Source organism: Asterias amurensis, chromosome 11 (assembly GCF_032118995.1).
Source record: "Asterias amurensis chromosome 11, ASM3211899v1".
Taxonomy (NCBI): Eukaryota; Metazoa; Echinodermata; class Asteroidea; order Forcipulatida; family Asteriidae; genus Asterias; species Asterias amurensis.
The window spans coordinates 12,940,001-13,156,531 of record NC_092658.1 but is presented as its reverse complement, the minus strand read 5'-3'; the positions used below and the strand labels follow the sequence as shown (position 1 = coordinate 13,156,531).

The 216,531-nt window shown below is 38.2% G+C and overlaps 13 protein-coding genes, 2 long non-coding RNA genes and 1 pseudogene across 23 annotated transcripts in view; 5 read left to right on the top strand and 11 right to left on the bottom strand.

Moving 5' to 3' along the window:
* Positions 1-1,829: 1,829 nt before the first annotated feature.
* On the bottom strand, positions 1,830-6,542 carry LOC139944082 (uncharacterized). 3 transcript variants are annotated; one of them, XM_071941037.1, is made up of 3 exons: positions 6,219-6,542; positions 3,941-4,620; positions 1,830-3,338 (listed from the first exon to the last, which is right to left on the bottom strand). In XM_071941037.1, the coding sequence occupies exons 2-3, from the start codon at positions 4,486-4,488 to the stop codon at positions 3,077-3,079; spliced, it is 810 nt and encodes a 269-aa protein (XP_071797138.1). In that variant the 5' UTR covers positions 4,489-4,620; positions 6,219-6,542; the 3' UTR covers positions 1,830-3,076. The 3 variants fall into 3 exon arrangements, with proteins under 3 accessions (XP_071797138.1, XP_071797139.1, XP_071797140.1); XM_071941038.1 differs by having other exon boundaries at positions 3,941-4,521; XM_071941039.1 differs by having other exon boundaries at positions 3,941-4,515.
* A 1,158-nt stretch (positions 6,543-7,700) lies between these two features.
* Positions 7,701-30,056, top strand: LOC139943896 (polycomb protein suz12-A-like). Of its 3 annotated transcripts, none has more exons than XM_071940777.1 (15): positions 7,701-7,922; positions 8,315-8,361; positions 9,380-9,444; positions 9,721-9,792; positions 10,404-10,456; positions 11,094-11,161; positions 11,695-11,944; positions 12,652-12,857; positions 13,552-13,771; positions 14,344-14,609; positions 15,131-15,288; positions 15,908-16,003; positions 17,253-17,358; positions 17,973-18,052; positions 25,331-28,807. In XM_071940777.1, exons 1-15 carry the CDS (start codon positions 7,823-7,825, stop codon positions 25,674-25,676), a joined length of 2,133 nt encoding a protein of 710 aa, XP_071796878.1. In that variant the 5' UTR covers positions 7,701-7,822; the 3' UTR covers positions 25,677-28,807. The 3 variants fall into 3 exon arrangements, with proteins under 3 accessions (XP_071796878.1, XP_071796880.1, XP_071796879.1); XM_071940779.1 differs by lacking the exon at positions 25,331-28,807 and adding an exon at positions 29,862-30,056 and having other exon boundaries at positions 7,702-7,922; XM_071940778.1 differs by having other exon boundaries at positions 7,703-7,922; positions 25,355-28,804.
* Positions 19,062-23,515, bottom strand: LOC139944085 (uncharacterized). The gene is made up of 3 exons (XM_071941041.1): positions 23,413-23,515; positions 22,107-22,268; positions 19,062-19,342 (listed from the first exon to the last, which is right to left on the bottom strand). Exons 1-3 carry the CDS (start codon positions 23,513-23,515, stop codon positions 19,062-19,064), a joined length of 546 nt encoding a protein of 181 aa, XP_071797142.1.
* On the bottom strand, positions 29,966-35,406 carry LOC139943899 (methyltransferase-like protein 22). The gene is made up of 9 exons (XM_071940783.1): positions 35,231-35,406; positions 34,287-34,505; positions 33,975-34,015; positions 33,541-33,685; positions 32,872-33,015; positions 32,276-32,353; positions 31,493-31,592; positions 30,671-30,839; positions 29,966-30,105 (listed from the first exon to the last, which is right to left on the bottom strand). The coding sequence occupies exons 1-9, from the start codon at positions 35,310-35,312 to the stop codon at positions 30,058-30,060; spliced, it is 1,026 nt and encodes a 341-aa protein (XP_071796884.1). The 5' UTR covers positions 35,313-35,406; the 3' UTR covers positions 29,966-30,057.
* A 1,453-nt stretch (positions 35,407-36,859) lies between these two features.
* Positions 36,860-49,103, bottom strand: LOC139943897 (intraflagellar transport protein 56-like). Of its 2 annotated transcripts, XM_071940780.1 has the most exons (17): positions 48,902-49,103; positions 47,480-47,617; positions 46,666-46,873; positions 45,442-45,477; positions 44,185-44,234; positions 43,790-43,935; positions 43,342-43,513; positions 42,736-42,810; positions 42,358-42,460; positions 41,751-41,860; positions 41,418-41,481; positions 40,912-41,000; positions 40,019-40,102; positions 39,334-39,403; positions 38,806-38,912; positions 38,479-38,612; positions 36,860-38,002 (listed from the first exon to the last, which is right to left on the bottom strand). In XM_071940780.1, the coding sequence occupies exons 1-17, from the start codon at positions 48,902-48,904 to the stop codon at positions 37,888-37,890; spliced, it is 1,704 nt and encodes a 567-aa protein (XP_071796881.1). In that variant the 5' UTR covers positions 48,905-49,103; the 3' UTR covers positions 36,860-37,887. The 2 variants fall into 2 exon arrangements, with proteins under 2 accessions (XP_071796881.1, XP_071796882.1); XM_071940781.1 differs by lacking the exon at positions 45,442-45,477.
* Positions 49,104-49,185: 82 nt separating this feature from the next.
* Positions 49,186-78,570, top strand: LOC139943895 (uncharacterized). Of its 2 annotated transcripts, none has more exons than XM_071940776.1 (16): positions 49,186-49,401; positions 50,565-50,857; positions 51,345-51,522; positions 52,330-52,473; positions 53,266-53,662; positions 65,830-66,032; positions 66,486-66,614; positions 67,203-68,760; positions 69,431-69,700; positions 70,195-70,508; positions 70,890-71,009; positions 73,713-73,814; positions 74,325-74,441; positions 75,038-75,216; positions 75,872-75,934; positions 76,337-78,570. In XM_071940776.1, exons 2-16 carry the CDS (start codon positions 50,595-50,597, stop codon positions 76,593-76,595), a joined length of 4,296 nt encoding a protein of 1,431 aa, XP_071796877.1. In that variant the 5' UTR covers positions 49,186-49,401; positions 50,565-50,594; the 3' UTR covers positions 76,596-78,570. The 2 variants fall into 2 exon arrangements, with proteins under 2 accessions (XP_071796877.1, XP_071796875.1); XM_071940774.1 differs by having other exon boundaries at positions 49,186-49,411.
* Positions 54,749-64,277, bottom strand: LOC139943898 (folliculin-like). The gene is made up of 9 exons (XM_071940782.1): positions 64,161-64,277; positions 62,806-63,476; positions 62,280-62,426; positions 61,482-61,971; positions 60,871-61,022; positions 60,194-60,307; positions 59,303-59,561; positions 58,932-59,034; positions 54,749-58,398 (listed from the first exon to the last, which is right to left on the bottom strand). The coding sequence occupies exons 2-9, from the start codon at positions 63,046-63,048 to the stop codon at positions 58,203-58,205; spliced, it is 1,704 nt and encodes a 567-aa protein (XP_071796883.1). The 5' UTR covers positions 63,049-63,476; positions 64,161-64,277; the 3' UTR covers positions 54,749-58,202.
* A 1,517-nt stretch (positions 78,571-80,087) lies between the features above and the next one.
* On the top strand, positions 80,088-100,956 carry LOC139943913 (alpha-N-acetyl-neuraminyl-2,3-beta-galactosyl-1,3-N-acetyl-galactosaminide alpha-2,6-sialyltransferase-like). 2 transcript variants are annotated; one of them, XM_071940802.1, is made up of 6 exons: positions 80,088-80,344; positions 85,037-85,456; positions 87,810-87,945; positions 88,359-88,580; positions 89,249-89,356; positions 93,334-100,956. In XM_071940802.1, the coding sequence occupies exons 2-6, from the start codon at positions 85,045-85,047 to the stop codon at positions 93,515-93,517; spliced, it is 1,062 nt and encodes a 353-aa protein (XP_071796903.1). In that variant the 5' UTR covers positions 80,088-80,344; positions 85,037-85,044; the 3' UTR covers positions 93,518-100,956. The 2 variants fall into 2 exon arrangements, with proteins under 2 accessions (XP_071796903.1, XP_071796904.1); XM_071940803.1 differs by lacking the exon at positions 80,088-80,344 and adding an exon at positions 84,621-84,742.
* Positions 100,957-102,373: 1,417 nt separating this feature from the next.
* LOC139943996 (uncharacterized) lies at positions 102,374-106,998 on the bottom strand. Its single transcript, XM_071940923.1, has 5 exons — positions 106,787-106,998; positions 106,444-106,584; positions 105,575-105,742; positions 104,921-105,034; positions 102,374-104,604 (listed from the first exon to the last, which is right to left on the bottom strand). The coding sequence occupies exons 1-5, from the start codon at positions 106,872-106,874 to the stop codon at positions 104,495-104,497; spliced, it is 621 nt and encodes a 206-aa protein (XP_071797024.1). The 5' UTR covers positions 106,875-106,998; the 3' UTR covers positions 102,374-104,494.
* Positions 106,999-107,822: 824 nt separating this feature from the next.
* On the top strand, positions 107,823-112,611 carry LOC139944458 (uncharacterized). The gene is made up of 4 exons (XR_011786965.1): positions 107,823-107,925; positions 110,992-111,129; positions 111,571-111,686; positions 112,501-112,611. It is a non-coding gene; the product is annotated as an uncharacterized lncRNA (long non-coding RNA).
* A 14,189-nt stretch (positions 112,612-126,800) lies between these two features.
* On the bottom strand, positions 126,801-135,058 carry LOC139944597 (uncharacterized). Its single transcript, XR_011786983.1, has 7 exons — positions 134,995-135,058; positions 131,893-131,958; positions 130,094-130,192; positions 129,563-129,632; positions 128,658-128,743; positions 128,138-128,228; positions 126,801-126,908 (listed from the first exon to the last, which is right to left on the bottom strand). It is a non-coding gene; the product is annotated as an uncharacterized lncRNA (long non-coding RNA).
* A 2,439-nt stretch (positions 135,059-137,497) lies between these two features.
* Positions 137,498-144,819, bottom strand: LOC139943990 (uncharacterized; annotated as a pseudogene).
* An 8,170-nt stretch (positions 144,820-152,989) lies between these two features.
* Positions 152,990-158,303, bottom strand: LOC139943991 (uncharacterized). Its single transcript, XM_071940916.1, has 6 exons — positions 158,230-158,303; positions 157,965-158,060; positions 155,986-156,111; positions 155,369-155,512; positions 154,526-154,627; positions 152,990-153,497 (listed from the first exon to the last, which is right to left on the bottom strand). Exons 1-6 carry the CDS (start codon positions 158,246-158,248, stop codon positions 153,334-153,336), a joined length of 651 nt encoding a protein of 216 aa, XP_071797017.1. The 5' UTR covers positions 158,249-158,303; the 3' UTR covers positions 152,990-153,333.
* Positions 158,304-162,219: 3,916 nt separating this feature from the next.
* LOC139943989 (uncharacterized) lies at positions 162,220-171,599 on the bottom strand. Its single transcript, XM_071940915.1, has 6 exons — positions 171,317-171,599; positions 171,052-171,147; positions 170,351-170,476; positions 169,462-169,632; positions 168,797-168,877; positions 162,220-168,213 (listed from the first exon to the last, which is right to left on the bottom strand). Exons 1-6 carry the CDS (start codon positions 171,333-171,335, stop codon positions 167,999-168,001), a joined length of 708 nt encoding a protein of 235 aa, XP_071797016.1. The 5' UTR covers positions 171,336-171,599; the 3' UTR covers positions 162,220-167,998.
* Positions 171,600-176,596: 4,997 nt separating this feature from the next.
* On the bottom strand, positions 176,597-215,463 carry LOC139944229 (uncharacterized). 2 transcript variants are annotated; one of them, XR_011786931.1, is made up of 13 exons: positions 215,322-215,463; positions 202,939-202,997; positions 202,350-202,407; positions 199,265-199,324; positions 197,990-198,102; positions 194,455-194,601; positions 193,681-193,806; positions 192,789-192,959; positions 192,129-192,215; positions 191,503-191,588; positions 187,076-187,136; positions 186,557-186,625; positions 184,555-184,611 (listed from the first exon to the last, which is right to left on the bottom strand). XR_011786931.1 is itself a non-coding variant. In XM_071941202.1 (8 exons), the coding sequence occupies exons 3-8, from the start codon at positions 186,558-186,560 to the stop codon at positions 179,363-179,365; spliced, it is 795 nt and encodes a 264-aa protein (XP_071797303.1). In that variant the 5' UTR covers positions 186,561-186,625; positions 187,076-191,588; positions 192,789-192,845; the 3' UTR covers positions 176,597-179,362. The 2 variants fall into 2 exon arrangements, 1 of the variants encoding a protein (XP_071797303.1); XM_071941202.1 differs by lacking the exons at positions 192,129-192,215; positions 193,681-193,806; positions 194,455-194,601; ... (3 more) ...; positions 202,939-202,997; positions 215,322-215,463 and adding exons at positions 176,597-179,574; positions 180,538-180,624; positions 181,906-182,046; positions 183,560-183,685 and having other exon boundaries at positions 184,387-184,611; positions 187,076-191,588; positions 192,789-192,845.
* Positions 202,085-216,531, top strand: part of LOC139944225 (polycystin-1-like) — a 35,092-nt gene continuing 20,645 nt past the window's right edge. Inside the window, exons 1-6 of the mRNA XM_071941199.1 lie at positions 202,085-202,250; positions 206,445-207,068; positions 207,917-213,209; positions 214,067-214,239; positions 214,780-214,950; positions 215,340-215,635. Coding sequence (XP_071797300.1) covers positions 202,085-202,250; positions 206,445-207,068; positions 207,917-213,209; positions 214,067-214,239; positions 214,780-214,950; positions 215,340-215,635 — 6,723 coding nt within the window. The remainder of the gene's footprint in view (positions 202,251-206,444; positions 207,069-207,916; positions 213,210-214,066; positions 214,240-214,779; positions 214,951-215,339; positions 215,636-216,531) is intronic.

The following is a 216,531-nucleotide window of genomic DNA, read 5'->3' as shown; positions in this document are numbered from 1 at the left end:
GTTTCGCTTGCATGCTTATTACGTGAAAAACTCCCCTCTAAAAATTAAAATGTTTAGATACTCCACTGTTTGTGACCTGTAACGAATCTGTCCTCCTTAGTAATAAAAGTTATAACCTAAAATCGTCATCTAATGATCATCTAAGTGAGTGATTTAAACTTACACCACAACCTTCTCCCTCCCCTTCCAATAATTACACCAGTACGCAGCCGGCAATGACGAGTTGATAATCGACCCCATATTATTTTCACAAGACTTGGTTTCACGGGTGACGATACCGTCTAGCTACGTCAAGGGGCGTGAATTCATACCGTCGCCGCGCTTCGATTTCCCCGCAGGGTGGTGAGGAATAGACAGGTTGCGAGATATAACGTGTCTTGAATACAGTAATGAGGCAAGGAAGCTACATGTAGAGCACAGTAATGTAGGAAGTGGACACTTGTTGCAAAGATTTTATTACGAGTTGGCCTACTCTACTTAAAGGTGGCCTCTCCTTGCACTTTGCCATTCATCATAAACTGATGTTCGTCCATTGGTGGATCATGGAGGTAGAATTCTACCTCCTTGGATGGATGGAGCCCTCTTCATGCAATTTCCATCTACTCTTTTTTTCGATTCTGGTCCAAGTTGTCGCGTTTGTGTTTGTCTGATTTTCATCTCTCCATCTTCTTTCCTGACCATGACCCACTTTAATAAAAACAAGTAAGCAGAAAACTTGCTAAGCAAAGGAAAATTGCTTATAAACAACAAGAAGCTGATCTAGAGTACAGTAATGTAGGAAGTGGACACTTGTTGCAAAGATTTTATTACGAGTAGGGCTACTCTACTTAAAGGTGGTCTCTCATTGCACTTTGCCATTCATAATTAGGTTGATGTTCGTCCATTGGTGGTTCATAAAGGTAGAATTCTACCTCCTTGGTTGGATGGAGCCCTCCTCATGCAATTTTATCTGGTCCAAGTTGTCGTGGATGTGTGTCTGGATTTCCTCTCTCCATCTTTTCTTCTGATTGCCTTTTCTTTTTACATTTCTGTATTGACATTGCTAGGTTTTTTTTCCTTTTATCTTACTCACAACCATCTAATGAACAGGTACTTGCCAGTCATCACCCCCATCAAGATAACATACAGGACAGGACTTGTTTGATCCGCATAAATCTTGCCTCGCCGAAGCCGAAAAGCCATAAAATGTGACATTTAATGTGCCCATGATTTACTTCCACTGGTTCCCTTAAACAATCAATATTGAATGCGCCGGCCTTATGAAACATTGAGTTCAGAACTGGATTAGTAATTCAAGCCTCTCATAGCGGGTCAAAGGTCGGAACCCAATGCTTTCATTCAATCACTTTTTCGTATGGTAACGATTTCAGATCGATTCGTGTAAGCAACTGATACTGATAATGATTTGTAGGTGTGTGTTAATACGTTGGCGACTCTCGAAATCGGGTCATATGAAGTTGCATGTATTTAGTTTGGACAATCCACAGAGGGCGTGTGACATCCTCACACTCCACAGCTTTGTCCCTTTCCATGCAAGATTGCATCTGGATCGCTGTGGCAGGAGAGATCCCCCCACACCATGGCGAATATGTACAAACTACTTCCGACAGCGCCCTCTTTTAATTCCTCCTCCTCATCACAAGCCCATGTTAATTTTCCTTTTGATTTATTCTAATTACTCAACAGAATAAATCTGATATTTATGGGGGACTGAATCTCCGGACCTCGTATCTCCTTAAAAAATTTATGAAGCAAAAGATGCAAAGGTTCTATAACTTTTAATACAAAAGTAGTAGTCAAACAAGAGGTTTTACGGAAACAGATATCTGTTTAATTTATCCGTTATTTCTTTTAATTGTTTATAATTTCGGTTCAATCACTTGACAATCAAGTAATTTAATGTAAATAAACCGGAAATAAAATATAAAAGGTATCGTGTAAAAAATTATGAAAACAGCAAAATGCTGCTGGTTCAGTTAGTAATAATAAACATGTACAGTTCAAATTTATCTTTGGCCAGTCTTACATCGTCGCTACACCATCAACTCCGAAATTTAAATAGAGTACATTTTGACCTAGACAAACGGGGACTTTGAGACGCTAGGTTGCAGCAGACTTACCCATCTTTCTCAGTATTGGAAACTTACCTAGTAAGTCTTCTGCCACCTAATGTTCCAAAGTCCCACATTATAGAATAAAATGTAAAACCGGTCCGACAACCAATGATTGGTTGATCGACGGATCGAAACCACGCCTCTTAATTCACCTGACCAATCAACGGCGCAACTGCGCTTCCAAAGGTTTGCAATTGCCCTAGTCTGGTCCCCCTGACCAAAGATTCCTTGACGTCACAGAGCCTAGTCGGAGATTTTGGGGTCTGGGAACCAGACTAACATTGCCCCTCTGTAAATGGTCGAGGGGTGGAGACGCACGTGGTTTGCAAGTGGTGTTGTTACTATTGTTAGATAGGTAATGTTGTGGTTTGATCTTGATGAACCATTATCTATCACTACAAAACAACAATCTTCTATAGTAATATAAAATTGTATAAATACATTGCGTTTGACATATTATGCACAATTAAATTAACAAAATATACATACTGTTTATATTAAACTATTATACGTCTTCATAATGTTTAATAAACATTCTGAATGTTAAAACAGTTTAAACATTGATATGCATAATTAGCAAAAGCTATGAAAGGTTTTAAGCACTCGGTTTCCATTATAAAAAACAATAATATACAAAAGGTATAAGGTATACAATCATATTTAGACCTATTCAATATTTTAGTTAGGGTTTGATCAATCAACAGACGCCGTATAAAATCTTTGATCAATTAATACACATGTTAAGTAGCAGCTGCTATGCATATATGGTTTATGGGTGCGACCTCAAAATATTCTACATTAGACAGGGGATTTTAGAGCTCCCCCCTCACGAAAAAAAAGTTTCACTGTAAAAATAATCCAAGTGTCAAAAAACAAATCCTTTACTGTAAAAATCTGTGTATTTCTGAATATTTAGCACTTTGCACTGTATGCCATGGGAGTTTATTAAGTGGGGTGCACCCTCATTGTGGTGTGTATGTATTCGCTCCGCTTATAACGTCATCGTAAGATGGCGGTGGTGGTAGTTCCTCTTCATTGAGGGGCGCCATCATCGGCGGTGGATAGACAGGGTCTTGTAGTGTTCCTCCAATAGTAGCTGTGTACGCAGGAGGTGTTTGTGATGGAACCCCTGTCATCCAAGGAGCAGAAGGGGATACCGGGTCTGCCATAGCTTCATTGAATGATGGAGGTGGGTCGTAGTTAAAGACCGGTACACCACCAGGACTGCAGCAAAATAAGGAGACAAAAACTCATCAATAGTAAAACGAATGCGAAAAAACACTCTCATTCCAATCAACTTGAAGAAAATGTATTGTGCCTAATCGTTGCATTCTCAATCGCTCCAATTGTTTTCAATAAATTCACAGCATTTTCAACTTTGCAGTTGTAATAATAGTGGCTTCTTATCCGTCACTCAGTGACGCTCAAGGCGCGTGAACATTCAGTATTTCCCTGCAATGTGGGGCTATTGTTTGATGTATGATACCTACTCCTTTTATAATGTGGATCAAGAGTTTGAGGCGCAATGTGCAACCGATCAAACCAGTAACATCGGGGTGAACCCTTCTCTTTTCGATAGTGCACTAAATTCTTTTACGTTAATTACACAACACAACATACGGGACCAACAGTTTTACGGCCCATCCGAAGGACGAAGCATGCACTCATGGTTAGGTGTCTTGCTTAAGGACACAAGTGTCACGACGGGAACTCAAACCACACTCTGCTGAGTGCTGAGCATCGACTCGTTGAAATGCCCCAAGGTTATTATTAAGTTATAACTTTTTCACCAAATGATGGACTCAAACATGGCAGAAGTGACTTACCCATTTGCTGGACTTGCTTCGTCAACTGATGACAGTTCAGTTATGACCACTCCACCTGTGACTGCAGATGGTGCTTGCGCTTGAAGATCAAGGTCGCTGGCCATACCAGCTCTCCTAGCTGCCTGGCGACTCCGTAAGTTCGTCACAAAAGGAAGAACAATTATCATGAAAAACAAAAACATGGTTGTAATCCCGACTGGTACAGGGACTGCCGGAACTGCAAACCCTACGATAGAAATTGACAGTAAGACGACGGTTACCACTGCGCACCCACACCACGCTGGTAGCCGGGGGGTAGTTCTTTCTGTTGATGACGATGAAGTGGTTGTGCTGATGGTTACCACTGTAGATTGATTTCCATGATTTGCATGATTAACATGATTTGCATGATGTCGCTGACCACCGAACAGCCCAGCCAGCCCCACGGTAGTCGTGACGTGGTGAGTACGGTGGTGATGATTGCGACGTCGACGGTGCACTTGGTGATTGCGACGCCGTTGTTGAACTCGCCGCCTCCGGGCAGCGCGGCGTCTGGTACCTACCCCCATGCTCCTACTTCTCGCTCGAATCACAAACTAAAGCTTACAAAAAAGTTCAGTCGTCAATATGACTACCATCACTAACAAATAGTACGAAGCGAATACAAAAGTCAGATAGCTTTAGCAAGCTGCACTTTGTTCCTGCAGAAAGGAAGGAAAACAATTATATTATTGTATTGTATTTGAGGATAACTCGATATTAATTACGCAACGAATACACAATATGAACCGATCCTCCATAGAAATATTTCTGAATCTGTCTTGGTCGGAAAACAAATGTTTGAACTCCGAAACAAATCCCAAATGGTTTTATACTTGCCTCAATTGAAATTTGCTTGTGTAAATACAAATTCGCGCCGAAATTTAAATCCCTATACAACACAACATGTCCCTGTGTTGTTTGCTCTACATCAACCTACTGACGAGGACCAACAGTACATGTACTTTGATGAAACTAGTTGACATTTTTGTTTGTTGGGCTCTGCATGAGATACAGAAGGCAATTTTTTTTTATTAAGTCTTTATCCGGGTGCAAATTTTACATATTATATTAGATCGTTGCGGTACCCGCTGCTAAAAACATAGGATTCGAACTGCCTCTAGACTACCTATACTATCGGCAATCTCGGTGGTCTAGTTGGTAAGACATTGGTCTATAGGATTGCATACCATGGGATCCCAGAGTAATGACGGGACGCGGGATACTTACACACATCGGTGTATATGGGTAAATACAAAACTAATAGTCTTATCCCCGATGCAAATTTAATATCTATTATAAACTTTTATGTAGGCAAACATGGATCTGGTATTTGTAAACAAACATGGACACACCCGTAGCGGATATAAACACAAGTTATTGCATAACTATAGCCAATAACAACATGCATACAAAAAATAGCTCCTTTTGACGGTGGAAAATGTGTTTTTGAATCTTCTTAAAACAACTGTTCTGCACAGTCAGCAACATTAAAGCCACTGTCAATGCCAATTTCATACATAAGCGACTTTATAAGCAGAGATCGATGCTAAAGAAGTAAACATTATATATGCCGAAAACCAGCCAAGGGCAGGGGTTACAATACCTTATTCCGTTTCTTATTATGATAACACCTTTGTTGCTACTTTTTGTGCTTAGGGGTCTGACTGGGCCAAGGTTATGTCACATTTATACAATAATTAATTGATTGACTGTCTCATCAGCAGGGCCAAATTTCATAGAGCTGCTTATCTTATAAGCTGAATTGCTTAAACAGTAAGTTGTCTGCTTAGCAGAACTTTTGAGTTGGATACCACTCACAAATTGTACACGTGACTCAGCTGGTAACTACTCTGGTAAGCCTTATGCTTAGCTACCTTTTGTGTTTAAGCAGTTCTATGATATTGGGCCCAGGTGCTTGCAGATGACAGCAACGGACTCAGAGCGTGTATACTGTAGTCATCAGTTTTCCTTTGAAAACCATTCAGGCTGAAATGAACCATGGGAGCAGGATGGATTTGAACTCATGCCTAATGCTCAGTGATCAGAAAAGTATGCTATACATACACGTAACAACAACAACAACAACAACAACAACAACAACAACAACAACAACATGGCATTATAAACACTCTCAATTCGGCCTATGTTGGATTGGGTACACAATATTGGGCTATCAGCTGTTTGCTCTGTCCTTATCCATGGGCACCGTTATGATTGTGGTAAACCGTTAACAATATCAGATATTCAATTAACTTACCCCCTTTTACGATAGTTCTTCATCCATGCAGTAACTGCTGATCGGCTTTATTCTATATGATTACAGCACTGCCTGAATACGAAACGAAAAGTAACGGACTGAATTGATGACGTGACTTTGTAACGTCCACTTTTCATCCTCGGATGACGGAAGTTTTTCTTCAACATTTGCCAACATGGAGAAAGTTGGTCAAACAATGCATTGCCCTTTCTTGTACAGCAGTGTTTTTCTGTATAGGCTGTGGGTGCATATTCCTGTTATACCCATCCTATTATATAACAACACACAAAGCTCCATCCTTGAGCAAACACAACCATTAATCTATTCTATCTGGTAAAGATAGCGTCACACTGCTGTGTCAGGTGTAGCCTTCAGTCAAGGCGCACGCCGCGGCCGCGGCGGATCCCTAGTGTTACGCACGAAGAAAGACGCAGCTCGCGCTTGTCTTTTTTCGTGCGTAACATTTTGTGCGTGTCGTCTGGGGGTGCCGCGTGCGTCTTGACTGAAGGCTAGGTCAGGTGCGATGATCTCTCACTACTCTTGGGTGACAAACATGGACGACTTTTGATGAAAATATAAACCAACACAATCCAAAATAGGCCGACCTTATCTTTTTATTAAAATGCTATCAAATTATCCATTTATCACTGTGCTAGTATTTGTTTTCCAACCAATTGTAAATATTTTGTCAAACCAGGTACATTTTTTCATGATCGAGGCCGCCCATATGATAACATTAAAAAGTTGCTGTCCTTCTTTTCAACAGCTCGTTGTTGTTTCTGTTGTTGTTTTTGTCATCGTCGTCGCCGCCGCCGCCGCTGCCGCCGTCGACTGCAGCCACATCAACGCAAACGTAACTGTAATTTGTGTTGTTTACCTGTTTCTACCATGGAGGAAATAAATTAGAATTTATTCCTTCATGTTTCTACTAAGCGATATGCATTAATTGTGTTCAATTTTTCACAGGTTTGTTATTTTATGCATAGGCTATGTTGAGATAGTGAGAGCTTTGACATTACCAATAGTGTCCTGCCGGCCGTCGATTTCACCAAACCTAACTTAGGATTAATCTTTGGGACTTAGGACGAGTTCAGTTCCGTATCCAAAGACGTTAGGAAGCATTGAACCCATCCTAAGTTAAGAGATACTCGTGTCGTCTTAACTCGAGATAGGATTAATCCTTGCTTTTTGTGAAATCAGCTGCAGTGTCTTTAAGTTTTGCTTAGCACACAAACATTTGTCATCCACGATCGAATAGTGTGGCCAACTGAGTCTTGAACATAACACTGATCAGATATTTTTTCCGAAAACTGTAAATCTTGGAAAGTCTCTCACGGCAAAACACCAATTAAGTTTTGGAATCATGAATATTCAATAGCTGCTGATTCAGTGAGACGCGCAGTAATTCGATACAATGTAGACCATCTATTCCATTCCGGTTACGGGTAGTCGATACTAGACTGTTAGCTGCGCTCCGTACATACCCACAATGCCTTTTGTGTGTTCCCGCGGTAAATGATGAGAGTGTGTGAAGGGAATGGTTAATGATTTTAATTTCAAATTCTTTGAATTTAAAATCAATAGAGCGAAGTGGATGAAGAAAGATGGCACCCCACAGGCACCCGAACAGCAGGTCCGTCCAGCGGAACCCCAAATTTGAGCAATTGCAGGCCGACCATGAGCTTTTTCTTCAAGCTTTTGAAAGTGAGTATTTTTATCTCGAGTGAAATTAAAAGAATACACACATGGTGAATGGGATGGAGTTTTACGTGCACATGTTCAATGTTGTGACCCGCTGAAATTTTCAGTTACAATTGAAATAGAGATGCAAGGCTTAGTTCGTGTCTTCTTTGTGTGTGCATACGACTGTCTATTTGTGAATACTATACTATAGCCAGAGCAGAGACCCCCAAAAAATAATTTAAAGAATCTTAATTTTTGTATTCTAAATCTAATTTCTATTCATAATTTTGTTTGACATTTCATTTGATTTTGATTGAGTTGACTGTTTTTTTGTATTAAAATTGACATTGAATTGTATTTTATTTTGTAAACAAACCGTTGTTTTAAATCATTTGTAATTGTATTCCTATCAGAACCAACACAGATTTACAGATTCCTTCGAACCAGGAACCAAATTGCAGTAAGTTTATTTGGGGTGTGTTCTTGATGATGATGGAAATATTTACACAAACAATGAATTTATTAGGCTATTAATAATATAGATTTAAAGGAAAAGTTTCCGTATGGCGCCACCACTTTTTCATTCGATTTGAAATAATATAGTATCTAATTTACTTCAATGAGATATCCCTTTTTGTAAAAATGAGTGAAAATGTGGTGGCGCCACACAGAAAGTTATCTGATTTAAACATTTTTGAAATAAAAAAGTATGACCTTGAATTTGAAATGGGATAACTTTCCGCACCTCGCCACCACTTTTTCACTAATTTTTACTAAAGGGGATATCTCGTTGAGGAAAATTAGATACTATATTATTTCATATCGAATGAAAAAGTGGTGGCGCCATACGGAAACTTTTCCCTGAAATGTTGTCTAACATTAGCTCTTCATTCAACTTAGTAAAAAAATGTAAATGTGACCGATGATCTATTGTTGGTAGTATTAGTATTACTATTACCATAGACGCTGACCCACATTCTAACTTGCATTTACAAAGATTATATTTTCCGATAGTATAAATTTGATGTTTGTAAAATTTGATGATTGGTAAAAATAAAAAATAAATCTAGGCCTAGAGGCTATATAAGTATAACATAAAAACTTTATGAGGCCCTGCTGAATTAAAATGAGGCGTGCTAGTACCGGTAGTAGTAGGCGTATTGCAAACTTTTTTTTAAAACTTTTTTTTTAATTTTTTTAAATTTTTTTATATTTTTGTTATACTTCTATTTAAGAAAATAAACGAAGCTTGTCTTGATGTTCATAACAGCAACATTCATCCAAGTGGTTCATCGCAACAACCTGCAAATTGATTGTTTGTACAATTTACTAACCCTAAGGGGATTATTTGTTATCACTGAACCGTAACATGTTTCTTAGTTTGTATACAGATTTTACAAACTATAGTTAACAACTTTGTAGTATTTGAAAGTTGTATGGCCAGATTAACTTTTATAAGTTATTTTCTTTGTTTACAGCCTATTTTCCTACATAGAACATTGAGTTATATGCCACAGCGGTGCCAAAGGACTAATAATAACAGGTCAGTCAACTTTCAGAAATTTATGACCCAAAGGAAAGGTATAAGTAGGCTTGGTAATCTCTCTTAAAATTAATAGCAATCGCAACTTAATTGGTGGCTTTCGGAAGTAGAAAGCATTTTGAAAATCATCTCACTTTGAAGTAATATAGAGATTGTATGTACAGGAAAATCAATTTGAGTCTGAGAACCGTTACTAGCAGTAACATCTCTCAAGTTGGGTATTCCAATTACGGATTTTTTGTGAATAATTATGGAATTTGTTTTCTCTCATTGAAGGAAATCTTTTGAGACAATTGGTTTGCTGGAAAAAGTTGAGACGAAACTCAAACGAGATGCAATGACGGAAAGGTGAGTAAAGATTTACTTGTTGAAAACTCAATGGGTGTCTATTGCTATCCATACTCGCTTTAACAATTTTCTGCTAAGCAAAGAAAGCAGGATGCCAGTCACATATTGTACACGTCACATGGTATTTTGGCTGGTAACCTTGTTCTGGTTAGCATAGTTGTGCTGAATGAAATTGGGTCTTTGAAATTGGGTTTTGGATACAGAGTGCAGTTGAACTAAGATCTTTGTGATGGGATGCAAAAGCAGGCTATACCGTCTAAGAGTAGGTCCCAAATTTTCACAACTGATAATAAAATAGCTTCTGACTGGCACCCCAAACGAAAATATTCACAAAATAGGGAGACTGCCAACATAAGGGCTAGATACTGAATTGTTGTAATTCAGCCTTTGTGTTGCGAGGGCAGTTTTTGAGTAAACCATTTTATCTATCTATCATACACGTAGCTCAGTCTGTAGAGCACTTGCACGTTAATCCTGAGGTTGCATTTTCAACTCCCACTTAAAGTCAACCCAAGAAAAAATTGTAATTCAGTAACATGGAAGTGATTTAGTAAAAAGTTTAAAGTAACTTTTTTCCAGTCGTTATGACCTCTTGAAATATATTTCTTTAGGACGCAAGGAGAGTACATGAATTTATTTTTCAAGGAATTTCATCAAACCAGAGGTGAGTGGGAATTTTGTATTTAACCATTTTGTAATAACCTTATTGAAATCTTTACAAACAAATTTTTTATAAGTGCATTTGAAAAAAGAGCTAGCTGTATTGTGAATAAAAAAACTGTAGCAGGAAACTTGTGGGTACAACTGTGTATTAAACTCTTTTGGGAGATATCTCCCAAAAGAGTTATGGGTTGGTTCTGAGAAGAACTGTGTGGTCTTGATGTTAAAAAAAACACAGAATACTCTGTATGTCTTTAAGGGGATAAAAACTGTTAAAAAAATCTTCTGAAGGAGAGCAGAGTATACTGTTTAAAACAGCGAGTCCACAAGATTCAACAGAACCATCACTCTTCCTGAAAAAGTTTAGTACAAAGGTGTGCCCGCAAGGTTCTTTCTAAAATAGCTTTGGAAAATTGTATTCAACTCAAGTACCAAACACATTGAGATGTTGTGTCACCTGTCAAAGTCCCTTTTTTTTGTTTTTAAGATTTGCTGCATTTTAGCAACAGAAAGCATTAGTGGCATCCTATACACAGCCTGATGTTGTGCAAAGATAAATTCATGTGCAAATGACTTTTTAGAAAGTGTACTAAAGCTTCTGTTTCTCAGTCGTTGATTAATCTTTTGTTCTTTTTTTCTAGAGTTGACCAGTGAGAGCACAGTTACTGTCGAGGCTGTGCTTTTAAAAGTTTGTCACAAGAGGAGAAAGGTATGTATAAATTTCTTTGTCTATTAATAAATTTTGGGTAAAGAAGATTGTTAGACTGAGGTTTTGATATGGACTTAACTTTAATTGATTGGTGTGTTATAAGGTAGAATTGTGTACTGCTGGTTTGTGTATTTCCAGGATTGTTCCTTTTTTGTTAAGGATTTTGTAATGAGTCTTCCTTTGTGAGCCTCTGTTAGGAAACTGTAAATCCAATACCGTAACACCAAAGTACGGGGGCTTTATATCTAGACCAACTACTCATTTTTCAGTTTTTTTTATATTTGTTTTACAATCACTTCTTTTGTATTGGAACAACTTATTATGATAAACTTTTAGTCAATGTCATTGTTGTTTGCTTTTGTAGGTAATATGTGATGTTTAAATATCTAAACAAATTATCGTGTTAGGATGTGGATTGTAACATTTTCATTTTTGACCACAGATGCCTCGTAGTTTGACTCAATAGGTGTATGAAATTCTTCTGATAGCTAATTAATTTTTTTTAATTTTTTTTTTCTGTCACTTTTTTAAAGGATATATCATCACCAATTAAACAAATGTTTCTCGGTAAACAAAAAGTGCCAGTGAACAGTGACTCCATGGCAACCAGTGACGATCAACTACGTCACATCTCAGTACCCAGCAGTACTTTCAGCCAATCCAACGGCCAGACGGCCAAATCCTTCATATTGCTACTCAAGGTTCATGGGGAAAGGTCTCAGTCCAAAGACTGGTCGCCTGGAAGTGATAATCTATGCAACGGAGATGTTAGTGAAGATCAGGGTTAGTGCTTGAACTGTGATTCTCTTGGAAACCTTAAATGTGAAGTTTTCTAAAACTACATTTATTCAACTGAACCTTTGGACTCTTCCTTTGATGCTATGTAATGGGATGAAATTGCAATTAGGGTTTTGATAAAGATTGGCTGGCACAATCAAACGCAGATGTCTGATGGATAAACTGAAGAAACTTGGAGGATTAAGTCTTACAATTTTCCTCAGTCGGTGTCCAGTGGCCAGGTGCCAAAACACTTTTTTGGGTGAGGTCATTGACCTCTGGACAACCCTTCCTCAATACGCTGTGATTGGTTGCAAAGCCTACTACCAACCACCCACTCATCACACACCACCAGGCAACCACCCACTCCTAGACTCGCCCTAGTCCAAGCTGGACATAGGTAAACTAGAAGTTGAAAAATGTTGTGTACTATGTGATCGTGCGTTGTGTATTGTTTGATTACAATGAGGTCAGCGTTTCGCAGCACCTTCGTGAATTTGATTACCTTTATCCGAACCTTAAAAATGTAAACGTGTAACCGGTTGCTCTGTCGATTGACCGTTAAATCTTCAAAGGCTTAAGCTTACTGCAATTCATATTGCAGGATTGTTCACTCTCTTATAAAGATTCCCCTGCTACTTTAAAAGAAGGTAACTTTTAGAGTAATAATAAATGCTAATTTACAAAAGTTCTCTTCTTGTAACTTGATTCAGAGGAGCAGCCATCCAAGCGTCGCAGACTCAGTAGAAACTCTTCACCTAGTCAAAATGATTCCTTCACCTACTCATCAGAACTTGTGGTACTGGACAAGGACAATTGTCAACTCACCAACGGCGATTACGAAGTTGCTTTGCAAGAGGTCAGGCCAAAGGTCATGAACGGCAAGCATGCATCGTGGGAAATGCTGATGGATGGCAAGGTAGGAGTGAATTGTCTACTGGGTGTTGCTTTAAAAATCTCAAGAGTTTCATCTGAATTCAGCCTTGTAACGACAAATTATGGTGTGTTTTTTTTTTTTTTTTTCACAAACAAAAACCAAGTCATACTCTTCCATCTTTTTCTCTACCACTGAGGATACTTTTCCCAGAAGCTTCTTGGAGTCTATCAATTCTCCAGGGGTTATCAAAAGGTGGAATGTTATCATTTCCACATACCTACTAAGATCTGGAGGGATGGTTACTGCTTCGGTAAACAAACAAAAACTTGCAAACATGTAAGTTTTTTAGTAGGAAAGACCACACAATGCCCCTGGTGGGATTCGATCCTGTTGGGATTCGAACCAGGTTCTTAGCGTTAGAAGCCGAGGAAAGATACCATAAAGCTGTCAACCCTAGTGCTCCTAAGATTTTCTAGAAATCCAAATCCAGTATCGGGCCTGGAATTACACAGAAGCCACAGACCCCATGGCCTCTGTTGCCCCTAGTCTTGGTATTGGTGCCCCTTCAAAAGTTTTCAACCGAGTTTATAATTTTCCAATGGAGGTGCTCTTTGCAAAATGAAAGTGGCCTTGCCCTTTGAAATTCCAGGCCTGAAATATCCATAAATATTTGGGATCTGGATTTCAAGAGATATGTTTTTGATCAGAGATATGTTTATTATCTTGCTGTCTTCAGCCTGTGGCACCGTTCGAGTCCTTCAAAGACCAACCAACTTTAAAGTTCCATCTCAAGTGGAGCGAGACAGCTCTACGGTCTTCCAATCATCTCCAACCAACGATGTCATCAAATAGCAATCACAGGACGTTGTTCACAAGCTCAGGGACCCTCCTTAATAATTCCAACGGCCAGTCACCTGAGCAGAGCGGTAGCAGCAATGGTATATCAATATCAGAAGGTGAGGGAAAATTGTTTCATGATTTTCCTGTCAGTGAGATAGACGGATCTGTTAAGACCCACCCACTATAGCAACTCTATGGCAAGGTTTTCACATATGGGCTTTTACATCTCTACCTCGCAATAATCAAGTTGCACAATGCACAATGCTGCTATTCTATAATTTTAGCAACTTGTTTAATTTTGTTTTTCAATGGGATATATTAATGTGCTTTTAGAATATACAGTTGCTGCAATAGGATTTTTAAAATGGACTCTGTTTCGCGCTTATAGACGGACTCCAAATTTTCACGACTTCGGCAAAATGTTATCAATAATCAACAATCCTTTTAAATCTTTGTCCAAAACAAATGGGGTGAGGTACATTAAACGACCTGCACCCAAAGTTTCAATTATTGAAGTGTTGAAGATAAGTCCCCGCTGCAAAGGTGAACTGCTATGTAGCAGTGACGCAACAATTTGCCAAAGTCACTTTTCTCACTCCCTCTGTAAAAGAATAAACCTATGCCTTTTACTCGCCTCAACTCCACAAGATATTCATTACTTTAAAACCTTGCTTCTTTCTCTTTTCAGACACCAACGGCGTTCCAAGCTCTGAAGAAAACATTCCACACAAGTCGTCCGTTCGTATCAACGCCTCCAAGAGGGATCCCACTCCTGCCACCGCTATCCCCCCACCGCATGTCTTCTACCAGTTCCTGTATAACAACAACACCAGGCAGCAGACGGAGGCCAGGGACAACATGCTCTGCCCGTGGTGCTCCGTCAACTGCCTGGAGCTGTACAGCCTTCTCAAGCATCTCACCACGTGCCACAGTAGATTTAACTTCACCTATGTGGTAAGCTGAAATGTTCTATACAATCAATTCATTTATCCTTGGCTCGATTTCATAGTGCTGCTTAAGCAGAGAATAGTGCTTAACAATTTTTATGCTAAGCAGAAAGAAGCAGGGAACTAGTCGCAAATTGTACATGTGATATGATATTTTGGCTGGTAACCTTGTTCTGGTAAGCACAGTTTTGCTTAAGCAGCTCTATGAATTGGGCCCAGATGTTCTGTACACTTATTTAATTTGTCCCAGTTTCATACAGCTTTTAAGTATAAAAAGTAGCTAAGCCCAACAAAATTTTAACTACCAGAATCAGGTTACCAGCCAAACTGCCATGTCACGTGTGCAATTTGTGTCTGGTATCCTGCAAATTTCTGCTTAGCAGAATATTGTTAATCAATATTTTGTTTAAGCAGCGGTATGAAAGTGGGCCCAGAGATCTTTAGTGACCGTGCACTTCCCAAAACGTAGTTGGTACCCTTTGGCAAAGTTTTGTGCTACCCATTCTTCATGATTGTTTATTTCTCCAGCCTTGTCCAAATGGAGCCAGAATAGATGTGACAATAAACGAACACTACGATGGTTCCTACGCTGGCAATCCTCAGAACCTTACATCACACACTGGCTATGCATTCCACAGGAACGGGCCGTGTAGACGCAGCCCAGTCACACAGATACTGGTCATTAAGTAAGTCTACTTTCCAATCAATCAAAACCACTCCTACCCCGTTGATGTCTGTTGCCAACCCCTTCCCTGTTGCAAATGCACTAGAAAGGGCTCAACTTATGGATAAATGTTGTACACTGTAATTAACAAATAAAACAGAGTCTAAGATCTCCTCTCAAAAAAAAAAAATTCAAAAGTTTTATGTGATGCAATGCTGCCATTTATGCTTCATTTTTGAAAGGGTAAGGGCACCAAGTTTGTGCACAGAGTTGTGCACTAAGAAGACATACATCCGGTTAATTGTCATGCCATAGATTATGCCAGATGGGTGTGTGGGTGTTATTTGGACACCCTGTTTTAAACTTAGACACCCTGTTTCATCTGTCATTTACATATAATATTGCATTGAATTGAATGTGTGAACAATTTGGACGCACAGTTGTTTTTTAGTTTGCAGCAAATTTTTGACACCTTATACAAAATCCTGGCTCAACCATGTAAAAGTGTGTGAAGTTCCCTCATTTTGAAGGAGTAAATCGGTGTCTGGCAATACTGTGAATTGCAATTGACATATGTGATTGTAAGAGTGTATTTTGGATGATCGTTTAGTAAAGCATGTCTATGATGCGTTTGATTTCAGACATACCAAACGACCTCTCGGCACCTTGACTGAATTCCAGGAGGGGGAGAATAAAGACTACCTCAGTGTCAGACCTCAAATCTCAGGACATAACAGGTAAAAGGACCAGTAATACTTACTATTAGCTGGGCTCAATTTCATATAGCTAAGCACAACAAAAATTATGCTCACTAGAATAAATTAACAAGCCAATATGCAATTGGGAGTGTACAATCTCGGACTGTTAAAAGTAGCATTGAGGGTCAATATAACTACGAATAATAAAATATCTATATCAACATGTTGCGCTTTAATGCTATTATTACTTACATTACAGAGTTTACCTGAGCCGAAAGTCAGTCAAGTTATTAAAAGAAACTGTATTATTGTAAAAGATCAAATCATTCATCCAATCTATCAATCAATCAGCTGTTTTATATTTTAATTTTTATGACCCGAAGAAGGTCAAATTGCAGAGTCATTACAATAGTTAAAAATAGATATTACCGTATTTATATACAATTTTCGAAAATAAATAAAATAAAAGAAACAAATAATGGTCAATCAACCAATTAGCTTATCAAACGCACACTACAAAACAGGGTACAATTTAAAATATTTAGACTGAAGTTACACACTAAATGCCAATACTGGGCAGCAAATTGTTTTTTTTTGTGTTGCAACTGATACACTTTGTGCAACATTTTTATCAGGTTAACCAGGACAAATTGTGCGCTAATGTTATTGATTACTAAAAGATGCTAGGACGAACCACAGTATTCTCACAGAAATGATAATCTCAATACATAACGTCCCTATTTCATAGAGCTGCTTAAAGCCGTTGTACATTTTCGGTAAACAGTATTGCCCAAGTCCCACACTTCGTGTATCACAACTTATATATAAAACAACAAACCTGTGAAAATTTAGGCTCAATCGGTCATCGGAGTCGGGAGAAAATAACGGGAAAACCAACTCTTGTTTCCGCGCGTTTAGCCGTGTCATGACATGTGTTTACTCAAAAAGTAAAGCATTTCATGGACTAATATTTCAAGAGAAGTCTTTCACCATTACCTTCTGTAAACCCTGTAAATTATTTGTAAATCTGTGAACTTTTATTTTTTTTTCTGTACCGAAAGGGTCCAATTGCTTTAAGCACAAAAGCTAATAAGCTAAACGAAATTATGCCAAGTAAAATACCATGTCACAAGTACAATTTGTGACTGGTACCCTGCTCATTATTGTTCAGCGGGGTTTTTAAGCAGTTTAATCAAAGAGCCGCTTACAAGCGGCTCTTTAAAATTGGGCCATGATCTTAAGCGTATTCACCTTTTAGCTTAATGACAATGTATTGTGTGCTTTATAGAATGTACTACCACACCCATTCACTGCAACCAATCAGACCTCAAGAAATGGAAGTGGACAGTGAAGATGAGATCGACCCTTTGTGGCTTCAACAGAGAACGAGAATGGTCAGTTTTAATCACAATTCTTGTTACTTCGTCTTCTTCTTGTAGCCCCTTACCAAGAGTGGCTTTTAGCCTTGTTTCAGTGAACTCGCTGAACCCCCAAAAAAGATAAAAATGAAAAAATCACAGTATCAGGAAGTGGGTAAAACCAGAGTCCAAGTGGCCGGCAGCTGCAAATTGCAGGAACTCTCCTTGCTCAATAGTGGGTGGGACTTGTACACTTTAGATGACCACAAGTGGAAGAAAACCAGACCTGATACTTCACAGAGGCAATTGCCTTGGTGCCCCTTGAAATAAACGCTTGGTGAATGGAAACTTGTTTCTGGTCGAGGGACCAAAAACACATGAGGTGTCTATAATGTCCCGACATGGCTGCAGTGTTATCTGAAGACTAAAAAAGTCATTAATTCACTAAAAAAACTGAATAGTTCATGCGCTGGTGTAATACTCAATTCACAATTATCTTTCTCCAGAAGACGATCAGAGCATACTGATCGAATTCAGAACCACCCCAACTCATTAGAGATAGTCATTACATGGTGACACCGCAAACCTTTCCATATCACAATTATCTGTTGCCGTTATTTATTCTGTTGCATTGTCTGTTTTGGTTGCAGATGATTGATGAGTTTACTGATGTCAATGAAGGGGAGAAGGAACTCATGAAGCTTTGGAATCTACATTGTATGCAACATAAGTAAGTAACCAACCTTTGTCCATTCATGAATTAACATTGTATCCATCATCAGTAGGTTATGACCTACATCGTAAACTCTTGACCTTTAACCTTCAACCTTAGGGGAAGAAGCACTGCTCGGCTTCTTGACAGTAAAGCTAGTTGCTTATTACAAGGGCCCAATGTCATCATAGAGCTGCTTAAGCACAAAAACTAGCTTAGCACAGAAATATATTGCTTAGCAAAAATAGTTAACCAGCCAAAATACCATACAGTTTACAATGCTGCAACTGGTACTTCACTTAATTCTTGCTTAGCACAGATATTTATAAAGATATCCCACAATATGAGAAGCGTAACTGACATGTGCAGTAACATCTGTCGGATTGTGTATTGCTATTGCGAATTATTCTTCCAGCGTGGACATAACCGCTCCAGATTTTCAGCGATATCTTGAAAATGAAATGAAATTTTCACTGCTAGATGTATTGTATACATCTACATGCATGAAGGATTAAAACAGTCAAATCGAAGGTATACTTTGCTTTTAATGACTGAGTAAATGTGCCAGACATTATTCAAATATACCAAATGGCATTTTGGTGATGCACAAAGTACAGTTATGAAACTCTTTTGTTTTCTTCCTCTGCATTTCAGTCCTCAAAATAACAGTGTTATCACAAACAAAAATTCTGTGTGTTGACAAAGCATTGTAGCTTTTGCAATAAATTTTCCACATCATTAAGAATTGTCACTCAATGAGTAACAAGTGTTTCAAAAAATGATACACTTTACAGTTATAGTAAAAATAATACAATCGCAAACACAGTACAACAAACTAATTCAAACATTTCAAGCAGAGTAAAATGAAGAGTAATGTATGTTAAACTTTTAAATAACTAGAGCCTACTATATGAGCCATTAGATGCAACTTGCTCCAAAGCAGCTATCAACACAACTTTATACTACGTTTATAGTGTGTTCGACTTGTTAATCACACTATTTCGCGGTCAAACTTGTTTGATCGAATTTAACAGAATTTCCACGATCCCTCAGAGCTTGCAGTAGATACACCTACATAGACTTGAGTGGGTACCCTACCATGGTAGGCTTCGGCGTTCCATTCCAAGATAGCGTCGGTAACTCCGCCCTTGCCAATCCTCACTGTACCCATCTCATACTCGATCCAGAAGGAGCGATATTCAGAGGGATCGAGGATTCCGGCCTCGTCGTAGATCTCTAAACGGGTGTAGCAGGTATAAGGATGGCACGCTCTTATGATTGTTTCATCGCCCCACCCACAACCAATACCTAGGATGAAAAGTGAACATAGCTCTTACAACTTACAATTAAACACCATACCAATATCAAATTAGGCCTGATACTTTACGGGGGCAACAAAGGCGATTGCCTCCATGCCCCCTTGTCATTGCCTTAGTGCCCTTGAAATGTAGAAATTTACCATTTCTTCGTAGGGTGCCCTTTACCAAGGAGAAAATGCCTTTTTGCCCTTTCCCTTTCAAATACAGGCCTGTAAAGTAAATTTGAAATTTTAGATTGACTTTTTTGGTTTGAGTAAATAGCTTTGATGAAATCCACTCATTTCTATATTTGAGTCCAGCATTCTGCTAATTGGAGCATATTGATCGATACATTGACCACTGGTTCTTATCAGAACCAACACTACTCAAAGAGAGATGACATACATGTAGTGCTACCGCAAACCTCTCTCAGTTAAAGGAACATTACAGAATTGGTACGAAAAACAAAACAACATGGTCTAATAATGATTATATTTGTAGAAAACATCACTTGAAATATTTCTGTCTGAAACGTCAGATGAGAAATAAATAAAACTAACTTCCTGTTGGGAGTTTATCGTTCAGTGAGAGTTTTGTCAATATTATTTATTTTAATTGATGTAATGAAAAATATGTAATCGACTTTGCACTATTTTCCTGTGACCCATATGGCTGATCGCTCTTAAACTTCTACCGGTTTGTCTTTTGGTGGATTACCTAAAGTGCTTACACTGCCAGCAGCTGTTTTGTTAGCAAAACCAACTATATGATGTTCCTTAAATTTGTCGACCTTGTATCTAATGCCTTTGTGAGTTTTTAATTGCAAGTTTTATCATTTATTTACAATTTTATGCATGTAAGATGTACAATGGGAGTCTGGATTAATTTATTTATACTGAATTTGGTGTATGCATCGTGGTGGATGTAAATAAATAAATGTATCCACTTTGATCACTTTATCTGTTGGCGACATCTGAGAGCATTCAGCTACACTCAACACAAGTCCTTTTATTTTCAGTCCCATAGCCCAACTTTTGCGTGGCCGACATCGCCCAACCTGTGCCGCGCATCGGGATAGGGACTTGACGATCCCGCAGTTTCATGATATTTATTCATTTATGCATATTGTAAACATTACATTTCCCAGACTCGGGAAAGTACCGAGTATACACATCTTTGTAAGGCAAAACTAATTAAGTGTAACTTGGGGCGGGAGTTGAGGTCAAAAAGTACTAAGATTCATTTAAAAGGCAAAGTATACCTTATCCGTTACAAGTTCTTAATCCTATACAAATGTAGTTGTATACAATAGAATTAACCTGTGAAAACTCAAAAGGTGGTTGCGTTTTGAGATATCGCCAAAACTTTGGAGCGAATATTTCTACACCGGTCTACACAGACTGAAGAATAATACTAATAGGAATACACAATCTGAGAAGCTTTACCTCAGTAATTTCTTAGATTCAAATTTAAAGGGGTTACAGTGATATTCCATTAAATCATACATTGAAGTGAAATAATTCTCAAAATGCATTTTACTAACTAAAGCTGCTTAATGTAATATGGGCTTAATTGGTCATCAAAGTTGCTAAAGAACAATGAAAGAAAAAACATCCTTGTTGCACAATTGCGTGTCCTTTCAGATGCCTAATAAAAGGCTTCAGGCCTGAAATATTTTAGTGAGAAAATACCCCTTTTTCAAAACTACATTACTCCAGAGGGGGGAGTTTCTCACAATGTTTTATACTTTCAGTCAGCAGCTCTCCTTTGCTTTTAAGTTGTACCAATTCAGTGTTTATATTTTGAGTAACAAATGTGTCCAGGGTCTTTAAATCAGTCTTGGCTCTTTTTTTTAAAGCGATCCTGGCCGAACTTCCCTAAAACAAGGGCACCAGGTCAGCCTATTGCATCCTTCGATTAACATCTTAAGACAAGGGACTAGTGTATAATCTTCGTATAATGCTGTACCTTCCAACTGCTACATAATTAACCAATTATTTATCCTCTCTGATTAACTCTCCCTTTGCTTGAACCATGACAGAGTACTTTAGTTTGAGATATTTCACTCAAAGAATCGTTGACCTTATCGGTAGTGGCCTTGTTTGAACTGAATAATTTATTGCCCATATTTCACAGAAATATTACTCGGGTCGAACTTGAACCCAATCTAGAGCAGAGTCTTACCAACTAAACCACTGAGGTTGCTAGGTAGCAACTCAGTAGAGACTGTGAACCTATATTTTAGCAGCAGGTACCACCACAAAATGTTTACAGTTTTCAATCGAACGGTTCCAAGAAACCAAAGGAACATACATTGCCTTTAAGATGAATCTTAGTGCTTTGTGAAATCAGCCAGGGTTCATGCTGGCTGCAAATGATTTCACGAAACGCTTGAGTTAGGATGAGTAACTCGTCTTAACTTAGGATAGATTCAATGCGTCCTAACATCTATGTACAGAACTCATCTTAAGTTCTAAGATTAATCCGAAGTTAGGAAGAGATTGGTGAAATCAACGTCTGGAATCCCACCCAATGCCCATTTTGATCAGTGTTGCAGCTCGACCAATTTAAGTGGTGGTCTCTAACAACAAAATTTGTCATGTGAAGATATGGGGCCATGGTTGCTGAAGTGCTATCTGGGAGAAATCTGTGCTGGGCAGCACAGTGTATTTTGCTCTGAGTCCTGGGCGAAATTTGTTAGTTCTGGGCATGCCTGCCTTCACTGCCCACTGTGGCTACAACACTGATTTTGATGATTAAAAGTTAGCACTTACAAATTGCTGTGAAGATTGAGGCATCAGTCCCGTTTCCAGAAAGTGCAAGTTTAGCAATTTGACTCGCCTTCACACTGAAATTCACTCTGAATGGCATTCTGAAGGCATCCTTGAGGACTGTGTAGCGAATCGGGTCTGAAGGTGCTGTATCAAAACTGCAGACTGACAAAAAAGAAAGATAGTGTCAGACTTTTTCTGCGGTCAGTGTCGTTAAAAACAGGGTCTTTTAAATATAATTTGTACTCTTGATGGCTGATGTAAACATGCAGCTGGGGCTGAAGGCTTTCCCCTTTGAATGAATGTTTTACTGTTAACATCACACCGGAAGAATCCTACTTATGAAGTAAAAAAGTAATAAAACCCTTTTGGATTTGAGCATTGCATGGTGAGGTGTCAATGTCTCTGTAGTAGAATATAAAGCAAGAAAGTTCTCAAAAGAACATCTAATATACCCAAGCAAGTAGAAACACACGGTGTTGCAGCAAACCAAATATATATTAATAAAAGCCTACCAATAACAAATATCAGCAATTTGGTTTTAAGAGTAACACACAAAAGCGCTGAGCAATGTAAACTAAACACATGAATAGAGCAGCGTAAAAGAGAATCTCTGATGAGGGATGCAAACCAGGCCCAATTTCATAGACCTGCAAAGCCCAAAAGTAGCTAAGCATAACAAAATTATGCTTACCAGAGAAAGGGTTCCCAGCCAAACTATGTTGCAATCACGATTTGTGACTGGTATCTTGCTCATTTCTGCTTAGCAGACAATTGTTGGATAATATTTCCTGCTTAATAAACTCTATGAAATTGGGGTCAGGGGTCCCTAGACGTGAAATGCGGGGTTACCATCATGGCAATTAAATTAGATTTTCAAGTTTTAAGAGTTATAATATAAATACATATAATTTCACTGTATATATATGTGTGACAATAAACAGTTGAATTTAATTCTAGTAGCAGTCAAATCCTGGTTAGATCAAGATGCTTTGCAACAATTTTAATCAAGGCACCAACTTTCTCAAAGAGCATATAACGTCAATCAATTTAATGCTAAAGAGGTAAACCAACATAATACCGTATCAGCCCTGTTAGGTTCCCATTTAAACACCCGGGTGAAGAAAAGCAATTTATGGTTTAGTGTGATGCATAAGACACAAGTTATGACTTGGATTCAAACCTAAACCATGACTTGAGACGAGCTGCTTGAGCATCTTAACTAAGGTCACGAGTCCCGCTTATTAGACTCGTCTAAAATAAATATGGTTACTTATATAAATGTTGAAATTTAAACTGACAAACTTACTTTTTATTGTTGGTCTGCAATTTGTTTTGAAGGCTGTAATGAGTTTGTCTCTAAGCACAGTTGGTTGACCAGGTCCATCACTTGCAGTGAATGCACTACACATGCTCCCAACAACTGGCACACACAACAACCCCATTACTAAACTAACAGGTGCACCAAGCGCTAAAATGAGTCCCTGCGGAGTATACATGATCACAGTTTTACCGAATATGCCAAAAGGCATCGCAACAAAGCTATATATATATGATCAGAGTACTAAATTATGCATTCTGAGTATGTTTGCCCTATTCACAATAGCAATTAACAATGCTTGCAATAGCCAAAGGTAACCTCATTGGTTTATTAATGGCGCTTGTGTTAAGAGAAAGGCTCCTTTAAAGACACTTTACAGAATTTGTTTTTACTTAAAACATAATAGTTGCTGGCAGTGTAAGCACCTTATGTAATCCACCTTACATAAACTGACAAACCTGTAGAAGTTTGAGATCGATTAGCCATCTGGGTCACAAGAAAATACTGAAAAACCGATAACACATTTTGCATAAATGAATAAAAAAGCGTCACTGAGCGATAAAATCCAAACAGGAAATAGGTTTTATATATTTCTCAACAAATATGACATTTCAGACAGAAATATTTCAAGGGATGTTTTCTACTATTCATCATCATCAGACCGTGTATTAGTTTCATGTAAATCTGTGAACTTAGAAATTTTTTATTCTTACCAATTCTGTAATGTTCCTTTAAGAGAATTGCTCCTTTAACTATTCCGGTAATAGCGAAGGGTACACCTCATTGGTTTGTTAATGGAAGGTACACCTCATTGGTTTGTTAATGGAAGCTTTATACTATCATTATCTTCAAACATGTTAGTCTGATGTGGACATTGTGTTTTGTGTTAGAAAAAAGTAGATACACCCTTTAATGGCCCTTGTGTTCAGAGAGTGCTCATGTAACTATGCTTGAAATAGGGAAGGTTACACCACATTGGTTATTAATGGTACTTGTGTTAGGATAATGGCTCGTTTAAATGTCAAGAACACAAAGCTGTTTTTGTAAGCTTGTTCATTGCCGAGGCAACCAAAATAAGGGTGTATCCATGCCGGAAGAATGACCTGCAATTGGAATACACAATCTAAGAGACCTATATTGGACAGAAACGTTTCTTTTTCCATAACTGCAAATCAAGCACTTTCAATCTTGGCTGTGCTCCGTGGTCATAAGGGGTTGATGTGGCTGGCAGCCAAAGGCGCCCTTGCATGCCTGCTACTCGAACACATTGTAGCTACGTCCTTCGCAATTCAGCTCTTAGCTGCGAGTAAGGATGATTATTATTATTATTACATACTTCAAAGTGTAATGATTCTCAAAATGATTTTGGGGGTTGAGCAAAGAATTGACTAGAGTGGGATTTGAACCAACGACCTCCGGATTAACGTGCCGGCGCTCTTAAAAATAATTACCAAATATATACCTTGTCTTTAAAGGCAAAGTATACCCTTGGCTTTTAGGACCGTTCGGTTGTTTTGATCCTATTTAAATGTAGGATATGTACCCAACGAAAAATGTCCATGCAAGACAAATAGTTCCATAGGAATACACAATCTGAGCGTAGTAGTAACCCTTCTCAGATTCAAATTTTGGTGGAAAAATCAGCGATTAAAAGAGTGTAATCAACTACTGACTGGCCTTGAACTTTACTCTTGTAGGTGCACAGCAATCTTCCTCAGGTAAAGGGCACTTCTAGGGAGAAAATGCAACTTGGTATTGGAACCTTGCAGAGGGCACATGCACCACGGCAATTGCTGTTGCTTGGTGCTGTGGGTTATGTCATGGTCTGTACTGGTATACAAGTTATAAATCTGGTTTGTTTGGAGAGCAACTCGTTGAATGAGAGAAATTTTAATGATTACAAAAGGTTTGTTATCTCCTCTTCTTGTAGCTTTATAGCGGACAGTCACATCCCACTAGCCTGCCAACTCTTCATCGAGGAGCGCGGCCGACAGCTGTTAGAGCTCAACCTCTACCGCAACTTCATGCTTCACGTGATCAACATGTACGACTTCAGTCTCATCTCTCCGTCTGTCGTTGTTCGAACACTGCTGCAGCTGGATCGCCTTAAGGACTCCATGGCCCGGGAAGGAGCCAAGGAGGTGATGAAGGAAGAGAAAGTTGAAATGATTGGAGGAGAAGGAACATCGGAGGAGGATGCAGAGGTTGCTGGATTGGTCCAATACACCACAGAAGGGGTAGGAGAGAGCTGAAGTTGGCGATCAAAGGTTTAGAGACAGCAATTTGCTTATATTGTAAGATTAAGGCATCCCTACTTATTAGGACTTATGCAATGTTCTATGATGTTGGAGGAAACTGAAGCTCGTATTGAGATCGTAGATGCCATGACTAAAGAGACGGCTGTTGTAAGATAAAGTACCAATTGAACCATCTCTACTTGGGACTTGAGCTATGCTCTTGAGGACAGCTTGAATGCGGTATGCAGAGTATTATTACATGTTTATGTACTATTTCTCAACAACATCAGAGGGACGCATCGGAAACTGTAATGTATATTTTCCAGAGACATCCTGAGCAGTGCTCCTGAACAATTTTATGAGAGCATTGATTTATGTTTTTCATGCCAATGTGTCATCAGCAACGTAAAGAAAATTAACTTTTCGTTCGATTAATGTTAGTTTGAACCCAGATTGTTTGTTTTATACCTATTCAATGATGAGTTGATGGCCGTTTCTGATCAGGCAGACATATGAGGTGTTATCAATACTGTGATTGGGCAGCATTCAGTGCTAATTGGTTGGTCGACTTATCAGCAGCTGGTTGTGACAGCCGTTAACCAATCAGAAGCGTCATTTCAGCACTGTCCATCTCAGAAGATTCAACATCTTTTTTAAAACATACAACTCAGACAGATTTCGGGTCATATGGAGGCCTATTGACCCCTTGCACGCACGTCACACTCGGCGACTGACACCACGCTCTCCATGTTGGTGGTCAATAGGTTTACGTGTTATCGCCGCGTCACCTAAAATGTGCATTTTTCTGAATAACACACATTGACATAGACCACTAAAATGGCGCATCCAAGATTATTCTGATGATGACGTCAGGTGAACTGGGTCAATATAAGCTGTTTAAGTGAATGACGGACATGCATTTATTGAACACGTAATGGTGCAGGATTTGTGCTTATATGTGTAAATCTCTCTTTGACTGACGCCGGACTGCTTTATTCTTATGTTAATGCTACTTTAGAGCTAACAGTCACTCGCCATGCATGGCAAATGGTTGTTTAACCAGTTACTAACATGCAAAATGAAGTTTCAGACCGGAGGAAAGACTAGTCCAGGAGACTAGGCTGTTACGGCAGACATTTGATGTGACTTGAAAACGAGACTTCTTGGCATCTCGCAGGCATTCAGAGTAGACGCATATTTCTTCATGTACTTCTAAGCAGACAGGTTGTTGTTGTTTTTTGTTTGTTTTGGGGTGGGGGAGATTGTATGGATACTGGGTGCTTTATTCATTGTTGTAGTGTTGACTTTAAACATGCTTTTTACAGTAGGGTTAGCCCATTAGAGCTTACACTTCATGCTGTGCCTACTGCTTTTGCCTGCTGTCGGAAATCAGAAAATAATTGTAGTTTACTTTTGTATGCAAGCAAGGTTTTAAAATCATGTTTTGATGGAGAATTTTGTGTTTTCATTTCTGGTCTAGGGGCTGGCAAATATGTGTTGGAAAGAATACATTGTATCTTGCTGCTTAGCTGACTGGACCAGTTGCCTGGACCGGTCGGTATTCATCAACAGGAAAAAAAACAAAACAAGTGCCTTAAAGTTTTCTTCACTAGATGTTAAAGTGTGTTGTGATGACAATATTGGGTTAATGTGTTTATTTGTGTTGGTTTATTCATTGCGCAGTGTTGCCCCCCGTCTTGTATAGTGTTACTTCTTCCTCAGTATGCTGCCAGAATTGTCTTGAGACATTGCACAAGAAAAAAAGAAGAAAACAAAAATGAGGCTGGAAAGAACAGAATAGTTATGTCCCTCTTTTTAAATATTGTGAATTATTGTTTATATGTGTATAGGGAACAAGACAGGGAGAAGTAGTAAAATGTTAACAGTAACTTTGGCAATACTAGTGTTTCCAAATACCCCATTGCTTCTGAATCCTCCACAATCCATTGTTTGAACTTACTTGAAGACGGTGGACTCGGTACTGGTCTTTGACAATAACAAAAGGTGTCAAGTGTCTTTACTAGCTTGATGAAATTGGGCCCAGAGTGCCAAGGAAGTTGATGTGTTCGAAAGGAACATGGCGACATTATCAGTAACCGCAAAATTGTACTTGAAACTTTGTGTAAAACCTTGGAGTATTAACTGATGAAAGGAACTGTTTAAGAATTGTGCTCGAAGTAAAATGTATAAAATTATTCCCTTACTGTTCAATGGGGTAGAACTCTCTTTTGAAAGCCATGAGAAATTGTAAATATGTTTACCATTCTAATTAACTCACCGTTTATAATTCAGGAATTTGACCCTATTTAAATTCAAACACTTTGTTTCCAGGGATTCAATGCACACAAGTTAGCGTTGTTCTTAAAAAGAATTAAAGAACCTTGTTTTCTCAAAGTTGAAGCCCTCGTGCAAAGTTTACATCCCTCCTTTACCCAAACCCCTCCCCAGTTTCACAGAACTGCTTAAGAACAAAAAGTAGCTAAGCACAACAAAATTATGCGTACCAGATTTAGGTTACCAGCCAAACACTGTTTTTTTATACACTGCATTTTCTCATCGTTTTGCTTGCAAATGACTAACAATTTTCTATCTATATCAAGCACCATACCAGTGATAGCAATTCCATGGGAAATGGTTCTTGATCTAGGACAAAAAAACAGCTAATTAAAAGGCTGCAAAACGGTATCAGTTTTTCTCCGATGTGTATGAGCTCCTGTATCTGTGGCTAACGCGTGTGCAAAATATGCTCATTGCGGATACGTGTCACGTAAACACAAAAAAGTTCTATGTATCAGTATCTGTATGTGTATTTGTAGACATGCAAAACCTCTCTAATAATATCTCACATGTAACTTTTTGACTGGTATCCTGCCTTTTTTTGCTTAGCAGAAATTATTTAAGCAATATTTTGTGCTTAAGCAGCTCTATGAAATTGGGTCCTGGTATGCAGTCTTATGCAATGCCACTCGTATTTGTATATTTATATCATTGCTGTACTTCTACTTGTAATATTTTGTACTTCTCCAATGGCATTGCTTGTATGAATTAAATGTCAAACAATTTTTTTTTCATTTTCTGATTTTGTGAACCATGTTGTTAAACAGGACTGAAAATTTGTATTTTCTTGTATCTAGGTAGAGACAAAATGATGAACAATAATAAATTCTGTTTGCAATAAAATTGTATTTATTTGTGTCTCGTGTTTACAACCATAACAATCAAATACAAATGTAAGTTTGCAGTTCATCATAGTAGCTTTAAAGGCAGTGGACACTATTGGTAATTACTCAAAATAATTATTAGCATAAAACCTTACTTGGTAACAAATAATGGGGAGCGGTTGATAGTATAAAACATTGTGAGAAACGGCTCCCTCTGAAGTGAAGTAGTTTTCGAGAAAGAAGTAATTTTCAACGAATTTGATTTTGAGACCTCAGATTAACAATTAGAGGTCTCAAAATCAAGCAATCAAGGGTGTTTTGTCTTTGATTATTATCTCGCAACTTCGAAGCCCAATTGTGCTCAAATTTTCACAGGTTTTTTATTTTGTGCATATGTTGACCCATGGTTGAGATACACCAAGTGAGAAGACTGGTGGTCTTTGACAATTACCAATAGTGTCCAGTGTCTTTAAATACTTGATGATTTTTCATTAATAAAACTATCTGACTCAAATAATATGCCTGAGATTTTTTCCACAGAACTCGGGGGAAAGTCCTGAAAATACAGTGCTTACACACACCCGTGTAAGGGTTCAACCAGATAGTATAACTGTTTTTGTTGTAAAACTAAAATCATATGGCTTTCCATGCTACGGAGCAATGTATTTGATAACTATATATGTGAACTCAAACATATCGACCTTAAACATTGGAAGTCAAGTACAGATCTTTTTATTTCACATTTTATAAATAATTTACCACCAATTTGCAGCATTGAGTCTCATAAAATCTGAACAGGGGTGAGACTTGTTGCTGACAAAAAGGTTTGAAACTATGATGGCATTTGCACCTTTTGGTAACCCTGAGAGCTTCTTTGACCAGTATCCTCAGAACTAGAGTATAGACAAGGAGATCAGGTCTATGGCTATCAAAAGAAACCAGAGAAAATTTTGTTTCACCAGGTAGACAAAATGTCCGCAATGGTCGTAGATTCAAATCCCATTCAGGTAACTAATATCTGTGATTTCTTTTATCACAGGACTTGTGGAGTATTCCGTGCTTACTTAACACATATCATTGTGAAATAATATTGGAAACTTCAGAGGCGTGTCTCAACTTTGTTGATGAGCCTCACAGTGTGACGTATCCTTTCCCTCGATGCCGGCCTGCATCCATTCCATATCCTGAGCTTCTGATGTGAAGTATGCAGTTTCTGAGACTCTCACACATAAAGTTCAGTCTGGATGCAATCCACTCCTCACTGCTCTAATCTCCCACAGTTCCTAACGGAGGACAGAAGTTTTTTACATTCAAAATTATTCTTTTCTGTTGGTGCAAGGGGTCAACAAGCACAGTTCATTCAAGCTGACAATGTGCATTTGCTTACATGTATAATAAAGTAGTATTGGTTTAGGTGTATTCTTGCACGCCTGGAATTACACTAAGGCAACGACCTCATGTTGCCCTGGTTTTGGCCTCACTGCCCCTTTTAAAGTTCCCCCATAGACTTGAATATTTACCAATAGACATACCCTTTGCAAAATGAAAATGGCCTTGCCTTCTCAAAGAGGGAATTCCAGGTGTAAGATATCAGTTGAATTTCAATACAACTTTTTAAACTTGGTATATTTGATACAGTTGACAATCAAATGCTTTTGTTGTGAGTGTTTCAAGGGAATTATTTCTCAAGAAGGGTATGCAGGCATTATATTATATCTATCTTAGTCCAATTTCTCCAAAGGACTTAATACCACGCCTGATAAAATCAGATTTATTCAAAAACAACTTTTTTTAAATGTTGTAAATGTTGCTATGGAATTATTTGTCAAGGGTGTGCTATCCTCTCACCATCTGTTTAGTCCTTGTGTATTGAGAACACTCCATGAAGTCTGTAGGTAGTTGTTCAGCTAAATATTTCACTTTGACTGCTGGAGAGGAGACTAGCCTAGTGATGTGCTTGAGGAAGTGGTCATAGGCTTTACAGGTCACCTTCAGGTCATCTACAGTGAAGTTCAATCTATACAAATTTCAAAGGTCAATGTGGGTGAACTTTGACGGCTCTTTTACTCAAAATAATTGTTGGCATAAAAGCTTATACTTGGTAACATCCAATGGAGAGCTGATGATAGTATACAAACATTGTGAGAAACGGCTCCCCTTGAAGTAACATAGTTTTTAAAAAAGAGGTAATTTCTCACTCAAACAATAAAAGACTTCATCTTAAGCTTTTTATTATGCATCTGAAGAAAAAAAAACAGAGAGTTGTGGAACATGTGTGTTTTTCTTTCATTATTCTCTTGCAACTTGGATGACCAGTTGAGCCCAAATTTCCGCAGGTTTGTTATTGTATGCGTATGTTGGGACACACCAAGTGAGAATACTGGTCTTTGACAATTATGTCCAGGACCAAACATGTCCAATGCCTTTAAGGTGTGGAGACTATTGGGCAATGTCCTCTATTAAAGGACCTCTCTGGAATAGACCTTATACACATGACGTCATTTCAGTAGGGCGCCCTCACCTAGAGGTCAAAATTACGTTGTTCATTGGCCAATCCTGTGCGCCACATGTACACATTTGTGAGCTTCGATTGTTTCGTCCCTCTAAGATGGCGGCTGGATGACGTCAATGCATAAGGTCTTTAACAGATTGGTTGGTTCACATCATTACCTTTTCTCAATTGCAATGAATGCTATCTTCTCCTTTCCAGTAGTCATGAGGTGATGAAGTGTATTGAAGAATCCATCGGTCAATTTATCATCGTATATAACTGTCGCATAGAAAAAACATTTCTTGGTTTTATAGAAATATCAGTTTTCTTTATCAAGGTTGTGTGGCAGTTAAACAGAAGCAATGATGTACAGCAGACTGGTTCTTATTATGCTCTGATGGTCTTTAGATATAGTCTTTACACCATGTTTTAGACTTTGAGGTCCCAGAACTCTGTCTATTTCAACAAAGCCCCCTGGACTTGTGTGTGTGTGTGTGTAGTGACCTTTGACACAACGAGCGCTACATCACTGGTCGCTGAAGAAGCTGGGTGAGCATGTGGTGATATACAGGTAAATTTCTTTGTTAGTTGAGTCAACATTAAATTCTTCATAGTATGTTTGGTTTTGCTCTTACACCAATGTGTTTTAAGCACTGTGTACTCAGTACTTTCCCTGCGTTCTGTGAACAAAATTCCATTGGCATATCACTCGGTGGGATTCAAACCCCCAACCTCTGCAATGCTGGAGCAGATGTCTTGCCACCAGCCTACTGAGCTAGCTAGCGCTGTGGCTAGAGTGGGTGTGGAATATTCCAACATTTGTTTGGTCCTAGACTTAAAAAGGCCCCAGACTTAAAAAGGCCCCACAAACGAAATAGAAAGTAATGGAATGCGACTTTACTGCTTGAGAAATGAATCCCGTACTAGAAGTAACACAGAAATGTTTAGGGTTTAAAACCTACCGTCAGCAGCAATTATGACCGTAACTTCTTGGAGAAGAACCTTGTCTTCCTCGCCCCACTGAAATACACTGGAACAATCTGTCAAATTAAAACAGTTAAAAGAAGTAAACTTTAACAACTTTATACTTGTCCTACATCACATAAAGGGAGGAACATTGACTTGATACCTGATGTATTTTTATTGAGAATGATAATGTTTTTCAGGTAATGTTGCCATATTTCAGCGTTGTGCCAGATGATAAACAATTTATGCTGGTGTTTAAAACATGTACCCGATACTGAGGTAAAATGGCAGCATGAGGTTTTGTCAGAATTCTCACTTTGGGTTATCCACAACCCACTATATGGGCTTAGGTTTAGACACGCATATTAAATGTACATTACAAAATGGAACAATGCAACCCTAAAAGGTTTGTAATTCCTCTAGTGGTAACTCACAGATGATTTCTACATAAAAGAGAATAACAAAAATAAAAAATAGAAATACCTCATACCGATAACTGATAGGTTAGGGTGCTTGTGCTGAAATGGGGTCCATAGTATTTTGATGCCATTACTCTGATGCCTAGCCAGATGAACTTGTGATTGTCACTTACTTGTCATGGTAGTGTTGGAGAACTGAAACCAGTCTAATTCTCTCACTTTAACATCCTGATCCTCTTGTGGGTCCTTGTCCAAAGAAAACTCGCAATTGTTTGTTACATTCCTCTGGCATAACTTCAAGACGTCCAGACCAATATCTGAAAAAAGGGAACAATGTATCTAGGCCTCTGATTCTACTAGGTTTTCTCAGTATATTTACCATGTATCTCACACTTGTATTTAAAAAGCAAAAAGCTGTTTGTTGTTAACTATGTCTCCACTTATCAAAAAAAGTTTTGTCATTTATTGAGTAATCATTCTTTGACTACAAGTTAGAGCCAAATGGTGATTCATTCTTTTTGGAAGAGCTGTTTGTCATGATACCCAAGACTATGCTACAATATTATTTTGAACAATTTTGAACTAAACCCAGGCATGTGAGACTTTTTTTTAAAAGCTGATTTCCTCCTTTTTGGTTTTGATTTTCCTCTTTTTTTGCTTCACTTTCTGGTACAAAAGTATAGGAATATTATCTTTTCCTCTTTTTTTCATGCCGGTTTTCTTTTTCTCTTCTTTCATGGATAGTTACTCACAAACCCGTAACGTTTTACTGACATTTTCCAGGTCTTTTCTAAGAATATCTTTAAAATCCAAGGGTTTCTATAAAATGACTTTCAGTATACCTGTGCAGAAAACAGTTGATGCCATTGTTGCCACGACGATGCTTCCGAGACCGACCCCCGCACCAAGCTCTAGGGCAACCTGACCTCGGAATATCTCTTGATTACTCAACATGAAATCACAGAGAAGTAAGCACCCTTGCCACACCTGTAGAAATATCGTCTTCAATTTTTTTAAACATATCTCCAAACAGCCTGTGAAATTTATGTGAATGTCTAATTACAGAACAATTTAGGATTGAAGTGACTGATGAATTGAAGTGACAGAAGAATATCTAGTCAAATTTTCTTGGGCAATATGTGTGCAGTGTGCATATATCTTTGGCCTTGGATTTGACTCTTTTCTAAAAAACTCATATAAACATTAAAGTAAAGTCTCAAATATGACAGCTAGTATGTGGGCAATTACAAGTTTACACATTTTCTGCTTTACTTGCCTGTAATCCAACTTCATTTATTGTGGTTGCCATGGCATGTTCTGTAAACAAACATTTAAAACAAAATTACTTACAATCTTATAATAATAAGTAAATTATTATGGGGACCAACAATATTCCTTCTACTACCGTAGGATAGTGGATCAAACATTATTCTTGGAGTAATGAAGCGAGTGAAGACCATACCTTCGTTATTTCAACAACAAAATTTAACAAAAATTGTTATGCTGTCATATTTTGAAGAACATTTGTCGTGAGAACAATTTCTACTTGAATTTAGTTTAATTTAAGTCTTGAATGACTGTATTTTACCAATGACGACTACTTCCCGTCTTCTGTCCTTCCTCAGAACCACCAGATCTCCATCTTCGTCTAAAGTTGCTTCGGTAATCGATGTAAGATCTTTAACTGATGATGGTTGCTCAAACTTCAGGTTGTGATCTCCAGTCATCAAAGCACTTGCAGAAAGAGAAGATCGATCGACTCTATCTGAACACTTTACAGGAACTCTGAAGTGAAACCGTGTAGTGGCTGTGAAAAGAAGACGAAAACACGCTGAACACGTTTGGTATAAAAATTATAATTAGCATACAATCTTAATTGTGGTTTTACGAGCAATGGAGAGCTGTTAGTAGAGTTAAAACATTGTGAGAAACGACACCCTCTGAAGTAGAATAGTTTTTAAGAAAGAGGTAATTTCTCACTAAACTAAAACAATATTTAAATCCAGGTCTGAACTGAGCTCTAAAGCCTTTTTTTAAATCGTGCATCTGACTCCTGAAGCAAGCGCACACATTATTTTTGTGCAACCCAACAGGGTGTTTTTTCTAATCATTATTTTTTTTGCAATTTTTGTCTTTGATGAACAGTAGAGCCACCAAGTGAAAATACCGGTCTTTGACAATTATCAAACGTTCCCATAATAATCAGTTTCTGACAGTTTTGCTGAACATTCTCGTCTCTAGCCCAACCAACATGGCACACTATCGCGAGCTAGCCAGAGACCCTTGAGACCCTTTCCCGAAAATTTGACATTATCAATCGACCAATAGTTTCAAAACGAAAAAAGGAATACCGCCCCAGTTACGGGGTCTACTACTAGTACTATTACTAAGTACTACTAAAAAAGTACTAGTTTACTACACTAGAGACCCCATGTTTTGACGTCGTCTGCTACTACTACAGTACTGTACTAGTGCTGAATTGCTAGAATTAAGCTTAGAATCAATGAAAAACCTTGCAACTTGCATGCTTACCTTTCCCCTCGTTTGAGAGCTTAGACGAGATTGGTACATCTACATGAACATCTGATAGAACCTGCTCACCAGGTTCACACATAATCGCAGGAACAAGCAAGATTATTTCTGATAGAACGTGAATTCATTTCGTCTGATCATTGTTTTCTTTTCGCGTGCGTACTCGTCCCCGGGGTGTTGCATCAGGCATCCTGGCATTGCGCTTTACCTCACCAGCGATGTAACAATGTGAGCACGAGGTTCCCAAATAATGTTCCACTCAATTGAAACAGCGCCCTCTATTTGCGTTTGCTTATTCATTTAATTATTGGTCAAGCAAAACAACCACTTGTCGCGTCGTGTCACAGAAGTTTTTACCCACCTTTTCTATGAACAAAAAGCCTTTGTTTTGCATGGTGTATGCTGTATTTGTGTGCAGCACTGTCAGTTGTTGTAACTTTGTGTGTGTCTTTGCTCGATAGACGTGTCAATTTGTACAACTTAATTCGGCAGGAAGTGGACGGAAAACAGGTGGAAATCTGACAAACAATTACGCACTACTTTGTGAAATCGGCTGCTGGCGGTGTAAGTAAATTAAACGTAAAACTCACATTTATCAAAATGCCATGTTGTTTATGATTGATAGATTAACCAAAGTCAAACTTTTAAGAACTGTGCTAAAAATGATGTGGGATACGTTAGCCTAAAATACATGACATTGACATTAATATTCTTTCATGTGCGCAGACGACAATCAGTGGGTTTCATGTTCGCAAGCGGCATTGTACTTCCGACCAATCATAATACAGATATGAAAGCTTACGTCACGCATGCCATCCAATGAAATCATTGGATTTATCAGACGGTGCCCGTCTACATTCTTCTGATGGACACAGACAGGGGACCAGTCAAACTTAAGTGAAACTTACGTATAAACAAGTTTTTGTTTGATTAAAAAACTGACTAATATTTACAGCAACAAAAACTATTGTAATACTATTATTCGAGTAGGACATCTTTGGTGCTCTAAAAAAACTTTTGTTTTCAAATGGTCTATTTCCATGTCAGAATTTGAGTAAAATTTGCCAAAATCTTTGCAAAATTTCACCAGATAAAACAAAATAAACAATAGTCAAATACTGAACATAATATATCATCTAAATACTTTTATTTTAAGAACTTAGTAGGCCTACACAGCATTCCCTTTTTACATGAAAACATTATTTTAAGTACACTTTTCATAATAACAAATTCACATAATGTACATTTTATCGGCAAAGAAGTTGAAGCATAAATAATTGCTCATAAAGACACATGACATGTTGACTGACAACTCTTTTTTTGCCAAGCAAGAGTATGAAGTGTGCTTAGCTAAGAATGTGTTTAACAACTTGATTCAATTTGAGATAATTATTAATTGGTGAACGAAATGTTGCTTACATCTGTCTTGGATGTTGGGGCTATAGAATGGTTGGACGGCCAAGCAAACAATATACAGGGTTTTCTCAAATTTTAACAGATGTATAGTAATACTTTTTGTATTTTTACTCTTTGTATATATGCATCCGCAATTCGGCTTTTTGGCCGCCATGTTTGCATTTTTTAATAAACCAATACAAATAATTACATCAACCCCACTAAAATAATCTCTGTTTTTCAAAGTGTTGTGCTCCTGCAAGTAAACTCTTTTATTAGTCAGAACCACCACAACTCATACAGATATTCTTTCTAAGTACCGCAAACTTCACTGAAAAGTTCAAAATCCAAAGAAAAAGTTATTTTAGCTTTTGAGCTGCATTTGCTTTTAAATTCTAAATAGCAAATTTGTGATGTGCTAAGAAAAAGCCTGCATGAAACAGACCACAATCTTGAGTTCTGGGGTTTCACTTATTTTGACTGTTGAATTTATTTCCAGTACAAATCTTATAAAATAAGGAACTTCATAGAAAGTTGCCCTGCCATAACTTAAATTAAAAAAAAACATACAATAAATTATGAACAAATAGCTTTGTTCAATATTTTTTTCAGTCCTGAAATATTAAAAATCAGATTTTGTTTTCATAGACAGTATGGCTCAAAGTTGACAATACTTGTTTCCCATAAAATGAAAGGTACACCTTACAAAATACACAAGTTGATATTTACAATGCTTTATGTATTCAAAGATATTTCCCAATTATCAACAATACACACTTCAGTTTAAAAAAAAAGAACAAACAAACAAATGTTTTGCTCCTATGACTTTGGACAAATAGTTTGTTTATGGATGCTCCCTACGCAGATATGTGTGTGAACATTTTTAGAATGGTTTTTATTTACCTTGCACCATAAAGTTTTGTATCGGAGAGGTTGTCAGAATGATAAATTTATCGATTACCAAGATCCAACTTTTCTCTTTTTCGGATAGTTACAAGGTCTGAATTTAATCCATTCAAGGTATGCAAAACCATCAGTATTCAAAATAATATTGCCTTTTTGTTGAAGTAAACCCTTACTAGTCAGTTAATACTCAGCATAAATTGGTTGCATAAGTACCCACAAGCAAAACAATTACAACTTTTTTTCAAGCAGGCCAACCCCTTACTCAAAAATGTATTCACTTGCATATGAACCTCCCCACCATAGGTGTGGAATGTTTTGTGATGACAGAATTGTGTTTTGGGTCATTCCTGATGACCTCATGAGACTGGTACCCTGTTGTCCTTGGCCCACTTCTTCATGATGCGAATAATGTACTCCACCTGAGGGTTACCAGTGTTGCGAAGGATCTGGAGAATGTCTCTCAATGTTTCCCTGTGATACAAGAAAACAAAACAAGTTTCTTGTTACAAAAACATAATCCACATAATCCAAGCGACAGCTCCAAATCATATAAAAACTTACCTAGTCAGTTTCCCTTGTGGTTTAAGACTAGATATTTGAATTAAAAAAAAAACATCCCTTGAGGGAATCTCCTGGCTTCTGTCTCAGGTTGTATCCTGGCTTGATTCCTGGCTTACATGGCAATTAATGGTTGTATGGCTTTAAACTGGCGCCCCCAACAAAGATATTGACAAAATAGGGGCGAGATAGCTCAGTTGGTAGAGCGCTAGCACGTTAATCTTGTTCTAGTAACTTGTCTTTGTTTAAACCCAAATCAAGATAATTACAAGTAACAATTGTATGGCTTCTGACTGGCACCTCAACCAAAACAGGGAGACTGCCATTATTTTGGAAACTCTCTGCCCCGATTTGGCACGGTATAATGTATTAATATCTGATCTATGTACCTTGGTTCATGTCCGGCAATAATCTGTTGAAAGACTCCAACACATCCTCCTCTCTTTCCCTCCCAGTATTCAGGGTTTGGATCCAACCTTTCTAAGACGTCAAACGCCTTGGCAGCATAGTAGAACTGACCCATCTGAAATAAAAAATGATATAAAATGATATATAACCTAGAATTTACAACCTTAATGTCTATAACAGGGCATTTTGCATACTTTGGCAAAGAGTGATCAACAAATATTTTACTTGTTATTGTTTAACTGATAATTCAAATTCACACATCTAATAATTTAAATTGAAACTCACTGAATCAGATATAATTGATTTACCTTGTAGCAGTCGTTAGCAATGAGCTGTAGTAAACTGAATGATTCACCAGATGTTTCCATCTTCAAGTACAGCTCCCATGCAAGTCTTGCCTTACGATTCATGATATCTATTCATAAAAACATCCCAACCAAAACATAATAGACAATAATATTAGAGATCTGAGAATTTGTATGGTAGAAAGTGAACAGTGACATCAGTTAGCAGTAAATAAACACCATTTGGATACACCATTTCAGTTTAAAAATAACATCTGGGTAAAATTAGTTGCATCAATGCGTTATAAAATGAAACAGAAATTTCCAGTAAGTTTCACATGGAATATAAACTGGCTTTAGCTCTTGCCAGTTGGTCTTATGATGACCTCAGCTTTGGTATTTGGTTGATCCCGTTAACATTGCCACTGTTTTGATGATCTGTCATTTCTTTGGTTAGTTTGCATTTTCAAGTTAAATACAGTACATTGATATTTTCATATTTCTTTCAAACTCTAGCACAAAGGATTGAAGACAAACAGGTTCACTACTTACAGCATCTTGCCAACCAGCTGAGGTACGTGTAATCATTCTTAATTTTCTCACTCTGGATTAATAAGAAAATCTGTAACAAAACAGGAAATCAATCACAGCTTTACCAAAGTACAATTGCTTGGATCGTCAAATTTTTGTCCAAACAGAAAGACTTGTGTCTTTGAATACCTGGGGAGTTGGAGGTTTATAAAAGGGGGACGACAGGAGCTGTATTTTTAATTTCCCCATAAAAATATTGAGATACCTGACAAGAAGTTGATAGAGAGTTCCACCAGGGTTTAGAATTGAAAAGAAATGGTCACCTGCCTTCAAGATTGTGACCTGAAGCAAGACTACAATCCCGGCCTAAATGCTTAACGTATTTAAAACCATTCCCTGTCTACTTGCCATTGACAATAAACAATTTCTTCGCCGCTCAATGTTGACTGTAATAACACAGAAGAAGACTGCCAATTGGAACCAACATTGAAAGGGGGCAGGGGGGCCCAACGAGATATGGTCGGGATTGTAGGTTCAAAGGTCAAGTTAACGTATTGTGTACATGTTTTGGAGATGGGAAAACCAACACAATGAATGGTAATCTCTACAAAATTACTTGTATCCCAATCCTAACAAATGGCTATCGGCCAACAAAAATTTGTTTGATGTACATTCTATCAGAGAAGATTGTTGTAAAAAGCCTTACCTCCTCAGCTTCTTTGAAGTTTCCTGCAGTTGCTTTGGCCTGAGCGTAGTTATAGTTGAATCTGTCATCATTGTAGAAATAACTCTGTCAAATAAAAGGTTTTAAACAGTGTTAAATACATTGTAAAAACAATATGGTCTGCACACACACATAAAAACTATGCGTTGTGTCGTATATGTGGGTGTGTGTGTCGGTGAAAGAACTTTGAACATTTAGAAGTAGAGAATGTTACTTTCTCTCATGGGGACCCTATGATATTTTTTAAAGCATGGTAGTCTTGATATCGGGCTCTATCTCTGGCTGTCTGGTGCATTCCAATCACATGAGCAAAACTCAAGATACGTAGGGCGATTGGGGACTAAAGGAAGCAACCAAATTAAGAATGTGCTCTGACCTTGCGTAAACCTTTTTCCACTCATACGCTTATTTAAATTATTTGTAAATTGCATTGGAAACCTTTACCATTCAAGAATTAATTGGTTCTTGCCCATCTCCGGAAAGTTATTAAGTGCCATCTACATTCAAGCTTTTAAATGTGCTTTTGGGTTGTTCTTGCAATTAATTTTAAAATAATTACATATTTATATATATATATAACATATATTTATATATTTTTTAAACAACTATTTTTCCTTGTAAATGTACTTTTTCGGCCTGCTTGGCCGCCAGTGCAATTAATAAATAAACCATAATAATAATAAATAATGTAAATCTATATAAAGAATTCCTGGTGACTCGAGTGGGAGTCGAACCCATCCCATACAGCATTCTAGAGCATTTATCCTTGATTCTCTTTTCACTGAGTCAAATGGAGTCAATCTGAACATACACAAATACAGAGTTTATCAACAATGATAGTCCACTTTCCATAGAATTCAAACAGCAGTACTAACCTTGACCGAGTTGAGATAAATCAACACATCTTCAAACTGCTTGAGTAGAAAGAAGCACGCTGCCATACACTGCCTACCAGGTATGGTATCTAAAAAGAAAAACAATTGTGTAATTTTCAGGTTTTCTATAAATTACTTTTGTAACTCCCCCACTGCCTAACAAAAACATAAGAAGTAGTGGAAAAATTATTGGTTTCGGAAGTGTGAACTTATTACCGTCAAACTCCTGCCCAAACTGGTTTGCAAAAAACCAGCATAGCAAAAAAATTAATGCAAGAACATGAATAACTGAGGGACTGTTTTGCTAATTTGCAAGAAGTGCATTAAAACAGTTTCTGCTAATCTCCGTTTAAGTAAAATAAACACATTAAAGCTCAATTACACAAACAATTCAATTTATTTAAAATTGTCTTTCAAGGAAAGAAATGCTTCAAACTTTGACAGCATATCATGCCCCCTAAATCTCATCTCCTGTAAACAAAATGTAATAAGAACAAAATTCTTACCACATTCACTTGCCGAGCCTCCGACCAACTGGAAATATTGTTGAGCAATTTTCAGATGCTCTCTCTGCAATTTAAAGGAAAAACAAAACAAATAAAAAAAAACACAATCTTACGATGCCCAGAACTTCTGCGCTAGCTATGTTAGCGTGGAATGCCTTGTAACGTGAAGTGCGCATGTGCACACGCCAACATTCCCCACTAACTCATAAAATACGCTTGGCGTTATCACAGAATTCCCTGCTTCCGCAAGGAACGATTCTTTGCTTACGGTAAGCACAGCCATGAAATTGGCCCCGGCTAATATCTTTAAACACATAGAATTATTATACTGACCGAACCCTGCTCCTGTCCGAGCGCCGAGTTGACCACACCCTTCAGTATGTACTCCTGGGGTGTGGTTGGCTCAAGGTCTTTGATCAAGCTGTATGCCTCATTCACATCGTCTGAGAGAATAACAGTATGGTCAAAATATTCATCAATACAGCCATCCGAGTACAAAGTTGTAAAAATAGTTGCTGGTTATATGGAGCTCTATTGTCACCTAGTGATGCTCATCAGCTCATGGTACCCTTATTACCTATGGTTACTGGGTAATTTATTTCATTCCTTAAACCATCTCAGCTTTCTTGGGAGTATACAGCCTGTGATGCCAAATATGAAGCGCACTAAGCTATAAATCAATCTCAAAAACATCTGCCCTTAAAGGTACTCATTTACAACTGGGTGATGAGAAGCAATTATAGTTTGTTGCTAAAAGACACAGGTGTCATGACTGGGATTTGAACCCGCTTCCTGATAACCTAACCACCAGAACTTGAGTCTGCTTAGCTATGACACGTCACATATCCAAGAGACTTAAAAGTAATATTGAATCTGAAATTAAATAGTCTTAGAGACTATGAAATTTTAGTGTGTAAAATAAACAGATGGGAAACCTCACCTTGTTTGAGGTAGTAGATGACTAGATTGAGCCTTGCCTCGGGGATGACATCTATTAATGGGTTTAAGACCTGAAGGGCACCCTCACCACCTCTGAAGACGACCTTTTATTATTAAACAAGAAATCAAACAGTTATGATAAAAAAAATGACTTGTTTGTAAAGGAATCATTGGCGAAGACTTTGTGGCTTTGCACACAAAAGAGAAATACAGACAATGTACAAATGTATGAAAATATTTGCAGTCCTGTAATGCCAAGGTGATCTGTCAAATAACATGCAATGAAATGGTAGCTGAGACAGGCTTTTTGATAAATCTCGGTTGCCACAACTTTTAGTTCCTCGCTTCTTCCTTCAATGACAATTCTATTTTTTCTTACCAGGTTATGTTTGATCAGATCTTGGGCAAATGTGAAGGACGGTGAGGCAAGGTCTTGAAGATTCTTCAGCTCAGCCTGAATGGTAAGAAATTAAATTGTATAGCTTAAAACCTTGAATGAACCTTCCTACGCTCAAATCATTTAATATCATCCGCTGATGCGGTTTTGAATGAAAGATGAGATTTAAAAGCCTGCTGTTATGATGCTTTGTGGTGACTACATGTACAAACTATACAGTCAACCCTCTTACTGTTGGACCATTTAATAACATCCCTTATGGGTTGAAATGATTGATAAGCTATATTATATAGCCTGCAGTATGCATGCCTTTTGTTCTTAAAAGGGCAAGAGCACTAAGGCGTTTTCTCCTTTGGAAGGCACTTAGAAAGTTGAACCAATGTCCTTATATCTTCTGTGGAAAGTGTGCGCCTTTGCAGTATAAACCAGGTGAGAGTTCAACGTTCCATGTACAGTCACAGGCCTGCTTTGGTCATGACGACACAGCCCATCGAAGTAAAAAACTATCATTTGGGTACTATTGCCAAGATAAGTTCAGTAAAATTCACCCCCAGCCTCTATAGAATACCAAGCCAGGTCTTAGCCTACCTCCGCCGCCTTGCCGTTGTATAATCTGAAGTGGTTACACGCCTTGAGATTCAGTGCGATAGCGCTGTCACTATAATGTTGTAGATACACAGCTAAAACCTCCTGTGATACGTCGTAATAGTCTAGTTTGTAGTAACACAGTGCAACATAGACGTTCAGTGCCAGGTAATCCCTACAGAGGAAGATGATTGATAAAAGATTGTAAAGAACTTTCATAAAATAAAGCAACAAATCGGGTCAGTGCAAAAATTTTGTATCTGGGTTTTGCAAAAAAATATCTTGAAGAATCCATGCATAAAAAGCGTTGCATCTCAATGTGTACTTGTTGTGTGTACATCATGGTTATTTTAAGCTAGATACATTTCAACAATTTTAAATTCTCTTGTAATGTACATGTACGTGCTATTTTAAGTGTGGGTAGTTTACATCCCTGTCTAGCCTGGCATACCTGTTATCAAGCAGGATTCTCTTGTAGATGTCTATGGCTTCTTGATAGTGGCTGCGCAGATAGTGTATGGATGCCAGGCTTAGCTGATCCTGAATAATGTCCTGTAAGTTCTGATGATGTGACATCAGCTTCTTCTCATCATTGAACTAAATGAAGACAAACAATAATAGTAACCAATAAAAACTCAAAGTATAACAAATCTTAAAATCATATAATATTTTCCTTTGTCACCCATCCAATCAATCCCCGGGGACAAAAGGTTGGTCACACACTTTTAGGAATTTTTTTTATAGTAGGCAACACAAAAGTTCTGATTTTAAGATAATTTGTAATGAAATATTCTATTCGTGGATTAAAAAAAAGCAACTAAGAATAAGTGTTTGTTGGATTCTTACCTTTTGGGAAAGATGGAACAGTAACCTGTTCTGAAGTGTACTCTTTGGAGCTGAAACAAAAGAAAGTTGTAAATGTATTTAGATATGGTATTTGTTGTTCTTCATGTAAAGATAAACTATGCACACTGCCTTGCCCTTACAATCAGGCCTGGGCTCGATTTCACAAAACACTGAGATTTATCTTGCTTAGCAAAACAAAATTGATTTTCAATTAAGATCAATCTTAGCTCTTTTTGTGAAATCAGCCCCTGAAAATCTGACAATAAAAACAATAAAAAGGAAGCTCTATATGGAACACTGATCGACAACCAAGGTACAAACTGAACAGATTAATAAAAACTAAAATGTTAAAAACAAGCGGTAAAATGTGCTTCTTGAACGACATTAACACAATTAATTATTATTTGTAGCAAAATTGAAACAGAAAAATAATTACAACACAAGGTACAGCTATTTTCAAGTGTCCCACAACAAACATTGACTACAAATGTTAAGTGTTTTAAAGGCGATGTGCATTGAAACGAAAATCAAATTATTAAGTTTCAGCCGCGAGGTGTGTACAACGATGATTTGTGTGTTTCTGGTTATGAGCCACGAGCTTCATGTAAACGCAATGAGCTCTTTAAACACAGGTTAACCTTAACTTAAATACACTGGACACCTTTGATAGTTGTCAAAGACCAGTCTTCTCTCTTGGTGTATCTCAACATATATATATATACATGTATGCATTAACAAACCTGTGAAAATTTGAACTCAATTGGTCGTCGAAAAGCGAGAGGATAATGGAAGAAAAACCACCCTTGTCACACAAGTTGTGTGCTTTCAGATGTTTTGAGAGGGGTTTCTTGCAATGTTTTATACTGTCAACAGCTCTCCATTGCCTGTAAGCAAGTCAGTTTTTATACTAACAATTATTTTGAATAATAACCAATAGTGTCCAGTGCCTTTAAGCGGACATGCAGTTTGTAATTCTCTCGCTAGGAGCAGTTTTGCACATAACTACGATTGCTACGCACTGCATAAAAGAAAAAATACTCACAATCAGTAGAAATGAAGATTAGTCAGAAAACAGTGTTAATGAACTCATAACACAACAGGCCAGGACAAAATACAAATTTGGACTACAGCCAGATTAAAGCAGTGAAGAAAATGAAAATTTGAACTACATAGTAGGTCCATTTGACACTGAGCTCTAATAACATGATTCCTTTGTACAAGGATAAATAATTTTAGCCACAACTAGAGTCAACTTACAATCTGCATCAGGCTGGTGACCAGTTTTGTCCAGGCCTGTATTAAGGTATTGAGGATAAAACACAAAATTGAAATGCAAGCTAACATGAAGTGTTAAAGAATGGCTCCAAGGTCAAATTCAGACATGATCCACATATTTTCCAAAAGAAAGAATCCATATAAAGGTATAAACAAGCTTTCAGGTCTCTAACCTTGGTTGAAAACGGTGAAAACTACCACTGTGTTTGATACCCTTCAAGTGATTTTTTTTGCAAAATCCAAAAACATTCGATGACGTCACACATGCATGGTTCTGTATGTTTTTGCGATTAATCCAAAAGACATCGAATTTCTCTTTGGAATGTACAATCATAGACCCATTTGTTTTTGATTTTTCCAATGATGCCATGCTTCAAATTTAGCTATGAAAGAGTATAAAATAAAATGGCAATTCACACGATGTAAATATTTAAGGCAAGACATTTTAAGAGACTTGTAACTTTTTTTCACCCAATTTTGTGAGGACTCTAGCTATTGGAAAAAGAGTGCATCATAAAACTGATTTTACCCTAAGAGCCCTCTTTAAGGGGTTGTTAGTTCTCATGGAGTTTAATGGAATGCTGTTATAGTCTCAAGATCTCTTCGTGAAAGCCTTGGTTGGGAGACCCTTTGATCTTAGCCTTGTCTTGATTTAAAGCCAATGAGATCTTTTAATATTAGCCAAAAGCCTAAAAATACTAAATGTTATCAAAGAATTCCAGAAATGATCTCGATGGTTTGTATAGTTAGGCATAACAAAAAAAGTGTGATGTTGGCGTAACGGGCCCATAAAAATAGGGTAGGTAGGTAAGGATTTTTGTTTTTCTCCCAGCAAAGAAAAATGACATGTTCTCTAATTGTTTAAGCCGGTAATATAAACAATAACAAAAGAAAACAAGGCTACACACTTGATGACATTTATTTTATTCTCATGTCTTTAATTAATTTTACTCATTAAATTTCTTCCCTTGAAAAAATAAAAATACCCAGGGTCGGCCGTATTTTTATGGTAGGTCTGGTTACGCCGACATAACATTTTTTTTGTATGCCTTAGTCTCATGTCCTGAATGCTTCAAGTCTAGTCCCATACAAGAATTTATTTATTCTTTGTGCTTACAAGCTAATATTACAGGCTAAACTGTTGTTCTACAATGGCCAATAGTGCATTACAAAATGGTAAATTAGTAACTCATATTTTCCACCTACCTTTCCGTGCTGCAGCCTCAGCTTCAGGGTACATCCCTAAGAAGAAGTAACAGCAGCCAAGGTTGGCCCAGACATCTGGATTAACCACATCCCTCTTGGACATCTTCTCATATTCATCCATGGACGTCTTGTAGTCGCCAAGATGGAAGGTACAGTAGGCTAACCACATGTCAGTCTCATCACTACCCTTTCCACTGTTCCTCGTGAACTACAAGAGCAGAATTGAATTTCTCGTAAGTTAAATTGACTCTTTATTTAATTACAAACACAGTACAAGAAACACTGTACCCAACCTAGAAATAACCCACGGCACACCATAAAGCGATTGCCTTATGGTGCCCTGTGCTATTGCCAAGGTACCCTTTGCAAAGTTCCAATTCAAATTTACATTTTCCTTATAATCCTTATAAATGTGCCTCTTTCCAAGAGGAAAATTGATCCTTCATCAAATGCTTCTATTTTCAATATACTTCAAATGGTGTTATCAGGCCTAATGTTGCAAGGAGGGCATGAACGACAGAGCCTCATGTTGTGCCCAGTTTTTGCGTTGGTGCCCCTTAAAAAATTTCCCCTTGAGTTTATGAATTCCTACAGACTTTAAGATGAAATAAGGAACCTGTTCTTCTCAGAACCATCATATATCAAAGGAGATTGAGGCACTTGGTGTCACTGCAAACTTCACTTATCCTACTTAGCAGAAAATTGTTTAACAATATTTTCTGCTTTAAAAGCAGCTCTATGACATTGGGCAATGGTAATGTTACTTCTCTATGGCAGTCGAGCACTGAATGGATTTATTTGTTTCCTGACCAACCTCTAAGAGTGTGATAGCTCCAGTGTAATCTCTTGCATCTAGATACTCCTCTAACTTAGGAAGCTGCTTCTTCTTCTTGCTCTCCTGAGCAGGAGTGCTTGAGCCTGGCCCTGTGGCCGGCTTCTGCCTTGAAAGCATCTGCAATCAAAAAACAAATCATCAAGTCTCAATTACTGAATTATATTAACCATGCTGTGGTTAGGCTGCAGGACTTGCAATCAAAAGGTTGTGATTTCAAATCCTTGCAATCTCACAGCTGATTTCACAATGACTAGATGTAGTGTCATTTAGTTACTGAATCTCAATTTCTTGATTTGTGCAATTCATTTATTAGACATTAAAGCAATGTTTGAGACTTGCTATTGCCGGAGATTGTGGAGTTCCCTTGACAGGAAGATCATGTAAAAACATATAAAAAAATGTCCAAAGGTTCAAAAACTATGCACAAAATTATCCTAGAACCTGTAGTATGATGTATAACAACTGATATAGCCCACTGAGCAAGAACTTAGAAGGCGGGACCATCTTAGAGTTTTTAATAGGCCCTATGTGTATTTTTGAAGATTTGCTAATTAATGGGCTTTTGTTTTTCAAATTCATTCATCTTCCTAAATGCAAATATTTGTTCACAAGAGAAAGATATTTTTGCGAGTTCCTTTCTGGTCAAGTGAAAACTATATTATAAATAAGATGGGAGACCTGTGCTATGATCGTGTGGACATTTGTCCTTAATTTACAAGACCACTTGACCACTCTTCTTACATTCAATCTTAATATTAATAATAGTCTTTAACCAAAGTAGACAAAAGTAAACAAAATCTAAGCTTTCATCAAGGTCCGCAAATAAAGTACTGTAACAATTGCAATAAATTAATTTAAAATCATGCCAACATGCAATAATATTTAGATGTAATATAGTGTCATCAGTTCCGAAAATTAAAAAAAAGTATTAAAAAAAAAAAAATTATGTACGATTTGTATCATTAATAATCGATGGTTGTGAATCAAGCGTGAAATTCCATATTGTTTAATACTTAAGTCATTAGGCCAGTATTGGACAATTCACATCAATAAACAAAAACAATAAACATACAAAATTAAAATAAACAGTTAATTTTTTACATTTGTTTAAATTTAGTTAATTTAAACTAGTAAATTTAATAATTGTGTTTACTTTATTAATTTATTAATTTAATTGATGAGTAAAAAGACAAGTTAGATTTTTCGAGAAAGAGTAATTCATAAATCCTAGTGGTTTACTGTACAAACATTCTGGTAACCAGACTTCTTTTAAATTGAAAAGTAAAGTTTGTAGGCCTAGTATTAGTAATCGTAGCCGACCGGCGGCCCCATTGCCTTGCATTGCATACAGTTTTCGGTATACGAAACTCAGCGTCTGTTGCTAAGTAGCAAAAAACCTACCATTTTGAGACCGATGAAGCTAGAAATCTACTCCAAATATCAGTTAGCACGAGCCCCAAAAATGCTTCGGTGTCATTGAAGCATTTGGACTCAACGATCGGGCTCGTTCGTTGCTGGATTTCGCAGAAATTTTGATCACAATTCCAGCTTGCTCGAGACACAAATCTTGCAACCAGAAAATATGCGAGTCTAATTGGCAACGTTGAGGGCGCTCGTTATAGTCGGGCGCCATCTACTTGTTGTTCAGACATATCGACTGCTCCGCTCAATGCAGTCCAAAAATAGGAAGTCTGGGTACTGATCAATACTATTATGTAGTTTTGCACTATAAAAAAATGTCAAAATGCGAGAAAGATTCCCCGATTCCGCGCCACAACCATGCACATTTTCCAAACCACTGATGAATCTTACCTTCTTAAAAGTTTAACAAACAAGACGATTGAAGCTATTTCCTTGATCGGAAATTTTGGAAAGCTCAAGCAGGCCTAGGTCATCACCAGGTGAGCTGAGGTAGGTTTTTAATTATTAATTAAATTAATCTGCTTAATTAAATATTATTGTTTTATTTAAATTAAAATTGAGTTTTATAAAAAATTAGATGGATAACTTTCCGTATGGCGCCACCACTTTTTCACTCAGTTTTACAAAAAGGGAAATATCAATCAGGTAAATTAGATACGATATTTTTTTATTTCGAATGAAAAAGTGGTGGCGCCATACGGAAACTTTTCCACATTCTGTATTGCGCCACCACTTTTTCACTCATTTTTACAAAAAGGATAGGCCTATCTCATTAAGGTAAATGAGATACGCCTATCTTACTATCTATTTATTTAGTATTATGGCTCTATTTAATTTATTATAATATCAAATAAAAAAGTGGTAGCGCCATCCCATAAGCCCATACGGAAACTTTTCCAATCATCTTTGATCATCATGATGATCATGTCGATCATATTCACATTCAGAGTAGGCCTACAAACTAGTCTAGAGTAAAAATATTTTTATGTCGTAGACGTACATGTAGCCTAGCCCGGCCTAGGTTGACATTTTTACTTCATTTCAGGTTTTCACAATCACAAAACACAAATGGTAATTTGTGTATTTTTATTTGATTTCTTTGGCCTGATATTTTTGTGAGATTTTTTCCAAGTTGTTTACTGGTAAATCACTGACTCAGTCTTTCCATCCATAGACAAACTGCTGAAGTTTGCCTGGTGTGTATTTAAACGTTGATTGGTCGTCCCTACCTGAGCAAAACGAACCTCTTATCATAGTTCTACCTAGGTAGGTAGGAGCAGGTCCTCCCGAGCCTACTGATAGAACTGTGAGTGTGACTGTGAGGTTCGTTCTGCGATTACCTCCATATAGCGGAACTGACTTCAACATAGTTCTAGGCAGTGGAAGGTCCTCCCATACAGCCATAGGCCTAGTCGTACTATAAATTGTTATAACCAACCCTCGGGTCTAGTTGCGATAACGGGGTTACGTTACGTTATTGCAAAACTACCCTCCAGTCCAGCATCCAAAGACTGCTGTACTTATCCAATCATAAGTTTATTGGCCCATAACCCTAAAAGTAGTGGCCTTGGGCCTGCGTACTAGATTGTAAAGTTTAAGCCCTGAACTTACTTCACTTGGTTTTAACTTTGTTTTCTCCAAGTATCTGAATGGTGAGAGATAGCCAAGCATCATGTCCAAGTTCTCTCCTCCGTCTTGTTACACCATGCTCATGGTCAGCGCACTCATGCTGATCATCTACAATGAGTATCTGGAATTCTTCATCTTAAAGCAGAATCAATGGAACCAGGCCAGGGAAGCCATTCAGTATCCCACAGAGAGTGCAACGAGCAATAAGGGGATTCCCCAGCATGATCCTGTAAGAATACTGTTTGTTGCTGATCCGCAGATTCAGGGGTACAGAGATGAACCTCCAATCTTGGGATACATCACAAGGTTTGTATAAGAGTTGATCAACTGGGCCTAATTTCATGAAGCTGCTTAAGCACAAAAGTAGCTACGCATTACAATTTACGCTTACTCCAAGTAATCAGTAAGGTTACCAGCCAACCTACCATAGCCAAATTTCATAATTCCTTTAAGCATAAAAACGCGCTAAGCACCAAAAAGTATTGCTTTAAAACGGAAACAGGTTACCAATCAAAACACAATCAAGCAGCATTTTCTGCTAAACAGCCTTATGAAATTGGGCAAATGTCACAAGTACAATTTGTGACCGGTATCTGCTGTTTTTTCTGCTGAGCAGATTATTGTTAAGCAGCTCTATGAAATTGGGCCCTGTTTATTGTTCATGGAAAAAAATAGATTAGCCCTTAAAATAAAAGCAAAGTATACCTTTGGTTTTCTGGAACCGCTTGATTGTTTCAATCCTACATGTATAGTATTCAATCAAAACTAACATTTGATTTCTTGGCTCACATAGGTGGGATGCAGACCTATATCTGAAGAAGTATTTCCACGAAGCATTGCGTTACATCAAACCCGACGTTGTCATCACAATGGGTGACCTGCTAGATGAGGGCAGTATATCCACTGAGACCGAGTTTGAAATATACGCAGAGAGGTTTAAGAGACTCTTTGAGATCCCCAATGATATCAAGGTAATGATTAGTCAAACTTAAAGGCAGTGGACACTAATGGTAATTACTCAAAATAATTATTAGTATAAAACCTTACTTGGTAACGAGTAATGGGGAGAGGTTGATAGTATTAAACATTGTGAGAAACGGCTCCCTCTGAAGTAACATAGTTTTTGAGAAAGAAGTAATTTTCCACGAATTTGATTTCGAGACCTCAGATTTAGAATTTGAGGTCTTGAAATCAAGCATCTGAAAGCACACAACTGACAAGGGTGTTTTTTATTCATACTATCTCGCAACTTTGACGACCGATTTAGCTTAAATTTTCACAGGTTTGTTATTTTATGCACCAAGTGAGAAGACTGATCTTTGACAATTACCAATAGTGTCCACTGTCTTTAATGACAGATGTATATTGACTGGAGCTGAACCACAGACAGGTTTCCAACCAACCGTCTGGAACCTCCATATCTTTGTGCCATAACCTTCATTGGCACAGATCAACTTGCAGAAATGATCAAATATCAAAGGCACATAAGATCATAAATCCTGTTCATTCAGCTTCTTAAATTGTCTATACTCCATTAAGTTATGAGCTTGCTGTGAGGATGCGTTATAGATAAAAACATCAACTTTAAGTGAATAAATAAGTTATAAGTTATACAATTTGCACAATAAACATCATTGTCAGTTAAAACATCAGGATTATTTTATACAAATACAACTGAACAGTCTCCCATTATAATGCATTGTATACTAGTTTTATGCATCATAAACCCAATTATTTGAAAACTTTATGATTCAAATAAAACAATTGTTATTGTGTAGGCTGTTGTTGTTCACCTGTCAGGAGACAATGACATCGGTGGTGAGGGTTCGGATCCATTAACAGATGCCAAGATACAACGCTTCGAGAAACATTTTGGGCCAGTAACGGAGGCAATTCATTACAAGCATGTTGCGTTCTTCAAGGTGAGACTGCTCAAAACTCTTCAAAAATACTCAGAAATTAGGAGATATGTATATGGCTTTCTTATGGGTGCGTTCGATTAGCTTCCCCGGTCTGCCTTGGTACGTTCGAATAGCCTCGATGTCATTCCAGGGGCTCACCTGGGTCGGCCTCCAGTGCCCTGCTTGTTTTAGTGGGTCACTTGGGGGGCTGGCCTTTGGCACTTGGGGTGCATGACGTCACCACGGGAGGGCGAGTGTGCTTGTTCGGTTAGCTCTTATCAGGGGCTCATCCAGATGAGCACCGCAGGGTCGACCCGGGGAAGCTAATGGAATGCACCCTATATTATCGAGTCAGAACACTAATCTGAGGTTGTGGCAAATCTCTTCAGTTTTTGTATGGCATTTTAAAGTTTGTCTTCATTGAACTAATTATTTTTCCTGAAAATTTTATAATCAATAGCAAGGTGATATCATAAAGGTAGGGTCACACAGGTGGATTAGCAGTTTTATGGGCAATAGAAAGGTGTAATTAAGTTAACATGTGAAGTTTCAAATGAATTCAACAATAAACTGCTGTCAGAAGATATTCACAATACCTTACTTAAATTCAAGCCACCTGAAGCAAAGTAACAGCGGCTAGCAATCGAATCTCTGGCCACAGCATTTGCAGATGAATGCCAACCCTCAGAAATCTGATGTTTGAACCATGCATGAATCAATTTTGAGTACTACTATGATTAATTTAGTATTGGTTTTGGTAGTACAGTATTCTTTGATTTAAGTAAAAGTTCCTTAATTTTTTCTATCCTGCAGATCAATTTTTTGCCTTTTTTACACATGGGTCAAAATGACAAGGACCGTGTATTTGAGCAACAGTTGCTCACAATGGCAGACACATCTAAGGAATCGACAGTCCGTATTGTCTTGTCTCACAACGCCATGGCCGAAGCTATGCTAAACAGACACATCAACTTACTCCGAACCCTAAAACCTCAGTATGCCTTCAGTGCCCACACTCACCACTCGGGTTTCCTACAGCACAGTCTCTCTAAACTCACAGCGATGTACAGAGGTATCTATAAGAATGATAATAAAGGGATGGCGGATTTGACGGCTGACGAGGAACAGTTTGTCACAGAGGAGTACAGGATACCAACGTGTAGTTACAGGATGGGTGTTCAACATATGGCATATGCCGCAGCAGTAATTGGTAAGTTATAATCACTTTTGAGGAATAACAATGTCTGACCAGGGCCCAATTTCATAAGGTCTCTAAGCGCAAAAAATTGCTTAGCACAAAAAACATTTGCTCAGCAAAAAAATAGTTTACGAGACAGAACACCATCCACTTACCATTGCTGTGACTGGTACCGTGGTCAATTCTTGCTAAGCCAAGAAATTTGCTAAGCAGAATGTTTTGCTTAACAGCTTTGTGAAATTGGGCCCTGCAGAGACCTGATAGCACAAAAACTTGGTAAGCACAACAAAATTATGCTTACCAGAATGCACATGTACCACTTGTGACTATTATCCTGCTATAAACTGCTATGCAGGAATTTGTGAAGCAATATTTTTTGCTTAAACAGCTCTATGAAATTTGGCCGTAGTCTTTACTGGCCCCCAGTAGGGCAGCAGCTTTTTTTATCAAAATATGGGCCTTTCTATCATTTGGTGCTTAATATGAGGGCATGGTGGTACCCTCTGTTGTGTCTTCACTGTGTGCTTTGAATCTCAGGAATGCTTTAGAGAATTTTACCTTTACACTGATGTGTACTAACAAGTAAACCAAACTCCTAATACTAATCCTTACCCTAACAACTAATTCACTCACACTTACTAACAACTAACAAACACTGGGTTTCTGCTTTACACAGATCCAGTGGGGAAGCTTCATTTTGCTTTACTACCACTCCCACCCCGCTACGAGCAACTCTATAGATATGCCATGTTTGGAGTGTTTGCTGGCATTGTCACAATATGGATGTTCATTGCTTTTCCCCGTCGCAAACGATATTAAAAATCTGGGCACCCAGGACAAAGCACGAACTAAAGACTGCAATTTTGAGAACCTTTCTCAAGTACAGAAAAGTGGATCTGGTGTCGGATCGAGGTTCATTTGCTCATTTCAACTGATTTCTTCACTTTTTTCGCCCAGATCCCGATGGAAAGATACACTTCACTCTCCTGGTTCTACCTTCCCGTTTCAAACAGCTCTATCGCTACGCCATGTATGGTGTCTTGATGAGTGTTGTTTTGGTATGGAAGATACTTACATCAACACGCTGGAGAAGGTAACATGGTGCCATGTCTGAGAACCTGATGATGGATTCTTGTTACCCTCCAACTGTGGAGTCGCTGTCCGTGCTCTAGTGCCATCAATGCGATGCCGTTGGCCTATTCGGTCTTGTGCAATGGTTGTTATGACATTGATTAACACAGGCCCGTCAGCCAACAGTATGCTCCATGCTGTTTGTACAACTGCATTTCGTAGCAGGGCACTAGGTCTGAGAACCTGTCCGATGATAGAGTCTTGTTAAGCTCCAACTGAAGAGGGCGCTGTACATGCTAGTGTTGATCCAGGTGATACCATTCACCTTTTTTGGTCTAGCGCCTTAGGACCATGTCATTCCGACATGGATTTTACACAGACGCGTCAGCTAACATGAGGCTCGATGCCATGTGTGTACACTTGCATTTTGTTCTCACGCACTGAAACACTTGTACTGAGATCTGATTTTCTGAAGTACCCTGTGTTGGAGATTGGCTGCCTTTTCACTGCTGATCAACATTGAGCAAATACTACAGCTGTCATTATGGACTTTGAGTTTCAGCAGTATATTGACTGTCAGTCTGGAAATCGTGAACTTGTTTCCAGGGTCCGAGTGTGCAGTACTGAAAAATGTCACACATGACCTACTGCTTCATGGGCCTTCCAAAAGGCAAAGGCATTGATGAAGTTGCAAGATTCTACTATGTATAACACAACGTTGATGTGGTAACCTAGACAAAGAACAACATATATTCTGTGTCCACATCATTGAATCCTGCTTGGGATGTAGGAGAGCTTGTATTTGGTTTCCAGCCAACATGCTTTGACTCATTACGAGCAAAATATGAATGTTTCCTGCAGGCTGTCACTTGTTGCAGGAATTGTTAGCTGTTAAACTCGTGAGACCATGCAGCTATTTGGGCTCTTTGTTCACCAAAATTTATAAAAACTGCATATAGTTGAGGACCATTTGGTGTTGGAGAAATTGTAAAGCAGTGTTGATTTTGGAGACAAGAAGCAAAGTGTCTTGTACCCTTGATCCCCCAATGTAGGTTCTCAAACTGAACTTGTGAAAAGACTTCCTGTGGTACAGTTTGTCCCACTAGTCAGGAGATTTGATGTAACGATTTGAGACTCTTAATAAAACACCAGGTACTGGCACCTAAGTTTGGAATCTTTCACATTTGACCCCCAGTGGTACATTTCAGTGTGTAGCAGTACATGAAATGGCTATATGTATGCGTACAGTACCAACTTGACCAATGAAATCCATTGAATAGTACAGCCAGAGCACAGTTAATGTCAGGATTGACTTTGAAAGGAAGAGTTGTAATCATCGTTTCATTGTGTTTCAAAACTACACTAAGATGGGGTATTTTGTTACTGAATGTGTACATTTTTACAAGATCTTTCAAATAGAAAGGTGGAAATGTCCAGTGCATTTATATTTGCTATTTTGTCAGTTAGTGGTAGTATTTCTTGAAGAAGTAAAGCTGCTCCTTGCCTTGATTCAAAAGGGGGAACAATTTTTGTGTACTTACCATTAGAAATAAAGATCAATGTTTTTCTGCGCTGCACTTATTTCATTGTTAATCATTTGGTTTCTTGAAGCTATAACCTTGATATACTTTCGGAAAAGCATGCATTTAAATCTAGTTTTCAATAACCACAAAAAAAGCTAAACTACATATAAACAAATCAAGGAAAAAAAACATGGTTTAAAATCCATTTTTAAGAAAGGCGAAGCAGTTTATGTTTTGTCATAGAGTATGTGCAAGCCAGTCAGAGGCAATTGGCAATTGTATCACTGAAATATTTTTTTTATAAAATACTTACTACAACTTCTGTTTTGGGGAAAAAAACACATTTTTATTATGTGGGAATGGGTAAATATTTGGTGAACATTGTTTGTGTGTTTGACGGGAAATCCTATAGTTATGTAGATATGGGTTGTGTACATGTAACACTACAACACTCATAAGATGTGTGTGCACTAACTGCTTCTACAGCCCTCGTTAGGTACTTGTCCTTAATAATGTAAACAGTACTTACTCATTTTCTTTCTTACTTGTGTTTGTCCCACATGTAGAGGAACGACAACTTATATGGTATTTAAAGGGAAGTTGTATGTTTGGTAATCTCTGTTAAATCAAATGGCCAAAATATCTTTGGTAAATAAGATGCCTACAGCAGCTTCCGATAGTATAAAGCACTTTGAGAAATATTTCACTTCGAAGTAATGTGGTTATGTAAAAAGATTAGTTTTTATGCCCCAAATTTCCCTATACATGTACATCCATGCCATGAGTGTGCGTGCGATAACAAATTCTTCTTTGAGCAAACTTGATGAGCAGCTTAATGCAATAGGCAGTGTTGGAAGGTACCTTGTTATAACAGCTGTACATTTTGTGTATAGTTTTAAATAGCTCAGAACGATTAAACAGCCCAATATGTGATACCTGCCATGCAATAAGTTTATTTCACATCTCTTATTGCTATGGTTTGTCCAATCAGAATCAATGATTCAAGTTTGCTTGAAGATGAGTAACCAAAACCCTACAAAAGAAATAGTTCCCAAATAAGTTCACAACAAAGCTTTAAAAAGACAAGAAAACAGTCGAAAATGTATAAATGCAATATTTTATTGATTTTTAAAATTTATGTCCAACATAAACGACGTTTAAATAATTTTAAGTAATCTGGATAAGTAAATTTTGATTCTGCTTAAAAATAAATATTACACTGAAAAAGGTATATAACTTTTTATTTATTTTTTTGAGTTTCCATGAGCAGGCATTTCTTTTATGGACAACTCCTCAAACTCAAAGACAGTTGCTATGTCGCATGGCTATAGGAGCAAGGTTTTTGCAATACGTAAGACACAGATCCCGATTCTGAAAGAATGTGTATCAGGCATGTCAGGCACACTGGTACCAAGCTTTGCCTATTAAGATATTGCTATACAAAAGTTGATCCCAAAACATTACATACCTTCACAGTTTTACATGTTTACAGTTGGGGGATTCCATTTTTTTTTTACACCAATTAAGTCATTGTACCAGACATTCAAAACCTATCTTGCAAAATGCTTGTCCAACAGATTAAGCTGCCGAATTCATCAATAGAAAAGTGGCAAATCCGATTTCTTTGTTTCCATTACTGAAGACTGGAAGATTATTTTAATTCAAAGAAGTGGTCATGGCAGCCCTTGAACTTCGGTCTTGAAAAGGCACAGCACATTTCCTCTGCTACCCTACCCTAAGGGGCACCCCAAGATGAAAATGTCAATGTGTATAATATGAAATTTGCAAAAGGGCACCGCAGCAGAACCACAGGGCACCAAGGCAATAGCTGTGGATGTCATGGGTTATCTCAAGGCCAGCATGAAATAAACCCACAACTCCATATTACATGTACAATTTTCTTTATGAAATGTAGTCTTATGGTAGTGTAGTGAAAGTATATTAAATTAGTCTAATTGTTAAGGTAGCGTAGTTAAAGCACCCATACTTGACGTCGTCAGTAAGTGGGATCTATACTGGGAGCTCAGGCCGGTAATCCAGAACTTCAACAAACTCTTGTCCTCTGGTTTGGCTTTAAGGATCAGCAGAAGTCTTTCTGTTTCCTCCTCTGTGTGGGAACCAGCACGGGTGAACTTGAACAGTAGCTTGACTTTACTGTGTGTGGAAATAAAGGACTTATGTTAATGTTAGTATAGGCATGCTTGATAATTGGCCCTCGGGAAAACAAAGAAGGAACGTTTTAATGAGTACAAGAGCTGACCTACATGTAGACTGGTCCTCTGTCTTTAACCGCAGTTATTGGTTTTACAGAACCAGTGATTTTGTTGGTTACAATGATTTCAATGGATAAACGTGCAGTGACTTAAACTTTCCATAACAGTGTTTTGTTTGGTTCAAGGTGATGTTTGGCAGCTGCACTTTCAGTCATCTGCATGCAGCAACATTTTTCAATATGTTTACAAATACATGTAGGTAGGATTTTACTGCGAATCCCTATGTGAAATGAGTGCAAGGTCAAAGGTGATTATGGATAGGGATTGACGTAGGCTTAAGGCAGACCTCTTGCGTAATTCACGAGCCTCGAAGTGTGACATCAGATGTTCATGCTAACCTAACTGTACATGTGGTAAAGACTCTCATTACCCATATTGGTAAGCCCGTCCTTCCCAAAATCTAAACTAACTTACTTCATCCACTCCTCTTTTAGAGCCACAAGGAAGGCGTTGATAACCTCCTGAGTGAAGTTCTCGTTGTCCAGGACGTTTTGAATCTTGGTCAGGATCGTGGGTCCTGCAGTAGACAGCATAGAAGGATTAATTTAGCATGGTCTCATTTAATTCTGTGGCAGTAGAAAGAATTGACTACCTGATATGTGCTATAAGAATATGCATTATTATTACTACGAGTACCTTGTTAAGTTCTACATCCAAGCTAATTATCTTCCAGCTAGTGTTGAATCCTTGCTTCTGTTTGGACTTCACAAATCCAAGGGCGAATCAGGTTTTTGAGCATCACCCAAGTAACCCATGTATTTTATTTCTTAGTCTTCAACTCTTACCTATGTCTGGTAGCGATCCAGTGCTACTCATCAAAATCCCATAGCCATGGAACGGATCAGACTCTTCCACAATCACCTTCTCTCTATCTTTGGGCGACTGGCTGGGAATGATGATGTCAAGGAGGGTGTAGTACTCGGATAACTTGACGTGACCCGGGAGGGACGTGTTTGGGGAGAGACCCAGGAAGTTACACTTGAAGGATTCTTCATAGTGGTCGCTGTGTGTGATGATGTGACAACAGCCGACTGGTAGGAGAGTCTAGGTATATAGCACCAGGAAGAGACAATAAAGTAAGAAACAACTGAAGAGTTTTCTGATTGTATATTCATTATGTTTAATTTGTAGTAAAACCATATGTTTATATTTTTCTGTTGTGTATATTTGTTCTACTGCCGTGGAGTAGATTTTTTAATTTTGGAGACTACACATGTACTTATGAACTGCTTATGAACTACTACATGGGCAGAAGGTAGGAAATAGCCAATAATACTTCAGCTTCAAGGTTGATGAATGATGAACCACTTGTATTCAACCCAGATTTCCCTTTTAAATCTTTACCCTGTAATTTTCTTAAAATACATCCTCAAAAACACTTGTGAACATTTTCTCACAACACAATAATGCTCAGGTTCACAAGAAAATGATTTTTTACAAGCGTTTCAACTGTAACTGCTTCTTTTTACCAAGGAGTAAATGGGTATACAACTATTGTTCTTGATTTAGCTAAGTGCACTACATGTTTGGCATCACAGGCCATATACTCCCAAGTTGGCGACAAATATTATGCCCTTCCCTCCCCCTTTCTCTCTCTCTCTCTTGTTTCCTGTTAAATTTATCTTTCTGTTGGGAATGCTGATCACTCTTTATCCCAACTTCCCTTTCTTGATTACCTTGAGGACTTCAAAGAATGAGCGTAGTGTGCTCTTGAAGTGACATCGGACAATAATCTGGTTGCCTATAAGAGCATGGTGTGCCAAATCATGGAAGTTCAGACTGCCGAGTACCTGATATAGGAAGAAATGTACATGTCACAGTGGCTCTCTCTTAACACTACTATGAACAGGGCCTTATTTTATTAGGAGGGTACTAGTGGCAGCAATATGGTTTTCTGGCTGGTAAACTATTTTTGCTAAGCAAGATTTTGTTGTGCTTAGCAAGTTGTTGTGCTTACAGGCTTTATGAAATGTGTTCCTGATTTGTTTGTCAAGTACATGTATGTTAAATACAGCGGCTACCAAGAGTTGACTGGACAGTTTATATTTGTAGTAATGAGCCTTATTTCAATATGAGCCTAAATTTTTTATTTATTTAGTTTTCCACTAGCACAATTGGAGCCAATCAAAAGGATGGCTAGGAATTTCAAGAAGAAATATTCAGTTTGAGATGTAGGAGTAAAACCCCAACAGGAAAAACCCATGCAATCAGATAGGGACTGAAAACCCAATGCACATGCAAGGCTCCAGTCTGAGGCGTGAATTGGACCGGGGTCCACAGATGTGAAAGGCAGGGAAAGAAACCACTGAGCCCACCTGATCCTCATATTATACTGTAGAATATGTAAGCTCACATTTCGCAGATGGTGAAGTGAAGTAAAAACGGGACCGCCATCTTGCCACTCCTCTCGGCTGTCCTGCTCGGCTGTTGGACCATCCATTACCCCTCCTGCTGGATCAGGATCCATTGTCATTGTCGATACCTTGATGAAGCCTTCCTCAGTCTCTGTTGTAGAATAGAATAGATTGAATGTGTCAAAACTAGTGATACTGAGGATAAATGTACAAGGAGTGTGTGCCCCCATAGCTAATCAGCACCTTATGGAAACCTGAGAAAAAACCCTGAGTTTCTCTGTGTGGAAGTTCTAAAGAAAGATGCCCAAATGGGATTTTGTGTACAGAGCCTAACAAGGAATTTGAAAGTGGTCAACTTACAATACAAGTGTGGTTATTTAGTAGTTCTATTTATTGGACACCTCGTGCATAATTATTTGTTTTTACACTTACACTAAGCACTGTATATTCAGTACTCAGATGTCTTATCACTTGACCACCAAGCTAGCCCAGTGGCTAGAGGCAGTTTGGGTACTATGTGTAAGCACCGGGTACCTCATGTATAAACAATTTGAAGCTCTTGATACCGAGTTTAAAACCGAATTTTAAGCTTTTTCAAAATACCACCAACCTTCTTCATTATCCAGATCTATGAGAGCCTCTTCCTTTGGAGGTCCTTCTAGAACTTTCTCTGTCAACCTCCTCCCGCCAGCTTTAAGAATCCATGCAAGCACCATGTGCAGATACCTAAAAAGGTTCTTATCTCTTGTTAATTCCAGCAGAGACCTAAAAGTCTTGCTTCCCCCACATCGCCGCCGGATATCCCCCGGGGCGAGAAAGACTTGATTGTTGATTCGCTCGGCACGTTGGGGTCTGTCCGACTGCTCCTGCTCGTAAACGACAACCGCTTTCGCTTGAAGCTCGTCGATCAGGGAGCGTAGGTTGGAGACGAGAAAGGGCCAGGAGTTGAGGAGAAAGATGCGGTCCATCATGACGACGATGATGCTGTACCATCGCTGGAAGCCTCGGGCGTGGCTGTCTTTAATGAAGAAGGTGTAGCTCAGAACATAACCATGGTGTTCATCACCAAAGAAAATAGGTCCCTCGCGACCCTGGCAGACCTAAATGAGAAAAAAAAAAAAAAATCAATAACCTTTATCTGTAAACAGTCAATGACAATATGTCTTATCAACAATGTTCTCATGAAACGCGAAACAGTCAAAATTTCACTTTGTGATTCTTGTACTCAATGCATACACTACTTATATAACAAAATAATGATTAATGTTTTTGATGACTCAATGGCAAGCTTGGCAGCTTCATATCCATCAAATGTAGGCAGAACCAAGCGATGGACTACACAGGGTTTGTGCTCTAATGGGACTATAGAAAGGGGCACAGAGTCAGACGGGCACAGTGTTTGCCTCACCTCACAGCTAAGACTCCTAATGCAGGCTTGTCTAACCATAGCGAAGATCTGTGGGTTATGGGGATGCTGGGTGCTGATGTAACTGATGTCCACTTCATGGTCGTGGCTGATGAAGTTTGGCTGCCCGGGCTGGAAGGACCTGCATGCCTAAAACAGTAGTAATTGCAAAACAAGAATTGTGACTAAATAGTGAAACTAGTAACGAGGTTTACACTTAATGTAAAATACATGTACCTGCATTTATTAAAACCTGAACAGAAACTATTATAAATATGAGACTCTACACATATTTATAACAACAGATGATTAAAATGTCTGAAAGGGAAGGTATAGATTTGGTAATTATATGTAAAATATGGCAATAAAAAACCTTTGGTGAGAAACTTACAGCGGAGTTTGGAAATATAAAACATTTTGAGTAACATTTCACTGGAAAGTAAAGTGGATGTAAAAAACAAAACTAGTTTTTATGCCCCAAAAGTTTAAGTGCTCATGCTGGAAAGAGAGATTTAGTTTTTGTATTCACCTCACACAGTTCTGTTTTGGATGAGTGCGAGGCACTGCCTGCCTTTTGATCACCGCCTGCAGCTGATGAACCTGACTCAGATGACCGTGACCGACGGAACAATGGATGACCAGAGGCCCCTTGCTCTGTCTTCCCATCTAACGTCTGCTGATGATGGTCCCCAGTATGAAATGATTGGGTGCAGAAGAGAATGCTTGGTCCGTGAAGCTCACAGAAATGACACAAAGATATTACTGCGTTCATGGTTGAATGATTTTAAAGAATAAACAAATTCTCTGGACAACTTCTTGTCGTGACTTTCAACAAAATTGTTAAATTGTTACCAATCCCTGGCAGCGAGTTCTAGTGATGCAAAAACTTTCACAAAGAACTCTTTGAAACTGTAACTCCCTTGGGTGACTCACTCACTCTGGAGTGGGATCCTTCCTCACTCAAATCCACCACATACAGTAACTCAACACTCAAACTGTTGCACTTTGAATATGATTGTATGCATGATCCAGTGTCATCACTTTAGGCAGTCTTTAGTCCAACAGAATCAAACAGTTGGGTTTTGAAGAGAAGGGGTGGTTATAGCTCTTCTCCACAAACTGTGATTCTTGAATTTCGTATCAGCATTCATCCACACCACCAAGGAACAGGAATTCTGTTTTTCTCATATCACATTTGACCTGTTTGTTGTGTAAAAAAAAGAGAATGTATATCATAATTCTTCATCAGATTATTATAAGGAATCTTCACAACAAAACAGTTAACAATAAAAACAGATTTACAATCTGTTTAAAAAAACAGTGACCTAAACAACGCATTCATTCAACAGATCAAATGAGTTCATGTAGAAATACAAGGCAAAGACAAAAGCTTGACCCTTTTTTAAAAATTAAGAAGTACAAACAATTCTCAAAAACTCTTTTTGAGTATTGTTGAACTTGAATTTGATGTTGAAGACCACACTAAGTAAATCGCACGGGATAACTTTCCGTATGGCGCCACCACTTTTTCACTCATTTTTACAAAAAGGGATATATCAATCAGGTAAATTAGATACTATATTATTTTATTTCGAATGAAAAAGTGGTGGCGCCATACGGAAACTTTTCTATCGCACGAATTCACCTTTCATTACATTATACAAAAGCTGATTGAAGTGTAGTTTATCTATCAAAAGGGGTTGACGGGATATCATTGACAAGTAAACACACCACACCAGTCACAAAACAACAACACTCCACTGATTGATGATTACTGAATACTGAACTGATGACACAGTCAAATAGTTTGTTTTTTCGCCATGAACGATTGTTAAAATACGATCACACACTAAATTGTTCTGAGGGAAAAATAAAAATACTTACCCTTCCATTGCATGAATTGTGTTGGTAAATATTACAACGATCGTTTTATCGTGCATTCCATGCCAAGGTTTAATTCGCAGATCTCTAGCTGTGTGCAGAAAATTCTGTTTGTGATGATTATGTGTCATGTGACTTTGAGCACGTGAGAGTGACATCCGGAAGTAAATAAATCCAAGCATGAGCGACTTTTGGCAAGTTTAGGAAAATGTCTGTGGCGTTATATCAAACGCTTTTTGATTGGTCGATACATGAAATAATTTAACACATAGATCAATCAGATTTGTCCTACCAAGATAATATTTGTTGCCGAATTCCAAAACAGCGCGACCGACGAAAATATTACAAACTTCTAAAAAAGGTAAAGTAGGTTAATTCATTCTGTCATAAAAAGATCGGTAAAATCGTATTTGTTTCTTTCTGCTGATTATAAGTGAACAAGGATTTGGCTGTGCTTTGTTAGTTTGTGCATGGTTTGTGTCCTAACAAGATGACAAGCAAGTTAACAAAGGTTAAATTTTTATTTTAAATTAAAAAATAAAAACAAAATATTGTATTTTTTTGTAATACACTCTTTATGATTTTGTCAGTTTCTGAAATGAATTGTGAACGTGGTTGAATACACAATCAGATTGTGCAGGATTGTTTTCAATTTCTGGACAACTCAACTGAAAATTAATCTAATAATATGTTTATTTACTCATAAATCCATTAGTCACATTGTAGGATTCCATGATATTGTACAGCAGTAGACCCAGTAACTGGGGCGCTGTACTCCTTTTAAAACAATTTTTGACTTCATCTGTACTCTACTACTAGTACGACAGATGAAGTCAAAAATTGTTTTAAAAGGAGTACAGCGCCCCAGTTACTGGGTCTAGTACAGCAGCATGATCATGACGACATTATTATTTAAAAAAATAAGCACGGTCTTTTATTTATTGGTTTATTGATTATGATAAATTAATTTGATTGATCAGCAACCAATCAATATTTAATAATTAATTTTATCTCGTTTTAATTTTACAATATATAGGGCTAGGCCTACTATTTCAGTATTTGTGTTCAAATTAAATTGCATCTGTCTATGTATCACAAAAAAACCATAATGTGTAGTAGACCCAGTGACTGGGGCGCTAGATTCCTTTTTTCGAAATTTTGACATTATCGGTCATCTAGTACTATATTGTAGATGACCGATAATGTCCAAATTTCGAAAAAGGGAATCTAGCACCCACAACCAATTATGTCAAAATTTCGAAAAAAGGAATCTAGCTCCCCAGTTACTGGGTCTAAACGTGTAGTATTTGAAAAAAAATACAAGTACTTAGTTTAGTAGTACGCCCCTATTAATTTTTACTTTGGATGGAGTTGTTTGTTTTTGTTGCCATGATTTAATCATAAACCTCTTACGACGAGCACAGACTGTCATTGGGAGGATGGAGAAATGTTGTTTTGTACATTACATGTATCTACTTCACTGATTTACAAGTTGTGTATTTCAATCTTTGCGGTAAAGACTTTGTCCTGATAGTTGCAATAACATAACCCTCTTGCCGACGGTGTGTTCGCAACTTTTGTCCTGAAATAAGCCTCCTCCCTCGGCTGTCGGAGGGAGGGGTACATTATCGCAACTATTTCAATATTTGCTTGATAATATTTGTGTTTACAGGAATTACATATAGCAAAGAGTTCAAGATGGACGAGCTTTTAGCTGCAATTGAGCGTCAGATTTCTGCTTATAAGCTCCTGGATGATGACAAACAGGAACAACCAGAAGAAGACCCCTCCTCAGCTTCTGCCTCCTCAGCTTCTGCCTCTTCTTCTTTTGTGTCTTTGATTAGATTGAATGGAAAGCCTATCCCTCCCCCAGTTGTAAGTTATTTCTTTAAAGAGTGTGGGTTCAGGTCCCGGTCTTGACATTTTTGTCCTTAAAGCATGGAGACACCTAACCATTAAATAGCTTCGCCCACCAGGTTGGATATGAAGCTATTGATCCCATGTGTTGTGTAATGCATGTAAAAGAACCCATATCTATCTCTATGAGAATTGTTCTACCATATTGCATGGTTTTGGCGTCAGTTTTCTGCACAGGCCTTTAATTTCATCTTTGAGAGGGAAATGCTATTTTGTAAAGGGCGCTTCCATTGCAGAATCTTAAATTCTCTGGTAAACATTTGAAGAGACATCAAGGCCAAAACCTGGGCAATGAAAATCATGCACTCCATGGTCCCTGCTTAATTCCAGGCCTGGTGAGCCTCCACTAGCTAATTTGTTGCACAGTAATCCCTGTAGTATTGTTAATGTGTGACTGTCTCTGTTTACTAGATGACAGAGCAGCGGCGACATGAGATGAGGCAGCTCAGGATTGCAGCTATTAGAAAAGAGCAGGAGCTAGCAAGTAAAAAACGCCTGAGACTGCTTGATAAAGTGCAGGCAATCGTCAATAATATGGAGGTAAAAGAGACAGCATTGTATCATAGCTTTGGTCAACTAGGAGGCAAGGAAGACCGACAGTGCCATTTCAAAGTGATACAATAATAAGCATATATGGAAAGGGTTGTGGTAACACCATGTAATTACTACCTCTAATGAGTTGGGCTGGTTCACTCATTAATACAATAATAAGCATATGGAAAGGTTTGCGGTAACACCATGTAATGACTATCTCTAATGAGTTGGGGTGGTTCACTCATTAGAGATAGTCATTACATGGTGTTTTCGCAAACCTTTCCAGATATAGTATTTCCACCAAGCAGAGTTTCAAATCCTACTAATAATAAGCATGTTCGGGAGTTACAAATTTAATTAATGATTGGAACAATGCCATGTTTGGTCACAAGGTAATGCTAAATTTAAATATATCAGAAAACATCCAGTGCTTTTTACATGTCTAACAAGAAATGTAGAGATACTAGCAGTGTTTGTCTTAGATTTCCAAAATAATCCACTGAGCTAAAAAAAACTTGTGAGTTTATGTCTCCTAAAGACTATGAAACACAATGACTCTTGAAACTTTCCCTTTATTTGTGGTTTATATTTCAGGAGAGACGATCGTCAAGTCAAAGCAGTAATGTAGACTACACCAACTCGTCAGAAGTTATTGATACTTCATCGAGAAGTCAAGCACATCGTTTAGAACAATCAAAGGATCTCATAAGACTTCCAAACACATCCACAGAAGCAAATGAGAATCCAACAGGAGTAGAATCACGCATTCCTAGTGTTGACCTAGGATTGCCAGAATCACCCACATCTAAACCCGATGCTAATGTAGTTCCTCCGCGCACAAACCCCATTGGTGAGGTGCTGAGTGCCCAAGGATCAACAAGCAGCAGCAGTGATGCAAGCCTTCTTAATCAGACAGTAATAGCAGTGTCCGACTTCAGTAAAAGTCCCACCAGCTTAGATGATTCTAACAGTGCAGTTAAAGCTACATTTGACACAGTGTCCAAAGCAAAAACCTCTGTCTCTGGGCACAGTTCAGAATCCTCTAGCAAAGGAGAGGCTAAAGCCCTTGACGTGACTGCTTCAGGAAGTCCTTCACTTCATAGAATTGAATCATCTGAATCAAATGCCTGGACTTTATCGCCTGCAACATCTTCTACATCAACAGTTCTGCACAAGAGTGACCAAGATTTAACATCTGGATCTGTAAATGCTTCTGGATCAAGTTCAATGCTGTCAGGCTCTTCAACTGGTGTCAAGTTAGCTTGCTCTTGGAACAGAGACTCTGACAAATCTAAAGCATCTGATTCAGTAGAGATTCCAGTTCCACCAGTGGCAGGTGTGCACTTAATGCCTCCACTTAAGGATTTCCACAATGATGATGAAGATGATATAGAATCATTCGGTGAAAAAGACTCTTACCTGAGTCTCTTAGGTGAGTACTCCTTGCTACCAACGCCTTCAGGATCCCACTTCTTCTCAGACGTGTCAGGAGTTCCTTCATCAACACCTCTTGAGAACCCCAGCCCTACTGTTAATGAAAACACGTTGGGTGATAACGAGAAAAGTCCTGATGAGAGAAGCCCAAATAGCAATTTATCCCAAACAGATCGAGACATGTCCATGTTCATCTCAACAGGGTCAACATTGTACACAAACACCTTGGGTCAGTCGTGTACATTACCTTCCACCCTAAGGACCGTTAGTGCTGCATCCACTCTGCAAGATATTGAAGACCCTTGGAATACACTTATTGAGACTCCACAACCAAATGAGGAAACTCTCAATGGTACAGTTAGAGGGACCCCTGTAGGTCAAGAAGATAGTGAGCGTAATCCCACTTCTGCCACTAAATCAAGCCAGCTCTCCAAGTTGTCCCCAAAACAGGAATCTGCTAAGAGTAGCATTGAGAATGACTTCTCATCGCCTGAGAAGCGCGTCCGGAGAAACTCTTACACCCTGGAGCACCCATCACCGGCCTTGCTTGATGCCCAGGCGAGGAATGAGGCACCTCAGGCAAGTCTTGGACAAAGTGAAGGACAACCCCCTGCTAGAAGGAGTCTTGAACTTGGTACAGATCCTGACACTTCATCCATAGAACCAAAAGAAAATGTGACGACTGAATCAGAAGCAGAAAATGTACATCAAAATAAAGGTACATCTCTTTCTAATTTTGTGCAAAATCTTTAAACTGCATCACATACTTTTTTGTTAATGTAAATTTTGTATTTACATTAAAACCCTGCAATGCACTACTGTTTTCAAAGTGGCTCTCATATTGCATCGAGTTGTGTGTGGCAGGGCTAATGGCTATGTTACCAGTCTGCATGCTTGTCCACCTAAAAAAACTCATTGGAATTTGTGAAATTATGCAGTTTTTTCTAGGCATACAATGTATCACGCCGGGAAAAGCTTGAAACGAACCACAACAATTTATGTCGAACGCTAAAAATGTTCTTTGTGTACATGTATATTGATTGCCAAATCTTGTAATATAACCCTTTTGTCTAAAAATGATTTACCACAATGGAATTTTAAAACATACTGGGTGCACATAATTTGATAAACCAACTTTGGGTAATCGGATAAAAAATGACCACAACAGGATTTGAACCTGCGACCTCCAGTTTTGAGTGGCAGTGCTCTACAAAATGAGCTATTTCAGCCCTACGTTGGTGGCCTCTGTATTTGTTCAGTACCTTTTTTTTTTCATTTCGTTTCAAAGTCTTACATGTACAAAAATATGGCATCCACTACTTCAGTCAAAGGATTAGAAAGACTCACATTGAAAACACTATTCTTTTTTTTTACGTCCTTACGTCCAGAGCTTACAGAAGAGAACCTCTTGCATCTGCAGCTGGGCTATTTTGAGGAGATGAGGAAGCACATGGAAGAGCAGCAACAACAGCAATTGCAGCAGTTGCTGATCGAGCAGCAGCAAGCCCAGATGACGCTGCAGCTGGAGATGGCAGAGCTGGAGAAACAGTTTCGTCAGAAACGGGGACTGATGACAGGGAGTAAAGATGATGGGAAAGGGTTGACCAAGGAGGTCTTGCGAGAAACGGTTGATCAAGGAGAGAAAGATGTTGGAGAATGTGAGTATTGAACATATTTTGTTTAGTATTTGTCAGTGGGCATTTCAAAGCAACCCTTTTTGGCCTCTGTGAATGCCCCCATTTTGGTTTGCTCCGTATCTATTAGATTATAAAAATTACTTTCATTGCATTATTCAATTTTTGTAGTTTTGTTTATACTAATTGCTTTTCTAAAGCAAGATGTTTAACAGTCTTAAACAAAAATGGGATGGACAGGAAAGCCGCAGAGCAAAAGATTATTTTAACACAGGACTGTGTTAGTAGTGGACTGCATAAAGATCATGGCTTTTTGTCACACTACAGCTGCACAGCACTGACTCATAACCATCCTTTGTTTAGACTGTGCGGGAATGTTTATAAACGTTGGTTGATGTTGTTTTTCTTCATTGCATTCGATGAAATTATTGTTGTTATGAAATCTCATTTGTTATTACCTGTTAGTGCTAAATTTTATTTTTACTCTGTCTTATAAGTTACAACACTCTTGTCAACAGCTCAATTTGCAAAACAGTCATCCCCATCAAGTGTAAAACCAGCAAGGCCTTCCCCTGAACAGATAACTTCACATCCTACCCCATCATCAACTATTCCATCAAAGTACACGAGCCCCTCTGTCATCACAAAGACTTCCCCTAATGTAACGTTGAACAGTACAGTGGGTAGTGGAGGAGTGGTTGAACCATTCTACCTAGGAGGGGATCACAGTAGACTCGTTATCGGAGGGGCTAATAGTCCTGTTACAGCTAGGTCACCTGCTGCTGAAGAAATCGTCAGTTCACCAGTGATGATCAAAAGTCCATACAGCAAGGTAAAGGGACATAATGACCTCAAATAAATCAAAGTCTTTCGTTGGGTGTTGTGGCCGAGTGGTTAAGAACACTGGACTCTCGTGTTTCTGATCAGCAGATTGTGGGTTAGAGTCCCTGTCTTGGCACTTGTGTCATTAAGCAAGACACTTTACTTTGTTTGCTTTGACTTTTTAGGTATTTGTCTTATTTTTTTTAAGCAACTGGTCTTCTGACAAAGTTCTACTTACAAACCATTGTGTTATTAGTAATGTTCAACACAGCAATAATAAATGTAGTTTTTAAAAACAAGTTTTCAAACAACTTTGAAATTTGAATGTATGGTTTGCCTATTCTGAATGGTTGATAAAATTGTTTTGCTCTTCCTGTTTTTTTTTTTTTAGATTGTAAACTCACCCACAATGAAGGCAAAGTTTGACCGGGTCTCAGCTGTTTCAAAGGGTTATCTTACCAGGAGAATCTTCCAGACCAACAAAGTTCAAGCCACCATCAAAACCATCAAAGTAAGGCATTTAAGATATACTGTATCCTTGATAAAACTTTGCTCTTATTTAATAAAAGTATTGTTTGTTTTGTTTGCACAACTTTTGCTGGTTCTGTCTGCATTCTGGTTGGCTGAAACATGGTCCTATGGGGGTTAACTGATAGGCTAATGCAGGAAATGTGCACCTGAATATTTTCAATGATTTGGGGTTGAACAAAAACAAATTTAAGAGAGGGGGAATTGAACCAACTACCGTATTTTCCTGCGGATAAGACGCTCGGCGGACAAGGCGCAGGACGCTAAAATGACAAAAAAAAATTAAAACGTCAGCAGACAAGGCGCACCACCGCACAAGGCGCACGTTTAACCGCAAACAAAAGAACACCTGGCGCCACCCGTTGTCGGTACATTGACACAAAGACGTAATTTGTTGCCTTTGAGAACCTACGTATACCGACCTTTATCCTATCAGCCAACGTTGTATATTGTAAACAACATAAAGTTCGGCCCAATCAGCGGGCAGAAACCATGGTCCACGCACTGTCTGAAGTTAATTTTATTAACAACATGAACACAATGCCTCCCTGGACACATCCATCCGACGTCCCCACAAACTACGAGGGTCCTTGCTGATAAACATACATTGCAACGACAGACGGACGTAGCGTGTGGGTGTAGTAATGTATCCTCCGGCTGGGATGTCGCTGCATGCACATTAATATGCACATGTACACAGTGGATTGCGCTGCTCAATCTCGAAATTGCACAACAGATGTTGGAGACCACGTGGGCACCGTATTGAACGATGTTCGCCGACGGGTTGCGCTAAGCCGTCGCATTTGCGCTGCCTGGAAATGCGCCTAAATTCCCACGTGACTGTGCGGATCCCAAGCATGCCCAGACATAGCCAACATAATGCAGTCAAATTCCATTGCGGACTTGAGAGCAGTGACTATTGGGCATCTATATCGCTGCACGTTCATTGTATCCAAAGGGAATCACTGGATCTAGCGGCAGGGACCTTCCGGATAAAGACAGGGGCGCAGTCTAGCCCAGACACGTCGAGTCTTGTCTCAATGCGTTTATTGCTGGTTCACGTATTTTTTACCAATAGAGGGCGTTTAACCCCACGCTATAGACCTTATCGCAAATACCAATGCGCAAGCGCAGACTGTTGAATGAGGTGCATTGTGGGATAGATATGAATCAAATTTTGCTACCAGCTAGACCACAATGCACCTAATTCCAAGCTTTACGCGCGCGCCCCGATATTTGCGAAAAGGTCTATTACAATGTTTCAAAACGCCCTCTAGCGTTCAATGTTTCTTGTATTTATTGTCACACTCGCAGTAACAACGACTATAGGCGTGATATCTGCTTTTGTGTTGCGTGATTAAATTTACAGACCTCGGAACGGTTGCGTTTTGGGGCTAATTTTCTGTGTCGTTTTGAGAGATTTTCGAGTCTGAACTTGGACATCGTTGATTTTACAGGCAAGTTTCATGCAAGGGCAACCATGATTTTAACAACCGTTCCTACCCGAAGTTTTGAAGCAATAAAATAAAATAAACCCTCAAAGTTTACCACACAATAGCGGTTGGGTGAATGACGTTTGTATGAAGTTATTGACTGTCAATCGTTTTCGGAACGAATACCCGGCCACACAGAAAAACGTTTGTACACTGCCGACGTCCGTTGGACCGAAAGCTAGACGCATTGCGGCATTAATGGAATGAAAGCACGGTCATGGGGAATAAACACGTTGCAGCATTGTTGGAATAATTGGACCGTCTGGGGGATTGCGGCATTGTTCGAACGAAAATACGGTCACAGTGTCTGAATAGCCTTGTTCGACCGCATTATTGAGTAAAGATTCTTCACACAAAGATCGTTGATTTGAACTGGACATGAAGGTATTTTTTGTTTCACGCAGTGATCATTAAAAAAAATCAATCGTCGGCAGACAAGGCGCACCGAAAGATAAGACGCATCGATGTTTTTGGGGTCTAATAAGTCAGATAAGACGCGTCTTATCCGCAGGAAAATACGGTACCTCTGGTTTAAGGTGCCTGCGCTCTACCAACTGAGCTTTCCAGCCCTTTGTTGGTGGTCTCCCTATTTTGAGAATATCTTGTTCGAGGGTTAAAGCCATTGGACACTTTCGGTAAACAGTAGTGTCCATGGACCACACTTCGTGTATCACAACTTATATATAAAACAACAAACCTGTGAAAATTTATGCTCAATGGTCATCGGAGTCGGGAGAAAATATCGGGAAAACCCACCCTTGTATCCGCGCGTTTCGCCGTGTCATGACATGTGTTTAAAATAAATCCGTAATTCTCGCAATCGTGAATTGATATTTTTTTACTGTTTTCTCAAAAAGTAAAGCATTTCATTGAATAATATTTCAAGAGAAGTCTTTCACCACTACCTTCTGTTAACCCTGTAAGTTATTTGTAAATCTGTTAACTTTTTTTTGTTTTTCTGTACCGAAAGGGTCCAATGGCTTTAAATATGTTCAACACATACATGTTCATCACTGAGAATATCAGTCATACTGAGGCAATGCCCCCTTTTTCCCATCACCTAAAAGTACACATCCCTTAGTAAGTCAAAACAATAATGTGAGCATTTCTGAACTGAGAACGTTTCTATGATGCCCATGAAGTTATATGCCTGTTTTATATTGACCTTTCCGCCTTTGTTTAAATTGTTTTAGGACAGCGTTGCTTTTGCAGACAAGTTTATCTCCGAGACTCCTATCAAGCAGGGCGTGATGTCCATGCAGGATATGGTACTAGCTGAGAGAGTGCTTGCCCAGGTAATTATCCAACATCTGTTTTTGACATAATAAATGTTTTAACCATTTTAATAATTTTCGCTTAAATAAAGAAATATTGACTACAGCAGGACTTGACAGACATTCAGGATGGCTTTGATCAGTTACATCAAAATGTATAAAGAGCCAACTCATAAATCATAACACAGAAAATATCTGCTTACACTCTTCATGAAATTGCTGCTTAAGCAGAAATTATTGCTTGATATACTTCTGCTAAGCAGAAATGAGCAGGATACCAGCAATGAATTGTTCATGCGACATGGTAGTTTGGCTGGTAACTTTATTCTTTTGAGCATAGTTTTGCTGTGTTTGCTGCTTTTTGTGCTTAAGGAGCTCTATGAAATTGGGCCCAGGTCTTGCACCTTTGAGTCGAGTTCTCGTACTTGGTCTTGAATTTTTAGGTGTTGCATTGTCATGCATTGTTTTTAGTCAACCTTTTTGGTTTTGTTCAAGCTAGTTCATAAATTTATTTGCAAATCTTGCATGTAGGTACGTGCAGCTCAATATGATCTGTATGACATCTTCTTCACCATGACTGCATCCCAGAGAATGGACATCATCACACAGTCTAGAAAACTGGATAAAAAAGAAGGAAGGAAGAGCAGGGTAAACTTATTTTCATCAAAACATTAAGATTTACACATAGTTCCCCCCCCCCTTAGTTTACTACTTAGAGATGCTTCATTCGTTTGAAAAATCCCAAACTAATTTTCCAAAATGTGATTTAGAGTAGAAGATATACAGACAGTTTTCTTTACAAAAATTATAACCAGGCCTGTATGCTTCGTTTTTGAAAGGGCACGAGCACCTTTGTATTTTCTCCTTGATAAGGGTACCCTTTGAGGAAATGGTAAATTTCTACTGGAGCATTTCAAAGGCACCAAGGCAATGACCAGGGGGCATGCAGGTAATGGACCCTTCCCATGAAATATGCTAATTACCTTCACGCATGCGTACAGGCCCTGTTGGTTGGCACACGCCATAGAGTTGTGCACTAAGCAGACGCGCAATCGCGCCTGCGTCACGCAGCCATTAGCCGTGTACAAAACAGCGCGATATCCCTCAGTTTTGCCAACCAAAATGTTAGTGCGCATGCGCTATGTGCTATTTACATATTTCATGGGAAGGGTCTATTGTCTTTGTTGCCTCCACGAACTATTATTCAGGCCTATGTGTAACACTCGCTTCACAATCTATTTTAGGTACTGCATCAGCAGGATGTTGCCCCCATGCGACCGCTGTCAGCCGCTACAGTCAAAGCCCTAGAGAGGAAGAAGAAAGCCAAAGTAGCTGAAGCCAGGGTGTTTGGAGACAAGAAAGTTACAGCTGGAGGACTCTCTAGCATGTCTAGGGGTAGGCCTAGAAGCGTTGCCGAAGGAAGGTGAGTGTAAATTTGTGAATTTGTCTGATGTTGCTTTGACTGAAATTTACTTGTGAAATAAAACTACAAACCTGTACATTATACAATTGTTGCACGCTTGGCACCCTCACCTCGGGTGCCATTTTCCCCCGAGGGTGTACAAAACCCATGGACCCCAATCACAGCGTGCAACAATTGTTTTGTTATACCTTGGTAACATTAATATTCCTCTTCTCAAAGTTCTGTTGTTATCTTCAAACATTATCACGATGAGCAAGAAACAATTCCTGACTGTTCCCTCGAACCCATGGTTGTTTCGTACACAGCGCTGAAAATCGACCAACCTTGGGAACGATCAAGGTGATGTACACCGGTGTACATCACTTTTCATGTTACCCGACCCAGAGCCATGTAACATGCGTTTTTGTTGCACGTCACGTGATTGGTTCTCGACCAATCAAATTTCACAGTTTGTTAGCAAGGTATAACAATTAGTTTTGAACATCATGTAATATTAAGACAGTTACTGCTGGATGCATGTGCGAAATAGGTGTAGAAACAGGGTTTCAGTCATGTCAACATTGTTTTTGTTATATTGTTCCCCTCATTATTATGATGTGGTCCACAGCATGCCTTGATGTTCATATCAGCACCCCCTCTTTTTGTTTTCTCATAGAATTTTAAAACCACTCCTGAGCCAAGTGTCACCTGCAAGACCAGCAAGTGCCAACACCTACAGGTAAGTAGTTCACATTAGTCAGATTGGCTTTTAAAAGTTTTATAGTTCGAAGTTGGGGTTGAATGAAGAAAAATTTACTAGAGCAGGACTCAAACCTGCCACCTCTGGATTAACGTGCAGGGGCTTTACCACATGAGGTATCTTGCCCTATTGTTAATCACATGTATCCTGTTACTCCTGGGTGAAGAGAAACAGATGTAGTTTCTTGCCCAAGTGTCCTGACTTGGATTTGAACCCATACCCGATGACTTATCCACCAGAATTTGAGTCTTTTGTACTGGACCGCTTGGCCACAATGCACTTTCTTCTATTTCAAATCACTCATGGTGTATTTGAGAAACAATACTTGTTTTCCAGGATCGGTATAATATCATCTTAAAACCTACATTTTTTTGTTCATAGACCATCCAAATATGGAATTGTCATCAGCAACGAACAACATCAGCCCAAACCGAAAGATCCCAAGAAATTAACCCATGAACCCACCAGGTCAAAGGTCACATCCCAGAGGGTACCAGGCAGCACTACACAGAGTTATAGATCAACAAAACCGCGATCACCAGTGACGGTCAAGACAAAAGGAGTGAGGAGATCACTGTACCCCATTGCCAACCCATCCACAAAGAAAACCCAGCGAAAGACTCCTGATGTCAGAAAGTAGCCTGAAATTAAAAAATTTGTTCCCCTTTTGGCACTCCTTACGCAACACAAATATAGTCCACTACACTGGAGTTTAGGAAGCTCTAAATATGACACTGCAAGCACTTTGGTTTTAAATTTATTCTCCCTGACACGTTGTTATGTAGTTTACCAACAATATTGGTATCATAACGAACCACCAGCAAAACTGACTGGGTAGATTTTAGATGATTTTGGGTTTAACGGCGAAAAATTTACTAGAGCAGGACTTGAACCTGCGACCTTTGTATTAACATGCCAGCGCTGCACCAACTGTAGATTTTAGATGATTTTGGGTTTAACGGCGAAAAATTTACTAGAGCAGGACTTGAACCTGCGACCTTTGTATTAACATGCCAGCGCTGCACCAACTGAGCTATCTATCTCTAATGTTGGCAGTTTTCCCATTTTTTCAAAACCTTTGTTTAGGGGGTGCCATTTAGAAGACATACAAGCTGTAACTGCCGATCACATCAAAGTTTACGATACATTCTTGAAATTTGAAGCTGCAGCAGAGAGATCACTTTAGTCAGATTTGACTTTTTGCTAACATCTCAAGTTATAAACCACAGGGGAAACTGACTGGATAAATGTTGAAATGATTTGGGGTTTAACAAAGAAAAATTCCCTAGAGCAGGACTTGAACCTGCAACCTCTAGATTAACGTGCCAGCACTCTACCAACAGAGCTATTTAGCCCTAATGTTGGCAGTCTCCCTATTTTGTCAATATCTCCGTTCGCAATCCCAGTCAGAAGCCATACAATGGGTAACTGTCGTATAGCAACTTCTATGTAGATTTTGATTGTCCTATTTCCACCGTCATAATCTGTCCATGAAAGTAGATTGGACATTGTGTTGTGGTGTGGATCACACAACACTCAAATTTATATTGTTGAAAAAATAACTTGAATCATTTTTTTCTCACGCAGGCATTTTATAACATTTAATACATGCTTGCCCAACAAATTTTCAAAATTTACTAGTTCATTTTATTATGTGTGTTGTATTAAGTGTGAAAGTACAAGCAATTTTTCTGCTGAGCAATTTTGTATTACGTTTTGCGTTTTGTATTCTATAAAAATATTAATGTGCAATTTAAAGATTTTGATAAGATTGTGAATCACAAAATTAATGTGTGTGTCGTTTTGCATTGTTGTTTGCGCTTAAAATCCTTTTAAAGGCAGTGGACACTATTGGTAATTACTCAAAATAATTTTTAGCATAAAACATTACTTGGTAACAAGTAATGGGGAGAGGTTGATGGTATAAAGCATGGTGAGAAACGGCTCCCTCTGAAGTGAACTAGTTTTTGATAAAAAAGTAATTTTCGACGAGTTTGATTTTGAGACCTCAAGTTTAGATTTTGAGGTCTCGAAATCAAGCATCTGAAAGCACACAACTTCGTGTGACAAGGGTGTTTTTTCTTTCATTAGTATCTCGCAACTTCGACGACCAATTGAGCTCAAATTTTCACAGGTTTGTTATTTTATGCAAATGTTGAGAACACCAAGTGAAAAGACTGGTCTTTGACAATTTACCAATAGTGTCCAGGGTCTTCAAAAAAAGAAATTGTGTGCAGTTGAAAATCACCCACACTGAATAGAGCTGAATTTCAGCCCTGTTCCTTGCTCTTTGGTCAGCTGTATGATTAAGCCATTGGTCCGTAGAGGCTTTATCCCAGCATAATTATAGATTGATACAAGTTTTAAATTTCATGCAATGTTCATGCACTGCAATTTCCCTTAAGCCACTTCATTTAGCTGCAATATTTGTCTTTCAATGTTTGCTTTCATGAATTTGCAAATATCTTCATGTTTGTGTTTTTAAAAAGCTCTTATCACCATAGACTGTTCATGCACCTTAAAGGTTTGAGGCTTTATTTGTGTGATATTTTTGTTTGCAAAGTCATTGAGTTTGTATCAACCAATAAATTTTAAATACTCTAAGACGAAACATATTTCAAAGTCTCTCAGCTTCTTAAATCGTGCATGAATCAATTCTATACCAATTTTGAATTTGATTTTTAGTGCGTTTCGTCTAAGTTGCATTCTTTATGCATGGTTTATTTAATTTATTACTTTATGCATAGATTTTTGAAGTGTTATTTAACAAAAACAAGTTTGTTATAAAGTTGGATACTTTTATGAACACAGTTAAGCATAATCAAAATGTTTTTTTTGATTGAACCTTATTTGAAAAATTTAGGTAAACTTTCTGAAATGGACTACATTTTGAATTAAAACTAACTGTTTGACATCTTTATCTGAATTGTCCACAGTTTCCAATCCAGTTGTGGAATAAATTTATATTTTCAGGGTTTTATTGTTTGTTTTATTATTTGTTCAGTTTGTTTGTTGTATGTTTGTTTGTTTGGTTGGTTGGTTGGTTGGTTGGTTGGTTGGTTGTCTGTCTGTCTGTCTGTCTGTCTGTCTGTCTGTCTGTCTGTCTGTCTGTCTGTCTGTCTGTCTGTCTGTCTGTCTGTCTGTCTGTCTGTCTGTCTGTCTGTCTGTCTGTCTGTTTGTTTGTTTGTTTTGTTTGTTTGTTTGTTCGTTTGTGTTTTGGTTTGTTGTTTTTTTTTTTTTTTGGGGGGGGGGGACGTTGTTGGTTTGTTGGGGTGTTTGGTTGTTTGTTTAGATCCATTCTCTCTCATACAAACTTTGGTTTAAGACATGCAAGGGCCACATGGGTCTTTTGGCAGTATGGCCACATGTGCAATGCACTGAAAACGTCAAGTGCAGTGCACTCAAAGCGAGTGGGTGTGTGGTATTGATTGACTTCTATTAATTGATTGAAAGGTTGATTGGTTGATTTTATTCTATATCTATTTATTTTTTTATTTTAATGTTGGTGTATTTATTTTATTTATTTTGTTAAAGGTGGGGGTTGGGGTTGTTAACTTTCTTGAGAACTGTATTGACTTGAGTCGGGCGCCATAAGGAGCTGTTCTGTGGTTGGGCTATACCATGGCTATACACAGCTAGCTCTGGGCTATATTGAAATTATGGTAATTGAAACAAAAAATACTATTGTTATTATTATTGTTTTCCCGCGAAATTCCCACACATCCATGATTATCATAAGAGCATGAATTGGAGTTCAAGTTACGTACGCACGTGTACACTGTGATTGCGTCAGGAACTAAGACTAATCTATTAACTGATTTAGGGGTGTTTCTTTTAATGGATGAGAGGGACAAGTGTAAACAACACAAATTAAACCGTCTTTCAGGGTATTGTTATCATCAACACAGCTATCTAAAACCAATAAAGTAATTGATAAGAGTACGAACATTCACAATAGTGTTTAATCTGATTAAGATAATGGTCTAGCTGTCCTTTTATTTGAGGAGGAATTTAATTCAGTCTTTGATTACACCCATAATATAATTAATAGAGCGGACGGCGGGAAGAAAATGGATGAATTTGCCTGCAGAAATGCACGTAGTGTGTGCGTGGGATCGAGCGGTCACGACTTGGCTGCGTGCCGTTGCTTTGGAAGTTCGTGTGCCCGGCCGTCTGGTTTTGTTGTGATTACTCCACGTGCATGTGCGCGCTCTTCGTCGTCGACTTGTCCTTTTTATGTTCATTGTGCGGTTGTTTTTAACGGAATTCGCCTACATTTACCGCTACTAACTTTGGATGTAAACACGGACAACGAACTTGTGTGATTTATAGACGTTTCTGTGGGATATATTGACTGTTTCTTCAAAAACGTCGACTAGAAATTTAGAGGTAAGAATTTAAGATTGGAACGACGCAGAATTTGTTTAAAAAAAATTATCGTTATCTGTTTTGTGTACGGATGTCGCATTCTTTCCCACAAAGAGATGCCAAAATCCGACTGTGATTCACCTGGTGTAGGCTTCAACAACAAATTTTATGATAAGGATAAAACATGATCATATGTAAACAAGATACTGGTCTTATATAAGAGTGAAAAGTTCCGTTGGGAATTTTTCTTGGGGGGGGGGAGGGGTGATGAGAATTAGTGAAAAGTTCCGTTGGGAATTTTTTCTATTTCGATACATTTTTATTGTAACAATACTGTGTAAGTTTTTGTTATACAAATCAATACATTTTTACATAGTTCAAGTAAACAGTCCCCATGCCCCATCCATTAAATTTTGGTATTATTTTCATTGGCCATTACAATAATGTTTCAGTGAGTGTACATTTATTGTTTGTTGTGACCTTTTTTTGCTAGTTTGAACCCATGGAACTTAATGTGTTTACAAAATCCCAGTAGAAATTACATTGTACAAGTAAAACGGAAACTGGCATCCTACATATACCTTCACTACAATGGGGGGTTTTGGAGTTCATTGTTGTCCATTTACAGCCGACATTCCCAGAATGGTCACATACAATAGGAATGGTAAAAGTCTCTTGCAAGCACTAAAAGCTAAACACATACTTGGCAGCTGTTAATAGAATTCACTACAGTACTCCTAGAACTATAGTGGAACATCATTACTTTAGGCGTACCTGCTGGGCTACTACCTGGCCAGCCAACCTTCTATTCTTAAATCTTAGGAGTCCAGCAGCCGATTTCACGAAAGGCTAGGATCACTCCTATCTCCAGTACCTTAGGATGGGTTCAATGCGTCCTCACTCTATGGTTATGGAACTTCACTTGTCCTAAAGTCCCATAAAGATTAATCTGCAGGAAGTTGAATTAGAATGTCCAGGGTTGCATCCTTGTCCAGCTTCAAATACCTTTGCAATAGTTACTATAACTATGCTATAAGGACTCAAGCAGAGTGCAAAATATAAGCAGGATTTCCTTTTTCACTCTCATGTTTCAATTTCCTGAATTGAACCAAGTTAATTGAAAGTTCTGAAATGTTGACAGACCGCATAAGCCTACTGTTATAAATATAACAGTAAAATAGGCTTGTAATGAGGGGATCCTGATACATTACTAGTTATAATTATGTACATTGGCACCAGAGAAAACTACTGGTAGTGCCAGTAGTTTTCTCGTTTAAAACCATTCCAATGACTGTATGGGTGCTTATTCCCTAAATTTCACACCAAGGAAATTGCTTGAATAGTCCTTGGTCTATGGTTAGTTACAGCTAGTGTTGTCCTTTTCTTGCATCCAGTCTTTTTATTGTTGTGGTATTGCATCATGCAATCTACCAGCCAGACTTACTGCAAAAGGGGCACTCATGAAAGCCTCTGTTTTTGGTCCTCTTTTTAGCCTATAAATTATACCGTATGCTATATAAGCTTATCCTTAAAGACCCTGGACATGTTTGGTAATTGTCAAAGACCAGTCTTCTCACTTGGTGTATCTCAACATGCATACAATAACAAACCTGTGAAAATTTGAGCTTAATCGGTCGTCGAAGTTGTGAGATAATAATGAAATAAAATAAACACCTTTGTCACACGAAGTTGTGTGCATTAAGATGGTTGATTTCGAGACCTCAAGTTCTATATCTGAGGTCTTGAAATTAAATTCGTGGAAATTGACTTCTTTCTCGAAAACTACGTCACTTCAGAGGGAGCTGTTTCTCACAATGTTTTACTATCAACCTCTCCCCATTACTCGTTACCAAGTAAGGTTTATGCTTATAATTATTTTGAGTAATTACCACTAGTGTCCACTGCCTTTAAGCTTATCCTTCAGTGCACCTGGCTTGGTATGTGTACATTGTACAATCAGCAGCGGGTGAACAAACTTTCATTCAGGGTCTTTATTATTATCATCAATAAAGTCCTTCCTTGCTCAGTCAGGATGATGAAATCACACTTTAGTCTGGGCAACAGATGTTTTTAGCATTGTATGAACAGGGCATGGTTTGTGGACTGGCTTTGTACCCAGTCTACCTTCATGCTTTGGTTTTATGATTTGGTGTAAAGTCATATGGCATTTTTTGTATTGTTAAAGTTACTGGACACTATTGGTAATTACTCAAAATTATGGTTGGCATAAAAACTTACTTGGTAACGAGCAATGGAGAGCTGTTGATTTTACACATTGTGAGAAATGGCTCCCTCTGAAGTAACGTAAAGAGGTAATTCAACAATTCTGCAGTTTTTTAAGTCTTGTAAAAATTTTAAAGGACAAAAGTAAGTCTCAAATTTGGTATTTAAATCTCACTAAGTGACCAGGTTTTTTTAAATGTTTTTTTCCTCATTTTTCTTACTTTTTTTAAACCATCGACCATCAGGTTTTTTGGGGGTTTTTTTTGGGGGGGTTTGCTCTTTTTTCTTACTTTTTTTGACCGTCACCTTTGAAATTGTACATTCTGTCAGCTTTATGACTTATTGCTTGAACTAATATACAGCATATATGGTTCAATTGCCAAAGTATGAATGATTATGCAGAAAGTAAAACCCATTATTAGAAATTCTCTCTGCATCAATTAGCAGTAAACTCTCACTTAAGTATACAAAACCGTATGACCTACCATCACTATTAAACCTCTTACAAAGGCGCATTACATTTCAAGGAAAACTAATTATACACTGTTAACAGTTCATGCAGGTAAACATTTTTTGGGGACCATCAAATTTGTTTTGTGTGAAACCTTTATAATCCTAAGTAACTCATCTTGTAGAACTTTCTTTAAAAAAATGTGGGCCCAATTTCACAGTGCTTTAAAAGCAGACAATAGGGCTGCTTTTTAGGGCATAGCATTTTCAGATAAGCTTGGAACCATCCTTCTTAAACAGTGTGACATGGTAATTTGGTTGGTTATCATTTTCATAAAGTTCTAACGATCCCTAAGTTGCAAACAACTCAAACGGCAGTTTTACAAGTCTACCAAGAGGGTGAAGCTTCAAATTGCTCGGGCTTTGACGTTTCCAAAACGTTAATACAACTTTTCCCAAAGAGTTTCAGGGATGGTTATTTTCATGTGACTTCAGACTTTTTAAGTCAGTCTGGTATAGAAAATCAGTGGTTTTCCCACTAAAAAACAAATCTTGCTCTTGTAGTGCCGAGGACACTGTTCCTAAAACTTATGTGAAATCCAAACCTCAGCATTTGCCAAAATGTGGAAGTGCCATCTTTTCAATGTCGCCTAAAACTTGGATCCTAGTATCAGACTGTTTTGTCAGTAGTGACCATCACCCTTGCTTATTTGTGGACCAGACTGAAGAAATGTTGCTGTCCGCTTTAGCTTCTTCGGTTTTCTGTCTTGAGTAGTGTTTGTTACACATTTCTACTCCACTTTCACAAAGTATAGGCTACAGTTTTCTAAATGGTTCTCTAAAAATCCAAAGGAATGTTGTTCATACATGTTTTTGCAAACATGAAACTAAAATGGAGTTTTGAATCTGAAGTGAAAGCCTTATTGCAGGACTCAAATTTGGTGGGAAAATCCACAGGACCTCACATCTCACACTCCAAGCAATTGTAAAAAATGTTTAAGCAGGGGCCTTTAAAGTGAGACATTCATTTGAGAGACACAAGACCGCTGGACGTGTTACTCGCCCAACGCTAAAGATAAAGTCACTAGCCTTTTGGGTCTGTGGTCCAGTGTAAACTTGGAGGCCTGATCGGTGCACTGGCCAGTCACTTTTGAGAAATAAGTCCACCACATTACCGACATTCTTGAGAAAACTGTGTTAAAGTCTAAGTCATCTTTGTGTACAATGTACATCCAAATTTAAATCGAGAAGCAAGCCTGAGCAGAAGTATTTTTGTCAACCACAAGGAAGCTTCATTATCTAATGTGCTGGCACCATTCATTTTTCAAGCATAAAGAGCATGCAGGCAACCTACCATCATGTAATATAAAACATGTTATATGCTGCATCTGCGAGCCCTTTTATTGCTGGCAAGAGCATGTGTTGAGAATAGGGGTCTTTGCTCTCAGTCAATGGTTTAACACACTGAGAGTTATATGCAAATAAGGGTAATCCTGTCTGCCTCATTGATTGGTTAAGAAGGTAGTTGTGCAATCCATGTGTACAGGATCTTTCTGGGTAACTGATGGTCATTGCACATTGTGGGTGTTTTAGCAGAGACCATGCACTGTGTGTCTGTGTGAAACTGAAGTGCTCTTGTACTGTGTGCTTGCAAAGCTGCACGTAGTTGATAGACAGAAAAAGGTATTCGCAAAGTCATGTAGTTAAACTTCCTGAGAAATTTAGTTGTATTCCTGTGTGCATCAAGTAAGTAGAAATTGGCCACAAAAACTATGTTCCTACACGCCTGTATGCTTTGTTTTTGAAAGGGCAAGGGAGGCAAGGCTTTTTCTCTTCGGTAAACGGCACCATATATGACTATGAGGAAACTGTGAGCATTTCATGGGCACCAAGGCAATGACCAGGGGCATCAAGTCAATCCTCTGTGTTGCCTCCTTGAAATATCAGGCCTGTTCATGTGTACATTTAAAGGGATGGAAATGGTTCACTAAACCTTTTTTTATTGTGTATTTACTGTATTTTTTTCTGCGTGTTTTGCAGGGACCAAGATGTTGTCAGTCGCAAGAGTTAAGAAGTTGGGCGGTATGTTCTTCATCGCATTCTGCTTCCAGTACATGATCCTCTTCTATGTTTTCGCCCAGTCTACAGCCCCAGACCAAAAACACAAGCTCATACCTCGCCATGCTACAACCAAAGATATCCGCGGCCCGACGTATCACGTCCACAAGGTCGACCCAATGTCAGTGTCCATGAGGGAGGCGTACGAGAGCCGAAGACTACTCGTGGAGAGCAACCGGCCGAGACTGGTATCTCGTCGGGAGATTATCGAAGAGTATCGGAACCCATCTTCAACAATGACTGAGTCACCTGCTGGATCCAAGCGGTATATCCCGTTGGGAAGACAGACCAGCGGAGAGGAGTTTCTAAGCTGTGGGACCTGCGCTCTTGTTTCCAATTCAGGTACAAATTTAGTGTGTATTTAAATGGGAAATATTCCTTTGAATGGAGGAATGTGGTTTTAGATTGAGGGATTGAACAACATTTCAATCTGAAAAATGTTTGTGCATGAAATGTTGCCTGCCTCAAAATAAACTCTCAAGAAAAACACTACAACCTTTTGAAATGAATTACCACAGGTTAGTTTTTTTTTGTATCTGCATATTTACATCTAGGATTAAAACAGTCATACGATTAAAAAAAACAAAGATGTACTTTGCCTTTAAAGAAACAAATTGATGTGAATAGCAGGCCTGCAATTTCATCTTTGAGAGGGCATTTCCATTGGATGTCTATGGAAACTTTTGAAGGCCAAGACCAAGAGCAATGCCTCCGAGCAATTCTAGACCTGAAGTAACTTTTAATACAGTGCCTTTTTTTTTTTACAAACTGTTTGAATGGCGTTCATTTGTTTAAATGGTTGCGAGCATTTCAGGCCTTCATTTTAATAAATCTGAGGAGAGCTGTGCATCGCCCTCCTTAAATCAAAAGGTAAATTAAGGAGAGCGATTTTAAAATCGCTGTCCTTAAATCAAAACAATGAATTAAGGAGAGTGATTTGCTCTCGCTAACAAAACGCAAGTTTAAAGGCCCTGGACACTATCTGTAGTTACTCAAAATGCCAACTAAAGGTGTCTATGCCTTTCATAAAAACACCGGTCATGTCCAGCCAAGCGGCCGGAGATTCCCCCCCCCTTTTTGTTTGGAACATGAACATCGGCGTCCAGCCAAGCGGCCGGAGATCCCCCCCCCCAACTCTTTGGCATTTTTATCTATTACAAAAATACATGTTCTCCACATACTTTTTTTTTAGGAGGGCGGCATGACGTAATCAAAATGGCGCCCGTCAATATGACGTAATCAAAATGGCGCCCATTTTGATATGATGTCAGCAGACGTGAAAGCAACAAATGCTTGAGAAAACCATTTTCTTAAAATAATGTATTACGACGGCGCTACCTACCTATTGATGGGCATCCATTTCGGTTGGAACAACCTTATTTTAAAAACTAAATCAAAACTACAATGTGTTATACATTTTGCTTTGTGCGCCGCGCCAATAAATAACCTCAAAGGGATGATCGGCATGCCGCACGTCGGAATTTAGAAAGCGGGTGATCGGACCACGATCGGACGGTCTTCGTGTGTAATTTTCAAAACGGAAAAAAAAATCAAAACCCACATTTTTGGACAATCTTATCCCAAAATTATGGCCCTAAATACTACTTTTTCATCCGAAACCATTTCCATGAATTAGTGATTAGCGGTTCCGTCGTTAAGAACTTCGTTTGTAATAAAATAATCGAGATTCAATGATCAATGAACTTTGCCCCGCATCGTGCACGCCCTCAATGGGCGAAAGTTGACATGTTTGAACATGCTTCGAGGCTGTACATTGTACCATTATGTACATGTGTGCGGCACTGTGTGGTAATTCTTTCTCGGTTTGTGAACGTGCGTGTTGTGTTGGAGTATATCAATGTTCATGCACAATGCATGCAGTGGGTATTCCCATCGTTGATGGTGAGCGTGGTGTGTGTGCATGGTTGGTTGATGCATAATCCACTCGGCATATAAATACGAACCATGTGGCCGTGTGTACATCGTGTTTTAAAGTTTGTTTACGATCGCATTTGTGATGCTATAATTTTGAAGTCGGCTCTGGCTTGTCAGGTACTCGTTTGATCTTAGTAAATGCAGCCTAAAAATAGTCTCTTTGTACTTTTTTGGGCAGGGCGGCCAATAATTTTAGCAGGGCGGCCAATTCTTTGGCAAAAATACTTCACCAATCACGAGCGTGTATTTTTGGTGCCGAGACTGTTATCTAACAACAAAGGGCTCTTGCCGCCTGTGTGATATTCTAAGACCCGCTCGCGCGACCCACTCAGTTCCGTTTGTGTGACCGGCTGCGGTAAACATCAGGCATGCGGGCACGCACACACAGTCAAAACATACATGTACTTGAATAGGGCTCGTTTACCACTTTCAATTAACAACATCGAAGCAGCAGCTAGCTTATTTTCAACAATCGAGGGGAAACAAAAGAGAAGAAAAGCGCGAGTTCTTTAAATGTTGCCACCTCCAACTCTGAGACTTAAGCCGCTTACTTTTTTCAACAATTAGCGTTTTGAAAAAAAATGCTCTTGTTGAAATTGTAAGGAGCGCTTTTTTTTGCCCTCCTTAAAAAATTTAAGGAGCGCGGAGGAGCGCGAGCGCGATCGCGCTCCTTTAAAATGAAGGCCTGGCATTTCCAGGAGTTAAATGCACCCCTGTCAGAACTCTTAACTAAAAATTTGTCCTCATCTTTCTTTTCCAGGTCACATTACACACTCCAGAAGAGGCGATGAAATTGACGAAGCCGAATGCGTTTTCAGGTTGAACTCGGCACCAACCATTGGGTACGAACTAGACGTGGGCCGCAAGACAACCGTTAGGGTCATCTCTCAGGAAGGGTAAGTGTTGTGTGAAACAAATTCAAGTTTAAAGTGCCTGCAGCTTGCTGAATGTTGCGCATCATTTTGTGAATTTACCTGCAGCAGTTTCAGCCTCATTAGTTGACAAGTTTTTGAGAAAAAAAGGTGAAAATCACAGATCAATGTTTTCAGGAGAGGTTCGCGTAAATCCGTTGTACATGCTAAAATAACTGTTGTCTCACTGAGACAACTGAGACAACAACTATTTTTTTGAAATTGTTTAACTCAATTCTCTAAAAATTTCAAGGGAAGCTTTCTACTGGCCTCATCATTACCTTTAAACGAGTTAGTTTAATCTAAATATGTGTTTTTTTGTGTTTTGTATCGTACAAAATGTACCCAAACCCTATAAAAGTTGTTGTTTTAAACCAACTCAAAATGTTCATTTTCAGTTTGTCTGAGTTAATAGCGAATGCCAGCACGCTACTTGACAATCACCCGTCGTTGAAGAACGTCTTCGTTCATGGCTCGGAGCATGCATTCACCCTCGGCTCCATACCAAGGGTAATGGACAGCCTTTCATCAAAGTACCCCAGGGTGGGTTTCTACCGCCCCTCAAAGGCTCTGGATGGGGAAGCAGATGCTGAATTTGAAAAGCACACTGGAAAACACAGGTAGGTTTTTATTTGTTTAGATGATTTGTTGTTAAGGGAACTCGGCAAACTAACACAAGGGGATATAAATAACAAGCATGGCAAAAGCCAGCTCTCTCATACAAACACTGGTTTCAATGTCTATGATTATGAATCGCACAAATCAAGAAATTTGTATTCAGTCACAAGACGCAATTTCTTATTCTAGTCATTGTGAAATCAGCGATTAGCTTGGTGGGATTCAAACCCACAACCTTGTGGTTGCAAGTCCTGTGTCTGACCACAGATCAGTTCAGTAACCTAATGAAGACATAATACACAGGCATAGAATCTCATCTTTTAGAGGGCTAAGCCATTTGAGTTTGCAAATGGCACTTGCATTAAATTCAATTCACATTTATTTCCATAATTTCTAAAACAAAACATTGCAGGGGCACCAAGGCTAAGACCAGGGCAATTGAGGCCACAGGTTCTGTGGTCTTTGTTGAATTCCAGGCCTGATTACAGCATCAGCTCTTGCACTTTTCAGTAAAATTTTGAATTTCTTCATGCGCCTTATCCTCATCTAGTGTGAGTGTGCACTTTAAAGGGAGAAGAGAAGAAGACATAAAGATTGATGCCTGTATTCATTCAATTGTTTATTTATTTAAGGTCTCATTCTCTAGTTGCGTGTACTTTTGCTTTTACAGACTTTCCTCAGGGACAGAACTTTCAACTGGTCTGTATGCCCTCATGATCATGAAAGATGTGTGTGGAGAAATCAACGTCTACGGCATGGTGCCAGAGGACTATTGCAGGTAAGTGTACACGTCCTAATATTCATGTTGTATTTTGCACCAATTATCACTGTATAAAACCAGGAAGGTAGTGGTGGCACTTTCAAAAAGACTAACTAATCCCCCTGTTGAATACAGCCCTGAGGAGGCCCCAGGACATTTTCCCCAAGGTTACCCCAGCACACTTTCACTCTGTGTCCAGTATTCCAGGGGGTTCCAGTTACCGCTTACTCCTACTCCAGAGCAGGGGTGGCTATTCCCCGGTGTATGTCCATTTGACGGGGCAGACCAGGGTGAAGTTATCATTGTGTGATAAAAAGGCCAGCCATTATTCCCCCGGGGGAACTCTGGGCAATAGAATTGTATGGAAAGGGCTTATGTTAAGCAATTTGCACATTATCTTTGAATATTGTCTGGTACAATGACTTGCTAACTCACAAGTAATCGCTTAAATTTGAACTCTTAAGACTATAGGGCCTAGAATTGCAATGTCTGATTTGGGGGCAAGCTTTTGCCTATACATGTAGGTATGAGATGGTGAAAACCCTTACATAATTCTGAGTCATGCGCACGTCCCGGATCCCGGAGTGGTTTTTGTTTTGTCCGTTTCGTGCAAGATTTAATTAGTGCTGTAAATGTTTTTTTATCATGGATAAATGTTTAAAATTTGATACTCCATAATTGTTGACTAAAGTTTTGTTCCCCGTTTACTGTCATAAGGCTTTACATGACCCAGAAAATGTTGTTAAGTTTCGACAGCATCTAACAAAAAGAACATGGAAGAATTGTCAGGACGCTGGAAATACAGTAACAATTTATCTACGCTACAGATTTTATTTCAACCAAAACAAAAAGTAAACATTTTTTAATTATTACTTGAAGTGTTGAGTTGCTGAAGTTGTACACTTTTCCCTTCAAAGTGTAACCTTTTTTTAAAGAGAGAGAGTGACAAACAAGTTACAGAATTGAAATCTGATATCTCAGGATTCTATTTTAGGAAAGAGCATTGATGAAAGCATGAGGTTACAGACTGAACTACATGTAGTTTGAAAGATGGCAAAAACATGTTGATATACTGATACCCAGACAACCTGACCTCACCCCACATGACCCCCCTTCTGCACACCCTTCTGCACTAAGTACATGTATATACTATGGATTGGGATCAGAGTTGAAATGATAAAGCAGTGCCATTCATTGCTACCTAATATTAAAATAACCCTACCCTGGATAGGATCCTATGGTACTTCTATGTTTCATAAACTTGAATGGAATATGAAAATATGGTTCGAAGCCTACGGCAGCAATTGATAGTATATAATGCATTTTGAGAATTATTTCACTATGAAGTAATGTGGTTATTGTGCAATGATATCAGTTTTGCCGGGGCAGACAGTTAGTGCTGGGCGAATAGTGAAATTTTGTTATTCGGATACCGCTGGCCGACTATCCGAAATTAACCAGATATTCGAATAGCTTTTTCGCCGCAAGAGGGCGCTATTTAAAAAAAAAAAAATCTTTTTTTTTTTTTCTGCTAGAGGGCGCTGTTCGTTTGTGAATGAGATCTTATGGGCGGATTGATATTAGTTTTAGACAGTGTCACTCGGTTCATTCATAAAAATGACCGGATCTAATTCAAAGATGGCGATTTGCTTTTTGTTTTGATCGTGATTGACTCTACGAGAAGGAAAACTTTTGTAATCTTTGAACAAATTACGTGTGAAATGTCATTGTTTTAACTCTTCACGGAGGTGAGCATAGTTAAATACTTAATTTATGCTGTTTTATGCTGTCTTTTAATAGAAGTCTCATAAGAATTCAGACAAAACATTCATATCAGTTGTCGCCCGACGTCCGCGGATATTCGGATATTAAAGAATATCCGGTTACTCGGTTGTAATTACAGAATTATCCGGTTTGTAAATAGGTATTCGCGCCCTATGCGGATATCCGGTTAAGAAAAAAAAGGCATCCGCGGTTACGGATAGGAAAACCTATTCGCCATTAACCGGATATTCGAATAATTCGCCCAGGCCTACAGACAGTGTGTAAAGCATTCATACATGTGGTGTGAAAATGGCCGGCCGTAATTCCCCGGGTGAAACCCTAGGCAATAGAGTTGTGGGAAACGGCTTATGTTGAGCCATTTGCGCATATTATATGAAGTAGTGTGGTTAGTGTAGCAAGATAAAAGTTTTTACGCTCCAAAATTTGAATCTGATGAGCATTACTGTCTGTAACAACAATTCTCAGATTGTGTATTCCTATTAGGAATTATTCTTCCTAGGATGAAATATTCGCTTTGGATTTTTGGCCATATTTCAAAAACGGCCATATTTCAATTCATTCTCATCTATTAAGGATTAACACAATCTAAAGGTTCTAAATATATAGACTTTGTCGTCAAGTGTTGAATGGGTACTGTGTTTTCTAGCAGGCTGTGAATTGACGAAATAAACAAAGGTTTTTACTTTTTAAAAATCAAGTATTTTCCAATTCACATATTATGAATGATCCTGCGGAGTACAAAGTGAAACTTTTTATGGCTCTAGACTGTATGTGAGTCTGTGTGGTTCTTGTTGGTGCCCATTGAAGTAGTCCAAGAGAACTGTTGTAAAGCTTTTGGTCATGTGCTGAAAATAAATCAAAAGCTCAGACAAAATCTATAAACATTTGTTCAAGTACACATGATGGCAGGTGCAGACTGTCTGAAGTTTTATTGTTCCTCTGACATTACCGTAATCCTTCAACCTAGGAAAATGTTGCCAAAGTACCTGCTGTCTTTTGCTGCAGGGTTTTTCCCCAAGTTCATGAAGTCATAAAGCAGTACTGCAATGTATTCACTGGGCCTCAAATTCACCCACAGCACCACAGCAGTTTGCGGAGTGCGCCATGCTTTTGCTGTGGTGCCATTTGCAAAGTTTAAAAAATAAAAAATAAATCCTCATGAGAATGGTTAACCAATTGGACAATCTGAAACCCTTTAAGAATGAAATTCAAGGCCTGAGTCACTTACATGTAATGCTGATTTATAGGAAAAATTAAAAAGAAAGAATCTATGAAAGTCACAAGAGAAGGTTTCAGCTGAAAAAAATGTCTGCTTGCTGGGAAAGCAATTCCTTTCTCAAAATACCATCAACAGCTTTGAGCAGTGCTTCTCTACAAGTACATTGTTATGGTCAATTATTTTTTTATTTCATTACCAAAGACCCTAAAAAACCAATACAGTTATGTGTTTATTGTTTCAATTTAATTCTTTGGCCAAAAGGTGTTAATATCTGAATGACCTTACTTTCCTATATGACCGGTCACTGTGGTCCAGTGGTTGGACTACAGGACTTGCAATTACAAGGTTGTGGATTCAAATCTTAAAAAGCTTACCGCTGATTTCACAAGGACTATAAAATATAATAAGACATTATATTATATTCGCAGGCCTGGAGTTTCTTATTTAAGATGACAATGTCATTTTTATAATTGCAATGGGCACTTCCAGTGGAAAGTCTATTTCAAAAACCTTTAAAGGGGAAGGGGCACCAAGGCCAAAACCAGGGCAATGAAGTTCATAGCCTCTGTGGCCTATGTGATCGTATTGAATATGCGTTCACCATTCAAATATCTGCCCTACAGATTGGGTCAGTGCGCGTAAGCGTCGAGTGTGCGTGCATGTGCCGTAGAAATCAAAGCGGGAGTGTTACGTGCTTCATTGATGTACGTGTTTAGACGGGCATATGGTTTGCCCTACAAGATGGCGAACTTTTTTAGCAACAAAGGGATTATTCAATAGGGTGTATTGCGTGCTTTGTGCAATTCGCAGTCATAGACATGAAACCAATGTTTGTATGATAGAGACTGGCTGTTGCCAGCTTGGCGCTTATTTCCCCTTGTGGGAGTTTCCCGAGTTCCCTTGACAGGAAGATCGTCTGGACAAACAAACAAACAAACAAACAAGAAAACTAATAATGTATTCCTGCGTTTGTTTGTTTGTTTGTGTACAGGTTGCATCCCAACAGCAATATCCCCTACAGCTACTACAAGAAGCCAGTCTTACCAGAGTGCATGATGTATGAATACCACGAGAACGTGGACCAAGGAGGAAAGAGACTCATGACTGAGCGACGCATCTTCCGAAACTGGGCCAAGAGCAGCCGCATCAGCTTCCACGACCCTTCCTGGGACTAAACAACATTTTGTACCCGTAATACAACAATATTGGTTTACCCTTTTAAAAAACTCAGGCAGTTGTTGACATCTCATCCGTGTCAAAGATTTTCTTTATTATAATTTTGTTCGGTTTATTATTGTTTTGCCGTCAGTTAGAACAAAATTTTCTTCCATTTGGTAGGGTTGATCCTTCTTATAACGTATTTAAGTTGCAGTGCAGGCTTTGCGTCCCTCTCTTCTTTAATAACAATTTGCAAAAGACCAGTTTGGGTTCTTTTATTTCCCCTTCCCCCTTCCTCCAAAGGCTCAAAAGAATTGAGATGATTTAATTGAGTGTGCATGTTTGCCAAGATACAAAAAGCAGGCATGAGAATCTTCCGGTTTGAACCGGAATTCCGGTTTTTTTCCTTTCAAAATTGTGGTCTCCGAGTTCGATGTGAATTTGCTATAAAATTCGGGGGGTAGGTATTTGGGGGTATACATTTGGATTTCTCTAATCCCTCTTGTTATTGTTATTATCGCGGATCCACACGTACGGCGTTCATGAAAAAAACGGCACCTAAAAACTAAACAATAAATTGCCGTCCAGCAACTGGCCCAGTTTACGGCTTGTGGTCTTCCTGGCATCGCGCATGCATGCAGCAGCAGCGACAGATGTATAAACTTGCCTCATTCCTTGCTTCGTTTATAGTGGTACCGTTCAATAATGTTTGCGTGTAATGCGCTTGCTGCTGCAGCAAAGATAACACGTGTGGAGACTTTTGAAAGTCTACTGAAAAAACAATGCACGTGTTTGCACCATGTGTACTGTGTACGTGCGGGTTTGTACACGAACCAATGAATCTGAGATCGCCGGCAGGCCATGGAAAACTGGTACCTGTTATTGCCTCACAACCAGCGAAAGATATATTGGGAACCAGCGAACACACTGTACGTCCGGACGACGTGCTTTCTTCATTGGTTCTATTTCTATGTTGGGATCTAATCTCAACCTCGTTCCAGTTATACCCTATGCTGAATAACAACCTCTTTCTCAAAAACGCATCGCTCTCGTCAGATATATAGGCCTATATATATTTTAAAATGTGCGTCGCCGACGGATCGTTAAAATCACAAACATTTAATTGCAAAAGAATTTCTTTTACACAACCGAATTTCAAATCAAGAACCTATAAAAATGGTTGTTGGTGAGAAAAAAAGCATTTTCAAGGGCAGAAATAAGGGATAAGATCGTCAGAAAAGTTAAAATATTATTACTATTATTATTTTTTATTTTTTGTATTTTTCCTGAATTGTTACAAAATCGCAGGCGAACCCAAAATTGTTTGAATTGTTTGAGCTGTACATTCCTTATTTTCCGCTAAACCTATTATTAAAATAAAAAAAATGAAAAATCACACAAAAGTAGCTCACTTCTACCTGGAAAAATAGGTGTCAGAAATGCATCAGAGACCACCACAGAGCTTCTAAAATACCCAGAGCTCCCAGGGCCCTTAAGCGGGCCCTGGACCCCGGCCGTAGGGGACTTCGCGTCGCACACAAAAATGATGGAATATTGACATTTCCGATCAACTGAATTTTTTTTCCTGTTTTTTTATCATCACCCATTCTCATGCCTGAAAAAGAAATCATATGGACAGCTTCAAAGCCAGTGGTTGCCAAGTATGAAAGAAATACAAGTGTTTGGTAAACATGCAAACAAATTAACCAAATGATTTAATGAGACGAATAGTTCTAATCCCTTTTTTAAGTTGGGGAGGGGGCGGTAAAGGTTTCTGGACAGTGTACTTCAAAAGTTTAATATATGTATTCTATAGGTCCCTTTGCATCAGCGCCTTTGCCGAGTTCAAACAATGGAAAGAGTGCACAAATACTCGCAACACGCAACTCTAATTTAATGAGAGATCTTCCTTTGATCTCCTTGAGGGTGCTGTTTGACCGTGTAACAGAAATTTCTAGGTCTGTGGTTGTTTTTAAAAGTTATGCACAAAAGCAAGTGTTTTAAAACTTTTGTGCATCGTAGCTTTAGAGTCATAGGTGTATTCAAACATAAGTAGATGTTTCTGTAACTAGCAGATTGGTTATGTAGGTTGAGTTTATTTAGTGTAGTGACAGTGTAGTCAAATGTTAAAATAACGAAATTCTCAAGAGATGATATTTTCGCACAAACAATGCAAGTTTGTTCTTTTTTTTTTGTATTCAAGGAATTGTACACCATTATTTAAAGATTTAAAGTAAGAGCCAGCCGATTATAAAAGTGGCGGGTTTATTTCATTGTACAGAATATAATAAAAATTCCTTCACTTTTTAAAACAGGGTTTAATATATAAAAGTCACAAGTCAGCTGCGCATTTTGGTATGGAATGTTTTTCCACATTTTCTCCTGTGATAAATGACAACAGGCCAAATTGATTACAAGTTCTCATGGCATTTGGTACCACCAGTACTATAGTTCGTCCAGGGTAAACTTTGAGAACAAATAATTTGTAAGCGCTAAACTTATGACTTTCGCAGTGGTGTACAAAGCCTTGAGCCTCAACTCCTCAGAAACGTGAGCAAGGAGCCGTTCAATTTCTTTCAGAATCCTTTAGTTTGTTGGTGAAACTTTCAAGCAAACCATTGCTTTAAGGAGATGACCCCTAAAGCCTGGTTTATACTGTCATACTTCCTTTCGAATGCGATAGAAATTTTTACGCCACAGCCCTGTTTTCGCTGCAAATGGTTCGCAGCAGTTGAGTACATTTCAACTGTAACGAACTATTTGTTGCGAATTTGTGACGTAGAAATTTGTATTGCATTAGCAGGAAGAATGAACTAGGCATGATGCCGAGCATCGTTATTTTGCTTGCAAGGTGTTCCCGAGTCCGTCAAAGTCTGACAGGATTTTAGAGGATTCTGAGTTGTTGGGGTAAATTTTTTAATAAAATTTGACTTGATTATATTACTCGATTAAAGTATGCTCAGTTATTATCAATCAAATGTGTTTTATTTTAAAACAAGATATTGTAAATATAACTATTTTTGTGCAAGAAAATATCAGTATTATCATGCAACAAGTTCTTGTCGCAAGTTTACAAAACTTGTCGATGTGGTAATTTATCTTGATTGTGTTGTTAGTTTATATATGTGTGGTGACCAGAAATTCATAATATGCCAAGCGTATAATGGTTTCATGTTTAAAGAAAAAAAAAAAATGTCAACTTTGACAATTCCCTTCCTCTTTATATTAAGACTATTAAATTTATTGAAAGGAAAAAGCAACATTTGTGCACTTTGCACAATCTACATGAATAACAAAGAATACTTAATGATGTATCTAAACGGATGTTATAATTTTTTAAATTTTTTTTTACCCTTACATTGATCTGTATACTTTCCTGAGGTCTGTCCAGAAAACAAATCCACAGGCAAACCACTTGGTGAATACATAGAATGCAAACTGCCTCTAGCTACTAGGCACGCTCTGTGGTTTAGTGGTAAGACATCTTCAAAGGTCATGGGTTTGAATTCCACCCGAGTGATTTGCCTACAGGGTTTTTTTTTTCACAGAATTTGGGGAAAGTACCGAGTGTACAGTGCTTATTAACAAGGGTAAAAAATAAAATAATAATCATCCCCCGTAAAAATTAACAGTGTTTTCAAAATTGTGTGAACACAGACAACATTACTCAAAACTTTTACATCAGAATGAAGATCATTAGTTTGGATGAAGAAAACAAATATAATTCCAATGACTAGTACTTGACTTGTTGTTCCAACGTCACTCTTTAAAGCTTTCAAAAGCAACTTCAGTGGTTTAGACTTTTGAAACCTTTGTATTACAAATGTTGCATCTTCCCTTTGGGCGGAATTACTTCAATGTTTGACTGTAGGTAATTCAAGTATGTTAGATTCTTGAAGGGAAGATAAGTGCCTTGCCCTTTTTAATATAATTAAAAGTTCTTTGTAATCTTTCCATGAACTAGTTTAAAGGAACATTACAGAATTGATAAGAAAACAAAAATTGTAAAAGTCACAGATTTACACCAAACTTACACGGTTTAATGATAGTAGAAAATGTCCCTTGAAATATTTCTGTCTGAAATCTTATATTTGATGATAAATAATTAATCGCTCAGTGAGCGTTTTAATCATTCACCATTTTCTCGTGACGCAGAATGACGATCGATCTCAAACTTATCAAGTTTGTCAGTCAGTGTACATGGTGGATTACATAAATTGCTTACACTGCAAGCAACAATTTTGTTAGCAAAACCCAATACTTGAATGTTCCGAAATAAGAAATCTAGTTTTCACCTTGTTTTCTTGATTTTGAAATGTATCCAAGTAGGAGAAGCAGGGTTTAATTTGAGGCCAGTGATTTTAGCATCAGCCAGTAAACTCATATTGGACACGTCCAGCAGTCTTAATTTTTTTTTTTTTTTTTTTTGATGCTGGCTTTTAGTCCGATAAATTATACGTATGTTGAGTGTTGAAGATTACTTACCCAAAATTTCAAATGACATTAGTGTTATCTCTTGGTGCTTTTTCAAATTCATACAGTTCAATCTATCTTACAGCGTTTGGAAATTGGGCTCAAACTAAAAAAAAAAATTCTTCTTATTATTTATGTTATACAGTCAGTTCCGGTAACATGAGAAATGTTTAGAAGTCATTTGTAAGAGAGATGTGTTTTGTTTTGTTTTTCGATTGGCAGGGTAGGATTATAATCCAATCCAAACAAAATGTATGTGTATACGCCTGTATGGCAAACTCTTTTTATATAGAAAGACAGTTTTCTGAGGAACAAACACTACCTGGCAAGTAGATACACGCATGGTGTTACCGCAAACCAAATATATATTGATACCTCGCCATGCAATGCCTCAAATCATACAAACTCTATAGTATTACCTTATGGGTTTTCTTTGATACATACCAGTAACAACTTTGGGAAGTGTTGTGTTTGTTTTTGTGTTGAGGGGGTTCCTTCATAAAAGCAGCATGGATTACATGTTTTAAGTCAATAACAGGTTAGATGATATAATGTTTGGTACACTGACTTGCTTAGTCACAATCAGGCCAGGAATTGAACAGGGGTAACAAAGCCTTGGTGTATATAGAGTGGAAGTGTCCTTTGCAAAATGTAAATGGCCTTGCCCTCTAAGCGATGAAACTTCAAGCCTACACAATGCTTGAAGTTTCATTCCTTAGACTGAAGATAGTTTAGGGGCAAGGTTACGCAAGAGCAGGTGAAAACCCACTCACAGTTCTTAATGAATGTGTATGACACAATGGTACCAGGTTCAGCGCACAATGCTGTACAAAAGCTAACCTCAAACCATGTGCATTGGTAACACTGTCAACTACTTACCAATCAAACTCATTGTACCATACAGACGTAATTGGTTTAGCTCACTGCTAAAGTATTTCTTTCAGACATGGCCATGATTCAAAAGTTATTTGGGTTGAACAAAGAAAATTGACTAAAGTGGGATTTGAACCTACAACCTCTGCATTAATGTACGGGTGCTCTACCAACTTTGTACCTATCCCCTAGTGTTGCGGTCTCCCTATTTTGTTAATATCTTTGCTTGGGTGCTAGCCTTGCTCAAGGCAGTCAAATTTTTCACTACGAAAAAAGACCGCCGCTGTATAAAAACCAACCCGTATTCACTGTGCGTAACATCGCACGACATGATGCCCCCGTACACTATCCGCATGCGTCGGCCGACAGGCAGACAGCCTTGTAGGGTCTGTGTTGAAGCCACTGACCTCATTACTATAATAAGCGAAGAGTTCCCACGGTCAGCTCATTACCATAATGCCCGCGAAAAACGAGTCATGTCTACATCACACACCACCACCACGGACGCTCAGCGAGCACGATGGGCGTGCGTGATTGGACGTCAAAATGAATAATTCATTTGCCTCACATCCTGTGTTGTCTGATAGGTCTGACGAAAGATATACATATTCATGGGCTGCATACTAGCATATCCGAGAGCCCCCCCCCCCCCAATTTTTTCCACAAGTGGAAATTTTTCAATACAACACATTAAACCCGGAAGTTACAGACCCGACAAGGCTGTCGGCCTGACGGCCTCCGCATGCGGTTAGTGGTACGCGTGCGGATGACTTGTGTGCACAGTAGTCGTACGATGTGACAGTGTGTATACGGGTGGGCCATGCGGTGTGATCGCACGCACCACGCACAGGGTATACGGGTGGGTTTACAGCGGCATCTTTTCGGAGCGAATAATGCGACTGCCTTGAGCAAGGCTATTTGGGTGCCAGTCAGAAGCCATTCAACCTGAACTTGCCGTGGATCACACCCAAGTTTACGCTAATGTAGTTACAGGTGGTTAAAAGCTAAAATGTATCATTTACCGCTTGTTTATAGAGCAATGTAATCATCTCACAGGGTGGACTAGAGACTGAGTTTGTTTTGTAGATAGCTTTGGAAACGGCTTTACTTTGCATGGAATTTCATAGAAGTTGACATGTTATGTAGTAAGTTTCAAAGTTTTGTGTTCGTCAGAGAGAATTTGACAGTAAGAACTTGAAATATTTAACTTTTTGTAATTAATGAATAAGATTGTTACCAGTAGATCTGGGGGATAATTTCATAAAGTTTTGAATCAGACATTTTCTGCTTACTGCGGAGCTACGCTTAGCACATTTTCTATTTGATAACCATTGATTTACTAGATGTTATTCATTGTGAACTTGTGCTAATTTTGGGGGATTGTTTGTTAAGTAGGATTATAAAAGTGATCTCATAAGTTTGCTTAGCAGTAAACAGCTTTATGAAATTTGGCCCTGTCATTTTGTCCAGATGGAGCAATTTGGGCTGTGGCTTGTCCCTGCATTGGAACATAAGAATATGCAAAGAGATAAAACCAATTAATGTAGTGACCAATTTCGCCAGGGCCGAATTCTTAATGTCTGTATGTAAGGAAACAAATTTGCTAAGCATAGAAAAGTGTTGCTTAACAGAAACTGATTACCAGCCAAAAATAACATGACGTTAACATTTTTGTGACTGGTGCCCCACTCAATTTTTGCTTAGCAAAGAAATTTGTTAAGGAACCGTTTCTGCTTCACAGTTTTATGAACTTGAGCCCAGCTCTTAGTTGCTTCATGTGGACAATATCCTTAGGTAGTATAGCTAGCCCACATTTTCTTATATTATGGGCTTTTGTGTTCAAAAACAATTGTCATATTTGTATTAAAAATTACTTCTTGATGTACCATTTATAGATAAGACAGTAATTTCATACTTGACAAAACATAACGACAACAAAAACAATGCAACAATTTTACACAACATTGTGTTGCCAACATGTTGGTTTAACATTGCCATTACACTGTGCTTAATACACAGTCATTGAAATTAGAAATGATTAAATGGTTAAATGCATGTATTTCTGAGAAGAAAAAAAAATGTTTAACAATAAATGTAAGCAGCTGTTAAAAGGGAACTAGTTTGTGTCAAAGTGTCCAATTTTGAGCAATGCATTATTTTGTCCTAAAGGGGCCATTCAAAATTGTCAATGTTTTAAAAATTTCGATTTCTTTTCGAAATAGTGGGTGGGTGGGTGGGTCAAAAGCCTCTTTTTCAAATATTTATTAATCAAACCTCACTTTTCATGAAAAAAAAAAAATGAAAAAAAAGAAAAGAAAAAAAACCTAGATCGTTTGACTTGCCTTGGAGGTAGCAACTGCAGACCAAGCAAGTCTCACACTTTCACGCAACGCAACCATTTTCTCACGCGTAGGGCTGGACAGGAAAACAAAATTATATATAATAATGCACAATCTTCAGATTGCGCTCAGTTTTTCAGAATTATCAACTTGGGGCTAGCATTCAAACAGCGCGAATTTGGAGATCGCGCACGCTTTTGCTCTCTCACCAGATTCAGCTGATAATTCGGAATTCGGCAGAGCGCAAAACGGAATTGCGCACAAGTTTGTCCCAATCCGTTTAGCAAATTTGTTGAATGCACCCCACGTGCATAGACTCAACACATCAGGTAGAAGTCATGAGCGGAGGATTTTGAAGAAAAGAAATCCTCAAAAAAAATTCTGAACAATTTTTGTATTAAGCTATTTTTTCCTTCCCGGTGAGCAAGTTTTTTTTGGAGCGGCGATACCGTTAATTTCGGGTTAAAAACAAAATATTTTTTAGGGGGGGTTGAAAAATCTAAGGGATAGCTGGCCTCTGTTGAACTTGGCACCGATCTTCACGGGTTTCGGTCACAATAAAAGTTTTAGCCCAGGGCTAAAATAACTGGGCCTGCGGCCGGTTCGGTGCTAGCCCCGAATGTGCATTAATAACATCCATGATGCAGCGCACGCGAGTACAAGTACTATGCAAGTATGCATAATGCAAACCACATGTAGTTTTATTTTTAATACTACACATAACAAATCAATGTTTTTATAATCGAAATTAGGGGTGGGTGGGTGGATCAAAAATCTTTGGAAAAGAAATCAAAATTTTAAAACATTGAAAATTATGAATGGCCCCTTAGTTTCGTATTATTAATTCTCACATATTTTTTCAGCTGACATTTGAAGTATGCATTTGACGCCATTTCAGTAAGCAAGTCTCCTAATGCAACAATAAACAGCAGGCCTCGAAATAAACCACGGCAGTTGCAGTGGTGCCTAACCAGAAAAAAAATTGCTGTGCCCCTTCTTAAGTTCACTAGAGCCTGGATCAGTGCAGACAATGAGCATTTCTATCATAACGAAACATGTGCTTACCAGAATGGCGCCCATGCCCCATTTCAGGTTCTAACAATCATTAGAGCTCCAGTTGCCTATCTTGAAGCTCTAGTTATTTCGATTGAAAATAATCACTGCACAAAAGTTTTTAATGGCATTTGCTAAAAGCACCGTTTTATTAACTACCACACAGAAATGTGAACTACAGTATTTCATCTAATATGATAGCTTAAGTTAATAACTACACATACACAGCAAAGTTATCTACAATCTAACTTACCAATTTTATTTTCTATAATATAATAGTATAGTACTATTAAGCACAGTTAGAAAAAAATAGACTTTTGAGGATTTTTAAGGCACATTTGAATATCACATCTGGATGCAATCTAACTTACCAATTTTATTTTCTATAATATAATAGTATAGTACTATTAAGCACAGTTAGAAAAAATAGACTTTTGAGGATTTTTAAGGCACATTTGAATATCACTGTCACATCTGGATGCTTTTTTATGTGCAGAAGATTTGTTACATTGTGATCATTGATGGTAAATCTATCACAAAAAACACAAATTTAAGTTTTCAAAATGGCAGGTTTTTTCAGGTTGATTTTATATACTTCATAGAGACAAATGCCCAATGCTCCTGGTTGGTCTTTGCCTCGGTGCCCTTTGGAATGTCCATGTGGGAATGTGTATCCTTCTCATTAAAGTGCCCTTTACAAAGGTAACACTTTCTTGCCCATTCAAGAGTGTTTTCCATTGCCTTTGTGCCCCTTTGAATGTACTGTGTAAGGTTTAGCAAGACCGTTGGTTCACAGAGGTAACGGATTTGCCTCCATGCCCCTGGTCAATGTTTTACTCACACGGTGTTCCCGCAAACCTTACTAGATTGTCTCGACCATGTAAGGTTTCAAATCCTACTCATGTACAAGGTGTTTCTGCAAACCTTACTGTATCAACTTGAAAAGTTTCTAGTCTTACCGTCTAAAAACTAAAAACAAACTTAATCATAAAAAGTGAGCCGTATGAAGGAAAGATATTCTTTCACACAACATGGTGCATGAATAACCAAATTATGCATGATTTGCTTTCTGAGGACTCTGCCACAGATTTTTGTTAATCAAGAATTTCTTTTCATGCACCACCTGTTTCTTGCTCACATTTAGTAGGCCTACAAGTTTGTTTCTCCTGCGCAAGAGAACTTTTTGAAAAGTGGCATTGATGACCGATTATGAAAATGGTGCATCTAAAAACCAAAATTTAATTACATTAAATGTAATTACATTAAATGTAATTACTTTAATTTCATTACATTAAATTAATAAGGGAGCAAATATGCTCCATGATTAATTACAAAAAAAATGTACCACACATTTCCATCCCATGGCTACGATACAAAAATGTTAGCAAAATCTCTTTTAAAGTTCATCTTTCAACCTTGGAATTTACTGAAGGACCATTCATTGTCCTTCATCATTATCAAAACAATCTCAACCAGTTATACGCTGAATATAGCCATGGGATGGAATTATGCGATACTCCAAATTACCTGTGAAATAATATTGGTACACTTAAAACAGTGTGATATGCGAAAGTGAAAAACTAAGATTTTCACCACTTTTTTATAAAAGCTATTGCGTTTTCTCTGACAATGAGTGAGGTTCGAGAGTTTGCCTGGAGAAGTAAGTATTCATATATTCTATGTGGTAAAAGTTGACATCCTTTGTAAATACCAAAACTTCATTAGTTAAACAAATAACTTCTGTTTAATTTGCAGGATTTAGTTCGGCCTTGGAATGTTGCTGAATTTGTTGTGGGTGCCTACCCTTTGAAACCAATACTAAAGCCTGGATAAAAATTCCTTTCCTTTCTTGTTCTGTGTGAGGTGACATTGAAAATGATCAATAAAAAACTCACTGCACGAATTGCAAGAAATGTGACCACATGTAGACAATTCCTAAGCATTTGTGTCCTCCAACTACTTTGTCATGAAAAGTTCAGAAAAACCTAAGTACAACTAATAAGCAGCTTTTATTCGACGTTTAATTTCTGCAATCTTAATTTGTTTTTGAGCAAAGAAATATTTACAAGCTGAAATAGTACATTTGTCTACAAAATTTACTTGGATATACTTATCATAGCAAGATGCAAAATGTACCTCAATGGCTATCTAATGATTAAGTAGCATGACCTCACCAGCACAAGGCCCTTCCGTACAAAATGAAACGTACAGGAATGTTTTAATTTCAGTACCCCCTACCACTACTTCGTACCGACTCTACACGTCTTCAGCTGTGTGGTTCCCCGTATCATCAGTTGATAAGACTACCATGGGATGAAACTCAGATGGGAGTCCAGTCTCTTGTTGTGCCATTTGAGGTTCCGGTACTGAAGAAGAAAGAATAGAGAGTTGATAATAGAGTACAGAACAGTACACGTAACACTATGGCCATTTTCGAAACCACGGCTTGGGATTTGGACTCGGCTTCAGGCTCCGCCCTTTCGTCTGAAACCCTGAGCGTGTATACGCAAAGCACCTGCAATTGTCAAAACAACTGCGGGGCCAAGCTAGCCTGAGACAAATCCAAAGCCAAATCCAGACGTTTCGCAAAGGGCCTATGCTTCAAAGTCAGTTTGATTGTAGTTAACAAAATAGTGTGGCGTACTCGGTATGGTGTCAGACAGTTTGGATAAAACGTCTTACCCTTTTTTTTATACTTGAACATCCACAACCCACAACCGATGAGGATGACCACTATAACTGCTCCTATCAAACATGTCGGTATTATCCAATATGGTCCACCCCTCGCTTCACTCCCTAAAAATGAAAAGATGATTCTAAATTAATTACTTGTCAAAGATGAATCAAACAGTACATAGGCCTGATACTTCACAGAGGCAACGTCGGCGATTGCCTCCATGCCTCCGGGTCATTGCCTGAATGCCCTTAAAATGCTCCAGTAGAAATTTACAATTTCCTCATGGGGTGCCCTTCACCAAGGACTCAAGGAGACGATGCCTTGGTGCCCCTGCCCGTTCAAAATGAAGCTACAGGCCTGAGTTATCTTTTGGGCTCTCTTTATAAATGCATGGATGTCATGTACCATTGCCTACAAGTTCTGCTTCATAAAATAGATCCATCTGCAGTGTCAGGCTGTTTCAATTTAGGTGTTTGTAGCAATTTTTTATTTGCAAAGACACTACCATCCAAGTTACATCCTAAAGTCCATGGGAATCTTTTGAAGGGGCACCAAGGTCAAGAACAGGGCAACAGACCAGGCCCTGGCCTGTGTGACATTCTGAGAGCCTGCATTTCCTGAGCATATAATATAGGCTTGAGATGCCTTTTTTACTGTACCTTTGTTGTCATCATTTGTGCGATTTGTCTGGCTGGTAGAGCCCATCCCAGTGGCAGTCGAGTACGTCATTGTGGATGATGGTTGGAGTATTGTGGAGCTCTGTACAACAGGCTGCGGGGTAGTACTTCCACTTAAGGGGGATTGGACAGTTTGGATTATTCCAAGTTCTGTCAATAAAAGAAGAAATACTTTTAACTTTTTAGAATCATATGGCAGAATTTAAATTTAAAATCAAAACATATTATAGATGGTTATTTGAGTCAATCAGGTTGGCATATTGTGTTATCTTTCTCTTGCCTTTCACCTCAAGAATCCCAGTTTGATTCACACCAAGGGGGCTCTGAGTGCATTGGGTTTTCAGTCCCTGCCTGACTGTGTGTTTATCCCTGTAATAATTCTCTCTGGGGTTTTCTTCCTACATCTAAAACTAAAACTTCCCTCCTCGTTATCCCTCCATAGGGTTCTAAGACTAGTAGTGATTAAGTTTGCTTGGCTTCACAACCAGAATTAATAAAAAGGAAATGTAAAAATTGTAGCAGAATTCCATCCCAAAGACTGCTTTTTATTATCTTAAGTATGTAGTGAATACATTGACAGGTTATTAGTATGAGGATTTATGCACAAAAAGTAAGAATTCCTAGGCTTGCTTTTCACAAACTTTTATATTACGCTTGGGATGTCCCAATTGGCAGCTACGACTATGGCTATATTTCCTGCGTCTTAATGCTTGGCAAATAAGAGGGGTAGCCCATTGTTGGGCTGCTGTGGCTCTCTTTTAACATCGGCTTCATATGGCAACTATAACAAAAGAGTTAAAAGAGATCCTTAACAGCCCAACAAGGTGGGCTCTTGAGGAGGGTGAACTCACCACGACATGTGACACAGTGTGGATCCTGCGCTTCTGGTGTACAAGATGTACACCTCACACATGTCAAAACATGCTCTTCCCATACATAGTCGGCACCAAGTTCATCCTGGCAGATCTTGTTCTTGTCCGGGGGTCTAACTCCTTGGAAATAAAAGAAATAATATTAAATGTAATGGTGACCGATACTGTTCTTTGTTTGCACTGGGATAACACTATTCTCATAAATTAATGAGACAGCAAAGTGACACCCAATAATATGATTGGCAGGCCTAACCACAGTGTTAATTAGCCAGAGGGAGGTGTGGGTATCTTTTGGACACCCCAGTATAATGATGCAACTTACTACTAGTTAACAAGCCACGTGCAAAGCAAGTTTCAGCTGTCATAAGCATTACGAATAACACCAAGTTTCTTTTGCTTTTAGCAAACATCGTCAGACCGTGGGTTGACAGACCAGTGAATCAGAGTCGAGGGAAGACAATACGATCAACAACAAGTGTTTTTAGTACCTCCAAACAGCCACGAGTATTTTTAATTAAAGGTTATTTGAGTGACTTAAATAATTGTGGCATAAAATGGCATTATGACAAAAAGGCAAAAAATATTCGTGCAATTGGGCAACAGTTCCCAATTTTAAGGGACGTTCCCATTAGTCAACCGGGGCCTCTTGCAACATACCTAGGTACCCCCCCCCCCCCCCCCCCAGGATAATCTTCCGGTCGTCGCCACCAATTTATCCGCCGTTAATTAACTCCAAAACCACTGAATTTTTTTCTTACCTGAGAAGAAGTTGCTCAATCATGCCTGTTGGAAAGGGGGTAATCCCCTAAGTACTTACAATCAATACGTACCTGATCGTAGGCCTAGCTAGCTAGTGGAGGGATGACACGGGAGTCCTCTGTCTGATGACTGGACGGACGGGCCCGCCACAGTACACCAACTTGACACGATTATAGTGGGGTTTGCAACCCTTTCACCCAGCTCCTTCGATCTCATCTTATCCTTATGCTTCGGGTTAACGGTTGAGGTGGTGGTCGAGACATTACGAGCTAGTAAAAGTGTACCTCCTCGGGCCTCCCGCCCCTGGCCAGCTGGATCAGCGCCCTCTGTTGTCAAATGTGAACCAGCTCGGTTAAAATGAGAATATTATGGATGGACTTGAATTGTTTAAACCTTATGTGCAGTTTTCTGATGTTGAGCCATATTTGAAAAAGCTGTGTTCACTTTATTAATTTTTATTCGGTAATTGTAACTTTTGAGAAAAAAAAAACATAATTAATTGTAACGGTTTGATGAAGATTGACCAATGAAAACGATCGTATCTGAAAGCCGTTGGGCCACGTGTGACTCCAAAAAGCGCCCAGTTTCAAAGACAAAATGGACGCCGTCAACGTGTCTCGATTTAGTCTGTTTGCCTTTTTAGTGTCGAATAAATTGAAGTTTTTACGGGATATCCATTGACCCGACCTCAAAGGAGTGATGGTGAGTTACTTATTTGATTTTAATAATGAGGATTTGGATATAATGGATTTTTACACCACCAAGATAAGAGTTTGACTTGAGAATAGTTCTACTCTAGAACTATTTCGGTTTCGTCTTCCGTAACCTCATAGGTTTATACCGAAACAGGTCAACTCGTACCCAAGTCAACTCGTACCCAAAATATTATACCCAAGTCAACTCGTACCCAAGTCAACTCGTACCCAAGTCAACTCGTACCCAGGTCAACTCGTACCCAAGTCAACTCGTACCGTATAACGTACGTTGTATGCCGATACGGAGAATCCGTGCGGCGTGATTTTATAAGCGACGGGAAATAAAATTGATGTTCTACTCACTTTTATTTATTAAAAATAATACCTTCTCACGAATTTCGTTTTAAATAATGCTAGATGTTCATCTCTCTTCTGACTTTTTTTTTTTTGGTGTTTGGTGCTTATAAAGACATATGAGACATAAAAAGGGTTAACTTTTTTTTAAGTTCTTCTCTTTTTTACTTTAAAACAAACTCATTCAATATAAAAACATACAATGTATAGTACGCAAACGTTCCGTGTTTTTCTTGTTAAAGGGTTCCCATTAGAAAATTTCATGATAAAAATTCATTCAATTCATTCATCTGCGTATGTTCTGATTATCTTTTTACATGTATCTGCAACATGAAAAAAAGAAATCATTACAATGAATAAAAAAAAAAAAATAAATCACAATATTTATCAGTATGAGTTGAAACTCCAAAATTTTGTAAAAATTTATTTGGGTACGAGTTGACTTGGGTACGAGTTGACTCGGGTACGAGTTGACTTGGGTACGAGATGACTTGGGTACGAGTTGACTTGGGTACGAGTTGACTTGGGTACGAGTTGACTTGGGTACGAGTTGACTTGGGTACGAGATGACCCGAATTCGTTTATACTAGCCCAGGTTGGACTCCTCCGTTGCATGCAACGCGCAAAGTCCAGGGTATAAAGGTCCCGTACCATTGCGAAAAAAATTTCAAAAATCTGTAAAAAATATTTCTACCTAAGTTGGGAGTCTGAACTTTTACTCACATGTTCCTTGTAGTTGGAAATCCAAGACCGCGTTATTTAAAATTGTTGAATTGTCTCCTTTGGTGTTAAAGGAACACGTTGCCTTGGATCGGTCGAGTTGGTCTTTGAAAAGCGTTTGTAACCGTTTTTTATAAAATACATATGGGTAGAAAGATGTTGTAAAAGTAGAATACAATGATCCACACAAACATGTCTCGAAATTGCGTGGTTTTCCTTTTACCTCATCGACTAACACGTCGGCCATTTATGGGGGTCAAAATTTTGACTCCCATAAATGGCCGACCATGTTAGTTCGCACAGTAGAAGGAAAACCACGCAATTTCGAGGCAAACTTGTGTGGATCATTGTATTCTACTTTTAAACCATCTTTCCAACCATATGCTTTTTATAAAAAACGGTTACAAACGCTTTTGTTTTGACCAACTCGTCCGATCCAAGGCAACGTGTTCCTTTAATATTTTGTGAAAAGAAAATTGAAATTTACGTTTTCCATTCCCACGACGTGCACTAACTTCCGTGTAAACACTTTCTTGCACTGATCACTGGCGGCGCCATCAACTTGCGTCAACCACTCACTAAGCAGATGGATAATAGTCAGCGAGCAACTTACACAAAGCACAGTACATAGTATACCGAGCATAGACGTCTTGTGCCAAGACTCCATGTGGTGGAAGCGTATCTTTTTCCCAGGACAGATGAGGCCGTTAAATTGGCGCATGCTAAGTGGCCTCATCTCTCCTAGGAAAAAAATATTCGCGCGCAGGAAAGCGCCCTCTGTTGTCCGTCTATATGACAAGAAGAAGCCATGTGAAAAAGCAAGATGGCGGCAGACGGCTTTGCTGCTTATAGTTATAAATATTTTATAAGAAAAAAACTCACTTTGTAACCGAAATTCAACCTGAAACTTTTAAAAATTCTATTTGAGGTGTAGTGCTTTCCAGTTTCATGCCTCCTGGATTTTAAATGTGTATTGGAGGAGTTGAAGGCGATTTGATGGCACCTACCCAGTTGACGGCGAATAGCGGCAAGACAACCGCTGCACTCTAAAGCCATGCGCACTTGGGCTCACACTATCAATTGGTATACGATGATCAACATCGCCAGTGCAGAACTTCGACATATTTTCTGAAATAATTTCTTCCATGGATATATTTGTTAGCTGTAAACTCGTTGAAAATATAGTGAGGGACACTATGAATATATGAACGGAATTTCATCTTCTCAAATCAGGTAAAAAATAAAGAAAATTGTAGTCAAATTTGTGTTCGCATTGTAAAGAACCTTTATACCCAGGACGTCAGTGCAGTGGCACTGACTGACGTCCTACCAGGGCTAAGGTTTATACATGTATCTCTCACGCGTTAAACGATGATGGTTCAATCATTGTTCAATGAATTTTGGAATCAAAAATCTCTCTTTATTTTAATTTTAATCTTGATATGTCCGAGGGGGCGACCAGAGAACCCACTCCGCAATCTCAAAAAATGTTAAAAGTTATAAATTCTTACGTAATTCAGTCCCCGAACTCTGGCCGAACGCATCGCGAAGTCACGACTCGTGACGAGCGTGCGCATATGATTTTTTTTCCAGAACAAACGTGGAGAATTATCTACACATGTTTGTCCTAGAATAAAAAAACACTTGATCCGTGCTTTGCGTACAAAAACATATGTACATGGGTCTGGGAACCAGACGTCTGATTCCTAGACGCGTGTCCATATGTTTTGTACACAAAGCACGGATCAAGTGTTTTTTTAAATTCTAGGACGGACTAACGTGTGCGAAAATTCTCCACGTTTGTCCTGGGAAAAAAATAATATGCGCACGCTTGTCGCGTCTGGTATCACCACCAGGATTCGAACCCACACTCAGCTGAACAGAAGCGCAGATCTTGAGTTCGATGCTCTTACTTATCTGCTCGTCCATGACACCCTACTCACGTGACTAAATGTTTCAACTTGTACTCATTCTTACATGTTTTGTCATCAACTTATAGATCAACTATTGCCAGACAGAGTGCAGATCTTCAATCATGATGGCTTGGCTGTCCATCACACTCAGCAGAGATGTGTCAATTAATCAATGTTGTAGCATCGCAGAGTGGCCAGCAATCTATGACAGCTCACATCTAAAGGTACAAAAAAAAATGATTGAAATTGAACCATGGGTATAGTTTTTAGTATGGCAGCTTAATCATGTAAATGCTGCTCTCACACTTTGGCAAATAAAAATATATTTGAAGGCGTCTCAAGCACTTCCAACATGATTACCACTGGTCACTGGGGCCATATTTCATTCCTTAAACCAACTCAGCTCCCTAGGGAGTATACAGCCTGTGTCAAAAGAACCATCCCTGCCCTCACAGGTACCCATTGACGCCTGGGTGGAGAGAAGCAATTATAATTAAGTGTCTTGCTCAGGGACATAGGTGTCATGACCGGGATTTAAACCCACACTCAGCTGAGCAGAAGCCCCAGAGATTGAGTTCAGTGATCTTATTTTCTCGGCCACGCACCCTACTCTCTGAATGTTTAAATTTGTACGCATTCTTATATGTTTTGTCATCAACTTACAGATCAACTAACGCTGACAGAGCGTCAGATCTTCAATCATGATGGCTGGGATGTGTCAATCAATCAATGTTGAAACACCGCAGAGTGGCCAGCAATCTATGACAGCTCACTTCTAAAGGTAATGGAAAATGATTGAAATTGAACCATGGGTATAGTTTTTAGTATGGCAGCACAAAGGGTGGCTGCAGTGTTTTGTTTAATAGTTTAAACGATTAAAAATGACTTTTTAAACCTGAAATATTTTTTTATTTTTTTTATTAAATGCGCAAGTATTTTAAAAATGGTTTTAAGAGATTAGGGGAATCCACCCTGCCCCTAGAAGGGAGCCTTCATTTGCATGAACGTGACGTCATGTCGGTAACCCGAGCCTTCGGGGCCCCTGGCTGTGTGCATATAGAGACGTGTGCACTGTGTGGCCTGGTACCTAGCCGCGTTTAGTTAGGGACCAGACTCTTTTTACCGACGATATGTTTGAATTCCCGACGTGACGTCGATGGTAGGGGGGGGGGGGTAAAAGGGGGCATGACTTATTCGCTAATTCCGCAAGTGAGATATGTCGGGGGGAAAAAACAAAGCACATTTTATTGATGTTCAATACATATATTAGAAATAAATGACAGCAAAATTAACTGTTTTATTTTAATTCACTGCAGCATCGCTTTAATGCTGCTCTCACACTTTGGCAAATATGAACTTTTGATGGTGTCTCAAAGCGCTTCCAACGTTAACCCTCTAATTTTAGGCTCAAATTTGATCAAACTGCAGAACTTACCCCTTGTGATTTTTTCAATTTCAGGCTTAAATTTGATTATACTGCAGGACTTGCCCCTTGTGATTCTTTTTTTAATCTTGGGCCCAATCTTGTGTGGTGATTGCTATTCCATCAGAGATGCTAAATCTTTTCTTGTTCTTTTTGTTGTTGTCTTTTACAGATCAAAATCCAGACAGAGAGTGTCGGATCTCACAAGGAGTCAGCGTCCATCACTCGTACAGATGCACAAACTTTTTTGATCAAAATCTCGACAGCGAGTGTTGAACCTGTCAACGCCTTGAGCAGTCAATCAACCTTATTGCAGGTAAGCCTAAATAATTTTACATTTTTGGCAATGATAGTAAAGTTTGCAATTTATAAGGAAAAACTTTTAACTAACTATAAGTCCCGGTTTACCTCCAACGACTCGTACCCTTTGCGATTTGAATTTTTATTTTAGGCCCAAGTTTGACAAAACTGCTGGACTTACCCCTTGTGGTTTTTTTCAAATTTAGGCCCAATCTTGTGTGGTGATTGCTATTCCAGCAGAGATGCTAAATCTTTTCTTGTTCTTTTTTTTATAGTCTTTTACAGATCAAAATCCAGACAGAGAGTGTCGGATCTCACAAGGAGTCAGCGTCCATCACTGGTAGAGATGCACAAACTTTTTGGATCAAAATCTCGACAGCGAGTGTCGAACCTGTCAACGCCTTGAGCAGTCAATCAACCTTATTGCAGGTAAGCATAAATTATTTTACATTTTTGGCAATGATAGTAAAGTTTGCAATTCATAAGGAAAAACTTTTAATGCAAAAAATAGTTAATGTTAGTTTCGACCCTAGCAGAGTCTTTCTCGAAGGCTAAATGACAACACAACAAACATGAACAGGTAACTAGGTGAAACATAAGCAGTGAAGTGGAAATACATGAATGGGGTTAGAAAGCATACAGAAAAAGCAAGGGGTAACCAGTGAATAGGGGGACAAAAGGGGGGGGGTGAAGGGAAGGGACTGGCTTGACCACAGGAAGATGGAAACACAAAGGACAATATCAAGGGTGGGGAGGTTGGGTAAAAAAGTAATAGATTAGTGAATGAGGCTCAGGCTAAAAGGCTGTGGGGAAAAGGAGACGGCAAAACAAAAGGTTTATTAGTCGTTTCGAAAAACTTTTAACTAACTATAAGCTCTGGTGTACCCAAATTTGACAAAACTGCTGGACTTACCTTGTGTTTTTTTTCTTCAAATTTAGGGTCAAATTTGTGTGGTGATATCATCTCTGATGAATCTTTTCTTGTTCTTTTTGTCGTCTTCTACAGATCATAATCTAGACAGAGAGTGTCGGATCTCACAAGGAGTCAGCGTCCATCACTGGTAGAGATGTACCACTATACTTTGTAATTATTTGTTTATTATAGGGATATAGTTAGAATTAATTGTGTGGTGAATCTCTCACACTTGTTTTTGTGTGGTGAATCGCTAAATTTTGTTGTTGTGTGGTGATTTGCTGAAATTTTTTGCTGTGTGGTGAATCGCTCACACTTTTTTTTGTGTGGTGAATCGCTCACACTTTTTGTTGTGTGGTGAATCGCTCACACTTCGCTCTATGTGATTATCCATTCTTCCTTGTGTGGTCAATCATCAAACTCACACATTAAAACGTTGTCAAAGGCTTAATTAGGAATTTCATTTAGCCATTTCAATTTAGATGTGCTGATGCGTGGAGTTGACATACTTGGTTGCCATATAGTGGAGCCGGATGGGAATTTTTCCCCAAGAGGGTATTAGATAGGCGGGGTTTTGCCCATCTCATACATCAGCAAGCAGGCATGCAATATCTGATTTTTATGGTTTGGTTTTTTTTAACCATTGAAACATTTAAAAACACAGTACAAAATCTTGCTGTGCCTGGAATTCTGGAAATCTGAATACTTTTATCAAAATACAGAGCTGCATGCCTGAAATGGGAGACACTTTAGTGTCTCAATTCATAGGAGTCAAACAAAATTTGACTTAATATTTCCTGTTTAATTATTATTTGAATATTTTTGTAGGTTAGTCAACGTTTCAGGGTGTGCCACACTTCCTTTGTGTGTTGAGTAAGTAATAGAAACTTTCCCTTGTATTACTCTGCGTCGCTCACACTTCCTTTGTGTTACTCCGAGTTGCTCACATTTCCTTAATGTGACTCAGTTGCTCACATTTCCTTGTGTTACTCTGAGCTCAAACTTCCTTTGTGTAGTGAGTAACTGACACATTCCCTTGTGTTACTCTGAGCTTACACTTCACTTGTGTAATGAGAAACTGACACTCCCTTGTGTTACTCTGAGCCCACACTTCCTTTGTGTAGTGAGTAACTGACACTTTCCCTTGTGTTACTCTGAGTTTCTTTACACTTCCTTTGTGTAATGAGTAACCACACTCCCTTGTGTTACTCTGAGCCCACACTTACTTTGTGTAATGAGTTACTGACACTCCCTTGTGTTACTCTGAGCTCACACTTCCTTTGTGTAGTGAGTAACTGACACTCTCCCTACTCTGATTTGTGTTTAGATAAGCCACACTTCCCCCTGTGTGCTAAATTACTTAATTTTCAACTTTAGTTAGTTAAGATCCATCCTTTTCACCCTCAAAGATGTATGATTCAGATTCTTATATGCCAAATTCACAAAACATCATCTTAAAAATCAAAGAAAACATCCCTTGCAGATAATCAGGGCACTCTGCTTGTCTTCTTGGGAAACAGTTTTACCAGTCAGAGAGCACTCTGATTAAAACTGTTCACAAACATTTTTAAACAAAACTTTGCAGAACTTTACAGAAATTGCTAACTTTCCGTGCAGATAATCAGGGCACTCTGATTGTCGTCTTGGGAAACAGTTTTACCAGGCAGAGAGCACTCTGATTGAAACTGTTCAAAGAAATTTAAACAATCTTTTGGCAGAAATGTTTGATCTTGATTTGAAAGAAAAAAAAATTATGGCGTTAAACTCTGAATCATATGTCTTTGTATTTTTTAAGTTAAATGTACGAGTTGCTCCTACCGAAAAATGAGACCATTTAAAAGAGTGAAACTTTAAACAAATTATTACTTTAATCGCAAGCGCAAAAAAGCAAGAAAACTATGGAAATCTCTGTATCTTGCGGAGATATGGAAATTTCTACCAAAACGAATTGCAATATTCATGAATTTTGTAATAAAATGTTTGTTCTTTTATTAGTGTTTTTGTTCTGAAAGATATTGGCAATATCTTTCATATCTTAAGGGGAAATAACACTTTGTTATTTTGCTTTTCTCAAGTTTTTGGTTCAGGGTCGGGGTTTTAAAATGAAATTTTCAAGATTTAAATTATGGACTCGTTGTGTATGAGCAGCTCATTGTGCTATGTTTTGTTAGGGCCTCATCCAAACCCTCTGAAAAACTCGCAGAGTTGTGCAAACACCTGTGCCTGTTGGTGGACCCCCTCGGCTGCCTGGAACAAGTGGTGGTCTTGCGGGCCCGGTGCAATGGAAGGTATGTTCTCCGTTCAGTGAAACTCTTTTAGATGCACAACTAGTGTTCTCCTTCACTGGTGTAATGCCTAACAAAATTTGACGAGCTAGAGCGAGCATTTTTGGAAGCATGCGTTCTTACTAGGGCCTGAGCTGGAAGGTAGTGGTTGGTCCCTAAAACGTTCTGGTCGGCAAGATCTCTCAAGACGTCGGGATGAGGGCCCCTTATAATTTAGCCTTTTGTTGGTCACGTCACTCTTTTGTTTTTGAGTAAACAGGTTTGTACTGGGGATCTTTCATGATCATCAAAGGTGCCAAGAGATGTCTTCGTTTGAGCCAATGGAATCAGGACTTGGTGGATGATGAGGACTTCTATCCAGTTGATGATATGAGGGCTGGAGAAACATGTTCTGCTTGGTCATGCCACTTCACATCCAAAATATCTAGTAAGAACACCAATTTTATTGCCTTTTGATATCAAAGATGACACTGGATTCCTATAATTTGTTGTTGTTTTGAGTTAGTTGTTTTAAGAAGAGGTCAAAGGTCAGGTCTATGTCAAGGTTCTTAGGGTCTGGTCATGGTCAATGGTAAATACCTACAGGAGATAAACAGATCAAGTTTTCAAAGCAATGCCAAACAGAGAGTTTATCATTAAAGTTATCTTAAACTTTGCAACATTCACATCTTAACCTAAACATTTCTGTGACCATGGTTTAAAAAAATTATACTAGCTAGATTTCAATTCCTTTTCAAAGCACATTGAAAGTTTATTATAGTAGAAATTATGCTTCTCTAAAAGCTTGTGACATTTCAAACTAAATCTTATCTCAGACTAAATTTTTGTTTAAATCAAACTAAATATGGATCTTGTGAGGTAAACTTTTAAATGTTTGGAGAGTACTTTTTTATTGTGATAAATCAGACTAGAGTAGAACTTAATTAGTTTTCAATGCATCTAAACAAGTTGGTTAATGATAAAAATGTATACTTCTCAAAAAGCTTTGAAAATTCACAACGAAATCTTTCTCTAGAATAGAAATTTTAAAATAAAAAATAGGTAGATCTAAACACTTGCAAAGTTAACATTCAAATCATTCAGAGAACGCAGACTGGATATAGAACTAAACAAGTTGTTTGATAAAAGCTCAAATTTTGTGTGAAGCGTGGGTTATTCACAACTAAATCCTATTTTAGTACATTAAGTTTAAAGGCACTGTACACGTTTGGTAATTGTCAAAGACCAGTGTTCTCACTAGGTGTATCCCATCGTAAGCCTAAAATAACAAACCTGTGCAAATTTTGGCTCAATTGGTCAACAAAGTTGCAAGAAAATTATGAAAGAAAAAACACCCTTGTTGGGACAAATTTGTGTGCTTCCAGATAGGAATAAAAGACTTCTAGCTAGAAGTCTTTTATTATTTTAGTGAGAAATTACCTCTTAAATTACCTCTTTTACAAAAACTACAATATTTCAGAGGGAGTCGTTTCCCACAATGTTGTATACTATCAACAGCTCTCCAATGCTCGTTACCAAGTCAGTTTTTAAGTTAATATCTGTTTTGAGTAATTACCAAACGTGTACCGTCCCTTTAAAAACCACATAAGCAAGGTAGAATTGAACACTCTCGAACAGAAAGTCTACTATAAATGTTTTAACTTGGAATATCACACTCAAATTTTACATTAGGATTTGAAAGTCAGATTAAAAAGAACTAGATGCCCGAGACATTTAAAATCCTATCTGAGGATATAGCTTTTAAAATCAGAGTAGGTAAAACTAAACTGCATGTTCTTTGAGTTCAAGTTTGAGCAAGCATGTATAGCTAAGGGTGTTTACTAGCTTAGGGTGTTTACTTGTTCAACTCAATCTCCATTTTGTGTCAAAGGTCAAATTTTAAATCATTGCATGAAAGGTCATAGGTCATTTCAAGGTTTCAAATTGATAAATTCATCTCAAGTTGTGTAGGAAAATTTACAGCACAAATACGTCAAACAAAAGGGCTTTTCATTTCACCAGTGATGCTATTTACAGAAAAAATATTAGTGAACTTATGTGTTACCCAAAACAGGGGTTTGAACTTGCCAGTCAAAATAAGTTTCTGTCACAATGAGCACAATTTTGAAGCAATCTTTGACAAAGAGTGAAACCATTCGGTCCTTTATATTGTTTGATAATAATTCGAGGGGGAAATAAAGTTTTGTTGTTCCTTGAGGCTATTTTGGTGCAACCAAGTGAATGTATTCTTTTAAAACCTTCAATTTAGGAAACAGCTGTGCCCTAAATTGCAAAGAAATTCAGTCCCTCATTTATTAGGTAATAATTTGAGGGGGAAACAAATGCAAAACAGCATGCTTGTAGTTTTTTCCCTTAGTACAAGACCAGCAATGTTGACGAACGAACCAAGCAAAAGTATTCCTTTAAAGAAACTTCAATTTAGAAAACAGGTGTGCCCTAAAATGCAAACATCTTTAGTCCCTCATTTTGTTAGATAATGATTTGAGGGGATATAAGTTATACACAGTTTTTGTCGTACTGTACGGTCAATATTATTTCAGTGAAAAACTAAGTGAAATTTACTTTTTCATGCTACAAGGCCAACAATGTTTGATTGTCAAAATATACCCAATAAGACTGCAATTTAGGAAACAGTTGTTCCTTAAATTGCAAAGTATTGTAGTCCCTCATTTTATTAGATAATAATTTGAGGGGGAAGAACATGAGCACAAATTGTTTTTTGTTTGTTTTTGTTCTTTTCTTGCTAGGCCAAAATTGGCTGACGCAAACCAAACGAAAGTATTCCTACCAAGTTTTCAATTTAGGAAACAGTTGTGCCCTAAATTACAAAGATCTTTATTCCTCATTTTATTAGATAATAATTTGAGGGAGAATTTAATGTCACAAAATGTGTAAGTTTTTCTCTTCTCATTCTGTTTGTAGACAAGCGTCTCTTTGCGATATAATATTCCTCTTTTTTTATCAATAGTTACAGTGCTCATTTTTAAGTGTTTACTTCTCTTATTAATTACTTTCTCTGAACACAACTGCCATAGGTTACAATAACTCAAAAGGTCAAAATGTTTAGTTGAATTTTAGTGAGCTAGAAATCATTGCTGTGTTGTGTAGTAGTCTAGAAAGTAAATCAAATACTTCAGTTCTTGATTAATCTTAGCTGTGTTGAAATGTTTTGTCGTTATTGGTCAAAGTCGGTCTCTTTAAGAATGGTAGTTGTAACATCAATCCAATGTCATCTTTGTTATCATTTATTGGCAAACATAGTGAGAAAACGTCACTATTTAGCTTACTAAAACTGTTCAAAAATTTTCGACGTTTGTGCAATACGTCAAGCTTTTTTCTCAAAGCCTTTAGTACATGCAATGTGTTTTACACATCGTCAACTTTGTTTTTTATCAAAGTTGGCCAAAAACAAGTTCACTTGTAGCCATTTTGTCAGTTGACTACATCTGAACGTCCAAATTGCAGCCCCATGGAAAGCAAGGGGGAAATTAGTGGCCTTGCAGAATTTGTTTCTCCAACCAGCACATCATCATCTGGATAGAAGTCGTCATCATCTGTCGAGTAAGGATCCCGTTGGAACAAGCATCGACAACTCTTGACACCACCAGTGTGGCTTGGTTGCGAGACAACAATCGGTGAAATCTTTGGCCCTTGAGGGCACCAGTTCATTTAAGCAAGCAACAACTATCTTCTGCTCAACACTTGCGTCTAAAAACAAAGCGCAGAATTGCGTCTAGCTCGTTTATATTTTGTGAGACATTACAACATTGAAGTAGACACTACGAGTACATCTAATTGAACTTCACTGAACAGAGAACATATCGACCATTGCACTTGGGCCTTTAGATCATCACAAGTTCCAGGTGGCCGAGGGGGTCCACCGACAGGCACAGGTGTTTGCACAACTCTGCTTTTTTTTTGGCAAAATTTTTCAATAAAAAATTGGACATGACTCTCCTTGTAACTTGTGTTTTATTTGCCTTAACTTTACCCCCCCCCCCCCCCAACTTAAATATTGAGGGCCCACCTTATCCCGGTCGGGCCCTCAGGCCGTCATTTTTGCCCACAGTACAATTGGGTGTGTATATCAGTCGCTTTTAGCAGGTCATTTTGCGCAAGGAAACTCCCATTAAATTGATACACACCCAATTTATTGCATTGAGGGTAAACATGGCGGCCAAGTAGATAATGAGACAAATAATGAGACAACAGTTCTGAGTTCAGACGAATCAACTAATAGTTGACTTGCCCGTAAATAGCATCAGCCTTTATTCATGTACATATAGAATAACACTCACAATTTGATAGAGACACATGGCAACAGTTTAGGCGAAATTGGATAAGTACGCAAGGCTATAGTCTTGTAGAATTTTTTGGCAAAAATTAAGAAAACTTTGAGTAGCTGAAAAATACGCAAGTCTTGTGGAATTCTGGGGACAAATTTGATAAAATACGCAAGACTTATTTATAGTCTTATTGCGCTTTTAGGAAAAATTTGAGCAAGTGATAAATACGCAAGGCTTTAGTCTTGTGGAAATCTTTGGTAAGGCAATCTTTGAGCAAAATTGGATAAAAACGCAAGGCTATAGTCTCTCGTGGAATTTTTGGGCAGAATTTTAGCAAAATTTGATAATATATGCAAGGCTATAGTCATGTGGAATTTATGGGCAAAATTTGAGCAAGTGATAAATACGCAAGTCTTGTGGGATTTTGGTTGGGCAAACTTTAAGCAAAATTGGATAAAAACGCAAGGCTATAGTCTTGTGGAATTTTTGGGCAAAATTTGATAAAATACGCAAGGCTATTATATACTCTTGTAGAATTCTGGTTGGGCAAACTTTGAGCAAAATTGGATAAATACACACGGCTATATATAGTCTTGTGGAATTTGAGCAAAATTGAGCAAGTGATAAATACGCAAGGCTATGTCTTGTGGAATTTTGGGGCAAAATTTTAGCAAAATTTGATAATATACGCAAGGCTATAGTCTTGTGGAATTTTGGGGCAAAATTTGAGCAAAACATTAGCAAAATTTGAGCAAGTGATAAATATGCAAGGCTATAGTTTTGTGGAATTAATGGGCAAACTTTGAGCAAAATTGGATAAAAACGCAAGGCATATTGTGGAATTTTTGGGCAAAATTTGATAATATATGCAAGGCTCAATTTTTCTCAATTTTACTCTTGTAGGATTCTGGTTGGGCAAACTTTGAGCAAAATTGGATAAATACGCAAGGCTATAGTCTTGTGGGAATCTTTGGTTAGGCAATCTTTGAGCAAAATAAATTGGATAAATATGCAAGGCTTGTGGAATTTTTGGGCAAAATTTGAGCAAAATTTGAGCAAGTGATAAATATGCAAGGCTATAGTCTTGTGGAATTTTGGTTGGGCAAACTTTGAGCAAAATTGGATAAATATGCAAGGCTACAGTATTGTGGAATTTTTGGGCAAAATTTGAGCAAAATTTGAGCAAGTGATAAGAACACAAGGCTGTAGTCTTGTGGGAATCTTTGGGCAAAATTTGAGCAAAACTTGAGCAAGTGATAAATACGAAAGGCTATAGTCTTGTGGAATTTTGGTTCGGCAAACTTTGAGCAAAATTGGGTAAATTTTGGGCAGAATTTTAGCAAAATTTGATATTATACGCAAGGCTATAATCGTGTGGAATTTTTGGGCAAAACTTGAGCAAAATTGAGCAAGTGATAAATACGCAAGGCGATAAGTCTTGTGGAATTTTGGTTGGGCAAAAATTGGACAAAAACGCAAGGCTATAGTCTTGTGGAATTTTTGGGCAAAATTTGATAAAATATGCAAGGCTTAATTTTGCTCAATTTTACTCTTGTAGGATTCTGGTTGGGCAAACTTTGAGCAAAATTGGATAAATACGCAAGGCTATAGTCTTGTGGGAATCTTTGGTTAGGCAATCTTTGAGCAAAATAAATTGGATAAATATGCAAGGCTTGTGGAATTTTTGGGCAAAATTTGAGCAAAATTTGAGCAAGTGATAAATATGCAAGGCTATAGTCTTGTGGAATTTTGGTTGGGCAAACTTTGAGCAAAATTGGATAAATATGCAAGGCTACAGTATTGTGGAATTTTTGGGCAAAATTTGAGCAAAATTTGAGCAAGTGATAAGAACACAAGGCTGTAGTCTTGTGGGAATCTTTGGGCAAAATTTGAGCAAAACTTGAGCAAGTGATAAATACGAAAGGCTATAGTCTTGTGGAATTTTGGTTCGGCAAACTTTGAGCAAAATTGGGTAAATTTTGGGCAGAATTTTAGCAAAATTTGATATTATACGCAAGGCTATAATCGTGTGGAATTTTTGGGCAAAACTTGAGCAAAATTGAGCAAGTGATAAATACGCAAGGCGATAAGTTATGTGGAATTTTGGTTGGGCAAAAATTGGACAAAAACGCAAGGCTATAGTCTTGTGGAATTTTTGGGCAAAATTTGATAAAATATGCAAGGCTTAATTTTGCTCAATTTTACTCTTGTAGGATTCTGGTTGGGCAAACTTTGAGCAAAATTGGATAAATACGCAAGGCTATAGTCTTGTGGGAATCTTTGGTTAGGCAATCTTTGAGCAAAATAAATTGGATAAATATGCAAGGCTTGTGGAATTTTTGGGCAAAATTTGAGCAAAATTTGAGCAAGTGATAAATATGCAAGGCTATAGTCTTGTGGAATTTTGGTTGGGCAAACTTTGAGCAAAATTGGATAAATATGCAAGGCTACAGTATTGTGGAATTTTTGGGCAAAATTTGAGCAAAATTTGAGCAAGTGATAAGAACACAAGGCTGTAGTCTTGTGGGAATCTTTGGGCAAAATTTGAGCAAAACTTGAGCAAGTGATAAATACGAAAGGCTATAGTCTTGTGGAATTTTGGTTCGGCAAACTTTGAGCAAAATTGGGTAAATTTTGGGCAGAATTTTAGCAAAATTTGATATTATACGCAAGGCTATAATCGTGTGGAATTTTTGGGCAAAACTTGAGCAAAATTGAGCAAGTGATAAATACGCAAGGCGATAAGTCTTGTGGAATTTTGGTTGGGCAAAAATTGGACAAAAACGCAAGGCTATAGTCTTGTGGAATTTTTGGGCAAAATTTGATAAAATATGCAAGGCTTAATTTTGCTCAATTTTACTCTTGTAGGATTCTGGTTGGGCAAACTTTGAGCAAAATTGGATAAATACGCAAGGCTATAGTCTTGTGGAATTTGAGCAACATTGAGCAAGTGATAAATACGCATGGCTATGTCTTGTGGAATTTTGGGGCAAAGTTTAAGCAAAATTTGAGCAAGTGATAAATACGCAAGGCTTATAGTCTTGTAGAATTCTGGTTGGGCAAACTTTGAGCAAAATTTGATAAATACGCAAGGAATACTTATGGAATTTGAGCAAAATTTGAGCAAGTGATAAATTTGCAAGACTATGTCTTGTCGAATTTTGGGGCAAAATTTTAGCAAACTTTGATAATATACGATAGGCTATAGTCTTGTGGAATTTTGGGGCAAAATTTGAGCAAAATTTTAACAAGTGATAAATGTGCAAGTGGAGTTTTGGTTGGGCGAACTTTGAGCAAAATTTGATAATATACGCAAGGCTATTTGTCTTGTGGAATTTTTGGGAAAAACTTAAGCATAATTTGAGCAAAATTTGAGCAAGTGATAAATACGCAAGGCTATGGTCTTGTGGAATTTTGGTTGGGCAAACTGAGCAAAATTGGATAAAAATGCAAGGCTATAGTCTTGTGGAATTTGTTGGCAAAACTTGAGCAAAATTTGAGCAAGTGATAAATACGCAAGGCGACAGTCTTGTGGAATTTTGGTTGGGCAAACTTTAAGCAAAATTGGATAAAAACGCAAGGCTATAGTCTTGTGGAATTTTTGGGCAAAATTTGATAAAATACGCAAGGCTATACTCTTGTAGGATTCTGGTTGGGCAAACTTTGTGCAAAATTGGATTGAATTTGAGCAAAATTGAGCAAGTGATAAATACGCAAGGCTATGTCTTGTGGAATTTTGGGGCAAAATTTTAGCAAAATTTGATAATATACACAAGGCTTTAGTCTTGTGGAATTTTGGGGCAAAATTTGATAAAATACGCAAGGCTATACTCTTGTAGGATTCTGGTTGGGCAAACTATGAGCAAAATGGATTGAATTTGAGCAAAATTGAGCAAGTGATAAATACGCAAGGCTATGTCTTGTGGAATTTTAGGGCAAAATTTTAGCAAAATTTGATAATATACGCAAGGCTTTAGTCATGTGGAATTTTGGGGCAAAATTTGAGCACAACTTGAGCAAGTGATAAATACACAATGCTATAGTCTTGTGGAATTTTGATTGGGCAAACTTTGAGCAAAATTGGATAAAAACGCAAGGCTAAATTCTTGTGGAATTTTGGGGAAAAATTTGATAAAATACGCAAGGCTATAGTCTTGTAGAATTCTGGTTGGGCAAACTTTGAGCAAAATTAAATAAATACGCAAGACTATAGTCTTTTTGAATTTGAGCAAAATTTGAGCAAGTGATAAATACGCAAGACTATGTCTTGTGGAATTTTGGGGCAAAATTTTAGCAAAATTTGATAATATACGCAAGGCTATAGTCTTGTGGAATTTTTGGGCAAAATTTGAGCAAAATTTGAGCAAGTGATAAATACGCAAGTTGGAATTTTGGTTGGGCGAACTTTGAGCAAAATTTGATAAAAACACAAGGCTATAATCTTGTTGAATTTTTGGGCAAAATTTTGGCAAAATTTGAGCAAGTGATAAACATGCAAGGCTATGTCTTGTGGAATTTTGGGGCCAAATTTGGGCAAAATTTGAGCAAGTGATAAATACGCAAGACTATAGTCTTGTGTAATTTTGGGGGAAAATTTTTGCAAAAACATGAGAAATACGCAAGGCTATAGTCTTGTAAAATTCTGGTTGGGCAAACTTTGAGCAAATTGGATAATTACGCAAGGCTATAGTCTTGTGGAATTTTTGTGAAAAATTTGGGCAAAATTTGAGCAAGTGATAAATACGCAAGGCTATAGTCTTGTGGAATTTTTGCACAAAATTTGGGCAAAATTTGAGCAAGTGATAAATACGCAAGGCTATAGTCTTGTGGAATTTTGGGGGAACATTTTTGCAAAAACGGATGAAATACGCAAGGCTATGGTCTTGCGTAGGTAGTCTTGGGCCAAATTTGAGCAAAATTTTATAAATACGCAAACTATATAGTCTTGTTGAACTTCTGGGCAAAATTTTTGCAAAATTTTAATATACACAAGGCTGTAGTCCTGTTGCACTTATGGGCAAAATTTGAGCAAACTTTGAGCAAGTGAAGTTTTTTAGCAAAACTTGATGAATTACGCAAGGCTGTGGCACTTCTGGGACTTTTTTTAAGCAAAATGTGTTGAATACCAGAGGCTATAGCCTTGTTTTGCTTTTGGGTATAGTTTGAGCAAATTTTGATAAATACTTTGACAAAATTTTAGCAAAATTGGATTGTTACATTTATAGGAAAATATTGAGCAAAAATAGATAATTTGCCTTGTTGCACTTAGGGCAATATTTGAGCAAATTGGATAAATGTGCGAGGCTAAAGCCTTTATGAGTTTTTGGGCAAAAAATTGTTATGCAATACTTTTTGTTAAATACGCAATGCATTTTCAGGCAGATAAGTTAGATAAATTTACAAGGCGTTTTTTTATATAGCCTTCAGACCTGTATGCCCTCGCTTTTGAAGGGCAAGGGCACTAAGGCATTTTCTCTTTGGCAAAGGGCACCTTATGAGGAAATTGTAAATTTCTACTGGAGCATTTCAAGGGCACCAAGGCAATGGCAAGGGGCAATGGAGCCTGGTTGATTTTTTGAGAATTATTTGATAAATATGCAAAATGTTGATAGTCCTGAGACTGCAACAGGTGTCAGCCCTCCATTCTGTAGAGCTTGAATCTCCCTGGGTTCATTCATTAAGGCCTCACTTACGAACTGACACTGTTGACTTTGGTGCTGTTTCATGGATGACAATCGGTCCTGAGGAGATGCAGTTGTTATGCCACCTCGCAGTTGGTTCACATGTAAAACAAAGGATTTATTCTTGTATTAGTCTTGTTTTAATAATGTAATTGAGCAGAGTATGATTTTAGCGCAATCTTGTAGTTAAGTACACTAATGAAAGCAATATATTTCAGTTTCAAATTTGGCCTATTTATCCTGGTAAGGTTCGTCTAAAACAGGGCTACCACGTGAAGGTCCCAGGATACCTGCCCCACACGGTTTCCAGAGTCGTCAGGGCCTTTGCACCGCCCTCCCGGGCGGGTCAGGTCCGCCACCCCAGAGTTATCTGGAGCAGTCCCCTACTGTACTATCGCGGTCCGCTAGCCGAAAAGACTAGCGAACTACTTCCGTTGGCCGACCATTTGTGATAACACCGGCACCATCCTCAGATGAGGAGCCCAAATGCACCTTTAAGATCAGCCACCCAGTGGCCCGAGCCGGAAGTAGGACCCCACAAGCCACGTGCAAGTGTCCAGGTCCCTTTAATCTTATTCGGAATCGTCCGTGCTGTACCATTTCGATCCGCACGCACCATCATTTATTTCGATCCGCACGCACCACCATTTATTTCGATCCGCAGGCACCACCAAGTTAGCGCAACAACAAAAACGCGTATATGCTTGCTTGCTTGCAATGTTGTACTTATTTACAAGATGCCAACTGTATAGTGAGCTGCCAAAACAACCCACTACATGTAAAGCATCAAAAATCTACACATGTAAAGCCCGGTTCATACTTCTTGCGAATGCGATTGTGATGCGAATTTGACGTCAGAACCCTCTTTTCAAAACGAAATTAACAAGTGAGCAGATTTGAACTGCTGCGAATTATTAGTTGTGGATTTGTGATGTCACCATTCGTTCTGCATTTGCATTCGCAGGAAGTATCAACCGGGCTTTACTCATCTAAAAAGAATATCTTACTTTTGTTAATTCATGATCCACAGATGAGCTGCTAAGATGTCTTGAAGATACTTCAAGGTGGTCGGTAGCGGAGACTCCATCCATACTTGGTTTCAGGAACTACTGGCCCTGAGAGGTCAAGTTAACAGATAGAATTATGTAATTGTAAGCCATTATTTTGTCATCAAAACTCTTACATGGGTAATGACGCGAAGTGACGCTCATGTTGCTTCAACATTATTACCCCTGGTCACTGGGCCTTAAATCATTCCTTAAACCATCTCAACTCACTGGGGAGTATACAGTCTCTGCCGCCAAATATGTAAGCTAATCAATCACAAGAACCAACTCTGCCCTCACAGGTACCCATTTACCCCTGGGTGGAGAGAAGCTTAAATGGTGACTTGAATAACCACCTTGATATGTTGCTTTGTGTATCTTGCACAGGCACGCCCCTGTGGTGATACACTTGTCACCCATTAAAAGAGGGACAGAAAGTAGCAGAAATAATGCAACCCCTATCCCCCTTTTGCCTCATCCCCAGTTCCAGAACTTTTGTTGTCCGTTTGTTATACAATAATGACCCACAAGACAGGCTGCACTGTAGTTTATTCTTGTGTTTGGCTATTTTGCTAAATGGAAATTAAAGCATTCTCGGCTTTCTACACTATACCCTGGCAGATTATTTATCTGCTGTGGCTAACGGTCGAGGTTCTGCAGTTCATGGTCGGTGCTTTGTACTACTATTTCCTCACAAGACAACAACAAATCCAAATGTAAGAACGTTCTGCTGTCTTTCCTTTTGTCAAGTCAAGGTTTTATTGGTCAATTATGTTATCAAATTTTATAATTAGAAAATTTCAGTGGAATACTGACCTAAAGAGGTTTGAATTGGGGGGGGGGGGGAGATGAAACAGACACCCCCACACCCCAAATTTAATCAGAAGTATTGCCTATTAAGACTACCAGCACCATGCAGCCTCAGACCTGGCTTTTATGACACATTTTGTTCTGGTACAACACTAAGTGTGATCTTCAAACTACCTCAGCTTTGACTTAGCAGTTTTATTGAATTTGGGCATAACATTTATAAAATCACGAGGGGTTTGTCCAGCAGTTTTATTTTTATCGAATTGGGCCTAAAATTGAAAAAAAAAGGGGGTAAGTCCAGCAGTTTAATCATACTTGGCCTTGGGCCATTAATTATTTGAGGCTTAAAATGCATGGCATTACAAGGTGATTAGACTTTAGCTAGATGATTTTAAACTGAGTGTTAGTTCTATTTGATGTGAAGCTCCATCTGCCAACACATACTTCAAAGGCCAACAAAAACAATTAATAATAGTTTATGTGTTTACCTGTTTAATTATAGGCCTTCATCATATTCAGATCATATGAGCTTTGTTACTTGTGATCTCTTGACATCTTCATGATGATGGCTGACAAACACTACAAAGAAAAACATTTTTAAAGACAAAATAAGTTTGCATCTAAAATTGGAAAAAATTTAAGTTCGGCAGTTTTATAAAATTTGGACCTTAATTAAAAAAATCACAAGGGGATAGTCCAGCAGTTTGATCAAATTTGGGCCTAAAATTAAAAAGAAATCACAAGGGGTAAGTCCAGCAGTTTTATTGAATTTGGGCCTAAACTTGAAAAAAAATAACAAGGGGTAAGTCCAGCACTGGTTTTATCCAACAAGGACCTAAAATTGCAAAAAAATCACAAGGGGCAAGTCCAGCAGTTAAATCATACTTGGGCCATTAATTATTTGAGGCTCAAAATGGGCGCTTGTTCTTTTTGATGTGAAGCTCTATTTGCCAACACATACTTTAAACGCAAAAAAAAAAAACAGTTGTTCAAGAATTATGTGTTTACCTTTTTAGTTATAGGCCTACATCATACTCAGATCATTATAAGCTTTGTCACTGGTGATATCTTGACATCTTCATGGCAGACAAACACTACAAAGAAGAACATTTTAAAGGACAAGGAGTTCGCAATGCATCTATTTTGAAAAATTAAAAAGTATAAGTCCAGAAGTTTATCGAATTTGAGCCTAAATTAAGTCCAGCAGTTTTATCAAAGTAGACCTCAAGTTACACCAAATAAAACACATGGGGTACCCCCAGCAGTTTTATTGAATTCGGGCCTAAAATTGAAAAGATTACAAGGGGTAACTTCCACCAGTTTTATCAAATTTGGGCCTGAAGTATAAACAAAAATCACAAGGGGGTAAAGTCCAGCAGTTTTATTGAATTTGTGCATAAAATTGAAAAAATCACGAGGAGTAAGTCCAGCAGCTTGATCGAATTTGGACCTAAAATTGAAAAAAAGTCACAAGGGGGGTAGCCTAGCAGTTGTAGGCCTTTTGAATTTGGGCCTTCAAATTAAAAAAACATCAACGGAGGGTAGGTCAAGCAGTTTTATTGAATTTAGGTCTTAAATTGAAAAAAAAAAATTGAATTTGGATCTTTATTTAATTGAAAAAATCACAATTGGAACTTAAGCAATTTTAGCCACTTTTGAAAGGCCTAAGTCCAGAAGTTTTATCCAATATGAGCCTAAAATTTTAGGCAAAAAATCGAAAGAAATTACAAACCTGGGTAAGTCCAGCAGTTTTATTACTTTTGGGACTATAATTTGACAATCACAAGTGGTAGGTCCAGTAGTTTTATCAAAATTTTGCCTAAAAAATATAAATAAAAAAATAAAAAGGGGCAGTCCAGCAGTTTTATTGGATTTGGGCCAACAAAAACAATTGGTAAGAATTATGTATTTACCTTCATGTAGACCTTCATCATATTCAGATCATTATGACCATGACATCTTCATGACTGTGGCGGACAAACACTACAAAGAAAACAATTTTGAATTACAAAAATAAGTTGGCATCTAAAACAAAAAAATTACAAGGGGCAAGTCCAGCAGTTTTATCAGATTTGGGCCTAAAATTAAAAAAAATTACAAGGAGTTAGTAAGTCAGTTCAGCAGCATTATCAAGTTTGGGCCTAAATTTGAAAAAAATCACAAGGGGTAGATCCAGCAGTTTATTGAACTGGGGCCTAATATTGAAAAAAAAACACAACACAGGTCGAGCAGTTTTAGCAAATTTTGGGCTTAGAATGACAAATCAGAGGGCTCAGTCCAGCAGTTTTATCAGATTTATGCAAAAAAATGAAACAAAAATTAATTGATTGGCATTGGAAGGTGAATAGCCTTTTTGGCTAGATGAGTTTAATCTGTGCGCTAGTTTTGTTTGATGTGGAGCTTGAAAGGCCAACAAAACCAACTGTTAAGAATTATGTATTTACCTTCCAGCTTCTTAGTAATAGGCCTCCATCATATTCAGATTAGTATGAGCTTGTTACTGGTGATCTCTTGACATCTTCATGACGATGGCTGACCAAACACTACAACGAAAAACATTTAAAGGAAAACATATTTAACAACGGAATCAGTGGCAAAACTATAGGGAAACATTAGTTGCTGAAATATCGGTTTGCATTTTTGTTTTCAAACTCTTGTTATGCCATTTACTTTTTTCGACTCCCAAGATTATCTCAGGAATCAGAACAAACACAATTGGAAAAAAAAGGTTCAATGGGGGGGGGGGTCTCAAATGTTCAGATAAATGTATCTGAATTTCAATTTCCAGATAGCAATGGGGGTCATGGATTAAGTGTTGGGGTGGGGGAGGGACCATAAATTTCAATTTCCAGATAGCAAGGGGTCATGGGTTATTTGTTGGGGGGGGGGGGGAGGGGGCTGCTTTGTTAAAACCAAGTAGCATCAGGGCCAAATTTCATAGACCTGCTTAACGGTAAGCAAATTTTTTCGCTTAACGTAGCAAAAATAATTGCTAAAACCATTCGGATTCCATGCTAAACGTACACGAGCTTAAGCACGTAAACAATCTCCGCGTGGAGATTTTAGATCGTTTGCTTAAACAAAACAGAAGAAGGCAGTGTATTTTGCACTGTGTGCATGGCCTAGGGCTGCTTAACGGTAAGCAAATATGTTAGCTTAACGTAGCAACAAAAATTGCTTAAGCGTAAACCTATTTCACCAGCGGTTGCTAGCTTATACACGTAAACAAACTGCGCGCGCAACATTTTAGTCCGTTTGCTTAAGCGAAAAAGAAGAAGGTGCTGACAAAATGGCGGGCGAAATAAATGCGGAGTGCACTCGAGTGGCGATAAAAAAAATTCATCACCTTCTGTGTCTGATATGTATTATTTGTAACGGTTCAAAGTGCCCCTCGAAAGGTTTACACACTAACTTGAAAGTAAACAAGAAGATAAAACATTGTACAGCATGATTCTGGAGCATTTTAGACACTCGTTTATTCGCTACACCTACCATACAAATGCACGTACAATCACCGCTGTGCCGGCACAATAACATCATTTGCAATGAGTGTTGCACTATGCGCTGTGTGAATAGGGTGCTTAAGCAAAATAGAGGCTTTAAGGACCCTTTTTGCTTGCTTGCCTCGCCGTTTTAAGCAAAAAACCTTGCTTAAGCAAGGCTATGAAATGAAAAACTTGCTAGGTGCACCCGTTAAGCACAAAATCGACCGTCAAGCAGCTCTATGAAATTAGGCCCTGGTACATACCCCTTGCATGTGTCGTCAAACCCTGAAACAAGCGCCCTCACTGGGGTCAAAGGAGGCAAATGATCTGACAATAGCGGGTTATTGTGCATAAAAATGTGTGCGTGACCTCAGCGTCCCTGTAGCATTTTCGCGTAATGCAAGGAGTCAATAGATATAAAATCTTGTCTTTATTAATGCCAAATCCTACTTGCATTGCCGGGTACTATGTGTGTTTGAACGCAAAATCACATAAAAGCCATAAATCATTGGGATGGGTTTAAAAAATAAGGCCATGTCCACTCAACAACATCTAAAGCTACGGCTACAACACCAAAGATACCAACATCCTTTATAAGATGATGCTGAGAGCCAGCCATAGCCCTATCCATAAACACCAACTCAGACATAGCCTATAAACCAAAACAAATTTAATGGCTTGAAGTTCAGACTAGAAAAACTCTGCTCGGGTCGAAGGTCAGGCCATTAATTATATGTTGCAGATATAGTCAAGCTTACCTTTTGAACATTATGAGTTTGTTACTGTTGATCTCTGTACATCTTCATTACGATGGCGGACAAACACTACAAAGAAAAACATTTGAAAGGACAAAATAAGTTTGCATCTAAAATTGAAAAAAATACAAGCCTGGATACATGTAAGTCCAGCCTTAAACTGAAATACAAGTCACAAGGGATAAGTTTTAGCGAATTTGGACCATAAATTGAAAAAAAATCACAAGGGGGTGGGTTTTAAATAAGGCCATGTCCACATTACGACATCTACAGCTACGGCTACAACGCAATAGATACAAGATGATTGCAAGATGATGTGAAGAGCCAGCAATAGCCCTAGCCATAGACACCAACTCAGACATAGCCCTACACACAGCCTGGGTTTAGTTGGCAGATATAATTAGTGGTGAGAATATAGAATTAGCGTTGCAAACTGCTAACCAACCAAAGGCCCATTATGCATAAATACAAAAAATAGTAAAATATATTTTGTGCAGGGTCATTTAACTGGGGCTAGTCCACTGGTGTTTTAAAACTGGCATCTCGCAAACGGACCACTGAATAGAAAGAGGCCTTTTGATTTCAACTCAACTATTATTTAATTTAGAAAGTAAAATTATTCGCTATATAAACAAGCTTAACTTGGTATATCCTTACGCCAGCTTTTCGCTGCAAAATCAAGAAATTAATGTCTCTGTATGGCAGTACATTTGCCAAAAGAGGGCGCATTTAAATGCTAATTGTATTTTCTGAGTTTGTTGTGTGCTGTTGATGCACATTACAATGTAAAGTTTAACAATTTCATTGTTGCAATGAAATTTTGCTTATTCTTGAAACAAAATTAGGCTTTTAATTTTGGTCACCAAACCAAAGCATAAGCGCAATTTTTCAGTGAGTTATCAATTAATAAAAACATTTGTTTTCTGAAAACAAGTTTTGATTGTGCACCTTCGCTTTTAACGAAACCGTTGCCCAGAAATAATAGGTTTCATTTAAAAAAGGGCTAAAACACACTTTATTTTAGACCCAAATCCAAATTTAGCCTCAACCCAAAATGCCCACTGTGTATTTTTATTGTATATTTATATAAGGAAGAGCCTCTCCTACTCCTAGAACTATGAGGTTTCACTCCGCTGTCTCCCATAACCTCATAGTCATACATTGTAGGTTGACATCTCTAACAACAATAATGATTTTTGGGGTTGAACAAAGAATTGACTAGAGTGGGATTCGAACCAACGACCTCCGGATAGGGCTCCAATATAGGGCTAGATAGCTCAGTTGGCAGAGCGCCGGCACGTTAATCCGGAGATCGTTGGTTCGAATCCCAAAAATCATTTACAAATTTACCCAGTCAGTTTCCCTTGTGGTTATTATTGATAACAATAATGATTCTGTGGTTCTTTTAATTTTGTTTGCGCAAATCTCCTTTTTTTTTTTATCTTGCCAAAATTAGGCTCTACCATGTTGAAATGGCTATCGAAAAAACAAATATATGATTCTGGGGGAAAAGGTTTATATGTATAAATAGCTAACAGACTCAACTTTCATAAACACCAAAAAGTCTGAAAATAAATCATGCTTGGGTGAGCACTGCTCACTTCTGTAAAGGGTATGAAAATGATGCTGGGAACCACGAAGTGTACCCTGAGCGAGCTTCTGGGTTGAGGCTAAATTTAGATTTGGGTCTAAATAAAAACATGTTAAAAGTGTGTTTTAGCATGTTTAGTCCTTTTTTAAATGTACCCTATTATTTGTAGCCTATTTGCATGGTTCTCAGACGCGATGCGCATGCATTGGGGTCGTTGGCATAAGCAGAACCTCATAGTTCTAGGAGTAGGCATATGAATTTGTATAATACTGAAAAGTCAACTAAGAAAACATCGAATATACACACACACACTGCTACAGCGTGCGCACTCCCGGATTTGTGTGTGGCTCTGTGACTATACGCGCTGATCGATTTTGTGCAGTGTGATAGGGGATTTGTTACGAGATCGTTTATTGGTTCAACTTGTTGTTGCCCAGATTGACGGAGGAAATATTGCTCCAATCAGAATGATTGTCTCACCAGATTAAAGCTTATACAATAAAGTTTAACTCAATGCAAACAACATTTTTATTGAATCTTAGGGGGCCCTAGATACGGCCTTTTGAAAGGCTGCTAGGTTGTAAAAAATGACGTTATTTTTTAGTTTCTCACGCAAAACGGTATGAAACTACAAGTTTAAAATCGAAAAAAATGGCGGAGGAAAAATAATAGTAATCTCCAAAATAGATATACTATGTAAAAGGGGATGTATTCATCTTTCTTTTTCTGCAAACAACAAGTTCACACAGTAAAGGAGTAAGGAGTAGTGAGTGTGACAAAAAAGAGTGAAAATGCGTTGGTTTTTGCTCAGAAACGTGCGTACCCAGGGGGTTTCACACTGCAGCGGCTTAATTGTCATTACAAATTGATATGCCACGACCCCTCCCTTGTACTCTGCCCACCCTACTCCTAGAACTATTTCGGTTTCGTCCGGCTATCGTCTCATAGGTTTATATCTCTCACGCGTTAAAGCCATTGGACCCTTTCGGTACAGTAAAAAAAAAAAAAGTTCACAGATTTACAAATAATTTACAGGGTTTACAGAAGGTAAAGGTGAAAGACTTCTCTTGAAATATAAGTCCATGAAATGCTTTACTTTTTGAGAAAACGGTAAAACAATATAAATTCTCGTTAACGAGAATTACGGATTTGTTATAAACACATGTCATGACACGGCGAAACGCGCGAAAACAGGAGTGGGTTTTCCCGTTATTTTCTCCCGACTCCGATGTCCGATTGAGCCTAAATTCCACAGGATTGTTATTTTATATATAAGTTGTGATACACGAAGTGTGGGACTTGGACAATACTGTTTACCGAAAGTGTATAATGGCTTTAAACGATCATGGTTCAATCATTGTTCAATGAATTTTTGAATCAGAAATCTCTCTTTATTTTTATTTTAATCTGGCCAAAAATAGGCTCCATGTGTCCTTTGATATCTCAATGTCTGAGGGGGCGACCAGAGAACCACTCCGCAATTTTTTAAAATGTTAAAAGTTATAAATTCTTACCGTAATTCAGTCCCCAACTACTCCGTTTTACCACTACACTACAAATGCTGATTGTCCCCGAACTCTGCCGAACGCGAAGTCACGACACGTGACGAGCGTGCGCATATTATTTTTTTCCAAAGACAAAGGTGGAGAATTATCGTGTGCTACAATTCTCCACATTTGTCCTAGAAAAAATAATATGCGCACGCTCGTCACGTGTCGTGACTTCGCGATGCGTTTGGCAGAGTTCTGGGACAATCAACATTTGTAGTGTAGTGGTAAAACAGAGTAGTTGGGGACTGAATTACGGTAAGAATTTATAACTTTTAACATTTTTTTAGATTGCGGAGTGGGTTCTCTGGTCGCCCCCTAGGACATTAATATATAAAAGGACACATAGAGCCTAATTTTGGCGAGATTAAAATAAAAATAAAGAGAGATTTCTGATTCCAAAATTCATTGAACAATGATTGAACCATGATCATTTAACACCTGAGAGTTTTTTAACCTATGAGGTTACTTACGGGAGATGATAGTCGAACGAAACTGAAATAGTTCTAGTAGGAGTATGCCCACCCCACCAACAACCAAGTCCAAGGCCTAAACCAGCTAGTCTAGTCAATCAATCAAGCACCAAATTGTGCAAACACACAAAATTTACCCCTTCACGTACGCAACACCATCATCCATGTCTACAATTTATAACAAAATAGTCAGTCTTGTACACATTTAAAACATTTGTAGAAGGGCTTTTCTCTTTTTAAGTGTACGAGCTCGACTAAAGTAATTCCACACCGCGTGTGTTGTTTCAAAATCGCCGCCTCACCTTTTTAAATAAGTGAAGCCTAAAGTTTGCTTAATTTTTGTTGGTTTTTGAAACACATTTTCCCCAAAGAAAGTTTCCTCTGGATGCTATGGGTATTAGTTTACTTACCTATATCATCTTTTCTCGCTTTTGTCGACCGATTTCGCAGTAAAATGTGGATTACTACCGGGGGATAAAAGGATGGTCTGTGAGAAAACATGGAGTCCATCGAAAGGAAGCATGCCTTTTTTCATTTCATGAAAGAGGGCGCTCGTCAGAGTAATAATAAGTAGACTCGCCACACTGCTTTGAGCTTTTTCTCCCAAAATTGTGTATTACAAATACAGGCTAAACGGTTAGCAGATTTTCTTCCTTTATTGTTGAGTTTCTCTTTTTGGTTAAAAACAAATATTCTGCATACCTTTGTGGTATGCTTTGAAACTCAAAGTCATTAGGTCACTGAGACTAGCAAATTCCTCATAACACAAATGAATCATTGATTTTTTTTATATTATTTCAAGATTTCTTACCATTATTTAAATTTGTATTTGTTATTAGAAATCTATACTACACAATACTATTTTCGTAAATTTGTCAAGTCCTTCCGAGTCATACCTCCAAACCATTCGATTTCGCGCCATCTAGTGGTGACAACAAAAACCAAGCGTCACCAATCAAAACACCGTTCCAAAAACCGTTTCCCGGGGACCTTGCCGCCAAGCGACCTTTGTCACCGATAACATAAACATTGGAAATGATGTTTTTTAGACGCACTCAGAATAACCAGGAAATATACAACTCACGGATATAATTTGCCATTTTGCTTTGTCTTCAGTTGCATCACCACATGACTCATTCATTTCAGGTAACTATAAAGCATTGTTTTTAAAGTCTCCACTAGATAATATAACTGTAAAGGGGCGATTTCAGGCAACCACTCCCAGGAAATCTCATTTTGAAATTTCACATTTCTCATTATGGAAATATACCGCACTTAAGAACATTGTGTCTTTAATTGTGCATGTAGCAGTGAAAGTGGTTGCCTTACATGAGTGGAATAATTGCCCTGTGTGGCATGGACTTCATAGTTTTGGACATGTTGCCACGTACTACCACCATATGCTAGCTTGCTAGAGTTGGTTATGTTCCACATAAGCAGTCGCTCCAAGAACAATGCCCGATTTTTAAAATGCTAATCATTTTACAAAGCTGTTAAGCAGGCAATACTGCTTACATTAGCCCCATTTAAACTTGATTGAATTTTATCTGGTAACCCTATTTCAGTAAGCAAGATATTTCTCTCCCTGTAGCAAGCTTAATGTTTAGACACTCCCGTTGCATAAAACTGGATAAGGCTTAGTTACGTAGACCCAGCACTAAGCTATACTACCGATTCTGGTAGAACATGGGGGCATTTAAAAAAAAAAACGATTCTGCCCGGCGCCGATGTTTTTAAAAGTTACCCTAATGGCAATTTCGTACAAGGAGTTTTCACAGGCAATTTTGAGGCAAGTGAAAAAATGAACACTTTGGAAGTGCGACACATTTTTCTAATACTAGGCCTACTGTCTTAAGAAAATGGTGTGGACGTTACGGTGTGGATGTTTCTTCTTCTACTGCCTGGAACTGGTTGCCCGTAAATTGCCACCAGAAGACGCCCCATCAAAAAATAACCATAACACCAACATTCTCAAAATATAGAGACGAGAGGTAGTATTAACTAGGCAGGCAAATAATATTTTGCATTTATTAAAAATCGGAAAGAATTGCAAATACGACTCAAGTAAACTATGCTAAAAAATTAAAATGCAAATATTAAAAAAATTCATTATACAATCTTGTCTACGTTAAAAGGGAATTCAGGTAGGGTCCAATACGTTTTTATGGCTAAGTAAACTTTTGGTGTAGAACCTATACAGCAGTTTCGAGAATATAAAGCGTTTCGAGAAACTTCAAAGTAATGTTGTTATTTATAAAACGAAAAGGGCTATTAGTTTTTATGCCACAAAAGCGAACGCTTTTTAGATTGTGTATTCCTATTACGGATTATTTTACCTCAGTGTTTGGACATAATATTGCTCCAGATTTAAGGCGATGTCTAAACAATGCGATCACCTTTTGATTGCAAAAGCTACATTTTGAATGGTTCCAAAAACCAAAGGAATTATTTCCTTCTAAAACAATGCATGCACATGCGCTAAAACAAACTGTAACTAAGCCACAAGAACTATTTAACAAAGACACAATGCAATTATATACAATAACTAAAATATAAGGTAATCCCATGAACATTGGCGTAACTATATAGACAGGACATGTCAACCACCCAGAATCTTGTCCTAATTGCCAACATCCAAAATGGATTCAAGAAATAGATAAATGATTGGTCCAATATTATATCCTCCACAAATTATGTATTTAACCCCGCTTGCACCCTAAACAAAAATGTATAATTTAACGCCCATAGTAATGAAATATCGTGTGAGTAATGAGTGTTTGTGTCATTTCAAACTAAACCACTTTCCACATCGGTAGAAACATAAAAGTTAAAACACAATGTTTTTGATCGGGAAAAACCATAATTCTGTAATGCTATATTCCTATTTCCTTGATCGTCCATATACTAAAACTAACACAATGGGACAACATTACCTGTAGGCCTATATAAATAACGATTCTTAAAAAGGTGTCAAAAACCGTTGGAGTCTGCGAGTTTGTTTTGTTGTCTGGGGGACAAAGTTCAAGGTATTCTGTGCGCAACGTTTATGCAAATCTATGAGTTGACCTACGGGTCAAAACAAATTGTTGGTATAAGAAGCCGTAAATATTGTTGTGATTACTATGATGATGTTTCCATAGCTTGAACCTTGATTGTATACGTAGGCTCTATAGCATATAATAGTAGAATCAACCCATTCAGCAGTATTCCAATTCCCATTTGAGTTGATATAATTTAGCCGACGGCCACCCGGTAAGGAAAAAAAACAAAAAAAAAAACTATGTCGGTCTTGAATTTGTATTAGTGGATGATAATATAGCAATTGACTGATGTCTCTGTGATTTGATTTTCCCTTTGTAACTTTCGGATTCACTGGTATAAGGTTTCAGCTTAAAGACAGGTACATGATTGGAGAAATAGCTAAAGCAAATCATTCAAAACACCATGCAAACAATGATAAAGTACAATAATCTAAAAAATAATATGCTTAAAAACACATGTCCAATAAAAAATATTTAACGCAAGTTTTAACTTTAAATCATACTCCTATCTTCTACATTAATTTACTTCAACTGTGTTGAAAACAACAAAGCAACGTTAATTTTTTTCTTATTGGTAAAACCAAGACAGAAATAGAGAAATCTTAAGCAAAGTGTGACGCCACACTGCCAATCAATATCAACAACTCATCCTCAATCGGACACATTGCCTTTTGATTGGGCGTTTTGGGCTACAAAATACTATACCTCCAAGTGGTGTGGTTACCTTTTACTTAGTGAACCAACACAGTCCGCCATATTGTAGAACATTTTTGACTGAACAAAATGGCGAACCGTAGCTCACAAAGTATAAAAGAAAACCAGACAATGTCGAGAGATATTTGCGTGAGTCGTTATAGTATATACTTTTGAAACATCTGTCCAGCCATTATTCGTTTTATAACAGATGCTTGTATAGCCAAAAGCACCCAATCTGAAGGCAACGTGTATACGAATGCTTCGTGAAATCGAGAATGAACAAACACTAGCGCACTACCGCCACAAGCGTCAGTTCGATCTAAAGAGTTGTCAAATTGCAACAGCCTACACAAGTTTGGTACAATTTAAAAATGGAGGCCGCCTTGACCATCGGGTGGGGTGGGGGTCTTCTTTATTTACGACCTGGTCCCACATTGTAACGTCATCCAGTCGTTTACAAGTCTACCATCACCCGCAGTCCATCCATCCATCACACTTCGCCCATCCTCCTTTGACCTAAGTCCAAGACTAACCCAACGTCCACTGGACGTTTACAAGTCTATCACCCCAAAGCCCCGTTCACGATTACCATAGTAACCGTTTTCAGTACCAGACTCGGTTTCATAGAGCTGCCTAAGAACAAAACCTAGATAAGCATGACAAAATTATAGTTACCAGGAACCAGCCGGAAACCCAGAAACCCATAATCATGTATACCATATAGAAAGGACTTCCGTTTCTATCTGTCATACCGTTTTTGACCGACATCTCATTTCTTTCTAAACGGAAAGTGGTTAAGCAATGGTCTGTTTAAGCAGCTCAATAAAACTGAGTTAGGCTGATTTCATAAAGGGATGGATGGAAGTTTGAATTTATATAAGCAAAGTGTGACGCCACACTGCCAATCAAATAGCAACAACTCATCCTCAATCGGACACATTGCCTTTTGATTGGGCGTTTTGGGCTACAAAATACTTTGTTATAAAATTAATATGGCTGAACTTATGTTTTAGAGCCACACAAAACAATATACCTCCAAGTGGTGTGGTTATCTTTTTACCTCGTGAACCAACACAGTCCGCCATATTGTCTTACAACATTTTTGACTGAACAAAATGGCGAACCGTAATTCACGAAGTAAAAAGAAAACCAGACAATGTAGAGAAATATTTGCGTGAGAAACATCTGTCCAACCATATTCGTTTTACAGGCGCGTTTATAGCCAAAAGCACCATAACCGAAGGCAACGTGTACGAATGCTGTGTGAAATCGAGAATGAACAAACACTAGCGCTTATAGCTGCCAGCGTCAGTTCGATCTTCACTTTTTTCCGGGCCATCTTCTCTTTCGGCATATTGTGTTTTGAGTTTTTGTGTCTGTGTGCAATAATAATGTAGGAACTTGGTCTCTACATTAACTGCTAAGAAACTTACACCATGGTTTCGGTGTCACCGAAATCCTGCTGATCAAGTTTGATGTGGGAGAGGTCATTGCTTGGGTGGAATTTGTCTGGGCGGCCGGTCTCTTGTTTGGGCTTTGAATCGGCTGCTGTACAATCATGTTGTGGAACAGGCAACATCCCTGAAACTAATAGTAAACATTAATGACAATTTAGAAAAGCGCCCAAATCCACAAAAAAATGCTCTTAGCTCCAATACATAATCAGCACAATAACACTAAAATTAAAAGATGATTAATACTGCTGATTGCCAAATAATAAAGTTTTCAACAAGAAAATTGAGTAAACAAGAGTGATATGTAAACCAAAGAAACAAATATCAATTTTGGGCTTTTCAAACCAATGTTTGTATAAAACAGATTGTCGCCTTCACTGAGCATTAGGAACGATAAAAACATTTTAATAAATTTATTGTTTTTGAGCAGGTTCTTGTTCATACAACAAGTAGGCCTATATATACGTACCATTTCTTCGTTTGAACCATAATCCCATAGCCACCAAGGTGACACCACCGCAACATACAACTACTCCAACTACAGCCACTGGTAACCCTATAAGTAAACAGAATAAATAAGAATGAGAGACTTTGGAACGCTAGGTGACAGCAGACATACCACTCGGGTAAATTTACATTATGTGCGTATAGTTTTGAACAGGCGAACATTCGAGAAAGATGAACTAAGCTAATAGAAATGAGCAGAAACCAGTCACATAGTATTGTACATGTGAAATGCTTTTGGGCTGGTAACCTTATTCTGCTAAGCATTATTTTGTTGTGGTTAGCTCTTTTTTGTGCTTAAGCAGCGCTGAACTTGGGGTACTGCACCTGTTCGTCCTAAATGTCCTCCAGTGGCGAGCAACAAGAATTTTTTCACACAATTATAGTGTCAAACAAACGTTATGAAAACTGAATTATTGTATACTAACCCATGTCAGACGAAGAATCTAAATCGGGACTGGACTTATCACGTGCATTATCAAGCTCAGGGTCGTTCTTTTCATCAGTGTTTTGGACAGTCACTTCAAACACCGGTGTAGGAATGATCCCAAATGCTAAGTGAAGAAATTGTGTATTTTTATATATTATTTACCATCAGTTTTACAAATACTGCACATGGCAACATTTTCTTCCTCATTTTTGTTTAAAAAAATTTTTTCTAAGTTTTTTTAAAGAGATTACTCATTTTAGTTTATACGAAATGTGTCCAATTATGTATGTATACTGTACCATTTCAAACATCTTCAGTAAACGAAAAAGTTAATAACTGTAATAGGGATTAAAACAGCAATGTTGTAAAGCACACAGTGGAAAGACAATAGTCTATAGTTGTAGTTGTAGTGTAGTTCTTGGTAATAGTTATACGAAATATTTACACAGACAACATGTTGGTACAAAATGCTCGTAGATGACAAGTTAGTCACTATATTATTTTGACCGTTACACTTGAGTGTTCACTATTTTGGGTCCCAGGAGCCTGACCCATTTTGGGTCGAACACAGAAATTGGTTTTAAGATACGTATTTAAACTCAGTTCATACGTCATTTAACTCTTTGGCAGGTCATACTGACCCAGAAACAGGACCACGGGACCCGGATCAATCATGACCAGGAACTGTTTTAGAGTGGACAAATAAGTTTTAAAAAAAAGTCAAATCGTATGGTTTTAACACTTTTACATTTTTTACTATTATTATGAATGGAAAGTGTTATTATATGAATGATTTAAAGACACTGGACTTTTGTTTAAAACGATTACTTAGAATAAAAACTTACTTGGCAACGAGCATTGGAGGGCTGATGATAATATAAAACATTGTGAGAAACGGCTACCTCTGAGGTATAGTTTTTGAGGTAATTTCTCACTCAATACTGAAATATTTTAGGGCCTAGAGCCTTTTAGTAGACATCTAAAAGCACAGTGCACAACAAGTGTAATTTTCTTTTATTATTCTCTTGCAACTTTGATGACCCGTTGAGTCAAAACTTCCACAGATTTGTTATTTTATGCATGTGACAGTGGGAATATTACCGAATTATGTTCAGTGCCTTCCCTTAAAGCAAAGAGAAAATTATTTGAATCATGCAGGTGGTAGGCCAAACCGTCTTACCTCGGCAAGTGTGACAGTGATCATCCTGGGAGTGCAGATGGCAAGATGAACATGACACACACATATTCAATTCTTTCTCATACACGGTCTCTTTATCATTCTCCTGACATACCTTGTTCAAATTTTCTCCTGTGAATTTTGAAGGGGTTAACAAACAGTCAATTTCTTATGATTGTGAAAGGAGTGCAAAAGTGATTCAGGAGGTAGTTCAGAAAGGGTTAAAACAGTCAACTTTTAACTTAAAAAAAAACCAAAACGTAAAATTCTGCGGCAACCATTGTGGAAACTATGAGGTTCTCTTCATTCATACAAAAAGAACATGTACCCATGTAGCAACCAAGTTTTCCCTGAACCGAAACCGATCGACTCTTCCAAAAAGTAGTTTTCAGTCTGCCATAATGGAAACATCACAGCCCAAGATCAAGCCCGCCCCATCCCCCTCCATTTTCAAACAACTTTTCTAAAGCAAGTCCACAGTTTCAGCACTTTTCAGAAACCACGCCTTTCCCGTGAGTCGCCACTCTTACCCCAAGAGTCAATGACCTTCCTTTAAGGAACACGTTGCCTTGGATCAGTCGAGTTGGTCTTTGAAAAGCGTTTGTAACCGTTTTTTATAAAATGCATATGGGTAGAAAGATGTTGTAAAAGTAGAATACAATGATCCACACAAACATGCCTCGAAATTGCGTGGTTTTCCTTGTACCTTGTTGACTAACACGTCGGCCATTTATGGGGGTCAAAATTTTGACTCCCATAAATGGCCGACCATGTTAGTTCGCACAGTAGAAGGAAAACCACGCAATTTCGAGGCAAACTTGTGTGGATCATTGGATTCTACTTTAAAACATCTTTCCAACCATATGCATTTTATAAAAAACGGTTACAAACGCTTTTGTTTTGACCAACTCGTCCGATCCAAGGTAACGTGTTCCTTTAAAAAAAAAATGATTTTAGGCCTATAGAGTTATGACAAGCTACAGACTCAATTTGTCATAACAGTTTACAAGTAAAGTGACAATAATGTTTAGCAGTGGTGTCACATACATTTTCATGTGGGGGGGGGGGGGGGGGGGGCAGAGACACAATAGGATGGGGATTAATGTACCGAATAATTAATTGGAGCTGTTATTTTTTGTAGCGGTGGGTCTGAAGTGGAAGAGAGTGGAAGGGGGGGGGGGGGTGAATAGGTCCAGTTATGCCACTCCCCTGTATTTTATACTTTTTGTATCATCACACACCGTGTGATCTTGGTGATCTTGATGAAATGGTGGTATATAAAACATTTTGTATTGTATACTTCATAGTTTTTATAACTATCGATAGAAAATACTATTAATTCTCACCTAGCTCCTGGTTCTGTTTTTGTTGATTGTTCCCCAATGGACTGCACATACCATAGTGACATATGCACACTCCCATTCCAAGGACCACACAGAATGCTATAACAAACAAAATATGTTATTAAATGGGATGTATAGTTCGGTAACCACATTTAGAATTAATGTATGCATTTATTCCATTTTTTGTGTGTCATGACAACAGCCCAGATCGCAAGCGCCAATTCAAGGATGAATACAAGATTTTGTAAGAAAAAAAACTAACATTAAACACAAATGGATAAAAACCCACAAGGCAAAATGATGACAAATTAAAACGGGACAAACAAATTTGAACACAGAAGTACTAGAAGTCTACCACCCTTTGAAATGAAATTTGTACAGGTTAATTTAAATGTATAATATCTACTTATTATTAATATTAGAACAATTGAGCGGCGGTTCCAAAAACCAAAGGTGCATGGTCCTCAGTTTTAATGACTCTCGGCAATCGATTCTGTAGGCCAAAAAGCCAAATTGTTGCAAAAAAATGTCATGGAATTTCGGTTGGTTTTTAGGCTGAAAGGCCGTATCATAGAAGTGCAAGAAACAAAATCGTTACAATAAAACACTTACCGGATATAGAAGGCGTCATAATTTGACCGATAGACGTGCCCGCAGAGAAAACTTTTCCACATGAACACCGAACAGTAGGCAATCTGGTTCTGATCGACGAGCTCATAATACGTCAATATCCGGCGACGGGTATCACATTTTGCCCATGTCTTTGGTGGGAAACTCCCTTTATTTAGGGCGGTCTTGCTCAACAGTTCGTTCGATGAAAATGCATAGTCATTGATTTTGTCAGTTGGTGGTTGCGACATGGTTGCGAGCGAAAACGGAAAGTATTTAAGGAATGTATATATACGTTCGGCTATTCACACTTAAAAAATCAGTGTCGGTACAAAAGCTTAGAAGTAGAGGAGCTTAATTTCCTTTAAAAACTCTTGGGAAATCATTTTTCAATATTGAAAAACATATTTATAAGATAATAATGGCATTCCTTTATCATTCACAAATTACAAATTAACAAATAATATCAAGCACGCATTCTCATTTATTTTGCAAAAAGCCAATTCCATTCAAAACTTTAACTGTACACACATTGAGAAATGATAGGCTATTTTTTCTAGTTGAAATGCAGAGCGAGCTGACAGCATCTTGCAATCCGGAGGATTTTGTGCAGCAATCGGGGAGACATTTTAAGAATTTGGTTCAACGTTTTATCAATTTCCAAAATCAAGTAGATTGCAAATAATGGAAGTATTGGTTTACTTCCAGAGATTTGTCTGCACACTCGGGCAAAGTTGGAAGCTCTGACAAAGTGCACAGTAAAGCAGATTGCTAGCGTAAGATTTGTTGGAACTGTACAATTAGAAATGTGCAGCTAAAATTGTGGATACAGCTTTTACAAAATGATTTCCATTGTGTTAATAATTCCACTACATAGCCAATTGACATCAAAACAATAACAGGTGCTTTTACACTCACACAAACCACATTAGGTATATCTCCGGGAATTTAAAAGAAAACCGTTGTAAGCCAGGCTATTCCATAATTCCAATACAATGACTGAAGCCGTATATACACAGAAACAACCTAGGGCCTACCATAAATGCGATGCTTTTTTCTTCAAAATGTTGCAACAACTTTCATCTAACCACCAGGCCAAAAGGTGTAAGTTAAACAGATTAAAAAGAGGGGGAAGCAGAGAAAGAACGACCTAAAAGAAATCACAACATGACTTTAAATCAACGATGTAATGATGATGCACAATGTGCCATGTCTAACGGCTGATGTCCTTTATTTGATTACAAATTGCAAAATATAGAACTTTGGACTCTTCCAATTTATCAACTGAGTTTGAAGCTTCATTTCTACTAATTAAAGGAAAAAATACAGACTTGACGATTTTTAAGTAAATGGTTTGTTTTGAATGCAAATCAAATGCCAAGGCACCCCCTGAAAATTACCAAAAACATACCTCGGCATTTTTGACAGCTTTTTTGTGTTTCCTCTATTGTAAACATGCCTTCTGGATGACTAATTGTTAGAAACTCCCGATGTGCTAAATATTTCCCTCAATGGAGGTAAAACAACAGGGTGAACCATTTTCAAGTTTTGGGGTTTATTAACATTATGCCAAGGCACCCCTAGATGAAAAATTGGAACAATAAAAAACTTCAGTATTTTTGCAAGTATTTGGTGTTCTTCTATGCTGCAAACATGCATTATGGGTGACTCATTAGAGTTCCGTCAATTCACAGGTTAGCAAAGATTTGGAAGAATCCATTGTATTTTTTTTCTCTAATTTCTTTTTTTGACATTGCATCATCACAACAAACGTTGGAGTATAAATAGGCTTAAGCTGACCTCATAGTCGTACATTGTAGGTTGACATCTCTAACAACAATAATGGTTCTGTGGTTCTTTTAATTGTGTTTGCGCAAATCTCTTTTTTTTCTTTTTCTTTTTATCTTGCCAAAATTAGGCTCTACCATGTTGAAATGGCTATCGAAAAAACAAATATATAATTCTGGGGGAAAAGGTTTATATGTATGAATAGCTAATGGACTCAACTTTCATATACACCAAAAAGTCTGAAAAATAATTCATGCTTGGGTGAGCACTGCTCACTTCTGTAAATGGTATGAAAATGAGGCTGGGAACCAGGAAGTGTACCCTGAGCGAGCTTTTGGGTTGAGGCTAAATTTAGATTTGGGTCTTAAATAAAAACATGTTAAAAGTGTGTTTTAGCGGTCCTTTTTTAAATGTAACCTATTATTTGTAGCTTATTTGCATGGTTCTCAGACGCGATGCGCATGCATTGGGGTCATTAGCATAAGCAGAACCTCATAGTTCTAGGAGTAGGCCCCGGCCCCTCCCTTGTACTCCGCCCACCCCACCAAGGCCTAAACTAGCTAGTCTCGTCAATCAAGCACCCCCCCCCCCATAAATTGTGCAAATACGCAAAATTTACCTCTTCACGTACACAACACCATGTCTACAATTTATAACAAAATAGTCAGTCTTGTACACATTTAAAACATTTGTAGAAGGGCTTTTCTCTTTTTAAGTGTACGAGCTCGACTAAAATAATTCCACACCGCGTGTGTTGTTTCAAAATCACCGCCTCACCTTTTTAAATAAGTGAAGCCTAAAGTTTGCTTAATTTTTGTTGGTTTTTAAAACACATTTTCCCCAAAGAAAGTTTCCTCTGGATGCTATGGGTGTTAGTTCACTTACTTATATCATCTTGTCTCGCTTTTGTCGACCGATTTCGCAATAAAATGTGCATTACTACCGGGGGATAAAAGAATGGTCTGTGAGAAAACATGGAGTCAATCGAAAGGAAGCATGCATTTTTCATTTCATGAGAGAGGGCGCTCGTCAGAGTAATAATAAGTAGACTCGCCACACTGCTTTGAGCTTTTTCTCCCTAAATTGTTACAGGTTTTCTTCCTTTATTGTTGAGTTTCTCATTTTGGTTCAGAAAAAATATTCTAAAAATATTTTATTTTATTTCAAAATTTCTTACCATTATTACATTTTTTTTATTAGCAATCTGTATTACACAGTACTATTTTCGTAGATTTGTCAAGTCCTTCCGAATCATGCCTCCAAACCAGTCGATTTCGCGCCATCTAGTGGTGGCAAAAAACAAACAAGCGTCACCAATCAAGACCAGGACAGCTCGCGGGGGCGCCAAAAACCGTTTCCCAGGGACCTTGCCGCCAAGCGACCTTTGTCACCGATAACATAAACATTGGAAATGATATTCTTTTGACGCACTCAGGATAACCAGGAAATAAACAACTCACGGATATAATTTGCCACTTTGCTTTGTCTTTTGCCTCACCACACATGATTCATTCATTTCAGGTAACTCCCAGGAAATCTCATTTTGAAGTTTCACATTTCTCATTATGGAACATACCGAAACTTTTGTGTCTCATATAATGCATGCAGCAGTGATAGTGGTTGCCTTATACACGAGTGGAATAATTGCCCTGTGTGGCATGGACTTCATATAATAGTTTTGGACATGTTGTTGCCACGTGCAGCATGATAGGCTACCACCATATGCTAGCTTGCTAGAGCAAACATGGTTATGTTCCACATTAGCAGTCGCTCCACGAACAATGCCCGATTTTTTAAATGCTATTCATTTTACAAAGCTGTTAAGCAGGCAATACTGCTTACATTAGCTCCATTTAAACTTGATTGAATTTTATCTGGTAACCCTATTTCAGTAAGCAAGATATTTCTCTCCCTGTAGCAAGCTTAATGTTTAGACACTCCCGTTGCATAAAATTGGATAAGGCTTAGTACGTAGACCCAGCACTAAGCTATACTACCGATTCTGGTAGAACATGGGGGCATTTAAAAAAAACGATTCTGCCCGGCGCCCATGTTTTTAAAAGTTACTCTAATGGCAATTTCGTACAAGGAGTTTTCACAGGCAATTTTGAGGCAAGTGCAAAAATGAACACTTTGGAAGTGCGACACATTTTTCTAATACTAGGCCTACTGTCTTAAGAAAATGGTGTGGACGTTACGGTGTGGATGTTTCTTCTTCTACTGCCTGGAACTGGTTGCCCGTAAATTGCCACCAGAAGCCGCCCCATCAAAAAACAACCATAACACCAACATTCTCAAAATATAGAGACGAGAGGTAGTATTAACTAGGCAGGCAAATAATATTTTGCATTTATTAAAACTCGGAAAGAATGCAAATACGACTCAAGTACACTATGCTAAAAAAATAAAATGCAAATATCAAGCAGCATACATTATACAATCTTGTCTACGTTAAAAGGGAATTCAGGTAGGGTCCAATACGATTTTATGGCAAAGTAAACTTTTGGTTTAGAACCTATACAGCAGTTTCGATTATATAAAGCGTTTCGAGAAACTTCAAAGTAATGTGGTTATTTATAAAACGAAAAAGGCTGTTATATAGTTTTTATGCCACAAAAGCGAACGCTTTTTAGATTGTGTATTCCTATTACGGATTATTTTTCCTCAGTGTGTGGACATAATATTGCTCCAGATTTAGGGCGATGTCTAAAAAATGCAATCACCTTTTGATTGCAAAAGCTACATTTTGTATGGTTCCAAAAACCAAAGGAATACTTTGTCTCTAAAACAATGCATGCACATGCGCTAAAACAAACCGTAACTAAGCCACAAGAACTATTTAACAAAGACACAATGCAATTATATACAATAACTAAAATATAAGGTAATCCCATGAACATTGGCGTAACTATATAGACAGGACATGTCAACCACCCAGAATCTTGCCCTAATTGCCCACATCCCAAATGGATTCCAGAAATAGATAAATGATTGGTCCAATATTATCCTCCACAAAATATGTATTTACCCCCGCGGCTTGCACCCCAAACAAAAATGTCTAATTGAACGCCCATAGTAATCGTGCATACAGCAGTGTTTGTGTCAACTTCTCCTTCAAAAAAACTAAACCACTTTACAAATTTTCGATCGGGGAAAAAACATAATCCTGTTATGCTATTCCCATTTCCTTGATCGTCCATAACTAACATAATGGGACAACATTACCCGTAGGCCGATATAAACAGCGATGCTTAAAAAGGTGTCAAAAATCGTTGGAGCCTGCGTTTTGTTTTGTTGTCTGGGGACAAAGTTCAAGGTGTTCTGCACAGCGTTTATGCGAATTAGCTATGAGTTGACCTAGGGTCAACAAAGCTAAAGAAAGGCATATCACAGAAAGTGTGTTCGTTGTTAGGAGCCTACAGTATTGTTGTCATAATATTATTGGTTTTTACATCACAGCATGAACAATCCTAAACATAGGCTTTAACCCAGTAGAAAGACAACTCGACTCACTGAGCCTTTCTTGCAGCTGGAAGGTATCCAGAAAAACGGGAAAATTATACCCAAAAGTTACTAATTCATAAACAATTGGTGGCTATAGGAACCAATAAGAGTATTAAACTGCGGAGGGCAAAGGATGGTCAATATGGCAGAGTGGATTATCTAACCACAAAATCTAACTTTATCAAACAGATTGTTCCCATAAAATGGAAAGAAAAATAACACATCAGTGAAATTAAAGACTTAAAACAACTCCAGGCCACATTCCACAATTTGACACAATGTTTACTTCATCCACTTTTAACATTAATTCAAACAATTATAGCAATACTACGGTCATATTTAGAAAGCAAGACAATGTTAAGCAGCTACCTGAGCGGAATGTTTTCAACAGAAATTGTATTTTTACTTGTTTATAATGCACTTGTTCACCATTTTAATGTAATTTTGATATGTGTACACTTCTGAACCTTTCGTAATTATCGATTAAAATATCAGGCCCCTACCTAAAGGTTTTTTGAAAAACTAAAAACACTTCTGCCGTTGAGAGCGGGCGTCAAAGGACAATGCCGCTGACGTCATTTGTGGTAGTTTGCTTTGTTATACATCCACGCCGCTGCAACAAAGCGGCTTTATCTACTTATGACGTTTTGAGAGTGATTACGTAACGGGGCTTTTCGCAAATCTCGCAGAAAAGCTCTGGACAAGGGCATACAAAATGATTGTTTTTTTACACAATTGAAACCTATTTATAATCATCTGACTCGATTTCCTTATTCATCGAAAACATTTTAAGTGGAATTCAGCAAAGTTCACGACTTGACATTTTCGTTCAAGCAGGTCTTTAAAAGCAGTCTCCAGCATTTAAACTAACCCTTTCCAACTTGTACCCAGCAACAAAAACCTAATCGTATAAAAACACAATAAATGCGGTGAAATGTGCGAGGAAACCTACCTCAGCACCATGGGCCGCCATAATAGACCACCTGTTGCCATCTTTGGCAAATTTCAGTACTCTTCTGCCAATGCAGGAAAATGTGCGAGGAAACCTACCTCAGCACCATGGGCCGCCATAACAGACCCCTTGTTGCCATCTTGGGCAAATTTCAGTACTCTTCTGCCAATGCAGGGAAATGTGCGAGGAAACCTACCTCAGCACCATGGGCCGCCATAACAGACCCCTTGTTGCCATCTTGGGCAAATTTCAGTACTCTTCTGCCAATGCAGGGAAATGTGCGAGGAAACCTACCTCAGCACCATGGGCCGCCATAACAGACCCCTTGTTGCCATCTTGGGCAAATTTCAGTACTCTTCTGCCAATGCAGTGAAATGTGCGAGGAAACCTACCTCAACACCATGGGCCTCCATAATAGACCACCTGTTGCCATCTTGGGCAAATTTCAGTACTCTTCTGCCAATGCAGTGAAATGTGCGAGGAAACCTACCTCAGCACCATAGGCCGCCATAATAGACCACCTGTTGCCATCTTGGGCAATTTTCAGTACTCTTCTGCCAATGCAGTGAAATGTGCGAGGAAACCTACCTCAGCACCATAGGCCGCCATAATAGACCACCTGTTGCCATCTTGGGCAATTTTCAGTACTCTTCTGCCAATGCAGTGAAATGTGCGAGGAAACCTACCTCAGCACCATGGGCCGCCATAACAGACCTCTTGTTGCCATCTTGGGCAAATTTCAGTACTCTTCTGCCAATGCAGTGAAATGTGCGAGGAAACCTACCTCAGTACCATGGGCCGCCATAATAGACCACCTGTTGCCATTTTGGGCGAATTTCAGTACTCTTCTGCCAATGCAGTGAAATGTAAAAGGAAACCTACCTCAGCACCATGGGCCGCCATAATAGACCACCTGTTGCCATCTTGGGCAAATTTCAGTACTCTTCTGCCAAAGCAGTGAAATGTGCGAGGAAACCTACCTCAGCACCATGGGCCGCCATAATAGACCACCTGTTGCCATCTTGGGCAAATTTCAGTACTCTTCTGCCAATGCAGTGAAAATAATGTGCGAGGAAACCTACCTCAGCACCATGGGCCGCCATAATAGACCACCTGTTGCCATCTTGGGCAAATTTCAGTACTCTTCTGCCAATGCAGTGAAAATAATGTGCGAGGAAACCTACCTCAGCACCATGGGCCGCCATCATAGACCACCTGTTGCCATCTTGGGCAAATTTCAGTACTCTTCTGCCAATGCAGTGAAATGTGCGAGGAAACCTACCTCAGCACCATGGGCCGCCATAATAGACCACCTGTTGCCATCTTGGGCAAATTTCAGTACTCTTCAGCAAATGCATCACTGGAATGTGTGAGGAAACGATCCTCAGCACATAGACGTTTATCAGACCATGACTAGTAAAAGCTTAATAACATTAACTGCTAAATGATTGTTTTGCCCAATCCGCCACTACCTGTTTGATACTTATTAGGTGTTCGGGCCAACAGCCCGGAACACCTCTTATTTTTGTTCGTTTTTTTTTTTACTTCTTAATACTTCTTCTTAGGTGTTCGGAGCAGAGCATAGCTCCGAACACCTTTTGTTATTATTATTTCAAAAAATCATAACTTTTGATTCCAATGATGGATTTTTACAATCGATGCATCATCGGAAACCTCGTTAAAAAACTCTGTAAACGCTTGACTACGACCATACTGCGTTGATTACTATGATTCTCGTCCGATCATTGAAGTTAAAAGACCTGCTTGAACGAAAATGTCAAGTCGTGAACTTTGCTGAATTCCACTTAAAATGTTTTCGATGAATAAGGAAATCTAGTCATATGATTATAAATAGGTTTCAATTGTGTAAAAAAAACCGTCATTTTGTATGCCCTTATCCACAGCTTTTCTGCGAGATTTGCGAAAAGCCCTGTTACGTAATCACTCTCAAAAAGTAGATAAAGCCGCTTTGTTGCAGAGTGGATGTATAACAAAGCAAACTCCCACAAATGACGTCAGCGGCATTGTCCTTTGACGCCCGCTCTCAACGGCAGAAGTGTTTTTAGTTTTTCAAAAAACCTTTAGGTAGGGGCCTGATTTTTTAATCGATAATTACGAAAAGTTCAGAAGTGTACACATATCAAAATTACATTAAAATAGTGAACAAGTGCATTATAAACAAGTAAAAATACCATTTCTGTTGAAAACATTCCGGTCAGTACTTGTATGTGTAACACCTAGAGTTTTTTCACAAACTCTCAATGTCTAGTTTTAAAAGCTTATTTTACTAAAATTAAAAGTCACCCCTTGGTATTCAATCAAACTTGTGATGAATTTACAAAGTGGTTTCAAGCAAATCCGAGGTTTGGTCAAATCCTTCTAGGTTGGTGAGGGGATTGCTCGGGTGAAATCTGTCTGGCGGGTTGGTCTCTTGCTGGGGCGGGAGGTGCGTTGACTGCCCTGCTGTTGCGTCATCGTGTTCCTGAACAGGTACCAACCCTAAAGAAAGTATGCATCACATTTTTTTTTTTTATTTTTTTTTTAATAAAAGCTGTTTAAAGGGTTTGTGTATTGTAAAACACAATGTCCACAGATTAACATTCAACACACACGTATTGAAGGTAATGATGGTAGAACACCGGTGCTCCCAGGATTATGTTGTTTTTTTTTTGGGGGGGGGGGCGGGGGCTCGAACCAATTTATTGGGTTGGGTCCAGGGCCCGGCCTTACGGCCCCTGGTGGGGTCCAGGGCGAAGCCCCGGTGGGGTCCAGGGGGCCTGGAGCTCTGAGCTTTCTGGCGTTTTGGGGGTGAAATATCAAGCCTCTTTATGCATAAATTTAGAAGAAAAAGATGTGTTCAAAATCTTTCACATCGCACCTCGCACCTCGCGTTATCGAATATCCCAGATCAAAGAGTTATTTTGGCAGGGGAAAAAACATACGAATGGCAAAGGAAGAAAAGAAAATACTTACACCGGAAATAAAAACCAAAAACTACACACGCATTTGCGACTTTTCTCCCTCGGCTCTTTTCCTCCCCTCCCCCATTATTATTTTTTCCTTTCTTCTTCTTTCCTTCCCTCTTTCTCCCCCGTTTTTTCTTTTTTCCTTTTGGGGGGACCCTCTTGGGGGTGGGGTGGGGGGGGGGGGGCTCAAGCCCCCCGAGCCCCCCCCCCCCCTTGGGTGCGCCGTTGTGGTAGAAAACTTCCCTTAAAATATGATTTGCTATGGTGTTGTAGTTTTTGTGAAAACAAATGTCATATTAGTGAAAAACCTTGTTTGCGTCCCAGGAAATTAACATTATTGTTCCATGCATAACACGCACCAGATGCACACCGTATTTACCAGTACTGATATCAACGCGACTCTCCTATAAACATCGCTCTGTGATTTTCACTTGTTTTCCTCTGAAGCGAAGGATGTGGTCTTCGGAAAGTAGTGCATCGTATCTTTATCAAAGCCATCCTTGAAGTTAATTTTCAAAGTTTACTTTGGTTTGCCGAAGTAGACTTCATAAGCATACGTACCGTTTCTTCGTTTCTTCAGCACTTTCACTCCAACTCCTACTACGAGAGTCAATGTAAATACGCCTCCACAGACTCCTCCAAGTGCAAGTCCAATTGACAACCCTGGATGTGTGTGAATAGAATTTGATTTTTTGGATAAACAGCAACAAGATTGGCAGCAATAGGCTTCTCATACTATCAAAATTAGAATAATCACCCGTTATCTTAAAGACATGGACACCTTTGGTAATTGTCATATCTCAACGTAGGCATTAAATAACAAACATGTGAAAATTTGAACTCAATGGGTCGTCGATTTTCTGAGAAAAATTGAAGAAAAAATACCCTTGTCGCACAAGTTGTGTGCTTGCAGAGGTTTCGAATTCAATTAAAATATTTTAGTGAGAGATTACTTCTTTCTCAAACACTACTCTACTTCAGAGGAAGCCGTTCTCTTGAATGTTTTATGCTATCAACATCTCTCCTTGCTCGTTACCAAGTAAGTTTTTAGGCTAAATTATTTTGAGTAATTACCAATAGTGTCCAGTGCTTTCAAGTATAGTGACAACGCTGGAACCAGGAAAACATTTTAGGGGCAAAGTGGGTGAACCATCTTTTGTCACGGGGGCACTTCTGGTCAATCAAAACTGTTGTTTCTTGCCATTTCCACAAAATATATAATCTGACCAGAGTGTATACAAAAATACATTATCTGCGTTCAAATGGGAAAAAAGTTTTACAAACATGGACGTTATTGCAAAGCATGTAAATTGCAACATTTCCGTTCTGTAAACAGGAAAGTCCGGATTTCAATTGGGGGCTCGGACATAAAGGGATGGTGACAATTGAACTCTTTAAACATACCCATGTCAGACGAAGAATCTTTTGCGAGGGGGGGTTTACCATGAGCGTTATCGATACCGTCAGTGTTGTCAATTTCGTCACCCGGCGCTTCAATGTCTTGACGCACCGGTGATGGCGTTGTTCCACTTGGAATAATTCCAAGTGCTGAGTATTAAAGAAATTGTACACGTTTAACCAATGGTACAAACAAATAGGGGGGGGGGGGGGGGGGAGGTTTTTCCGTTTTTTTGTAAGGATCCCAATGGATACAAGTCTTAAGTTTGTTTAGTTTTTCATTATGTCAAATTGAGCCTAAACTGTGCCAAACTGACCCAATTAGCCAAAACTGTGTCAAACTGACCCGAACCTTTGTAAGAACTGATGGGCCAAAACTGTGTCAACTGACCCAAACCTTTGTACCAACTGAGCCAAAACTCTGCAAACTGACCCAAACCTTTGTACGAACTGAGCCATACTGTGTCAAACTGACCCAGATGTTTGTATATGAACTGAGCCAACATTGTGTCACTAACTGACCCAAACCTTTGTACGAACATGAGCCAAAACTTTGTCAAACTCACCCGAAACCGTTTCAAGAGGGACAAACTGACCCAAATATTTAATTTACACATCTTTACCTCGGCAAGTGTAACAGTGATCGTCCTGGGACTGCAGATCACACGTTGAACATGATACACACATCCCCAATACTTCCTCATAGACGGTCATATTATCATCGTCATGGCATACCTTGTTCCATCCGTCTGTGCACGGAGTATAGTAGTCAAGGGGTCAAAACAGTGAAACTTCTCAATGAAGATGTAATTAGATTAGAAGACGATTAGAGTATACTGATCGAAACGTCGAGTTGAAACCAACGGTTCTTTTCAGATCCAACCCAACTCAAGTTCAGGGATTATCTTTATATGGTGTTACCGTAAACCTTTACTACATATATTAGAATTGGTTGACTGCTGTTTAAATACAAGAATACACAGAAATTGTCTTGGCTCTCGTGCTTACAATAAAATCTAAAGATAAAAAGACACTAGACACTAATAGTAATTCTCAAAGACCATTCTTCTCACTTATCTCAACATATGCATAAAATAACAAACCTGTGAAAATTTGAGCTCAATTGGTCGTCGAAGTTGCGAGATAATAATAAAAGAAAAAAACTCCATTGTCACACGTAGTTGTGTGCTTTCAGATGCTTGATTTCGAGACCTCAAAATCTAATTCCGAGATCTTGAAATCAAATTTGTCGAAAATTAATTACTTCTCCGGTGCTTTAGAGGACAAACCTTATTCCCTTTAACCACGATCGGGTGTACCCTTAGTCAAACAGTGTATGTGGTGGGAGGGGGGGGGGGGGGGGGGGGGGACAACCACCACCGCAAATTCAACCGCAAAATCACCCCGGGAGCCCACAATAATATTTTCAAAATTATGATGGCTCATTGGTAATTGTTGCGGTTTTTGCTTTCACACTTTATCAACAGAATAATTTGAACGGGCCCCAAGGAAAAGAAATAATAACGTAAGAAAAAGGGCACAATTTATCTCATCTAGAAACAGGCACACCGTGCAAGGGTCAATGAACAATGCACGGATCGTCGTTTTAAAAGATATACACATTCTTCCCAGATCGATGATCAAACGGAATATAAAATGGCAATCAGGTTCCACTATAAGCTGAAATTGACTCTCCCCAAAAGCAGAAAAAACATACAGAAAAAGGAAAACATCCAAGGCCAGCCCAACCCTTCAGCACCTTTCAAATAAAATAAAAACCATCCCAACCCAAACCACTTACATGTATTATGCCTTCTCTTAAAGTCACCTTCTTCCCCCACACATATGAAGCCGGCACCACAAGGCAATAGATATTCAAAGGCAAAGTATACCTTCGGTTTTTTGAACCGATAAAATTTTGTAATCTTACTTCAAAAGATGGTCACATTTTTAAGATATCGCCGAAAATCCGGAAGGAGACCACGCAAGAAGAATAATCCCTAATAGGACTACATAATCTGAGAAGCGTTACTGACAGTACAAAAATGACAGATTTGACAGATTCAAATTTGACATATTCAAATTTTGGGGCATAAAACTGATAACTTTTTACACAAGCACACAATCCCATTACTTCCTATAGTGAAGTGTTATTATCAAAAGCTGCTGTGTTGGCTCCTATTTTATTGCCACTAATTTTTAGAGTGATTACCAAACGTATAAATACATTCCCTCCGCCATGCTGCCATCAAGTTCTATGTATCCAACAGCAGTAATGCATGATAATAATCATCGAACAATATTTAAGGAACCAGACTATTTGGTTACATTGATTTGAATGCATGTGAGAAACACAAAATGGCCGAACCATGACAATGGTATCTACTTTCCTAACATCGGCGCATCTAAACACCATTTAATTTCATTTAAATTGTAAAAGAAGACAACATACAATACAGTGAATACGAAAAGGTCATCATCGAGACGTGGAAGCAAAGCTGCGCTGCACATTTTTTTTCATAACACGCAAATTATGTAAGCAGACAAAATACCCATATTTGACCATTCAGTATGTTTTACAATCAAATAGATTAATTCTCACCGAGCTCCATGTTATCTTGCGGTTGATTAGGTACCATAGGCCAGCACATGCCATGGGGACCTATCCACACTTCCATTACAAGAATCACCCACAATTCTGTAAAAAGAAGAAGAAAAAACATTGTCAATGGCTGACATGAAAATTCTGGTATTTTTTTACTAGCATTGGAATGAGGCATTGCATAAAGAATCACAAACTTCCTTTTTTCGAAAATCAGAATTTGTGGAGGTAATTAACTAAAAACGGAAAACAATTCACCACTTACTGTTCATCAAAGGCGACATGGTTAGTTATAGACTTTCAGCTGATCGTTTATGTTGCGTTTCGTTCCACACCGGCTCGCTTATGAAAATAATGACAAACAATACTGGGTCGCAATGTGACGTGTAATGCATTGGTATTTTACAATACGTAAACCCAGGACTACTGCTGCAATGACTACCGCTTATCTCACTGTTGGAAAGAAACCCCCCAGATCATTAGACATTTTATTCAAAGGTATGCAACATGGTATGCAATAAAATTCACGACATCGCAAATAATATTCGCAGACGTGTGCGCACATATTTGCGAATTGTTTCACGACATTGCATACGTGTGCGCACATATTCGCGAATTGTTTCACGACATTGCATTCGTGTGCGCACATATTTGCGAATTGTTTCACGACATTGCATACGTATGCGCACACGTTTGCGATATGCGATGTCCCTTCATGGCCACCATACGTAAGGGGAATTCCCGGCTGCACGGGCAGGATTGCGACATTATGGCGTTGGATTCCAAGAATGAAAGCTGAACGGTGAAAGAACAAGGAATTGGGGTGACTATCATTAAAGATATCACTGGACACCTTTGGTATTTGGCAAAGACCAGTCTTCTTACTTTGTTTATCTCAACAAATGCACAAAATAACAAAAACTGTCGAAGTTGCGAGAGAATAGTGAACGAAAAACACTCTTGTCGCTAGTTGTGCTTTAAGATGCCTTTTATTCGATTCCAATATTTGAGTGAGAACTTACTTCTTTCTCAAAAACTACGTTCCTTCAGAGGGAGCCGTTTCTCACAATGATTTATACTATCAACAGCTCTCAATTGCTGGTTACCAGTAAGTTTTGCTTACAGTTATTTTGAGTATTTACCAATAGTGTCAAGTGCCTTTAAAGGGCGGAACACGTTGCCTTGGATCGGTCGAGTTGGTCTTTGAAAAGCGTTCTGTAACCGTTTGTTATAAAATGCATATGGGTAGAAAGATGTTTTAAAAGTAGAATACAATGATCTACGCAAATATGCCTCGAAATTGCGTGGTTTTCTTTTTAACTCGTCGACTAACACGGTCGGCCATTTATGGGAGTCAAATTTTTGACTCCCATAAATGGCCGACCGTGTTAGTTCGCGACGTAAAAGGAAAACCGTGCAATTTTGAGTGATACTTGTGTGGACCATTATATTCTACTTTTAACACATCTTTCTAACCATATGCATTTCATAACAAACGGTTTCAAACGCTTATTATAGACCAACTCGTCCGATCCAAGGCAACGTGTGCCTTTAAACTTCAAGGGAGTGTATGTGTGTATAGGGCCTCTTTTGATGTACAGGGTGTCTCAAAAAAAGTGAGAACTTATGCAGGGTGTCTCAAAAAAAAGGTAATCCTACTTTAAAGGGTTTTTATGGCCAGACTATATGTTTACCAGCAGAAAGCATGGCATCATCTTAAAGCTGAAACCTTGTGCTTTCAAATGATACATTTAGTTATATTCCAGGGTCATGCATCGGTGAGCACCATTGTCTTGAAAATGTGGTGCAAAAATGCAGTTGGTTCACTTTTAAACCCTTGTCATTCTGGCTTCAGACTTAGTCTGTAAACCTCAGGTTGTCACAATGGTTCAGCTAATGGAAGAACAGAGAATCTTTGTGGTCAAGAAATGGTATGAAACCAGAAGTTTGCAGGCTACACAGGATGCATTTGGAGAAGCATTCCCAGATCGAGAACCACCACCAGCAAAGAAAACAATCTGGGCCAATGTAAGAAAGTATGAAGCACGCGGAAACAGCTTCAACTGCAACAAAGGAAGTTCAGGAAAGCCAGGGCAGCGAGATCACCACTTTTGATCGGATCACTCATCTGGATCTTCACTTCATCTGTTCCACATCTTCACATCCGTCATGAACTTCTGCTTCCTGATCTTGCAAGAAGACATACTTTCTGTGAGTGGCTTCTTGAGCAGTGTGAGAGAGATCCCAGCAAACTTCTGGTTTTATACCTTTTTTTGACCACTCCGATGTTATTATCTGAACCATTGTGAAAACCTGAGGTTTACAGACTCAGTCTGAAGGCCAGAATGACAAGGGTTTAAAAGTGAACCAACTGCATTTTTGCACCACATTTTCAAGACAGTGGTGCTCACCGATGCATGACCCTAGAATGTAACCAAATGTATCATTCTGTATCATTCAAATGTATCATGCTGGTAAACATATAGTCTGGCCATAAAAACCCTTTAAAGTAGGATTACCTTTTTGTTGAGACACCCTGTATAAGCATACTTCAACAATAAAAAAAAGAACAAAACAACAATCTGTTATACTTTACAGGCCTACATAGAGAATGAAACACTCTTCCAAACCACATCAAAGGACTCGGATGCTCAGACTGTTTATATTTTTTTAAGAAACTGCTCAAAATCTTATCTTTTTCATCAAGTGCATTGTACTTAGATTCATGTAACTGCCTTGAGCGCATTTGAAAAATGGTTTTTTTTTTTTGGGGGGGGGGGGATATATAAATGTCTTCTAATTGATTGATTGATATAGAATTGTATACTAATTACGACATTATCTACTCTCGGATTAAATAACACAACCCTTTAATCGACCGGAAGGATGGTCTACGTAACGGATGTTGAATCATGCATGGTGGTGAAATTAAAGGAACACGTTGCCATGGATCGGACGAGTTGGTCAAAACAAAAGCGTTTGTAACCGTTTTTTTATATAATGCATATGGTTGGAAAGATGTTTTAAAATTGTAGAATACAATGATCCACGCAAGTTTGCCTCGAAATTGCGTGGTTTTCCTTCTACTGTGCGAACTAACACGGTCGGCCATTTATGGGAGTCAAAATTTTGACCCCCATAAATGGCCGACGTGTTAGTCGACGAGGTACAAAGAAAACCACGCAATTTTGAGGCATGTTTGTGTGGATCATTGTATTCTACTTTTACAACATCTTTCTACCCATATGCATTTTATAAAAAACGGTTACAAACGCTTTTCAAAGACCAACTCGACCGATCCAAGGCAATGTGTTCCTTTAAACGGTTGTAAAAACGAATAGTTAGTCATTGTCAACAGTCAACGAAATTTGTATCCATGTCGAGATTCCCGCTCGATTTTTAATTGAATAACGTTGTTTCTATTCATCGAGAGTCAACCACAGAAATATAAAATTTGTTCCATTTCTATGGAACCAACGCACGACCACGTGGTAATTTGGCTTAAATGCCCTTATTATAAGCTTGCATATGACGTAATACAAAAAGGAGGCAGGTTATTGAAAGAAGGCTTCTCGTGGTGCGTTGAAAACGTGCGCATGAGCTCACCAGTAACCAGCGATGATCGCAAAATTGATAACAGCTCTCAACGTAGAAAACATGATGAGTATGGTTAAATACCATAGAGCTATTATGCATGAGGTACCGTCACAATGCTAAACCAAAACGAGGCGATGGGCGCAGCCACTGCAGGTGATGGTGGACGTGCGCCCATAGCCTCAGTTTGGGAAAGAATTATGACGTCATGCATAAATATTAAGAGGGGCGTATAGCTCTACGCTAAATACTCATCTGCATATCCGTCATATTTTCCACGCTTTTTTTGGTGCGTAGAAAACGTGCGCGTGAGCTCAACATACGGTTGCGCAGGATTCGAATGTGATAACATTTTGATGTGTTTGAAACAGACTATAGTGAAAATAGTCAGAAAGCACCATTAGATACTGTTGTAAATAATCCCATAAAATCGTGTAGTGATGTTTCTGAATAACACATATGTGGCGACCCGAGGGTGTGCCATTTGCCTCTTTCGAGCAATGTAACTAATGCCATGAAGATGTATAGTATTTTTCGGTACGTACACTGGTCTATGGGACCAAAGGACCCTGAAAATAATGGAGTTGACATCAAACTGTTTGATGTTGTAGGTCACCAGAACACACTCAAACAAAAATCGACAATTAGTAAACAATTTGAATCATGCATTCTAATTTATTTTCTACCGGCCAATTCAATTCAAAAGCCTATCCTACGCACATTGAGCAATTATTTAATGTAAAGTAAAGGTACTGGACACCTTGGTAGTTGTCAAAGGTCAGTTTTCTCACTTGGTGTATCCCAACATATGCATAAAGTAATAATCTGTGAAAATTAGGACTCAATTGGTCATGGAAGCTGCAAGAGAATAATGGAAGAAAAAGGCACACTTGTTGCGGAAACTTGTATGCTTTCAGCAGATGCCTAAAAAATGTTTCAGTCCTTCAGTATTTTAATATTTGAGTGAGAAATTATCTTTCTCAAAAACCACGTTACTCCAGAGGTAGTTATTTCTCATAATGTTTTATACTACCAACAGCTCCCCACTGCTCGGCCTCAGTAAGTTTTTTTGCTAACAATTATTTGGAGTAATTACAGTGTCCAGTGCCTTTAAATCACATAAACAACATCAGTTACATCTGCGGAATTAAACAAAAACCTGTTGTAACCAAGGCTATTCCCACGACTGCAGCCATTTACACAGAAACATTGGTAGGGCCTATCATAAATGTGTTTTTTTCCCCGTTGAAATGTTGCAACAACTTTCTCTTCCTTTGTCTAACCACCGCCAAATGCAAAGTGATATAAAACGAAATCAGAGGGTGAAACAGAGAAAGAACCATTACAAAAAATCACAACATGATTTTTAATCAACGATTTAATGAAGCACAGAGTGCTATGTCTAACTGATGAAGTCCTTTATTTGATTAAATACAGAACCTTGGACTCTTCCAACTTATCAACTTGAATTTTTGAATTTTTTCTAGTAAAAATTACCCTATTTGAGAAAAAATAGACAGACTGACCATGTTTTAACTTGAGGTTTGTTGTGAATGCAAATCAAATGCCAAGGCACCCCCTGAAAAAAATAATTGGACCGGAAACAAACTTCGTCATTTTGCCAGCTTTTTGTGTTCCCTCTGTTGCAAACATGCCTTCTGGATGACTAATTCGGAGTTCCTCAAACTCCTGATGTGCAAAAGTTTTTCCTCAATGGAGGAAGAAAAAAAAAATACTGGGTGGACCATTTTTATGTTTTGGAGATTTGTTTGTCAATGCAAATCAAATGTCAAGGCACCCCCTATGAAAATGTCAAGGCACCCCCTATATGTAAAAATGGAACAATAAAAAAAAAATCAGCAGTTTTTGCAAGCTTTTTGTGTGCTTCTATGCAGCAAACATGCCTTCTGGATGACTTATTGTGAGAAACTCCTGATGTGCAAAAGATTTCCCTCAATGGAGGGAAAAAATACTGGGTAGACCATTTTTTGGTTTTTGTTTTGTTTTGTTATTATGCCAAGGCACCCCTATGAACAATAAAAAACTTCATCTTTTTGCAAGATTGTAGTGTTCCTATATGCAGCAAACGTGCCTTCTGGGTGACTCATCGGAGTTCCGCCAATTCCCAGGTTAGCAAAGATTTGGAAGAGTCCAATGTATATATTTTTTTTTTTTTTTTTTTTTTTACATTGCATCATCACAACAAACGCGGGGGTATGGCCCAAGCTGACCTGAGCTGCAGAAAAAAGGTTAACGCCCAAACGAAAATGAAGAAAATCCAAAGTCTATGATTGGTCATTCAACCAAGTTGGAAAACACTTTGTGACATTTGTATGACGTGTGCATCGAAAACGGTTTTGCCTGGTACAATATTTGTTCATTGTAATTAGTGCAAGAAGTGAGTTTGCACAATGATGTATTCAATGAGTGTTGAACAATTTAAATAACAAAAACAACTGGATGTAACGCAGACACGGTGTCCATGTAACATCCAAGTCACACATTTTTTCAAAAAAATTCCATTAATATATTTCATCAATTTTTCACACTCAATGGAGAATGTTACATAAAATAAATGGGTCAAATAAATGATTTGTTTTCATAATATATGGACAAATATTGCACACAAATCACACTGTGTCTCAACTTGGTGAAATGGCCCACCTATATATGAAATCATTAGTCAAGCACTCAGAGCATGATGTTATAACGCCGTTTCCAAACTAAATGCTACGGCTATATGGCTCTGGCTGGATCGCCATGTTGTCATGCGTAAAAGTATAGGACGTTCTTAGCAACAGCCATAGCTGTAGCCGAAGCTGCTAATTCGGATACGGCGTAAGACTCGTCACAATGCCCAATTACGAATTCCTAATCCGTCCTAGAAACTCATTATTCTAGTTGAGAGACCAAGATATATATTATATGACAAATTGCTATATACAAGCTTGAATAAGTAATATCTGATATATAAGCTATAATATAGAACAATCACAGCATACAAGCTGAAGTTAAAGGGAAAGTATACGTCTGGTAATTTCTCTTAAAATTAATAGCAGTAAAAACTTTGGTTAGAGTACAGCAGCTTTTGATAGCACGAAGTATTTTGAGAGATATTTCATTTTGAAGCAGTGGTTATTTGGAAAACATTTTTATCCTCCAAAATTTGAATCTGAGAAACGTTACGGTCGATAACTTTTCCTCAGATTGCGTGTTCCTCTTAGGGATTATTCTTCCTGCGTGGACATTACCGTTCAGGATTTTCGGCGATATCTAGTCAAATATTTCAAACTATATTTTCACAGGTTAGTTTTGTTGTGTACACGATTAAAACAATCGATTGTTCAATTAACCAAAGGTATACTTTGCCTTTAAATACCTAAACGTTAAGCTACAGGCCTGGCATAATATTATCAAGAAACGATCACTGGCGCATTGTACAAGCTTGTGCATTACTAAAACATACTACAACATATCATGCATTTTGCATTTAATGGATGGTACAACGTCAGTGAGAAATGATCGATAACTTTCTTATAATTATCACATTTAAAACTAATAACAATAAGCTACAACAAAATTTCATTTATTATTTTACGTAAGACTAAATAGGATTTTTTTTTTTTCCTTTTGGAATAGTTTTTTTTTTTTTCTCTTCTCGTTCTTCTCTTCTCTATTTTCTTATTTATTTACAGGAGACTATGGAGTACGTTATTTCTAACACTCCATACGAGACATATCTTGTGTATTTCTCCCTCTTCGAGGGAGATAGTTATCAAGCAGTTTTTTGAACCCGTTTATGGGGTTACATTTTTGTCAAGTAATTTTCCAACCCCGTGAAGGGGTTTCATCAGCAACAGTTGCACTAAACGTGCACGGCAGGTCTTCCTCTACTCAACACATCTTCGCATTATAGCGTTTGTTTATGTCATCCAGAACTTCTGAGAACCATTATCTCTAATAAAAGTTTGATGACACTTTCCAAATAGGCTTTTTTGCTCAGATTGTGAAGTGACCTGCTTCAACTGTTTATAACACACAACCTGTGTGTTTAATCTTAAAGCATCTCATCACGTTCGATGAAATTCTCTCATAACTTCAAGATTTCACGTCTCACAACATCATCCAATCGAGAAATCACGGTTGATGACGTTTTCTCAAATCTTTCGATGTGTTGAAAAATTTACACACATCATCATCATTATAATCATGATTATACAGATAAAAACTAAAACACATTTTTAACAGTGATGTTTCATATAGTGCAAACCAAATATATATTGATACCTCACCATGAAATGCCTCAAATCATATATAAGTTCATACTTAATCGATATCAAAACATTTACATCTTTTTGCAATTCATGTGTAAAAGAAAAAGCACCAAAACAGGTCATAGTGAACTTTCAATTGGTGGATCTCTTGTAGGTGTTTTTTTTTTCTTCTTCTTTTTTTTTTCGTTACAAAGTTAAAATATCCCCGTCAGGTTTCTTTGATAACATTGTTCCCGTGTGACTCATAATATAAAACATCTCACCATAAACTTAAACAGAAATTTTTTTTATAATAAAAACAACCAGTATGCCTACTATGAAAAAGACAGCTGTTTTATAGACCCATTAATAGTGACAACGAAACAGTAAGTGTTTTTATGTAAATAGTGGATTAATTATTATTGCTGTCTACCTCCATGATTATGATTATTGCTGGTGCAGGATTTGTAAAGGGTGTCTAAATTGGCTAGAAATGTAAAAACTGGGTGTCAAAAATGTTCACTTACATTACATCTACATGTAAATGACAGATTAAACACGGGGTCTTAAAGCCAGCCAGACACCCCTCTGGCTAAAGCTATGATGTGCTAGACATACTTTAGGTCCTTACCAATAATGTGGAAATGATCCACATATGAACATATCATCACTTAAAAAAGTCAATTCCTTACACTTAAAAAAACAGAATAAAATTAGCTCATCTAACTGAGCGAAAACGTATTTTCATTGTCAACCAACAAACAGTTTAAAAACTGAGGACCAACAATCAGATGTTAAAAAGAAACCGGAAGAAAATTGGTTCATCAAAGTACAAAAAAATTGGAATCACATACTATGAGTGTTTGTAATATCAGGAAGAAATTGGTAATAAAAAAACTGAGAAAAGAATAACAAACTGGAAAACAAATAAAAATAAAAATGCCAGTTCTCAGAGGTTCAACGGAAAGCTTCATCAACCAAACAAGGCCCTGACAAAAAAAAAACACCCATGCCATCATTGAAAGATTTTATTGATGGAATGTGTTTTTTTACTATTTCACAATCTCAACAAAGGCCATGAAGGATTAAAACGTTGTTTCCACCCCTTCCATGCAAAAAAAATAATGTTTTGGTGGTTTTGGTGGGTGCACTCTCAAAGTACAAAATATAACCATACAATTAAGATAACCTAAGGCACTGGAAGTTAAACATTTTTTTTACCCACCTGCCAAGCCATTAAAAAATGTGTTTGGTGGAATATTTATTCTGATTGTGACAATCTAAAAAAGTGCACACAAAAAACACCCCACCAAAATCAAGTGGCCCTGGAAGATAAAAAGACTTGTTACCCTCCATTTGTTTAATATTTATTTAGCTATTATTTCGCAATCTCACAATCAAGCAGTCGTTGGGTTTTCTAACTGTGAAATTTGGAACACAATGAATACAGCAGTTAGCTGTTCTGTAGGTTAATGTGTTCCACACGACAAAGGTAATTTATACAGACATGCAGATAAAAGATCATGCAGCGCCCAATGTACAATAATGGTGTCTGGCACTCTATGTAATGTTGGAAATGTGAAACATGGTGGGCGATTGATGGTTATATCACTGACAGCAATGGTCAATGTCTGCACTGTTGAATTGTTGTATTTACAGGGTGTCATGGCCTAGTGGTTTAGAGCATTGAATTCAAGTTCTGGTTGTTTAGATATCAGAGTGTCAGAGGTGGTTTTATTCTCAATCATGACACTTGTATCCTTCAGCGAGATGCTTTGCTTTTCTTTAAAAGATATATAAATGGGTAGCTGCGGTGGTGGGTGTATTGTGACCCGGGGCTGTAAACTCCCAGGGATTTGAGAAAGATTGAGTGTTATTGGCCCAATGACCAGGGCACTAATGTAAAGCACATTGATATGGTTATTGTAAAATGGGCTATATAAGAACTAGTTATTATTATTATTGACTGATTGATGAATCGATTGTGTTGCTTAATTCAGGCTGAAAGGATTGAAGGATTGTCACTGATTAAACGATTTTGTCGTGAATAGTTGTGACCGATACAATTGGTTCACCAAACAGGTAGTCGCCACAATTTTTGTAGTAGTCGTGAAGGGTTAATACCAGTGAGTCTTTAAAATAACATACAATACAACACAATCTAACCTTTGATAATGACTGACCAATCTACATCATGGTTTCTCTAATTGAGTCTTCATCACTGCAGCTTGAAAAGGAGTTTGGACGCATGGGGTGACATGATGGCACAGGTTCTGTATCTTGGTGGGGTTTTCTTAGACTGGACTCAGTATCATTGATACCACGTAGGAACGCCTCTTCTTCCCCTTGGGTGTTTGGAATGGTCCGTGGCATCACAGCTGGTGGTGTGTCAGCTACTCCCTCTGAAAGACCAAACACAGGGTTTAATAGATGTTAAATTTGCATCGTGGATTAAGAATATTCATTTTGGTTTTACCCATATACACCGAAGTGTGTTTACACTGTATACTATATCCATTAACCAAATCACTTTCGAAATTTCAGGAGGCCTACCCGTCAATGACCTAACTATTTCATCTGTGCCTCAACACCTTTAAGCAAACGTTTGATTTAGGCGCTTTATAAATTGTTGTACGATTGATTGATTGATTGATTAATTGATTGATTGATACTTAGTACTTTCCCCAGTTCTGTCTCAACAACCTGTTCTGTCTAAAACACTACAAGAAAAATGCTACATTTATTTAAACACCATTAAGGAGTTTCCAAATAATATGTAAATAAATTTGTAAAAAATTAATAAAATGGAAACAAATATATATATAGATAAATAAAATAAAATAAATAAAGAAACTAGAATACATCATTATAAAGTTGCTTGTTCTTGTAACATTCAATGGTAAGTTTCAAATGAGGTTAATTATCTCTTGGATGTGGATGTATAAAAGGAGATAAAATGTTTAATTTGCAATGAATCAAACTTACTGTAGCGTTTGATCACAAATACTGACGAACTGAAAACCAAAAGTCCACAGAGTATCACAATGCACACATACCCAACCCATTCTGTAAAAAAAAGAAGAAACCAGAAATGAAGAATCAAAAGCAATTTGGAGGGGATGGCTGGATGGGAGGATGGAGGGGAAGCTCCCAGTAAAGGCAACACGTTTAGTGATAAGCCATTTGCGAGTAAGATTTGAACAATGACTTGCTTAGACACAATGTACCGCTTACATTTGACTATAGAGACAGTAGCTATGTCAAATGGTTCGGGTCAGGTTTTTTAAAGTGACCCCTACATCTATTCAGAATCGTGTATGGGTGTTCACTATCTCCTACGTAACTAAGCAAAAGCTAGCATAAACATATGACATAGCAACTGGTCATCGAAGTTGCATGAGAATAGTCAAAGAAGAATTTTGTGTGCCTTCAGATGCCTAATAAAAGGCTTAAGGCCTGAAGGCTTTTAGTACTTTAGTGAGAAATTACCTCTTTTCAAAAACTACGTCACTTCAGAGGGAGCCGTTTCTCACAATGTTTTATACTATCAACCTCTCCCCATTACTCGTTACCAAGTAAGTTTTTATGCTTACCATTATTTTGAGTAATTACCAATAGTGTCCACTGCCTGTAAACATTTCTCTACTAACCTATGTTTAAACCAGAAGTCGGTGACTCATCAGGAGTCGTCTCTTCACCTGTTTTCGCACTCTCCGTTTCAGGGGTCTGCATGTATGCAGTAGTGCTTTCCCAAAAGGTGACTGAGGAGTCATTTGGGGTAGAGGGGGTCTCCACCAAGCTGGGTACAGTGGTTGTAGGCTCTGACCAAGAAATAAACACAGGCATTTATTGCAGGACACATTCACAGGATAAATTAAACACTATTGTGTTATTTTGTTCAAAGTTTTGGTTTTACCCTTACACCGATGTGTGTACGGACTGCATACTCAGTACTGAAAACAAAATGTGAAAACAAAATCACAGGCAAATTACTTTGGTGGGATTCAAACCCACAAGTAATTCAAAGACTCAAGTGTAAAAGGTCAACCATGTTTTCCAAGGCAGAATTTTGTCTAGTGCAAAACTAAATAACCTAAGGGAAAACTAATACATATCTTTTATTTTTAATATAACATTAATATATCAATTGCTCAGTCTCACTCATGCAATGTCTGTGTCCCCATTTTTGTGTACGTACTGGTACCGTTTTCCTTGCATGCATTTCTTCTCTCTTTGCCCTTATAGGGAAGGGGAACAAAAAGCATTTGCTTCTCCTTTTTCTACATGTTAATGTCACATTATTATCTGTTCAATAACCAGAGCAAGTTTTCATGTGTACAAGTTACAGTTTATAGCCCCTTTCACACGAGAGCAATTTAGCAAGGGTACATCATGTGAAAGAACAACAATTTTTTGGAGTGTCCAGGGTCCCTTGTAAAATCTTGTCCAACATTGCAGAGCAATGTTATCACACTTTGTATTGAATGATGTTGACATGAAATAAATGTATCCAAACATGCCAAAATGAAAAGAACTTACTGTTGCATACTTCACAGTACTTGTCCTTACTGTCCACACAGAGACTACAGTGAATACAAACTTCCTGAACTGGTTCGAAGACATAGTCTGTAGAATTGTATGTTTCCTGGCAGATCTTGTTCTTCTCTGGAATTTCAACAGTAAAGAAACAAATCAAAGTAATGAAAAACAAGAACTTTTAAGAATATACTTTCTCAAGCATTTTCTCAAGTTCTGACAGATATTGGGCTGACATAGTCATCCACGATAGTCCTTGCGCAAACTTGGCCATACAACATGCTTAATACAGGTTGCAAAATTTTATGCCAGTGTGAAAGTACATGGAAGTAAACCGTATTCATTTTAGTTTACCTATATACACTGATATAGCACTGTATACTCAGTACTTTTTTCAAACCCACGACCTTTGCAATTCTAGAGCAGTGTCTGTCCAACTAGACCACCAAGATTGCCCGGTGGATAGATGCAGTTCGATCCTATGTTTTAGCAGGGGGTACTGCAATAATTAAATAGATTTGCATCGGGAATTAAGGATAATCATTTTGGTTTTACCCATACAATACAGTGTACACGAAAAGGTCATCATCGAGACGTGGAAGCAAAGCTGCACATTTTTTTTTCATAACACGCAAATTATGTAAACAGACAAAATACCCATATTTGACCATTCAGGTTTTACAATCAAATAGATTAATTCTCACCGAGCTCCATGTTATCTTGCAGTTGATTAGGTACCATAGGCCAGCACATGCCATGGTGACCTATCCATACTTCCATTACAAGAATCACCCACAATTCTGTAAAAAGAAGAAGAAAAACATTGTCAATGGCTGACATGAAAATTCTGGTATTTCTTTTACTAGCTTTGGAATGAGGCATTGCATAAAGAATCACAAACTTCTTTTTTTCGAAAACCAGAATTTGTGGAAATAATTAACTAAAAACGGAAAACAATTCACCACTTACTGATCATCAAAGGCGACATTTTCAGCTGATCGTTTATGTTGCGTTTCGCTCCACACCGGCTCGCTTACATGAAAATATTAATGATGCGACAGAATGGCGTTGGATTCCTCTTCAGCTCCAGTGATTCCATTGGGTACAGTGACTAAAAGCTACCGTAGCTGGGTTTGTTTTGATTGGTCTGAGGTCTCCTCGGTTGGCCAATCAAAACACAGATATGGAAAGCTTACTTTCGGTCGTCCACGCTGCACCTGTGTGTCCACGTGTGTGGTAGTATGTATACAGTAGCATGGTGGAAACGGTACTGAATTGGTAATGTTGGTGTAGAATTTGTGCGTAGCTCTATGATAGGTCAAAGGTCAAACCACACGCCGGTTTTTGGCCGGTCTCTGGCGTTATTCACGAGCCTCGAAGAATGACGTCAGACAGTCAGGCTAGGAAGTGGGGTGACTATCATCAAATATACCACTAGACACCTTCTTGGTCTTCTTACTTGGTGTATCTCAACATATGCACACAATAAAACTGTGAAAGTTTGAGCTACATTGGTTGTCGAAGTTGCGAGAGAAAAGTGAACAAAAAGAACCCTTGTCGCAAGTTGTGTGCTCTAAGATGCCTTTTATTCTATTCCAATATTTGAGTGAAATTTTACTTCTTTCTCAAATAATATGTTCATTCAGAGGGAGCCGTTTCTCACAATGTTTTATACCATCAGCAGTTCTCAATTGCTTGTTGGCAAGTAAGTTTTTGTGCTAACAATTATTTTGAGTATTTACCAAGAGTGTCCAGTTCCTTTAAACTTCAAGGGAGTGGCCTCGTTTGATGTATAGGTAGACAATACAATAAGAGAACGGATCACTCTCAAATCACATCAAAGAAGGCTCAGACTATTTATATTGTTTAAGAAACTGCTCAAAATCTTATCTTTTTCATCAAGTGCATTGTACTTAGTTTCATGCAACTGTCTTGTATTGAGCGCATTTAGAGTTTTTTACAGTTTTTATATAGGGGCTATATAATGTCTTCTAATTGATTGATTGATATAGAATTGTATACCAATAATAACGAATCTAATCTCGGATTAAATACTACAACCCTTTAATCGACCGGAAGCATGGTCTACATAACATACGTTGAATCATGCATGGTAAACGGTTGTAAATACGAATAGTTGGTCATTGGCAACAGTGACCACGTGGTGATTTGGCTTAAAGGCCCTTATAAGCTTGCATATGACGTAATACTCTTAAAGAGCCATGTACTTTTTGTAGGACAAAAAAACACCAAAATCCTTTAAACAGTGCTCTCACAGAAAGGAGGCAGCTTATTGGATGAAGGCTTCTCTCGGTGCGTTGAAAACGTGCGCATGAGCTCACCAGTAACCAGCAGCGATGCGCGTAAAATTGATAAGGCGGCTCTCAAACGTAGATCACGTGATGATTATGGCTAGTACTTTACATAATCCGTCATATTATTTTCAATGCTTTTCTTGGTGCGTAGAAATGTGCGCGTATGCTCAGCATACGGTTGCGTGGGATTCGAAGGTAATAAACATTAATTTATGTATTTGAAACAGATCTAGAGAAATCAGTCATAGAGCACGATAATCCCAATAAAATCGTATAGTGATATTTCTGAAAAAACACACATGTGGTGAGCCCAAGGGTGTGCCATATTGCCTCTTTCGAGCAATATAGGCCTAACTAATCTCATGAAGATGACAAGTGGATAGTACTTTCCGGTACGTATGCAGGTCTACTTCCCTGAAAATAATGGTGTTCCTTAAGGGTGTAAGAGTTGACATCAAACTGATTGATGTTGTTGGTCACCAGAACACACTCAAATAAAATCGACAATTAGTAAACAATTTGAATCATGCATTCTAATTTATTTTCTACCGGCCAATTCAATTCAAAAGCCTATCCTACGCACATTGAGCAATTATTTAATGTAAAGTAAAGGTACTGGACACCTTGGTAGTTGTCAAAGGTCAGTTTCCTCACTTGGTGTATCCCAACATATGCATAAAGTAATAATCTGTGAAATTTAGGACTCAATTGGTCATGGAAGCTGCAAGAGAATAATGGAAGAAAAAAGCACACTTGTTGCGGATACTTGTATGCTTTCAGCAGATGCCTAAAAAATGTTTCAGTCCTTCAGTATTTTAATATTTGAGTGAGAAATTATCTTTCTCAAAAACCACGTTACTCCAGAGGTAGTTATTTCTCATGTTTTATACTACCAACAGCTCCCCACTGCTCGGCCTCAGTAAGTTTTTATGCTAACAATTATTTGGAGTAATTACAGTGTCCAGTGCCTTTAAATCACATAAACAACATCAATTACATCTGCGGAATTAAACAAAAACCTGTTGTAACCAAGGCTATTCCCACGACTGCAGCCATTTACACAGAAACATTGGTAGGGCCTATCATAAATGTGTTTTTTTCCCCGTTGAAATGTTGCAACAACTTTCTCTTCCTTAACGATTTAATGAAGCACAGAGTGCTATGTCTAACTGATGAAGTCCTTTATTTGATTAAATATAGAACCTTGGACTCTTCCAACTTATCAACATGAATTTTTGAATTTGTCAAGGCACCCCCTATGAAAATGTCAAGGCACCCCCTATATGTAAAATTGGAACAATAAAAAAAAAATCAGCAGTTTTTGCAAGCTTTTTGTGTGCTTCTATGCAGCAAACATGCCTTCTGGATGACTAATTGTGAGAAACTCCTGATGTGCAAAAGATTTCCCTCAATGGAGGGAAAAAATACTGGGTAGACCATTTTTTTGTTTTTGTTTTGTTTTGTTATTATGCCAAGGCACCCCTATGAACTATAAAAAACTTCAGCTTTTTGCAAGATTCTTGTGTTCCTATATGCAGCAAACGTGCCTTCTGGGTGACTCATCGGAGTTCCGCCAATTCCCAGGTTAGCAAAGATCTGGAAGAGTCCATTGTGTATATTTGTTCTCTAATTTTTTTTTTTTTTTTTTTTTTTTTTCTTTTTACATTGCATCATCACAACAAACGCGGGGGTATGGCCTAAGCTGACCTGAGCTGCAGAAAACGGAAATGAAGAAAATCCAAAGTATATGATTGGTCATTCAACCAAGTTGGGAAACACTTTGTGACATTTGTATGACGTGTGCATCGAAAACGGTTTTGCCTGGTACAATTTGTTCCTTGTAATTAGTGCAAGAAGTGAGTTTGCACAATGATGTATTCAATGAGTGTTGAACAATTTAAATAACAAAAACAACTGGATGTAACGCAGACACGGTGTCCATGTTACATCCAAATCACACATTTTTTCTAAAAAATTCCATTAATATATTTCATCAATTTTTCACACTCAAAGGAGAATGTTACGTGAAATAAATGGGTCAAATAAATGATTTGTTTTCATAATATGGACAAATATTGCACACGAATCACACTGTGTCTCAACTTGGTGGAATGGCCCGCCTATAAATGAAATCATTAGTCAAGCACTCAGAGCATGATGTTATAACGCCGTGTCCAAATTGGCAGCTACATACGCATGTACGTTGTCATGCGTAAAAGTATAGGACGTCCTTAGCAACAGTCTTTTAGCTGTAGCCGAAGCTGTTAATTCGGATACGGCCTACGACTCTTCACAATGCCCAATTACGAATTCCTAATTGATCCTGGAAACTCATTATTCTAGTTGAGAGACCAAGATACATATTCTATGACAAATTGCTATATACAAGCTTGAATAAGTAATATCTGATATATAAGCTATATACTAAGAACAATCACAGCATACAAGCTGAAGTTAAAGGGAAAGTATACGTTTGGTAATCACTCTTAAAATTCAATAGCAGTACAAACTTTGGTTAGAGTACAGCAGCTTTCGATAGTATAAAGTATTTTGAGAATTGTTTCACTTTGAAGCAGTGCTTATTCTGAAAAAAGGTTGTTATCCTCCAAATGTTGAATCTGAGAAACTTTATTGTTAGTTAATTACTCAGACTGTGTGTTCCTCTTAGGGATATTCTTCCTGTGTGTGGACATTACCGCACAGGACTTTCGGCGATATCTAATCAAACATCTTTTCAAATGATATTTTCACAGGTTACTTTCGTTGTATATTCTACATTTATACATGATTAAAAACAATCGATTGTTCAATAAACCAAAGGTATACTTTGCCTTTAAATACCTAAACGTTAAGCTACAGGTCTGGCATAATATTATCAAGAAACGATCATTGCGCGCATTGTACAAGCTTGTGCACTACTAAAACATACTACAACATATCATGCATTTTGCATTTAATGGATGGTACAACATTGGTGAGAAATGATCGAAAACTTCCTTGTAATTATCACATTTACCACTAATAACAATAAGCTACAAACAAAATTCATTTATGATTTTACGTGAGATTATATAGAAAGCATATTTTACATGAGACTATGGAGTATCTATGGTGGCCCTGAAGGGACATCGCATATCGCAAACGTGTGCGCATACGTATGCAATGTCGTGAAACAATTCGCAAATATAGGCGCACACGAATGCAATGTCGTGAAACAATTCGCGAATATGTGCGCACACGTATGCAATGTCGTGAAACAATTCGCGAATATGTGCGCACACGTATGCAATGTCGTGAAACAATTCGCGAATATGTGCGCACACGTCTGCGAATATTATTTGCGATGTTGTGAATTTTATTGCATACCATGTTGCATACCTTTGAATAAAATGTCTAATGACCTGGGGGGTTTCTTTCCAACAGTGAGATAAGCGGTAGTCATTGCAGCAGTAGTCTTTGTTGTGAGGCAAGCGAGGCGTGTGGTCGTCCTTGGCCTGGTGCCAAGTTCCTGGGTATACACATGCTTTACAGAGGGAGCCTGCTGTAGCGCCACAGTACTCCCTAGATCGGTAACAAATTATCCACAACTATGACATCATCCTAATGGTATGCAACATGGTATGCAATAAAATTCACGACATTGCAAAACAAATCGCACTCGTGTGCGCACATATTCACGATTTGGTTCACGAAATTGCATACGTGTGCGCACATAGTCACGATTTGGTTCACGAGATTGCATACGTGTGCGCACATATTCGCGATTTGTTTCACGACATTGCATACGTGTGCGCACATATTCGCGAATTGTTTCACGACATTGCATACGTGCGCGCACATATTCGCGAATTGTTTCACGATATTGTATACGTGTGCGCATATATTCGCGATTTGTTTCACGACATTGCATACGTGTGCGCACACGTTTGCGTTATGCGATGTCCCTTCGGGGCCACCATAAGTATCGGATACTTCTAACACTCCATACGAGACATACTTGTGTATTTCTCCCTCTTCGAGGGAGATAGTTATCAAGCAGTTTTTTGAACCCCGTTTATGGGGGTTACGTTTTTATCAAGTCATTTTCCAACCCCCGTGAAGGGGTTTCATCAGCAACAGTTGCACTAAACGTGCACGGCAGGTCTTCCTCTACTCAACACATCTTCGCATTATAGCGTTTGTTTATGTCATCCAGAACTTCTGAGAACCATTATCTCTAATAAAAGTTTGATGACACTTTCCAAATAGGCTTTTTTGCTCAGATTGTGAAGTGACCTGCTTCAACTGTTTATAACACACAACCTGTGTGTTTAATCTTAAAGCATCTCATCACGTTCGATGAAATTCTCTCATAACTTCAAGATTTGTCACGTGACACAACATCATCCAATCGAGAAATCACGGTTGATGGCGTTTTCTCAAATCTTTCGATGTGTTGAAAAATTTACACACATCATCATCATTATAATCATGATTATACAGATAAAAACTAAAACACATTTTTTAACAGTGATGTTTCATATAGTGCAAACCAAATATATATTGATACCTCACCATGAAATGCCTCAAATCATATATAAGTTCATACTTAATCGATATCAAACATTTACATCTTTTTGCAGTTCATGTGTAAAAGAAAAAGCACCAAAACAGGTCATAGTGAACTTTCAATTGGTGGATCTCTTGTAGGTGTTTTTTTTTCTTCTTCTTTTTTTTTTCGTTACAAAGTTAAAATATCCCCGTCAGGTTTCTTTGATAACATTGTTCCCGTGTGACTCATAATATAAAACATCTCACCATAAACTTACACAGAAATTTTGTTTTATCATAAAAACAACCAGTATGCCTACTATGAAAAAGACAGCTGTTTTATAGACCCATTAATAGTGACAACGAAACAGTAAGTGTTTTTATGTAAATAGTGGATTAATTATTATTGCTGTCTACCTCCATGATTATGATTATTGCTGGTGCAGGATTTGTAAAGGGTGTCTAAATTGGCTAGAAATGTAAAAACTGGGTGTCAAAAATGTTCACTTACATTACATCTACATGTAAATGACAGATTAAACAGGGGGTCTTAAAGACAGCCAGACACCCCTCTGGCTAAAGCTTTGATGTGATAGACATACTTTAGGTCCTTACCAATAATGTGGAAATGATCCACATATGAACATATCATCACTTAAAAGTCAATTCCTTACACTTAAAAAACAGAATAAAATTAGCTCATCTAACTGAGCGAAATTGTATTTTCATTGTCAACCAACAAACAGTTTAAAAACTGAGGACCAACAATCAGATGTTAAAAAGAAACCGGAAGAAAATTGGTTCATCAAAGTACAAAAAAATTGGAATCACATACTATGAGTGTTTGTAATATCAGGAAGAAATTGGTAATAAAAAAACTGAGAAAAGAATAACAAACTGGAAAACAAATAAAAATAAAAATGCCAGTTCTCAGAGGTTCAACGGAAAGCTTCATCAACCAAACAAGGCCCTGACAAAAAAAAACACCCATGCCATCATTGAAAGATTTTATTGATGGAATGTGTTTTTTTACTATTTCACAATCTCAACAAAGGCCATGAAGGATTTAAACGTTATTTCCACCCCTTCCATGCAAAAAAAATAATGTTTTGGTGGTTTTGGTGGGTGCACTCTCAAAGTACAAAATATAACCATACAATTAAGATAACCTAAGGCACTGGAAGTTAAATATTTTTTTTACCCACCTGCCAAGCCATTAAAAAATGTGTTTGGTGGAATATTTATTCTGATTGTGACAATCTAAAAAAGTGCACACAAAAAACACCCCACCAAAATCAAGTGGCCCTGGAAGATAAAAAGACTTGTTACCCTCCATTTGTTTAATATTTATTTAGCTATTATTTCGCAATCTCACAATCAAGCAGTCGTTGGGTTTTCTAACTGTGAAATTTGGAACACAATGAATACAGCAGTTAGCTGTTCTGGTAGGTTAATGTGTTCCACACGACAAAGGTAATTTATACAGACATGCAGATAAAAGATCATGCAGTGCCCAATGTCAATAATGGTGTCTGGCACTCTATGTAATGTTGGAAATGTGAAACATGGTGGGCGATTGATGGTTATATCATTGACAGCAATGGTCAATATCTGCACTGTTGAATTGTTGTATTTACAGGGTGTCATGGCCTAGTGGTTTACAGCATTGAATTCAAATTCTGGTTGTTTAGATATCAGAGTGTCAGAGGTGGTTTTATTCTCAATCATGACACTTGTATCCTTCAGCGAGATGCTTTGCTTTTCTTTAAAAGATATATAAATGGGTAGCTGCGGTGGTCGGTGTATTGCGACCCGGGGCTGTAAACTCCCAGGGATTTGAGAAAGATTGAGTGTTATTGGCCCAATGACCAGGGCACTAATGTAAAGCACATTGATATGGTTATTGTAAAATGGGCTATATAAGAACTAGTTATTATTATTATTGACTGATTGATGAATCGATTGTGTTGCTTGATTCAGGCTGAAAGGATTGAAGGATTGTCACTGATTAAACGATTTTGTCGTGAATAGTTGTGACCGATACAATTGGTTCACCAAACAGGTAGTCGCCACAATTTTTGTAGTAGTCGTGAAGGGTTAATACCAGTGAGTCTTTAAAATAACATACAATACAACACAATCTAACCTTTGATAATGACTGACCAATCTACTACATGGTTTCTCTAATGGAATCTTCATCACTGGAGCTTGAAAAAGAGTTTGGACGCATGGGGTGATATGATGGCACAGGTTCTGTATCTTGGTGGGGTTTTCTTAGACTGGACTCAGTGTCATTGATACCACGTAGGAACGCCTCTTCTTCCTCTTGGGTGTTTGGAATGGGCAGTGGCATCACAGCTGGTGGTGTGTCAGCTACTCCCTCTGAGTGACCAAACACAGGATTTATTAGATGTTAAAATTGCATCGGGATTAAGAATATTCATTTTGGTTTTACAAATGTGCACCGATGTGTGTAAGCACTGTATAATAATAATAGTTGATATTTATATAGCACTTTATACACCTGAAGGGCGTCTCAGAGCGCTGAAACATACAGTATTTTATGCAAGGTATGGGACTTAGTTTGAATTGTGAGATCTACTCCTTTTACAGCACCATGTAATGGTTTACAAGGTGCTGTACAATACAACGTCCTTCAACATGTTCAAGTCACTTCCAAATGCCCACTTGTTTCAGGAGGCCTACCCATCAATGACCTTATTTATTTCTTCTGTGCCTCATCGCCTTTGAGCAACCTTTGATTTAGGTCCTTTATAATTTGATTATGATTGATAGGCCGATTGATATACTCAGTACTTTCCTGAGTTCTGTGAAAAAACCACAGGCATGTTACTTGGGTGGGTTTCGAACCCATGATCTCTGCAATTCTAGAGCAGTGCCTTACCAATTAGACCACCGTATTGACCAGCAGCTAGAGGCAGTTCAAATTCTAAGTTTTAGCAGCTGGTACTTACACAGGATTGGAAATTAGTTGAATCAAAATTTTCAATCGGAGAGGTCACTGATTATAAAGTTCATACCACTAACAGTCAAACAGATAAACCTGTTCTGCCTGTCTAAACACTATAAGAAAAGTGCCAAAGTTAAGTAAACACTTTTAGGAGTTTTCAAATAATATGTAAACATAACAAACATGAACAGTGAAGTGGAAATACCAAATATATAGGGAGAGAGAGAGAGGGAGAGAGGGAGAGAGAGAGAGAGAGAGAGAGAGAGACAGAGAGGGTGAGGGAGAGAGGGAGAGAGAGAGAGAGAGAGAGAGAGGGAGAGAGGGGGGGGGGAGTCACAAAGCACTCTCTGTTCAAATGAATCCAACAAACTTACTGCATCGTTTGATCCCAAATACAAAAAAACCTAGAAGACAAAGTACTAGTAGCGCCAAGGTCACAATAAACACAGCCATAGCAATTTCTGTAAATAAAAGAAGAAATGGAAATGAAGAATCTAAAGGAATTTGAAGGGGATAGTTGGAGGGGACAGTTGGATTGGAGGGGATGATGAAAGGGAATGCTCAAGGGGAGTTTTTCATAAGGATCTAGTCACCTTGGTAATTGTCAAAGACCGGTATTCTCCTTGGTGTATCCCAACATACATAAAATAACAAACCTGTGAAATTTTTGACTCGAACGGTTATCAAAATTGATGCCTAAAGTCTCAATGTTTGAGTGAGAAATTACCTCTTTCTCAAAAACTACTTCAGAGGGAGCCATTTATCAAAATGTTTTATACTATCAACAGCAATCCATTGCTCATTACCAAGTTAGAGTTTGTGCTAACAATTGTTTTATGTAATGACCAAAAGTGTCCAGTGCCTTCGAGCAAGTAAACTGCTTCAACCATGGTATTTGTGATAGGGTCAGGCGCAGATCCAGACGGGGCCAGGGGGCACGTGCCCCGGGAAAAAAAAACAAACAAACAAAAAACCGACCTGGGTTAGCCGCCCACTTATATTCATGGAATTTGCCGCCCAGATAACATAAAGTACTTGTAGGTTTTCACCGCCCAGAATTTTATTTAACGTCAGCAGTAGGCCTATCTAATAATTCTATAACAAAAACGCCTCTCCATTTCACTGAAGCACTTCCCTGAAAGACTCAAGAGATGTGTAGGAGTACCACGCTAGATGACTGTTTGATCAAAAGTGCTTAGAAAGTGTTTCTTGACCTCTGTATTTAGGCACACAGAGGCTTGATTTTTCGATACAAAAACTCCAAAAGCTCAGAGCTCTAAGGGCTTTGCCCCCTGGACCCACACCGGGGCTTTGCCCCTGGACCCCACCAGGGGTCGTATGGCCGGCCCCTGGACCCCACCCCTCACATTTCTTTGAGCAAAAAAATGAAATAATAATGACGACAAAGTTGTGCCTCCCCGTTAAAAAAAATCCTGGATCCGCGCCCGAGGGTCAAAACAGTTTTGTTTTGTAATCAGTTTCTTGAAGTGATGACCTTGATACTCTTGGTCGGCTACTCAGATCAGTCTGACAATCCTTTTGTTTCATACTTTTCAATTTGGCCTTGGGGTCGTCCGAGAGTGTCAGGGTTGTCCTGTTTCTTTTTTTGAGTGTCCCTATATTTTATGTGATTTTTATCAATCTTTTTATCTTCTCCATTTTTTGAGGTTTTGAGGAAAAACATAGATAAATTTAAACATTTCTCTACTAACTTTCATTTAAACCAGAAGTCGATGACTCACCAGGAGTTGTCTTTTCACCTGTTTTCACACTCTTCGTTTCAGGGGTCTGCAGGTATTTAGTAGTGCTTTCCCAAAAGGTGACTGAGGAGTCATTTGGGGTAGAGGGGGTCTCTACCAAGCTGGGTACAGTGGTTGTAGGCTCTGACCAAGAAATAAACAAAAGCATTTATTACTTTAAAGACAGTGGACACTGTTGGTAATTGTCAAAGACCAGTCTTCTCACTTGGTGTATATCAACATATGCATGAATTGGTCATCGAAGTTGCGAGATAATAATAAAAGAACAAAGACCCTTGTTACACAAAGTTGTGTGCTTTATGATGGTTAGTTTCGAGACCTCAAATTCTAAACTTGAGGTTTTTTTGAGGGCTCAAAATCAAATTCATGGAAAATTATTCTTTCTCGAAAACTATGTCACTTCAGAGGGAGCTGTTTCTCACATTGTTTTATACTATCAACCTCTCCACATTACTCGTTACCAAGTGAGGTTTTATGCTGATAATTATTTTGAGTAACTACCATAAGTGTCCACCGCCTTTAATGTTCAATTGTGAATTATACAACATATAAATCACAGGATAAATTAAACACTATTGGGTTATTTTTTTTTTAATTTTGGTTTTACCCTCACACTGATATGTGTGTGCACTGTGTGCTCAGTACTTCCTGGACTTTTGTGAAAACAAATCACAGGCAAATTACTTGAGTGGGATTCAAACCCACAAGTAAGTTAAACCCTCATGTGTAAAAGGTCAACCATGTTTTCCAAGGCAGAATTTTGTCTAGTGCAAAACTAAATAACCTAAGGGGAAACTAATGCAGTTGTATCTCTTTTATTAAAGGAACACGTTGCCTTGGATCGGACGAGTTGGTCTTTGAAAAGCCTTTGCAACCGTTTTTTATAAAATGCATATGGGTAGAAAGCTGTTGTAAAAGTAGAATACAATGATCCACACAAACATGCCTCGAAATTGCGTGGTTTTCCTTCTACCTCGTCGACTAACACGTCAGCCATTTATGGGGGTCAAAATTTTGACTCCCATAAATGGCCGACCATGTTAGTTCGCACAGTAGAAGGAAAACCACGCAATTTCGAGGCAAACTTGTGTGGATCATTGTATTCTACTTTTAAAACATCTTTCCAACCATATGCATTTTATAAAAAACGGTTACAAACGCTTTTGTTTTGACCAACTCGTCCGATCCAAGGCAACGTGTTCCTTTAAGTACACCTAATTTATTAGTAATTATATATCAATTGCCCAATCTCACTCATGCATAACATGTCCCATTCCCCATGTTTGCGTACGTACTGGTACCGGTTCCCTTGTATACATTTCTTCGTCTTTGCCTTTATAGGCAACTTGTTTTAGGGGAACTAAAAACATTTGCTTCTCCTTTTTCTACCTGTTAATATCACATTATTATCTGTTCAATAACCTTCCACACAAGAGCAATTTAGCAAGGGTCCCTTGCTAAATTGTAGCATGGTTGTAAAATTTTACAAAATGTGCACCATGTGATAGAACAACAATTTTTTGAGTGTCCAGGGTCCCTTGTAAAATCGTGTCCAACATTGCAGAGCAATGTTATCACACTTTGTTTTGAATTATGTTGACATGAAAAAAATGTATCAAAAATGAGAAGAACTTACTGTTGCATACTTCACAGTACTGGTCCTTACTGCCCACACAGACTCTACAGGAAAGACAAACTTCCTGAACTGGTTCAAAGAAATAGTCTGTAGAATTCCTACTTTTCTGGCAGATCATGTTTTTCTCTGGAATTTCAACAATAAAGGAATAAATAAAAGTAAAGGGAAACAAGAACTATTAAGAATATTGACGTTGGGTTTACCCATATACACCGATGTGTGTTAGCACTGTATACTTTCTCAAGCACTTTATGGGTTCTGACAGAATTTTGGCTGACAAAGTCATCAACGATAGTCCTTATGCAAACTTGGCCATACAACATGCTCAATACAGACCGCAAAATTTCATGCCAGTGTGAAAGTAAGTCAACCGTAGTTATTTTAGTTTTAGCCATATACACTGACGTGTGTTATAGCACTGTATACTCAGTACTTTTCCGAGTTCTGTGAATAAAATCACAGGCATTATTACTCGGCTGGGATTCAAACCCACGACCTTTGCAATTCTAGAGCAGTGTCTTACCAACTAGACTACCGAGATTGCCAGGTGTATACAGGCAGTTCGAATTCTATGTTTTAGCAGCGGGTACTGCAATGACTAAATAGATTTGCATCGGGCATTAAGGATAATCATTTTGGTTTTACCCATACAACTGCTGTATACTCAGTAATCAGTTCTGTGAAGAAAAAAAACCCAGGCATATTACTCAGGTGGGATTCGAACCGACGACCGTTACAAATCTAGAGCAGGGTCATTTTCTTCTTTTTTTTCCCTCTCATTTTGAATCTGATCAGAAAAGGTATATTCTTGATGTGTTCACACGTACCATCTTGAATTTTCGCCCGCTTTGTCAGTTTGTGTTGATCTGTAGGAATTTTATCCCTGACCGGGGCTGCGGAAGGCAGGGCCAGTGAGGGTGGGGCTGGCCAGGGTGGGGCCGACGATGGTGGGGTCGACGAGGGCATGGCTGTTAAGTGCCACACTGGTAAACAAGCAACATCGATGAAGTGGCATGCCACAACAATGGCAAATATCCCAAAAGCTGCAAGTTCTGAAACAGAACAAACAATTCTTTTTTAAATTGGGGAATGAGGGGGTACAAGTTCCAGTTTAAGATGAAAAGATTATTGACAATGAAGTTACAGGTCAACTGCATTATGATGACACAAGCGGAAATAGCCCCCTCACTGAGGTTAATGCAGAGCTATCATGGGCCAAGGGTCATGCGCAGCACCTACACATGTGCACCTTTCAAGGGCTTGATATAAAAGATAACAACTATCCATGTCTTAGCTTTATAGGTTTTGTTGAGCCTCCAGTATTGCCATAAAGTGAGATAATATATCCTGCCAAGTCAACTTAAAGACACTGGACACATTTGGTGACTGTCTAAGACCAGTCTTCTCACTTGGTGTATCTCAAAATATGCACGAAATAACAAACCTGTGAAAATTTGAACTGAGAAGTGGTCGCCGAAGTTGTGAGACAATAATCAAAGAAAAAACACCTTGGTTACACGAAGTTGTGTGCTTTCCGATGCTTGATTTCGGGACCTCAAAATCTAATTCTAAAGCTCCGCAATCAAACTCATTAGTGGAAAATAACTTCTTACTCGAAAACTACTTCAGATGGATCTGGCTATCACAATGTTTTAGACGATCAATAGCCCTCCATTGCTTGCTACCAAGTAAGTTTTGATAACAATTATTTTAAGTAATTACCAATTAGTGTCCAGTGCCTTTAAAGGAATGCTACAGAATTGGTTAGAAAAAAACTTGTCGATCACAGATTTACATATAACTTAGGCCTACATGGTCTAATGATGATGACAGTAGAAAATATCCCTTGAAATATTTCGGTCTGAAATGTCACAATTGATGAGAAATAAATTAAACTAGTTTCCTATCTGGAGTTCATCGCTCATCGAGCGTTTCATTCATTTTTAGTTGAAGTCATGCAAAATGTGTAACCGTTTTTTCCCCATTATTTTCTTGTGACCCAGATGGCTGATCAATCTCAAACCTGTACAGGTTTGTCAGTTAATATAATGGTGGATTACATAAAGTGCATTACACTGCCATCAACTGTTTTGTTAGGAAAAACCAATTAAAGACAGTGGACACTATTGATAATTGTCCAAGACCAGTCTTCTCACTTGGTGTATCTCAACATATGCATGAAATAACAAACCTGTATAAATTTGAGTTTAATTGGTCGTCGAAGTTGCGAGATAATAATGATAGAAAAACACCCTTGTCACACGAGGTTGTGTGCGTTTAGATAGTTGATTTCGAAGACCTCAAGTTCTAAACTTGAGGTCTCGAAATCAAATTCGTAGAAAATTACTTCTTTCTCGAAAACTACGTCACTTCAGAGGGAGCCGTTTCTTACAATGTTTTATACTATCAACCTCTCCCCATTACTCGTTACCAAGTAAGGTTTTATGCTGATAATTATTTTGAGTAGTTACCAATAGTGTCCACTGCCTTTAAGTTATGACCCATAAAAAAGGAAACTGTGCGGTTTACATCTGAATATCCTACTTATTACAAAGATTGTAATGGTAGTAAAAATCAGGCAAAATGATTTCTTCTAAAATGCAACTGACAAATAATTTTTTATGATGGTTCAATTTTCATGGTTTATAAAACAGGATCAATAAATGTTGATTGTATATTCATGGTTTACAAACAATATTTTAAAAGCACAAAACATTATTTTCCTTGTATTCTAATTGAATTGTTAAAAAACCTGTCAAAAATCAGTCAAAGATGGGCTAAACAAAAAATGGGCTAAACAATCAATTGACAACTGGTGTCCAACAGACATCAGAGTCAAGAAAATTAAAAAGTTATATCTTTTTCAATATTCAACACAAAATTTGCCCTTCAATTGCACATTACCTCTGTAAGAGAGTCAAAACTATGCCTACACATACCATAGCATTATTATTATTAATACAAATAATGAGATAAAAATGCAACAAATACACTTACTCATATCAATGTTGGAGTTTCGAGAGCGTGTGTGGTTCTGGTTGAATCAGATATGTCGTACAGTGCATCCTGCATGAAAATTTAAAATGGGATTCCCCTTTTCAATGCTTTGGATTGCAAAATCAGTTATATTATTACATCATCAACCTGTTCATATTCAAATTACACTGATGTATACTCAGGCACATTCTTGAGTGCTTTAAAAAATAAAAAATCCACTGGCAAATTATTCAGGTGGAGTTCAAACTCATGACCTTGGCATTGCTAGAGCAGTTACCACATAACCATCTAGCTAGCTAGCCCGCTGGCAAGGAGCAATTCAAATCCTTTGTGTTAGCAGTGGGTACTGCAACGATTTAGTAGATCTCATTTTTGCACCTGGGACAAAGAATTTAATTTGTTTTAATCCTTATGTTATTAAAGTGTTAATGTGTCATGCATCTATGTCAAGGTGTGAAACATCTTTAAGTGGCTTGACTTCAGTTGCATTTATCAACCATTTTGTTATTAAATACTCACCAATCAATCAACACACTGAACATTTTTATGGTTCCTTTTAATCACACTTTGGTTGCCCTGTCTGAGTGAAAAAAAAGCAAGTTTTGTTAGAAATTTCATACAAATACAAAAATAGTTGCTGAATGAAAACCTTCCACCCCCCCCCCCCAAAAAAAAGGAAACAACAAAATTACAAACTAATAATCAATAAAGTTATTTTTGTTTTACTTTTTAAGATTTTCTCTCTAAAAGGCACTGGGTACACCTTTGGTGATTGTAAAAAAAAACAGTCTTTTCATTTGGTGTATCTCAACTAATTAAGAAATAGGGCGTTCCGGTACGACACTGGTTTATATAGGACCCTGAAAGTAATGGTGTTCCTTAAGGGTGTAAGAGTTGACATCAAACTGTTTAATCTGTTGTTGGTCATGAACACACTCGAAAACAAAATCGACAATTAACAAACAATGTGAATCATGCATTCTAATTTATTTTCTACCGGCCAATTCAATTCAAAAGCCTATTCTACGCACATTGAGAAATTATTTAGTGTAAAGGCACTGGACACCTTGGCAACTGTCAAAAACCAGTATTCTCACTTGGTGTATCCCAACATGCATGTAATAATAATATGTGAAAAATTTGACTCAATTGGTCGTTGCAAGAGAATAATCAAAGAAAAAACACACTTTTGCGGAAACTGTGTGCTTTCAGATGCCTATAATAAAATGCTTCAGGCCTAAAGTATTTTAATATTTGATGAGAAATTAATTATCTCTTCAAAAACTACGTTACTTCAGATGGAGTTGTTTTGAACAATGTTTATACTATCAACAGCTCTCCATTGCTCTTCCTGAGTAAGTTTTTATGCTTACAATTATTTTGAGTAATTAATACAGTTTCCAGTGCCATCACATAAACAACATCAGTTATATCTACGTAATTAAAAAACATTACTTTAAATCAACGATGTAATGATGATGCACAATGTGCCATGTCTAAATTGATGAAGTCCTTTATTTGATTACAAATTGCAAAATATAGAACCTTGGACTCTTCCAATTTATCAACTTGAATTTGAATCTGCATTTCTAGTAACAGTTTCCCTAACTAAAGAAAAATAGACATACTGGAACATATTGAAGTTTGGGGTTTGTTGTGAATGCAAATCAAATGCCAAGGTACCCCTGAACAATAATTGGACCAGAAACAAACTTCGGCATTTTTGCAAGCTTTTTGTGTACCCCTCTGTTGCAAACATGCCTTCTGGATGACTAATGGTGAGTTCCGCAAACTCCTGATGTACAAAAGATTTCCCTTATTGGAGGAAAACAAAATATTGGGTGAACCATTTTCAAGTTTTGTGGTTCATTGTTATTATGCCAAGGCACCCCTAGATGAAAAATCGGAACACTAAAAACTTCAGCTTTTTTGCAAGCTTTTGGGGTTCCTCTATGTTGCAAACATTCCTTCTGGGTGACTCATCGGAGTTCCGCCAATTCCCAGGTGAGCAAAGATTTGGAAGAGTCCATTGTATATTTTGTTATGCCATCTAATTTTTTTCAAGATCTTTGTTTTGACATTGCATCATCACAACATTGCTATATACAAGCTTGAATAAGTAATATCTGATATATAAGCTATAATATAGAACAATCACAGCATACAAGCTGAAGTTAAAGGGAAAGTATACGTTTGGTAATTACTCTTAAAATTAATAGCAGTAAAAACTTTGGTTTGAGTACAGCACCTTTTGATAGCACGAAGTATTTCGAGAGATATTTCATTTTGAAGCAGTGGTTATTTGGAAAACATTTTTATCCTCCAAAATTTGAATCTGAGAAACGTTACGGTCGATAACTTTTCCTCAGATTGCGTGTTCCTCTTAGGGATTATTCTTCCTGCGTGGACATTACCGTTCAGGATTTTCGGCGATATCTAGTCAAATATTTCAAACTATATTTTCACAGGTTAGTTTTGTTGTGTACACGATTAAAACAATCGATTGTTCAATTAACCAAAGGTATACTTTGCCTTTAAATACCTAAACGTTAAGCTACAGGCCTGGCATAATATTATCAAGAAACGATCACTGGCGCATTGTACAAGCTTGTGCATTACTAAAACATACTACAACATATCATGCATTTTGCATTTAATGGATGGTAATTATCACATTTAAAACTAATAACAATAAGCTACAACAAAATTTCATTTATTATTTTACGTAAGACTAAATAGGATTTTTTTTTTTTCCTTTTGGAATAGTTTTTTTTTTTTTCTCTTCTCGTTCTTCTCTTCTCTATTTTCTTATTTATTTACAGGAGACTATGGAGTACGTTATTTCTAACACTCCATACGAGACATATCTTGTGTATTTCTCCCTCTTCGAGGGAGATAGTTATCAAGCAGTTTTTTGAACCCGTTTATGGGGTTACATTTTTGTCAAGTAATTTTCCAACCCCGTGAAGGGGTTTCATCAGCAACAGTTGCACTAAACGTGCACGGCAGGTCTTCCTCTACTCAACACATCTTCGCATTATAGCGTTTGTTTATGTCATCCAGAACTTCTGAGAACCATTATCTCTAATAAAAGTTTGATGACACTTTCCAAATAGGCTTTTTTGCTCAGATTGTGAAGTGACCTGCTTCAACTGTTTATAACACACAACCTGTGTGTTTAATCTTAAAGCATCTCATCACGTTCGATGAAATTCTCTCATAACTTCAAGATTTCACGTCTCACAACATCATCCAATCGAGAAATCACGGTTGATGACGTTTTCTCAAATCTTTCGATGTGTTGAAAAATTTACACACATCATCATCATTATAATCATGATTATACAGATAAAAACTAAAACACATTTTTAACAGTGATGTTTCATATAGTGCAAACCAAATATATATTGATACCTCACCATGAAATGCCTCAAATCATATATAAGTTCATACTTAATCGATATCAAAACATTTACATCTTTTTGCAATTCATGTGTAAAAGAAAAAGCACCAAAACAGGTCATAGTGAACTTTCAATTGGTGGATCTCTTGTGGGTGTTTTTTTTCTTCTTCTTTTTTCGTTACAGAGTTAAAATATCCCCGTCAGGTTTCTTTGATAACATTGTACCCGTGTGGCTCATAATATAAAACATCTCACCATAAACTTAAACAGAAATTTTTATCCCATAAAAACCACCAGTAGGCCTACTATGAAAATGACAGCTGTTTTATAGACCCATTAATAGTGACAACGAAACAGTAAGTGTTTTTATGCTAATAGTGGTGTAATTATTATTGCTGTCTACCTCCATGATTATGATTATTGCTGGTGCAGGATTTGTAAAGGGTGTCTAAATTGGCTAGAAATGTAAAAACTGGGTGTCAAAAATGTTCACTTACATTACATTTACATGTAAATGACAGATTAAACAGGGGGTCTTAAAGCCAGCCAGACACCCCTCTGGCTAAAGCTTTGATGTGCTAGACATACTTTAGGTCCTTACCAATAATGTGGAAATGATCCACATATGAACATATCATCACTTACAAAAGTCAATTCCTTACACTTAAAAAACAGAACAAAATTAGCTCATCTAACTAAGCAAAAACATATTTTCATTGTCAACCAACAAACAGTTTAAAAACTGAGGACCAACAATCTATTTCACAATCTCAACTAAGGCCATGAAGGATTAAAACGTTGTTTCCACCCCTTCCATGCAAAAAAAATAATGTTTTGGTGGTTTTGGTGGGTGCACTCTCAAAGTACAAAATATAACCATACAATTAAGATAACCTAAGGCACTGGAAGTTAAATATTTTTTTTACCCACCTGCCAAGCCGTTAAAAAATGTGTTTGGTGGAATATTTATTCTGATTGTGACAATCTAAAAAAGTGCACACAAAAAACGACCCACCAAAATCAAGTGGCCCTGGAAGTGAAAAAGACTTGTTACCCTCCATTTGTTTAATATTTATTTAGCTATTATTTCGCAATCACACAATCAAGCAGTCGTTTGGTTGTCTAATTGTGAAATTTGGAACACGATGAATACAGCAGTTAGCTGTTCTGGTAGGCTAACATGTTCCACAAGACAAAGGTAATTTATACAGACATGCAGATAAAAGATCATGCAGTGCCCAATGTCAATAATGGTTTCTGGCACTCTATGTAATGTTGGAAATCTGAAAAAAACATGTGTGGGCGATTGTTGGTTATATCATTGATGGCAATGGTCAATGCCAATGGTTTATTTTGTCACTGATGTTTGATTGTGTGTCGTAAGTAAATTATGTTGTCTGGAAAAGTTGTGACTGGTACAATAGGTTCACCAAACAATGTTTGTAGTAGTCGTGAAGGGTTTATCCCAGACTCGGGATAAAATAAAACACAATATAACAAAATTTAATCTTTGATAGTATGACTACACCGTGGTTTCTCTTACGGAATCCCTGGAGCTTGAAAGATTCAATTGGTGGAATGAGTGTATGTGTACTGTATTCACAGCTGGTTGTGTGTCAGCTACTCTCTCTGAAAGACCAAACACAGGGTTTAATAGATGTTAAATTTGCATCGTGGATTAAGAATATTCATTTTGGTTTTACCCATATACACCCAAGTGTGTTTACACTGTATGACCTAATGATTTCATCTGTGCCTCATCACCTTAAAGCAAACCTTGGATTTAGGCGCTTTATAAATTGTTGTACGATTGATTGATTGATTGATGATTGATTGATACTTAGTACTTTCCCGAGTTCTGTCTCAACAACCTGTTCTGTCTAAAACACCACAAAAAAATGGCACAGTAAATTAAACACCATTAAGGAGTTTCAAAATAATATGTAAATAAACTTGTAAAAAATTAATAAATGAAAAAAAACCATACATAAATAAATAGAAAAAATAAAATAAAATAAAATAAAACAAATAAGTAAAGTAGAAAAAATCAGTGTGAAGTTGATCGTTCTTGTAACATTTAATGGTAAGTTTCAAATGATGTTATTTGTCTTTTGGATGTGGATGTATAAAAAGAGTGAAAAGGTTTAATTTGCAATGAATCGAACTTACTGTAGTGTTTGAACAAACAGAAAACAACACACAGAAGTCCAAGCAGAAAAACAACAACACACAGTATCCCAACCAACACATACAAAACTGTAAATAAATGAAGAAACCAGAAAAAAAGAATCAAAAGCAATTTGGAGGGGATGGCTGGAGGGGAGGATGAAGGGGAAGCTCCCAGTAAAGGCAACACAATTGGTGATAAGCCATTTGCGAATAAGATTTGAACAATGACTTGCTTAGACACAATGTATCGCTTACAAAGTAGCTATATCAAATGGTTCGGGTCAGGTTTTTTAAAGTGACTCCTACATCTATACAGAATCGTGTATGGGTGTTCACCATCTCCTACGTAACTAAGCAAAAGCTAGCCCCTAAACATATGACATAGCAACTGGTCATCGAAGTTGCATGAGAATAGTCAGAGAAGAAACTTGTGTGCCGTCAGATGCTTAATAAAAGGCTTCAGGCCTGAAGGCTTTTAGTACTTTAGTGAGAAATTACCTCTTTCTCAAAAACCACGTTACTTCAGCGGGAGCCGTTTCTCACAATGTTTTATACTATCAACCTCTCCCCATTACTCGTTACCAAGTAAGTTTTTATGCTTACCATTATTTTGAGTAATTACCAATAGTGTCCACTGCCTGTAAACATTTCTCTACTAACCTATGTTTGAACCAGAAGTTGGTGACTCATCAGGAGTCGTCTCTTCACCTGTTTTCGTACTCTCCGTTTCAGGGGTCTGCAGATGTTTAGTAGTGCTTTCCCAAAAGGTGACTGAGGAGTCATTTGGGGTAGAGGGGGTCTCTACCAAGCTGGGTACAGTGGTTGTGGGCTCTGACCAAGAAATAAACATAGGCATTCATTGCAGGACACATTCACAGGATAAATTAAACACTATTGTGTTATTTTGTTCAAAGTTTTGGTTTTACCCTTACACCGATGTGTGTACGGACTGTATACTCAGTACTTCGTGACTTTTGTGAAAACAAAATCACAGGCAAACTACTTTGGTGGGATTCAAACCCACAAGTAATTCAAAGACTCAAGTGTAAAAGGTCAACCATGTTTTCCAAGGCAGAATTTTGTCTAGTGCAAAACTAAATAACCTAAGGGAAAACTAATACATCTCTTTTATTTTTAATATAATAGTATTAATATATCAATTGCTCAGTCTCACTCATGCAATGTCTGTGTCCCCATTTTTGTGTACGTACTGGTACCGTTTTCCTTGTATGCATTTCTTCTCTCTTTGCCCTTATAGGGAAGGGGAACAAAAAGCATTTGCTTCTCCTTTTTCTACATGTTAATGTCACATTATTATCTGTTCAATAACCAGAGCAAGTTTTCATGTGTACAAGTTACAGTTTATAGCCCCTTTCACATAAGAGCAATTTAGCAAGGGTACATCATGTGAAAGAACAACAATTTTTTGGAGTGTCCAGGGTCCCTTGTAAAGTCTTGTCCAACATTGCAGAGCAATGTTATCACACTTTGTATTGAATGATGTTGACATGAAATAAATGTATCCAAACATGCCAAAATGAAAAGAACTTACTGTTGCATACTTCACAGTACTGGTCCCTACTGTCCACACAGAGACTACAGGGAATACAAACTTCCTGAACTGGTTCGAAGACATAGTCTGTAGAATTGTATGTTTCCTGGCAGATCTTGTTATAGTCTGGAATTTCAACAGTAAAGGAACAAATCAAAGTAACGAAAAACAAAAACTTTTAAGAATATACTTTCTCAACCACTTTCTCGAGTTCTGACAGAAATTGGGCTGACATAGTCATCAACGATAGTCCTTGCGCAAACTTGGCCATACAACATGCTTAATACAGGCTGCAAAATTTCATGCCAGTGTGAAAGTACATTGAAGTCAACCATATTCATTTTAGTTTACCCATATACACTGATATAGCACTGTATACTCAGTATTTTTCCCGAGTTCTGTGAATAAAATCACAGGCATAATACTCGGGTGGGATTCAAACCCACGACTTTTGCAATTCTAGAGCAGTGTCTGTCCAACTAGACCACCAAGATTGCCCGGTGGATAGATGCAGTTCGAATCCTATGTTTTAGCAGCAGGTACTGCAATGAGTAAATAGATTTGCATCAGGAATTAAGGATAATCATTTTGGTTTTACCCATATTACTGATGTGTGTTAGCACTGTATAAAAAAAAAACCAGGCATACCACTCAGGTGGGATTCGAACCCACGAACATGCAAATCTAGAACAGTGTCATTTTCTCCTTTTTCCCCTCTCATTTTGAATGTCATACTGATCAGAAAAGGTATATTCTTGATGTGTTCACACGTACCTTCTTGTGTTTTTTTACTTGTTGTCGGTTGAGGCGACGATGGCGGGTTCGACGAGGGCATGGCTGTTAAGTGCCCCACCGGGAAACCAGTAACATTGGTAAAGTGGCAAGCCACAAAAAAAAAATATATCCCAAAAGCTGCAAGGTCTGAAACAGAACACATAGGATTTTTTTATTGGTGGGGGGTGAGGGGGTACAAGTTCCAGTTTTAGATGTCAAGATTCTTGACAAGGAAGTTCAAGGCCCCTTGCATTATGACGACACAAGCTAAAATAGCCCCCTCACTGAGGTCAATGAAGAGCTATCATTGTCCGAGAGTCATGCGCAGCACGTATACGCATGCACCTTTCAATGGCTTGATATTAAAGATGGCTACTAATGCAACATGCCAATACATAAATGGCTATTTCTTAAACTATCCATGTCTTAGTTTTATAGGCTTTGTTGAGCCTCCAGTATTGCCATAAAGTGAGATAATATATCCTGCCAAGTCAATTTAAAGACACTGGACACCTTCGGTGATTGCCAAAGACCAGTCTTCTCACTTGGGGTATCTCAACATATGCACAAAATAACAAACCTGTGAAAATTTGAACTGAGAAGTGGTCGTCGAAGTTGTGAGACAATAATCAAAGAAAAAAACATGAAGTTGTGTGCTCGATGCTTGATTTCGGGACCTCAAAATCTAATTCTGTGGCTTCGAAATCAAACTCATTAGTGGAAATAACTTCTTACTTGAAAACTACTTCAGATGGAGCCGGCTTTCACAATGTTTTAGACTATCAACAGCTCTCCATTGCTTGCTACCAAGTAAGTTTTTATAACAATTATTTTGAGTAATTACCAATTAGTGTCCAGTGCGTTTAAAGGAACGTCACAGAATTGGTTAGAAAAAAACTTGTCGATCACAGATTTACATAACACTTAGGCCTACATGGTCTAATGATGATGATCGTAGAAAACATCCCTTGAACTATTTGTCTGAAATGTCACATTTGATGAAAAATAAATTAAACTAATTTCCTATGTGGAGTTTATAGCTCAGTGAGCGTTTTATTCATTTGTTTTTTTAATCGATGTCATGCAAAATGTGCAATTGGTTTTTCATCATTTTCTTGTGACTCGGATGGCCGATCGATCTCAAACTTCTATAGGTTTGTCAGTTTATGTAATATGGTGGATTACATAAAGTGCTTACACTGCCAGCCAGGGGCGTCAATCCGTCTCGAAAGGTGGGGGGGCCATAACATTTACGGCAGGAATTTTTTAGTCCGTAGATGCTCTCTGGTGCAATCTAGGGGGTCTGAGGGGTGATGTTCCCCCCTCTCAGATGTTGGAATTTAATGCCTATTTCAAGCGATGATGCACCTATTCTTGCTTTCATGGTTATTGTACCTAAAAACCAACTCAATTATAGCTTTGTAATATCCATATTGTTTCTGCATTATAATGCTTAGACGGCAGTTCATCCCTGGTGGGTATAAAAGATGGAGCCTGCTATAAAGCGGAACGCGAAGCCTTTTGCGGCCTTGGGTCCGGGCCTAAGGGCTCGGGAAAATTTTGCATTCTAGATGCTCTGAAGTGCAATCTTAGGCCAATAAGAGGCATACAGAATGGTACATAACATCTGTAAAATGTGAGCAGCAGCATAGAACCTTTTGAGTTAACAGCATCTTCAAGTTCGGATCTATGAACCAAGTTTTAGGGGGAAAATCTGTCGAAGAGTGAGCACACGAGTGCGAAACCTTTACGGCATGGGTACGGCCCGCTCAAGGGCCCGGGAAAATTTTGCATTCTAGATGCTCTGTGGTGCAATCTTAGGCCAATAAGAGGCATACAGAATGGAACAGAACATCTGTAAAATGTGAGCAGCAGTAGAACCTTTTGAGTTAAGAGCAGCATCTTCAAGTGCGGTTCTATGAACCAAGTTTTAGGGGGCAAATCTGCCAAAGAGTGAGCATGCGAATGTGAAACCTTAAAGGAACACGTTGCCTTGGATCGGACGAGTTGGTCTATAAAAAGCGTTTGAAAGCGTTTGTTATGAAATTCATATGGTTAGAAAGATGTTTTAAAAGTAGAATATAATGATCCACACAAGTATCACTCAAAATTGCACGGTTTTCCTTTTACGTCGCGAACTAACACGGTCAGCCATTTATGGGAGTCACGAATTTGACTCCCATAAATGGCCGACCGTGTTAGTCGACGAGGTAAAAGAAAACCATGCAATTTCAAGGCATATTTGTGTAGATCATTGTATTCTACTTTACAACATCTTTCTACCCATATGCATTTATAACAAACGGTTACAGAACGCTTTTCAAAGACCAAATCGACCGATCCCAGGCAACGTGTTCCTTTCAAGGGCCGGGAATTATTTTTGTATTTTTAGATGCTCTGTGGTGCAATCTTTAGGCCATTTAGCAGCCAAATGGCAAACGTAACAGATCAATGAGCTGTGGGAATATTGTGTTCCAGTGCTCCACAGTTCCACAGTGCAAAACATGAGTTTCATGATAAAGGTGGTCAAAAGACACGGGGAACAGTTGATCCTGTGTCCCCCACCCTTCGAAAATGGGGTGGGGGTTCACGTTCCTTCCACTCTTTCAGGGGGGAGGTGCAAATCTGTCAACGATGGACCATGCGTGTGGGAAGCCTTTACGGCATGGGGTGCGGGCCCGAGTAAGGGCCCGAGGGAATTTTGCATTTTAGATGCTCTGTGATGCAATCTTGGGCAAATTTTGAGGGGGGACATTTGATATAGTGTCCCCAACCTTCAAAAAATTGTGTCTTCCTTTGCCCCCAGGATTAATGCCCATGGTGGGACACCGGGTTTGGTCCTACACAGTGCAAAACTTGGGCTTCATGATAAAGGTGGTCAAAAAGGTGGGGGCGGGGACATTTGATATTGTGTCCCCCACCCTACAAAAGGTGGGGGGGACATGTCCCCCTGTCCCTCCCCCCTGATTGACGCCCATGCTGCCAGCAACTGTTTTGTTAGCAAACCCCAATTTAGTTATGACCCAAAAAAGAGGAAACTGCGATTTACATCTGAAAGCCTACTTATTACAAAGATTGTAATTGTAGTAAAATCAGGCCAAAATGATTTCTTTTAAAGTGCAATTGACTATAATTATTTTTTTCATGACGGTTCAATTTTCATGGCTCATAAATAAATAAATAAATAAATGTTGATTGCATATACATGGTTTACAAACAATTTTTAAAAAGCACTAAACATTACCTTTCTTGTATGCAACCATAAAAATATCCCTTTCTATGGTTTACATCTGATTGTTATAAACCGTGATAAAACCTGTCAATAATGGGCTAAACAATCAATTGACAACTGGTGTCCAACAGACATCACAGCCAAGAAAATTAAAAAGTTATATCCTTTTCAATACTCAAAACCAAAGTTACTTTCCAATTTCACATTACCTCTTTAAGGTAGCCAGAAATTAAGCCTAGTGGTACCAATACATTATTATTTTTTACAAACAACGACATTTTAAAATGCAATATTTGGACTTACTCATGCTGGAGTGTCGAGAATGCGTGTGGTTCAGCTTGAATCAGATACGCAGTTGTGACAACAGAGCCTACTGAACCACCGTCTATATGTAGCCAACATTCCTACCATGCATCCTACACGTGCAAAACCAGTTGCATTACATCATCACACTGGTATTAAAGGCAGTGGACACTATTGGTATTTACTCAAAATAATTATTAGCACAAAACCTTACTTGGTAACAAGTAATGGGGAGAGGTTGATAGTATAACACATTGTGAGAAACGGCTCCCTCTGAAGTAAGGTAGTTTTCGAAAGAAGTAATTTTCATACAATTTGATTTCGAGACCTCAGATTTAGAATTTGAGGTCTCAAAATCAAGCATCTGAAAGCACACAACTCCGTGTGACAAGGGTGTTTTTTCTTTCATTATTATCTCGCAACTTTGACAATCAATTGAGCTCAAATTTTCACAGGTTTGTTATTTTATGTAAATGTTGTGATACACCAAGTGAGAAGACTAGTCTTTGACAATTACCAATAGTGTCCAGGGTCTTTAATCAAATTTTTGTTTACCCTTACCCGGATGTATACTCCGCACATTCTTGTGCGTTAACAAAAAACATTCCACATGCAAATCACTCCAGTGGAGTTCAAACCCATGACCTTGGCATTGCTAGAGCAGATATCTTACCACAAAACCACCGAGCTAGCCCAATGGCAAGGAGCAATTCAAATCCTTTATGTTAGCAGTGGGTACTGCAACGATTTAGTAGATGTTATTTTTTGCACCTGGGACAAAGAATTTAATTTGTGTTAACCCTTAAAGTGTTATTTAAAGGATTTGGATACTTTCTGTGAATGTCCACAGATTTACATCAAACTTACACAGTTTGAAGATAATGATAGTAGAAAGCGTACCTTAAAATATAAGTTGCTGAGGTGCTGTAGTTTTTGAGAAATGAGTAAAACAATGTCATAAAAATACGTTTTTACATGCTAAAATTATTTTCGTCTCATGATCACTGAGATGAAAATTATTTTCATGACATTGTTTTACTCATTTCTCAAAAACTACAGCACCTCAGCAAGTAATATTTTCAGGGAAGCTTTCTACTATCATTATCTTCAAAATGTGTAAGTTTAATGTAAATCTGTGGACATTGTGTTTTTTTGTCCTACAAAAAGTACATAGACCCTTTAAGTGTCAATGTGTCAGGCATCTACGTCAAGGTGTGAAACCAATACTTATAAAGTGGCTTGACTTCACTGGCAATTAATTTTTTAAATACTCACCAATCAATCAACACACTGAACATTTTATGGTTCCTTTTAATCACACTTTGGTTGCCCTGTCTGAGTGAAAAAAAGTAAGTTTTGTTAGAAATTTCATACAAATACAAAAATAGTTGCTGAATGAAAACCTTCCACCCCCCCAAAAAAAAAAAGGAAACAACAAAATTACAAACTAATAATCAATAAAGTTATTTTTGTTTTACTTTTTAAGATTTTCTCTCTAGAAGGCACTGGGTACACCTTTGGTGATTGTAAAAAAACCAGTCTTTTCATTTGGTGTATCTCAACATATGCATACAATAACAAACCTGTGATAACTTGGGCTCAATTGGTCATTGAAGTTGCAAGAGAATAATGAAAGAAGAAAAAACACCCTTGTTGCACAAATTTGTGTGCTTTCAGGTGCGGAACATAAGGCCCAATATTTAAGTGAGATATTTTCTTTCTAAAAAAATCACCCAAGTTATCAAAGTACATTTTTATGCTAAAAATTATTTACATATGTTGCTAACCAATATAGTGTTCCAGTGCCTTTAAGCTTAGTCACACAAAGTCATAGTCAATGCTATCTGAGCAATTTGCAACCTTTTATGTTCCAATATAATCTGATCAGTTTATTTTCAGACTGATTGCTTTGTCAAACCTTTTGGGAAACTCAAAGTTGATTTTACTTTTAAAGAAACCTAATGACACATTGTCAAAGCTGCCATCATTTGCTTCATGTTATCAGGGAGATACTTTACAACAATCAGGGAGATATATAGAACTACATTCAACACAATAGCGACAAATGTTCCCTGATCAGGGAGATTTTCAAGTTTGTTCAGTGTAATATGGAAAGATTGTTTTATTTTCAGGGAGTTTTCTGCAGAATCAGTGCGAGTCACTGATCTCTTTTATACTAGCGGGTTGAGTGCGTTCATTGAAGTCACCACGTACGCCATTTTGAAACACCCAAAACTACCACACAAACAGCGGGGGCGTGCACCCTTCTTTAAATTAAAAAATACAACGTAATTTGTATACCCACTATGTGCATTCAACAGCTTTGTGGATGTTTCCAAATGGCCGCCGCTGTGTGTACTGTGGCTTCATTTCACGGCCTGTGCACACACATATGCCAACTCGCTATCAAGTTAGTGTAGCAGAGTTGGCAGCTCTGCGTTTTGAATATATTATCTCTGTGGGTGCCTTCTGACCACTCCTCGTGGTCTTTCATTATTGCCCTCCACTTGAAGGCCACAGACATGGCGAGAAACGGTATTTACCTTTGAGAGGGCAAGGCCATTTTCACTTTTTGGCATAGGGGAAAATTTAGTTGGGTTTGTGGCAAATCTAGTTGGGTTTGTGGCAACAAATCTACCAAGTGAGGTGGGGTTTCTGAAAAGTACAGTGGTGTACAACAAAGTATTTCAATCAGCAATGACTAAGGCGTGGAATTTGAATTTGTTTGCAAAGGGGAAAATCTAGTTGGGTTTGTGGCAACAAATCTCCTAGGTGATGTGGGGGTTTTGGAAAGAAGCGATGGTGTACAACGAAGCATTTCAATCAGCAATGATTAAGGCCTGGAATTTGAATTTTTTTTGTAAAGGGGAAAATCTAGTTGGGTTTGTGGTAACAAATCTCCCAAGTAATGTGGGGATTCTGGACAGAAATGTTGGTATACAACAAAGCATTTCAATCAGCAATGATCAAGGCCTGGAATTGGGATTTCATCTTTGAGAGGGCAAGTCCATTTTCATTTTTCAAAGGGCAGTTCCATTGGAAAATCTCAAAGTCTGTGGTAGACCTTTAAATGAACCAGGCTCAGCCTTAATTACAGGCATGTAAGTGACTAACCATGAAAGAAGAGGACAAAATAAATCCAGGCAAGAAAAAAAGAGAAAAAGATAATATTCCTATACTTTTGTACACAGAAGGCGAGGAAGAAAACAGGAAAATCAAAACCCCAAAAGAGGAAATCTCTAATGCTTACATTGTTTACATCCCCCCAATTCAAATCAATATTTCATCACAACACCAGTGTTTATTGCTTTTTCATTATGTCAATGGAGAGGTAGTGATTCATATACATCTCTAATTGGCAGGGACTGCAATAATGACCAGAAGGCACAGGTGTCATTGATTGTTACACCTAACCTAACAGGTTATAAGGTCAGCCTCTATGCCTATTTTTATCAAGTCGCTTAAGCACAAAAAATCACTAAGCATAACAGAAATATGCTTACTAGAATAAGTTTTTATATTTAGTTTGCGGTAACACAATGTGTACTGTATATCTATTTGCTGGGTAGATTATGTTCTTTTAAGAGCTTGTCTTGTTGTCTATTACTGTGGATTATAAAAACTAACTAAGCATAACAGAAATATGCCTACTAGAATAATTTTTGTATATTTTGTTACAGCAGTAACACAATGTGAATATCTGTTTGCTGGGTAGATTATGTTCTTTTGAGAACTGCTCTTGCTTTATATTCTACTAACAACTGAGCTATCCAGCCCTAAGTCAATACCTCCCTATTTTGTCGATACTTTGATATCTAAAATTATTGCTCAACAAGTTTTAATGTATACCATCAAACCAGTTGTGAACATAGAGTTTTTGCTGGTTACAATAATTCCTCCCGTAAGCAAAATGGCTCAGACCGTTTTCAAACCATTGGATGAAAGTTATTGTGACGTTATTAAATGCAAAGTGACACCCTATCCTCCTGCGTCAACCAGCTTGCAAACGCCCTCCCCCAGATTTTAACACTTCAAGGATATAAAAACTGGCCGAGTTTGGGAGATGAATTTCAGTTGTCACTAAGGAGAGCAATCATGATCAATCTCAATATATGGATTATTTTGTTCTTGCTAGCTGCAGCAGACTGGGGTGGATATGGGCATGGCAGGGCCGCAGTCGATGGGTCTGTTATCACCGATTTGCTTGATGGTTTTAACGGTGGAGGAAAAGATTCCCCCTGTAGGGAGGATAAGACTTCAGGTAGGACTCTCTATTACGATTCTTATTAAACATTTCACCCTAAAAGGCACTGGACATAATTGGTTATTACTCAAAATAATTGTTAGAATAAAAACTTACCTGGTAACGAGTAACAGAGAGCTGTTGATAGCTAAAACATTGTGAGAAACGGCTCCCTCTGCAATAACAAGCAATTTTATTTTTTATTTTTGTGTAAGTGTGAATGAGTTTATTAAAAATGTGTGTTCACAATATACATGTACAATTGTGAGCCCTGTTTGAAAGGAAACTCTGGTTTTTGGAACCAATCAGTTGTTAAAACAAAGCTGGAAATATTTTATTTCAAAAGATGGTAGCTTTTTGAGGTTCAGCCAAAAGACTGGATCATTTATGATCATGCAGAAAGAATAACCTGTAATTTGAATAAAAATCTGAGAAACATTTCATGAAGAAAAATTGCTCAGATTGAATTTTCTCTAAAACTATCTTCCTTAGAATGGAATCATTTCTCAGCATATACATTATCGACAGACAAAGTGCTTCTTAACAAGTAAGTTTTTATGGTAATTAATTTTTGGAATAATTACCAAAGGTATACCCTCCCTTTAAAATAAGGAGTTAACGTTGCATCCACAATTCCTATGCCATACTATTATGTATTCAGGCGAATGCAATTCATCATTTGTTAAAAATTGCAAGCATAACTCACCCTATGGTTCAAAGTTCAAAGAATTTAGTTGTGCAGTTTCAAACCTCCTGGTCTACGTGCTAAATACAAGAGTGATAAAATAAATACAAAACATTAAAGGGTTTGGGTTTTTGTTGTACAACACAAAACACAAAAGTCCAAAGATTTACATTAAACTTACATGGTTTAAAGATAATGGTGATAGAAACTTTCCCTTGTTACTTGCAGAGGTGTTATAGTTTTTGAGAAATGAGTACGACAATTTCACAAAAATTGATATAGCTTGTACAACGGATTAAGGCGACCCTCCTGAAAACTTGCTCTGTGATTTTCACCTATTTTCTCAAAAACATTGTAAATTGTATTAAATACATCTTCATATTCAAAGGTATCAAAATCCATTAATGGCAGGGTGTACTTTGGGTAAATTTTCCACAAGTTAATGACCATCAAAATTAGTGATATAGGGCATTGGAGAGCTGTAGATATTTGAAAACACTGTTAGAAACAACCCACTTTGAAGAGATGTATAGTTTTAGAGAAAGAGGTAATATTTCACTGACAGATCTAAATCTGAGAAAGACTTATGATCCATAAACATCAGAGCTTGTGTCCAGCGCATTTGACAGTGTGATTTAAGTTACACAACTTTATACAGAGATAAACATAAAGATTGGAGCTATTTTAGTTTTACAGTTTCTGATGAAAAAAATAAAGGTCAAAGGTTGTATCTTTAACTTGGGTGTGATCCCTGGCTACACGGTAGCTTGCGGTGAGCGTATGGTTTCTGACAAATGCGTCTCTGATCAAAAATTGTATTTTTTGTTTCGGTTGATTGCACCTGTTGAAAAATTTATTGGATGGCAATCTCTGCTAGCCATTATTAAGCTGCACATTTCATCAAAATTTATTCAATGAATGAGGATTTTTCCAGTTTTATTGTCCTGAAAAGAAAGAACTACCAGCTGAAAATCTCTACTTGCCATTATTGAGTTGCACATTTCAAAAAAGTTTACTCAATGAAAAACTTGGATTTTTCCAGTTTTATGGTCCTGTGTGGATTTTTTTTATACTTGCTATTAGGAATCAGCTACCATTTGAACAAAAGTTTATTCAATGAGAAATTGGGTTTTCCCAGTTTTATGCTCCTGTTGAAAAGGATACTGAACGGAAACACTGCCATTATAAGATCAAATAATGTAAATTCAGTTCCTTACAGGAAAGCTCCATCAAAGGCAGGGGACACTATTGGTTATTACTCAAAATAGTTAAAAGCATAAAACCTTACTTGGTAACGAGTAATGGGGAGAGGTTGATAGCATAAAACATTGTGAAAAACGGCTGCCTCTGAAGTGGCGTAGTTTTCAAGAAAGAAGTAATTTTCCACGAATTTGATTTTGAGACCTCAGATAGAATTTGAGGTCTCGAAATCAACCATCTTAAAGCACACAACTTCGTGTTATAGATATGTTGAGATACGCCAAGTGAGAAGACTGGTCTTTGACAATTACCAACAGTGTCACGTGTCTTTACAGAAAGAGGCTAGAATAAAACATCCCTTTTTTCTGACAACTAACACCTGTTATCCCACATGTAATTCCTTTTACAAACAGTGTAATTAATTGGATCACACAAAAACCAGTAGGGCTGCTGACTGCAGACAGATTAACTGCTCATCTATTTAGTTCAATGACCCAAGTAATTTAATGCAAACAAACACACCCACCAGTTAAGCAGGATGTATAGTTTCCAAGTTTATGAGGCGAAACTCAGAAATATTAAATGGAGGCTTTCCAAAATGAATATAGCATATTATTACATAGCAAATTGTATCCTATTATCTGTTAGAGTACCCTTAAGTGTAGTAATTTTTGGTTTTACCCATATACACCGCTTAGTGTTAGCACTGTAAACTCTAGTACAATCCAGAGCTCTGTGAAAAAAAACACAGGCATTTTAATTGGTGAGATTCAAAACCACAAGCTTATGAAAGTAATGAGTATACAGAACTAACATACATGTGTTGGTAAAACCACAAAATTACTATTCTAAATCCCGATGCAAATTACATAAGCCTTTATGAGGTATGACGAACCCCTTGGACGCGCGTCACTCGCCGCGACTGATGCTACGCTCACCATGTTGGTGGGCAATAGGTTTAAGAGTAAGCGCTGGGTCGCCTAAAATGCGCACTTTAACACACGCTTTATTTCTATGGTCAATACGCACAAATTTACCCAAACCTTACAGTGTTGTAGCATTGTGTCCACCATATCTCAAAAAGGCTTAAGCCCGGTTCATACTTCCTGCGAATGCGAAGCGAATCTTGACGTCACAAATTCGCAACGAACAATTCGCAGCAGTTGAATCGCTGCGAAAGGAGGGTGTGACGTCAAATTCGCTTCGCATTTGCATTCGCAGGAAGTATGAACCGGGCTTTATTCTATTAGATCCTTAGATGCTTAATTTAGCGGTCGAAGACTACATTGATTCAGCCTACCACGAGGCTTGATGCACTTGATTGATTCAGTTCAAAGTTCACACCCTACTGGTGGTGTTACTGACTGTTGCTATGGTTTCAAAACAAACGACACTATTCATTTCACATCACTAATGAATCTGACTATTTTATTGGTGTGTGGATTTTAATATTAGGGATCTTCTCTATCCAGAGAAAGAAGTCATAGTGAATTTGAAATTAAAATCCTCAAATTGATTTATTTTGTTCGTCCTTGAAAAACAAAAACAATGAACAATCTCAGAAATATCACCAATGGACTTATGACTAACACAAACATAGTTTGTTTAAATAATTTCAAACTCGTGCATAAAATATCTGCTATTTTGCACCGACACAAGGGGTTTTTCACATTTTTTTTAAAGATTTAATTATTGGGATACACCAAGTGAAGTTACGGGTCTTGTGGCAGTAAACAAGAGTATACCCTTTGACATTACCAAAAAGTATACCCTGCCATTAACTTCAACTTCACTAAAGTAATTCAATGTAAAGAACACATCCACTGGTGAAAAGGATGTATTATAGTTTCTGAGTTTTTGTGGCGAAATTTATGGTACATGTTTGATAATGGCGCTTTAGGAATACATCAAATAGATTGTACATGTACCACCTTGGTACTGTAAATGTACTGTATACTTTATTGCTGCTTTATTGGTTTGGTATTCCTTTTTTCAGTATTTATTGTTCTAATGTGTAATGTGATTTTAATTGGTTTACTTTTTTTATGAGGTTGTCTCTTTTTCTAATTTTCTTGGTTGTTCTCTGCATTTTAAATATTGTAATGTATATTTTTATTGTAACTTCATTTGATTTTTCTCATTGTCATTATGTGTAATGTGGTTTTGAAGTGGTTTAATATTTTAATTGTACATTGTCATGCGCCTTTGAACAGCTTTGTCTGGAATCTGGGCAATTTTTATTATTATCAAGAGCTTTAGAAACAATTTTGTTTGCACAATAACAACAAACTGGCCGTTTTCCCATTCGCCTCCTTGTCTCTTCACAGGTGTCCACTCAAGGGTTTTCCAGCTGTACTCGTCAAACCAATCTTTCCCCGAAGCCAAGCTTGTCTTGAATGGTTCCTCATCGGAAGTCGTCCCGATTGGGACTGATCTCTGCCCGGGTGATCTCTCCGCTTGTGAGAACGGCTTCACGGTCGCACTATGGCTACGTCCGCAGAACGCAACAGTGGGAGACGAAGGCGTGTACTACCTATCATCAGGAGCTCAAAGACCAGAGTCAGACGGATTCTACTTGCGACTGGATTCCGTGGAAGATCCACAAACTGGCTTTCCGCTCGGTACCTTCTCCATCGGCGTGGCAACCATGGACAGGATCTGGCACGTGCGTTACCAAGCGACCATGGACCAAATGTCACATGTCATCATGTCCTGGAGACAGGACATTGGATTGGACGTTTACGTTGATGGTTTGTGCGTAGGAGCTCAGACTGACGAAAGCTACCAAAGAGTTAATGTTACCTCTTCATGTTGTGATGATCCGTTCCCGTACCTGTATGTAGGCCGGAGGAATGACTTTGATGGGGGTTTTGCCAGGGCCGACATTCGACAGATTACCATTTGGGATGCCTGGAAAAACCCCTTCAACATCTCTGATCTAGAGGACGAAGGTTAGTTTGGCGACATTGTAAAATTTAGTTGTGATATACACACATAGCCATCGTTATTTATTGTTAAACCAAGGCCACCTCCTTTAAAGGCAGTGGACACTATTGGTAATTACTCAAAATAATTATCAGCACAATACCTTACTTGGGAAAGAGTAATGGGGAGAGGTTGGTGGTATAAAACATTGCGAGAAACGGCTCTCTCTGAAGTAGAGTAGTTTTTGAGAAAGAAATAATTTTCCACGATTTTGATTTTGAGACCTCAGATTTAGAACTTGAGGTCTCGAAATCAAGCATCTGAAAGCACATAAATTCGTGTGACAAGGTTTTTTTTTCTTTCATTATTATCTCGCAACTTTGACGACCGATTGAGCTCAAATTTTCACAGGTTTGTTATTATTTGCATATGTTGAGATTGACAATTACCAATAGTGTCCACTGTCTTTTAATGTTAAAAACTTAGTGGGTTTTTTTAAACGGTGGAGTTTAATATTTTCTTGTTTTTTAGTGTCCACTTGTTGTCTATGCATTTTACTCGAAATTTGGGTTGAACAAAGACAAATTTACTAGGGCAGCAACTGAGACTGTGACTTCTGTATTATTGTGCCGGCGCTCTACCATTTGGCAGACTCCCTGTTTGGTTAATGCCTTCGTTCGGGGGGGGGGGGGGGGGGGGTGTATTTTTATTTTAACAATTTAAACTATGAATATCATTGCATAATAAGCCAATCAGCCACCTCGAACACTATCACATGTTGATAGCTACATGTATTGGAGGCCACACAGCTAATCACATTCCATGGACAAAAATTAATCTTGATTTTTTTTCTCCTTTGATTCTAAAATCACAGATGTTTTGCAAATCTACTTCGAGGGTTGCAAATATACTAAGAATCTTTCGACGGCAGCAGAACCACCTCCAGTATCGACACCCCAGGAGTGCATGGTCTTGTGTAAACTCAATTATCACAAGTATGTTCTTATTACTGAAGTTAATAATACTCCAGTTTGTATATGCCGCCAAAGCGACACGATTTCAGATAGGATTAGTTCTTGCAATACATGTGATGGGTACACAAAGGCTTCTTGTGGTGGTAATAATAGTGTGAGTGTATACCGGCTTCCATCACTTAGATCTGCGATATCAGATCCACTGGCAATCACTGGCTTTACAGTGAGTATTGATGGAATAGTAACGCCCGACAAACACTACACGGTGATAGAGAGTACCAACATCAACATCAGCTTCAGCGTGGTCTCTGGCGAGAATATCTTCTACTCAATCTACGAGAATGACATCCTGCTTGCTGGAACTTACATGACCACGACCTATTTGACATTCACACGAGGGCAGCATAACCTGATGGCAAGGGCCACCAATGAGATCAACACTGTGACAAATTCCCTGTGGATAACTGCCGTGGAAGACACACGGCAAATAGATGAACTCTATTTGGAAATTCAAGATAAGGTCATCGCAACATCTGAAACTGAGACAATAACACTTGAAGTTTTTAATGGAAGTCCCAAGACATGTGAGTTGGAAAGTGGAGATGGATCATTGGCATTTATATTTGATACACTTGTATCTACTGTGTACTACACTGCCACTGTTAACTACACCACAGCAGGAGTTTTTACAGCAAAGGCAATCTGCACAAACCAACAATATACGCCATTCCATGCCTTCACTCGAATTACAGTCCAGGACAGAGTCTCCATTTCTCTCAATAGTACCTTTAAAATTCCCCAGGGGATTAATCTCACAATTCCCTTTCAGATAACTGGCACCAACATCACAGACCGAGCAGTCTTGTACGATGGTCAACCCATGCCTTACATCACATGTCTTGAGACTAACTGTGAGATGTTCATCGGGGTAACTTTGACAAGTCAAACAGGTATACACATTCTTGATGTAAAGGCCTCTAACTTGATCAGTGGTTTAGTGACGTCAAGATCAGATATCTATGTCGGGGCTCCATTGACAAATTTCTCATCAACAATCAGTCAGACAGCTGTTGAAGTGAGAGAATGGGTCACAATGACAGCATTTGTCGAGAGTGGAGCTCCTTGTAACTTCTTCTTCAAATTTGGACAGAGAGAACATCTCTCGACTTGTGAGACGGCACCCTGCAAACTCTCCTACAATAACAGCTTCTCAGAAGCTGGACATTTCAAAGTTTTCGTGGAAGTATCAAATGAGATTAGCTCATTGAAAAGTGAGATTCATACCGTAAAAGTCTACAATTTAGTGCCACCTCTTAAGATGGTGGCATCAAACTCTAGCTCAACTGTTAGACCTGTTGTCTTGGCATTTCAGCCTTTATTGAACACATCCCCATGGCCAACTGATGCAAGAGTAGTGTTCTCACTTGCCTCTATCCAAGGTGAATTCGAAGAAGATTTTAGTCCATTCTTACCAGGAGAGTCTACGGCCGATTATTACTTGAGCATCCCTGTGGTCAATCATTTCAACTTAACTGTCCACGTTTTCAACGCCATTTCTTCCTTGACCTTCCAAAACATCATCATACAGGTCGGAGAAAGCATCACAGGCTTCTCTGGGTATCTTGTCCCATCAACTCAGGCAGCTGGAGAAGACATCATTTTGGAGCTTCGAGTTGAAACCGGAAGTGAACTTACCTTTGTGGTAGACTTCGGGGATGATTCAAACACAACCTTAAAACAAGACAACAAGGTTTCTGGCGACAATCTCACAATCCATAGACTCTTTTCTAACTCAACCACATCTGTACACAGTAGCTCAACAATTACACTAATACGCCACATGTATGAGATTCCAGGGGTCTATGCTATCAAATATAAAGCTCTGAATGCATTTAGTGAGGCACACGGGAAGCTCTCAGTCAATATAATCAACGGACTCAATGGCCTTAAGGTTAACCATAAGAGAGTTGAGTCGACAGGATCCCCAGTTGATGTTGTAGTGTACCTGGCAAAGGGTGTCCAGACGCCCCAAATGGCTCACTGTCTCATTGATTACAATGATGGCCAATCAGCAGATAGACTCAGTGCTAATCTATCAGAATTCACCAACCTCACCGCTCACCACACGTACATCACACCAAAGCTGAACTATGAGGTGACTGTGTTCTGTCACAACGTGGTCAGCAATGTGACCATTCAATTCAGTCTAGACATACATCAACCTATATCTGGTTGCTCTCTCAGTGCTTCTTCCCAAGCTGTTCCCGTCATCACATCAGTAGACTACACCATACAAGTGAACGGATCGGATGTCTTGTTGAACTTAACGTTTGGAGATGGCTCTAGAAACGCAACTCTTATCACGGGTGAAGATCACATCACTCAGAAAGTCTACACAAAAGCAGGCTTTTACAGAGCCACACTGTATGCATCAAACCCAATCAGCGAATGTATGGCATACGGGATCCCAGTGACAGTGCAAATTCCTGTACCAGATGATGGATACCAACTCTCGATCAACCCAGGTACGATCAGCATTTCGAACCTAACTTTATTAAGCATAAACTTTGATAAAGATCTCTCTGTGCCAACAAATGTTACTGCATTGTGGGACTTTGGGGACGGTACCTCACATCGTCAAGTGATTCCACAAGATACCAGGGACTTCAACATCTCTCATAAATACAACAAGGTGGGAACTTATGATGTTTCTTTGAATCTCTCAAATCTGGTTAGTTATCAGGTGCTGATAGGAACAGTGATTGTTCTTGAACCAATTCGTGGTATCGAATTTGATATTGGTTCCATCACTGCTGAAGTTAGCGCTAATATAACATTATGGATTCTACCAACATCAGGTTCTTCCATAACCTACAATATTGACTACGGTGATGGATGCATAGATAACCGATTTCAAGACCAGCCGCAAAATGAAAGTTTCATTTTCTCCTACGATGCTCCGGGAACTTACGTCCTCACAATCCATGCATGGAACAACCTAAGCAGTATTTTGAGTAACCACACAGAGATCCGAGTTCTGTATCCGGTACGAGGACTAAGCCTAGAAGTGTGTGATGGCATTCTCTATCCAGGCCTTATCACTTTCTATATTTCAATTGACAACGGGGTACCGTCTCCGTCAGAAATGGAGTGCACATGGGAGTGGGGGACCGGTGAACCCAGTCAGAAGATGAACGACGTTATTATTCAGGATAGCCTCAGGCTTGCTGAAAACCATGTCTACCACGGTGGACATTTTCTAGTTGATTTGAATTGTAGTAACGCTCTCGGACGTGTAAACCTGAAAACCGAGATCGATGTCTTTGAAAACATAACTGACTTGGAAATATTCTGTCATGCATTGGTCGTTGGAGTTGATTCCAAGATAACCTTTGAAGTCAGTATGAAAAGTGGCTCACTGGTTGAGTATTTGGTTCAGTTTGGTGATGGTCAGCATGAAAATCGCAGTGTCCTGATGGCCAGTAAAACCAAGATTCAAATGTTTCAGCATACATTCGACACACCAGGGACATTTCATCCTTCAGTTTCAGCAAGTAACAGGGTAGGTTCATCCAATGCCACTTTTGCCATCGAGGTCATGCACAGCACTTACACATTGGAGCTTTCATCAGACAGTCCAATGAAGCTTCCAGATTCACTGATAACATTTCTGATAACATCAAATGACGGTTTGAAACATCCGCTATACATCAAAGTGGAATGGTATTTTGGAGACGGCGTAAATGAAACTTTCGAGCGAATGGACTTTGACGAGAATCACAGCATTGGTACCACCCATCAATACAAGAATTCAGGATCCTACCAAGCCTACGCACATGTGTATAACAAACTTGACAACCAGCGACTTAATACAACTGTTTTTATAAAGCCTGAAGTGGATGTCAGCTTGAAATTTATTGACGACAACGGAAGCCTTAGAGATGGTTTTGGACCACAATTGAACTGGTTTCCAAGTGGCTTTGAACTGCAACTAGCTGCCAACTTCACTCAAAATGTTACATTTCAGTGGAACTTCGGCAATGGGGAAGAAGTGTACACTGAGTTAGTAAAGAGGAAGTACTACACACCTGGTATCTACAACATAACATTGCAATTCAGGAAAGGTGACAGTGCACCCCAGGAAATGCACTATTTTGCATACATAGTAGGCCCATTCAACCTGTTGCACATTGAAGCTGTTGGCGAAACAGAGCAGGAGATTTTTATACCTGATGAGACGGTAGACTTAAGCTTACTTGGGAGTGGGTTAACAAATGGCAACCCTCTCTGCATCACATGGGATGTTGGTTATCATGCTCAGCAGATTGTCTATGGCCCTGAGGCATGCAAGACTTTAATGAAGAAAGACAACAGCAGCTACACTCCAACAGGTCAAGCAGAAGGCACAAACCTATCATATGTGTTTACATCACCTGGTTATCACCATATCAACGTGTCTGTGACATCTTTCCTCAGTACAGCGCACATCACTAGAGAATTTACAGTCAAGGGTTGCCTGTGTCCACCAGAGGTGTTTATCAGAGGTCCTGGCGATTCAAACATTCCCAGGGTGCATGTAAGATCTGAAGTTATCCAGCTGGAAGCCAGTGTCTCCGCTCAATGTTTTGGCCTCGCCCCAACGACCTTTACTTGGAGGGTATATGACCACACAGAAAGATTACTGCCAATTACACTAGAGAACAATTACCAGTTGGACTTCTCGCCAGGTCTCTTAGACGTAGGTCTGCATTTGGTACTAGTCGATGCTCAGGTAGAGGGATACTCTTCAAAGTATGACATGGCTCTTCTAAGAATAGATCCATCACCTCTGGTTTTGGCGATCGAAGGTGGAAGTGGCAGAGCAGTAGGTAAAGTAAACCCTCTGACTCTGAATGCCCTGACGTCATCTTACGATCCAGATGATCCAACGAGCAGCATACACAACTGGACCATCAACTGGTCATGCCAGATACAATCTAACTTCAGCAACACAGATCTGCTACACCTTTGTGACAACCTCACCTCATGGGAGCAGCTGAACAACACAGACCCTGTGATTAACCTCGACGCATCAAGGCTGAGACAAGGTGCGGAGTATGTTTTCCGGGTGGAGGTGGTATCTGGATCAAGAAGTGCATCATACGAGCAAACAGTTTGGGTCTTGGAAGGCATCCCACCAGTGGTCTCAATAAGGCAAGAAAAACTTCATTTTCTCAGTCATGCCTAGAGACAATCATACATAGAAAATCCATTTACAGAACTGTTGCAATTTTGCAACATTGCAACTTTTCCTTAGTACATTGCAACTTTTCCTTACTACAAAAAGGTTTCTCAAGCAAGATGAAATGAAAATTCTTCACAACAGAATTAAAAAGAAATAATTTTTTTGAAGGAGTTCTGAGTGCAAACACTTCCAGTCCAGGCCATAGTATTTTTTTCAATTCAATTCAATAAACGTTTATTCCATACTCTTGTTGGAAAAAAAAACAATGGTGAGAATTAAACAGTACATAGAAATTTAACAAATCTAAAGTGTATTAAATTATACAGACAGACAATAGAATCTAAAAGCAAATAATAAATTAATAACTAGGAATTAACTATGTACAAGACAGAAGCGAGAGCATGAGGCTGTTAGATAAGCCGTGGCTTGTAGACAACAGCCTTTATACAGACAAGTAAACACACAAACAAACAAACAAACAAACAAACAAATAAACATCGAAGAAGAGACAAGGACAAGACAATTACACAATGACAATACAAACTTTTTAAACCACAAAAATAAGATGAATAATTTTTTATGTTTTTACAATGACATAACCTACACCAGATTCAAATTTGCATAGCCCTGCTTAAGCAAAAATAAAGCTTCTAACAATTCCCTGCTAGGCAAACAAAAATAATCACGGAATCATTAGCTGGTAACTTTACTCGGGTAAGCATACTTTGTTTTGCTTAGCTACTTTGTGTGATTAAATAGCTCTACGACATTGGGAACCAGTTCCTGGATCTTATAAAGTTATTTGTTTTTTTGTGTTACAATACAGCTGTATATCCAACTGCGCAGCTAAAATCAACCCAACCACTTCGTTCTTACTGCAAGGGGCTTGCAGCGGTTGTGATGCAGGAAAAGCAGTATTTGACTGGTCTTTATTTGTGAGGGAACACGACAGCAAAGAGTTACGAGTTATAAGTGATCTTGAAAGTATAACCTCAACAGGTAAGATATACAATACTCCCGACTATTTTGAACATCATTTCATCAATTAATTCATATTCATCATGTTACAGACCTTGCAGTTATTCCTTGTATGTATTAGAGACTACAGGTTATTGCTTCACATATTAACCATTTCCTGATGACAGAGGGCAAATTTTTAAAACCTAAGCAAAAAGGCTATTTGTAGTAAAGCTGTAGTTTGTCCATGTTCACCCGAGCTTACCAGCGGATCTTTTTGCTGGATGACAGCAAAATAAGGTTGCTTTTTATGCAATCCTTTCAAAATTGCTGAGGAGAGATCTGAAATGTCAAACAGCAAAGAGCGCCGCATAATTGTGCAAAAAACAAAACCTAAAATAAGGTTGCAATTAATTTGTTTATTAAAAAAAAGGTGCGGGTATGATGTGTTCAAGCCACAGGCATGCAAGGGTGCCTTCAGTATCAAAAAAAATGTTGTACATGTACCTTAACCATGGAGCAAACCCAGAAATTGAGAGTGTCTCATTACAAAGAAGATCTTAAACTTTCCTTCTTTTCAAGGTTCGGACAATCAAGGTATTGCCTTTTATCCAAACACCTTGGAAGGTGGCAGAGAATACATGCTTCAATTGAATGTCAGTGATAGGATTCATGGAAGAGGCTTTATCCAACATTCTTTTATCACCAATCTACCGCCGTATGACGGTTCATGTTCGATTACTCCAACCACAGGTAAGATTATTTTAACTCATTTCTTTTCATTTCATTTAAGTTGTGAAGCCAAGGACTCTTTTCAAGAAAGCACATTTGAATCATAAACATCGACTAAATATATCTTGAAAAAAACAGTAGGACTTTTTCTCTGCTCTTCTCCAAGATAACACATGACTGTAAGGCTCACTTAAGTTTGACGTGGAGTTATTAAAAAGGTTGACCAATAGGGATTGGTCTAACAAAATGTGCATGATTCACTTTAGCCCACTATTTGGAAAAACTATTACATGGAGATAACAGGTGTTAGTTGCCAGACGAAAAGGTTGTGTTTATTCAGCCTCTTTCATTAATGGAGCATTCCTGTAATGAATAAATTCAAAAGTACTTACTGTCTACTCTCACCACAGGATATGCCATCAGCACTGAGTTCAGCATCACTTGCTCTGGTTGGCTGGACGAGGGCCACTCCCTAAGCCGCACCTCAATTTCCCCCGATCTCGCCTCGGTTCAGTTCCTCCGGTATCGTGTGATGACCAGGGTCGCCGGAGAAACCAAGTTTCTGCTCAAGACATCCGGGACGCAACGGGCAGTCCCAGCAATGCTCTTAGAGCTAGGGCAGGAGGAGTTTGGCTACACACATGAGGTGATGGTCAATGTCCTGGATGCATATGGGGCAGTTGCATCTGTAAATTTGACAGTTGAGGTAAGTTATTTGAGATTGCAATTGAAATAATGTTAGTGGTTTTGTTAGCTGCATATTGTCAATTGTACATGGTGCTTTGTAATGGAATGGGTCATATACATGAACTTCAAGCTCCACAGTTCCTTACAGGTAATAATAAATGTTGAATTACCTTGAACATCACTGAGTGACAGATATGAGCACTACTTGTACATACATGTACATACATACACATACATACAATGTATGAAGTTATTATTATTAATTTTGGTTTTACCAAAGATTATAGAGCGCCGCAAGGCGCAAGATGCGGAACTCGGCTGGAATGTGAAATCCAACTGGACGCCATTTCGGCAAGTAACTCTTTTGATACAACAGTAGATCAGTGCAGATCAGTGCACACAATTTCACGTTCCACAATAGATAAAGTTTCAGTTCCGCATCTTGCGCCTTGCAGCGCTCTATAATCTTTGGTTTTAACCATATACACAGATGTGTTAGTTTTGTGAACACTGTTCACTTTCATAAGCTCTATGGAAAAAAAATCAAGGGCACGTTACTCAGCTGGATTCAAACCAGCGACCTTTGCAATTCTAGATTGGTGTTTTACCAACTAGACCAAAGGTTGTGTCTTACCAAAGGTTGAAGGTTCAAATGGCCATGACACCTAGTATACAAGTATTTCTGTCAGACTTATGCTGCACATTTTCTTCTATCAAATGATTATTGTTGTTATCAGTCCCTGCGTATATGGAACAAATTGCCTGCACTAGCTAAATCTTCCATAAAATCATCCATTTCTTTAACTAAATTTAAAAGAAACTTAAAACTCATCTTTTCAAACAGGCATTTGAGTCAATGAACTGATTTTGTTATTTCGTTATTTTTTGTGCGTTACCTTTTGATGTTTTCCTAAA

Coding starts and splice junctions, on each gene's coding strand:
- LOC139943991 (XM_071940916.1), bottom strand. Junction 156,112..157,964: donor GCAAGATAACATGGAGCTCG/GTGAGAATTAAT, acceptor CTCCGTGCACAG/ACGGATGGAACAAGGTATGC. Junction 154,628..155,368: donor AGATTCTTCGTCTGACATGG/GTATGTTTAAAG, acceptor ACACACATCCAG/GGTTGTCAATTGGACTTGCA.
- LOC139943913 (XM_071940802.1), top strand. CDS start 85,045: ATGTTGTCAGTCGCAAGAGTTAAGAAGTTGGGCGGTATGTTCTTCATC. Junction 87,946..88,358: donor AGGGTCATCTCTCAGGAAGG/GTAAGTGTTGTG, acceptor GTTCATTTTCAG/TTTGTCTGAGTTAATAGCGA. Junction 89,357..93,333: donor GTGCCAGAGGACTATTGCAG/GTAAGTGTACAC, acceptor GTTTGTGTACAG/GTTGCATCCCAACAGCAATA.
- LOC139944085 (XM_071941041.1), bottom strand. CDS start 23,515: ATGTGTAGTGCATTCACTGCAAGTGATGGACCTGGTCAACCAACTGTG. Junction 22,269..23,412: donor TTGCAGACCAACAATAAAAA/GTAAGTTTGTCA, acceptor CTTTTTTGTCAG/TCTGCAGTTTTGATACAGCA. Junction 19,343..22,106: donor CTCAATCTTCACAGCAATTT/GTAAGTGCTAAC, acceptor TTTTCATCCTAG/GTATTGGTTGTGGGTGGGGC.
- LOC139944229 (XM_071941202.1), bottom strand. Junction 183,686..184,386: donor GCGGGCGAAAATTCAAGATG/GTACGTGTGAAC, acceptor TTGAAATTCCAG/AGAAAAACATGATCTGCCAG. Junction 180,625..181,905: donor AGGTGAAAAGACAACTCCTG/GTGAGTCATCGA, acceptor TTTTATTTACAG/AAATTGCTATGGCTGTGTTT.
- LOC139943899 (XM_071940783.1), bottom strand. CDS start 35,312: ATGTGTGAACCTGGTGAGCAGGTTCTATCAGATGTTCATGTAGATGTA. Junction 31,593..32,275: donor GGTCATAATTGCTGCTGACG/GTAGGTTTTAAA, acceptor TCTATGCGACAG/TTATATACGATGATAAATTG. Junction 30,106..30,670: donor ACACAAGGACTAAACAGATG/GTGAGAGGATAG, acceptor GTCCTCCGTTAG/GAACTGTGGGAGATTAGAGC.
- LOC139944082 (XM_071941037.1), bottom strand. CDS start 4,488: ATGGGGGTAGGTACCAGACGCCGCGCTGCCCGGAGGCGGCGAGTTCAA. Junction 3,339..3,940: donor GAAGCAAGTCCAGCAAATGG/GTAAGTCACTTC, acceptor ATTTTGCTGCAG/TCCTGGTGGTGTACCGGTCT.
- LOC139943996 (XM_071940923.1), bottom strand. CDS start 106,874: ATGTTTGCTAAAAGCAAAAGAAACTTGGTGTTATTCGTAATGCTTATG. Junction 106,585..106,786: donor ACGTGGCTTGTTAACTAGTA/GTAAGTTGCATC, acceptor TTTATTTCCAAG/GAGTTAGACCCCCGGACAAG. Junction 104,605..104,920: donor GTTCAAGTATAAAAAAAAGG/GTAAGACGTTTT, acceptor TTTCTTCTTCAG/TACCGGAACCTCAAATGGCA.
- LOC139943898 (XM_071940782.1), bottom strand. CDS start 63,048: ATGAACGCAGTAATATCTTTGTGTCATTTCTGTGAGCTTCACGGACCA. Junction 62,427..62,805: donor CCAAAACAGAACTGTGTGAG/GTGAATACAAAA, acceptor CTACTGTTTTAG/GCATGCAGGTCCTTCCAGCC. Junction 58,399..58,931: donor CTAAAAGAGGAGTGGATGAA/GTAAGTTAGTTT, acceptor TTCCACACACAG/TAAAGTCAAGCTACTGTTCA.
- LOC139943895 (XM_071940776.1), top strand. CDS start 50,595: ATGTCCAAGTTCTCTCCTCCGTCTTGTTACACCATGCTCATGGTCAGC. Junction 52,474..53,265: donor AGCATGTTGCGTTCTTCAAG/GTGAGACTGCTC, acceptor TCTATCCTGCAG/ATCAATTTTTTGCCTTTTTT. Junction 66,615..67,202: donor CAATCGTCAATAATATGGAG/GTAAAAGAGACA, acceptor TTTATATTTCAG/GAGAGACGATCGTCAAGTCA.
- LOC139943897 (XM_071940780.1), bottom strand. Junction 41,482..41,750: donor TCGGACAGGAGCAGGGTTCG/GTCAGTATAATA, acceptor TTTAAATTGCAG/AGAGAGCATCTGAAAATTGC. Junction 38,613..38,805: donor TTGCTAACGACTGCTACAAG/GTAAATCAATTA, acceptor TTTTTATTTCAG/ATGGGTCAGTTCTACTATGC.
- LOC139943989 (XM_071940915.1), bottom strand. Junction 169,633..170,350: donor GTACTGTGAAGTATGCAACA/GTAAGTTCTTTT, acceptor TTTCTTGGTCAG/AGCCTACAACCACTGTACCC. Junction 168,214..168,796: donor ATTTGTGATCAAACGCTACA/GTAAGTTTGATT, acceptor TTGGTCTTTCAG/AGGGAGTAGCTGACACACCA.
- LOC139943896 (XM_071940777.1), top strand. CDS start 7,823: ATGGCACCCCACAGGCACCCGAACAGCAGGTCCGTCCAGCGGAACCCC. Junction 13,772..14,343: donor TGGTATATCAATATCAGAAG/GTGAGGGAAAAT, acceptor TTCTCTTTTCAG/ACACCAACGGCGTTCCAAGC. Junction 17,359..17,972: donor TTCAACAGAGAACGAGAATG/GTCAGTTTTAAT, acceptor TTTTGGTTGCAG/ATGATTGATGAGTTTACTGA.